Source organism: Delphinapterus leucas, chromosome 9 (assembly GCF_059928025.1).
Source record: "Delphinapterus leucas isolate spDelLeu-1000000601 "Yukka" chromosome 9, BTC_Dleu_Yukka2, whole genome shotgun sequence".
In the NCBI taxonomy this organism is placed as follows: domain Eukaryota; kingdom Metazoa; phylum Chordata; class Mammalia; order Artiodactyla; family Monodontidae; genus Delphinapterus; species Delphinapterus leucas.
This window is the reverse complement of record NC_143137.1, coordinates 49954249-50242606: the sequence shown is the minus strand read 5'-3', so window position 1 is coordinate 50242606 and position 288358 is coordinate 49954249.

Sequence of the window (288358 nt, the reverse complement as noted above, 5' to 3'; positions counted from 1 at the left end):
TTCAGGAATCTGTAATTTTCATAGGCACTCCTAGCTTTCCCAAACCATACCCTTCTTTCTCAAACCATACTTTAAGAAACATGGTTCTATTCTACAACATAATTTTTCATGGCTGCATAGTATCCCTTTGGGCAGATGAATACATATTCCATAATTTATACTATCTTAAAAATTCTTATTTTAGGAGTTGCACACACACGGAATGAAGTAGAGTGGTATGAGGAAAAGAAGGATCTTGAACCCCCCCAAACTGAAATTTTTAATGTTGAAATTATTTTATATGTTGGTTTGATCTGCTCATAGTGTCATTTTATTCAAACTACTTCCCTGGACAAGTCCCAGAAATGAATATGTTCTCCCTGAATATACAGTGAGGTAATTTCTTGGGTGAATTTGTTTAATAAGAATTACTTTTGTAAAATTTTATAGAAATTAAAAATGCTATTACAGGGGCTTCCCTGGTGGCGCAGTGGTTGAGAATCTGCCTGTTAATGCAGGGGACACGGGTTCGAGCCCTGGTCTGGGAGGATCCCACATGCCGCAGAGCCACTAGGCCCGTGAACCACAGCTACTGAGCCTGAGCGTCTGGAGCCTGTGCTCTGCAACAAGAGAGGCCGTGATAGTGAGAGACCCGCGCACTGCAGTGATGAGTGGCCCCTGCTTGCCACAACTAGAGAAAGCCCTCGCACAGAAACGAAGACCCAACACAGCAAAAATAAATAAATAAATAAATAAATTCCTACCCCCAACATCTAAAAAAAAAAAATGCTGTTACAAAATCCAAGTGTAGCCCAAATATATTTGCACCAAAAATCTCAAGAAAATTCCATTGTCCTTACCTCTTTGTGTATCCTAGTTCCTTATCCAGACTGCCTCTGTGTCTTTATCAGCAATACCGCTTTGGATTTCTCCTTATGTATATGCCATTTCTAATCTTTCCAGAACATTCATACTCTTGACATCTCATTGTCTTATAAACTCTCCCCACCATTCTTTTCTGCCACCAACTGAGTATTCTGTGGGTGGATGCCATCTATAACTTTTCAAAGGATATTAAAAAACCTGACAACATAATGAATGGGTGCTTTAGTTGGGTGAGGTAAGGGAGGATGAGATAACACCTGGAGGATCAGGAATCTGGTTTTCATGGTGGATTAACCAGCTGACCTTTTGTTAACTTTGGTGGCCACCCATATTTAAAGTTAGCAGTGGCAGAACTCTTGAGAACATTGCCTTGCTGCAGGACCCAACTGACTGACGTAAACTCTGCCCCTGGTGGAGTTCATTGTTTACATCTACCTGTTATCACAAGCCTCACAGAGGCAGGCACCATAGGACTGAGGAGGAGCCATAGGAGCTGGCAAGACTAATGAGGGCAGCAGGTATCTGAGAGCACTGTTCATAAGTGATCACATTGCTAGTTTTTTTTTTTTTTTTTTTTTTTTTGCGGTACGCCGGGCCTCTCACTGTTGTGCCCTCTCCCATTGCGGAGCACAGGCTCCGGACGCGCAGGCTCAGCGGCCACGGCTCACGGGCCGAGCCGCTCCGCGGCATGTGGGATCTTCCCGGACCGGGGCACGAACCCGTGTCCCCTGCATCGGCAGGCGGACTCTCAACCACTGCGCCACCAGGGAAGCCCACACATTGCTAGTTTTAATCTTTGTTTTAAGCTCTTCATTTTTAAGCAAATGAGTCTAAGGAAGGAAAACAGTTTATTTACTTTTAGTGTGTACAGAGTATTCATCGAGTATAAATATGCTGTCAAAGAGAAGACTGGAAAGCACACATGAGTCCTGAGATGATCATGTTGATGGTGATGGTGATGGGAAGTTTTAAAGTTTTGAGATGTTTAGACAGTTCATCTGAGAGTCTCCAGCTGCCTCAAGACAGAGGCTCAAAACATTAACCCTAAAAACAGCCTGTGAAGAGACACCTGGTTTCAAGCATCTTTACATTCCCAGTGATGAAAGCCCATGTGCATGAGCCTTTCCTACAGGACTCCATGGTTACCAGCCCATTTGTATGAGCACAATGGACCATTTACCCTAATGCCAGGCAAGGAAAGAACCAGTCATCCCAGGCATTTTGCACATGACAGAATAACTCTTAAGAGGGTTGAGGAACCCTCATAGACGTGGTTAAGGAAACTGTTCAAAGACAGGATGAGGCATAACCAGAATTTGAACCTAGATCTTATTTAGCTGCAAAGTCTCTCTCATCTTTCCATTTCCTCCTTCTGGTTCTTTCCTCTCCGCCTTGACATAGTGGAAAATTAATGCTTTGTCACTGTCCATTGCATTTTTCATCTTCTTTTTGTAACAACACCCTGGGTTATTTTTAGGGAATTACCTTTCCCACTTAATACAAGCTAGTGGGACTATTAATTAAGATGACTTTGTCTAGGCCAGTAAGGTACTTCCTACACGAAATTCAAATTGCTTTGTGAGCAAAGCAATAAAAAGAATGGGAAACAACTGGTCTTCATTCATTCCAGTTATTGTTCCCCAAATCCTCTGGAGTTATGGGGTTTTTGCTCTTTCCACGCCAGGTTCTGTACCCTTCCTGACAGTTCTCTGAACTCCCTGAGATCCTTCCAGTAATAGAGTGAGTCAGTTTCTGTTGCTTGCAAACCAGAATTTGAAACTTGAACTTACTTGCAACTCTGAACGTGTTAAAGTAGAATGTTTTCTAAACTCACCTGATCTTAAGATTAGTCTAGAACAGTTATAAAAAATACAGATTTGGGGGTTCTACCTCAGGTCCACTAAGGCAGCATTTCCAGGAGTGAGGCCTAAGAAAAATGTTCTGGTATGCTCTCCAAGTAATCTATTCTTTCCTCGAAAAATAAATTTAATTTTTGACCTTTTTCTCCCTGATTTCTAATTCTAATCCATCTTCTGTGTGGGTCCCTTTCCCTATGCTCTCAATTTGCAAATGATACCATGCTGTACCTGTCTGTCTACTTCTTACTTTCCTCACTCACTACATTTTTGAGATATATTTATATCAATGTGCTGCATAGAATTTTATGATTTGCGTATATTGCATTTTGTTTATTCATTCCCCTATCGGTGGGAATTTAGCTGTTCCCATTTTTTGCTAGTACAAACAACGTTATAACAGACATCCTCCTTAGCTATGCCTATGAGAGTATTTCTATTATATATACCAAGTGTGGAAATGCTGGGATTATAAGCATATACACAAAATTTAACTAAATTATTCCAAATTGCTTTCCACTAAATTGCACAATTTACTATAAGGGCATGAAGTTTACTGTTTCCTCCACAACCCTGATGGTGCTTAATATTATCCAACATGATTTTTGTTTTAAATTTTGCCAATCTTATAGACAGTAATGAGATATCATCATTCTAATTTGCCTTCCTCTGGTTATTGAGCATTTCTTTGTATGTTTATTAGTCATCCAGGCTTACCTGCTATACCTATTCACATTCTTTGCACATTTCTTTTGGGTTTCCTCTTATAACAGATTATATTTTCTAAAAATGGCCTTAGTAATATTTTCCATTCCACATTCACTTCCAGAACTTTGTCATTTTCCATCAAGATATAGAGTCTACTTCCCCTTCCATAAATCTAGGTAGAACTTTGTAACTACCTCATTGAATAGAATGTCGTGGAAATCACTGCATGACTTTTGAAGCTGGGTCATAAAAAGTAATACAGCTTCTCTCTCTCTTTCTCCTCCCCTCCTCTCTTTCTCTTTCTCTGTCTCTTCTTGCCCTTGAAATCCGGCCACCATATTGGAGGAAGCCTAGACCACATGACAAAACAGTATTAGATGTACCCACCTACATCTCTAGCTAAGCATTCACCTGCTTGCCAGTGGTGACACACATGAGTTACTGAGCCTTTAGGACAGGGTTCAGAAAGCATTTTCTTTTCCTTTTAAAGATTTATTTATTTAATTTATTTTTGGCTGTGTCGGATCTTAGTTGTGGCACGGGGCATCTTCATCGAGGCATGCAGGATCTTCCATTGTGGTGTGCGGGTTTTCTCTTCTCTAGTTGTGACATGCAGACTCCAGAACACGTGGGCTCTGTAGTTTGTGGCACGCGGGCTCTAGTTGAGGAGCACGAGCTCAGTAATTGTGGCACACGGGCTTAGTTGCCCCATGGCATGTGGGATCTTAGTCCCCTGATCAGGGATCGAACCCTCATACCCTGCATTTCAAGGCGGATTCTTTACCACTGGACCACCAGGGAGGTCCCTAGGAAACATTTTCTTAAAGAGCCAAATAGTAAATATTTAAACCATTCTTAGTTCATGGACCACGCAAAAACTGTCAGGATTTGGCCTTCTACGCTGTAGTTTGCTCTCCCCACACTGCAGCTAAAAGTGAGTAGAGCAGATGGGCTGTCCCCACTGAGCCCTCCCCAGACTGCAAATCCATGAACAAAACAAATGTACTGTTTGAAAATTTGGGAGTAATTTGTTTTGCAACCATGGTAACTGTAAAACTTGGGGGGGGTTTCTTACTGATTTTTAGAAGTTCTTTATTTGTTCTAGATACTAATCATTTGTTAGTTTTACGTATTGTTAATTTCTTCAACCAATTTGTTAATTTTATCTATGATGCTCTTCCTTAAAATAGAATTCTTCATTTTTAGGTTATCAAAATATCAATTACTAGCTGTATAATATTGGGAATGTTGTTTTAATTTCTTTACCTATTAAATGAGGGTAATAATAGTACCTAGTTTATAGGGTTGCTATGCCAATTAAATAAAAGGATGACTGTGAAGCACATAGAACACTGCCTGGCATATACTAACTGCTATCAAAGGGTTAAAAAGGAATAAATAATTTCCCTTTATATCATGTCTTTTTGTATCTTATTTAAGAAACCCTTTCTACTTCTTGTGCTGTCCATATCTACTTTTGGTAAAAAGTTTATACTAACCTCGAAAAAATTTATTGGACACCTTTTCTCTTTTTCTTTGCTCCAGAATGTCTTTTGTCTTACTGTTCCTTAAAAATTTGATAAACCTCACCAATAAAAATACTTTGTGTGAAAGTTGTAAGGCGTAGAGGGATAATTACTGTTTCAGTCTTTGTAAATGGTATCAGTTTGTTCAACTTTTCTGTTTCTTTAGGGTCAATTTTAGCATGTTATATATTTCTTGAAAATTTGCATTTGCCTCTACGTTGTAAAATTAATTGGTGTATAGTTATTCATAACAATCCTCTTGTAAGACTTTAAAAATTTCTGCTTTATTTGAGGTTGTCTCTTTTTCTTTTCATATTTTGTTTGTGTTTTTCCTGTTTCTCATGATCAGTTTTACTGTAAGCTTTTGTAAGCATATTAGTGTTTTCAAAGTCAACTTTTATTTTAATTTAAATTTTTTAAGCTCTCTCATTTCATTGATTTCCACCATTATCTTTATTTGCTTCTTTATGTTTACTCAGTTGCTTGTTCTCTAGCTTTCTTAGTTGAATAGTTAATTTTTATTTCTTTTTGGTTTATGATAAATATATTCACATTTATAATTTTTTCCTTTAAGTATCACTTTACCTGATTCCCACAAATATTGGTATATAGTGCCTTCATTTATTTTAATTCTAAGTAGTTTACTCTTTCTTGTTTTATATATATATACGTTTTCATGTCAGAATAATTTTTATTATGGCAATTAAAAACTACTTTCGGGCTTCCTGGTTGCGCAGTGGTTAAGAATCTGCCTGCCAATGCAGGGGACAAGGGTTCGACCCTGGTCTGGGAAAATCCCACATGCCACGGAGCAATTAAGCCTGTGCGCCACAACTACTGAGGCTGCGCTCTAGCGCCCACAAGCCACAACTACTGAGCCCGTATGCCAAAACTACTGAAGCCCACATGCCTAGAGCCCGTGCTCTGCAACAAGAGAAGCCACCGCAATGAGAAGCCCGCACCCTGCAATGAAGAGTAGCCCCTGCTCACCACAGCTAGAGAAAGGCCCTGCGCAGCAACGAACAGCCAACACAGACAAAAATAAATGAACAAAAATAAAAAAAAAATTTTTTTAATTAAAAAAAAAAAGCCTAAGAAGCTTTAAAAAAAAAAAAACTACCTTCAAATCAACTGTACTCCAATAAAAATTAATTTACCAAAAAAACCCCCCAAAACCTACTTTGATCAAGAATGGCATTCTGCAAACTGCTACATTATTGCATTGTCCAGTCTCTTGTTTCTCTATATCTAATAACTCCTTGAATAAAAATGTCCAGGACTTTTTCTTAAAAATCAGATTTTAATTTTTAATTGACATTATACTTTCATAATCATTTGGATTCCAATACCTTAATTATAACAAAACGGGCACTTGTTTCCAAAACATTTTGTGCTTAAAATTTCTTATTGGTGTGTCAACTTGTGTGTGTGTGTATTTATTTATTCTGACGTTTTTTAGAGAAGTTTTAGGTTAGCAGTAAAATCGAGCAGACAGTACAGAGATTTCCCATATACTCTCTGTCCCCACATATGGACAACCTCCCTCACTATCAACATCCCACATCAAAGTGGTACATTTGTTACACTAGACGAACATACATTGACACATCATAATCACTAAAGTCCATAGTTCAGTTGATGGTGTACATTCTACAGGTTTTGACAAATGTAATACAATGACATGTATCTACCATTACAGTGTCTTACAGAATAGTTTCACTACCCTAAAAATCCTGTGCTCCACCTATTCATCCTCCCTTCCCTCTAACTCCTGGCAACCTCTGATCCTGTAACTGTCTCCATAGTTTTGCCTTTTCCAGAATGTCATATAGTTGAAATTATACAGTATGTAGCCTTTTGGTGGCGTCTTTCACTTAGCAGTGTGCATTTAAGGTTCCTCCACTCTTTTCATGGCTTGACAGCTCATTTATTTTTATCACTGAACAGTATTCCATTGTCTGGATGTATTGCAGTTTGTTTATCCATTTACCTACTGAAGGTCATCTTGGTTGCTTCCAACTTTTGGCAATTATGATTAAAGCTGCTATAAACATCTGGTTTTTGTGTAGGTTTTTGTGTAGACGTAAGTTTCCAGTTCATTCAAGGAACTACCAAGGAGCCCATTGCTGGGTCATATGGTAACAGTATGTTTTGTTTTATAAGGAACTGCTAACTGTCTTCCCAAGTGGCTGTACCATTGCATTCCCACCAGCAATGAATGAGAGTTCTATTGTTCCACATTCTTGCCAGCATTTGGTGGTGTCATTGTTCTGGAATTTAGCCATTCTAATAGGTGTGTAGTGGTATCTAACTGCTGTTTTAATTAACATGTCCCTAATGACGTATACTTTTTAGCCTCTTTTCATATGCTGATTTGCCATGTGTATATCTTCTTTGGTGAAATGTCTGTTCAGGTGTTTTGCTCATTTTTCAGTTGAGTTGTTTGTTTTCTTATTGTTGAATTTAAGAGTTCTTTGTATATTTTGGATCAAAGATATGTCTTTTGCAAATATTTTTTCCCAGTTTATGGCTGGCCTTCTTATTCTTCTGACAGTGCCTTAGCAAGGCAGAAATTTTTAATTTTAGTGAAGTCCAGCTTGTCAATTCTTTCTTTCGTGACTTTGGTATTGTACCTGAAAAGTCTTTGCAATACTCAAATTTTCTCCTTTGTTATCTTCTAAGAGCTCTATAATTTTACATTTAGGTCTATAATCCATTTTGAGTTAATTTTTGTGAGGGGTGTAATGTCTGTGTCTAGATTCATTTTTTTTGCATGTGGATGTGTAGTTGTTCCAGCACCACTTGTTGAAGACTCTCTTTTTCTCCATTTTATTGCCTTTGCTCCTTTATCAAAGATCAATTGACTCTATTTATGTGGGTCTATTTCTGAGCTCTATTCTGTTCCACTGATCTGTTTTTCTATTCTCACTATTATGAGATGTATCATGGGTCAGGGAGTGCTCCAAACTTTTGAAAGCAACTTCTATCAGAAGAATAATAAAGACTGAACATGCACATCAGTATATTTATATGTATTATTTATTATTTTTAATCTATATTACTATCATAATAATATTTAAGGAATGTTAGAGAGTTCTACTATTTTCTTCTTGTTCTCTTGCAATTGTATTATAGTATTTTCTTAGATCTGATACTTTTTTTCTAAATTCCTTTAAGCTATTTGTTTTATGAATGTTAATTTAGTTGAAACTAGATTTTATTGTGTCACTCTACATATATGAATAAATGTTAACACTGGGCATTGCAGTATCTGGGGGTAAATATGTACCTGAGAATACCACTGCTAACTTCTCCATGTCAGGGAACCCGCCCCCCTTCTCCCCTCAGGAGACCTCGAGATCCCCATGTAATATGTGAACTGGGAGATGGTGCAAGTGTCAATCTATTTATTAAGTATTAACAAGATTTAATTTGTTTTTTAGATAAAATATAGAAATTGTAATTATGTTTCTTTCATGCATCCTAAAAAATCATTGTCTTAATCCTAAAGTGCACTCATATTTCTGTGGCTCATACACTCCCCTTTTGAAAACAAACTGAGGCAGTGAGAATACGGGATTTAGAAATTCACACCAGAGTGTGAATCCTAACCTCACATCTTACTTGCTTTGTGAACTTAGGAAAATTACTTAACCTCTCTGAATTCAGTTTTTGCCATCTGAAAAATGGCAATAATATTATGTACCTTCCAGGATTGTTGCATAACATATGTGAAAGTGCCTAGGATATAGTAGGCATTCAACAAGTGCCCCTTCCAGTGTGGGTAGCTGGTCTCCTTGGCTATTCCTGAGTTTACATGCTAAAGAATATGGGTTTTTTAAAAAGATAAAATCATGACTCTCACATAAACGTAAAATGAGCATGGGTCAAAGATTTATTTAACTCATTAGTTAATGAGGAGGCCCGTAAGATGTTAAAATCTGTTCAAAGGAGAATTAAAAGAACGCATATATATAGGCAGATAAAGATGCTGAAATGAATTTACAAATAAATGTTAAAATGGTCAGTGTTTACAGGCAATATCAACGGCATCTCTATAGGACACAATTTGTATTTTTATGAGCAAATATTGGGGAGTCTGCTGGCCCTTATCTGGGTATGCCTTTCCTGTGCTTGGCCTAGAAATTCTTTTAAGTCAGTAAGCTCCAGGTAATTGTAGGGCTCATGTCACTTGTTTTTTGTCTCTCAGACATCATTGCCCTTCATTGCCTGATTTCCAGTGTCTTGAAAACTGTTGATTTGATATAGTGTGTCTGTTTTGTTGTTGGTGGTGGTGGTGGTGATGGTGGTGGTGGTGATGCTGGTGGAGTGTGTGTGTGCGTTGTTTCAGGCAGGAGGGTAAACCTGGTTCCTGTATTCCATCTCATCTGGAAGTGAAAGACTGCTTCATTCATTCTGAATGCTATATAGTGTTCTCTTGTGTGACTGTCTACAAGCAGGCCATTGCCTCTCCCATCCGTAAACATCTGGGTTTGTATCCAGGTTTTGCTAGTGTCAGAAGTGTACATGTACATGTACATTGCTGTACATGCTTCCTGGTGTATTTGTGGTAGAGTTTCCCCTGAGTTAGACCTAGTAGTGCTCAAAGATTTGGAGCCCTGGTTTAGGGTGGGAGGTCTAGAGCCAGGAATTTGGTCTGTGGATATTCTGCAGAAAACCTCTCATCTTCTCTCTGGAGCAGCCTCTCCAGCCAGGGCTGCATCCTACAAGGAGGGCTTTTAACTAATCATCCTGCTGAGAGACTAACTGTCCTGGTAGTTGAGGTATCTACCATCAGCCAAGTCTGGAGGACTTCCCCCACCGCCCCCAACAGGGAATCTTCTCGAGAGTCTCCTCCAGTGTCATTGGGATTGCTTTGCTTTTCCTGGTGCAGGATGGGGACTGCTCGTAAAGCAACTTTACCACACACAGAGACTTCTTGCTCCGCCTTGCCTGTCTGAGTTCTTCCTCTGGCTCTTCCAGACATGGAGGGCTGGGGTGGGCTAGGGAGCTCTGGGATCAGAAATTTGGCCTCAAATTTTGTCTGGCATCCTTTGTTGAAATCTGACACACAAGCGATAGACTAACCTTGTGTGGGTTCACTATTTCTAAATGTTTGAGAACAAATAATAACAACAATCATTTAATTTTAGCTTTCATCTTCCTGTTCCTCTTTCTTGTTTACTTAAACATGTGGCCTGCAGACAGCTGGCAGGCTCACAAACAGAAAATGAAGATTGACTAGTTCTGATTGCCCCAGGGTTACGTCCTTCGTGAAGTCCTATGAGGAAGTCCTAACTGTCCCTAGCTGTCCCTAGCTGGCCTTTGCTGGAAAACAGTTAGAAATCCTTCACACTAGCTAACACCTAGTATGAACTTTGCTCTCCCTCACCAAATCCCAGGGATCCCAAATCCCTTTCCACCCACAAACCACTTGAAGTAGAGTAGTGACAATGATCCTGAGTTTCACTACTTACCAGCTGTGTGACCTTAAGCAATGTTTAAACATTTCCCCATCTATATAATGGGTATACTATTTATTCCTATCTCATAGTAAATTTTGGAAAGATTAAACAAGATAGCTCCTGTGAGCACTTAGTAGAATGGTGGAATGTTTTAAGCACTCAGTAAAGATTAGCTTAGTGATTCTCAGCTGGGGTCAGTTTTGCTTCCAGGGGAAGCAAAAACATTTTAAGTTGTCACATCTTGGGGAGGGGGTGCTACTGGCATCTCGTGGATAGAATCCAGATGTGCTACTAAACATCCTACAATGCACAGGACAGTCCTCGCTCTAAAAACAAAAAGAATTATCCTGTCCAAATATCAACAGTGCTGAGGTTGAGAAACCCTGGGTTAGCTGTACACATATTATTATTCCTATGGACATAATACCTCTTTAGTCTGGATTGCGTCCTGGAGACCTAGAACACTAGATATGGAAGAGATATGAGAAATCAAATCCTATCGTCAGGTGAGTAAGTTACCAAAACAAGTGGATGCTCTTGGATGTGGGATCAACTTGTACATCTGTTGATCATAATTTCTTTGTCATCCTGTAATGTGTACTCAGCTTACTATTTAAGAAAGAAGAGTCTAGGCTACCATGTATACATTAGCTCCCTTTATTCCTTTGATCTTAGAAGATAAGCTATTGAGTCTCTAGGCTTCACTTTTTTCAATGAATCATGTTTATAATTTTTTCCCTTAAAAAAACACCGTTATACAGACTCGTTATTTAAAGGATTGAAATTAACCATTCTTCTTGACTCTGCTATGAGTCTGATTTCATTGAAAGTTAGACCAGACTCTATTGTCAGTTCAGCGTGGTGAGGCTGCCAATGCCTTGAAAGCTTTGTAGTCAGTTCAGTTCATTGAGCACCATCCATTTACCCAAACCAAGTTGGGTGCTAGAGAGATGGTAATGGATAAGATGAATCTATGACACCAGTCTACTGGGGAAGTTGGAGACTGTACAATTAATTACCAGTGTGTTAAGTGTTATGAGAGGGGACAGATAACACAGAAATTTAATGGAGTCCTGGAGGTGCAGGAATACTTGCTAAGGAAGTGACACTTATGCTTGTCACATGAAGGATGAGTCAGGTAAGAGCCTACGGAGATTGGAGTTGAGGGAAGAATTGAAACGCATATGATTAGGGGGTGTACTTTTTATAACATCTCGATTTAGAGTTTGCCATGTGGTTTTATAGTTTAGAGCACAGAAGAGGAAACCCTCTTGTACACACATCTGGCTCTGCACAAGTTTAGATAATATTTTAGGTTCAATGAAAAATCATTCTACTATTAGCTCTTCTCTGAAAAGAATTTTACAGCCTAGCAAAATAAGAACTAATTATGCACTCTTCTGCCTTTCAAAGCCCTCAAATGTTAAATGTCTTATATCTTCCTTCTAACGGGCTCCTTGTTTTGCTTATTTTGTTCAGCATAAATCAGAGCTAACACAATCCCATTTTTAATAGCTCTCTTTCAAAGTCTGTTGATATGCCAGTTGGTATGAACCATCCTAAGTGTCCTCCCTCATGGGCAAGACCCATCTGTCAAGATCTACAAGATGATATTTCCTGCTTATAGGAGACATTGATGTGGAGCTGAGTGCCCTGTCAAGGAGAAATCTGCTAAAGCTGCATGTTAATACACCAATGCCCTGCAATCTCATCTTTCAGAATTGTCAGAAAATCACAGATCCCATAGACCCACAGTTGGTAATTAAAAGCAGTTCCTCCTGGTCTGACATAGAGGTAAGGTTTGTCCATGAGTGCAGGGTTGCCAAATTTAACAAATACAAATATAAGACAAATTATTTTTTAATGTAAAAACACCACACATTTGTTATTTATCTGAAAGTCTTTGCTTGAAGAGCATTGTGAAATGTTAGACGAGCTTTTGTCCATTTATTCACATTTGTGTCATTGCTCACATGTCATTTTCTCAGTGATGCCTCCCCTGACCACCCTATTTAAAATTGGGTGACTCCCAATGTCTCTTTCTTGCCTTTCTTCCCTCTACAGTACATCAAATTATTTATGTATTTTGCTTATTGACTGTCTTCTCCCCTTGTAGGTAAGCTTGAAGTCATGGATTTTGGTCTGTTTTATTCACTGTAGTATCCTCAGGACCAAGAACAGGCCAGGTCATATGGGAGGTACTCAGTAAGTAGCTGTTGAAATCATTCATTCATTACTTTGTAAATGATTGTGGTTAGAAGCATAGACTCTAGAGACCGCTTGACTTGGATTTGAATTCTGACTCTAGAATATATCTGACATCTGTGATGTTAGATGAGTGTATCACTTTCTGTACATCGGTTTTCTCCTCTGGAAAGTGGATATAGAATAGTACCTCTTGGATGGATGTGCTAAGAAAAAGATAATGCCTATAAAGCCCCCAGTACAGTGCCTGGAACACTGTAAGCATTTAATAAATGGAACTATTATCCATTTAACAAATATTTGTTGAGCATCCTTTCTATCTCTCAGAATGTTCTGGGTGTTGGGAGGATCTCAGTGAGCAACACATGGTCTCTGACCTTAAAGAGATAAGAACCTAATGAGAAAATAAGCATGAAACTGTCGTAGGTCATAATGAATGCTGTAGCAGAGGTAGCAAAATGATCTATGGGAGCATTAGGAGGGCACCTGACTCAGAGATGGGTGGTGGGAAGAGTCAGAAAAAGTCCATGGAAGAATTGTTATCTATTTAAAAATAATATGTCTAGTTAACCAGAAGCAGATGAGATGGGGATGGGCAGGGTAGAGAAAATATTCCAAGAAGAGGGAACAGTGGATATCAGAGTCCAGAAGAAAGAACGAGCACTTGACTTACGTGTTGGGGGAGGGCAAGCAGGGCAGTGTGGCTGGATCACAGAAAGAAGCATGAGGAAGAAGAAGATGATGAGCCTGGGGACCAGCAGGTCAGATCATGAAGGATCTTATAAGCTTGTCAAGGAGTTTAGACTCTAACCTGGGGACAGAGGGCCATTGAGGCCAAGATTTACATTTTAAGAAGATACCTCTATCTGGAGTACTGGATTTGGGAGATTGAAAGTAAAAGGGAAGACAGTAAGGAGGTTTGGGAAATGATCCAGATACAACAGGATGGGGATCTGAAAGTTCCTTGGGATGGGAAGGAGTGTCTTAGATGATAATTAGAAGGTAGAATAGAGAGGACTTGAGCATTGGTTTTCTCATTGGATCTTACAATAACTTTGGAAGAATCTCTGTTTTCTGTGGATATTTTTCCTTACAATGCCATTGTCTGATTTTGATATCTGATTTTGGCATAACGCTGGCCTCAGAAAAAGTTGAGAAATATTCTGTCATCTTGAATTTACCGGAGGAATTTGTATAGAATTGTCATTATTTCTCCTTTAAACATTTGGTAGAATTCATCTGGGCTTGGAGTTTTCTTTGTGGGAAGGATTTTAACTACTAATTTGATTTCTTTAATAGATCTGGATTATTCAATTTATTTATTTCTTTTTGAGGGAGCTTTGATGGTTTGTGTTTTTTGAAGAATTTGTTCATTTTAGCTAAGTTGTCAAGTTTACATGTATAATGATGTTCATGACATTCCCTTGTTATCATTTTAATATCTGTAGAATAGTGTCACTTTCTCATTCCTGATATTGATACTGTGTCCTTTCTCTTTGTGTCATGATCATTGTAGCTAGAAGTTTATTAGCTTTATTGATCTTCTCAAAGAATCAGTTTTTTTCATTGATTTACTCTATTTTTTTGTGTTTCATTCAATTCATTTCCACTTGATTATAATTATTTCTTTTGTTCTGATTACTTTGATTTAATTTGCTCTTTTTTTCTAGTTTCTTAAAGTAGAAGCTGAGGTAATTGATTTGAGACTTTTCTTTTTTTCTAATAAAGGCATGTATTGTCATATATTTCCCTGCAAGTACTACTTCAGCTGCTTTCCACAAATTCTGATATACTATGTTTTCATTTTCATTCAGTTGAAAAAACTTTGTAAATTCTCTTTTAATTTATTTTATGACACATGGGTTACTTAGAAATGTGTTGTTGGACTTACAAATATTTGGGGATTTTCCTGATATTGTTCTGTTATTTATTTCTAAAGTAATTTTATTGTGGTCAGAAAAACCCCTTTGTATAACAGAATTATTCTAAATTTATTAATACTTGTTTTATGTAACAGATTATGGTCTTAGTAAATGTCTATGTAAACTTAAAAAGAATGCATATTCTGTTATTGTTGGGTGGAGTGTTCTACAGATGTTAGGGTCAAGTTGGTTGATAGTTTTGTTCAACCTTTTATATACTTGTTAATTTTCTGTATAGTTTTTCTATCCATTATTGAGAGCGGGATATTGCATCTCCAACTAGTGTTGTTGTATTATCTATTTCTGCCTTCAATTCTGTCACTTTTTGTTTCCTGTATTTTCAGGCTTTGATGTTAGGTGCATGTATGTATAAATTATTTTATCTTCCTGATGAACTGACCTTTTTATCATTCTAAAACATCCCTCTTTGTTTCTAGCAATTTTTTCATCTTTTACTCTATTTTTTCTTTTATTAATATAGCCACTCCAGCCACTGCATTGGAACATCTGAAACACAGTTATTATAACTTTTAATGTCCTTGTCTGCTGTTTCTAAAATCTGTGCTAGTTTCTTGTCGGCTTCTATTGATTGATCATCCTCTTAATTATAAGTAGTGCTTTTTTGCTTCTTTGCAGACCTAATTTTTTATTATAAATCATACATTATCTATCTCTATTTATCTATCATCTATCTATCTATCGATATCTACCTATCTATTATACATTTTACCTTGCTGGGTAGAGGATATTTTTGTATTCTTATGAATAATCTTGAGCATAGTTCTTGGATACAGTTAAGTTACTTGGAAACAGTTTGATCCTTTTGGGTCTTGCTTTTATGATTTGTTAAGCAGGTCCAGAGCAATGCTCAGTCGAGGTCTAATTATCCCCTACTGCTGAGGCAAGACTCAACCCCATGCCCCTTGAATTACAGGTTCTCCAGTCTGGCTGGTGGTAGCAGGCACTACCTCAGCCTTGTGTGAGACCAGGGCACTATCCCTCTTACTCTTTTGGATAGTTCTTTCCCCAGCGTCAGATACTTTCCTCACATGTATGCACTGACCTGTACTCTAATTGAATACTCAACAGGGACTTGGCCATATATCTCTAGGATTCTTCGTGCACATCTCTCATTTGCAGTATTCTGTCCTGCCAACAATACTCTCCTTGGACTCTCAGCTCAACTCAGGGAGTCCCTTGGACTCTTCTTGGGTTACATCTTTCCTGGACCATTATCTAGAATCTTTCTCAATGCAGAAAGCAGTGGCGATAATAGGACTCACCTCTTTTTTCCCCTATCTCTCAGGGAATACTGTCCTTTGTTGCCTGATGTCCACTGCCATAATAACCATTGTTTCATACATTTTGTCTTTTTTGGAGGAGAGGGAGTTTTAGGCAGGGGGTAAGTCTGGCCCCCTGTTACTTCATCTTGGCTGAAAGTAGAAGTCCCTCCTATATATCTGAAAGCTGAAAAATTAAATTATTTTACTCATAATTTAATACTTACCTGTAAAAGATAAGAATACTTTAAAAATATACAATCACAGTACCATTTTCTCACCTTTTAAAAACTGATGATGATTTTTAAAATGTACCTTATTCAGTTATCTCAGATAAATGTCACTTTATTTTCACCGTTTGTTTGCTTGAATCAAGATCCAAATAAGGTCCACACCTGGGTTTTGTTGGTGCACATCTTAAGTCTCTTTTAATTTATAGGTTACCCCTCCATCTCCCTTTTCTCTCTCCATACCTCACTCTCTCCTTGTTTATTTTTTCAGGAACCAGTCTTTGCCTTGTAGAGTTTTTGCTACAGTTGTGATTTTGCTAACTGCACCGCCATATTTCTCCAGGCTTTATTTCCTACAAATTATTAATAGATCTAGGAGATTGATCAGGTCCAGGCTCCATGTCATTTTAAAATGTGCTTTATTAGCTCTTTATATTTGAGCTAATTTTCATTAAATTCCTGAGAAGGTCACAGAAAGAGACATGCCTTTGTGAATCTGTTTTTTTATTTACCACAACTAACCTTGGATCACTTAGTCATCTCTAAAAGAAGCTATTGGAATCAGTGAAAAAGTTAATACAGGGAAAGAGATAGCCCAGAAAATTTACAAATATACTGAGCTAAAATTCTGAGCTGAATGCCCTAGAAAGGACATAGCAAGGAAAACTGGATATGGCTGAATTGAGGCTGGTCTGTGAATTTAATTTCAGATTTTATTATCTTAATTTACACATTCATAAAAATGAAATAGGTCATTATCAAGTGCTTAATTTTCAGTGTAAGCCATAAAAATGTGTACACATATAATACAGCCTGAATTATAGTTAAGACTTTCATTCCAGTCTCCGGTGATTTGGCACCTATAGGATAAGACTGGTGAAAAATGTTATTAGTCTTCTTCCTTCACTCACCCACTTATTCTATTATATAATTAGTAATTTAGTCATACATTCATTCATGAATGAAAGTGGCAGACACAGGACATACACTGATTTGCTTTGAAGGCCTCAGTCTCAAGGGAAGACAAGTGAAAAACACAAACCACTGACTTGTAAAAGAAGGTTATTAAAAATTGCTGTGGGAGTCCAGAGAACGAAGTGACTTTATCTACCATGCAAACTAAGGAAAGATGATCTTTTCTCTGTTTTCTGAATTTTACTACTAAAGGCACATATAACTTTTATCTCCATAAAAGAAAAAGCTTTAAATCTGTTTGCAGTAGATGCTCTCAAAGTTACTTTCTAGTCCTAACATTTTTTCACATTCTGAGTTCTGGGACCTCTGAGATGGATTCTGTTGGTCAGGGTGACAATGTCAGCCCAGGGATATAAATATTTGCAGGAATGGTTGTGATTCAGGATAGTTAAGAGAGGTAAAAACAAGCAAAAGGTCACAAAAGCCAGGGATGAGATGCGAAGAGAGCATGAGCCAGATCTTAAAACCCCATCAGTAAGCAGACTGGGCTCTGGGAGACACCAAATTCAGGGGCATAAATACAAGAGTCATAATTTGTATGTGTTTCTGAGATCAAAGTCTATAGCTAATATTTATAGAGCACTTACTATATTCCACATACTCATACATGTTTTCACTTTTAGATCCTTACAAAAACCCTATGGGATAGGTTTTATTATTAGTCCCGTTTATCAAGCGAGGAAACTGAGGTACAGGGAAGGTAGATGAGTCATAGCTAGCATGCGGCAGAACTGAGATTTGAACATCTGATGCAGAAGCTACTCCCTTACTTATATATGAAGGAGGACAAGGCTTAAGAACACTCAGCAAGCTGGAGATTCAGGAGAGCTGATAGTGTAGTTCCAGTCTGGGTCTGAAGGCCTGAGAACCAGGAGAGTTGATGGTGTAAATATCCAGTCTGAAGGCTGGTAGGCTTGAGACCTTAGAAGAGCGAGCCGATGTTTCAGTTTGAGACTGAAGGCAGGAAAAAAAATAGTGATGTCCCCAGCTCAAGGCAGTCAGGCAGGAGGCGTTCCCTGTTATCCAGCCTTTTTTATTCAGGCCTTCTACTGAGTGGTTGAGGCCCACCCACATTAGGAAGGGTAATCTGCTCTATTCAGTCTACCAATTCAAATGCCAATCTCATCCAGAAATATCCTCACGGGCATACCCAGAGTAATGTTTGACCAAATATATGACATCCCTTGGCCCAGTCAGTTTGACACATAAAATTAGCCATCACAGGTGGACACAGAATCTTCCACCATATCACTGATATCCAACCACATCCTTCTGTAGTCACACCCTGTGCAGAATTTGTAGCGCTGGATTTGTTTTAGTGGCAAAGGGGGTATAATTTATGGAGCCCATAATTCTACCAGCCACTTCTCAGCCCTCTGTGGGCTTATGTCCTCCAGGTGAGCTGACAGTGGTCCTTACCAAAGGATTCACTATAAATTATAGCATCACATTATAGGTTTTATAATTAACCTTGAAATGGTTATTCCAGAAGTCACAGGGGTCATGATTTCATAATTGGTGAGATGGTAGTGGCAACACCTTTCCTCCCAAATTCAGGCACACGAAAGAGATAAGTCAACCTGCGGAAGGTATATGTGTATGGGGATTTTTTATGTGTATGAGCATGACTAGGCTTTCAACTAGCATTTTAGTTTCAGAACATAAACTAGCCTAAGCTGTTCCAAAATCCAACAGGAGGAGAAGGAACCTCTGTACACTTGAAATAAACTCACTAACTGACATCAGGCTAGGACTGCCCTCTGAAGGGAAGTGCAGGTGATGTAACTACAAGGCAAATAAATTGCAAAACAAAGCTTTGACTCAAGCAAAGACAGAGCATTTTTAAGTGGTGACAAAAAACTGAAACTTTGGAAGGCCTTTGACAAAAGAGTATCTGTTAGTTTTTCTTTTAAGTTAACAATGGTAGAAGAGAACAGAATAGTAGCTCCAAAAGAGAATTGTCTGGATATCAAAGGATTAATAGAAACCTTTGAGAGAATTGACCTCCCAAATGTTTCTGCAAAAATGACCTTCTTAATGATCATGCTGAGAAAATAGAATATAACTCAAGGAGCTATATGGAAAAATTATACCTCTCCCTCAAAAATAAATAGATAAGGTCACGATTAATTATTTGTTCTAAAAATTAGTAGTTGCAATTGTGAGATAAAATTTTATAAATACAATAAACTTACATTTTATAGTATTTAGTTTTATTTTGAAGACAGGGTCACAATCAAAAGTTAAAATTTTGATTCTCATTTTAGGTAGATCTGATTTACCTGGAATTTCTTTTCCTTCACCATCTAATCTTTGGATAACAAAATTCTTTCTATCAGCCATGCCCAAATGGAGACTACATTTGAACGTGCGTTACCATGTTACAGTGACTGTGATTATAAGTTACTAGAAGTTAAGTGTTTGCTCACATTTTCCAGGCCTCAGAGGTAGCAGTGTCTCTTTCCTCTGTATCCTCCAGGGTCATGTTTTCTTCTTGGTTTACCTCATATATTCTCTGGTGTATTATAGACTTTCCTTCATAGCTTGTATTCTTTGGTTGTCCATTTCTAGATAAGAATAAGTCAAAAGGAAGGCTGCCAAGGTCTCTGTGTGTAGGATGACAGACCACTTTAGGGTTAGATGGTCAGGAGAAGTTCTTTGTACTATGAGCCCTTCTCTTCTAGTCTGGATTCCCTTGAGACCCCCCCTTAACTCCTTCTAATAGTACATGTCCTAGTTATAGTTCTACTCTTAGAAAAGAAGCCTGAATCTGGAGTAAAAATGCTCTATGGTTTTATTTGTCTTCTAATCTTGCCTTCTTGTGCTATTATCTCCTTCTTACTGAATACTATTGCTTTTAAGCAATAAAAAAGCTGACTCTAAAGAGTTCTTGTCCAGGCTGTCTCTAATTGGTTATGTGACCCCAGACTGTAATGTAACCCATCGGGACCTCAGGTCCCTTATCTGTAACGTGTATGGACTGGCCTGGATTTCCACCATCACTTTCAGCTTACTAACTCTGTGATCCTAAATGAAATTTGTAAGGCATTTGTATGAGAGATTCTCCATTACAGGTCCCCACTCCAGCTGCTCCAGAGTGGCGTTCGCTGTGTGACCAGCCCCCAGCCAGCTTCTCCAGCTCTGCTCTTTGAGCCCTAAGCTTCTGTAAAACTGGAAGCTCCCCTCGCCTTGATGACTGTGCCCTCTTCTTCCTGCTTTCCTACTGATCATTCCCCATTGGCCTACTCCCGGCTTCTTGAAAATGATTCCATCACGCCAAATAAATTCCAAGGCCAAGTCCTCTAAAATTTTTTTTTTATAAGCGTCTTACAAGGGAGAGATTTTTAGCTTCCTGGAGTAGTCAAGAACGTTGCTAATTCACTTTGGCGGGCCTCCCTTTTCCCCAAATCCCTAGCTTGTTTGGACCTTAATAACGGCCCATTGAAAGAATGAATGAAACAAATGAATGTGCAAAATCAATTAAAGAAAATGAGAGCAAATGCCTTTGAATATCATGTATAAGAAATTGGCTAAATTTTTTAAAGAAATCATTATGTACAAAGAGAATGCAGGGAGCAGGTTTAAAAAAAGCCAGACAGGGAAAAATAAGTTCAGATTCCTAAAAGTTCTCTTCCTCTACTTCTCAGAGGTACAGAAAGAAAAGATTGAGACCCACACACATGGCCAGATTGAGACCAGGTGCCAGTTCTAGGGCAGCTTGAAGTGGGTCAAAGCGATATTCGGTTTTGTCAGGACGTCAACAAAACCGTGGAGCAGGTCGGACTGAACTCTTGTTAAGTCATTAATTCCCTCTTTGCTCTCTCCCTTTTATCTTCATGGGTTTAATTGTAAATTATTCCTCATTCTTCTGGGCTCTGTTTTCTTTTCTTGAGTTTGTTCCGGTGATTACAGCCCCAAACAAAAAGTACAAATGCTAGATTTCCCCTTGTGAAATTAAAAATGAAAAAAGACCACGATGTTGCATTCAAAATAAACAAGCATTGCTGAAAGCCACCTGGTTATTGCTGTGGTTACTCCTGGTAGAAATTTTTTAAATTGCATCTTTAGGCAAATAGTGCAATAGGTTAAAAATGCCAATAAATTAACTTCAAAGAGTTTTAATTAAGAGGAGGAAAACAAAGAGTCAAATAAACACCTGGATCATTTATATAATCTGATGATCCAAAATAGATACAACTTCTCTCTGGGATGGTTTGATTTCCCTTGCAAGTTTTCGAACACGTAGTTAGGGACAGGGCAACCTGAGGCTGAAGTCAAAATGATTTTTAGTGCCTGGATGCATATAAGGATGAGACAGCAAACAATTTCCAGAAGAGAAATCATACTGCATTTAGCCTGGCCATCAGTGGGTCCATATAATAACATCACTCACACATAACTTTGTTTCAATGGCTGATATTAAGAAAAATTGTTGCTTGCAATATGACACACAGGGCTGTCAAAATCACACATACATGGCCTTTGGTCTGAAAATTATTTTGTTTTTATAGCATCAATTCAGCAGTGAAAAGTTCATAAATTTGTATTAGGAATATGAGGGCCACATCACATCACGAGAAGAAAGCAAAACCCTGTTAGTGAGAAAATGTCGGTCCATCTTCCAAAATCAATGTCTAGGCCCAGCTCATGAGTCAAAGGGAATTTTCTAGAAATCAATGTTGGATATAGCTCATGTTTTGAAAAGATGAGGTCTTCAAAGGGGATTGATTCAATATTTCTGATAAAGGTGGTTGCCCAATCCTCTAAAATGACAGAGTCTTAATTGCATCCGTGTAGAAGTTTAAAGCTCTTAGGAGAAAATCATGTTGGACTGAACTGGATAAACTTTGAGGTCCAAAATGGAGAGGTTTATCTCAGTGAGAGAACTGGGTTATTGTTCAGTAAAAGAGAATGATCGGTAGTATTATCAACCTAATACAGTAAGTTCTGCTTTTAGGAGAAGTTTGAAAATAAACCAATAAACTGAAACCAATAATTTCCTTGTAAGATAAAAACAAGTAGAACTAAGTCTCAACACCAATATCAGAAAAGTCACTAAGGAGAAGATTTCTATGTGGATATAGCTTTGGGGTTTAGCGAGAAACTAAGGAACAGCCAGCAGATGAGCAGTGACAATTTGTTGATACTTTGCCTCTCTATCGTGTGCTGAAAAATCTCCTTTTAATAGGATCCAGCAAGAGAATATTTATGTCGAACGCTTCCTGCTCTGCCTCTATATGAGGGTTATGAAAGTAGAGAATGGAGAACTTTCTTCTTAGGTTTCTCTTTGTTTTCTTCATTGTTGAGTTGAAACAGCGAAGGGGCAGGAATTGTGATTCTTTTTCATGGAGCAGCTGCACTTAGGAAGAGCTGAATTTTTAGACATTAGGTGGAAAATGGGTAGAATCTGCAAAGTAATTGCCCTGGAAATGGAAAAGCTCTCTAGTGCATCAGGAATTCTGGTCCCCACAGCAAGATGAGTCCAAATTTGGCATATGCCTTCTTCACTCACTTCAGAGTCAAGAGACCAAGAAGGAGCCAGACATTTAAGCCCTTCTGACTTAACCGTCTCCTTGTCTTTCCCTTAAAGGACAATCCACAGCTCCTGCAGATCTGACTGGGTGGGCATTTTTCTGACCATCACTATGGAGTGCTCCTGGGGCACATTCCTCCACCTAGCCTCCCTTCTCCCCCATGTGGAATGGATGAAGGGGACACTACAGACAGACTCAAAGCCTTTGTCAGCTTGTGTTCTTGTCTACCACTCGGCAGGGACCCAGCTCACTTACCACTTAGAATCTGTCTTCAACCTGCTAAGTGGCAATGTGCCTCATAAAGACAAGGTTCGGCTCTGGAGGGAGCAGCTTAAGTTGAGCAGCTGCCTTCTGCTATGTGCACAGAGTACGTGAGTCATATGGATATAACTGCAACAGGTAGGGGCTGTCTTGATTAGGGGATCCTGAAAGTAGCATAGGGATCAGGAATCCTTCTGATGCTCACAAGATGACTTACACACGTATCTGCAACTTGCCCCTAAGTTCTCTTTTTTAGGAATCAGAGTGTTCCAAAGTTTCCCATTGCCAAGCTCCTTTTGCTTCAACTTGAAAGTGATTAAAGATATTTATCTGAGCCAGCAAAGGTGGTGCTGCTGTTGTTGTAGAAACTATGATATCTATTCCACAGGGACTTTAGGCATATAAGAAAAGAATCTGAGACACTTCCGTTAACCCACTTCCCTTTTTCCTAACAAGAGACCCACACACATAAACGAAATAGGATGGATGTGGCAGAAAATGGAATTGAAAGAGCGAACACCTCAGTGTAAGGAAACAGACCTCTCTGGTTTAATGACTGGGCAAGAGTTTTCAAGGCAGCCTCTTTTGGAGAAGGACCAGATACTTGTTTCTTGCATCTAATAAGCAGCATCCCATTTGTGAAAACCACACACACTTTTGTTTCTTAGCAGGTAGGAAAGCACGCTGTGTAGCTAAAATTATTTTCATTTATGCTACATTCTATTGATACAGCTGACCTTTATCTTGAAATATTAGCAGCCCAAGGGCTGTAAGGAATCCATAACCAAAGAAACAGAAACATTCATATCTAGCCTTGCAATAGTTTTATGCAGGGTAAGAATTAGGGGGAAGAGGAGAGGAAAGAAAGATTCTTTGGTTCCAAAGAGGGCATTGAGTATGACAGCTCCACTCTCCACCTAATGGTTATGCATTAACCAGAACAGAGTTGGTTGTCCTCATTTACGCTTGTCATGGCATCAGGAGAAAATTGTACACTTAGTCTCTACTTTCTCCTACACTGTGCCTTCACCTGCACTTACACCTGCACTGCATGCTAATCCCTCAGACTAAAAACATAATGGATCTACTAAACTAAAAATCATATCAGGAACAAAGTCAACTTCGGAGGTGAGAGTCTGAGAGAGAATGAGTAGCTGGCTAGGGGAGAAACAGAGCCCAGTCCCTCCATTTCTTGTTCTTTCTCTGTGTGTCAAGTGTACATGGACCTCTAGAGTTTAAAGGATGGTAAATAACTTTGTTTTGACTGTTTCTCGAAAGCAGTGCCAAATCCACTGTGCTGCTCCAACAGAGATTCTAACTAATCTGTGCTACAAGCTCAGGAAGGAATGCTCACCTTCCCGGGGCCACCAAGGGAAAGCTGAAGAGGAGGGAGTTGGTGATGTGTCTGTGGAAGGCAACAGGAGACCAGTTGGCCTAGTCCGTTGGGTTCTCTTCCTGCTTTCCTGTGCCAAATGCAGTTATTCAAACCTGTTTTTTATTTGATTAAGGCCTTTGGTTTTATAAAGCCATTCACCCAGAAGTTAGTTATGACCCCAAATTGCTGTTTTTGATCTGCATTTGTCAATGGGGTGTGTGATTCCTCCAGTGCTTTAGGCTGCAGCAGCTCTTGCTTGCCTAGTCTGTTCTTTAGAGAGACCTTCTTGGCTGTACTTTAGCTCCAGTGATAGCATGGTGAATATTAAACAGTGAGAGTAATAGGAGAGGTAAAAGCAGTTGCCTGAGGGCCCACAGAAATGGCTGGCCTCCATGGAAATAGGCATTCTCATCTCACACCTCAGCAACCACAGCAATTCTGGAACATGCCTGGAGACCATGGGAGCTATATTTCCTCAAAAGGCAAGGATCCTCTGGGGTGCAGGAGCAGGAGTCCCGAGATAACATAATTTCTGGATTCTCAGTAGCACAGTCCATGCTGGGAATACTAATGAGACCAAATGCAGCATTTGTCACAATCCACTGCCCATGTTCAGCCCACACTCCAGAATTAAGACATTTCCCTTTCTCTCTGAATGTGTCACTTCCTAAGCCAGGATGAAATAACTTACCTGGATTTCCAAAGTGCATATCCATGCAATAGCAGCAGGAAGGGTTCGGTGTGGAGCTCACTCTTTACCCTGTCTCTGGATTAACCCTCATATTAAAGGGCACACCTCTCTCTGATGGCACCAATTCACTAAGACCAGATTGGCATCGAAGCCAGTCAGTCCACAAGGGTGAAAGGTCTTTCAACCACATACAAATCACCAGTTATAATAAATAATAATAATAATAAAAAAGCACAAACATGCCAGATGTGCAAATTCATACCCAGAGACATCTGCTAAGATCTAAGAACAGGTGTCAGAGGATTGCTTCGGGTCAGCCTTGCTGGAGGAGAAAGGAGAGGCTTCCTTTCAGGGGGAATGAAGTGCATAAAATAACACGTGGGATCGCTGGTGAAGTTGGTGAATGCCGTGAATGGTAATCAAGATTCACTTGAAAGCGGTCATGATATACAGGATTTCCCTGCTATCGGAAAGTAGAGTGTTCCTACGAAAACTCTGCTAAGCCGAAATGGCATAAAGCAAAGAAGCAATTACCTTAGGACACATCTTGTTAACAGGTGCACAAAATAAATCGAGATCAAGCACAGATGCTCACAGACACAGTTCAAAGTGAAGGCAGCCTGATGCTGAGATGCTGAGTGTGGTCCCAGGGGAAGGAGCTTGATGGTGCTGCTCTCACTACTCAGAGTGCCTGCTGCCTCTATAACCACTCCCTGCAAAACAAATGCTGACCACTATTTTCACTTTTCACCTGTTTTGGGGAAAGCAAAAATCCTCTTCGGATTTCTTCCTGTTATCGAAAACAAATACTAATGTAAGTGTTTAGTAAAATGTGTTTAGCGGTGTAATGTGAACTTTCGAAAAGCGGGGAATAGATTTAGTGATCCAAGGGTTTGAGAGCACAGGCTGTGCTCTCAAAATAGTCCCTGCCTGCCATTTATTAGAGCAGGGCTTTGCTCCTGGGCCAGTTTACTTAACCTCTCTAAGACCTATTTTCTTCATCTGTAGAGCATGACTACTAGGCATACGTACCACAAGGGGTCAGAGGGCACACGTATATATACATGCAATTTTAGGGTAGAGCCTGGCACAGGGAAGTTCTAAGTGAATATTAGCTGTTAGTTTCAGGACTCAGTATTGTCCAGTGTTTGCCTGGTCCAAGAGTCTTTTCCAGTGGACAGAAGCCAACTTGTAAAGCTTGCTACTTCTGCCATTAGACGTTCCTGAAGGACTTGGCTAGCTAGAAGCAAAGTAGAACACCTGCATGAGGCTAAAGGGCCACTTCTCAGTAGCCCTCAACAGTAAACTTACTAGGAGCCAGTATGCTCTCAGAGATGTTAAGTTTTAAAAGTTGACTGATACCATATAAAGCTTCCTTGGAGGGAAGGAATTACATTGATAAGGAAAGATTATTCACTTTGGTTGTTAGCCTTAGCAAAAAAAAAGAAAAAGTGCATAATGTACATTTAACTTATCATTTGAAAAGCTCTAACCTATGAGTGATATGAGTGTCTTTAAGCTAATGAAGAATTTGGTCCATAGATGGCCTCTAAGTGATGCTGAATAGTCTCACACTATCTCTTTTCTGCTTTTATATTGATGCAGGTTTATTATTTCATTCTTTAAGAACTTCAGGTTTATATATACATATATTTTCCCCCTTATATATGTATAGAATAGTCCTTGAAGAATATGCAAGTAACCATTAACATTTGTAACCTCTGACAGGAGGCATGAAGGAGTTTGAGTGGAAAGGAGGTATACTTTTTCCTTTTGTTTACAGCTTTGTACTTTTAACATGTTTTTTGTATGAGATTCAGTTTTTCACTAAGAGAGAATTCATAGAAGGAGCTACATGATGGGCCGGATCACAAGGAAGCAAGGAGGACTGTTGGGACCATGAGGCCCAAATCCCACTACTCCTTGTTGCTTATGGGTTACAGATGTTGAAATCTATGAATAGAAATGGAAAGACTTCAGCCCCCTTTATTTCCAGGCTCGGGTAGACTTAGGTCAGCAGATGTCAACTGCCTTTGGAAACATGATCCAGCAGGTGTGCAAAACACAGAAGCTATGGCAGAAAGCCCCCTGCCCTGGCACACATGGCTTGTTCCTTTAGCCCTTAGGAATCTCCCTGCTTCTACCACTTGCCAGTCAAGCTGTCAGGTCAGAGGAACCTGGATGAGAGGTATGTCACTGCCCCAGTAACTGCTAAGGAAATTCCAAGTTACACATGGTTTGTTGGGAAGGCAGACTTTCTTAACCTTAGGCAAGATGGCTGGGGCAGGGACTTGAGCTGAGTGTGCGTCCTGAGAACACAGAGGCTTCTTTTCCTCTAGTGGGCGGCAGAGTTGGGGCCGAGGATGTGGAAGCAGTCTGTAAGCCAAGAGCACCACACAAGTGAAAGGTCTTCCTCTTATTATAAGGGTTTGGGGGCAATGCAGTGGGAGAGGATCTGACCCCTATAGAGGATTTTCCCTGTGAACATCAAAGAATTGACAAGAGGGGTGGTGGGAGGAGGACAAAGGTAGAGCTTAGGATGTTGGCTCTTCCTCAGAGGCACTCTCTATGCATTTTCTTTGCTGAGAATCAAATCCAGAGGCTCCAATGATACTGATTCTCATTTTTATCACTGTTTTATTATTCAGGGTCGGCTCAATGCTTCTTCCCTGCCGAAGTCATTTGGGTGAAGATGAAAAGTGTCAGGTTAACATCTTGATGGAGACAAGCCTCTGTCTGTAACCAAAGTCTTGGTGGGCAGATGTGGTGCCAGCTTGCTGTTGTAGCCCTGCCTCCATATGCCATTGTAGCAAGGGTCAAGGCTGTCCCTAACCTGTGGGGCTTGGCATTTCTGGGTGGAAGGGACAGTGGAAAGAGGTCTTCTTTCAGCGTTTCCATCAGGTTAATTCTGGCTGTGCTCAGAGTGCTTAAGAGCAGAGCAGACATGTAGTAGAGATTTTTAATAAACACATTGGAATGAACAATACTGTGCTTGATAAGGTTAGTTCCAGGGGTTCCAGCTGAGTGTCGGTAAGAGGGACAGCTATGATTGTGACACAGTATGTCACTACTTGCTGACTGTAAACCCAAACCTGGCTCAACCTGAATAGAGAAAGGGAGCATGGAAAACAGGAAAAGCAAATTAAACAGAGAGCATCAAAAGAAACTTATGTGTTAAAAAAAATTATAGGCACTTAATGATCAAGGGCTCCCTGTTGGGTGCCTAGTAATAATAATAATAATGGTAAATAACCAATAATTATAGCTGCTAAAAAATTTTTCAGAACAAAGGGGGGAAGCTAACATTTATGGAATGTACTTAGTGATAGAACAGAGGCATCAATTTATGATGTGTGGGTCAAATGCTGCTCAACTGCCTGAATAGTTTAGCAAAAATCTTGTATGTATTTGTAAGGCCTGTAAAACATCTGAGAAGTTTGGTCTAAATGTCTAAAAAACTAAATGCACTTGTAAAAGGTCGGTTATTTTCTAGTACAAAGGGGAAAAAAGGGTTTCAATAGCCTTAGTGAAATCCAAGGAAAAGCTTGCATACCATCTTCATTTCTTCATTCATTAGTGGAGTCTCTGCAGTGAACTCTGCAAGCCAGGATAACTCTATGTTAAGATAGAGAATGTAATCAAGATCACTAATCTTCTTCCATTTGGTCTTAATCATGACCAATTTATGGGATATTTGTCAGAGTGGGAGCAAAGAGTGCATCACAAAAAACTTTTAAACCCTCCTAGGTGGTAGAAATTGTTAAAGTTTTGTTTCATTGATACTTCAGATCATGGGAGTTTTAAGAATTAAAGGTTTCTGAGACTGTTTGTCTCCAAATTCATAAAATTACTTTTTTTGCTGATGTGGCCCAGCATCCAGATGCTGAAGGAAAGTTAGAAGAACTCTGAATATCTTTCCTTCCTTTCACGTATCAGCCAAGTCAAATGAACGTGTGGATGGAGCAGTTAACAACCGAAGCCTGAATTTATTTCCCTACATCCTCAGCTAGGAAAGTCAAATAGCTAGAGAGCTATTTGTCATTGTTGTTTGTTTGCTTTGTTAAACAAGTCACAATTTCAGAAGTGATTCATAGGCTGGTGTAGGTTTGAGGTTGTATTTAAATTTCTATAGCTCCTCTTGGAGAACAATCTCAGATTTGTCTGAATTATGGAATAACTGGTGGCAAAGTGTCAAGAAGTACTGATAAAGCTAAAAATTTCCACAAAAGAGACACAATGTCCCTGGAATTTTGTATATCAAGCTATGAATCCAAGAACTATCACCAAATGTTGGGCCACAGGGTCCATGTCTGGGCACTGTTTGAGCGCTCTGGGCAAGGATAGTCTCTCATAGAGCCATTGATGGTGATGAAAATCTGGCATCAGAACTGAGATGCTTCCTGCATGAATATGCCTCCTAATTCTAGAGACCAGTTCTATCTGTTAAATACTAGCTCTCACACAAGTTGCAAGTTGCCCACTCTTGGGAAAGAGAGAGAGAGAGAGAGGTGCAGAGAGATGAAGGAAGGAAGGAAGGAAAGAAGAAAGAAAAAGGGAGGGAGGGAAGGAAGGCATTTGGTTTTATATTCTTATTCCTATATTTTTTCATTTCAGTTATTTATTATATTCATTTACATTCATTTATTCAACAAATACTTATTGAGAGACTTCCAAATAAAAGTTTTTATTGGATATGGATGGGTATATGGGGAGTGGTACAAGAGGGTACAAAGGTGAATCAGACATCTTGCCCTCAAAATGCTTATTGTCTAAAAGAGGAGCTTATCAGTCAGCTTTCGATATATTGTGCCGTGGTAACAAACGATCCCCAAATCTCAGTGGAACAACAAAGGTTTATTATTATTCATGCGCATATCACATGCAGATCAGCTGGTGTGTTCACTTCATTCTAGGACTCAGCCTGAAGAAGCAGCCTCTATCCAGGAGCATGCCACTTACATGTCAGTGGGAAAAGGAGAAAGGAAACCAGGAAAGAGAAAGAGCTCACGATGGCAATTAAAGGTTGTGTTCTTGTCTCATTGGCCAAAGCAAGTCACATGGCAGAGCCTGATGAGAAAGGGACATGAATGTTCTCCCACAAGGAAGTACTGCAAGTTATATGGCCACAGGATGGAATGTCTGATCCTCTTGCAGGGAAGGCAGCAAATAATTGCAAACAATAATGCAGTCTACTACAGGGAGATAAATACACACACACACACACACAATGCATCATATATAGGATATGTGCACTCTTTATACAATACATCAGATAGTGGGAAGGGATAGGCATCCCAAATGCAGGGACATTTCCCTGCTTTGCCACTTAGAAACCAGCTATTTGACTTTGGAGAAGGCACTTAAGCTCTCTGAGCCTCAGTTTCCGCACTTGAAAAGTTAGGATAATTTTATAGCTTTGTGGTAAGGGTTCAATTCAAGTTAAATACTAAGCAGAAAGCCTTGCATATAGTTATCATTTAAAAAATTGCTCCTCCGTATCCTCTTCTTTCACCTTATCTTTCTTGTTATTTCATTCCGGAATAATAGAGAATGCTTTCTGGACAGTGGCATTTAATCTGAGGCTCAAAATTTGGATTGTATTTAAACAGGCAGCAGAAAGATTAACTCTGCATCTCAATTTTCCCATTTTTAAAATGGGGATAATGATAATTGTGTCTTAGAGTTGGTATGAGGGTTAAATTAGTTAATATAGAGAAACTGATGAGAACAGTGCCTGGCATATTGCAAACCTCATACAAGTATTTGTTAGATACAAATACACAGGTGAAGACTAAAAGTGGGCTGGAGGGAGAAAGGGTGTTCAGATTGAGAAGATGAGAAGAGCAAAAGCAAGAACCAGGGAAAGTTTAAGGGATGCACGGGGAGCAGAGAATAGATAGGCTTGGTTGTGGTGTTACCAAACCGAACTTGGGTCTGCTCGCCTGCCTTGTGGCAAAGTCGATTTACAGACACCAGGTTGTGGTGAAGGGAAGTACAGCATTTATTTGCAGGGTGCCAAGCAAGGAGTACAGGCAGCTCATGCTCAGAAGACCCAAACTCCCTGGTGGTTTTCAGGGAAGAGTTTTAAACGCAAATCTGAGGTAAGGGCTGCAGGGAGTGTGCCTTTCTTCTGATTGGTTGGTGTTCCAGGAATCTCAGTGATTAGTCTTCTGGTTCTAAACAGTCTGGGGTCTACATGCTTGTGCTCAGCCTGAAGTTATCAACCTCCCCCGGGTAGGGGCCTTAGTGCCTGTTGAAGAATACAAAGGTATGAATCAATTATACTATACACATATATGTTATGTATATCCCTTGAGGAGGAGCTAGGACTCTGCTTTATTGCTGCCCTATTTTTTTCTTGACTGCTTTTCCTCTGTTTCTGCATTCCCTCACTTCTCTAATTAGTAACTGTTTGGATCTTGCCTTTGGAACTCAGGGCAGCCCTACAAACAAGAAACTGGGGACACAGAAAGGTTTTTGTACCCAGGAGGGCCCCACAAGGTCCTCTTCAGTTTCAGTGGCACAGAGTGTGTGAAGTCAAGTGTCATAGAAGATGCGGCTGAAGGGATACCTTGTGGCCTGAGCATTTGGACTATATTTTGCAGACAGTAAGGGGATAGTTTGAGCTGTGCTTCAGGCAGATCTGTTGTCAGTGTATAAAGCGGGTAGAAGTAGCAAAGATGGGAGTCAGGAATGCACAGGAGAAGGATGCTGCAGATCTCGGTGGAGTTCCGTGACAGCTACCCTAGGACAGTGACAGAAGGCATAGAGAGAAAGGGCCACTGCATGAGAGAGCATGGAAGTTCAACAGGTCTGGGACCTGATGGATTGGGACTGGGTGGTAGGGCGGGTGGAACAGGCAAGGGTAGGGAGGAGACATAATAAACTTTCTTCAAAAAGCAACTTAGAGATGGGTGTTAAGATGCTACCTGTCATTTACTATTGATGTGAATATTGTCACTCAGATTTCTCTCCAAGTCCTAAGCAAGAACAGCTGTACTGTAGATGTTTTAATCAGGAGACAGAGAAGGGAGCCAGGGAACGGGAGAGGAAAGGCAGTATGGGTAGGAGGGTTGAAAGTGGAAAACTGGGGAGAAGAGAACAAGGCCTAGGATAAACCTAGGATAAAGGCACAGAAAGGGAAGTGGGACTATGCCATCTTCTAAAATATCAGCCTTTTATGTTTCCAGTATATTACCAAGTGAAATATGGATTTCTATAATGATAATTATAGAATATGATATTCTTTGATATGATAATTCCTTTTTTTTTTTTGCGGTCCGCGGGCCTCTCACTGCTGTGGCCTCTCCCGTTGCGGAGCACAGGCTCCGGCTCCGGACGCACAGGCCCAGCGGCCATGGCTTACGAGCCCAGATAATAATTCTTGATAAAAAGAAATAATACACATTCCCAATCACAGGGAAAAATAAAAGGATATATACCTAATTTTAGCAGTGGTGAAATTATAGATGATTAAAATTTTTTACCCTTTGCTCTCTAGGTTTTTCTGCATGAGCATATATTAGTTTTATAATGTAAATATTAAATAGTAAATTCTATAAACAGGGAGAAAGGGAGAAAGAAACTATCCCTGCTATAAAGATCTTAAATCTTTGCACACACACACACAATTTATGCTATTGTTTTGTGACACTTAGAACATATATTCTAATAAAAACAGATGTGCAAACAATCTTTTGGCAAGCAACACACATTCAAAGATTGGGGGCTGCCTGTAGCTGATTACGTTGCCAGTGTGTCAGAACCAGGGTTTTAAGTTCAAAATGCTTGCTAACAGAAATCATTACAATACACAGGCTAGGTTGGAGGGAAATACCGGCCTAAAATTTGGATACATTTAAAAGAAAATGTTTCAATGTGTTTATATTCAAACTCAGCCTCAAAGAGGTAACCTTTCAACTTAAGAGTCATTTTGGACAACTGTTCTTGAAATTGTCTTGTATATAAAACCCAATTGGTCATGACTATTGAAAACTATGTAACTTTTTTCTTGTAGCCAGAATATGTAGGAAATGAGAACTCTCTAAGTGATTTGGCAAAAAATTAATCTTCAGCCTGTTTTAATATGGGATCTGAATTGCTTTGTTTTTTTTCCTTTCTTTGATTCCTGTTAAAGGTAGACTGAAAATATTTCCTTCAAGGAGGGTTTAAGATTAAGTCCTCCCTGCCTCTGGAAAAAAAGCATTTGGTGTTTCTTTGCTGGAGATTCAAGGGGATTGGGTTTTATATGAAAATGTGGAATGACTTGCCAACGTAGTTAGTAGATAAGGACTTCTCCTGAATCAGAAAGATATTCCTTAGGGCCACAGGAATAAAGAGGTCAGTGGGTCTGGGGCAGTGAGGAAAGGGACCCTTCTCCCTGTCAGTGTTCTTGGGAGTTGGCAAGTTTCCAGAGGGAATGGCTAGAGAAACAGGACCATAGGTCTAGGCGTTTCCTAAGTGTGACTTTGAAGGGAACAAACAAAAGGGGCCAGTGGTCTTAGGGACAACCAGAATGACCATGTTATAAATAACCATCCCCTATTTCCCCCGCCCCCTGCTTTTATTAAGCCTTGGCCCTGCTTAAGACCCTAGAACCTAGAAATAGCCCAGACTTGGAAAGGAAGGGCTAAGAACATGTGAAGTTACATTTCCAATATATCCTGGCAGAATGGAGACTTGGAATTGAAATTAGGTAACATCAAAGATAATATATTTCTTGTACATCTTAGCTTGAGGACTAAGAGTCAAAAACCAGTACAATATTGAATAAAGGGATGATCTATTGATTTCCTCTTTGGATTGTGCACACATTTTATGAAGATTTAAAAGGACACAAATGCTGTGTACCTGCTCAGTTCCCGTTTTGGACTGAGGCACTCATTCTCTCAGCTGCCAGGGGGGTTGGCTGCTGAAGGATCACAGCATTGTAATTCTTTCTGGGAATTGCCCTCTGCCAAAGGAAGCAGCCTTGCCCTCTCCCCAGAGGTAGCCTTGGTCTAAAGATGGATTGATGCAGGGATACAAAGACCCCACTCATTGCCTCAATTTGTGGCAACTCTGAAGGGCCATCTCAACTCCAGAGCTCCCAGTGGGATCAGCTGAAGCCTCTGTTGCAACTGCATTCCATTTCAACTCCTTCCTCAGCCCAATCCTGCTACTCTCACTTCCCTACAAATGTTCTCAAGTTCACTCCCCAATGAACTTACTGCACACAAAGCTGTGTCTCAGAATCTGAGGGTGTCTCCAGGAAACCTGACTCAGTACAACGAACTACCCTAATCTTTTCCCATTAAACAAATACAGTTATTTAAATCTGCCCAAAGACAGATGCCTCTTACACCCAGACATCTTGTTCTTTGTATTTATTTAAAAGTGGATTTTGGTATGAATTTTTCTTCAATGAGAAGAATTCTTAAATTGTCTTAAGAATTAAGAATGGGGACAAAAGTAAAAATTGTCCAGGACCCTCTTCTCTTATGGACACAAGCCAGAACTGCATTTCAGAAGTTCATTTTTAGCGTATATTAATTGCCATTGACAGAACAAATGCCAAATACCGAAGAAATGTAATATACAAATGCACTAATAAAATGTTGACTTACGATGTTTTAAAATCTCCCTATAGTTTAAAAAGGATCATGTTTTCATCAGTTGTTCTTAGAGGTCAGTGTGGAGCTCTCTCCCATTACTCCAGCCACTATGAAGCCAGTCTTTTTCACTGTTGAACGCATTAGGGGAAAAAATGGGAAAGTGGAAGAGTAGTAAGCACTTACTTATGATTCTATGTAGCTCAATGCTAATTTGTCCTTTATTTTCCCCAATGCCTTCTTACTCTTCTTACTTGGAAAGATATGTCCATGGGACTTAGGATATGATGGTGGGGGTCTATTTTCTCTGTAGAACTGTTGTTGGAGTATCTCTTCACTACTGCTACTAGTATTTACCAATAGAAGAGACTCAGGAATGCAGATGAAGAGAAAAACTGGCCAGCATAGGAAGTTTCTTGTAGTTAATATTTTTTAAAAGAATGTAGGTGTCATGTTGAAAATTTAAATAGTGTCTATTTAACCATCATTTATTATTATTAAGATTGGTAAAAGCACTAATAATCAATTAGGTTTTAAAGTTATATATTGAACCTCTGAAATATTAAATGTAGAGATCAGATTTAGAATCAATAGAGATGTATATTAGGAGAGGGAGAAGGAGTTTGGAACTTTTTTCCTTTGAACTTAAAGACAATTATGAAGATTTTTATTTTCCTACAAAAAGCAAGATTTCAGTGCTATGTATTTTATCTGTCTACATTTGTACTAAGGTAACCGAATATAGTTAAGAAGGCACCTTAACCTCTTTAGAACAATTGTATATGTATGCTATTGTACAAAGAGAAGACCAGAATTTAGATTGGGTAACTAAACCCCAGTCTGGTTTGGCCTATGCAAAGATTTTAAATTATTTGCTTAGGCAAACCCAGCAAATTACTCAATTGTTAGTTACATTAATAGTGTCACCAGCTGAATACAATTTCCCACTTCCACCCAAAGTACCTCTGCAACTACCAAGGGCTTAAAAAGACACAGGGAAGTCTGGATTGCCCAAATGCTACTGTTTGGCTCCCAGGGTTATTGGGCCAAAGGCATGACACTAATTTAGCAACAGCTTTGATTCCAGTGCTTCACAAATATAGGAATTGGAGGGGATGAGTAAACCCATTCAGTGTGGAGACTGTTAGGGCCTGAATTGTGCCCCCTCACAAATCATCTGTTAAAATCCTAACCCTCAATGTAACTATATTTGCAGACAGGGATTTTAAGAAGGTGATTAAGGTTAAGTTAGGTCAAAAGGGCCCTAATCGCATAGGACTGATATCCTTATAAGAAGAGGAAGAGACCCTGGAGCCTTCTCTCTCTCCATGTGCACACAAAAGAAAGGCCATATGAGGACTAGGGAAAAGATAGCTGTCTACAAGCCAAGGAGAGAGGTCTCCAGAAACCAATCCTGCTGGCACCTTGATCTTGGACTTCCAGCCTTCAGAAGTGTGAAAAAATAAATGTCTTTATTTTAAGCCACCCGATCTTTGCTATTTTGTTATGACAGCCCAAGGCTGATATGGGGGCATTGGTTATAAGTTCTAGGAGTTTGTCAGCTCACTTTAATGGCCTTCATGAATCAACAGGGTTAATGTCATTCTCTACGATGCTTTTTTTTTTCAAGTTTAAGTATAGTTGATTTACAATATTGTGTTAGTTTCAGGTGTAGAGCAAAGTGATTCAGTTATATATATATATTTTTTCAGATTGTTTTCCATTATAGGTTATTACAAGATATTGAATATAGTTTCCTATGCTATACAGAAAACAATAAGTTTGTTTTCTATGTGAGTCTGTGGCTGTTTTGTATATAGATTCATTTGTATTACTTTTTAGATTCCACATATAAGTGATATTGTATAATATTCGTCTTTCTCTATCCGACTTACATTTCATTCATTTTTATGGCTGAGTAATATTCTATTATATATATATATATATATATATATATATATATCTCACATCTTCTTAAGCAATCGTCTGTTGATGGGCACTTGGGTGGTTTCCATGTCTTGGCTATTGTGAGTAGTGCTGGTATGAACATTAGGGTGCATGTATCTTTTCTAATTAGAGTTTTTATCTTTTCTGGATATATGCCCAGGAGTGGGCTTGTTGGATCATATGGTAGCTCTATTTTTAGTTTTTTAAGGAACTTCCATGCTGTTCTCCATAGTGGCTGCACCAATTTACATTCCCACCAACAGTGTAGGAGGGTTGCTTTTTCTCCTCACCCTCTCATACTTTTTTGATTACTGTAGATTTGTAGTATAGCTCTGAAGCCTGAGAGGGTGATACCTCCAGCTTTATTCTTTTTCCTCAGGATTGCTTTGGCAATTCTGGGTCTTTTGTGGTTCCATATAAATCTTAGGATTATTCCTTCTAGTTCTGTGAAAAATGTCACATATTTTGATAAGGTTCGCATTAAATCTGTATATTGCTTTGAGTACACTGCCTTTTATTTGCTGCCACTTTTTAAAGCTTATGGCATTGAATGCTCATTTCCTTATCAGTTTTCTGCTCATCCTCCTTTTCTTTTTCTTTCCCTCCCTTCCTTTCTTTCTTCTTTCCTTCCTTCCTTCCTTCCTTCCTTCCTTCCTTCCTTCCTTCCTTCCTTCCTTCCTTTCTTTCTTTCTTTCTTTCATTTTCTCTTTTTTCTCTCTTTCTTTTCTTCTCTTTCTTTCTCTCTTTCTTTTCTTCTTTCTCTCTCTCTTCCTCTCTTTCCCTCTTTCTCTTCCTTCCTTTCTTTGTTTCTTCCTTCCTTCCTACTTTTTTCATGTCATTAGAATTTTTTGGTGGGAGGTAGGGATAAGCTGTAGGAGGAAATTTCATGTGCTACCTTAAGCCTGAATTCACACAGCCATCAATTTAAAGAAAATATACTGAGTAATTACTATGTGCAAGTTCTGTACTAGTTTCCTCACTCGTTTATTGAAGAGGGTTATGATAAGTGCAAAACAGATCTTTAAAAATAATATCCTGTCATCAGGTTTTTTTTTTGTTTTTTTTTTTTTGTTTGTTTGTTTTTGCGGTACGCGGGCCTCTCACTGTTGGGGCCTCTCTGGCCGCGGAGCACAGGCTCCAGACGCGCAGGCTCAGCGGCCATGGCTCACGGGCCATGTGGGATCCTCCCGGACCGGGGCATGAACCCGCGTCCCCTGCATCGGCAGGCGCACTGTCAACCACTGTGCCACCAGGGAAGCCCCTGTCATCAGGTTTTAAGTGATGAGCATGAATATTGGCAGGTTTCTGAACTTATGAATAAAATTAAAGTATAAGAAATAGACATTTGATTGAAATCTCCCAGTTTTTTTAAGAGTCTCCCTCCCTGTAACTCTTCCCATTCTCCCCTTAGGAAGCAAGCAGGAAGGTGTGGCCTACTTGAAATAAGCATCTAAATATTCATTTTTATTGCAGTCAACCTGAGTTGGACATGTATATTTCCAAGGAGAAATGCCAACAAATCTCATTTTCAATGGCTTGAACTAACTACCAGTCAAAAGAATGAAAGTCAGTTGGTCCAGTTTTCATTCTAGGCTTCACCTTTTAAAAATATTTCCTATTTAGAGTAACTGATTCTATAGCCTGAGACCACACTGAATGTGCCCCATGTTCTAGCACAAGCTATTTATACATGGCTTATAAATAATGAAAGAGAGCTCATTTTATCATCACTAGCTGATTTACATCCAATATCCTCAGTTACTCTTCATTTATTCCACATTATATTGTTTATTCTTTGGCTACTATGTTTCATGGTCTCCAGTTCACAAGAAAACAATATCTGTGAAGGGGGTGGAATATTCTAGAAAAATTGAAGAATTAGGAGTTCTGGGCTCTGATGCTGATTTGGACACAACACTTCACTAGCTTTTAGCTTTGTTTTCTCATCTGTAAAGCAAAAGTGTTTCAAGGTTCTCTTTCCTGGCACTAAAATTATGCAGGTTTAATATATTTTAGGAATGCATCATTCTATGGTTTATATATAGTTAAATTCTTAAGGATGAAAATGGGGAGAAGGTAATTTTTTTAGAGGTACATCATAGTGATGATTATGTTGAAAGGTCCTGAGAACAACCCCTAGGTTTGAAGATTCACTTGGAGGATTCACAGGACTCAGCATGTAGTAGTACTCAGGGCTGTGATTTATTACAGTAAAAGGAAACCAGACTCAATCAGCAAAGAGAAAAAGCACATGGGTAACATCCAGGGAAACCAGGCATAAGCTTCCAAGGTCCTCTCAAGGAGTCACACAGCATGTGCTTAATTCCCCTGCAACAGGTGTGACAACACGTGTAAAATGTTGTCCATCAGGGAAGCCTGTTAGAGACTTAGTGCCCAGGGTTTTTACTGGAGGATTGTCACAGAGGCAGCCTCTGCCTGGCACACACGCAAATTCCAGACTCCCAGAGGGAAGGCAGGTGTTCAGCACAAACTGTATGGTTTGTACAAATAGTTTAAATGTAGTGAGCCACTCTTAGTTAATGATGGTGGAAACTGCTGTGGACTGAATATTTGTGTCCCCCCCCCCACCCAAGTTCATACGTTAAAACCTAATGCTCGGGCTTCCCTGGTGGCGCAGTGGTTGAGAATCTGCCTGCCAATGCAGGGGACATGGGTTCGAGCCCTGGTCTGGGAAGATCCCACATGCCGCGGAGCAACTAGGCCCGTGAGCCACAACTACTGAGCCTGCGCGTCTGGAGCCTGTGCTCCGCAACAAGAGAGGCCGTGATAGTGAGAGGCCCGCGCACCGTGATGAAGAGTGGCCCCTGCTCGCCGCAACTAGAGAAAGCCCTCGCACAGAAACGAAGACCCAACACAGCCAAAAATAAACAAACAAACAAATAAATATTATAAAAAAAAAAACAACCTAATGCTCAATGTGATGGTATTGGTGAGGCCTTTGGGAGGTGCTTTGCTCATGAGGGTGGAGCCTTCATGAATGGAATCAGTGCTCTTGTAAAAGTGGCCCAAGAAGGATTCCTTGCCCCTAGGAAAAGACATCCATCTAGGAAGAAGATGATTCCATGATCTTAGAATTCCAGCGAGAAATGAATTGTGAGAAATGAATGTTTGTTGCTTATAAGCCACCCATTCTCTGACATTTTGTAATAGAAGCCCAAACAGACTAATACAGGAGCCCTCCTGAAATCTAAGTTCCCAGACCCCAGCCGAGGGCCAACCTTGTAAGCAGGCCTTTCAAAAGGATAGCAGTCAGACCTGCTGTATTAACTATTTTCTGCATAGTTACACAGCGTGTTCATTTCTTAAATCACTCTTGGATATAGCCCTTGTATATCACCTGAGTTATGTAAAAACCGGTATTAAGTAAAATAATATTGTTCTAAATAAGATTAATTTTTTTCCATTAGTAAAGTGAAATTTTCATTTAAGAAAACTTGAAAAAAAACATAAAAAGAAGAAAAATATGGTAGCAATTTCTAAACATAATTGCTTCTAGATAATCACCTTCCAAATATTTTGGACATGATTATCACAGTGCCTGTTTAAATTATATTCTATTCTTCTCATTTTAGTCTTATAATATAGAAAAATTTGCATATTATTTCAAAACATCTTGCAGGCATGGTTTGTAATGATTACTCCATTGTATCATAATTTACATAATCAATGCCCCTTTTGCCATTTTTCAATATCATAAGTAATGAACTTCTTCATGCACAAAGCTCTTTCTGTATTTAGAATTATTCCTTAGTATGGATTCTCAAAACTGGATTCACTAAGCCAAAGGTTATGAACTTTTTAAAGAATTTTGTTATCCCTTGCCAAATGGCTCTCCAGGAATTATAAAATTTGGGCATCTACTAACAGTATTTCTCTAAAATGAAATGATGCTTTCATTTGTTTTCCTTGCAGTGTATTTCTGTGGTATTTTTTTCCCTATCATTTTTCTCCCCATTGACTGCCTATATTTTCTAATTATCTTACTACTAAGGCACTCCTTTGGGCAAAGGCACAGTATTCATAAATCTCCTCTTTAAAAAAGCAAGAATGTTACCTAGGAATCTTCATCATGCATTATCACAGACTTAACTCACTTGTTTCCTGAGCAAATGAGATACAAGTTCCCCAGATTTTGACTGAGAGGCAGGGAAGAGGGAAAAAGAGAAGAAAGAAAGAGTCTGGAATCCTGAGGTATCGTTCCGTAAGGGGGTTGGATGGTCCATGGGATGCTGTGGTGGGCCCCGGGTAAATGTGAGAGTGGAAAATGTGTTCTGAAATACAACATTTGGAAAGATAACAAAAGATCCAACATAACCTTTACTACAGTCTTGCTCCAAAACAGATTTGACCCTAAAAAGCACCAGCAGGTAGTGCAGTTAAAAGAAACTAGGTTTGTGTTAAATGGCTTAAATTGGAGTTCCCATGCCAGTGCCTGCTAACTGAGAGCCCTTGAGCAAGTCACTTCATCTCCGCCCCTCAGTTTCCTCCTTGATAAAAGAGGATAATAGAACACACCCAACCTACCTTATGAAGCCACAGGAATTGTGTTCATATTTAGTAATTAATGTTCATGGAATCACTTGTGCGTGCCTGGTGCATGGGGTGCGCTGAATCAGTGATTATTGAAACATAAGGAAATGACGAGAGAAAGTCCTTTATGAACCTGCAGAGTTGTGAAAAAAATAAGACCGACCTTAACCTTATCCTCAGCTCAGTCTTAAATATCAGGCAATCATGACCAGTGAAAACGGTGGTTTTAAGTTACAGCAAATACTATTCTGTTTTCTATTGCTAAGAATCAAACCAAATTGTGGTGAGAATATTTTAAATTAGGAGCAAGTCCTGCTGTGCCTTAATATTTGCTCTGCTTTTTTTTTTTTTTGGTCAAAAATTCATATATTCAAATGAACCTCCTAATAAGTTACCAATAATTAAGTTTAATCAGAGAGTGTGCCCCAAGGTAGTATGTGTGTGTATATGTGTGTGCTTAAACTTTGCCACAATTATAAAAGTTATACCATTTAGAAAATACAAAAAGTATAAAAAACCAAATCTCATCTCCCAAAGGCAGCCATCATTAATAATTACTAACTTCCTTACAGTATTTTTCTATTCAGTTTTTAAATCATTGGTTTGGTCTTTTGACAGCATAGTGAAATAGAAATAATGTTTTATTTTGGATTCATATAGAGCTTGCTAAATCGTTTCTCTGCCACTTGCTAGCTATGCCATCTTAGGAAAGTTATTTAGTTTCTCTGAGCCTCATTTTCCCCATCCATAAAACAGAGACAGTGATACCTGTTTTCTAAGTCAGGATTCATCAGACATAGCATGCATAAAGAATTAAAGTATGGGCTTCCCTGGTGGCGCAGTGGTTGGGAGTCCGCCTGCCGATGCAGGGGACGCGGGTTCGTGCCCTGGTCCGGGAAGATCCCACATGCCGTGGAGCGGCTGGGCCTGTGAACCGTGGCTGCTGAGCCTGCGCGTCTGGAGCCTGTGCTCCGCAACGGGAGAGGCCACAACAGTGGGAGGCCTGCGTACCGCCAAAAAAAAAAAAAAAAAAAAAAAAAAGTACGTGCATGGACTTCCCTGGTGGTCCAGTGGTTAAGACTCTGTGTTTCCACTGCAGGGGGCACAGATTTGATCCCTGGTTGGGGAACTAAGATCCTGCGTGCCGCATGGCTCAGCCAAAAAAACAAAAAGAATTAAAGTGCACACAGATCAATTCGCAGAAACTGTAGTATGTATGAAACTATAGACCATACCCAGTTCAAATTATTTATAAGTAGTGTGGCAAATAATTTTTACATGTAATAGATTACGATGCTTATGTATATCAACCAACAAATGTGCACATGGGGATGCTTTCCTAGCAACACTAGTTCTATTGTAAATATTTAATAAAACAATAAGGTCCAGCAGAGCCATCTCCATGCTGAACTGCTATAGGTCAGAGGCTCAGCTGTCTGCACATAAGGGGGACGTGGTATGACTATGAAAGACTTCACCTGGTCATTTCTCTGAGCATATTAGAAACAAATTTTATTTGGATAAAATTTATTCCCTGCTTTCTTCCAAGAGGATTAAAGAATATGGAAATTTCAGTATAATCTAAAACAAAACACAAAGGGAAAAAAGTTGAACAGAACCATTCCTCTGATTGTTCGGCATTTATTGAGCACCTACTATGTGCTGGGAGCTCTTGATGGAGTACAAAAGGAGCCAAGGTAAATGAGACTGCTCACTCCCCGGGAAACTCCCAGGTTGGGAAATGGTTTCTCAAACTATGACCTGAACACCCTCTGTGTAGAATCACCCAGGGTACTTCTGAAAAATGAAAAAAGGAAGATTTCTCATCCCCTATCTGGAGGCCTCTCCTAATGCAGAATGTCTGGGAGTCTCCACTACTCACTCTCTCTCTGGTTGGTGGGCATGCATGCTGGGGTTTGAGAACTTCCAGAGGGGAAGCAGACTTAGCAACAGCGAATTCTGCAGTGATGTTCCAGTGTAGTCATCGATTGGGCAGAAGCTGGGAGATTAAGAGTGGGGACTTTGGAACCAACAGACCTGAATTCAGTGGCTGACTAGCTAGGAGTTTGGTGGAGCTTTCCCGTCTCTCTAAGCCTCAGCTTTATCATTGGTGCCATGGGTCTAATGCTCCCTACCTCAGAGTGGTATTGCGTTAAATGAGATGACCTTTTATAAGAAAATGCTTAATGCACTGCCTCATTTCATAGGAGGTGCTTGAAAAGTGGTAGCCATCACCGTCACCTGCCCAGGAGGCAAATGCAGTCACACCATAATCTTGGTCGGCTTTAGCACCAATCAGATCCCAGAGGCACAACACAGCCGTTTCTGGGGCCAAGGTCATTTGAGACTTTGACAAAGACCCTGCCTCTGGAGTCTGGCCATTAACCCACAACATTTAAAGGCTGAAATGACTGAGACCTGGTTGGAAAAAAAGAGGTCTTGCTCTTTTTTCTTCCCTCCTTTCCCTCTTCCCCTCCTTGCTCTCTCTCCGTTCCTATTCAGTGGAAATGATGCATCACCCCCAGAACACTGCAGTGGCAGAAACCTGTTACCAGTTTTGTTGGATCCTGAAATGGCAGATGGATGCAGCCTGCAGCCTCTCCCTGCATCCAAGATGTCTTCATCTGTCCTCCCAGGACCCCAGCAAAATGCTTTTGGCAAACGCAGGAGGAAAGGATAAAAATTAAGTATAAGGTGCTGCATTCATAGGGGCTTTTATGGCTTTGGATATGTAATGATGGTTTAATGGCAGTCAAGAGACAGGTAATTAGAAGCAATCCGCTCTGATCGCCCTTGTACACAGCCCCAGATAGCTCCTCAACACTCCAGAAACCTTGTTTGCTTTCTCTGAGGCAGAAATCCCACAAGGTCTGCACGCTGCCAGCTGTCGAGCTGAAGAACTGCCAGCGTGTTCCTGAATGGGAGCACTCAGCCTGGCGAGGCTCCCTTGAGCCGCCCTGCGCTGTCTTTGCCCGCATGATTGCCTTTATCTAGCTGGTGCAGGAGCTGCTCCTAATCATGCTGCTTCTGGCCTCCAAGGGTCAAACAGGGGACCATCGCTGCCTAAACAAATGAGGAGGATGTCACCTTTGGGGGAGACTGATAAGCAGTTGGCAGGCAGGCCACAGGGAAGAGAAGGCGCCAGCAGCCAGCAATCTGCAGAGGCTGTAAATATGTTACACTCTCAGCAGGGAGATGGGCAATATAGGCACCGAGAGGCCTTTGTTTAATGAGCTGTCAGAAAGCAGGCATGAAAATATGTTTGAAAACATGTGCAAGCTGCAGAGACAGAGCGGGGCCTATAAATGGCCCTCTTCTTTCGTGGTGGATGTTTAGAGCATCTTATCAGTCTGAGAACTGTCATAGGATGAAAGCTATCATTAGCAAACTAATGGTGTTTGAAAGCTACAAATTTTTCTCCCTCTTCTTCAGTTTTGACTTAAATGGATTATAGGAAAGAATCTTAATGGTTTCTTTTCTTTCCTTGGGATTTTGGTAAACATGCAAATTGGAAGAGAACCAAAAACAAACCACAAAAAAGTATATCTGGAAGAACAAATAAAACAGTTATACTTCAAGTTTCTGCTAAGAACAACAAGCTTATATTCTTTCCAATTCTGTTGAGACTCTGTTCAGAGAACGCTAATGTACCTCCAGCCAGTGTTTTATTTCAATCAGGCCCATAAAAGAAAGCATAAATATGAAATAGATTGCTTTCCTATAACCTGGGTTTTAGATTTAGTGGGTAGGTATAATATTGCTTCTACCGCATCAAATAGTAGAGAAAAAATTTCCAAAGACTTGAAATTATTCTTGTGGGTCACATGGCTGTAGAGTTTATTTCTATTAAGGGTGAAACTTAAAGACTTTAAAAAATCTGTCAAGACTGAGAAGCATCACTGATTCAGAGCATATTTGGGCCTCCGTTCTTAAATTGTGAAATGATGCACGAGACCTTTGTTGCCACACATGCATCTTTTTCCTTCAGTGTGCAAGAGACCTGCATCTCCTGCCTCAGGCAGCCAGAAATGACTTGCACAAAACCCCTTTCCCATTAAAAGGCTCAAGACAACTGCTTCAGGAGAGGTGGCCAGATTAGCAGGGAATAGTCTCTTGGGACTGTATCATTCATGGATTGAACAGTGGCAAGCTACTCTCCTCCAGCTTTGAGAAAAAGAGGAGAAAGCCCTGAGTAGGAAACAATAAAGTCAGATTGAAAAGGCAAAGAGACAAAGGTTAGAGAAACAGAAACAAAAATAAAAGAATGACAGGGCAGAAAAAAGACTTTTTGATTCTCATCAAACAGCAAAAACTGAAACTCATGACAATTTGTTTTCCTATTCTTTATGCTTTTTCCCCACTTGCAGATGAGAAATGCAAAGGCAATATGCCTGAAGTCAGCCAGTATGAGTCAGCAATGGGCCCAGCTCCTGGCACCCCAGCACATACATTCCCTCCCACTCCAAACAATCTCATGTAACAGCAGCAAAATTGAAACCCTTGTATTGAATTTATTAAGAATAAAATTTGAATGGATATTTAATTTTTTAAAATCAGATTTTTTTTAGCATCTATGGGATTGGTCATATGATTTTCCTGCTGGAATCTATTAATATGGTTAATAAATCAATAGATGTCCTGAGATTGAAGCCTCCTTACATTCCTGGAAAAAAATGCCACTTGGTCATTGTGGCAGAGACTTCATAGATAGTCTTCTCATTATCTTTATTTTCAGGATATCTAACAGTTTCAGTTTGATTTTTCTCTTTTATGCAAGTTATTTAAGAGAGAGTTATTAATATCCAGAGTAGGAACTTTTTGTTTTTATTCATAAATTCCAGTTTTATTGCATTGTGACAAGAGAGTATTGTTTGTACTCTTTCTAATTTGGGGGAATTTACTGGTATTTTCTTCTCTCGTGGATAACTAGTTCACAGATTCGTGGCTCCTCAAATCTCTAATACCTTTTTCTCTGTCTTTACTCTTAGCTGATAACCTTGATTCCCACTTCACTGGAATACAAAATGGAAACATTCAGAAGATTAAGATAACAGATACAAACTTAGATACCAGCAGCTTCCTACCTACCAGGATCTGGACCGTACACACTGCTCCCCTGCTCCCCTGCCTCTCTGTTCCTAACTCAAAGACTTGGCTCCAGCAGTCCTCCCTACTTTCTCCTATATCGTTTCCCTTTTCTCCCAATTCATTTCTGCCAGTATGTTAACCATACTGTTACCTCTCTCATCTTAAAAGCAAAACACAAAATTATCTTGAGTTTACTTCTCCTCCGGACACCATCTATCCCTTTTCTTTGTCTCCCCCACCTCCCCCACCTGCACATGACAGAAAAACTTCTTGAAAGATGATTCAATCTCACTGCTTCCATTTTCTCTCCCCTTTTCACTTAAACCCATTCCAGTCAGGATTTGGACCCTGACACCCCATCAGACTTGTGCTTGTCAATATCACCAATGACCTCCATCTGCTAAATCCAAATCTCTGTCCCCATCAGAATCAACTTATCAATTGTCACAGTTGAATTGCTCCCTTCTCACGGCAGTGATTTCTTCACTTGTTCTCTAAGACACTGCACACTTCATTTTCCTTCAACTCCGCTGGCTGTTTCTTCTCAGTCTCCTTTGCTGGATCCTCTTTTGCATATTAATCTCATAGCACTGAAGTGCCCCAGGGCTCAGTCCATGGATATCTTAATCTCTTCTCCTCTCTCTGTACTCACCCCCTTGCTGATTCTCTTCCAGTTCCCTGCATTTAAGTAGCATCTAACTGCAAATGATTCTCAAATGTATGTCTCCAGTCATGACTGCTCCCCTGAGCATCAGCTCATGTATCTACCTGTCAACTCTGTATCTCCACTCAGATGTCTAATGAATATCTCAAATATACCATGCTCCAAACTGAAATTCTGATCTTCTCCACCCGCAGAACTTGCTCTACCCATGTAGCCTTTGCCTTCTCAACTAATGGTGTTACTGTCCTGTTATCTGATGGGCCCTCAGTAATTAGAGAGCATGGATTTTTGTGCCTAGATGATTATTTACTATAGCTATAGGACAGGATGACTTGTCAAGAAAGGGTGGAGACTGTGTCTCCATACTGTAAGATCCTTTTGAAGTATGAGCTAACTTCACATATAGGGCCATTATATTGCCTCTTTTTAAGTTCCACTGTAATACTTTGACCTATAAAAGACCTCATCCTTGTACATTTGGGGACTATTCTCTTTCCTAATTGAAGTCAGATGGTTGGCTTGTAGGTTTTGGGTTTTGTTTTTTCCCTGTCTTCCTGAGCTGCCTCTCAACAGCTGTAGTGTATTGCCAGTGAGTTATCAGTGGACAGACATGAGGTTGCTTTATGATGTTAAATGACATAGTGCTTCTTCCACAAACTACAAAAGCTGAACATCATGGACAATACTAAATCTTGTGCAAGAGTTATCCCTTTTAAAAAAATACATGGTGATTTCTAAAATATAGCTGCACAATGCTTTTTTGGCCGTTTTCCTAACATGTGCTTTATTTCATGAGAAATGTTTTCGTAGAATTGGATGATCTCCTTTGGTCTCAAATTTTTTGACAACAAACAACAACAGCAAAAAATTACATCTGACCTTAAATGCTGGAATGGAGAAAACACTATTAAACAACAGCTAATTTAAAAATAATGCCTACCAGTGTAATAATTGATTCAGGCAAGTCATCAACAGCTTCTTAAACTGCTGGATTAATATCTTGCATGGTCTCAAATTATCATCATACAGATTACTTGTTAATTACAATAGAGAGAATATTGGTTAGAGGATATCATCTAACCAAGTGGTCCAAATTGGCATCTTCAGTAATAAGTCAAACCTCCATTATGGGCCTCCTGATATGATGGGGAAGTACATAACATCACTTATTTAGTATACTTGACAAAAATGCTTAACTTGAATATAATCATGAGTAAACAAAAACAAAATGCAGCAATAATGATTCTGTGGTTATCTAGGAAGAAGTCCTTGTTCTAAGAAGATGCATTTAGGGTTGAAGTACCATAAGTGCAACTCACTTCAAAGGGCTCGTTAGTGACAGAGACAGAGAAAGAGAGAGAATGTGGTAAAATATTGATGGCTGTTGAATCTAGGCGAAGGGTTACAGGTGTTCATTGTAATAGTGTTTCAACAGTTGCCATAGGTTTGAAATATTTTAAAATAAAAAGTTGGAGAAAAAATCATAAATTAGTGGTTCTGTGAAGTGACGACATTGGTTGTTGCAGTCGTATATCTCTGTAACCTGCTGTCAAGGCAATATTTCATTGAGACTTATTAGAAATGACAGACGATATGTCTACCTGAAAACTCGCACAGCTCATTTTTTTTCCCGGATGATAGACTAAACTGCGATTAAAACTGAAGATGTTATTTTTGGTAAAGCAATAATGAACATAGTCACCATCTACCTAGTCTCTCAAACGAGCAGGTTCATTTGCTCTTAATTCCTCCCCTCCTCCACCCACCAGTCCTCATAGTCAACCAGTCGTGCCTCACAGTATCTCCTGAGTCTGGCTTCTCCTCTCCACGCACATATCAGGTACTACGTGACCACCAGAAGGACCCCATACCTGTCAACATGCTGGTCCTCTGCATGGAACACCTTCCTTCCCTTTTCTCTCAAGCAACTCCCTCCTCCTTGTTCAGGATCAGTCCGGGGGCACTTCCTCTGGGAAGTCAGGGATAGTTGTCACTTCTACTGGTTCCCACTGCATTTTGTTTTCCCCAAAACATGTTTCCTAGGGAGCTCTGCTGTGCTCTGACTAGGTGTTCCTGTCTTTCCACTGGACTGTAATTCAAGTATCTCTGGATCTTTTGTGCCTGACACAGCAACAGGCACCTAGATGGTGTTTAACAAATGCTTGTAGGAATTAATGAAAGAACAAGTAAAGATATGATTAGCTAAACATAAACTAAAATAGAAAACCTCACTTTGACTGAGACAGTTCCTAAAGTTGTACTGATCCAAATTGTACATCTAATCTGTTATAATATTTTTAAAGCTTTTTAAGGGAATCAAGGCATGGCAAATTCAGTGCACAGTGAGAATGTAGAAGGCAGTCAGTCTGAATATGGGACTTTATGAAAATAACTCTGTTACAACTGAAAATATTCTAGTAAGGAATAGTTGTGAGGGAATGGTTCTTAGGGAAAGTAGGGCTGTCTGCATGCTGGAGTTTGGAAGAATAGAGGCTGGAGAAATAAGACTAACTACAGTGATGCTAGATATTGGTACCCTTTCCCAGCTCAAGCCTCTGAGGTCCCCACCCTATTGCTGACCAGGAGATTGTGTGTCAGGAGGTATCTGCAGTAGTCACTAGTAGTGGTTGGTCTCACTCTCTTTTAGGAGTCACTTAGGAGTGACAGAAAGCAGAATTTAAGTTCTGTCACCTACTCTAGAATTTTAATGTGTCTGGTGAAAAATCAATTCAGTGATGAAAAATAACAATTTCCAGAGGCCTTCTTCAGCATCTTGTGTAGCAGCACATGAGGGCATCAAAAATAATTTGAGGGGGCTTCCCTGGTGGCGCAGTGGTTGAGAGTCTGCATGCCGATGCAGGGAACATGGGTTCGTGCCCCGGTCCAGGAAGATCCCACATGCCATGGAGCGGCTGGGCCCGTGAGCCATGGCCGCTGAGCCTGCGCGTCCGGAGCCCGTGCTCCGCAACGGGAGAGGCCACAGCAGTGAGAGGCCCGCGTACCGCAAAAAAAAAAAAAAAAATCATTTGGGGGAATACTATATTGACAAGGGAACAAATGGGAATCAAAACCATATCTAACATTAAACTTCATTTACAGTATGAATGAATTTTAAAATGAAGGGAGATGGGGAGTTATTGTCTAATAGGTACAGAGTTTCAGTTTCAGGTAATAAAGTTCTAGAGATGGATGGTGGTGATGGTTGGATAACAATATGAATGTACTTAACACCACTGAACTGTACAGCTAAAAAATGGTTAATTTTGTGTTATGTATATTTTACCACAATTTAACAAACGAAGGGAGAAGTAACTTTAGTTAAATTGAGACAGTTTTAGCTTTGCCGAACTACAGATCTTTGAAAAGTTGTTTGGGAAACTCTGAGGGACCCTGCCGCTCAGCAACCGAGTTCTTATTGTTGGACTTCAGTTCATTTTGTGCCAAACTGATGCATGATGTTCTGAGAGATGAGGGGTGGGCTTATATTGTAAACTGTCAGCTATGTGGAGATCTGGCTCAACACCACCAGACATACGAGAAACATCCTGTCTCCTTGCCAGGGTCCTGATTCTACCCAGCTCGAGCTTCCGGTCTGTGACAGGCAGGTACCTCTTGACCACCTCTTCCTCTCATCGCTTCTGTCTTGTTGAAATAACTACCTCTGAAGCAGCCCTGACAGATTTGAAGTCCAGGAAAGAGGAGTGTGCCAGGTGCAGTATGCATAATTTTGTAAAATGTTGAATAAATGTCCATGTGTTCAAGGGGAGGGTGCTTTTTAAAGTTTTTGCTTGAGGTCTAAACATATAAACCTGACTCCGGGTTCTCTTCCTGTTTGTAAGGATTTGTTGATATGACATCTTTGCTGGTAGCATTGGTATTGTGATAAGAGAACTCTGATAAAAGTTATTTTTAAAAATAATGTTCGCTTTTAGAACATTTAGGAAAAGTCTCTCCTCCTCTCCTTTGGATTTGTCCAACTTTTTTGGTTCACAGTTGTTTATCTGGACTCCAGATGTCCTTGCAGAGGGAAACCCTGCCCCTTTAAGATGTGTTCCTTAGGGTTACACTGAGATAACGCACATTAATGTGGAAACCCGAAAGATCTCAAGTCATAGGCAGACATTGGGGCATAATCGCTCCTTTGCGATTGAATGGATGCAAGGGAGGCCAGAGGATGCATGTGAGTGTCCATTTTTGTTGGAAAAGCATGCGGCATTCTCTCCATCATAGTCTAGTGTTGTAGACATAATGCAGTGGTTTCTCTCAACAAGGGCTTTCCAGTGTTCGCCTGACAGCAATGTCTTTGGGCTGACGAAGATGATGCCAACAGCATTCTAATCTGTAATCACACTTTCCTTTCCCCTCCTCTCAACATTTTGAGCACAGACCATCCTTTAACAATTTTTTGTTTTTGCGGTACACGGGCCTCTCACTGTTGTGGCCTCTTCCATTGCTGAGCACAGGCTCCAGACGCGCAGGCTCAGCGGCCATGGCTCATGGGCCCAGCCGCTCCGCGGCATGTGGGATCTTCCCAGACCGGGGCACGAACCCGTGTCCCCTGCATCGACAGGCGGACTCTCAACCACTGCGCCACCAGGGAAGCCCCCATCCTTTAACTTTGATGGTCTCTGAGACCACATTTTTTTCTGCTGCGATGGCAGCATTCCCTGACATGCTGATTTTTTTTTTAACATCTTTATTGGAGTGATAATAGATTCTTTCTGTGCAGCAGGTATGTTGCATATATACATTTCAATGATCACATGATCACTGATCTCAGTCACATAATGAAATGATCACATTTCAATTCTGAGAGGTAGGGTAGGTATTAACGGCTGCATTTTCAAGATGCAGAAACTAGAAGACAAGCGAGGTGATGTGGTTCGCCCAGGTCTCTCTGAAGCTTTTAACGGTGCCGTGTCTGCTGCTGGAGGCTTGCTGCCTGCACGGGGTGGTGGGCCCAATTTGGGATCTGCAGATAGGTAGCAGCTACTCTTAGGGGTCAAAGAGATCCTTCTTCCTCAGAATTCTTTCTTGTTTCTCACACTTTTCTAAGAAGATCCTGTCAATTCTATGAGATAGAAAAGCAAGTCAAGTCTAACGTAAATAACATCTAAAGTATATGTATATCAACTTCAAAGAAAAGAGGGGACATATAATGCTGAGAACCACTGACAACTCAAGAACACATCCTCTGTAAGAACTGGTCACACGTCACTTGGTACTCTCAGCACACTTCACAAAGTTTTCCATTACGTTCTCCCAAGTAACCTAGCTACACAGATGGCAATAAATAACACTGCAAAGGAAATTCATTGTCAACTTGGGGGGTTTAAAAACTATTTGAAAATAAAAGGACAAAGTTTAATTTATTAGGAATTAGCAACTACTTTTATCTGAATTCCAGTTGTTGAAAATTAAGAACCAAGAAGTATCCATCTCTTCTCTCTCTCTCTCCTTTTGGCAAGAGTAAAGAGTAGGAGGGGCTTAACATTATCATAAAATAGAATATTTAAATTTTATTGGAGTTCAAAAAGGCTATATCATGTTGTACAGTATAGAAATACAGCTGTTGGGTGTTGATGATACATAACATATATTAACACACATAGTGTAGCAGGACTGCATCTCCAATTTCAAGAGCATTTTCTCCATATGTTAACACAATTCCTATTATTAGAATCCTAATAATGGGTTCTAATATTAGGATTCCATATTCATATTAGATGAGCTTCATATTAAATGAGTTTAATTCAATAACCATTTGAAAATTGATACTGAAAGAAATTGACTTGGGAGTCAAAGGGCTTCCATTCTAGTCTCTACTCTGGTTCTCACTCTGTGGTCTTGGACAAGAAGTCTAAATTTCCTTTGCCTCCATCTTCTCACTTTAAAACATGGTGACCAAAAATGTTAATACAGACCTTCCCACCGCTAATCTCTTTTTTTTTTTTTTTTTTTTTTACAAAGAACGAAATTTATTATGAGGGATTGGCTTATTTAATTATGAAGGCTGAGAAGTCCGATGGTCTGCCATCTGTAAGCTGGAGGCCCAGGAAAGCTGGTGGTGCAGTTTCTGTCCAAAAATGAAGGCCCAAGAACTGGGGAGCTGATGATGTTAAGTCCCAGTCAGAGTCCAAAGGCCAGAGAACTAAAAGCATCAGTGTCCGAGAGCAGGAGAAAATGCCAGTCAAACAAAGATTAAATTTATCCTTCTTTCATCTTTTTTTTATATATATATATACAGCAGGTTCTTATTAGTCATCAGTTTTATACACATCAGTGTATACATGTCAATCCCAATCGCCCAATTCAGCACACCACCATCTCCACACCCCCCCCCCCCACGGCTTTCCCCCCTTGGTGTCCATAAGTTTGTTTTCTACATCTGTGTCTCAAATTTTGCCCTGCAAACCGGTTCATCTGTACCATTTTTCTAGGTTCCACATACATGCGTTAATATACGATATTTGTTTTTCTCTTTCTGACTTCCTTCACTCTGTGTGACAGTCAGTAGATCCATCCACGTCTCAACAAATGACTCAATTTCGTTCCTTTTTATGGCTGAGTAATATTCCATTGTGTATATGTACCACATCTTCTTTATCCATTCGTCTGTCGATGGGCATTTAGGTTGCTTCCATGACCTGGCTATTGTAAATACTGCTGCAATGAACATTGGGATGCATGTGTCTTTTTGAATTATGGTTCTCTCTGGGTATATGCCCAGTAGTGGGATTGCTGGATCATATGGTAATTCCATTTTTAGTTTTTTAAGGAACCTCCATACTGTTCTCCATAGTGGCTGTATCCATTTACATTCCCACCAACAGTGCAAGAGGGTTCCCTTTTCTCCACACCCTCTCCAGCATTTGTTGTTTGTAGATTTTCTGATGATGGCCATTCTAACTGGTGTGAGGTGATACCTCATTGTAGTTTTGATTTGCATTTCTCTAATAATTAGTGATGTTGAGCAGCTTTTCATATGCTTCTTGGCCATCTGTATGTCTTCTTTGGAGAAATGTCTATTTAGGTCTTCTGCCCATTTTTGGATTGGGTTGTTTGTTTCTTTAATATTGAGCTGCATGAGCTGTTTATATATTTTAGAGATTAATCCTTTGTCCGTTGATTCATTTGCAATATTTTCTCCCATTCTGAGGGTTCTCTTTTCGTCTTGTTTATGGTTTCCTTTGCTGTGCGAAAGCTTTGAAGTTTCATTAGGTCCCATTTGTTTATTTTTGTTTTTATTTCCACTACTCTAGAAGGTGGATCAAAAAAGATCTTGCTGTGATTTATGTCAAAGAGTGTTCTTCCTATGTTTTCCTCTAAGAGTTTTATAGTGTCCAGTCTTACATTTAGGTCTCTAATCCATTTTGAGTTTATTTTTGTGTATGGTGTTAAGGAGTGTTCTAATTTCATTCTTTTACATGTAGCTGTCCAGTTTTCCCAGCACCACTTATTGAAGAGACTGTCTTTTCTCCATTGTATATCCTTGCCTCCTTTGTCATATATTAGTTGACCATAGGTGTGTGGGTTTATCTCTGGGCTTTCTATCTTGTTCCATTGATCTGTATTTCTGTTTTTGTGCCAGTACCATATTGTCTTGATTACTGTAGCTTTGTAGTATAGTCTGAAGTCAGGGAGTCTGATTCCTCCAGCTCCGTTTTACTCCCTCAAGACTGCTTTAGCTATTCGGGGTCTTTTGTGTCTCCATACAAATTTTAAGATTTTTTGTTCTAATTCTGTAAAAAATGCCAGATTGCATTGAATCTGTAGATTGCTTTGGATAGTATAGTCATTTTCACAATATTGATTCTTCCAATCCAAGAACATGGTATGTCTCTCCATCTGTTTGTATCATCTTTAATTTCCTTCATCAGCGTCTTATAGTTTTCTGCATACAGGTCTTTTGTCTCCCTAGGTAGGTTTATTCCTAGATCTTTTATTCTTTTTGTTGCAGTGGTAAATGGGAGTGTTTCCTTAATTTCTCTTTCAGATTTTTCATCATTAGTATATAGGAATGCAAGAGATTTCTGTGCATTAATTTTGTATCCTGCAACTTTACCAAATTCATGGATTAGCTCTAGTAATTTTCTGGTGGCATTTTTAGGACTCTCTATGTATAGTATCATGTCATGTGCAAACAGTGACAGTATTACTTTTTCTTTTCCAATTTGTATTCCTTTTATTCCTTTTTCTTCTCTGATTGCCATGGCTGGGACTTCCAAAACTATGTTGAATGATAGTGGTGAGAGTGGACATCCTTGTCTTGTTCCTGATCTTAAAGGAAATGCTTTCAGTTTTTCACCATTGAGAATGATGTTGGCTGTGGGTTTGTCATATATGGCCTTTATTATGTTGATGCCCACTTTCTGGAGGGTTTTTATCATAAATGGGTGTTGGAGTTTGTCAAAAGCTTTTTCTGCATCTATTGAGATGATCACATGGTTTTTCTTCTTGGTGTATGATCCTTTTAATGTGTTGTTGGATTCTGTTTGGTAGTATTTTGTTGAGGATTTTTGCATCTATATTCATCAGTGATATTGGTCTGTAATTTTCTTTTTTTGTAGTATCTTTGTTTGGTTTTGGTATCAGGGTGATGGTGGCCTCATAGAATGAGTTTGGGAGTGTTCCTTCCTCTGCATTTTTTGGAAGAATTTGAGAAGGGTGGGTGTTAGCTCTTCTCTAAATGTTTGATACAATTCACCTGTGAAGCCATCTGGTCCTGGACTTTTGTTTGTTGGAAGATTTTTTTTTTTTTTTTTTTTGTGGTACGCAGGCCTCTCACTGTTGTGGCCTCTCCCGTTGCAGAGCACAGGCTCCGGACGCACAGGCTCTGTGGCCATGGCTCACGGGCCCAGCCGCTCCGCAGCATGTGGGATCTTCCCAGACCAGGGCACGAACCCATGTTCCCTGCATCGGCAGGTGGACTCTCAACCACTGCACCACCAGGGAAGCCCTGTTGGAAGATTTTTAATCACAGTTTCAGTTTCATTACTTGTGATTGTTCATATTTTCTGTTTCTTCCTGGTTCAGTCTTAGAAGGTTATACCTTTCTAAGAATTTGTCCATTTCTTCCAGGTTGTTCATTTTTTAATTTTATTTATTTATTATTATTATATTTTGCGGTACGCGGGCCTCTCACTGTTGTGGCCTATGCCGTTGCGGAGCACAGGCTCTGGACACGCAGCCTCAGCGGTCATGGCTCACAGACCCAGCTGCTCCGTGGCATGTGGGATCTTCCTGGACCGGGGCACAAACCCGTGTCCCCTACATCGGCAGGCAGACTCTCAACCACTGCGCCACCAGGGAAGCCCCAGCTTGTCCATTTTATTGGCATAGAGTTGCTTGTAGTAGTCTCTTATTATGCTTTGTATTTCTGCGGTGTCTTTTGTAACTTCTCCTTTTTCTTTCTAATTTTACTGATTTGAGTCCTCTCTCTCTTTTTCTTGATGAGTCTGGCTAATGCTGTATCAATTTTGTTTATCTTCTCAAAGAACCACCTTTTAGTTTTATTGATCTTTGCTACTGCTTTCTCTGTTTCTATTTCATTTATTTCTGCTCTCATCTTTATGATTTCTTTCCTTCTGCTAACTTTGGGTGTTGTTTGTTCTTCTTTCTCTAGTTCCTTTAAGTGTAACGTTAGATTGTTGGAGATTTTTCTTGTTTCTTGAGGTAGGCTTGTATAGCTATAAACTTCCCTCTTAGAACTGCTTTTGCTGCATCCCATAGGTTTAGGATCGTCGTGTTTTCATTGTCATTTGTTTGTAGTTTTTTTTGATTTCTTCAGTAATCTCTTGGTTATTTAGTAACGTATTGTTTAGCCTCCATGTGTTTGTGTTTTTTACGTATTTTTCCCTGTAATTCATTTCTAATCTCATAGAGCTGTGGTCAGAAAAGATGCCCGATATGATTTCAGTTTTCTTAAATTTACTGAGGCTTGATTTGTGACCTAAGATGTGATTTATCCTGGAGAATGTTCCGTGTGCACTTGAGAAGAAAGTGTAATCTGCTGGTTTTGGATGGAATGTCCTATAAATATCAATTAAATCTATCTGGTCTATTGTGTCATTTAAAGCTTCTGTTTCCTTATTTATTTTCATTTTGAATGATCTGTCCATTGGTGTAAGTGAGGTGTTAAACTCTCCCACTATTATTGTGTTACTGTTGATTTCCTCTTTTATAGCTGTTAGCAGTTGCCTTATGTATTGAGGTGCTCCTATGTTGGGTGCATATATATTTATAATTGTTATATCTTCTTCTTGGATTCATCCCTTGATCATTATGTAGTGTCCTTCCTTGTCTCTTGTAACATTCTTTATTTTAAAGTCTATTTTATCTGATATGAGTACTGCTACTCCAGCTTTCTTTTGATTTCCATTTGCATGGAATATCTTTTTCCATCCCCTCACTTTCAGTCTGTATGTGTCCCTAGGTCTGAAGTGGGTTTCTTGTAGACAGCATATATATGGGTCTTGTTTTTGTATCCATTCAGCGAGCTTGTGTCTTTCGGTTGGCGCATTTAATCCATTCACGTTTAAGGTAATTATCGATATGTATATTCCTGTGACCATTTTCTTAATTGTTTTGGGTTTGTTTTTGTAGGTCCTTTTCTTCTCTTGTGTTTCCCACTTAGAGAAGTTCCTTTAGCATTTGTTGTAGAGCTGGTTTGGTAGTGCTGAATTCTCTTAGCTTTTGCTCGTCTGTAAAGCTTTTGATTTCTCCATCGAATCTGAATGAGATCCTTGCTGGGTACAGTAATCTGGGTTGTAGGTTCTTCCCTTTCATCACTTTAAGTATATCATGCCACTCCCTTCTGGCTTGTAGAGTTTCTGCTGAGAAATCGCTGTTAACCTTATGGGAGTTCCCTTATATATTGTCATTTTTCTCTTGCTGCTTTCAGTAATTTTTCTTTGTCTTTAATTTTTGCCAATTTGATTACTGTGTGTCTTGGCATGTTTCTCCTTGGGTTTATCCTGTAAGGGACTCGCTGTGCTTCCTGAACTTGGGTGGCTATTTCCTTTCCCATGTTAGGGAAGTTTTCAATTATAATCTCTTCAAATATTTTCTTGGGTCCTTTCTCTCTCTCTGCTCCTTCTGAGACCCCTGTAATGCGAATGTTGTTGTGTTTAATGTTGTCCCAGAGATCTCTTAGGCTGTCTTCATTTCTTTTCATTCTTTTTTCTTTATTCTGTTCTGCAGCAGTGAATTCCACCATTCTGTCTTCCAGGTCTCTTATCTGTCCTTCTGCCTCTGTTATTCTGCTATTGATTCCTTATAGTGTAGTTTTCATTTCAGTTATTGTATTGTTCATCTCTGTCTGTTTGTTCTTTAATTCTTCTAGGTCTTTGTTAAACATTTCTTGCATCTTCTCGATCTTTGTCTCCATTCTTTTTCTGAGGTCCTGGATCATCTTCACTATCATTATTCTGAATTCTTTTTCTGGAAGGTTGCCTATCTCCACTTCATTTAGACGTTTTTCTGGGGTTTTATCTTGTTCCTTCATCTGGTACATAGCCGTCTGCCTTTTCATCTTGACTATCTTTCTGTGAATGTGGTTTTTGTTCCACAGGCTGCAGGATTGTAGTTCTTCCTGCTTCTGCTGTCTGCCCTCTGGTGGATGAGGCTATCTAAGAGGCTTGTGCAAGGTTCCTGATGGGAGGGACTGGTGGTAGGTAGAGGTGACTGTTGGTCTGGTGGGCAGAGGTCAGTAAAACTTTATCCACTTGACTGTTTATGGGTGGGGCTGGGTTGCCTCCCTGTTGGTTGTTTGGCCTGAGGCAACCCAACACTACCTGTGCTCTTTGGTGAGGCTGGCCGACTCTGGGAGGGCTCACGCCAAGGAGTACTTCCCAGAACTTCTGCTGCCGGTATCCTTGTCCCTACTGTGAGCACAGCCACCCCCTGCCTCTGAAGGAGAGCCTCCAACACTAGCAGGTGAGTCTGGTTCAGTCTCCCCTGGGGTCACTGCTGCTTTCCCTGGGTCCCAATGGGCACACTACTTTGTGTGTGCCCTCCAAGAGTGGAGTCTCTGTTTCCTCCAGTTCTGTCGAAGTCCTGCAGTCAAATCCCACTAGGCTTCAAAGTCTGATTCTCTAGAAATTCCTCCTCCCGTTGCCGGACCCCCAGGTTGGGAAGCCTGACGTGGGGCTCAGAACCTTCACTCCAGTGGGTGGACTTCTGTGGTATAAGTGTTCTCCAGTCTGTGAGTCACCCACCTAGCAGTTATGGGATTTGATTTTACTGTGATTACACCCCTCCTACCATCTCATTGTGGCTTCTCCTTTGTCTTTGGATGTGGGGTATCTTTTTTGTTGAGTTCCAGTGTCTTCCTCTCGATTATTGTCCAGCAACTAGTTGTGATTCTGGCGTTCTCACAAGAGGGAGTGAGAGCACGTCCTTCTACTCCGCCATCTTGGTTCCTCTCTGCTGATTTCTTTAACGTTTACATCTGTTCATGGAGTGAAATTATCATGTGGGAGCAACTGCTAGGAACTCTAACTCTTTCCTTCAGTTGATCTGACACCTAGAAAAAGATTAAACTAACTGTTGAACTGACCCAAAGAACTTACAGGGAAAGTACAAAGAGCTTGATTTGGAACCCTTTTGCTCAAATTTTAAAATAATAGCAATAATTATAATGTGGATTAGCATTTATTAATTTGGCTGCTACTCTAAATGCTAATGCTTTGCATACACTATTCCATTGATTCTGACAACGTATGTATGAGCGAAATAATATTAGCTCTTTTATTATATAAATGCACATATGTAATATAGAATAATATTATTAGTTGAAAAAACTAAGGCTTAGAAGATTAAATGGCTTTCAGTGGCCCACACAGCTCTTTCAAATCTAAGTCCACCTGACTTTGGAGCATTCACTAACAGTGATTATATCATAGGATGTAGGGCCTTACTTTTCAAAAAATGTAGAGGAATATGAAAATGTGAACTGTACCCTAGCAAATGTAAGTAAAAAGTTAACTTCAAACTAACAATTCATTGTGCATAGATGTTCATCAGTCACTACTTTCCGTTTAATATTAAAGGTATTTTTACAGTAATAGGAAAGGAAAGTAAAATGATATTTTTTGTGTTTCAAGTAGATAAAAGGGGGCAATGATTGAATCCATTTGGATTCCATTCTGCTGCAGCCAAGCCAGCACAGAAATGAGGCTGTAATATAAATGAATCTACCCTTGTCCTAGAGGGAAACATATATAGTCTTTAAAGTTATTCAATTTATATTGCTACTCAGTTGTTAAAATGTTGGTGAATGTAGCATGTATATAAATATGACACCAATGACAGCTATAAAGATAAAACTTTTACATTGTAACTTCTCAATTTAAGCACACAAGACTAAATTTGGGGAATAAATCATGATAACGGGTAGCCACTACATTTATATGAAAATGAATAAATGTCTTATATTATCAGCTTATTAACCTATAATGAGTAGATACTTTATCATCACTTTGTAGAATTTTTGAAATACCTTGGCACAGTTGTGTTATAGATAACACAGACTCATCTAGTTGCTAAGAAATTAATTTTATTACCTAAGAAATTGATTTTCTCAGCACTCAATAGTAGATTGGACTGAAAGAATGCGTGACTGATCCAACACATTAGCCAGCTATGTGACAAACCCAGGGGGAGTATGCTCAGTTATATCCTTCCTTTCTCTGGAGGAGATAAGAAGGGATAAAGATCATACATAGGCAGGGAGGGAGATTAAAGGCAATAAGAGCTCTCAGGGCACAGTGATGAGGCACCTCCAGGAGCAAGTTCCCAGGATTCTTCCATCTAATAGATGTTATGGGAATGCTTCCTATATAGGGCGGGAGGGGAGGGACCCACAGGCAGCCCCTTCTATGGTATCTTGTGGGCAGCCATTTCTGCAGTGTGAAATGAGGGTCAGCACAAGATCCTTTGGCCCCATGTTTGCCACTGTGACATACCCTGTTGCTTGATGGTCCCATTATTTTTTTGCCTAGAGATGAAGGTTTTGATATCAGGAAGCTCTAAAGTGCAAACACAGAGCTTTGGAAATAAAAAGATTGTTCAAAGAATGACCCCAGGACATCCTCTGGGTTGCATGGCAACAAGCTAGATGAGACAGTGAGTCCCCTTCCCTCTAGCTGGAGAGGCTGCTCCCCAACTTCACTTTCAAAGAACAGGACCCAAGATCTCCAAGTGTGGGGCAGCTGGTACTGCTCAGCATCCTCTAAAATCTAGTACCCCAGCATGACTGGCACCTGAGCCTAACGCTTCCTGTGCAAGAACTCTCATATTCACTCTGGTAAAAGGAAGAACAACGGAGAGGGTGGTCCCGCTCCTGGAGCGTAGCCCCTAGTACACCCAGCCCACCTCTGTGCAAGGGGCTAAGAGAGTAAGGGACACCTGCCTCTGCTGCCTCTTCTGTCCACACATTCCAGTCAGGTTTTCCTCTTTCCACTCAGAGCCAAATTCATGCCCCCCATACCCACCTCAATCAAATTTATAGGGCTTTATGGCACATATTCTGTGTATCTCTTCCTACCCATATTTTCCCTCATATCCTTTAATCCTATAATCTTTACATCAATTTTGGAATGCAATAGGGTAAAAATTAAAAAAACACAAAAGTTTCATTCTCATAGATATATAAGAAGAGTCTCTCATCACGTTTCTGGAGAAAGGAAAAGCCTCCACCTCAACCTCCCAAGCACTTCTAGCCGCATTAGAGCCTGGTGGATGCAGGGAGGGAAGGGATGCTGTGCTGGGTGCCAGGAGAATCAGAACAGCACATTCCGGAGAAGAGCCTTGTACCTCTGGAGCAACACACGAGCAGGAGCCACGCTGCATTCCCATGCACAACAGTCTCTGGCACATAGTAGGTGCCCAATAAAAATTTGATGAATGACTTGAATGCCTTACATAGGAAGAGCCTACTCCGTGAAATGCAAAGGAACACAGTGCAGAAGGAATCCTGGCTTCCCCTTGACCCTTTCTCATCTCCACTTACGCTCACAAGTTCCCCTGGAGATGCTGCAACCTAGTTACCTGAAACAACAACAGGCCTGGCCTCCCAGGGAATGACTGACTAAATGAGCAAGTTGTGAGATTGTAAACCGTTAATCAAAAGGTTGATCCATAACCCCTTCAGTCATCTGCAGATCCATGAGGGTGATTAATTGGAACCAACTGACCACGTCTGAATTGTTTTTTCATGTCAAATTTGGAGGTAGCCCCACCTCCTGCCATTGAAAACCATAGCCAGCAGGCCTTTTTCAGAAGGCATCCTGTCTGTGTTACCCTGAGATGCTGAAGGAAGGCTGAGAAAATGAGCCCCAACTCTTTGCCAGCTGACTTCAAACATATTCAATCTCAGCTCACTGGGGTCTGCAGGATTTAGCAGCTGAAGTGCAGTCAGAGGTCACTGCAAATCAGCAATCTCTGCACAGAGACCTTCCAGGCTGGCTGCTCCTGGCATCCATCCACATCCATCCACATCCATCCAAATGGATATGCAGACAATGTGAATGACATCTCCCGCTGCCCTTTAAAATGCTTTGGTTACCAGAGCTCTCAGCATCCCCATCTTAAGCCACCTCAGGTACACACAAGTCCGTCAGCAGTTCCAATCAGGGCATCAGAAAAGAAATGAGTAAGACTTCTCCCAGATGGCTCTAGTGTGAGAAGTGAACGGCATGGATCTCACTAACAGATTTTCTCCCATCTTGGGATGAGGAGCCAGACAGGCACAAAGTGCCCATTAAAGGGCGAGCTGGCCTTACAACTCCCTGCCTTCTCATCAAGACAATTTGGCCACACATCGCTCTGGAGCCACTTTGCTTGCTGAGCTCCCAGCCTTTATTTTATCACCACCAGCAAACAAGGCCTGTGGCGAGCCAGAGAAATTATCTGCAGGCTGTGATCCGAATTCTGCTGTTTACCCCTGAGTCCTCCACTTTGCAAAGATTTTCTGGGAGGTGATGCCCAGAGAAGATTTGAGCAACCATGCCAATTAGCACTGACCTTCAGCCTTGGGAATGAAGAGGAGTAATGGTATGGGTGAAGGGAAAAATCGCTTATCGGAAGGGAAAACACATCTTGCAGCCCAAAAGGTGCCATTAGTACTCATATAAATAGAAACTTTACACCTTGGTATGAAAGAGTAGAGAGAAGAGGTCCCCAGATGGTGAGTCTAGCCCTATCCCTAATTTATTTACCAGGGTCATGCCTCCCCAACCCTTTTAGAGGAAGGAGGGACAAAAAGGAAATATAATAAATATTGGCAAGAGTATTAGCTAGCCATTCTGAATAACAAACCTTCTAAAATGTTGTAGTTTAACCAACAACCGTTAATGATCTCTCCCAAGCCTAAGGGTTGGGTAAGTGATTCTGCCGGTGGTCAGGGCTTGGCACACCTCAGCTGGACTTGGTCATGCTCCTGCCGTCAACTGCTGGGCTGGCTGGGGCTGGGGGGCTGGGGGGCTGTTCTAGAATGGCCTCAGAGGGGTTGACTTGGCAATCTCCCACTTGGTTTCTCTTCTTGCAGCCCAGGCTTGTCCTCACGACAGAGGCAAGGTTCCAGCAGGGAACTGAGGGCTAGGCTTGGAACCTGCATGCCAGCACATCCAATGATTTCTAATGGCCAAAGAGAGGCACGTGGCCAAGCCATATCAAGGGGTGGGGAATTACATCCAGCCTCTTCATGCCACAGCTCACATGGCAAAGGGCATGACTACAGAGACAGGGGGAGAATTGGTGCCGTCAGGGTAACTCATTTGCCATGATGGGAGAAGGCAATGAAAGAAAGAATTCGGGGAAAAGGAGAAATAGCTCCAAGGTGTTTAAAAGAATGGGATTGCATCTAACTCCTGCTGCCCTTCTTTCTCCTCTCCCCATGCTGTCTCTTCAGCCATCTCCTCAAGCATTGGAAGGTTTAATGCATATTTGCCTAGGAAAAATTTGACCATGACCTGGGTTATCATCCAGCTCCTCTCTGAGAAATGCTGTTGGCTTCCCCCAGGCACAGGGCACATATCTCAGCAGGCAACATTGAAGCCGAACAAGAGTCAGAAAGTCCCCTGGGGCAAAGAGGGATCTCTGACCTGCGGAGGATACTCAGGCCACTTTTAGGGAGGAGTGGGAGGGCAAGGGGGAGAATCTTAGTATCACCCCGTGAGATCTGACCCCTGCCTACCTGTTCTGCATCGTCATTTGACATTTCCTGTCATAGGCACTTGCCACCGGGCAGGCTGCATTACCTTCAGTTCCTGAAATATGCTGTGAAAACAGCTCCACATCTGCACACACACTCTTGTCTAGAACAACTCTACCCACCCAGATGTCTCTACTTCACCCTCCAAGTTTCAGTGTGAAGGTCATACCTAGAAGTGCTTCTCCTCTGTGTTTCCAGAACTTACCTCAACCAGAGCACTCATCACTCTATTGTAATTGCTGACTCTTCTGTATTCCTTATGATTTTGTTAGTTCCTTTAGAGCTGACAAAGTTTTTAGTCCTCATATTCCCAAGGTGAGCCAAGCCTTTAGTCTCCATATTCCCAGGGCTTTAATTCAGAGCCCACAGCATAGAAGTGCTTAATAAACACAGCTTCACTTTCTCCTCAGGAAACAATATAACCTCTATTTATGGAGCAAATGCAGGTTTGTTAAAGACTTGACTTACTTTCCCTATGCCTATGCAGCAGAGCTGACTTGTCTCATTCCAGCTTTGTAGTTGACTTGGGCAAATTTTAACTAATTTGCCTAAAATCAACTTGCTCCTAAGTGACAAAGCAAGAGCTGAAATCTCCATCTTCTAAATCTTAGCCCAGTGTTCTTTCTTTTTAACCCCAGGTGTAAAATGTATTTACTTAACTTTTAACGTCCTTACTTCACTCCAAAAGAGAATTTATTCAACAGACATTTAAGCACCAGCCATATATTGGGCACAGTTCTTCAAGCTAAGAATATAGTCATACATAAGACAGAGTAGTGGGGGTTAGACAATAAACAGTGTTTAATTTAATTATTTACAATGAGATACTTAGCATTTACTATGTGCCAGGGACTATTTTGTATGTTTTTCATTTACAGATGAAGAGATTGAAGCACAGAGAAGTGAAATCACTTGTCCAAGGTCACACGACTGGTAAGTGGAAAAGCTGGAATATGAATGCAATCTGCTTCCTGAGTCTGTGCTCATAACCACTCCTCCAGTCTGCCTGATATAAAATTTTCTGTAATATTAGGTCATGATAAAGATTCTAAAATAAGAAACGCAGGGTAGGAGACAAAACGAATAGGGGATGCTGCTTTAGACATGGTGAACAGAAGCAGCCTACCTGAAGAGGTGGCACTGGAGCAGAGGCCTGAATGAAGGGAGGGGTGAGCCTTGATGGGGAAGAGCATGGCAGGAAGAGGGAACAGCAAGTGCGGAAGCTCTGACATAGAACAGTGCTTGGTGAGTGTAAGGAACAGCAGCGGCCAGTGTGAACAAAGGGAAAGGTGATGGAGGATGCGTTAGAGAGGTGATCAGGGGCAACGTGAGAGAGGGGTTGGTTTTTGCCATACTAAAGAGTTTGGATTTATTTTAGTATGACTTATGGAAGCTTACATAATTACAAATGATATAAAGAATAAAACAAAATCAGATAAGTGAGAAAAAGATTGGGGATTGGGATAAAGGTAGAAAAAATTAAGCAAGGGTAAGGTTAGATATAAAATTTAGACCTTACATTTTGCTAGTGTATGTAGATCATACACTTTGCCACCAGCATCAGTCTGCACATTTGAGCTTGAGCTTCCTTGTGGCCATTGCAAGAGGGAAATATGGGTCAGCCCATGCTTCTTAGTATCAAAAGATAAAAAGAAAGATGTTGTTTAGAAGCACTCCTATTCCTAGTACTGAGACCTTAGGGAATTCACTAGCTGACAGAGAAAGTGAGTTGGAATCCTGAATTGATCAAAAGAAAAATTAAGGCATTTTGTAACTAAAAAGAGGTATTTTATAACTACACTGAGATGTACAAAGTTTGAATGGTTTACCCATGGTGGAAACATCAAAACTGAATATTAAAATCTTCCTGTGTTTCTTTATATACAGAAGTTTCAGTCCACACAATTTACGAAGACACATTTTGAGGCTCAGATCATGTCCATGATAGTAAAGTGGTTGATCTAGGAAATGGTTGATTCATTGGCTTAGGCCGATGCAGAGGTTGGGGTGGCAGGCCAATGATGGTTGAGAAAAAGAAATGGACCACATTGTAGTACTATAGAGGCCAGGCAAGGACACGGTGTTTCTCATTTCTAGCATATGAGGAGAGAGAGGATTCTGCTCTTTTATTGTATTCCCTTGACAATCACTACTGAAAGCCAACTTTTTTTCTGCTTAGTAGAAAATGGAGAGAACAGGCAGATTGGTTGACAAGGCCATGAGGGGGACGTTTCTCCACTAACCCGTGGGCTCGTTAATACTCATAACAGCTCCTATGCTTTGGGCGTTTACTCCATTCAGACAGGCTTGATTTCTTTCCACGCATTCCTAAGTAAAGCTCTTTACCTTCTGGAGGCAGGCACTTGATAGGATTTAATGGGACCAGGAGCCTCACAAGCCTTGGGTGGTGTGCCTTTATTAAGTCCCAAAGTTTTGACGACATGACAGAGAACATTTGAAAGCCATGCAGATTGTTCAGGCTATTTATGAACTGCATTACAGATTGTAACACCAGAGCCCTAATGGTCTCTAGTGACTGAAGAAAGGCCAGGGCTAAAGATGGAGAACCTGGGATCATGCACAGAGGCTACTGTTGATGACTGCTCCAAGGAGGAGAGGAAGAGAAAGGAACCCAGGGCCATGAATAAACCCACACTCTTGATGCGGTCCTCTTCAGGGCCCTTCTGATTCTTTGCATTGCCTCAGTCTTTGGTTCCCCTTCATACATTCATTCTCTTGTCAGAGAGGAGAGGAACTGAGAAAACCCCTTCGGGTTTGCTGTTAAAAAGTCATGGATCCTTTCTTAAGGGCAATCTCAGTAGAGAGGCGGGAACCAGACGCAGAAAAAGCCGGTGGCGAGGAGGTGGAGGTGGGGAGGACTCACCCAGAAAGTGGCAGAGATGGGAAGGAGAGAAATCACATGGCGGGTTAAAGATGCAGTGGGGTCAAGAGCTATGCTCTTTCCAAGATAGAGGAGATCTGCGGTGCATGGACAGAAGGAAGAGTTCCAGAGGATAAATGAAGGACCAAGGCTGGAGTCAAGAAGGAATGAGCAGGAATTAGCCTTAGTTTATCCTCGGAAGAGAAACAAGACACTTCTGAGACAGGTTCAATAGAAGAGGACACAAGAGCTGTTATTTTGAGGAGAAAGGAACTCTTGTCCATGCAGCCTCATTCTTCTCAGGAAAAATAGTGTGGTTGTGTGTGTGTGTGTGTGTGTGTGTGTGTGTGTGTGTGTGTGTCGGCGGGAGGTGTTCACCTACCAAGAATGAGGGAGGGGAGATAAGACTAGGGACTAGGGCTGGGGAAAAAATGGAAAAATGCTGAGATGGCTTCTGTCACATTGCCCAGAGCTCTTAGGAAGGGGCTGGATGAGAAGCAGTTTCTCAGTACAAATGTCTAGAGGTATCTTGGGTACTGTTGAGAAATAAAGAATAAAACTCAACCCTGGCTGGGTATAGAAACAAACAGATTTTCTCTGCTCAGGACTCAGGTGTGAGGGGAGTGAGGGGAAGAAAAGGCCTTAGCAGATTTGGGAAAGATCTCAACAAATACTAGCTCCAGTCAAAAGCAACAACAAGGAAAGTAAGTTTCTAAACCTTCTAGCTATATTCAAGTATATAATGCATTTTCCTCCAAATAATTGATTTACTCTTCCATAAATATATCATTTCTCACTCTATTCCTTCTTTCCATTCTCCTGCATTTATTAAGCACAATTGGACCGTGAGCTGCACCAGAGACTATTTCTAATAATATTCCTGCATATGTAAGGCACTTTCTTTCATATTCACTCTCTCATTTCATCCTCCTGAAACCCCTAACAGGACAGTAGGAAGGGCAGTTGTGTCCATCTCATTCTAGATGAGGAAAGAGACTAAAGACAGTCTCAGGAAAGTGACTTCTAGCTCTCCAGTTCCCTACATGCTCCCCTAACCCTGAGTTTCCCCTTCACAGCTCTATCACGTCATAATTATTTATTTATGTAATTATTTACTTAAAGTCTGTCTTCCCTGCTGGGCTGTAGCTCCATGAGGGCAGACTCTAGGGGTCTTGTTCACTATCATTTTCCTAATGGATCCTGTTATCACTGAATCTTCATGTCTAGACTCGTAGTAGATAATCAGTAGATTTGCTGTTGGAGGGTTCCCCTAATCTTTCTTGAACAAATCCTTTTCTTTAAAGACATTTTACAACTAAAAGACCCTTATAAAGCTATATGAATTGAGATTCTTGAGCTTTTACATTTTCCCCAATATTTTACAGTGGTGTCGCTTAAACTTAATTTAACAGCATATCTGACGTGTAGCAGATGGTCAATAATTTTTGCTGTGTTTCAAGAGTGATTATATCTGTGAAAGGGCCAGAACCTGAGCCTCGTGCCCTGACTCAAGTTTGCATTTGTTCTCTGCTTCCGCAGTATAACTAGAACAGTCCTGGAACATATCAGACAACCAATAGATAGCTATTTAATGAATCGATGAACTAGTATCACTTGATACAGAATTAATGTCTGTGCAATTAATTGTTTGCTGGTTCATTGTATTTGAGTATCTACCAGTGACACCTATGATTTTTAAACTCCATTGTTACGTAGCCAAGAATGATTTTGTTTGTAGTAGAAAAATAGGAAATGGACATAGGCAATAATAAAATGGAACCAGAGAGCTGAAAAGTGCTTCTCCCACCAGGGACATCATTAACCCGAGGGAGAGGACTTCAGTTATCTTTGTTTACCTCTTTGATATTAGAGAAATAAGATAATGAATGTCTTTTTAAAAGTTATATAGCAAGCAATGGATTATTGCTCAGCTGAAAACAATCACTAGACTAAACTTTTAAGACTTGCCACACTTTCCCCAGCTGGCCTAACTTTGCCCCTACTAACTCCCTGGCCTCAGTTTCGCCATCTGCAGAATGGGATGCTAGTGTCTGCATTACCTGTCTCTCTGAGTCAAATAAGATGGATGTTTAGTAAAAGCCATGTTTTACCAAGCTTGGTGGCAACTCAGAGGATGACTTGTTAACTGAAAATTTCCTTATGGCAGAGAATCATAGAAAAGGATAAATATATATATACCACAGACATTTTATCTAAGTGTATATATCTAAAACATAGACCTGTATCTTCAATGACCAAGCTTTTCTCTAGGACATAGTTCTCTTCTTCCAGTATGGATTTGCCAGTAGGATGTTCCCATGATGTTTATGGCTTGGATCCATTTCTTATAAAGAAGTTAAAACTTAAAAACCCTTGTAAAATGATATAAATTGAGAGTCCTGAATTTTTAAAACATTTTCCACCAGTATTTTACAGTGGTCTCACCCAAACTTAACCTGACAGATAACACTTATTTTGGCAACTCATTTTATGTAATCTTTTCAAATCATTCAACTCTATTTTTGTGGAAACAACTCTCTGCCTCTTCACATTCATAGCTCATCAGTTTTAAATTAATCAAGTTAAATTAGTATAAATACTAATATAAATTAAGTACAACTGCTAAAATTAAATTGAGAAATAACTGTAACTTGGTATACCACACAACAGATAGGAATAGAGATACATGGCATTTTAGAGCAGTAGCTTTCAAACTATTTCAGTGCACATCCAGAGTAGGAAAGACATTTGCTGTTGCAGCCCCATAGCCATGCACACACACACGCATACACACACACTCATACAAATGCAAAACACACATGCTCCTCAAACAAAAATTTCAGAAAACACATCTAACCTTGCCCTTATCATGTGTCACATACTTTGGTGTTTTTTCTTCTATTTTACCTATTGACTTGAAAAAAATTTCTGGATACAACCTTCTAAATTGTTTTCATGATGCACTCATGGATCTCAACATGGAGTTTGCAAAGACCCTGTCCTACAGGGTCAGTTTTTTTGTTTGTTTGTTTGTTTGTTTTTTTGCGGTACGCGGGCCTCTCACTGTTGTGGCCTCTCCCGTTGCGGAGCGCAGGCTCAGCGGCCATGGCTCATGGGCCCAGCCGCTCTGCGGCATGTGGGATCCTCCTGGACCGAGGCACAAACCCGTGTCCCCTGCATCGCATCAGCAGGCAGACTCTCAACCACTGCGCCACCAGTGGAGCCCAGGGTCAGTTTTAATCAAGAGATTTGAGTATGATATGGTCCTCAGCCAGTACCTTATATGGAGGAGATGGAGAGAGTCAGTGGGATTGGCAAGCAGGTAGAGTGGAGGTTGGCTAAGAGACTTTCTAGTGTGTATGGAAATGTGTTGTAAATGTGTAAGGAGCTCTGCCAGTGTGAGCCTTGGTTTTCCTCTAGAACAAGGCTCCCTGGTAATTGTTCTTAAACCCTGTGCTAGGTCCCCCAGTTGTCCTGATAACTGGGTATGAGATGGATTTTCTGTGCCCCCCTCCGGGTAGTGGAAATCAATCCAAGTAGAAGTGGTATGCTCTCAGCCAGTCCATAGAGAGACCAAGGGATGGTGCTGGAGACATTGCTGCCAGCTTTCTACCTGCCATGCACATCACGCTCCTTCCCTTGAACACGGCAGTTCACGATTGTGTGTCACATGCTGAGACGACCGTCAGCTGGACCAGGGCGACTCATGGACCACTCACCTTTAAACTTTTAACTCACTCATCAACCCTGATGGAATGATCATTCGGCTGTTTGAATAGGAAAGCATGGAAGACTCCTCTGGGGTCTGGGGTATAACCTGAAGACAAATAGAAATATTAGAAAGGAGAAGAGATAAGGAAATGATCCCAGGCTGCAATTGCCTATCCAAACCAGACATGAGCTGTCCAAATTCCAGAGAGTCGGAAGAGCTTTGAAGGATCTTTATCAACTTTGGGTTGCTATACGGACATAAATACTTTGTATTCCTGATTTCATTCTTTGGGGATCTGAAAAAGTATATCCTGGAAAAGTTCACTCTCATCTCAGTAAGGCTTTCAACACGTGGCAAAACACGGAGCCCATCATCAGCCGAGGCCTCCGTGCCCCTTAATAACCAGATGAGGTGGGCTGGAAACTCCATTCGACTCTCTGGCCAGCCAAGGCCTTGCTTTCACATTTCTGTGACTTCTAAAGAGTTGGGGGATAATTATTTTGGATTTGAGGGCTTCTGCAGCTAATTGTTCAGTTAACGTGCATCCGTACATGTGACCATGTTGACCCAGATGTAGAATTGAGCCCTTCCTTAATCTCCACAAAGATCTGCTTTTGTGTTAGCGGGCACATCAAAAGCTGTGAGGAGGCAGAAATAGGGTTTCATTGCAGCAGGTGAACTGAATTTATTAGGCAGCCTATTTCTTATTTTACTCTCTTTCCTCAACCCTTGTCTTCTACCCACCCCCAGGCATTTTTTAAGGACGTCTTTATCCCCTATACTGCCTGTGGCCTCACATTATCTTCCAAGCCTCTCAGTGCCTTTCACACTCAGGAAACCTACATATATTTCTCTCCCTCTGTTAATCAGAGCAGTTCTATTCTCCCTGACCCTTATGGCCAAGCTCAGCTCTGGTCCCCACCTTCATCAAATCCAAATCACACCCAGCATTCAGTGGTGGAAGAAAAAGAGGATAATTGCAATAAAAATACTTCATTTGAGAAAAGAAAAAAAAACCCAACATACAGTGGCCACTGTTTAAAACTGGTGATATCTCATGCTGGACAAGAGTGGCCATGCTGGACTGGCTGCCCTGGCAGTGGAGTGGGCTCTAGAACAGTCAACCTGGCTGCCTCCAGTTCTGCTCTCTGGAAGGTTCTCTCCTGTACACTGTCCACCATGGCATCATGTTAGAGGATTTTAGGAAGGAGGTCCCTTCCAGAGGCCATAATCATTCCTGTAGTTGCCCACTTCCTGTTAGTTTGGATTTGGGGCCTGCTCATCTTAGGGGTTGAGCAATTACAGGCATTTTAATGCCAAGCTGGGGTTTCTCTGGCAATTCCAGTTGCTTCAAACTATCTGTACATTGTTTTGGCTAATAATAATCATAATACCTAACATTTATACATATATTGAGGGTTTTCTATGTTTAAGCAGTATTCTAAACTCTTTATATACACTGTCTTAACTGAATCTTTGAAAGAACCACATGAAGTAAATACTACTATTGCCCCTCTTTTGTAGAGAAGGAGATAGAGGCAGGGAGAACTTAAATAACTTGCCCAGAGTCACACAGCTAGTGACATTGGGATGGAATTCAGCTAAACCGACTGCAGAGCCCAAGCTTTTTAACACCTATGTCATGTTGCTTAACAAAAGCTTGAGTTATGGTGACTTGAACACAGACCCAGATCTCAAAGCTTCTGTCCCTTAGCAGTGTGCCTCTGTGGTCTCATTTTGGCCTCTGCCTCTGAGGATTGCTAAACAATAGCCTAGGTGGGGAGGCACACCCCTCGTTCCCAGAAGTTGGTCCAGTACATGACTCAGCACACTGAAATTTGACAGTCACCCCCTTTGTCAGCTGGGAGCCCTCAACTAATCAGGGATCAGGATTTTCCCAGATCTTACTCTTATCTCCCCCTGAGTTTCCAGCAGTTTTTTTCCCCTGCCTCTGCTGGCACTAACTGTGACTTGGGGAAGAGGATTTGACTTTTCCAAGCCTTCAAGCTCATGAATAGCTGACTTGCAGTCATCTAGCACTGCTGACCACGGGCTAACAAGGCCTCACCTAAGAAAGTTGTTTTTCCCCTGTCATGTCATGCTTTTAGATGGGTCAGCCTGTAGGAAAGATTTTGTCTTTCTTGTCAGGCCATACTGAAGCCTGCAAGGTACAATCCTAACACTTCCTACCAAGTCTGTGATCTGTGATAGAAATATGGTTTAAATCCCAAAATACAGTAGGCACACTGGCCAGGAAAGACTGAATTACACTATATTAACCAATGCTTCCAAAATCTCAGTGGCTGACAACTACTAAGGTTTGTTTCTTCTTCATGCTTCATGCCCCTTTCTGGTCACCAGGGGGCGCCCCACTTATCCAAACTGAGAAATTCAGCAATTCAGCCAGTATCTTGAACCCAGCATTGTGGGTTGCCACGATGAGAGCAAGGAGTGCTTCAGGAAAATCTTGTACCAACAGTTAAGTGCTCAATTTTGCTCAAAATGTATTGGTCAGAACAGGCAGGTCACATGACCCCACTCAATCACAGGAGCCATAAAATTAAATTCAAACATACGTCTGGAGGGCAGAGAGCTGCAATTGTTGGGTGAGATACTAATGCCTGCAACAGTAAGCTTTGTCACCACATTACAGGTGTTACCAACTTTCTAGCCAGGAGAAAAGGAATCCTCGGCATTCCATCCCCCATCCTGACTTAACCAATTTCATATGTTATGTTCATCCCTTGCAACTCCCCACCTCCAGGTGTTAGTATCTGCAGTATTCAGGATTATTCTGGTTGCAAGTGACAGAAAACCACTTTAAACTGGCTTTTGAAAATACGGAATTTTTTGTTTGCATAATTAAGAAATCCAGAGGTGCATTGAGCTTTGGGAATAGCTGTAGCCAATAACCCAAATGATATCTTTAGTAGAGTGGCTTTCTCCACTCAATTTTTTGGCTTTACTCTTCTCTTTGTTGGTTTCATTCTCAAGAAAGATCCTTTATAGGGTGGCAAAAATGGGCATGCATACCCCTAGGCTTATATTCTAGCTGTCTTGGTGGAATGTACTGATTTTCCAGTAGCATTAGCAGAAGTCACTGATCCAGCTTAGAACACATACATATCACCTGTCACTGTAGCCAAGGAAATATGGTGCCCTGATTGGAAGTTCTGAGTCATGTGTCCAACCCCAAGCCTAGAGGGAGGTGGGCTCCACCAGGACTTTATGGGCCAAGAACAGGGGAGGGACAGTTCCTGAGGAAAAGGAAATGACCTGGTCTAGAAGAAAAGAAAATGCATGACAGATGGGCAAAAGCAATAGATATTCACTACAATTACATGTCATTTGTGTCTCCATTTTCTGGTTGAGGATATTGAGACTTTTTAAGATTAAGTAACAAGTCCCAGATCTTGCAGTGTAGACATGAAATTCAAACTCAAGTCTGATTGCAAATGACATTTGATTATTTGCTGTGCTCAGTTGCCTGCTATACATTCCTTTTACTAATCTAATAATCTGGAAAGTATGACAAAAATGTAGCATGAGCTTTTTTGAATGTTTAAATTAGAAAATGAGATCTACAGTACTTCTCAGTATTTAGAAAATGTTGATGAAAAAGATGACTATAATATAATATGAAACCCCAAGCTATCTAAATCTTTCTACAAATAGAAAAAAAGAAAACATGAATTTTTTTAAGTTCATGATCTCCTTTAGAAAAATTAAATGGTGAAAATAAGTTAATTGATAAATACAGATTCCTTTTTAGAAAGGACACAGATTTAATATAAAGTAATTGCCTCTTTATGACTGATTTATCTTAAGCCTGACTGCATTCAAATTATATTTTGCCCTTATTCAGACCTTATCTAGGAAAATAAATGAACCTTTCATTCTGGAAGGAGATAGAATGGAGAATGCCCCATGAGGAGACAAAGAAGAAATAGTCTGAGTTCTTAAAAGATGAATTGAGATCCTTTTTTTTCTCCTCCTGGTTGGTGAGGAAGACATACATATCCCACTGCAATAAATCCTGAGTCACTTATAACACAGTCCTTTCTAATGTAGATCTATTTGGAATGCCTTCCTCCAACCCCCCAGAGTCCACCGCTGTCTTGTCCGTCTGAGCCTCCCCTGGGAGTCTGATGTGCAGTCATCTGCTCCAGGGCCCATGGAGAGACCATTTTGGTTGCTGTCTGTTAAGACAGGGTGCAGCTTGCTTGGCTCCTAAAACTCCATTTTCATGCTGTGCATTTTCCTTTGAAGTAAAATATGTGACATTCTAGACCTTGGGCCCTTCTCCCCAGCAAAAGGGAAAGCAAACACTGAGACCATCGCTAACATCCTTCAAGGTCAGATAGCTCCAACTGAGGCCAAGAGGGTGGGGCCCAGGGGAAGCGGAATGTCTCGGTTATTTTACCTCTTTGCCTAAACAGTCCAAAGTTACTGGATAGTTGCCGATGAACCCTTTTGTATGTGTAGACCTAGAAAAATTTACATTTTCAATTGAATGGACTTAATTGTCTCATAAAATTGCATTGTACAAAATAGGGGCTAGATATGCAGCATTATCAAATTTGGGGAGCACATGGGTAAAATCTCTTTCCTTCCATTTGTGATAGCCTATTTCACAAACAGGAAGTTTAGGGACAGGTCTCAGAGAGGCAATAGATGGCATACCTTAGGCTGGGTAAGTAGTTGTGGTAACCAACATGGCCTTCATTGGTGGCCTTGACCAGAGCTATTTCTCCAGAGTAGTGGGGGTGAAATCCTGGTTGCAGTGGATTCAAAAGAGAATGAGAGGAGCAGAAATGGACACTTGAGTGTAGAGACTACTCTTTCAAGGAGTTTTGCTGTAACTGAGAGCAGAGAAATCTGATAATAGCTAGAGGGTGATCTGAGATCAAGAGCGTGTTCTTTGCTTTGTTGAACAGTGGAGAGATAATGGTACAGTTGCATGCTGATGGGAGCAATTAGGTATAGAGAGATGAGCTTGAGTAAAAAGAGGAGATTGCTGGAGTTGTGTCCTTGAGTAGGAGAGAAGGAATAAGACCTAGTGCATGAGTGGAGGGATTGACCGTGGACAGTTCACTCATCCTAACCAGAGGGCACATGATACTCACAGTATTGGTGCAGAGAGATGGGAGGATATGGTGATAGGAGCCTGTGAAAATTCTCTTCAGATTGCTTCAATTTATTGGTGAAATAGAAAATAAGCTATTTATCTGAGATGAGGATGAGGGAAGGGGCATTGGAATTTGAGGAGGGAGGAAAATATGAAAGATATGAAATAGTCATCTAGTTGAATGGCAGAATGAAAGACTTAGATGAACAACCCAAAGCAGCCTATTTCTGGATTTTTAGGTGGTAAAGTTAAACATGACCCCACACAGACTCAAGCTGTCAGTACGAGCTTTGAATTCTGATTGGAATTGTCATGTGGTAATGAAATAATGCCTGACGCACAGTGGGGGAAGGTCTACAGGTGGTGGATTTAACCTCACAGTCTTTCATTAGTCTATAAAACAAAAGTATTCTGAATTAAGTAAGGTGAAGACAGTCTCCCTAGACAAGGATAGACCTGAAATAGAACACTTTGGAAGATGCATTAAGAAACATTTCAGGCTTGAAGAAAAATCGTTGCAAGCGAAGAAGCCAAAAGATAATGCAGCTTCCAAAGGAGGAAACATAATCTAAATCAGAATGTTGTTTAAATGCTGGGGGAACAAAGCCCATCAAGAATATTTTTACAGTATAATAATTTTGGAAATGCAGAACACATTAATATTTAAAGCAACATTTATAAATAAACTTTTAAATAGTGTTTTTGACCTGACTTGCTCACTCCCCTAGGATGGCATTCAGATAGTCTGCATGCCCTGAATTTGCACACCGAATGTTGTATGTATATGAGTATGTGCCTATTTCTGGAAGTGAGCACATAACTGTCACCGAATTCTCAAAATAGACTCTGATTCCAAAAGAATAATGACTTCCTTAAAAAAAAGAATGATCTACGTCAGAAACTTATTATAGAGGCAGAATATTTTACATCAAAAAATTTCTGAAGTGAAGATTTAGAAACAGCTTGGAGTAGTAGGAAACACAATGGACCGGGATTCAAGATTTTGGATTCTAGTTCTAGATTTGCTTCTTTGCTTCTAATAAGCTGTCTGATAATGGACAAATCTCCTCACTCATCAGGGCATCAGCTACCTCCCCTGTGAAATAAAGGAACTGGAATGCATGATTACTAAAATCTCTTCTGGTTCTAACATGCTAAGATTCCATGAACGTGTACCACACTGCATCATTTTTTGTTAATAAAAATGAGGGGCTTCCCTGGTGACGCAGTGGTTGAGAGTCCGCCTGCTGATGCAGGGGACATGGGTTCGTGCCCCGGTCCGGGAGGATCCCACATGCCGTGGAGTGGCTGGGCCCGTGAGCCATGGCCGCTGAGCCAGCGCCTCCGGGGCCTGTGCTCCGCAACGGGAGAGGCCACAACAGTGAGAGGCCCTTGTACCGAAAAAAAAAAAAAAAAAAATGAGAAGGACTATCTTTATCTAAAGTAAAGACTGTGAAAGGGCCTCATGGCCCCCTGGGTCTTCCTTTTCTTCTCGCAGTAAGTCACAATGACAGACCACCCCCTAAGTAAAGAGAAATAACAAGTTGATATCTAGAGGATGCCTTGGCTGAGATGGTAGCACTAAGTGACACTTGGCACATTACCCTCTCAGGTGCTTACCAAGGACAGATTTCTAAATATTTACATCTGACATAACAAAATGACAGAGGGGGGTTATTTGTAATTCGAAGACTGAAGAACATGAAGAGGCTGTGAGTAAGAGTATTTCCACACGAGAAACATTTGAGTTCCTCCTAATCTTTTTTTTTCTTTTTTTTTTTTTGTGGTACACGGGCCTCTCACTGTTGTGGCCTCTCCCGTTGTGGAGTTGTGGAGCGCAGGCTCCGGACACACAGGCTCAGCGGCCATGGCTCACGGGCCCAGCCTCTCTGCGGCATGTGGGATCTTCCCGGACCAGGGCACGAACCCGTGTCCCCTGCATCAGCAGGCGGACTCTCAACCACTGCGCCACCAGGGAAGCCCCCCTCCTAATCTTAAGTCCTCTCCACAGTGCATGTATTATTGCAACTTTCACTGATGGTGCATGGATTGCTGTAAATTGTCTGCTGGGTTATCTGTTCCTACCGTCTTAGAGCACACATACCTCAGTTACTATGGAAGCCAGCCTCCAAGATGGACCCCAATGATCCTTGTCTCCTCATATTTAAACCTTTATATAGTCCCCTCCCACAATGCATCAGGGTTTGATTGTGTGACCAATAAAATATAGCAGAAGTGAGAATATATGGCTTCTAAGACTATTTCATAAAGGCACTGGAGTTTTTGCCTTGGTCTTTTGGATCACTCACACTGCAGGAAGCCATCTGCCATGTCATAAGGACACTCAAGCAGCTCTGTGGAGGATGAGATGACCATCAGGCTGTGACATGTCTGGTCACAGGTAGATTCATCAACCTTAGCCACTCAGTGACAGATTCAGTGAAGTCCTAGAGAATGTCCATCCCAATGCCAGGAGAATACATGGGTTTTCCCTGCAACTAACCAAATGCCTCTTTGTGCAGGAAGATGTAGGGGAAGCCCTTGAGAAGAGGGAAAGTAATTATTCCAAAGAGGCTATTATTATTATCAGAAGAGACTGATGGAGCTTGAATTGAGAAGATCAAGTGTTTTCTACCATCAACAGGAATAGGGCCTCATAAACAAACACAGCACTCCACTGAAGGCAAGCACATCACAACTCTCGGTCTCATCTCTGTGAGGCTCTGAGTTTCCTCTACTGTGCCCCAACCTCCCACAGCTCTCAGTGCTCCAGATCTTTCCAGTTGGAACTGGAGGAGGGAAAGGATTATAAAGGGATTTTACTTTGGAGGCCAATGCACTGGTCCATGTTAGATATGTCACTGCCCCCATTCATGACCTAATCCAAAGCCACGGCCAAAGAGTAACCAAACAGCAAATGTGTTTGGGTTTTCATGGCAGCCACAGGGTCCTCTGTACCAGCCTTCTGAGCCAAGCCCCAGCTCTGCTGTTCACATGCTGGGTGACCCCTCATACTCTTGGCCTGGGTTTCCTCATTTTTAAAGTATGCTGGAGGTAATAGTGGGAGGGGGTGGCGGAAGATTTTGTTTCTGTTCATTTGTTTGTTTTTTGTTTGCTTTGTTTTTTGATCTGGGCATGGGGAAGTGGGGGAGAGGATGGGACCAGATTAGATTCTCTCAAATGATTATCCCGCCATAAGACTCTAAGGCTTTATGTTATAGCATTTTCTCCTGGGAATGCTGTAGCTTCCAGAGACCACTGCATAATCTACACTTCAATTACTTACAAACATAACCTGAAGATGTTCAGCAAGTAGACCAAAGGCAGGAAAGCAGCCCCTTAAACTCTAGCTGCTGATGGTCTTCATGGTAGAATAATGACATACCTTGTTTCTAAACTTAATTAACAAAACCATTACCTATGGAAATAGGCAAAATTACTCCCTAATATCTGGGCCCTAAGTAGCTGGTCTAATGTAGTCTCTCACAGATGGGAAAAGGCCAACAAATGAACCTAAGTGAGTATCCCAGCAGGTGGCCCGCCCTGCTAGGTCTTTTTGTACCCTACAATCTAGCCATTGTAATAACAGCCAACCAAGCCCAGCACTCAGATCACAGCCCAATGCAAACAAACTCACAGACTGTCTAAATCTTCTAAAGAAATAAAGATGAATGAAAATCAACTGACTTGTTCAAACTTTAAAAAGAGAGAGAGGTAGGTAGGGGAAGGAGCAAGATAAAATATTTTATCATTTGTGACCAAACGCAGTCATGTAGGAAAATATTTTTGCTATATCAATGGCTAGGCTCAGTAGTGTAGTATCTGTTTTAACTTTTTTTTTTTTTGCCAGTTCTCCCAAAGGTAGTTTTATTTTGCTGAAAAGGCAAAGAAAGGGGTTAGAAAAATTAGCATTAATTAAACTTTATTTCCCTTGGCCACAGGCCACACAGTTCAAAGAAAGTGTAGCCTCTAGCCAAGTCCCCTCACAAGCAAACTTCAGAATGCATGGCTGAATTCATGTATATTTCGTTTGTCCGGTAAGAAAAAAGAGGAAAAGGGGGATAAGGATAGAAAAAGTAAGAAGGTGAACAGGAAGTATGTCTTCTGTTTGGCATCCTTTAGTTTTCTGCTTTTAGAGTAAACAAGTGGTGGGTGGGGCAGAGCAGGATATAAAATTATTTTCAACTATATAAAAACATATGCAGGTATGTAAATAAATATAATATATTCAGTGAACAAAAGCTCCATTCAAAATGTTATCTTCTGACAGCTGCCTCACACATCTCTCCAAACTGCTTTGGAAATGGATCCAGATCTGATTGCTTCTCACCACTTCACCACTACCCTACAGTCCAAGCCACTGTCATCTCTTCAGCAGAATATTTAAACAGCCTCCTAAACTGGTCTCTATGTGTCCTTCCAAGAATTTGTTCTCTAATAAGTCTGATCTGGCTCCCTCTCCTTCTATGACTTCATCTACTATTCTCCCCTTCACTCCTTCTGTTCCAGCCATGAGCTTCTGTTCCTCAAACATGCTAAGCCTTCTCTCACCCCACCCCTTGGCACTTGATTTGCCTTTGCCCAGAACATTCTTTCCCTGGGCTTGCTTCATGGCTTGCTTCCCTACTCTGTCAAGGCTCTACGGAACGCCTCAGGTTATCAGAGGTCTTTCCAGACCACTCTACATAAAATGGCAAATCTCCATCCAGTACTTTACAGCTCGCTTTCCCAGTTTTAATTATTTTGCCCATAGCACAGGCCACCACCCAATATACATCTGCTTGTTTATTTATTGTCAGAATCTCTCCCGTTAGAATTTACACTCCTTGAGGTACTGTTTTGTTTATTGCTGTTTCCCCACTGCCTACAACGATGCCTGGCATATAATTGATGTTCAATAAATGTCAGTTGAATAAATAGATGAATGAATGGATAAATGGCTAAATAAAATGCGTACATATGAGAGAAAGTGAGGGAAGGTAGGGGGAGAATGAAGAGGAAAAGAGTACACAACCTTCAAATACATCTCTCTAAGGTAATAGTACAGGTGAACATTCCATACTTTTCTCAGTTTTCCTAAGGGTATAAAATAAAAATGTGTTACTTCTATAATAACAAAATAATATTTATCTTAAAACAATTTTGTCAAATTTAAGGTTTAGCTAAGATTTGAGAACAGAAAGTAAAAATGTTTTTTTTTTTTTAACCGATGTTTCACAGTTCTAGGAAGATAGACAAGTCAAATAGTAGGTAAGCTTCTTGAGATGAAGTCCCAAATTGTCTCAGTGTTCACCCACTGAGCTGTCCAAGCCAACACAGGCTCCTTGCCACCAGCTCTGTCTCCCTCTGGGCTCCCGCGGTCACTGGTACTGTCCTCTATGGCTGTCATTCTGTCCTTTCCAGTTCCTGCCTCCATCACCTCCACAAACATCCAGGAGTGATTTTCCTTCCTCGCTCACTTCCCACATATAAACGTCAATCAAATCTTCTCAATTTTTCTTCCTGCATTTTTCTCTGATCTATCTCTTCTCGTCTCCCCACACTGTCGTTGCCTTAGGGCAGTTCTAGATCATTTTTCCCACTAAATTCCTGCTTCCTCATTCTGCTTCCTGTGTCTAACCTTCCCAGGCAGACTCCCTACTGCTGCTGAAGTGGTTTTTCTATAACACAAACCTAATCATCTCATCACTATACGTCTAAAATCCCTCTGTTCAGTACACAGGGCCTCTTCCAGACCTGACCCTGCCTGTCCCGCTAGTCTTCCTCCTGTCTGGGCCCATTGCCTTCATTTCAGCCCAACCCAGCTCCAGCACTTGCGGCTCGTTGGCCCTGAGCATACCTGTCTGTCTTCTTGGAATGTCAATCCTTGGCCTCTTTAGGGGGCACCTACTCTTTAAAACTCACCTCTCTTGCCACCCTCTCTGGAGGATTCTCTCTGATTCTCATTGATCTAGATGCAATTCCTCTGGGTTCTCTGAGGAATATGTGCTCTATTTTAGTCAGTGATTTACTCTTTGGAATCTTACATTGGACTGTTAGCCTCCTAAGGAAAGGGTCCAAGTCTCAGACTGAATTTTCATTTTTACATTAACTCAGTGTTTCAAATCTTGTAGAAATTTAATCAATACTTGTAAGAGGAAAGGGCCAGAAGAGAAAGGGAAGTCAGCTAGGTAATTAGATAGATTAGGGATATAACTATGTTGAGGGAAAAGTCCGTAAGATCTTAAGATGTGCACACTAAATCTCCATTGGATGTTTGCAAACCTTGGACCCGAGATATTTAAAATGAGTAACATATGATGGTTAAGAACAGACAGGCCACATGAATTTCAATTCTAGTTGAACCACTTAGTAGCTAACTGACCCCAAGCACATTACTTAACCAATTTGAGCCTCAGTTTTCTTATCTAATAAATGTGAAGACTAATATTGTCTCCCTGATAAAGCTGGTGTGAGGTTAAATAGGGTAATTCACATAAAGGACTGAGCACGGTGCCTGGAAGCAATGAATGTTCAATAAATGTCATTAATGATAACGATGATGATAATCATTAGGAAACAAGACACTGAATATTTTTAACAGAACAGTAAGAGGAGGCCCAATAATAAAACTATTCAGTATGTCGAACTGGAATTGCAATGAATGGTATTTCGAAGGCCAGCCCCTAAATTAACATCATCATATGAGGGCCTGGGGATGCCAACCAGCTGCTCTTTAGAGCATACAAGCCAGCATTACAAGAAAAGGCAGCAGGCTGTTAAATTTTTGCATGATATAACAGCAGTTTCAAGACTGTGTATGCAGAATAGTTCCACAGGATGGCAATGTATGTTACGTGAAACAGAGTGTTCCAGAATCAAATAAGATTTTGAGACTTTGTAAACCAAGTCCAACAGTGATATTTTTCTGCAAGACTCCTCTGAGCATCTCTGAGAAGGGGATGGCGGGATTCACCCACCGCTTTTAACCATAGCGTCCTGTGTTTTTCAGATTACCTCCTGGGACTTTTAAAAAATGCCCCAATTAAAGGAAGTCTCCAAGGGTCTAGCATTTATCATCCCAGGACAACTGAGAAGAAGAAAGAGAAGGAAAGAAAAGAAAAGAAAAGAACAACAACCTTCAAATAATAGTAAGGGTGAATATTTTGTCCTTTTCTCAGTTTTCCTGAATGTATAAAAGTACGTTACTTCTGTAATCAGAAAACCAAGTAACATTTATCTTAAAACAATTTTTTCAGATTTAAGATTTAGCTAAGATATGAGAACAGAAAATGAAAGTAGACATTTTTTTAAAAAATCAGTGTTTCACAATTTTAGGAGGAGAAATATTCCTGTGCATTGTGAACCAACAGAAACAAGAACGGCCTAGTTAATAAATGCAGAGTCCCAGACAACCTTAAAACAGCTGACTCCGAGGGCTGAGAGGTACTCAGAGACGCCCACAGGGCACATAACCCTACCTGGGCCCCACCTGGGAGGGGAAAGCCCGGGTCTCAGCAGACGCCTCAATGGGTAGATCTTCAAGAGAGAGCTATGCTGGTCCTAGGAGCCCAGCACGCCTTGACTTTTCCCCCTTAACCTTCACAGCCTCAGGAGGGCACCTCTGATGGCCTGATGGCTACTGCAGGGTGGCACTGAATTCAAGCTGGGCCAGCAAAGGCCGCTCACCTTCATCATTGCTGAGGTTCTGAGCTCTTTTCTCTCGTATTCATGTGCTTTCAAGTATCTTTGGTGATTCTGTAAGTTTCTCTCTTTCATTCCAAATTGGTTTCCTGTCATTTTTATGAGAAGGAATTTATTGGTGCTTTAAAAATATATAAAAATGTCTTTATGCCTAAATCTTTTCTTATCAGGCTTCTCTACACTGTTTGTTCTCTATCCTGGGTTTTGGGGTTGTTTTGTTTTTTCCTTTTCTGAATTCAGTGCTTCTGGGCTCAACCAAATGAAAATGGATCTGGTAAAGGCTGGAGCATGGATGTGGATGGGGCAGGGGGTGGGGGGGAGAGTGGGGGGGGGATAGCCAGGCCCTGGGGCTGCCAGCCAGGAGCTGCTACCCTTGCTAAGGCCCATTACTCACTCAGTCACTTGGCAAGACTCTGCCCCCAGGCAGCTCGTCCCCCTGCCTCTCTCTGAATGATACACACACCTAGCAGGGAGCCATCACTTACACAAATAGCTGAGAGCACCTCCCAGACTACTGTTCAGCTATTAGGAGTTCAGATGCCCTGGGGAGGCCAGGTGGAAAGTGCCAGCTGAAGGTCTGAACCCGAATCTGCAGGCACCTGTCTAACTGGCCTCACAGGTGTTTCCTCTGCAGGGCAAAATGCCGGCCATATTGGTGCCAGGGCTGCCCTCCACATCCTAGGGAAGGGGATCTGCACTTTGCCAGGGCTAAGCAAGCGGCCTCCTCAGGGTCATGGCAAGTGGTGGTCTCACCACTGGTGCTGGGGTGAGGGGGGTTTGGGGTGGTGCATGCCAGTGAGCAGTGCCTTGTCCACTCCCCGGCTCCTTCAGGCAGACCTGGCAACAATCTCAAAGGAAGAGTGCATGGGGTGTGGCCCGCTCCGCCCAGGCATCACACACTTACATTTATGAAGACTCCTAGGAAGGAATACATGGGAGGCTTAAAATCATTTTGACAAATATAGGGAAAATGCCTTCCATAGGGCTGAATGGAAATGAGCAGTTTGCAGAATTGTGTATACCACAATTCTGACAATGTAAAAATGACATCTCTACGATATACATGAGAAAAACAGGAATGGATAAAGCAAAACATTTTACTCTGTTTAGTGAGATTGTCAGCAATATTTATTTTTCTCTTCACAAATTTCAGCTTCTAATTTTTCTACAAGGAGCATTCTTACCTTTATCAGCAGAAAAGGTCACTAAGCCATTTGTTCAAAAATCTGCCGAACATCTCTTTACAGAATGACAATTATGGATAAGACAGGTATGTGTGCCTGTGTGTGTGCGCCTGGGTGTGTATGTGTGTGCGTGATGCTTATATAGATACATATACCGTGCATGTATATAAATGTGAACAAATGAATATGCTTGTGTCTATGACTATATAAATTTATATATATATACATATATATATAATTTCATGATTATCTTCAGAGATCCACCAATACAGAAAATTGACCTACCGGTAAACCCACAGAAATATGTCACACCCAGGAGGCCATCAACAGATAAGACAAAGAGACACAACCACTAGCTGTGATAGGGTCTGTCTTCATTTTCTGGGGTTAAGTGCAAAATAATCTATTTGCTCTTCATGAAGATGGCCATCTTGACAGAATAAAATGGGGAAGATCCTGCCTGAAGCAGAAGCTGTGTGCCACCATGGTGACAGTGATCTTAACAGATATTTGTGCCCAGGGCTGGCTTCTCTCTTCTCTTCCTCTTCCCAAGTGAGAAACTGCACTTCACACGGATGGAACAGGGTAGGGTGTTTTCTCTCAGAGCAGAGCAAGCCCAGTGCCAGGTACGGAACACCTTGTGTGCTCGGCTGGCCTGGCTGCCCCATCCACCTATTCTGCGGGTCACCAACCAGTGCTCCCTCTGACAGCTACCCGTGCGGCATCCCCAAGGATCCCCTTATGGGAAGAGCCTTGGGAGTGCCTTGGCCAGCAGCCTTGAGCGCTCAACCTCCACACCTGAGGCTCTCAGGACTTGCACCTCAGTGTATGCCCCACTCTCATCCTGGAGGCTTTGTGCAGAGCGGGGTGGAGCGTATGAGGAATAGGCTCATTATGCACGACCTGATCCTTAGAGACACAGCGGGAAAAGGGGGGACCTCAGAGGGAAAGGGGAAGGGATGCTGAGCCAGATGTCCGAATTTCCCCTCTGGAGTTTCTTCATCCCTTTGGAGTTTTAAAAATTTGATCCCACCTTTGTTATTACCTATGGGGGAATGGCATGCTTCCTTAAACAACATGTTAAACAATCATTCCAAATATTTTCTTCAGAGGGCTTTTGCTTTTTTTCTGGTTAATCCTTGTAGGACAATGTTGGGGTGCGTACGCGTGTGTGTGTGTGTGTGTGTGTGTGTGTGTGTGTGTATTTTCATGCATGCATGGTTAAGAAAAATAGTTGTTCACTCCAGTAACTCATTGGCAAGATGGAGGCTTCCAGTAGGTGCGGGGTGATATCTGAAAGACTTATAGCCCATCTGTCTGTTCAATCATTTGTTCATTCATTCTAAACATATGATGCAAAGATTGGTTGTAACTAGGTGCATAATGGGCTTGGAAATCCAAGTTATAGTCAAAAGATATGTTTACTTTCTGCTATATAAAGTACTATAGGCCTTTGTTACTAGCAAAAGCTAGTAATTATAAAAATGAATTTATAATCCATTATAAGTATTTCGATTTTGGCCAAAATTTAAATCAGAGCAAGGCCAGTGATAAGCCTTAGTTTTTGTCAGGACTTTGAGTAGTAAGAGAGATTCTATCCAACTAGTTTACAGTACAAGAGGGAGTCCATCCATTCCCATAATTGGGAAGTCCACAGTTAATGGGATTTAAAAAGTCAGGTTCTGCTGGATCCAAGGGCTTAGATGACATATAGGGTTTCTTTCTCCCTCAGTCTCTCTTTCCTCTCTCTCTTGCTCTTACTCTTTCCCTACAGTTGGGAAGATAGTGCCGGCAGCTCGAAAACCATATCCTTACAGCTATTGCTCCAAATTGATCAGGTGTATACACTCTCTCTCAGCATCCATATAGCAAGGTTCAAGAAAAGTGACCATTTCAATGCCAGTCATTCTGGTTTGGGAATAGAGGACCTGGACTGGCAGGCCCATCAGGATCACAGCCCCCTTCTGCATTTGGGATCACGGGGAGTGCTAGTGGGGTGGATTGCTGTGGGATCGGGCGCTGGTGGGCTGGGATGCTGCTCTGGGATTTGTAAATGTATAGGATCCTGTGGAAGTGTGGAATCACAGTTCTCTAAAGGAAAAGTATGGTGTGCTTACCTGAAGAAGGGGAAGGGAATGCCAGATGGACAAATAATTTCTCAAAGCATTACTATAAAATGTACCTGGAAAGAGATTGATCCTGATGAAAATAATCTCAGGAAACTATAAGTGGGAACAGAGGAAAAACTGAGATGATTTAACAGTGTTGACTAGAATATTATCATTCAATTATTATTGGCTCAAGAAAGTTTGCTTCAGAAAATACCTTCACAGTGAAAATTCAGGAAAAATGGTATCTTGATTAAAGTGTTTGTTTTCATAAAACAACGTCCAAATAGCCTCAGAGTCAAAACAACTTTTCCTGGAACTGAGGTATTTTTTCCCCCAAAGAAGTCCAAATTTAATTAAGATGGGATAAACAGCATCTGGACATTCCTGATCTTATATCTTGACATAATTTAGCCTCAGAGGCAGTCATATTTTTCTAAGAAGATGATCTATTCATTCCTTAGGATGTGCTTTGTCCTTGAGTGGAGGAGAGAGGAGAGTTGCTGGAATGTGTCACAGGCTCATCACCACTGCCCATCTTCTCTGCTTTAGGGGACTCTGCACTGGAGGCGAGAGAGAGACCCAGTACTTCACAGAAGTATTCAAAAGGCTCTTCAAAGTCATGGGGCTCTGAAGGGGGGGTGTCTGTCACCAACTGACTCTTGGCTGTCCTGCTTTGCAGTTTTATGACTTCTATTTCCATCAGTTATCTTGTTTTATGGCTGCAAATGATAAGATAAACTGGGTTCTCTCTCTCTCTCTCAGCTGGTCTGTAAACCAAAACAGATCATTCCACAAACCCATGCCCTCTCAGATCTCTTGTAATCTCACCCATAACAACTCACGCAGGCAGAATATTGAACTCCAAAGCCTGTCTCAAAGGGCAAGAGACTAAGCTGATGCCAATTTTGAAATAGGTTTAGCAAAGCTGTCTCCCTCAGAGGTCCCATCATGCCTCTTTGACAAAGCCAATCTCCCTTCTGGTCCTGTGTGAGCAACTTCTCCTTAAGTCTAAAGCCCATCAGCTGTGCGACTTGAACGAGTTACTTGACTTCTCTGGGCTCATCTATGAAGTGAACAGGCAGGATTAGGTGATTTCTGTGGCCCTTCCAGTTCTAACAGCCTGCACTGCTGTGACATCTGGATGCTGTATACCACCACCATGATATAGGGAAGTTCTCTACAACCGTAACTCTTCCTGGTGTCTCTCAGATAAAGGCTAGCCCTAACCTCACCCCCAAAGGGTATGTCTGCAATTGCAGGAACAAAAGCAAGGACAGACAGGGGGCCAGGCACCAGCTATATTCAGATTTAAATTGGTAAGGTTACATCAGTAGCATCCTTAATAGTGTGGCCATTTCTTTCTCCTTCTCGCCTCTGGGATTAAAGCTTGTGTGCTGACTGTTGAAAAATCAGTCATTAACAGCCAGGAAATGACTTCCTCATCCATCAGAACACTGCTCAGCCATGTTTCAGCTTTTTCCCCCTTTCCCTGTGTAATTATTCTCATCTACCACTGATTACAGTTTATAATAGCCATAATTCTCTCCGAATCAGTCATTACTTCACTTTACCACGAGGTTACCAGAAGAAACATGAGGGAATGCACATAGCCCCGGCTGGGTTTTATTTTTTGGAAATTGCCCGCTTTTGTCTGGATTTCATTTAATCATCTGGATGTTCAAAGAAAAGCTAAGATTTTAATTCAAAGGTACTTTTTTTCTACTTGCCCTTAACTCTTTTTTTTTAAGAGGAAATGATGGCTGGTTAGAGGAGGCTAATGCTGTGCAAAATCTGCCACTGGTATTGTTTGGAGTGACTGGTGGGGGACACAGTGGGGATTCTTGTCATGCATCCGTATGCTTCTTTGGCACTTTACCTTCCTGAATTTGGTTCAGGCTACCCATCCTGAGTGGTTTCCTGGAAGGTTCAAAAATTGTTATTTCCCTCCTTGGACCAATTAGAGCAAAAATTCCTACTGGGAAAAACAAAGTTTTTTCTTACACATCCTGGAGAGGTATGACAATCAGTCATGTACAACTTAGTGAGAATTTAAAACAATTCAGTTTTATTTAGTATTTACCAGACTTACTATGTTCAATATAGTCTGCCAGTGCTTCGGTGAGTTAAAAGAAAAAAAGAATACCATCTAGTCCACACATCCAAAGCTCACGTGGTAATGGGAAATGGTAGGAAGATAAACATAAAAATAACCATTTCAGCATTCATCACATGTGCCTTGGATTTGGGGGGTACAAAGTGCATCAGGAAAATGAGGAGAAGAGGCTATTTTTATGCTAAGGATCTTAGAATTCCTAGAGGAAATGTGATTTGAGCTGAACCTTGGAGGAGGGGAAGGATTTGAACAAGTAATCATTCCAGGAAGGGGCAGCAGAAATTAATCACAAAGGTCTGAGAGGTGAAGAAAAGATGAGGGAGACCGGTGCTCAGGAGGAGAAGCCCAGAATAGTAGAATGACTGGGGGACATGGGATGGTGTGAAGGCCCAATGGCTGGCTGCAGCATCACATTGCCCCCAGGAAAGCTTCAGAGAACCACATAAGCTCTTCTCAGGGAGTTCTAGAAATACTTGCTGAAGCAGCATTAGCAAACACGGGAGGATAGTGCAAAACATCACATGATTCAGAATATATTACTGGAAATGTGACGTCATGGTTAGTGAAGTTTGGGACCTACTAGTTATGATGATGAAAGGAGTAATTTTACAATATTGGACCCCAACCAAAAAAAAAAAGTGGTCTTTTCTAACCCAAACAAAACCAGCTTTTGAAGCTCTAACAAAAGACATTTTATTTTTAAAGTTTTAAAATATTAACATAATGTTTTGGAAGTACTGGATCAGCATCAACAGCGAATGTTCTCAGGCCTATTTACACAAAGGAAAGGTTGAATCAGTGGTGGGAGTGGAGGCAGCACACTTGACCTTGCATCCCTCCTTACTAGTACACCGTTGGTTTACTGGGGGAACCTCTGAACTCTCATAAAGCTCCTTTCACCCTCATTTGCCATATTCACATGTATAAGAGACATGAAATAATTTATGCAGCAAAAGCCCAGGGGTCTGTGGTCTGGGGGAAAATGTTCCAGGTAGCTGCTAATATGGAAGTTATTTACTTTCCCCAAACAGCCTGGGTGGTCCATGTCAGTGGTTTCCAGCTTTTTTATTTCATGAGCTGGTAAAAATAACTTAAAAAAAAAAAATTGAGTGGTAGTCGGGGGGGAACATGGGTTTGCCTACTTTTTATTTTTCCAAGTAAGGCCATAAAAATAAAAAACCACTCCCATCTACTCTCTCTATTGTTTCACACACACAAAAAGCACATCTTGATACCTCAAACATAAGCAAACCATAATCTCAGCACAGAGGATGATCATTTCAGTTAAAACCTTTGTTGAAAAAAATCTCACTTCATCATCCTTACTTATCTCATTTTGCAACAGAATGCTCAAAGATGCATTTTTGAAGGGCTTGTGCTCCGTGAGAAGTTCTGAGCTGTGTGAGTTCTCTCTCTGGCTGCTAGAAGGTAGCTCAGAGAAACACAGTTCTGAGGTCTCTTCTGTGGACACGCATAGGAAGAAGTAAAAGGAGCCATCTCATTTTCCAGCATTGTCTGAACTGATGAGGAAGCAAATCGGGACTGCATTCTCAACTCAAACTCCCAATGTGATATTTGAAAACAGCAGGAGACAGAGGCTGAGAAATCGGTCTTTTCATTAATATATTGGCCCTGTTATGGAGCCTGTTATGACCCAGGCTTTTAGGCTTTTTGTGGATAAGGGCCTGTGGGGCGTAGAAGACAAGCCAAGTACACGAAATTAGGACAAGAACATCTTAAAAGGTTGGAACAGAACCTGACCAGAAACATCTCCTTTTTTTTAACATCTTTATTGGAGGATAATCGCTTTACAATGGTGTGTTAGCTTCTGCTTTATAAAAAAGTGAATCAGCTGTACATATACATATATCCCCATATCTCCTCCCTCTTGGGTCTCCCTCCCTCCCACCCTCCCTATCCCACCCCTCTATGTGGTCACAAACCACCAAGCTGATCTCCTTGTCCTATGCGGCTGCTTCCCACTAGCTATCTATTTTATGTTCGGTAGTGTATATATGTCCATGCCACTCTCTCACTTGGTCACAGCTTACCCTTCCCCCTCCCCATATCCTCAAGTCCATTCTCTAGTAGGTCTGTGTCTTTATTCCTGTCTTACCCCTAGGTTCCTCATGACCTTTTTTTTTTTTTCTTAGATTCCATATATATGTGTTAGCCTACAGTATTTGTTTTATCCTTCTGACTTACTTTCACTCGGTATGACAGACTCTAGGTCCATCCACCTCACTACAAACAACTCAATTTCGTTTCTTTTTATGGCTGAGTAATATTACATTGTGTATTCGTGCCACATCTTCTTTATCCATTCATCTGTTGATGGACAGTTAGGTTGCTTCAATGTCCTGGTTTTTAAATAGAGCTTCAGTGAAGATTGTGGTACATGACTGTTTTTGAATTATGATTTTCTCAGGGTATATGCCCAGTAGTGGGATTGCTGGGTCATATGGTAGTTCTATTTTTAGTTTTTTAAGGAATCTCCATACTGTTCTCCATGGTGGCTGTATCAATTACATTCCTGCCAACAGTGCAAGAGGGTTCCCTTTTCTCCACACCCTCTCCAGCATTTACTGTTTGTAGATTTTTTGATGATGGTCATTCTGAGCAGTGTGAGGTGATACCTCATTGTAGTTTTGATTTGCATTTCTCTAATGATTAGTGATGTGGAGCATCCTTTCATGTGTTTGTTGGCAATCTGCGTATCTTCTTTGGAGAAATGTCTGTTTAGGTCTTCTGCCCATTTTTGGATTGGGTTGCTTGGTTTTTGATGTTGAGCTGCATGAGCTGCTTGTATATTTTGGAGATTAATCCTTTGTCAGTTGCTTCATTTGCAAATATTTTTTCCCATTCTGAGGGTTGTCTTTTCATCTTGTTTATGTTTTCCTTTGCAGTGCAAAAGCTTTTAAGTTTCCTTAGGTCCCATCTGTTTATTTTTGTTTTTATTTCCATTTCTCTAAGAGGTGGGTCAAAAAGGATCTTGCTGTGATTTGTGCCTGTGTTTTCCTCTAGGAGTTTTATAGTGTCTGGCCTTACATTTAGGTCTTTAATCCATTTTGAGTTTATTTTTGTGTATGGTGTTAGGGAGTGATCTAATCTCATACTTTTACATGTAGCTGTCCAGTTTTCCCAGCACCACTTATTGAAGAGGCTGCCTTTTCTCCGTTGTATATTCTTACCTCCTTTATCAAAAATAAGGTGACCATATGTGCATGGGTTTATCTCTGGGCTTTCTATTCTGTTCCATTGATATATATTTCTGTTTTTGTGCCAGTACCATACTCTCTTGATTACTGTAGCTTTGTAGTATAGTCTGAAGTCCGGGAGCCTGATTCCCCCAGTTCTGTTTTTCTTTCTCAAGATTGCTTTGGCTATTTGTGGTCTTTTGTGTTTCCATACAAATTGTGAAATTTTTTGTTCTAGTTCTGTGAAAAATGCCAGTGGTAGTTTGATAGAGATTGCACTGAATCTGTAGATTGCTTTGGGTAGTATAGTCATTTTCACAATATTGATTCTTCCAATCCAAGAACGTGGTATATCTCTCCATCTGTTTGTATCATCTTTAATTCCTTTCATTATTGTCTTATAGTTTTCTGCACACAGGTCTTTTGTCTCATTAGGTAGGTTTATTCCTAGGTATTTTATTCTTTTTGTTGCAGTGGTAAATGGGAGTGTTTACTTAATTTCTCTTTCATATTTTTCATCATTAGTGTATAGGAATGCAAGAGATTTCTGTGCATTAATTTTGTATCCTGCCACTTTACCAAACTCATTGATTAGCTCTAGTAGTTTTCTGATAGCATCTTTAGGATTCTCTATGTATAGTATCATGTCATCTGCAAACAGTGACAGCTTTACTTCTTCTTTTCCGATTTGGATTCCTTTTATTTCCCTTTCTTCTCTGATTGCTGTGGCTAAAACTTCCAAAACTATGTTGAATAAGAATGGTGAGAGTGGGCAACCTTGTCTTGTTCCTGATCTTAGTGGAAATGCTTTCAGTTTTTCACCATTGAGGACGATGTTGGCTGTGGGTTTGTCATACATGGCCTTTATTATGTTGAGGAAAGTTCCCTCTATGCCTACTTTCTGCAGGGTTTTTATCATAAATGGGTGTTGAATTTTGTCAAAAGCTTTCTCTGCATCTATTGAGATGATCATATGGTTTTTCTCCTTCAATTTGTTAATATGGTGTATCACGTTGATTGAAAAAAATCAATGTGGTGCCTTCTTTCTCTCATTGCTTTAGGTGTAAGTTTAGGTTGTTTATTTGAGATGTTTCTTGTTTCTTGAGGTAGAACTGTTGCTGTAAACTTCCCTCTTAGAGCTGCTTTTGCTGCATCCCATAGGTTTTGGTTCATCGTGTTTTCATTGTCATTTGTTTCTAGGTATTTTTTGATTTCTTCTTTGATTTCTTCAGTGATTTCTTGGTTATTTAGTAGTGCATTGTTTAGCCTCCATGTGTTTGCATTTTTTACAGATTTTTTTCCTGTAATTGATATCTAGTCTCCTAGCATTGTGGTGGGAAAGGATACTTGATACAATTTCAATTTTCTTAATTTTACTAAGGCTTGATTTGTGACCCAAGATATGATCTACCCTGGAGAATGTTCCATGAACACTTGAGAAGAACGTGTTTTCTGTTGTTTTTGGATGGAATGTCCTATAAATATCAATTAAGTCCATCTTGTTTAATGTGTCATTTAACGCTTGTGTTTCCTTATTTATTTTCATTTTGGATGATCTGTCCATTTGTGAAAGTGGGGTATTAAAGTCCCCTACTATGATTGTGTTATTGTCGATTTCCCCTTTTATGGCTGTTAACATCTCCTTTTTAAGTCACTCTTGGCGAAGTATTTCATTAATCCCAAAAGTGGGGGCTGAGGGAAGGAAAGGATTGTTGGCTAATAATAATTAGTATTGAATACTTTGTGTGCCTACTACATAGTATATATGTATGTATACTGAATGCCTACTATGTTCTATGCTAAGACTTTTACCTACACCTTCTCATTTAATCCTCAAGACAAATTTATAAAATAGGTATTCAACACTTTTTTTTTTAACATCTTTATTGGAGTATAATTGCTTTACAATGTTGTGTTAGTTTCTGCTGTATTACAAAGTGAATCAGCTATATGTATACATATATCCCCATATGCCCTCCCTCTTGCGTCTCCCTCCCACTCTCCCTATCCCACCCCTCTAGGTGGTCACAAAGCACTGAGCTGATCTCCCTGTGCTATGCAGCTGCTTCCCACTAGCTATCTGTTTTACATTTGGTAGTGTATATATGTCCATGCCACTCTCTCACTTTGTCCCAGCTTACCCTTCCCCCTCCCTGTGTCCTCAAGTCCATTCTGTACGTCTGCGTCTTTATTCCTGTCCTGTCCCTAGGTTCATCAGAACATTTTTTTTTTTTTTTAGATTCTATATATATGTGTAGGCATGCGGTATTTGTTTTTCTCTTTCTGACTGACTTCACTCTGTATGACAGACTGTAGGTCCATCCGCCTCACTATAGAGAACTCAATTTCATTTCTTTTTATGGCTGAGTAATATTCCATTGTATATATGTGCCATATCTTCTTTATCCATTAATCTGTCAATGGACACTTAGGTTGCTTCCATGTCCTGGCTATTGTAAACAGTGCTGCAGTGACCGTTGTGGTACATGACTCTTTTTGAATGATGGTTTTCTCAGGGTATATGCCCAGTATGGGATTGCTGGGTCGTATGGTAGTTCTATTTTTAGTTTTTTAAGGAACCTCCATGCTGTTCTCCATAGTGGCTGTATCCATTTACATTCCCACCAACAGTGCAAGAGGGTTCCCTTTTCTCCACACCCTCTCCAGCATTTACTGTTTGTAGATTTTTTGATGATGGCCATTCTGAGCAGTGTGAGGTGATACCTCATTGTAGTTTTGATTTGCATTTCTCTAATGATTAGTGATGTTGAGCATCCATTCATGAGCACAACTTCTTTTTTATTTAGAGATAACAAGTCTAAGAGAGGTTAAGTTCTGTGTTTCTGAGTACACAGAGGTAAGAGCAGAACTCATATCTGCCCAACCTGAAAATCTATTCTGACCATTGCAACAAGAACCTCCCTGCAGGATTTGTAGTTTGTTTTGTGTAATCACCTATCTATACATATGTATGGCCTGCAGTTATATATTTAGCAAACTGTTTATGGTGTATTACATCATATGGCTTTTCTAAGTCTCAGTGAATCCTTTGTCATTTTTATAAAGTTGTGGATTGAAGGACGGTCTTCAGACGTTAAGGGATGAGTTTGCCAGGGGTCTGGCATCAATAAGGCTGATCAGGTAACAGTGGTCCTCATAAAATGGGCCACACTGGGTCTCTCTGCAGACTCGTCTGAGTAGATTGCCCTTGCCATCAGGGCTGGATGGCTAGTGATTTCCAGGGTTTTGAGAAAGCCCCTACAGTCCTGTAGGCTCTGGCCTCCTCTGTCTGCTGTGTCTCCTGGGTTGGCTGCAAATTCTCCAAAACATGAATTACCTTCTTTCCTGTAGGGCTTTGCTCCATCTTTGGCCCCAAGTATTTCATAGCAGCCAGCGCCAAAAAGAAGCCCTGGGAGAGAAGAAAGCTTGCATATTAATTCCAGAGGCGACATAATGAGAATTTTATTTGCTTACTCTGAATTCCCTTGTGTACCCCATCCTCCCCTTGGTTCATTAACTCGCTGTACCTTGCCCAGCTGCTGAATCTCAAGAGAACAAATGCACTCTCTGTTCCTCCAGCAGATCACCCGGTCCTCTCCTCCCTGAATTTCCCCCAGGACCACACACGCACATGTGCATCTGTTCCTGCCCGTCACAGAGGTCTTTATCCAGGCACGGAGTGTGCATTCCCCTCTTCAGGAAAGGATAGCCTCCTTACCTCCTTACCACAAGGCTTATTCTCGAGTTCTGTAATCCTTATAGGTTCTACCGGGCTTTCCTTCTCTGATAATTGGTGTGTGTGTATGTGTGTGTGTGTGTAGTTCTCACCACCCCCCAACAAAGCAGACATAGTCATTTCAGAGAGGGACCTAACTCAGTTGTGGTCAAAAGGGCAAAATGCTTCTCAGTAATCTGAGTTACAATTCTGGATAAGATTTAGAAGTATGAGAAATTGTGCAGGGATGGTTGGGGGGTTGTGGTCTGGGGAGAGAGCGTAAACTAGAATTTAAAGTCTAGCCAACGTAGGTTAGTCAAAAGGTGACAGTTTCATCCTTAACTTAGATAAAGAAGCAAATGTTGTTTTCACATTAGAAAAACCTCATTTAATCTCTGCTAAACATTTCTACCAGGGGGTGTCTCTGAACTACCTATCCAGGTGTGTGTTTGTGTGTGTGTCTGTGAATGGCCCCATAAACTAGGGCATGTAGAGGAAGGAACGGTTCCTCCCCGTCCTGCAGACATGCTCCGTGCTGCTCTAAGGGTGGCTGCAGCGCTGAATGCGCTCTCCAGGCTCTTAAGAGGCAGGGCTGACTTCATAGGCATGTGCATTGGGCACCTACACTTGGACTCCGTGCTTGGTTTAACGCTCTGCTGCTGCCATCTTAAAATTCTTAATAATGTGTGACAAGGGCTCTGCATTTCCCTTTTGCACTAGGCCCCACAAGTTATGTAGCTGAGCCTGTTGAGAAGCACATCATAGATAGAACAAGGCTGCACCTTCGAATCACCTGAGAGGTTTTAGAGAAATATCAATGTTCTAGAATCCATTTGGAAAGGGGCCCAGCATCGGTATTGTTTTGAAGTTTCCTTTGAAGTTCTCAGGTAAGTGGATGTACAATCATTTCTGAAAACACAGGCTAGAGGATCTCTAAGATCTAAGAGCTGGCTTCTGTGATCAGGTGTTCATTTTCTTTGGTACTTGTTAGCATTCCTGTGACTGCTATATTTCATTCCATAGAACAGTCAAGCTTGTTTTAATATAAAACTTAACATTAAAATTTTTTATTACCTAGTAAAATTGACACTCAGGAAGGTGCACCATGTTTAGTTTCTACATAACTCGTGTGGCTTTGTGCTCTCAAGTGTGTATGCTGCCCACTTTGAGAGGGCCAGGACTAGACTAATGATAATCTTTAAAAACCCTTATTTCTCCAATATCCTTCTGCATCCATGATCTGTCTCCTGTAGATCTTTCCACAGAAGGCCACGTTCATGTGAGAAATTAATTCCTTAGGTGTGTGTCTTGACGTGCTAACATCACTAACCCTGGGCCCTCGAAAAGTTCAATGCATATGCATATACCAAAGGTTAAGGGAGTGATTGGTGTAGGACAAAGGAAGGAACCTGAGTTCTCAGCTACTCCAACAAGTTAACAAGACTCCCACCTTCAGTCACACTGGGAAACACCAAGACTGTTGAACAGTTAATACCAAGTTAGATCTCTTGCTACCCTGGGATTACTCTAGATAGAGACATGGCAAAGGGAAGTTTGCCTTCCATGTCCCTTGTTCTCTGAAGGATCCTTCGAAATGACCAAGGTGTGTTCTGCCAGCCTAACCAGACCTTCCCACTAGGGGGTTAGTATATTACATGCCCCAAACCATCTTTCTTCTCTCACATAGCTGCCCTTAGAATAGGATTTGATACACTAATTTTCACTACAGTGTCAATGACTGATGTGGTCTACTTAGTTCTTTCCAAGTGTAGTGTGTTAAAACAGGGCTGCTATTTACTTAATCCAAAAGAATATGGTTTAAGGTAGAATTTCAGGCATGAGTAGTAAGCAAGGAAGGGTATAGTCAGACCTAGAGCAGGCTTCCTGGACCCCCTTGAATAACACAGCTCCTCTGGCAGCTGGCCATATGTTTGTCATTTAAGAAACAAATAATGCTATCAGCAAACAAGTCTTTGAACATGTGAAAGCATGTATTAAAAAATCAACCAACCTGAGTTCTCAGCTACTCCAACAAGTTAACAATAAACAAAAAAGCCCAAAGATGTCATTTGAATTCCTATTCAAATTGCTCAAAGATGGAAAGATGAATTAAGGGTGCTTCAGTAAACCTGGCATATAAACAAGGAGTTTAACATTAATACTGTGAAAAAGAATAAAGGAGAAAAAAGTGAACTGCAATTGAGAAGGATCTAAGCAAATCACTCATGTCCCCAAAACACTTTGGCCCCAAGAAACCAGCTAAGGGAAACATGTGAAAGATTTAAGAGAGAAACTAACCAAGGTGCCCTATGGAGAGGGAGTAGGTGCTGAAATGCAGCCCGCATTCCCCTTGCCAGACCCTGGATCCTCGTACACAGATATGTTCACCCAGAGAGGCTCCTCTTTCTAATATGTCCATCTGGAGGGAATGCTGCATTCTAATTAGCCTGTCAGAAGAACACTCTCCTAATTTTGACAAAGATTACTTTTAGGCCAGCAGCAGCCCTGGAATCTATCCCACTTAATCTGTGGTTTGTACACAGAAAATTTTAAGCAAAAATAGCCAAAGGAAGCAGAATCTCATAGGAATTCGGACCTAGACTCAACAAAGAAGGCATCAAAAAAAAAAAAAAAAAAAAGCAAGCAAAGGAATAGAGACTGGTAAAACAAACACGTTTAATGGGTCTCTGAAAAATTTTCATGGTATCAGGTCACCAATTACCAGTCAGCTCTTGCCTGGAACAGATGAAAAAGAAGTGACCTGTCTCTCCTTCCTGCAAGGACTGACCTGTAATTTGGGAACAATGTAAAATAAATCAGAGTGTAGGGCTGAAGGGGTATCTCTGGAAATCTACATGCCAAAGAAGCCACCCTTTTTAATTTTGCTAGTTTAATGTGAAAGTGAAATAGGTTTCTTTGCAACCTTGACAGCTAGCTTTCTGGAAAGGTGTCTGATACTGGACATAAAATGGAGACATCAATCGATGAGACTCATTAATATTCATAGACAGCAGATTAAGGTTGGTGGAAAAATTATTTATGAAACGAGGGTATTGTCTTCCTCTCACCAAAAGGATTTTGTTTAGAGGGGATTGGACTGGGTGACAGGGCTATGACAGATTAAGTATGAATTTGCAGATTTCTTGGGTTTATCTCCCAAGGAAAAGAATCTAAAGCAAAGAATGTGAAAGCAAAGAATGTGCTGGGCCGAGAACAGTAAATGCTTCAGCACCACGCGCCAGTAGGTGTGATGAGCTTCAGACACCAGCACCGTGATGGAAAGCACTGGGAAGGAAATGAAAGGATGGATTGCGAGTGTGGTTGTGTAACAAAGGAACAGGCTGAAAGCAAAACAGGGCTCAGCTGATGTCGAGAAAGCTGGGGGGATAAAACATGGACGGTTCATTTTTTATTTATGTATGTGGTGGGGGAGATAGCATACAATTCAATAATATAATATGTAATTTACTGTTTCTTTTCTCACATTGCATATGTATTTGTGGTGCTGCATAAGAAACCTTTGTGTTATTTCTGACTGTAGTTAGTGGGTGCTATTTTATAATCTAATAAAAACGAGAATGAAAGTCCGTGAGTTAAGAAGTAGTCTGAGATCCTCAAATGAACTCTGTTAACAGTACTCTATACTTACACAGTTTGAGGATTTATTGCTAGTCCCTTATTTCCATGAGCCCTTTCCTCCTTTATCTTCCAATCCATTACAGTCTTGTGGAAATAAGCTGTTGTGATCTGCTGAAATTTTAAAGTGACAGGTGAAAAACATTTTTTTTTCTGAGAGTGGCATAGTGAGAGCCTTAGAATAAGACCTTGAATTGTTCCCTAGGGCATACAAAGTACTGTGGCATTTTTTCTGTTGATTGCACTTCAAAAAATTCAGTCTCCTATGCATGGTCCAAGCCCATCATAGTTTCATTGGTTGTTGTAATGTTGTAAACAGAAGTTGGAGAAGAGAAGGTAGCATTCTATTTTAGATCATTGACACACAATGCTTAAATTAGATAAGATCTCCAAACCAATTTAAAAACATTTTTGGTGGACTTAAACAGATGGAACTTAAAAACACATGTCAGGAAGTTGACAGGTCAGTTGTTTTTTTTTTTTTTAAATTTATTTATTTCTTAGTTGCTGCGCGTGGGCTTTCTCTAGTTGGGGCGAACAGGAGCTACTCTTCGTTGCGATGTGTGGGCTTCTCGTTGCAGTGGCTTCTCTTGTTGCAGGGCATGGGCTCTAGGTATGCAGGCTTCAGTAATTGTGGTTCGTGGGCTTCAGTAGTTGTGGCTTGCAGGCTTTAGAGCGCAGGCTCAGTAGTTGTGGCGCACAAGCTTAGCTGCTCTATAGCATGTGGGATCTTCCTGGACCAGGGCTCAAACCCACGCCCTCTGCATTGGCAGGCAGATTCTTAACCACTGCGTCACATGGGAAGCCTGACAGGTCAGTTTTTGAGAACGGGAGACCTGGAACTGAGTCTAAGCAGAACTTTATGCAAAACAACACAGCAGGGCTAAAAGGAGGTGCAGCAACAGGGTTTGAAAGCTGGAAGAAACCTTGGCCATAGTCTGCCCTAATCTCTTTATTTTGAAAGTGTAGACACGAAGAGTGAAAAAAGGACTTGGCCAAGTGGATAAAGAGTATGTGGTACATCCATACAATGGAACATTACTCAACCATAAAAAGGAGTGAAGTGTTGATACATGCCACAATATGGATGAACCTCAGAAACATGCTAAGTGAAAGAAGCCAGACACAAAAGGCCACATATTTGACAGTTCCATTGATAAGAAATGCCAGAATAGGCAAATCCATAGAGACAGAAAGCACATTAGAAGTTGCCAGGAGCTGGGGGCGGGAGAATGGCATTGACTACTAACAGGTATTGGGTTTCTTTTTGGGGTGATAAAAATATTCTGGAATTAGATAATAATTCTTGCACAACCTTGTTAATATGCTAAAACCCACTGAATCATATACACGAATGCAGTGAATTTTATCTTATATGGATTTTATCTCAATTTATTTTAATTGTCCAAAAAAAGGGCAAAAGGAAAAAGGAGGTGGGGGGACTTGACCAAAGTTTTCTGTCAAGGACCATAATCCAGGCCTCTTCATCTGAAAGGAATGCCCTTTCTATTCAAAGAGCTTCTTTTCAGAATCATGTTTTTAACATAAAAAATACCATACATGGAATGACAAAGAAAATGCCGTTATCAAAGTATTTTTTTAAAACCAAATTTATGATCTAGTAATATATGTGCTTCTATAACAGCACATTAAATAACAAGAACTAGCAGCTGGTCTGAGAACTACTGTAATTTCAAAGTCGTGATGAACATATATGATTTCATAAGATGTCTGCAATGACTGTTATTTGATATGAACTCTGTGATTACTATTAATGACAAAATCACAAGTACTAATATTGGTTTGTTGCTGACACTCATAATTGAAGGAAATGCTAAATTTCAGGTAAGAGGTAGCAAAAATAAAAATATATATAATTTTTTTACAGCCAAGATCATAGACCCTCAAATTCTATGCATGGACCGCTTGGGGGTTTATAGACCCCAAGATCAGAAGCCCTATATTGCACCACTTTGGGGGACATCTGGGAGTAAGTGCAGAGGACTCAAGACGTTTAATTAGGGAGATGATTTCCAATCTCAACAGCTAGAAAATAGCAAAAGTAATATCTAAGTAGACTTTTTTCTCATTCTATGCAGAACGCACAAAAAACTACCCAATTTAGTAGGCAGATAAGTCCCCTAAATGGAAGTAGTTTCACTGTGTTTGTGTCAACTGCTTTCAGGTTGTAGGGAAGGCTAGTGTGCTGTCTTGAGAACAATTTTGAGGTTCTGTTCCCTGCTAGGGGTGTTGGTGACTTCTGCGATGGGTTAGTGTGATTATTGGTTTCTGCTCCTGAGCCCGGAAGGGGCGGAGTGGTGACCACCTGATCCTATTAACTCCCAACCCTAAATGCTGAGGCTCCTTCCTAGACCTGCAGCCTATCACTTAATGCCCCTTGCAGGCAGGTGCCTTGGCTCAGCAATTCAGGCCTGCTGAGTAAATTCTACACCAGATGTGTGAAGTTCACACATAAAGTAGATTAGCCAAAGCAGACATTCGGTGTGGCTTTTCCTTTTAAAAAGCAAATCCCAGTGTTTTGTATCACAATATACTACCTACTAGTGAAGTGCAGTTTATTAAGAAGCTGTCATTTGGAGAAAGATATTAACATATAGAGTTACCTCAGAAACATGATACCTTTTTGTTTAAGATACTGTTAAGAGACTTCCCTGGTGGTCCAGTGGTTAAGAATCGGTCTTGTAATGCGGGGGTGCTGCTTCGATCCCTGGTCAGGGAACTGAGATCCCACATGCTGCAGGACAACTAAGCCCATGTCTTGACTAATGAGCCTGGGTACTCTAGAGACTGTGCACCGCAACTAAGACCTAATACAGCAAAAATAAATAAATAAATAAACTGTTAAGCTCCATTTTTTAATTTACTCAAGCCCTGCAGGTCCAAAACCAATCAAAACTCATGGTGAAGCTTCCAGACACCACCAACATCCAGGTTTTGATCTGCTCAGAGCCACTAGGTGAGTTGCTTCCCCAACTCTGTGGCCTTCACTCTGAGGCCTCAGAGAGTCAACAACTTCCCCTGAAGTCAGTTTTTAGGTACCTGACCAACAGGTGGCTGCCATCTAATCTTGGGTGTTGGTCCACTGCCTTTGGTTGTTTGTCTTCAATTAGTTAGTGAAGATAACAACTACCCCACCCAGACCTGCAAGGGAGTATGGCCTCTGGCACTACATTCTCTAAGTTGTTCTCCTCCATTTCCAAAATAGACGATGCATGAATGTGTATGATCTGTGCGTATGTATATAATGTGTGTGTGTGTGTGTGTGTGTGTGAATGTGCGTGCACATATATATCCCTCTCCATCTTCCTTCTCCCTTTGGAATGCTTTCCCTTCACTGTTCATCATGGGAAGAAAAAGAGCATTAGCTAGCTCATATCTGGTGAGTAATTGTCCCAATTCCCTGACCCTTAACTTTAAATCAGGTTAACTGGACAACTTAGTTTGGCCTCTAGCTTTTGCTTAGCCCTTCTTCAGAGCCTCTATTCCTCACATAGCCTTATTAGCAGTGAATTGCAGTCAGTGCTTCCAAAGCCTGAAATGGTAGTGTGTTTTGAGATTGGCAGGAAGCTCTCCTCCATCTACTTCATCTCCCTCATTGGTGAGTCTGAGGTTTTCTTGACTTTTGACACTTCACCCAGCTCCACTTAAAGTGCAAACACCTCAGTGGGTGCAGTCGAAGGGTGGAGATGCAGGGGGTTATGGCAATTGCCCTCCTCCCTCCTTCATCCAAGGCAGACCAACTGAATGCAAGACTCTTCCTCATGAACCTGGATCTAGCCTCAGAGTCCTTCTGAACACATTGAGCCAAAAGATGGTAGTCGACACATAAGGGGAAACCTACTTACCAACCTTGCATTAAACCCTTATTAATGAACGGGAAAGGAGCGAGGTTTACATCACTGACAGCTAGCTCATCGTGCAGTGGAGGGCTGCGTCCCCCAGCTAACGCTTTAAAGTCAATATGTGTTCTTCTTAAGCAGGCAACCTAGATGAGCCTGTTTAAGAGCTTCTCTTAAACCACAACAAAATGTCCACATTGTCCATTAACGTATGTGGGAGTGGAGGGGACTATTGGAGGATTGGGAGCCAGAAGAAATGCGTCAATCCCCTGTGCATTGGGAGTGTCACTGCCGTTCCCCTGGCAGGCGGGGCAGGTCCTGGCACAGGACAGCCCCTGTGTCCCACTCGTTCAGTGCACTGCCTCCTGGCCCATGGGGTTGGCCTGCCTGTGTCGGCCCAGTAGTGCCAGCTCTCCCATTTCCTCTAGACCTCCCCTGCCTTCTTCTGAGCATTATTTGTCCACCTTCACATGAGCCTTGATCTCTTCCATTTTCCCACTATCTTCAGTTGCAAACTTAGTTTTCTAGCACTTCAGGCATTGTTTTAATCACTAGCATGTTATGATATCATTTCATTATCACGAAACACCCCCTTCCCTCTGGTCTGTTTCCACCTCTCTTTACAGCATTCCTGACCATCAAGTCAGCCATTGGAAGGCATCCCCTTGCTTAAGAGAGGTAACCCCTTGCTTAGCAGAGTTATTCATTTATACTTTTCTACTCAATAACCCTTTGTCATAGATGACTCTCCTGGAAACGGATTCTTCTCTCCAGTCCAGAAACATGCCACAGCACAAGCTCTCCACCCTGCACCATAAACTTGTTGACTGTCAGATATTTCAGGCAGCAAAGGCTCAGCGCCACTGCTGAAAGCAAGCCAGGCAATAGGGTCAGCCCCATAAACGAATGGCTTATTTTAGCTGCAGCTGTATCATCTGTACAAAAACCCTTCTCTCTCAATGCCATAGGCTTCCCAGTGCAGGGAAGAGAATAAGGAATTCATTCTCCTTCCCTTGGCTCTCACTCAGGCAAAGGAGAAATTTGAACGGCAAATTTCTACTCTCAGCTGCAATCTTCTGGAACAGCATTTAGTCTGGGGTCTCCTGAGCCTCCTGGCCAGTGAGCCTAACTTGGGAATCTGAGAATCTGTTCGTGGGGTGCCACCCACCATGCTCCTCCCCCTGGCAGCCCAGAGAGGTGAAGCAGGCTCAAGACAATCAGCCAAAGGGATCGACTGCCTGTTTCCCAGACGCAGCTCTAGTAAACGCTGCAGCAAAATGTAAAGATGTCAGGCAGAGAAGAAAAACGTGGGTAATCCTGAATGCTCACATTTCCTCAGTTTCACATTGTTCACAGTGCCTTTCCCATGACTGCTGTTCAACAAGCAAGGGACTGCTGGGCCATGGAAATGGCCCTGGCTTTGGCATGAGAAGACCTGGGTTGAGTCCTGGTTCCTGCACTTGCTGGTGGTGTGACCTTGACCAAGTCCTGGGCAGAGCAAGCTTGTGGAACCCAAGGGCCCCAGTAGTAAACGGGGATCATTAGAATGTCCTGCTCTTGATGACTTTGAGGTTCCAATAGCACAATATAGACTGCAAAGTTGATTATATGCTGTAACTGGCATTACAGAAGCAAGGAGGACTTTTCCTTTCTTTCCATAATTCAACAGCCCACCATCCGCCCGGGAGAGTCCCTCTCCCCACAGTTCTCCTGCCTCGCTGTTCCCAGCATCTGTGGGGCCACCGAAGGCCTGGGTAGTGGGGTGCTCAGTGGGGTGAATTGGGGAGGGTGAGTCTGTGATGCCTCCATCTCTCCCATGCAGATGGATAAGGCAGCTGAAATTAATGGCGTTCTGAGCCACTGCAGTGCTCATCTGCTTAACAATCCAATTTCTAGGACGTTTTAGAAGTTGTTAGCTGACTGCCAAAAATGAGGATCATTAAAAATAGATTCACAGCTGTTCAGGAAGCCAGCGATATAATTTCACCTTCATTATGCCTTATTGCAGGTGTTATTGATTTAATCTCATTGCATTTTACTGTGTAATATCAATTCACACTGTCTTTGACTTGGAAATCGGGAACTGTATTTATTCTTCTTATTCTCATAGCAGAAGATATGCTGAGACTGACAGCCACAGTGACAGGCTCCAAGGTAGTGACACTGTTTAGGCAAGGCCTAATTTTGGGTATGCAGAGCTGATCAAACGTAGCTGGCTGAGAGAAAAAATAATCTGAAAACAGGGCCATGATTCCTTTTAAGTGTGGGTCTACACACACAAATGGCTTAAATAAATAAATCAAAAGAACCCTTGGTTTTGCTCACGTCACAAAAAAAGTTGTTTCAATGACTCTTGCTTTTCTGTCAATTCTTTTATCCTGAAAATTTCACACTGAGAATTGCTAAAGTAGAATTTAATCTGAAATAAATTAGGATGCATTAGGATATTGTTTTCCAAAAGGTGTTTCTCAGAACATTTGTCTTGAGATACTCTATGATTTAAAAAAAAGGTTGTGAACCCCAAAATTGTGGGAAATCCTACATGATAAACCTTATAACTCCTTAAGGAGTCATAATATATGGTGGCGTATTAAAGGTTTCAGGCAGGAAAGAGATTTGGTTGACACCAGCATTCTGCAAACTAATCTAATGCAGAAACATTTGTTGCCCGCATCCATTAACATCCCTGAGGGCCAGTGTGCTGAGGAACACCCTTTGGGAATCAGTGCTCTTAGATCTGGAAAAAGGAAGGCCACTTCATTCCTAGAAGTCCCACACCTTTGTGGATGGCCACTGTTGCCACCATCTTGAATCGAAGTGAGCCATTCCTGATTTACAAAGGTTTTGTTCATGAACTTTTGCTCCTGAGTGTCTGCTGCTTCATCTGTATCCCTTTCCCTTGTTTCACGGTCTCAGCCTCCAAACCCAGGTTCTACCCCACTCAGTTCCAGTTTCCCACTTCCCCACGCCTCCCTACCACCAACGCTGCCCCAGGAGAACTTGTCACATCACCAGGCTCATCACTCACAAGTGCAGCAGGGCTCAGGGAGGACCATGCCTACTCTGTTTTTACTAGGTTCAGCCACTTTTTCAATTCAGTAGCTCTCACTAGTGAGAAAATTTGTTCACACCATGTATTCCAAAGCCTGTATGACATCAGGTACAAAATGATTGCAAGTTTGCCTGCTTTTTTGTAACACTAATATGTTCCATGGCCTTCAGCAGGTCATTTAGCCACTCTGTTGTGGTGAGCAGTTGGCATCGCATCCATAAAGATGCACAACTCTTTCCACCTGCATTTAGAAGAGCTGAGAAAAGAGGCCCATATTGCCAACGTTGCGTTTGAAGGGGTTCCATATGAACGGCTGGACTTGATGAGCTCACGCTGGCTGTTTTACCAGCTCCTGTGGACATCATCAGGGAGGGCGTGACTTCAGGATTTTTACTCCATTTCTGCCCACTGCCTTTCAGACTTGCAGACACTAGACTAGCTTCCAGGCTGGTGAAGGTCCGTGGGAACCTAATTTACTTATGTCAGTGCCATTTTCTTTTGTTTCATAGAAAATATAACCCTTCTGATATCTAACATTTGCTTCCAGTTGGCAGAGAATGTTAGACAATTCAGTACTACCCCTCTCTAGCCCTTCCCTGCTCTTTCCTGCCCCAAACTTGCTGATTTCTCCACAGTCACCCAGCCCTCAGTAGTGATTTCACTTCTCAGGATGACAACTGTGGGCAAAAGCATGGCCAGGGTTTAGGCCAAAGGCACAGACCTGATCTCATTTGTCACTTATTCCCCATTATTACTAAGTCACTAATAACAGACAACTTGAGTCCCCCGTAGATTGTGAGCTACCCAGTGCCTGGCCTTTTACTTCTCCACACATGCATCATGGTGTCTAGCTGTCTAGCTATTTGCTAATTAATGCATTAGCATTTCCCAGCCAGTAAGGGATGGAGCCAGAGTTGGATTCAGTCTCCTGATAGGCAGATCCAGCAGGCTGAACTAGGTTTGTTCCATGGGTGTGATTCTGCCAGAGTAGTCAACTTATGCTTCTGTGTTCAGACTTCATTCTCACAGGAACTCCTGTAGAGTAACGTGGATTGGAAAGCTAGCCGGGGCTTATAACTGCATGCATTGTGCCACTGAGAATTATTCAGATTTTTTTTTTTTAAGTTGTAGCTTATGCATGTATATTTGGGGCAAGCAGGGGGCACAGCTATGTTTATATACTCATAAAATCATAACTATTCAAATTTGAAAGAGGAGTTTGAGGACATTTGGAGGAACTTCCTTATTTTTATAATTAGGAATTTGAACTCCAAAGAGGGGTTCAGATGCACAACTAATTAACTAAATAATGCTGGCGAATTCCTCTTTACACAAACCCAAGCAGGAGAATCCATTTTCAGTTCCTGTAATGATACCTATTTTTCTTTTCAGCGTTTGAGTTTTGTTACATTTTTGCAGCTCTGATATGATTCAGAATTATGTCTCTTTTAAAATCAAACCAAAATGAAAGCTCCAACCCAACTCTAAAGAATCCGGGACAATGACAGACCAAAAAGGAAAACTTAATTTGGACTCATATTTGAATGTCCAGAAAATTACTGCAAAAGCAAAATATACTATAAGGAAAATATACTGATGAATAACTAGTTCTGCTTTCTTTATCACACTTTCATAAAGGCATAATGACTGACCCAAACATATTAAGAAAAGGATAGAAAAATAAAAATGCTTTTTCACATGACTACAGCTAACCTATTAACATTGTTCCCAAACAAAGGAATAAAAAATAAGAATTTAAAAACAGACGTGAAGAAAACTAGCAGAGCGGCGCCACCTAGTGTCGATTATCTGAAAAAGCATCGGACATTTCCTGCGCCCTCCTGTGGTAGAATTTAGCATTCCTCACAGGCAGGAAATCTGGTTTCTTTGCTTTGAATGGGAGATGAAAAGAGATAGCATCTCCACATATTTTCTAAGCAAAATATGCCTTCATTCACTATATTTAAAACAGAACAACTACAAAGATCCAGTTTCCCATTGTTCACACAATAGTCTTCCTTTGGACCTAATTTCAAGTGAATCATTTGATTATTAACTTTTAAAATCTGAATTATTGTAAAGGATCTAAGCCTTTTTGTCCCCATGAGATTCTGTTCAACATGAAATTTTATGAACACCATCCCTGTATCAACATCTTGGTAACATTTCAAAGCTAAAACAAAGTTTAATTTTTAGAAAACTAATTTAGAAGTAAATGTGAGAGGATTTGGGCCAGGAATGAGTCATCTTCCCCTGTGCCTCAGTTTACCCATCTGTAGTGTGGAAACTGTTCTGACTCCAGTCTGCTTTCCTTTAGGGATTGGGAAGTTGCCATTGACAGGATTAAATGAGATTAATGTCCATGGATGCTACTGAAGAGTAGAAAGTATATGATTTAGACAAAACTGAGATGTTTGTTATTTTTATTGAGTTGAAAATATTGGTGTTGGGACTTCTCTGGTGGCGCAGTGGCTAAGAATCCTCCTGCCAATGCAAGAGACATGGGTTTGAGCCCTGGTACGGGAAGATCCCACATGCCGCAGAGCAACTAAGCCCGTGCGCCACAACTAGTGAGCCTGCGCTCTAGAGCCCACGAGTCACAACTACTGAGCCCACGTGCCACAACTACTGAAGCCCATGTGCCTAGAGCCTGTGCTCTGCAACAAGAGAAGCCACTGCAATGAGAAGCCCGTGCATCCCAACGACAAGTAGCCCCCGCTCGCCACAAGTAGAGAAAGCCCGCGTGCAGCAACGAAGACCCAATGCAGCCAAAAATTAATTAATTAATTAAGTTTTAAAAATGTGGTGAACATTTAAAAAAAAAAAAGAAAATATTGGTGTTGAAGTCTAACATCAGCCCTGGCTATGAATTGAGGAGAAAATAGTGAACCAGGAAACTGAAGAACTTTACTGGTTCTAAGTCATTGAAGTCTGGATATCTGCTCTTTTATTCTGTAAAATGAGGATAGTTTGGACTATATTATCCATAGGGTTTGTTCTGGCTCTAATGTCCTACAATTAGACCATATAATTGCATTCTCCCTGCCACTGTATCAGCACTGGTGCTCATTATCTCTTATCTGGACTATTGCAGTATCTTAAAAACACATCTCTCCCAGCTCCAATTCAGCAGAATAATGAGGGAAGATGGGTATTTCCAGCATAAACTTATTAAAGTATAAGTCTAATTCCATTCCACTACCCGAAGCCCTGAAAGCGCTCCCTGGGGCATTTTGCAGGACAACCAGCGTTTATTGGCGTCTACTCGGTGCTAGACAGTATAATTGGTGCTTTCTGATCCTAGTGTCTTTACATGTACCTAATGACACTTTAGATAGGCAGAACATGCCCCGTTTTTATGGAGGAGGAAGCTGAAACTCCTAGAAGTATAGGCAACTGCTTCAAGTCCCAGTAAGGGAGTGAAGAGCGTGGTCTACAAATCTGGGTTTCTGGTTCCAAAATTCATGGCCTTTGTGAGTGGTTAAGGGGTAGACTTTGGAACCAGAAGTACTTGGGCTGGAATGCAGGCTCTGCCAAACATTGTTACACATTATGTAACCTTGGGAAATTTCCTAACCTCTCTATGCCTCAGTTTCCTCATCTATAAAATGGGGACAATATTAGTACGTATCTCACAGTGAGTTAATACATGTTAAGCACTGGAATAGCACCTCCATCTCGTACTGAACTAGGGATAAATGAACTTTCTCCCTTGACATTTAAGGTGCTTCTAAATTTGGCTCCAACTGGCCTTCCCTGTCTTTTCTCTTGCTACTTTCCTAAGAGTCCAATACCATTATTCCAGTTTCCCCTCCAAATACTCTGAAGTGTATTGACCTTCCTCCAGGTCATTGCTTTTGCTACCACTGGTGTTCTCCCTATTCAGATAGTCTGTCTCCTCTTCTCTACTGACCCCTAATGGTGAGCACAGTGATGGGCATAGCAAGCATATAATAAAAGTTAGGTGTCATCAATATTATAGTTATTGTTGGCATTATTATTAATACCCTTCAAGGCCCAGTCCCAAAGCCACCTCTTTCATGAAGCTTTTCCTGAGACAGCATCCTCCTCTGAGCTACCTCAGGTTGTTGCCCAGTCTATCCTTTCACACGCTCTCAGGCTATGCTGTCCAAAACAGTAGCTGCCGGCCACATGTGGCTATTGAGTACCTGCAGTGTGGCTGGTCCAAACTGAAATCTGTTGTAGTGTAAGATACAGCCATATTCCAAAGGCTGTATAAAAATTAAAGGAAGTCTTTAAAAATTACATATTTTAATTTTTATTTTTAATATTTTAATTTTTATTGATTATATGAAATGATAATATTTGGACAGAGGTTAAATAAAATATGTTGAAATTAATTTCACATGATGCTTTTTATTTTTAATTAAAATTGCATGTATGATTTTCATTATATTTCTATTGGAGAGCACTATTCTAAGTTAAAGCTATTTTTAACAACTGTTCTGATTATAAAATGTAATTCATATTCATGGCATAAAGCTGAGAAAATGTAGAAAAATGCAGTTTAAAAAAGCAAAATCTTTTTATACCACTACTAGAAAAGAAAAGCTAATGTATACTTCTAAGATTTTTATTTTTAAATCTTATTTTTATAAATATATATTTTTTGACAAAACATTTTTTCACAAAGTCAGGATTATAATGTTTTGTTGACTGCCTTTTTCATTTAATGTAGAATAAGTTTTTTCTATTTCATTATTCTTCTAAAGGTTCATTTTTAATGATTGCATAAGTATCCTATTTATGAATATACAATACCTCATTTAGCCAATCTGTGAATGTGCCAGAGATCAGCTCCCCAATCCTGTTTTTTCTTCTTGGGCCTAGTGGATGATTACATTTCCCAGCATTCCTTGCAGTTAGTTGTGGTCACATGACCATTCTGACCAATAGAATGTGGTGAGAATGATGTAAGCCATGTCCAACCCATAACAAATCCAGGCATCCCTCTTTGTGCTCTTTCTCTTTCTCTCTCTCTCTCTCTCTCCCTCTCTCTTCATTCACCTGTTGGATGAATGCAGGGGTCTACCCCTCTTTTAGAGGTTCTGAAAGATAGTTGAAGTATAAGACAGAGGAGCCAGGATCCCTAAATCACTACACGAAAAACCACCAGGCAACAACCTCTGACTGTACCATGAGAGAAAAATAAATTTTTTATTGTGTTAAGCCACTGTGATGTGGTATTGTTTGTTAGAGCAAGCTAATGCGTAACTCCCTTAAAGCCTAGTATTGGGCATTTGGATTACTTCCCATTTTTGTTATTATAATCTGTATTTTTAGGATGAATTCCTAGAAGTAGAATTGCAGGGTCAAAGGGTATGTACATTTGTACTACTTTTGGAAACTATTGGCAAAATTCCTTTCAGACTTCTTATATTCCTTACTAGATGGGAAGCCATCTGAAGCATTTCACTTTGATTGCTTCTGAGTATCTAGTAGATCCTAGGTATGTGTTAAGTATTAAACAAATTTATGTATGCTCAAAATACATATGCACAAGGAAATACTGACTTTGAAGTGTAGATTTCAGCAACTGCCTGAATAGTATAGGCACTTTTAAGAAATAAGGGTTAAAGAAGAATGGCAGCAAGTAACATCTATGTGTTTGGCTGGGAACTTCTATTTTTTTAAAAAGGTGCTTTTAGTCTCCTAATGGTTATGGTGAAGCCATGGATAGAGTCAGCCAGTTTTGGTATATACCTCCCACAGCACGGGTTGCTGATGTGCAGTTGGCTACTTGCAATTTTTTTTGCATCTTTTTGTTCCTCCATGGATTCTCTATATGTTTCTCACTGCATATATCTGTGCTATGCCATTTTCATGAATCAAGAACTGGTGATTTATTTGTAACTACATTTGGTTGTTTAAGAGACACAAACGTTAGATTTGGGAGGGATGAAGATAAAACTAAATGACTATTAAGATTCTTTCCAAATCTAAAATTCTTTGTGAGAGGTTCTACAAGGAAATGAATACGATTATCTGGTGCGTGGGCCTACTCTGGAAGAAATCACAGACCTGTCCGGAGGCTAAATTCCAATCTATTGGGAGTTTAGTTTTCTAGAAGCCCAAGCAGTGACAATAGCTTATCTTTCAACCACAAACCAGGGTTGTTTCTTCATATTAAACATCACTGAAGTAACTTCAACCCTTCGTTACTCAACAACCCAAATTTATGTCCGAAGTTCTTTCAGAAGAATATGATTTCCCTTTGAATGAAGTGGAAGTTTTCAAGTCCTCAGGATGCTGAGAACAGCACAGACCTGGATTCTGGTTCTCCTGTAACAAGGAAATTCTCATGTTATTATAGGAGGAACCTCTACTGAGCACAATGAAAAAACAGGTATATTCTAAATAGATGGGGCCACCATGGCTCTTGATCTTATTTGTGGAAACTTTATTCATGGTTAATGCACAATGACTACAGAGGGATGAAGAAAAAAAATCCTTTCATAGTCTTTCTTGAAGGAAATTTGAGTTACAGACAAATGGATTCCAGAACACCCCAAGGTAACAAACCAGCTGAAAGCTTAAAAAAATTCTCTTTCTATTTGATGCTAAACAACTTGTTGGGTTTGTTTTCTCTGGCTGAATTGACCTGACTGCCCAGCTATTTAGTGTCACAAAGACACTCTTCATTATGGAGGATGAAGAAGGAAATAGTATCTTGTAGCTAAATATCATGCCTCTTGAATGGGTCAGGAAGTGATGGGCTTTGGGGGAACAAAGCTGCTGGCATAAGCATTTCTTTGTTTTGTTTGGATTTTTTCTTCTGTGGTTACATGATGATCTTTAAACTGCAAGCCCATCATCTTCTCAAACTGGCCCAATGGCAGGGCTCTAGGTGAGGGGTGACATCTACCAACTTTCTTTGCAAATTCCTCTCTCTCTCTCTCTCTCTCTCTCTCTCTCTCTCTCTCTCTCTCCCCCCCCCCCCCCACCATACTCCGTAGTTAAGACCAAGGCTAACAAAGGCCTCTCTGGTAGATGAGACCCTAACAGACCAAAGAGCACTAGAGCTGAAACGTGACACATGAGAAGATGAGGCACAAAGAAGAATTGTCTTGTTTTCTGAATTGACTATCTCCTACCGCCCTACCTGTCCTCCCAGAACGGAAGTTCTGTGAACCCAGAGATCTCGTTCTCCAGGGCTTAGAATACACCTGGCATATAAAGCACGCTCCAAAAAAATTATTTTGAAAGACAGAGAGAAGAGGAGAGCCATGAAATTTGTATTGGAGAAAGTTTTAAAGAAATAACAACATTCTTAGATCTTCTAACACCTGGGTGGTCAGTATTTATTGACCACCTATATAATATGATGGATGCAGCACCCAAAATAGAAACAATAGCAGAAGCAATAACAGAACAAGACTCCAAATATTTTCTAGTCAGAAAGAAGGTTTCTAGCTTATATCAACTTTACCTGAGGAACTGATCTCAAAGAAAGGACAGGAAAATACTAATTTGTAATAAAGCGAAGCATGTGCCTCTCATTACGAGCATGTTCTGCTGTTTTGCACCAGCCACTTCCCCATCTCTGTGTCAATGTGTGGTATGAGAACAGCTACCCAAAGTCATATTAAATGACACACTCCAGATTTTCTGTGCCGTTTAGTATACATTTTAAATAATATAGTAGCACTGAGACTTTTTAAATAAGGAAAGCATTCAATAGATCCATTTTGCATTGAGTTCATCATGAGTAGGATGGGAAAGTGGGTCTTGATTGGACAACTATGGGCACAAAGAATCAAAGCAAAGTAGAATTCTTCTATTTTATTGGGGAAAAGTTTGATCCACAGAAATCACACTACATTTCTTATTTCTCCCATGATTGGTGATTCTTCCCCACTTATGGACAGGTATCCAGTGCTAGGCCCTGAGTGGGTATTCAGTAGATTCAGCATTTATTTAGGTTAATAAAATCCTCCATTTCTGGGTTGAGCAGCTATCCCAAAAAGGCTTTTCTTACCCTCTAAACCGAAGCCCATTCCCCTTCCAGTCTCCTTTCTTTGTCCTGGCCACCTTCATTCTGGCTTTAGCTACCTAAGGTACGTGGGAAAATGACCGCCCTAAACATAATCTTTAAGATCTCTACAGAAAGTGTCTATAACTGGAATTTCCTCATTACTTTAATGTCCTTCTAGTCATAGCTTCATGGGCCTATTATGTGTAAATTAGAAACACATTATTCCACCAGCAAAGCTTTTCTTTCAAATGCATAGAATTTTATAACCTGTCACAATCTATTAAATTCCAAATTGTTTGTACTGAAACTGACTTTTTTCTGTAAGAAGATGTCAAAGGATCTTAATTTCAGCTAATTCTGGCAACCAAAATGAGCCTCCTCTATTTAATAGCTGGCAGTGGTCTCTGCAGGAAAATGTTTCCAGGAAAAATTGGAAATTACTAAGATAATAGTGTGTTTCTTTAGATTAGCATCCCTTCTGAAATGTGACGCTTTTGCCAATTCCAAGCTCCTCTGCTGTCTTTTTAAAACTGAATTTCCTGAAAAGTTCTTAAATATTAAGAAGAGCTGATGTAAGTAGACAAGAAGACAGCAAATAGGAAAGCTAATGGACAGACTCTGAGTGACCTGCAGAGGGTTCTAGAATTTCATATGAGCTACTTCCAAATAAGGAAAAACTTGGCAGGCATGAGTTTAGAATTCTCTTTAGTTTGTCCCTCCTTTTAGAGCCTGATATTATTTTCATTACTATTGCTTTTCAGCTTCATGGCCATCAATTGGAATATTTCTAGGGATGATATGTTTTGGGTGGGAAAAGCATCATTTTCTTCCCAACAAGCTCATAAAGTATTGATATAATGTAAACTCAGCACTGGAGTGAAGAGTTTGGCATTAAGCAACTAATCTCTGACTTAGGATGTTAACTCAAATATCTAGCACCAAGGAGATATTGCTGGGCAAACCAAGCAAAGCTCTATACTTGATGCTTAATAATAATAGGTAATATTAATTAAATGCCAGGCATAACAGTAAGTGCTTTATACGCTATCTTATTTAATCCTTTAAAAAAACCCATAAGGCAGATTGTATTATTATTCCCATTTTACAGAGGGCAACCCTAAGGCTAAAGAGGGAGAGTTCATATTTGAACTCAAGTCACCCCTTAAAATGTAAAGGTCATGTTAAAAAAATTTATTTTAGAAAAGACCATCAAGTTCTCCGGTATGAGCTGGCCTGGATCATAAAGGAGTTCCAGTGTAGTCAGTTTCTTGTTGGTACTCCTAGGTCTCCTTGCATTTAGGGTCCCACAGAACTTTCATTCTCCATAAGGCAGGGCTGGCGTGTAACTGAAGACAATCCGAAAGGAGGCAAGGCATCGTATTCAAGACACACATGATGAGGCTGGATCCTCCAGGTGCTCCAGCTGACCAGTCAGTTCAGTTAATTCAGGACTGAACTGTTCAGATGGATGGGTTGTCTTAGCATTGTGCCGATGACGTTGTAGACAAAGAATTAGTCAATTTCTGTGAATCCATCATTCCAACTCTTTGGTCCTCTATATACAAAGGAGCTGGTAGACTTCTTTACTTTTCTCTGATTTTTTTTTTTTACATCATATGATCTTCCTTGCTTAATTTTCTGATTTCTGTTTGACAAATCCTGCCTAAACAACTCCGAGCTTGTTTTAGAACCATTTTACCAATTATGCTCATGGGAATACCAAATGCGGCTGGCCTTAATTTAAGCATTAATAATAAAAAGAATTACATTTCACCCAACATAATGACATATGTTTGCTATACTTCAGGAGCTATAATCCCTTTATTTGCTTTTCTCTGAATGTGGCTTTCAATAAAGTTCATTCTCAATAATAAAATTTTAAAAATAGAATTCTCAAATTTACTATTTCATGTGACCCAAGAAACTTGGCATCTCCTTTAGGATAGATGTAATTTGGATGCATCACACCTGAACAGGACTGTCTTTCACTCAGGTGATCACTGGATTTGCATTCAATCAAACAAAGGTGAAAAACAAAATGCACTTTTTCAGGCAAGTGTTTCAAACATAAGAACCAGAACAAAATGGATATACAATTAACCAGAAAGTTCAATTAAGCAGGACTTCCTTTCACAAAGTGTTCTAGCTCATCAAATTTCATTCTTCCTTTTATTCACTCATCCACTCATTCATTCCATTAAGACAGACTGAGCATCTACAATGATCCAGGTACTGGAGACACACAAACAGGGGCTCCAGGGATCCTCATCCTCCCTCCCTTGATATCCCTTCCCTTCCTTGATTCCTCTGAGCATCTGTGTGTGTGTGCTATTGAAAAGTTGCTGAAGAATGGTACAAAAGATAGGAGTGGGGTGAGGAGTAGCTATAAAATGGTCACTCACTCTTAAATCTGTTAAAGATTAACTTTGGAAACCCAAATTGTGGGCTTGGTTAAGATGAGTACATAAGTATATTTCTGTGGAATTGCACTACTCACTGACTTCAGGGTGGTTACATTTCAAAGCTTTAAAAATTGAGCTCAATAGTCACTAAGACAGACATAATTTCCTTTGAATGATACTTAAGGCGCTAATAGAAGAAGTCTCCCAACATACCTGTTGTTGTTGCTGCTCTTTCCCCCCATTCAACTGCCTGAGTGATGGTTCTCCAACTTGGCACAGATCCTGCAATCACCCAGAGAGCTGGTAAAAGTCCAGATTTCTGGGCTCCATCTGCAGACTTTCTGATTACTTAAGTCCAGGAGGAGGGAGCTTAAGAATTTGCATTTCTAGCAAGTTCACAGGTGATACTGCTGCTGCTAGTCCAGGGACCACATCGTGAGAACCATTGTTGTAAATAAATGTTACTCAAAGTGCCAAATACAGATGTGAACTATTTGCTACATGTCTGCGACAAGATAAGTACAGAAACAGAAAGGAAGCGTTGGAATTTTTTATAATTTGACATTGCCATGCCATCAAGTGCATGATCAGTGGGCATATCTTACTAAATAAAGTATGGATGAGCTCAGGGATGTCAGATTTGCACTGTGAGTCACATGTAGTACAAGCTACATGCTAGTATGCACAGGGAGCCCACATTTTATTGTGTGATAGATTGAAGGTATTAGACACTGGTTGTTCACCATAGATGGTTTGAGAAACAATGCTCTCTAAACCATTGTGTTATACTGCCTCATTTTTAAAAAAGTGGTTAACACACAAATGAGTCAGGGCCATTCCCTCTCATATAATGTGGGGCAGTTGGGAGGGAAAAGGGGCCAGGCCTTGGTCTGGCACCCTCTACCTGGAGAGGCCCAGGGGAAACAGACAAGGCTGTAGAGATAGGCCCTGGGTATGACACCATACCTCAGTGGGGAGAGTCAGCCCAGGGTCCAATGAGATCAGGCTTTTTCTATGGCTGGAGGTCTATCAGAGAAACTGACCTGTCAGAATGTAGGATGCCTAGTCCTCTGCAAGGGTCAAACTAGGTAAGCAGGAAGGTTGGATGCTTCCCAGTGAGGTCAGCATGGGTCCCTGAATTGCAGGCAGCCAAGGAGACTCCAAACCCAATGCAGAAGATTCTTAATTGTCACAGAATCACTTGAATCCCAGGTCTGGGAAATTGACTTAATATTTAATAGAAGCCTGGACATGACTAGGTCTGCAGGTGGAAACCAAGAGCGATCCCCATCATGGGTGCCCCCAGGAAGGCCTAGCCCAGGAAAAGGGAAAGCAAAAAATCATCCTCTTGATCTCAGCCTCTTGGGCTGGCATTTTCTTTGATCTCTTTAAATATTATTATTAAAATTTCCAGTGATCTGATTCCTAGTTGTCAGGTTTCAGCCGTTCTCATCCTTAAATTGTAGTATCCTCTCCGGTTGGCTAGAAGGAAACCCATGTGAACAGAGCCTCCTCCACGATTTCAAAGCTTGCTGAATCCCTCAGATTGACTTTGCTAACTGTCTTTTCAAATGGATCTCCTGATAGCTCTAGGATTTCACTAGCAGTGATTTATTTTTTAATATTTTGTACTTTGAGCTCTGGTAAATTCAGTGTTCTTTCTAAGCACTTGTACAAATTTGACTGCAGTTGGAGGAGGTTAGCATTTTTACATGTTCAATACATCGAGGCCTGATAAGCAGCCATTTCAGCTGTCTGTTTGCTTCTCTAGTGCCACTGAAGTCTGTGCTTCTCTAAAGCCTTCCTTGGCTGGAGTCACCCCAAGAAGAGGTTTTCATTACTTTGTGTGTAGAAATCACCATCTGCTTTGTTCTAATGGCCTCCAGTCACTAATTTAGTTTTTTGTTTAGAATTTTTTTTTTATGTGGACCATCTTTAAAGTCTTTCTTGAATTTGTTACAATATTGCTTCTGGTTTTTATTATGTTTTGTTTGTTTGGCTCCGAGGCATGTGGGACCTTAACTCCCCAACCAGGGATCGAACCTGCACCCCCTGCATTGGAAGGTGCAGTTTTAACCATTGGATTGCCAGGGAAGTCCCTCCAGTCACTAATTTGAAAGAGTGACCTTAAGTGCCCACCAGCAACCTGCTGGGGCGTCAGCCTTCCAGCCAGAAAACTAACTGCCCCAGAAATGCTGCGAATGGGCTGGGACACAGTGATGCTCCAGGCTGCTGATAAATGTGAGTTTCAAGACCATTAGCTGGAGAAGTGAAAAGCCGTGTCACATAGGGGGTACCCACTGGTCATGGGTCAGACAGATCTGGGTTTGATTCCTAGCCTATCATTTAGAATGCTTTTAATTGCAAGTAACAGAAAAACCAAGTCAAAATGGTTAATGGCAAAGGAAATTTAGTGGCTCATTTTGGACCCGAGACAGACAGGCTTCTGAGTTGGTTGTTCCAGGGACTCAAGGATGTCGGTGGCTTTTCTCTACACTCTACTGTTTCAGCTTCATCCTAAGACTGATTCCCTAATTCCCCTCAAGTCTGCAAGATGGCTGCAGGCTACAATTAGGGCTTTCTCATTAGGGGCCAGCAGGGAAAGAAGAGGGAGAACTGGTCTCCCCCAACAAGTGAAAGAGAATCAGTCACTTCAATATGCTTGGCTAGAGAAATGCCCTGCACTGATTGGGTCAGGTCTGGTTTATCTAAGCCAAACACTATGCAAACGGGGTAAAATACTGTGGTTGATTTAAACCAGTTAGAGTCACTCATTGGAGTTGGGGATGGAGCTGATACACCAAAACCAAAAGTATGCTACACCAGAGGGAAGGAAAGAATAGATGCTGGGAGACAACCATCATGTTCATGATGCTGGCTCTGCTACTTGCATTCCCTTGGCATTGTCATTTAACCTCTCTGAACCTCAGTTTTCTCATCTATAAAATAAAGATTATCCACTTCCCTGGCTGAGGTAGAGATTAGGAATAAGATAAAGATAATAAAGAGCTTTGTGCTGTGACTGGCACACCAAGTGCTCAGTAGAGATTATGAAGGAGAAGATAAACTAAAGTAGGTACCCATTGTATTTGTATGTTACATTCTTTCATAGGCTTGTTTCAAATGCATCTTCCTCCTTAGTGCCTGCAAGTGAAATGACTATACGTGGACGACAAAGACTGTTCACAGAGACCATTTATACGCTGATTCATCTGGTCATTATTTAGGTGAAAAACTTAAAACTAGGCAGTTCTAAAACATGCAAAGGGTATCTCTGAGTAGTGAGTTTAATAATAATAGTAAAGAAGATGAAACGAAGAAAAGAAGATGAAGACAGAAGAGGAGAAGAAGGTAGTTACAATTTATTGAGCACTTCTGGGTGTTCCACTTGGCGCTTTACATGAGTTGTGAGCACTTGATGTTGGTTTTGTTTTACCTATTTGTACAGGAGAAACAGAAACTTACAGAAACAAAACTTACAGAAACAGAAACTTACAGAAACAAAAACTTAAGGATTTTGCCTGAATCAATAGCCATTAAGTGACAAAACCTGGATGTGAACCCAAATTAATGACTCCCAAGTTAATTTCATGTTCTCTGTACCAAAACTACTTGCAAAGGAGGTGCACTCATTCATTCATTCATTCACTAGTTCATTCATCCCCTCACTTGTGCTCTCAGCAGGTGGCCCCTGAGCCCCTGCCATACTTGGGGTTGGGGGAAAGAAAGATGAATAGGACACAGCAGCGCCTTTGAGAACCAGACAGTGTCTAACTCTTGGGATTCAAGGCTTATTTTAGTAGTTCCCCGGGGTGAGGTTTTGCGGGGCAGTGTTTTTCACTCTTTCTCAGTCCAATGAGAACTGCGGAATGGTGGCACAGCATGCTCCAAGGCCTGTAAGACACGAGGCTGCTCTCTCCCCCAGCTCCCTCTGCCATCTGCTCTGCTCAGTGAGACAGTTTAATCTTGAGCTATCTCAGGGTGAAGGAGGTCGGAACATCCAGAGGTCACCTTAACTCTCCATAACTCTGCTCCAAAGAAATAACTGTTTCAGAGGAAAATAGATGTGACCAGTCAGATTCCTCTTCTTTCAGAATCTGGACGAGAAGAAGAGAATGGGTCTGGATGTTTATATTGTTGATTCTGTTCAATTCATCCAACTGTATTGAGATGGCCTGTGTGCTGGAGATTGTGCTGAGTGCTGGGGATATGCAAATGAGTGACTATCACAGTGCCTCTGGCCTTGGGGTACACAAGCTGGCAGAGAAGACAGATGCACATAGGATGTAGTACATATTGTAGAATAGTCTGGTATGCTCCGGTATGGCTGAACGAGTTGTTAAACTTTGGAAAGACCAAACTGGTAAATATTCACTGTCCTGACTGCCCTTCCACCTGCCCCACACTGTCCACTATTTTACCCTTTCTGCCCTGACCCTTCCTCAGGCATCTCCTTCACCCCCAGTGACCCCCAACTTCCCCATGGTCCAAATACAGGGACCTCCAAGACCCAGCCTCAGCACTACAAGTCCTTGATTAGTCTGCATCTGAGCATAGCAATTGTCAAATATTTTGAGTGTCGTCTCTGAATAAAGGCACATACCATGTGCTTCCCAGGAGTAGAGGAATGGGGAGAAAAAGTTGGAATCAGTTGAAGGGAGAATATACCCCAAGAACATACGTTGATTGAACGTCTGTTGTCTCCTTGGACCTCTGGCCACACTTCAGTCATGCTCCCCAGAACTTCCCTAAAGTCTTCTGCCTTTACCCCCACCCTGCAGGCATCCTGCTCTGAGCCCCAGGGCAGCTACTTATTGCTAAATTCAGACAAAAGGAGTAGATATGGGTTATAAATATGGGGCTCCAAGAAGCTGGGGTCTGCCTCCTGGGAATCAGCTTCAGTGTCCTCTGAACTGCCAGTTTGGTTATTGTAGGAATAAAGGGCTTTTAATTTGTTTTTTGTAGGAATAAAGGACTCAACAACCAAATGGCTAGGTCCTTTCAGCTGGTGATTGGAACTCTATTCATTAGGATGTTTCCGGTTATTAGTAAAAAAAAAAAAAAGGAAAAAAAATCAAACGAGCTTGAACAAAAGGAGAAATTCAAAGGATGAACAGTATGGATCCCATGCATGGTTCTATCTCCATGCCTGAGTGATCCCAGTGACCTCAGTGTCTGTGTGCTGCTGTCCTCAGCGTTAGCTTCAGCCTCAGGTAGTCTCCCTTCATTGTTGCAGGGTGGTGGACAGCAAAGAAAATCAGCAAAAGACTGTATGTTCTGGCGTTTCTATTCTCAGAAAAAAAAGAAATCTTTTCCCAAAGCCTTCCAGTTGGCCCACCCTCCTATCTCATAATCAGAAACAAGTCAAGTGTTCACTCCTGCTCAATGGCCAATGAAGAGAGTGCAGCCACCATTGCTGGCTTTTTCAATCAAGATTTGCCCCTAGAGTTGGGATAGGGACCCCAACCCTTCATTTGCCAGCAGTTGAATATCAGTGGGCAACCAGAGATGTCTGCTACTGGAAGCTACTGGAAAGAGTAAGGTGGGATTGGAGAAGATGGTGCTCGTGAGTGAGATGGGAGTGTGTCATTAGATGTTAGAAGTTAAATGGCAAAGGACTTTGGAGTAGAGAAACCTGGTTTGGAACCCTAGTATTACGTGGGTCATTGTTTCAGTTATTAACTGTTGTGTAATAACCACCCCCCAAACTTTGTGGCTTAAAACGATCACCATTTATTATTGCATACTGGTCAACAGATCAGCTTGGTGGTCCTGCTCATCTGGGCCAGGCTGGTCTGAGCACATTTGGACCCTTTCAAGTGTCCACAGGAGGCTGGCTGGTCTAGGATGGTCTCAGTTGGGATAGCTTCTCTCTCTCTGCTCCGCGTGGTCCCTCATCCTCCAGCAGGCTAGTCTGGGCTTGTTCATCCAACAGCCTGGCCAGAGTTCTGAGGTCTAAGCTCAGAACTGAGACACTATCAGCAGAGCCTCATTCTGTTGGACAAAAGCAAGACAGGAGACCAGCCAAAAGCAGCAAAGTCATGCTGCAGTCTGGACGCTGGGAAGAGTGAAGAATTGTGACAACTTTGACAATCAATCTACCACCGTGACATTTGCAAGGCATTTCTTTTCTCTACACCACAGTTTCATCACCTCTAAAATGAAGCTAATCATAGTATCTACCTCAAAGTCTTGTTTGAGGATTAAATGAGAAAATGCATGTAAAGTGCTTCACACAGTGGTGGCACAGAGTAAGCATTAAATAAGTATTAGCTTTTATTATGCTTGCATTTATGATTGTGGCTAATATTATCATCATTATTGTAGTTGTTATAATGATTACTGTGATTCTGAGCATCTGTCTGCTGGGTTATGACTCCCCTTAGGATACAAGTCTAGTGAAATGCTTTCCAAAAGTCTAGGCTTATAGAAACCCTAGCTGGCTTCCCAGGAGCTGGCTAATCAGGGGAGGGTGATTTCATAGAGCTCCCTGTCTGCCTTCCTATGGCTGTTTGGTGAGTGCTGTTCTCTCTGAGTTTTTGCTGTGCTGGCTGCTTGGAGGTCCCAGAGCTCCATCCCTCACTTGGAACCCTCCAAGGAACCAGGGTTAGCTGCTGTTTCAACAGAAACCACTAGTTCTGGCCAGTGTGGCCCCCTGGAGGAACAGAGCAGGCTTCACTCCTGGGATGGCTGATTTTCTGCTCCTTTCCACTGTTCCTTCTGTGCCCAATATCAAACCCTCCTGAGGTGACAGTGTAGCCCAGGGTGCCCAGGGTCTCATCTCATACTTACTCCAACCCAAGCCTCCAAGAATTGAAACCAGTTGGTAATCTACTGGAAAAGGAAATTTGTCTCTTAAGCCTGCAAAAGGGACTGGAACTCTCAGTGCAAAACCTCTCAAACCTACGTCCGGGCACTGACGTCAGAAAACAACAAGCTGGTCGGCTGGCGGTGGATACGGATAGACACATCCTGTGTGTGTGCCTTGTCGAGAAAAATTGGAAGAACATAAATTGGCATCTCTCCCTATATATAAATTATTTAAATTATAGAATATGCACGTAGCATATAAATGTTTATATTGTTTTTATATATTATAAGTTGACCTTTATTTATTAAACTTCAGCAACCCTACAGTATATAAGCTTTTTTTCTCAATAAAATCCCTGTGCTTGCCTTCCCTCAGGCCTCTCCCATCTGTTAAACCTGATCCTTGTAAGCTGGCTCTTGTAGAATCTGTGTACACCAGTATTTTGCAAAAAGGGTTGTTGTTCTTGGGTTTTTTTAATGGTGGTTTTGTGCATGACGGAAAAACCTCCCGATGATGGTCCTGGCATTTATACCCCATGCAGACTCTCAAAGCATCAAGGAGGAAAGGCACAGAAGCTTTTTCCACGAGGCAGCCTGCTAACTTCATTTGCCACCGTGGTTTTCCCATCTGCTAAGGGATGGGCCCAGGCAATTTTCCATGTATAATTCACAGTCCTTTATAATTTAGGCTCAGAGAGAATCAACAGCTTGATCAAGATGCCATGGTGAGGACTCAGAGGGTGGCGCTCCCATTTTCTGTCCTTGCTCAGAGCTGATGCTGGCCCTGCTCCTGTGAGCACCTCTTCTCTCGGTCCCACTCTCTGAGTCTCTGTTTACCTCTCTTCCTACCTTGTTTCATAGTCCCTCACAATTTTTCTTTGTCCCTCCCTTTTATCAAACACTATATTTCTACCTTGCAAATGTGCTGGTCTAACTGGACACCTCCCATAGATAATATTGCAACAGTGACCACGTGTCAGGCCTCAGCTAGCTGATTGTAGCCCACACTTCATCTGGCCAGGGCGAAGATGGATGCTCAGTTTGCATTATTTATGTCTTTTCTCTGTGTTCCAGTGATGTGCTTTTACATAACATATGTAAAATTCTGCTGACATTGAGAATTCATTTGGCTAGAGATGCTCAAAAAGAGGGGTGGGAGGAGACCTGGTTTGCGTAAATTCAAAAGCTATCAGACAGCTTTGCCTTTTTTGTTATCCTGAGAATTGGAAGATGGCTTCTCAGGAGAGTTCTCTGGATTACACTTGACAGTCAGGTGAGCTTTTTTGCTTAAAGAGCTTTGGTTCCATTTAGGCTGTCAGTCTCCTGCTTTCAAATGGGTGGGGGTAAGGACTGAGGCCCATTTTAAAGTTCAAATGCAAATCTGTCACTGCATTGCAACTACAAGCAGAGAATAACAGAGCAGTGGGGAGGACTTAGAGCATCTGACTTAATCTCTTCATTTGTAGAGGAAGAAACTGAGGCTCAGAAATATGAAATGGCTTGTCAAAGAGCTAATCATATCATGTTATCCTGTCCTTAAATTCCTTCCAATAAAACAACATTGTTACAGGGGGGCAAGCACTTTTCTAAGTACTTTACATTTTATCCCATTTAATCCTCATAAAAGATTCATACACTGGGACTTGTTGCTATTATCCTCATTTCATATGAGGAAACTGAGGCACAGAGAGGTTAAGTAACTTGTCCAAGGTCACACAGTACTAAGCAGCAGAGCTAGGACTCAAACCCAGGTAGTTTTGCTTGAGAGTCCCCATTTAACCATGCTGTTCCTCTGTTCTAAGGCTTCTTTGAACTGCCCCTTTGCTTACAGAATAATGCCCCAAAACGTTACTTTGCAACATAAGGCCTTCTATGATCCTGCCCCTCCTGACTTTCTCAACTTCATTTCTGCCACTCCCCAAAATATAGCCAGCTGTTGGAAAAGGCAGTCTCTTTCAACCCCTGCTCAGCCACAGAAGAATAGGCCCTGGGCCTGAAACCCTCCTTACCAAGAGATGGGGGACCACACAGCCTGCACTGGCCTATCGCCTAGCATGGGACTAGCTTTCCCTATTCCAGGGTTTCACAGTGAGCCCAGATGGAATGAGGTTTGCAGCTACCTTTGTTCCCTTACTCAGTTTCAACTGAACCTGACTTCCCTACAGTATTGAAGCAGCATCAGAATATTGTGAATCAAATATTATGAATATTATAAGTTAGGATTGAATAATGAACCATGATTTTCTTTGGTGACTTATAATAACACATTTTGTAGTATTACCATATTAAGAGGCAATAGTGATTTTACTAAGGAAACTTCTGGGAGATAGTACCTAAGTATTATATATGAGATATATTTCATATGCATAATTCTGACATACTTATACATCATATCATGGAATATATTCAGAAATTCTAAGTGATAACTGTATGCTCTAGGCTAGTTGTTTCCAAATGCCAGTTGATAATAAAGCTTTTATGGACCCAGAAAAATAAGGGCAGTGATATAATATATGTGTGTGTGTGTGTGTGTGTGTGTGTGTGAGAGAGAGAGAGAGAGAGAGAGAGATTATTAATTTGTGAATGTTCTTTCTTGGGAAGAAATGTCAATTATTCAATGATTATAGGCTCTTGCTCTTTTATTTTTATCAAGGGCAAGAGGAAAGGTTAAGAAATGTCCTTTCTTCTATGAAATAACAGTGTTTGTCATACTGGGAAAATCTTGTGTTACTAGATTTCAATATCCTCAACTTTTTGGCATTTTACTAGATCCTTGGTTTATTTATTTTATTTAATTAGCTCATTCAAAAGCTAAACAAACTCTGTCTCACATCACTGAGAAGATGATCCATGCCCTAAACCCACCAGTCCAGAACATCTGCCCAGAGCTGGTGAGGCTCAACCCTATTAGAAGTGCAGAGACCTCTGTCTCTTGAGTAGCCCTGCCTTCCACCCAGGGCTTTCATGCTTTGACACAGTCCACAATGGGCCCAGTCCTGACATGGCCTGGCAAGAAGTGATCATACTCCAAATTACCCCCAACTTTTCTACTCTTCTAGCACTGGGTCTCACCTTGCCCTAGGAGGGAAGCCATAGGCAGCTGTGAGACTTCACTGCAATCCAGCTCTCACTATAAAACAGGATGCTGGTATTACCAAAGGGTAATTTCCTGTCATGGAATTTCAGGCAGTGAGGCCAAGTATGGTGAAGAATCCCAGGCAGCATGGGAGAGCTAGTCTTGAGCACTCTAAATTAGAACCATCAGGTGGCCTCCTGAATGTCTATCCTTGACCTGACCGTGCTGCTGGAAACACCAGAACAGTAGTGTGATGATGCCCCAGGAAACTCAGCCCTTCCCCTGAAGTCAGAAATGGAAAGCATTTAAATATCTGTCAAGGAAGCGGATCTAAGGAATAATGATCACCTACTAGTTGTAACCACGGATTTCTTCTGTCTCTTTTCACTTCACTTCCTTTATAACCCCATCTCCCTTTCCACTCTTAATTCTTTATCTTCCTCTTGCTACAAAACATTTTATCCACATAGTTGAAAAATGTATTTACATTATGCATCCACACATTCTCTGTAGGTTCTGTGATCTCTTGTGCAATTTGGAGAATGGATTTTTAAACTGTTATAAGGAAGAACTAGCAGGAGAGGAAGAACTCTTGGCTAAAAATATAGCAAGCCTTATTAAAATAGTAATCTTCAAATTTTCTTTTGAAAATCTAGGGAGTAGCCACCAAAGACCCGAAGGGGAGGAAGAATGTGTGGAGGAAGGGATACGAAGGAAAGAACCAAGCAACATGACTTAGGAAACCCATAGAGATAGAGTATCTATCAGATTACAGTCCAGGAAATGTTTCTGCTCTTCTTTTTTTATTGTTGTTGTTGGTTTTTTGTTTGTTTGTTTTAAACATCTATTGGAGTATAATTGCTTTACAATGGTGTGTTAGTTTCTGCTTTATAACAAAGTGAACCAGCTATACATATATATATATATATATATCCCCATATCTCCTCCCTCTTGCGTCTCCTGCTCTTAAGGGGTTCAGTTATAAAAGAATAAGAATCAATACTTGTCTTGGGAGATGTGTGCATTTAGGGCAGCAGACATGCCAGACGTTCAAGCTGTTGAGGAGATTCAAGAAAATGAGCCCATGCCCACCCAGGTATGTTTTACATGCCACTCCACCCCCCAGTACTACTCTTCTATGGGACTTGGATGGCAATGCCACCATTCATTGTACTATTAAAGGCCAGTGCTTCTTTACTTCTCAGATTTGGGGATATATACAGATAGATGTAGAATAGAGAATCCAAACCTCAATCCCCATTTCTTGTAGTTGGTCAGGAAGCCCAGCTTGGCAATCACAGCAGCCGCTTCCCCCACCCTTTCCATGTTCCCCTATCCTCTGCAAGCAACTCCCTTGGAGAGGTTCTTTATCTGATGGGATTACCAAACCTTCAGCCCAGATGATCTGAAAACTTGATAACCTCACCTTTACTGGGTTGCCTCAGTTCCCCATTGTCAGGGATTATTGGGCAACGAAATAATGGGACATGCCCCAATGAATCCCTTGACTTTCAAACAGCATCCTCCCTGTTCCAACATCTAGTTGAATCTTTTTTTTTTCTAACATCTTTATTGGAGAATAATTGCTTTACAATGGTTAGTTTCTTCTGTGTAACAAAGTGAATCAGCTATACGTATACATATATCCTCATAACTCCTCCCTCTTGCATCTCCCTCCCATCGTCTCTATCCTGCCACTCTAGGTGGTCACAAAGCACCTAGCTGATCTCCCTGTGCTATGCAGCTGCTTCCCACTAGCTACCAGTTTTACATTTGGTAGTGTATATATGTCCATGCCACTCTCTCACTTCGTCCCAGCTTACCCTTCCCCCTCCCCGTGTCCTCAAGTCCATTCTCTACGTCTGAGTCTTTATTCCTGTCCTGCCCCTAGGTTCTTCAGAACCATCTTTTTTTTTTTTTTTTAGGTTCCATAAATATGTGTTAGCATAAGGTGTTTGTTTTTCTCTTTCTGACTTACTTCACTCTTTATGACAGTCTCTATGTCCATCCACCTCACTACAGATAACTCAATTTCATTTCTTTTTATGTCTAAGTAATGTTCCATTGTATATATGTGCCATATCTTTATCCATTCATCTTTGATGGACACTTAAGTAGCTTCCATGTCCTGGCTATTATAAATAGAGCTGCAATGAACATTGTGGTACATGACACTTTTTGAATTATGGTTTTCTCAGGGCATATGCCCAATAGTGGGATTGCTGGGTCGTATGGTAGTTTTGTTTTTAATCTTTTAAGGAACCTCCATGCTGTTCTCCATAGTGGGTGTATCACTTTACATTCCCACCAACAGTGCAAGAGGGTTCCCTTTTCTCCACACCCTCTCCAGCATTTATTGTTTGTAGATTTTTTTGACATCTTTATTGGATTATAATTGCTTTACAATGGTGTGTTAGTTTCTGCTTTACAACAAAATGAATCAGTTATATATATATATACATATGTTCCCATATCTCTTCCCTCTTGGGTCTCCCTCCCTCCCACCCTCCCTATCGCACCCCTCCAGGTGGTCACAAAGCACCGAGCTGATCTCCCTGTGCTATGAGGCTGCTTCCCACTAGCTATCTACCTTACGTTTGGTAGTGTATATATGTCCATGCCTCTCTCTCACTTTGTCACAGTTTACCTTTCCCCCTCCTCATATCCTCAAGTCCATTCTCTAGTAGGTCTGTGTCTTTATTCCTGTCTTACCCCTAGGTTCTTCATGACCTTTTTTTTTCTTAAATTCCATATATATGTGTTAGCATACGGTATTTGTCTCTCTCTTTCTGACTTACTTCACTCTGTATGACAGACTCTAGGTCTATCCATCTCATTACAAAGAGCTCAATTTCGTTTCTTTTTATGGCTGGGTAATATTCCCTTGTATATATGTGCCACATCTTCTTTATCCATTCATCCGATGATGGACACTTAGGTTGTTTCCATCTCTGGGCTATTGTAAATAGAGCTGCAATGAACATTTTGGTACATGACTCTTTTTGAATTATGGTTTTCTCAGGGTATACGCCCAGTAGTGGGATTGCTGGGTCATATGGTAGTTCTATTTGTAGTTTTTTAAGGAACCTCTATACTGTTCTTCACAGTGGCTGTATCAATTTACATTCCCACCAACAGTGCAAGAGGGTCCCCTTTTCTCCACACCCTCTCCAGCATTTATTGTTTGTAGATTTTTTGATGATGCCATTCCGACTGGTGTGAGGTGATACCTCATTGTAGTTTTTTGTTTGTTTGTTTGTTTGCAGTACGCGGGCCTCTCACTGTTGTGGCCTCTCCCTTTGCGGAGGACAGGCTCCAGACGCGCAGGCTCAGCGGCCATGGCTCACGGGCCTAGCCGCTCCGCGGCATGCGGGATCTTCCCGGACCAGGGCACGAACCCGTGTCCCCTGCATCGGCAGGTGGACTCCCAACCACTGCACCACCAGGGAAGCCCCCATTGTAGTTTTGATTTGCATTTCTCTAATGATTAGTGATGTTGAGCAACCTTTCATGTGTTTGTTGGCAGTCTGTATATCTTCTTTGGAGAAATGTCTATTTTGGTCTTCTGCCCATTTTTGGACTGGGTTGTTTGTTTTTTGGATATTGAGCTGCATGAGCTGCTTGTATATTTTGGAGATTAATCCTTTGTCAGTTGCTTCGTTTGCAAATATTTTCTCCCATTCTGAGGGTTGTCCTTTCATCTTGTTTATGTTTACTTTGCTGTGCAAAAGCTTTTAAGTTTCATTAGGTCCCATTTGTTTATTTTTGTTTTTATTTCCATTTCTCTAGGAGGTGGGTCAAAAAGGATCTTGCTGTGACTTATGTCATAGAGCGTTCTGCCTATGTTTTCCTCTAGGAGTTTTATAGTCTTTTATAATGACCTTACATTTAGGTCTTTAATCCATTTTGAGTTTATTTTTGTGTATGGTGTTAGGGAGTGTCCTAATTTCTTTCTTTTACATGTAGCTGTCCAGTTTTCCCAGCACCATTTATTGAAGAGGCTGTCTTTTCTCCATTGTATATTCTTACCTCCTTTATCAAAGATAAGGTGACCATTTGTGCATGGGTTTATCTCTGGGCTTTCTGTCCTGTTCCGTTGATCTATATTTCTGTTTCTGTGCCAGTCCCATACTCTCTTGATTACAGTAGCTTTGTTGTATAGTCTGAAATCAGGGAGCCTGATTCCCCCACCTCTGTTTTTCTTTCTCAAGATTGCTTTGGCTATTCAGGGTCTTTTGTGTTTCCATACAAATTATGAAGTTTTTTGTTCTAGTTCTGTGAAAAATGCCAGTGGTAGTTTGATAGGGATTGCATTGAATCTGTAGATTGCTTTGGGTAGTATAGTCATTTTCACAAAGTTGATTTTTCCCATCCAAGAACATGGTATATCTCTCCATCTGTTTGTATCATCTTTAATTTCTTTCATCAGTGTCTTATAGTTTTCTGTATCCAGGTCTTTTGTCTCCTTAGGTAGGTTTATATCTAGGTATTTTATTCTTTTTGTTGCAGTGCTAAATGGGAGTGTTTCCTTAATTTTCCTTTCAGATTTTTCATCATTAGTGTGTAGGAATGCAAGAGATTTCTGAGCATTAATTTTTGTATACTGCTACTTTACTAAATTCATTGATTAGCTCTAGTAGTTTTCTGGTAGCATCTTTAGGATTCTCTATGTATAGTATCATGTCGTCTGCAAACAATGACAGCTTTACTTCTTCCTTTCCGATTTGGATTCCTTTTATTTCTTTTTCTTCTCTGATTGTTGTGCCTAAAACTTCCAAAACTATGTTGAAGAATAGTGGTGAGAGTGGGCAACCTTGTCTTGTTCCTGATCTTAGTGGAAATGGTTTCAGTTTTTCACCATTGAGAGTGATATTGGCTGTGGGTTTGTCATATATGGCCTTTATTATGTTGAGGTAAGTTCCCTCTATGGCTACTTTCTGGAGGGTTTTTATCATAAATGGGCGTTAAATTTTGTCAAAAGCTTTTTCTGCATCAATTGAGATGATCATACGGTTTTTATCCTTCAGTTTGTTAGTATGGTTTATCACATTGATTGATTTGTGTATACTGAAGAATCCTTGCATTCCTGGGATAAACCCCACTTGGTCATGGTGTGTGATCCTTTTAATGTGCTGTTGGATTCTGTGTGCTAGTATTTTGTTGAGGATTTTTGCATCTGTGTTCATCAGTGATATTGGCCTGTAGTTTTCTTTCTTTGTGACATCCTTGTCTGGTTTTGGTATCAGGGTGATGGTGGCCTCGTAGAATAAGTTTGGGAGTGTTCCTCCCTCTGTTATATTTTGGAAGAGTTTGAGAAGGATAGGTGTTAGCTCTTCTCTAAATGTTTGATAGAATTCTCCCGTGAAGCCATCTGGTTCTGCGCTTTTGTTTGTTGGAAGATTTTTAATCACAGTCTCAATTTCAGTGCTTGTGATTGATCTGTTTATATTTTCTATTTCTTCCTGGCTCAGTCTTGGAAGGTTGTGTTTCTCTAAGAATTTGACCGTTTCTTCCAGGTTGTTCATTTTATTGGCATATAGTTGCTTGTAGTAATCCCTCATGATCCTTTGTATTGCTTCAGTGTCAGTTGTTACTTCTCCTTTTTCATTTCTAATTCTGTTGATTTGTGTCTTCTCCCGTTTTTTCTTGATGAGTCTGGCTAATGGTTTATCAATTTTGTTTATCTTCTCAAAGAACCAGTTTTTAGTTTTATTGATCTTTGCTATTGTTTCCTTCATTTCTTTTTCATTTATTTCTGATCTGATCTTCATGATTTCTTTTCTTCTGCTAACTTTGGGGGTTTTTTGTTCTTCTTCCTCTAATTGCTTTAGGTGTAAGGTTAGGTTGTTTATTTGAGAGTTTTCTTGTTTCTTGAGGTAGGATTGTATTGCTTATAAGCTTCCCTCTTAGAACTGCTTTTGCTGCATCCCGTAGGTTTTGGGTTGTCATGTTTTCATTGTCATTTGTTTCTAGGTATTTTTTGATTTCCTTTTTGATTTCTTCAGTGATCTCTTGGTTATTTAGTAGTGTATTGTTTAGCCTCCATGTGTTTGTACGTTTTATAGATTTTTTCCTGTAATTGATATCTAGTCCCCTAGCACTGTGGTCAGAAAAGATACTTGATATGATTTCAATTTTCTTAAATTTACTAAGACTTGATTTGTGACCCAAGATATGATCTATCCTGGAGAATGTTCCATGAGCACTTGAGAAGAAAATGTATTCTGTTGTTTTTGGATGGAATGTCCTATAAATATCAATTAAGTCCATCTTGTTTAATGTGTCATTTAAAGCTTGTGTTCCTTATTTATTTTCATTTTGGATCATCTGTCCATTGGTGAAAGTGGGGTATTAAAGTCCCCTACTATGATTGTGTTACTGTCAGTTTCCCCTTTAATGGCTGTTAACATTTGCCTTATGTATTGAGGTGCTCATATGTTGGGTACAGAAATTTTTACAGTTGTTATATCTTATATCATTATGTAGTGTCCTTCTTTGTCTCTTGTAATAGTCTTTATTTTAAAGTCTATTTTGTCTGATATGAGAATTGCTACTCCAGCTTTCTTTTGATTTCCATTTGCATGGAATATCTTTTTCCATCCCCTCACTTTCAGTCTGTATGTGTCCCTAGGTCTGAATTGGGTCTCTTGTAGACAGCATATGTATGGGTCTTGTTTTTGTATCCATTCAGCCAGTCTATGCCTTTTGGTTGGAGCATTTAATCCATTTACATTTAAGGTAATTATCGATATGTATGTTCCTATTCCCATTTTCTAAATTGTTTTGGGTTTGTTTTTGTAGGTCTTTTCCTTCTCTTGTGTTTCCTGCCTAGAGAAGTTCCTTTAGCATTTGTTGTTAAGCTGGTTTGGTGGTGCTGATTTCTGTTAGCTTTTGCTTGTCTGTAAAGGTTTTAATTTCTACGTCGAATCTGAATGAGATCCTTGCTGGGTAGAGTAATCTTGATTGTAGGTTTTTCCCTTTCATCACTTTAAATATGTCCTGCCACACCCTTCTGGCTTGCAGAGTTTCTGCTGAAAGATCAACTGTTAACCTTATGGGGATTCCCTTTGTATGTTATTTGTTGCTTTTCCCTTGCTGCTTTTAATATTTTTTCTTTGTATTTAAGTTTTGATAGTTTGATTAATATGTGTCTTGGCGTGTTTCTCCTTGGATTTATCCTGTATAGGACTCTCTGTGCTTTCTGGACTTGATTGACTATTTCCTTTCCCATATTAGGGAAATTTTCAACTATAATCTCTTTAAATATTTTCTCAGTCCCTTTTTTTTTTCTCTTCTTCTTCTGGGACCCTTGTAATTCGAATGTTGGTGCATTTAATGTTGTCCCAGAGGTCTCTGAGACTGTCCTCAATTCTTTTTATTCTTTTCTTTTTATTCTGATCTGCAGTAGTTATTTCCACTATTTTATCTTCCAGGTCACGTATCTCTTTTTCTGCCTCAGTTATTCTGCTAGATTGATTCCTTCTGGAGAATTTTTTTTTGGCTGCATTGGTTTTTGTTGTTGCCTGTGGGCTTTCTCTAGTTGCGGTGAGTGGGGGCTACTCTTCGCTGCGGTGCACAGCCTTCTCATTGTGGTGGCTTCTCTTGTTGCAAAGCACGGGCTCTAGGCACGCAGGCTTCAGTAGTTGTGGTGCACGGGCTTAGCTGTGGCATGTGGGATCTTCCCGAACCAGGGATTGAACCCGTGTCCCCTGCATTGGCAGGTGGATTCTTAACCACTGTGCCACCAGGGAAGTCCCCTTCTGGAGAATTTTTAATTTCATTTATTGTGGTGTTCATCATTGTTTGTTTGCTCTTTAGTTCTTCTACATCCTTGTTAAACATTTCTTGTACTTTCTCCATTCTATTTCCAAGATTTTGGATCATTTTTGCTATCATTACTCTGAATTCTTTTTCAGGTAGACCTCCTATATCCTCTTCATTTGTTTGGTCTGGTGGGTTTTTATCTTGCTCCTTCATCTGCTGTGTATTTCTCTGTCTTCTCCTTTTGCTTAATGTACTGTGTTTGGGGTCTCCTTTTCACAGGCTACACGTTCATAGTTCCCATTGTTTTTGGTGTCTGCTCCCAGTGGGTAAGGTTGGTTCAGTGTTTTGTGTAGGCTTCCTGGTAGAGGGGACTAGTGCCTGTGTTCTGGTGGATGAGGCTGGATCTTGTCTTTCTGGTGGGCAGGACCATGTCCGGTGGTGTGTGTTGGGGTGTCTGTGAACTTATTATGATTTTAGGCAGCCTCTCTGCTCATGGGTGTGGTTGTATTCCTGTCTTTCTAGTTGTTTGGCATGGGGTTTTCAGCATTGGAGCTTGCTGGTCGTTGAGTGGAGCTGGGTCTTAATGTTGAGATGGAGATCTCTGGGAGAGCTCTTGCCGATTCATATTACATGGGGCCGGGATGTCTCTGGTGGACCAGTGCCCTGAACTCGGCTCTCCCACCTCCGAAGCTCAGGCCTGACACCCGGTTGGAGCACCAAGACCCTGTCAGCCACACGGCTCAGAAGAAAAGGGAGAAAAAAGAAAGAAAATAATAATAAAATAAAATGAAGTTATTAAAATAAAAAAGTTATTAAAATCAAAAAATTAAAAAGTAAAAATAAAAGAAGAGAGCAACCAAACCAATAAACAAATCTACCAATGATAATGAGCACTAAAAACTATACTAAAAAAAAAAAAAATGAGCAGACAGAACCCTAGGACAAGTGGTAAAAGCAAACCTATACAGACAGAATCACACAAAGAAGCATACACATACACACTCACAAAAAGAGAAAAAGAAAAAAAATATATATATACATATATAAAAGGAGGAGAGCAACCAAATCAATAAACAAATCTACCAATGATAATAAGCTCTAAATACTAAATTAAGATAAACATAAAGCCAGAAACAAATTAGATGCAGAAAGGAAACCCCAAGTCCACAGTTGCTCCCAAAGTCCACTGCCTCAGTTTTGGGATGATTCGTTGTCTGTTCAGGTATTCCACAGATGCAGGGTACATCAAGTTGACTGTGGAGATTTAATCCGCTGCTCCTGAAGCTGCCCAGAGAAATTTCCCTTTCTCTTCTTTGTTCGCACAGCTCTTGGGGTTCAGCTTTGGATTTGGCCCCGCCTCTGCACGTTAGTCGTCCTCTGGCGTCTGTTCTTCGCTCAGACAGAAGGGGGTTAAGGGAGCGGCTGATTAGGGGGCTCTGGCTCACTCAGGCCGGGGGGAGGGAGGGGTACGGAATGTGGGGTGAGCCTGCAGTGGCAGAGCCCAGCATGCCGTTGCAACAGCCTGAGACGTGCCTTGTGTTCTCTCGGGGAAGTTGTCCCTGGATCACGGGACCCTGGCAGTGGCGGGCTGCACAGGCTCCCAGGGGGGAGGGGTGGTTAGTGACCTGTGCTTGCACACAGGCTTCTTGGTGGCGGCAGCAGCAACCTTAGCATCTCATGCCTGTCTCTGGTGTCTACGCTGATAGCCGTGGCTCGCACCCATCTCTGGAACTCATTTAGGTGGCGCTCTGAATCCCCTCTCCTTGCACACCCCAAAACAATGGTCTCTTGCCTCTTCGGCAGCTCCAGACTTTTTCCCAGACTCCCTCCCGGCTAGCCGTGGCTCACTAGCTCCCTTCAGACTGTGTTCACGCCGCCAACCCCAGTCCTCTCCTTGGGATCTGACCTGCGAAGCCAGAACCTGAGCTCCCAGCCCCGCCCGCCGCGGCAGGTGAGCAGTCAAGGCTCTCGGGCTGGTGAGTGCTGGTCGGCCCCGATCCTCTGTGCGGGAATCTCTCCGCTTTGCCCTCCCCACCACTGTGGCTGCACTCTCCTCCGTGGCTCCGAAGCTTCCCCACCCACCCCCATCTCCACCCGCGAAGGGGCTTCCTAATGTGTGGAAACCTTTCCTCCTTCACACCTCCCAGTGCTACAGGTCCCATCCCTATTCTTTTGTCTCTGTTTTTTCTTTTTTCTTTTGCCCTACCCAGGTACATGGGGAGTTTCTTGCCTTTGGGGAGGTCTGAGGTCTTCTGCCAGCGTTCAGTAGGTGTTCTGTAGGGGTTGTTCCACATGTAGATGTATATGTGGGGAGGAAGGTGATCTCCATGTCTTACTCCTCCACCATCTTGAAGGTCCCCCCCCAATCTAGTTGAATCTTATTTGACATCATCTCCCATCCTTTTGGTAGGAAGATGTTTGTTTACCCATCTCATAGCTTGGATAGAAAGGCAGATACAGACTTAAATTTAAAAAGCCCAGGGAATTCCCTGGTGGTCCAGTGGTTAGGATTCTGCACTTCCACTGCAGGGGGCCCTGGTTCGATCCCTGGATGGGGAACTAAGATACCTCAAGCCGCCTGCGGTGCGGCCACAGAAATAAAAATAAATAAATAGTCTAAGGAAGGTACACAAATGAAGTATTATTGGCTAAAATATAATAGTGTTGTCAAAAAGTTGAACTCGAGGACTTCCCTGGTGGCGCAGTGGTTGAGAGTCCGCCTGCCGATGCAGGGGACACGGGTTCGTGCCCCGGTCTGGGAAGATCCCACATGCCGCGGAGCGGCTGGGCCCGTGAACCATGGCCGCTGAGCCTGCGCATCCGGAGCCTGTGCTCCACAACAGGAGAGGCCACAACAGTGAGAGGCCCGCGTACCGCAAAAAAAAAAAAAAAAGTTGAACTCGAATCTTATCAAGCTTCTAGATTTAGCTAATAATTTATAGGAAATTCAGGGTAAAGCATCCTGATATCTCTAATAAATTGGAGAGAGAGAAACAGGAGAGAAAGAGAGAAAGAGCCTGAAATTTAAAGACTGAAAGAGACTTAAAAGACATAGCAACCGTGTAATTGCCATGTACAGACCTTACTTGAATTCTGATTTGAACAAAAACTTATTGCATCTCATTGAGGTGAATATCAGTAACTTTTACTTTCATGTTTAATAATTTAAATCAAAGTTTATAATAGATTTTCATTTGTTAAATATCAATAGTAGAATTTTTAATATAGAGCATTAAAGACAATAAATTAAAATATTTATTTCAAATCATACATATTTTTGGTGCAAAGAAGTAAAATAAAATGTTCAATAACTAGACTTTTAAGCAGAAAAATAATTCCATTAGGATGAAATTATGGAGGGAGAGTAGAAAATAAATAATGCATTTATGGAAATAAAGAAATGTAAAATTTTGAGAGTTTCCATATTTTGAAAAAATGGTAAGATGGGTATCAAATTGCTGTGGGACCTAGATTCTGTGGATACATTTAAAACGGTTTTATTTTGTAATGTCAGTATTTAAAACAAGCTGGAAATTATATTCTTTGTAACTGTTACAACTTGTGATGAAAAAATTTAGATGCCAACCTAAAAGTGTGATAAGGGTACATAGTCTCGAAATTCTTTCGGGGGAAACACAAGCAAAAGAATTTGAAAACCTCTGTCAAATTCACCATGCCTCAATATTTTTTAACACAAATCCCTTTTCTTGCACAATACTTATCCATAGTCTTCAGCATGCATTTCAGGAAAGAAAAATTTAGATATGCTTGAAAATCTTAATTGCTGCACTGTAGTACCAGGAGGTGTGTGCTCTCAATATCATTCATTCATTCATCTATTCATTCACTTAATAAACATTAATTGAGAGCGTACTAGGTTCAAAAACCTGGGCCAGGCCCTCGGGAAATACCCACTCGAATCACATACAATGATTAAATCCTTTAAGTAAATCCTTTCATTATAGGGCCTATAACTATGATCAAATTCTTAAGCTCTGGCGTTGGTTGACACTCTGCTGGATGAAAATAATAAGGTTCATGCAGTATTCTCCTGAAAACAGCACAAGCGTATAAGAATAAAAAAGAGTATTTCAGAAGTCAGGTCATTGTTCCAAAACAATTAGAATTCTATTCTTAATTGAAATGGCTTCTTGGTTCTCTTGCAGGACTCCTGAAAAGAACTAGAAGCCATAAGGAGGTTTATATCAGAGAACACATCTTTATTACAGGTGGGAAAAAAACAAACTCAAGTAGGACAGGCTAGGAAGTGATGGCAATATTCTGGATCTGTCACTCTGTGCCCCTAGACTTTGCAAATGCTCGGAAGATTATGTGTACTTGGAGTTCTGATCCAGAGATGATTTACCTGCCGCAGTGTGACCAGCTCTGTTGGACAGAGTCAGCTATATTTCTGGGGACTTAGAAGATGACATTAATATTGCCCATATTTATCACGGAGAGGAGGCACAGGTGCAAGCTGCAATTCTGAGACCTGTGGGTTCAGTCATGAGTGTGTGCTGCTTTCTGATGTATATGTTAAACCCAGCAAGCTTTTTTTAGGGAATTTTTTAATTCTCTGTTATGTATTTATATCAACCTGTCTTCCTTAACTTACACACACTCATTCACACATTCTTACACACTTCAGTGTGATTCCTGTACAAGCGATCCCTTCTTTGACTGTTCAGAGAAAAATCCCTTTTGACAGGGATGGGGGGTGGGGAATGGAAAACTCACTCTTCTTATTTGAAAAACACAGGAGGTCTAACTGTTTTGGGGGTAGTTTTGCAGGATGCAATCTGCAACCTAGTTTTTTGTTTGTGTTTTGTTTTATTTTTAGCAATCAGAGAGCAGTCTTCTGCCTTTTTTCAGTGATTACTTAAAACCTCAAGAAGAGATCTAGTCCACTGTTCTCAGAGGCTGATTGTAAGCATCATAAAACCCAAGGATTTCTTCCTGTCATCTTTGTTTACCCACTCATTCAACAAATATTTATTGACCACCTATAGCATGCAAAGCTCAGGGCCAAGCATTAGGCAGAATTATCTGTATTTCATAGATTCTAAGACATGCATTTTTCAACACTTAATGTCTCTGAATTCAGGATGTTTCCATGGCATTGCCTTTTTCTTTCTTAGTAGTACCAAAAACAACTCCATGTCTTACAACCAATGGCCTTTTAGATTTGATGGAATACCACATTGTCCATGACCTGTCTGCTTTCACCAAAAGAAGGAATATGCAAAATAAGAGGAGTCAAAACTCACAAATCAGAAAGCTTTTCACTTATCATCAGCTTTTGGAGCAAAAGAAGAGGTCTTGGAGCTTGTGTGATTTGAAGATGATCTGCATGTTTCATTAATTCAAGCTCTCCTTGGCCTTAGAAACATATCATAACTAAGTATGGATTATCTATTGTTATTCTATGGTTTTTAAATTCACAGGTGACTTTTTTTTATTATTGTAGAGTGTGTGTGTGTGTGTGTGTGTGTGTGTGTGTGTGTGTGTATAGTACCTTCTACCGAAAAACTCATTTGGAAATTGATTTTTGATCCGTTGTTGAAGCCATAATTCGAGGGGACTGTTTCTTAGGATATATTATCTATAATGTGTCAGTACAGACTACTTAGAAATATTTTTAATTGAGCAAAAGAAACATTTTTCAGTTCCTTTATTCATCCAAGCATTTTAGTGTCTGACCCATCCCTAAGATGGGTCAGACACTAGGAAATGCTGTTAGAGGATAGAAACAATGGGATGTTATTTTTGCCTTCAAGAGACTTACAGTCTAAACAGGGAGAGGAAAACCTGTAAACCACGAATGCTCACATAAGAAAGAATGAAATGAATCCTCTAACCAAGACCCAGCGATGTCTACATGCGGTCCGTATCACTTCACAGTGTTACATTGACCTTTAAATATAACAGAATGAAGGCTCTTCTCCCCCTTCCCCTGAAACATGACTGTTTCAGAAAAAAAGACCCCTGGGGGTGGGGGAGCTCAGAACAGTGTCCCAAAGTAGCCCTTCCATAGTTGATTTAAAGAGATAACTGCCATCCACTGGGGGATAGCAAGGGCTACATATTTTGAAAGCTTCACAGTCAGCCGAAATTTCCAGGCCTCATATAATTGCTATCACTGGTTTCTACCCAAAGGTAGGGCCTACCATTAAAGTGTTTACCCCATTCTAATTCCATGATGGTGCTATCCTTTTTCTTCCCTACTCAGCTCCTCCTTTACTCCTCTCAACCCTTTCAATTGCCTTCAAAGTCCTTCATCTTCAATCTCCTCATAACACGTTCCCCCCTCCTTTTTTTGGAATCAAGGGCAGGAACCAAGGCCATGTTGACACAGAGTAGACCCCAAAAACAAACTTTACTGTAGCATGGAAGAAGGAAAGGAAGAGAAAGAAAGGAAGATAGCTTATCTTCTTGAATTTGTGAGTTTAATAAACTGTAGGAAATTGGGGGGGCCATCTCAAGAAGGAAATTGTATCTTGGAGTGCTGAGAAAATTCAACTCTGGGTTTTCCCTCCAGGAAGTATCTGAGAGCAGTGAATCTCAGCGTAACCTTTGCCCCAGCATATATGACAGCTGATAGTCACATGAATGACAGATGTCTGGGGGCTTAGTCAATTTACCTGAAATTCTCAGGGCATTGACTTGCAATCACTGGTTGCAAGTGATTAGAAGTGAAGTTATTAAAGAGATAATATCAAATTCACTCTAATTTACGGGGCGGGGGAAGCAGATCACCTGCACATTTTGCCAGTTTATTTGTGGTAACAGACTTCTTGAGGCAAACCAGTCTGTGGATGCCCCGTCACCACCAGCAGCTCCCACCCCACAGGCCCTCCACCAGTTTGCCTGCTTCCACCCTCAATTCAGACCTAGAAGTCAGAGTCCACAGTAACAGGAATTCTGCCCTCAGCCAGTTCCCAAAAAGGCCCTGCTTTCCTCTTTTAACTTATAAAATACCCATAAGACCTGTAAACAAAAGCAAAAGTAGAAATATTACCAATTTAAGAAGAAAATCACTTGTTCTTAATATGTTCGTCTTACTGAAAAACAAAGCACACAAACAGAAACCTTTATTTCTAGTGTGCCCAGGTTTATGATGTTTAATTTTTAGACCATCAAATTCCAAGGGTTGAGACTTTAATAAAGGGTAAAATGGACTGGCCCATCGCCCTTCTCCCAGTGATGTGGAGGTGACCATGTTACAATATAATTTTCCCATCCTTCCCACCCAAGAGATCCGTTACCCACATGCCATACATTGGTGGTCGCTAGATAGGGGTGCCAAACTTAGCAAATAAAAATACATGATACTTGGCTAAATTTGAATTTCAGTTAAACAACAAATAATTTTTTAGTATGTGAATGTCGTATGCAATATTTGGAACATATATGTGCTAAAAATTGTTTCTCTGGATTTCAAATTGAGTTGGGTGTTTGTATTTTGTCTGGCTTGCTTGGGACTCACCAAACGCTTTTATATCCACTATTTCTTCCAGTCAAAGGAATTTGAAGTAATAAGTACCTAATTATGGTAGCAGTTCAAGTATTGGGCAGTCTATCAAAGGAGAAGTATTTGGGGATTTCTTAGCATTTCAGAAATCACAATACAGGCAAAGGTCCAACTTACTTCTGAGAAAGGAGACTGGTCATAGTTACAAGGGAGGGAAGGAAGACAACCATCAACAAAGTAAAAGATCCGGAGATCAGCTCCGTGCTTTGTGACCACCTGGAGGGGTGGGATGGAGAGGGTGAGAGGGAGGGAGACGCAAGAGGGAAGAGATATGGGAACATATGTATATGTATAGCTGATTCACTTTGTTATAAAGCAGAAACTAACACACCATTGTAAAGCAATTATACTCCAATAAAGATGTTAAAAAAAAAAAGATCTGAGGGGAGATATATATATTTTTCAGATTATTTTCCATTATAGGTTATTACAAGACACTGAATATTGCTCCCTATGTTATACAGTAAATCCTTGTTGCTTATCTGTTTTATATATAGTATAACTGAATCATTTTGCTGTGCACCTGAAACTAGCACAATATTGTAAATTGACTATACTTCAATAAAAAATAAATTATAAAAACATCCAAGGGGAATGGAGCATCTGCTGGGGACCACAGCAGGCACAATGTGCCGGGCTCCCCAGTGCCACCCCAGGGACAGCCAAATCTGTGCAGTCCTGTTGCCTCCCTCCTGGGCCTCCATAGAAAGTGGAGAATGAGGCCCAGTTTAGTGCTTTAGAAGCCATAATATTCTGACAGAGGAAGCCAACTGATGTTCAGCTTCCTTCCTTTGCATCTCAGCCCCGCACTTTCACACAGTTCTCATAAAGGCGAGACAAATATTTACAGATAGAAAATGGTAATAGGGGCCTTGATAAGCTCAAAGAAACAGTCAAATCTGTGTGTGGATCATTTAATCACAGTATCTGGAATATATAAACATGGCACATATTATATCCCCCCTCTTTTTTTGTGGCCTCAAAATTTGATCCAAGTCTGGGAGTTTAAAAGTCCCATTTTGTGTAATCAGGTTCTGGTTGAACATGATTGCTGAATTATTTTAAATTGAAGACACATGTCTGGAGCCTGAGTTGTATGTATTATTTCAGGATGGTGTCCATTAGGTCTTATCCACAGGGGCTATCTTCAACTTTTGCCACATTCAATGCATTCTTTATACATCAGTATTTGCAAAACGGTGAATCATATATAAGGGAAAATTGGAGGGGATATGGTACTCGTTAAAGGGTGATTTTTTTGAAATTATCTTGAATGCATTATTCAGACCTGTTCCCAGTCTCCCCTGGTAAGGGTCCCAGGGCTGGTTGGGAGTTTTCTGGGGGAAAAAAGAATATTTTAAAGACAATAACAATGCATAAATAAATAAAACCCTGTAGTTGTACAAGACCCTTCTGCAAAGTTACGGCTTTGAAAACTTTACAACTGAATCAACATTTACTTTAACTCCTTGTCAGCCCTAAACACTTTAAGTGTCTTAATTGCAGATTTAATTGTTGCCACTGCCATGGGCTTTTCCCTTTGAATGCATTTTTCCCTGAACTGAGCCTTTTGTCAGACTTCACCTCGCAAGGGCAGCCAGTTGATTTTGTAAATTGTTGCATCATGTCCGGGGCGCCTATCCTGATTTGAAGGTGGCTGCTTCTCCAGGAGTGGTGGTTAGGTTTGGGGAAATCCTAATGCTGGATCAGTCCAGGGACCTAACCACACCAGACATCAATCTACTCCAAAGACGTCCTCCATGCTAAGAGCTGGGACATCTGTTGCATGCTTGTTTGTTTTAACAGCTTTATTGATGTATAATTTCCATACCATAAAATTCACTCATTTGAAGTATACAATTCAATGATTTCAGTAAATTTGTGGAGTTGTGCAACCATCACCACAGCCTACTTTGAAAATAATCCCATCATCCCAAAAGAAACTGTGACCGCTTGCAGTCACTCCCCATTCCCACTTCCAGCCCTTAGTAATCACACATCTACTTTCTCTTTCTATCAATTTGCCTTTTCTGGACATTTCATGTAAATGGAATTATACAATAGGTGATCTTTTCTTATCTGGTTTCTCTCACTTGGTATAAACTTTTCGAGGTTCATCCATATCTCAGCATTGATCAGTGCTTTGTTTTTATTGCTGACTAGTATTCCATTGTATAGATATACCACGTTTTGTTCACCCAGTCATCAGTTGACATTCATTCATTAGGTTGCTTCCACTTTGAGGCTACTATGAAAAATGTAGCTGTAAATATTCGTTTGCAAACAGGCATTTTTGAATGAATTTGTTGTAGGATTGTTAATGCCATTCATCATAAAATGTAAGTTGGATTTACTTTTACTTTTTTAAGGAGTTATCCATGGTTTTGTTAAAGCTGTCTATTGAAACATTCCAGAATGAAATAGGCTTGTGAGTGCTTCGAGAAATAATATTTATCAGAGTGAGAACTGTAGTGATTCCAAGACATGAAGTAGTTAAGAATAAAGGAAGGGAACACTTGGAAATTTCAAGACTACCAAGTGACGTTCAGAACAGCCTCAGCTCCTTCTGTGCTAGTCCAGACCTGGAGTTTAAGAGCTCAGACCCACTCACACTGCCACACAGCCCTTCCTCCTGGCAGCCTCAGCACATGCTACCTGATTTCGGAAAGTCCTGCTGACTTAAATAACATGAAGGCTACTCAGAGAGAAGTCAAGTTGGAAGTGGCAGAGAGGTGAACAGGTCATAACACGGGAACAGAGTTGTCAGGCTGTGTTTATTTCATGCCTTCTAAGCCTCCTGCGACTGATGGAGATGCTGGCAATTCTGTCATTGGGGAGTGAGGGTTGAACATGGTAGGGAAGCAGCTGTATCAAAAAGTGCCCTTGCACGCTGGCCCCAAATCACCCATCTCGAGCTGTGAAAAACCCATGTCATGAGAAATCCTTTCCCCGGGAATCGTCACAGAAAGCAGGCATACAGAAAGCACCATGGTTTACAAACTGTGATACTGATCAAAGGTAAAGCCAGCATTCTCGTCCTGGCTTTTCACTAATGCTCTTTGTGGCCTTGGCCAGGTCACTAGCCTCTGCGGGCCTTGGTTTCCTCGTTGTGAAGTGTCGGGATTTGATATCATGATTCTGGCCTTTTTCTACATGCAATACTCTATTTCTCTGATGACTTTGAAAAGTTATACTTCTGAAACTCGCATTTGAAAGTTAAACCAATATCATCATCGTGTTAGCAGTCAACTTACTGACGGCAAGAGGCACGACCTGGGACACTAACTAGTGAATAATTAGCATTTGGAACCCAATTTTTTAAAATGCCACACAGCGTCCGCGTGGCACGCCAACCATATTTTTGCAGATAGGAAAATTGTTGTTGGTTTTTCTACAAATTCTCTTGCAAGTCATTTAGCTTCTTTGTGTCAGAGTTGGGAATTGAACCAGCATTTTAGGGCTTCCAGACCTTTATTGTATCAATTAATCCAGATTGCCTGGGAGCAAAGAAAATAATCGTTGAAGAGTTTGTGTAAAATAATCCACCGTTAAAAAATCTCTGACTCACTGGCCAAAAAAAGCCATTTTTTCCTGTTTTTGCTTTATGGTTTATGTTCTTATTGGAATGGTGAGATCTTCCTGGAGAAAGAGGTTGGAGGATGGTTACAGCTTGACAATAGGGGGTGAGGCTTTATTCTCCCAAGAATAAAGAATGCCCCCTGCTGAGAAGAATACCAGCATATCTTCTACTCCCTTTCCCTTGGATGCCTGTTTGCTCTCTTGCCTGTGGAGCAATCTGACATCTCTTTCCCAGCCTCTCAGACACAAAACCAGCTCCTGAAGGCTTAACACTGCTTTCATTAGGATTTTCAATGCATGTCTTCAGGGAAGGCAGCAGTCTCTGTCCACTTCCCCATGGCAAGGACCAGCCATGGGGTTCTCAGTGATGCCTGCTCCTTTCAACTTATGCAGAGCATTCCAGAGCCCCTGGCATTTTGACTGTTCTCCAAAGTCAGTGGCCAGCCTGGTAGTGAAAGAAATCTGGGAACAGATGGTATGAAATTGAAATCACATCATCCCTACTCTCTCCCAAATGCTGGCCTGTTGTTTTAGCAAATCTCCACAAAGCTTCGTGGCATTCATGCTGGTCTGATGGAGGTCTGCATCTTAAACATTGATGCCTGAACATCAGGGCTGATGGCAAGGTGGCACATTAAAGAGGAAATTGCATTAATGTCGTGTGGTCCCTTCCTGACAATCAGAACCCCATGTAAATTTGAAGAAGTCCACATGCCACCAGACAAACGAAGAGGTCTCTTTTCACTTATAGACCCACCTGTTGTTGAAAAATAACCTCATATTAGTGATAAGCCATTCCATGTTTGAAAGGGAGCTCATTCCTTGAGACAAAAATGGCTGCAAAGGTTCTTTCTGATGTTCATCTTTGAATTTAGCTGAAAGGTACTCTTGGAAAGCCATCTGAAGCAAGTGCGGAGCATCATGGGAGGATATGGACATTCGCCCTTGACTTGCTGTAGGTGCCTGACAACTCTTTGCTTCACCACTTCCATTTGTAAAATAGAAATGATTAGCGTCCGATTACAAACCAAACATTAACAGCCCAGGTGACTTCTCATGCACCTCTGGAGACACTGAGTAGGGAGTGGAAGGAAGTGACAGGAGGAGGAAGGGCCCCGTGGTGTACCCTGGAGGGATGGCAAAGATTCACAGCTCAATCTAGGTGATGCTGGCTCTACTTCTTCCAATCAACAACTTTCAGAAATGGCACCAACAACGTAGGGAGCAATCAAGATGTTTTGGTTGGTACCAACTCCTGGCCTGATGGTGTGAGTTTATTTTCATAGTGAAGAATTATATTTCCTCTCTCAAATATTTCTAAATGGTGTGACTATTGTATAAGTCTAAAAAGGCAAGAGTACTTTAAATTCTTCAAGCAAAGGATTTTTAAGACTACACAAAATGGGGAAATTCCCTGGCAGTCAAGTGGTTAGGACTCTGTGCTTTCACTGTGGAGGGTACAGGTTCAGTCCTTGATTGGGGAATTAAGATCCCACAAGCCGTGCAGTGCGGCCAAAAAAAAAAACCAAAAAACCACTGACAAGAATACACAAAATGGCATATTACATTCCTCCAAGCTCTTACCAAAAAAAGCAAATACAATTTATTAAAAGATGTATGTCGTATTCTATCCCATTGTCATTCCGAAAGGAGGGAGAAAAGCAGGGAATTTGAGGTTTGATAGTTTGTCTTTATAAATTCCTACTCTGCTTATTATTGGATGATTAAAAAGTCTGAGCATCAGTATTTTTATTTAGAAAAATCAGCATAATAACAATACTATCATCATTATTATTATTATAGCAACTTTAAAGGATTATTGTGAAAATGAAATGTTACATACTTTTAAAATTGGAAAGCCCTAATTGAAAGTTATTTACTACCATCTATAGAGAAGAAAAGAGTAAATTCACCAACCCATCTGGAAAAGGTTTGTCTTTTGTACAGGTTGTTGCTAGAGTGGGATGCAGGGAAAAATTCTGAAAATACCGAGATGAGAAGTGACCTAGTTTGAATAACTTCCTTATCTGCAGTTCTCTCTTTCCAATTATGTCTCCCAAACTTCCTCACATCTTGAGCATAGTTCTATGTGCTTCATAAACAGGGAGATATTGCTGTCAAAAACTCAAAATTGTGTCAGAGAAAATCCTCCTGCCATCTCATATCTCTTCCAACGCCATTTCCTTGGAGCTCACGCACATTTTCCTGGCAAGATGTTCATTATGCAGAGGTTGCTTTGCAATTTCCTTCAACTTCTGCTCACCTGCAGGTTAAACTGTGCCTTTATTTCAGGATATAGGAAAAGCTTTGAAGAATGAAAAATTGGAATCAATTGTGGATAAACTTCTGGAATTAGGCTTTGACGTATCATCTCCATCACAGTTGATTGTAAATGATTCATCACTTTCTCACTCGTATTATTGTTAAAAATACTGGAGTCCTGAGTTTCTAAATTAATAAAACCCCTTATAGACAGCACAATATTCCTTAATAACTTATTCCAGACATATATCCATTGTATGAACATATATTGGATCACATTATTAAATGGATCACAGTACTGCATTTCTACCCATAGAGTCAGAATTATCTATGCCTCTGTAAATCAAGAGTACTGTGAGGTTTTCTTTGGCTAATTTAGAGGGAGGAGGTAAAAAAAAAACTGGGATAGGAGACAAGAAGGTATAATACTCAAAAGAAAGATGGCTTTAGATTTGGAGAAAAGAGGTCTGTTATTTAAAGAACTGTGTCTCCTTAAAATCATACACTACCAAAACTATGAAAATTATAGTTTTGGGATTGAATTGGGCATCATATGGACAAAAGAATTAGATGTTCTTTAAAATCTTCATTTTCATCTTGATGTTATAGAGGTAAGCAGTTAGCCTTAGCAATCCTGCAAGCTAAGAATTCTGAACCTTTTCTGAAGGGAGATAGTCAAGTATACTTCTGAAATTCTGATAAAGATTCCTCTTCCAAGACAATAAATACAAAATTTTGCTCAACAATTCCAGGCGTTTCATGGATTGTCTGGACCCCACATTACAAGTATCTGAAGTACTTCTGTACCTTCTGAATTTACCCCTTTCTTAGCTGTTTTTCACATGAATAATAGACATATTAACAATGGAGAATCTCCTGACGTAGGAAGCCATATGTCCTAAATAGTATGTGATATTATTTATGTGATTAATAGTATTGATAAATAATATAGTTACATATGATAAATAATAACTTTTTGTTTCCAAAAGTGTTTAGTCCTGAATAGACAATAGATGATAGAGACATCATCCTTTTATTAATCTTTCAAATATTGTCAAGTTAAAAAAACTATTTTCTGGAAAAGATTCCCCAACTCTTTGCTTTCCGGAAAGAATCTATATCTGTACATCTGTCTATTTAACTGTCAATCATCACTGCAACAAACTCTTTCTTAGAGAAAAAACAAGTAAAATCAACCTGAGAGAAAATACCAATTAGAAAAATCCTGGATAAAGAAAGAGCCAAAGAATATAGTAACTCCTTTTTTTTTTTGACTTATTTTATTTGTTATTTTATTTTTTAAACATCTTTATTGGAATATAGTTCCTTTACAATGGTGTGTTAGTTTCTGCTTTATAACAAAGTGAATCAGATATACATATACATATATCCCCATATCTCCTCCCTCTTGCTGTTTATGGAAAATGGGTCAGGAGTAAAGCTCTTCCATAAGAAACAAATTTTCCATGCAGATGAAACCTTGGTTTTATTTTTAGAGTACAGTATTCTATTAAATTTGAATAATGCTGGAAGATTTAATATGCCAGTGTTTCTTCCCCATTTTATTGAGAATTAAGGTACACCACGACTCTTTAATAAGATACATTAAAAACACATAAAGATATTTCACATTTTATCAACAGTTTTTATTTAATTAAATCAACTTTTTTGAAATAATGTTATCTTAATCAGAAACAAATAGTTGCATAAATTCATACTCTTCTTTGTTAACAATTTTCAAAATTTTTTCTTAATATAAAAAATCAAAAGCAACTTATAGTCAAACTTCGAAAATTAATTTCAAACAACTGAAAATTGTAAAAAGGCATATATTTTGTTCTCTTTGATAACATCACCAAGTAAATTATGATATTAAAATACCTAAGTCAAGGGCTTTACTTATGTCACAAAGCCTCCTCCTGTTACGTCCCAAAGAACCAAAAAAGAAAATAATTACATATGGGCAGATTTTATACGTGAGAATATCGTATACTTGTAATTTAAAAGGAGTCTCCAAGGTGACTGCTTTACATAAGAAAATAGCCCATAAAACATAAAATTTATAAGTGGATTGTTCTGCATTTTTGTAGAGTAAATGTTTCATTTTCAGAATTATAGATGTAGAAAATCATATGTCCCGGCTGGTGAAAGACCAGTAAACTTTCACATGTTTTGTAAAAACTTAAATGCTGGAGACCAATACTCACAAAATTTAATGATCTTTCTGCTAATGTCTTTAAAAAAATAATAAGGAAAAGAAACAAAACATATACAACTTAAGTGTAGTATTTCCAAATTCTTAAAAAAGGAGAGTGCATAAAATCACCTGTTTTACATTTTTAGTTTGTTTATATTTGTTAAAATTCATTCTATTCACAGGAATAAATGGAAATATGAAAGAAATACTGATGTGCTTGGCCCATCTTGTCACACATTGTTTTGAAGGAAGCCAGTTCTGTTTGGGAAATGACAACAAGGTAAAATAAGAATGGGACTGTTTTTTTTTTAACATTTATAAAACAAAAAAGAAAAAAAACGGGGGGCTGGGCAACAAAAATCGTTAACAACCCACTTTCTTTTAAATACATTTTACCATTAAACCTGAGGACTTTGTGCAACTGAGTGCTTGATCAGTATCCACAATGTATACCGTACAAATGAGTTACATCCTAGGTTTCTCTTTCATTATTTGGAACTCAGCACATCTTCTCTTAGAATCAGATATTCCACTAGGTGGGAGGATTCCCTGGCTGGCTTACAAAATTCACAGTAACCCACAATTTAGCTTGCTTTATGTGAGTAGTGTTTAAATGACAATCAACTATCATGTAAAATACTTTCTATAGAAAAATGCATTCTCTAACCCATCTCAGGCTTTCAGAGGTACTTCTACCACTGGGACCATAGGTGTAGCTGGGGGATGAAGGGAGGAGGGAAGGACAGGGTAGTTAATTATGACCACCATGAACTCCTAAATTCCCTAGTATTGTTTAAAAAGATAACATCGTAACTCTCACACAAATGTACAATGAACTCGTGTCAAAGATTTTGTTAACTCATTAATTAGTGAGCCAACAAGTAGGATGTTACCATAGGGTCAAATAATTCAAGGAACCACACATATATGGACCACAAGGAATGCGGAGATGAATTTACACAGAAATGCAAAAGGCTCTATCCATATGGCAATGATCAATTACATTCCACCAGACCCAGTTAATTTGCTTTCTTACAGATAAGAATCATTTTCATTATTACCAGTTTTCTACAACTTGCAGAATTATAAAGAAGTTTAAAAACAGTGAAAAGGGATATGACCACAAGAATGCATTAGATAGGACATGCAGTAACTTCTCTTTTATCTGTTTAAAGAGTTTCACAATTTTTCCCAACAATACTATAACAGTAGTCCTTTCAAGATTGACATATCCTGATATTGTGGACTGGGGAGGAAATACTGAATTCCAGATAGCGATTCGCACACTATCTGTTAATAAAGTCTATACCAGGGCTGTACAAAAAATATAATGCAAACCACAAATGCAGCCATATATGGCATTTTTAATTTTCTGGAAACCACCAGGGGGTGGTTTCCAGGGGGGTGGCCACCCCATACCACATTTTAAAAAATCAAGTACAATTAATTTTAATAAAATATTTAAACAAACATATGCAAAATATCATTTCAACATGTAATCATATGAAAGAATTATTAATAAGGTATTTTATATTCTTTTTTTCATTCTAAGTTTTCAAAAGCCAGTGTATGTTTTGCACTCACAGCATATCTTAATTCAGACTAGCCTCATTTCAGATGCTTTACTAGCCACATGTGGCCCATGGCTACCAGACAGGACAGGGCTATATAAATCAAACATTCGTGAGCTAGCTAAGTTTTGCATTTCTTGACATATTAATTAAAATATTTAGGTCTGTCCCAGCCCTTCCATGCCCATACCATTACTTTCAAGGTAGCCAGATTGCCAGATTCCCTCATGTGGGAATGAAGCATGATCAGTGCCCAAGGAAACTATAATTTGAAATGTTTGTCTAGTGTGGCCCCATGAATTTCCTCATTAGCAGTCTGCACCATTGTCTTTTCCCAGGGAGACCATACATACCCCTGTGATGTGAGAGAGAGAGCGATGAGCACCCAGGGACGTGGTGGGAACCATGATAATAAACATAATATTGCTTTGCCTGTCACCTGAGTATGACAGCACCCGTCAAAACATTAACTTTTTCATTTTCATATCACCCTTGTGAGGTAAAGAAAGGAGGGACATTTCTCATAATCCCTCTTTCACTGCAGAAAGGCAAGAGAAATCTTTCTTCTTAGCAAGGGAGTATAAGGTGTATCCACTCAGCCTCTTGTGTATTGCACAGGCCTCAACTGGGCACAAATAGATCCAATTCAGAGTCCCGCCTCTAGGAGGGAGAAAGGACCCTCTCCACAGCAGGGCTGCCAGAGCATCCTGCTGGATACAGCAAAACATCACCAGTGTCAGGCAGGGGCTGAGGAAGAGGGAAACAGAAGAGAACCCGCTCCACTCCTGAGCCAGAGGAGGGAGGGCACTGGGAACCTCACTCTTGAAACCAGCATGCTCAGAATCTCTATACATTTATTTGCTTCTCTTTGTGGGCCCTCCTCCCCGCAGGGATTTCTGAGAAAAGGATGAAAGTCCCATGGTCAGACAACCCACTGGGATCCCTGATAAAAAATTTATTTCAGATAATTCTGGAGTAACACTTACTATATTCTGGTGTTTTATGGAATCTGAACTAGGAGAATAAACCATAGGACTGTGTGTGTGTGTGTGTGTGTAAGAGAGAGAGAAAATAGCTAAAGGCTGCCCTAAGATCCAACATCTTTCCTTCCTCCTCATTTTCTTAGGACCCCAGGGACTAAAATCAGTGTTCCAGGGACTAGTAGCCCCAAAATAGCCTTTCACACCCCTCCCCCATCCCTTTCTTGAATTTTCAAAAGAATATACAAGCCATTCTGCTCCCTACCCATTCGATCAACTGTTTTGACTTCTGGTGGCCGCCATTTGCAATCGTCACTTCATATGCATGAATGGCACTTTTACCCCTGGGCGACAGTCATCCATTCAACTGGCAAGTGTTCATCTGTATTTAACATTAGCTGCTCAATAATAACCTATTGAAGGACTAGGCCTGTTAATGTTTGTATAAGGAGGGGAGCCGTTAAGAAAAGACTACATGTGCTGAATTCAAGAAGGGGGCTATTTCTTTCCTACTATAAACAGAAATGATTATAAAACCAGAACCCAGAAAGAGTTCCTCACCCTTCACTTTGGCGTGAGGGGGTTTCGTTTCTCTGCAAAGGCCTACTCTCTGAGTGCTGATTCCCCAGGTTTTTACTGCATTCCAGGGAGGGAGATAGAAACCAAAGCAAACAAAGTGCCCCCAAAGGACCCTCTCCTCCCTCCAAAAAGCTTCTATTTTTAATTCTCTGCAGCTTTTAAAACAGTGGAATGGGAAGGTTTCAACAGTCAGTGGTAGAAGAGAATTCCTGCTTTCTCTAAGGATGCCCAGTTTAGATAATCCCTGCTGGCAGCGGAATCCCAGGGCCAGGGCTGGGCAAAGGGGTTTTCTTGGCAGTTTCTTTTCAGCACATTTTATCATCTCAAAGTAACTTTTAACAACTGTGCTTTCCTCTCCGCACGGGAGTAGAAAGCATGTTTTGAGCTGGCGGCAAAATGTACCTAGTTTTCCCTCTGAGCGCCTGTCTCTAATGCTAAAAACACATTTTACTGGTGCTTGGTACTTTGTATGGGCACTTGACTTTAAACCAGGGATCCCTGAGCTCTTTGTGGGATTTCTCATATCCGCCCCACATCCACCCCACACGGTGGGTGGCAAATAGTGAGCGCAACTTTTTTCTCAGGTGGGGAAACAGGGCAGACCCATAGAACATGGCGAGTAGTTTTCCCAAGCCTGTATGGGGAATGTTAGCAGCAAAAGTAAACATTTTTTGCATGGCTCTGTCTGGTTTGTGGCCTCATGGCTACTGCCTCCCAAACACAGATTACAGGGTATCATCCGTAGGCATCAGATGTGCATTTGTTGACCAGCTGCCAAGACATTCATCTGGCAGACATTTCTTAAACTTTAGCCACATGCCACGCACTCTGACTCGCAGAAGGCTGCTCTGCTCCCACATAGGTCTCCTGAGGTTGAAGCAGCATTGGACACCCCTGAACACAGGGACCAGAAGGAAGAGCAGAATTTCTTAAAATTTCCTCTACTTCATCCCAAGCTGCCTTTGCAGAGCTGTCTGTGTGCACGCAGGGCTCACTTTCAGAAAGGCATATTCAAGGCAATTGGCTGTAGAAAGTACTAGACCCAAATATCCTCTCAGGGTTCTTAAGGACAGGACTTGAAGCTTGGGAAGGAAGTGCCAAATGACCTGCAGGCGTGAAGGTGAGGAGAAGGGCTCCAACATAGTGGAGAGCTAGGCAGCCCAGATTTCAAAGCTATTTCTACCTCCTAATATTCCAGCCATTAAATCAAGAATTTAATTCTTTAGCCAAAATGCCCCGTATCCTAATAGTGTTCTTACTTGGCAGAATGCTGCTTATAAATATCTCCTGCTCTTTCCTCTTCTCTCCAGCTTTCAGAGTTCAACCAAAGCCCATTTTATATTAAATAGGAACAAAGCAGTAGAAACTAAAAGAACTAATGTGTCTGGGCTCATCCCTTGTCACATCATTTCGTATCAACTTTGAATCTAAGGAAGCCTAATAGTAATTCAGCCATGAAACCGCTGCATAAACTGGAGGAGATTTGGAGCATATGTTTTCAATTCATTTACATTTGACTCATCACAATAGGTTGCTTTTTTTTTTTTAAGTTCTATTTGATGTTTAAGAAAATATTTCACCCTTTTAAAATAAACCTTTTAGAGTCTTTCTCCATTCACAACAGGACGCTGCGGAACGCTAAGAGAATTAGGAACTCAAAGGCAGGAAGGTTCAGGGACGGTTCAAAATTCAGAGCCATGAATCCAGAGAGGGTTCAAAAGTTGGCAAAGTGAACCCTCTCATCCCTACCCACAAATAATAAATAACAATCACAACAAGGAAAAGGAGAAAGGGGAAAGCCACTGGAAAGCCATAACTTATCCCGTCTCCAGCCTTACAGCTCTCTCCAATTTTAAAGCAGGAGTTCTTCGGAGAACTTAGGTAGTGCTGCCTGCAGGGAGCTGAGATGGTCTTCTGTCGTAAATTACCTTGCTGGGGATAAGCTTTTCTGCAGGTCCAACAGACAGGCAGCTCTGCAAGACCCATCACCCAGCTCCGTGCTTCTTAAATTATCCTTCATCTGGTCGTGACATCTGGAAACCTACAGGGAAAATGATCACCCCCAAATCTGACCTTCCCATACCACTAGGTCTTTTTTTTATAAAGAACTACACCACAAGAGATAGACACAATAGCATTCGATTTGCAAACAAAAATAGGAGGCAAAATAGAGCTTTCTATGTACTTCTTCGAATAAATAGTACAATTGTTTTCAAACTTGTCCATACTAAAGGTTTTTTTTCATTGCAATGTGACCCTAAGTCCTTTTCCCAACTAAGATAGCCATAGTGACACGAAAATCATTAGAAGAGCGAGGACTGGAGGGAGCCTTAACTTTTCCCCTTCGTTCTCACTTTACAATCAACAGCCTTGCTGCAGCTTTCCAACCGTATTCAGACGCGTACACACACAGACAGACAGCACGCAAACATCTGAGGACCTAGAATATTTGAGTAAATGGCTGCAGTAGGTTGAAATGTGATCAAGACCTGAGAGCAGGTAGCAGGCCAAGAGAAATAGCTCCTAGCCATAAAAAATGCCTTAATCAATCAATAACTCTTCCGTATGTCACCTGACGTATTTAATCTGTCTGCTTTGACAGGATTGTGGCAAGTGGAGCTGGCCTCTGGCGAAATTAGAATGGGCCTTTGTGAAGTAGGGCCGGCCGTCAGGCTTGGGAGAGCACGGTGAAGGGCTACACAGAGTAGGCATCTTACAAGTGCCTGTGGGCCAGCTTCTTGTGATGGAGGCTCCAAAAGAAGGAAACAAAGATTTCAGACGTTACAGGTTCAAAACACATCAAGCCAACGGGCAGACACAGTAACAGTCATGTTGTCCAAGAAATTTAACTACTTCTTCCTTCATTTGCTTCTCCCTGGAATTCAGCCTCTGTCATAAACGCTGAGAAATGAGATAGACCTATTCACTTCCACTTTAGTGTTTTAATTCTGGAACTCAGATTTACACCAGAGAGAGGAAAATGTATTCTTTGCAATGTCTGAATCTTCTGAACAAGGGGAAGCCAGTGGATTTTTTAGCGTCAGGCTGGCTAACCTTGGATCCGGTCATACAGTTTGTTATGAAGGAAAGAGCTTTTTACCAGAAGAGGGAACACACCTTGATCCTGCCAACAAAATGGGTTTTAAATACCTACACTTTATTTAAGAAAGAGAATCATGGTTACTACCTGTGAAGCCCAGTGCTCCTTCCCCTGCACCTTCTGGGACACCCTAGTCACCCTGATCACCTTGGCATTGAGAGGAGATTATCTCCGCTTCCGAGTCTTTATGTAAAGTGATCATTTAATCCTGCCGTGCAAAGCAGGAATAAGCTGTCCCCAGTTTTGCAGATGAATAAACTGAGGTGTGGACAGAGGTCAAGTCATTATCCCAGAGTTACCTAGTGGCAAGACCTCCACTCAAATCCAGGCCACCCACTCAGCCACCTGCGTGCGAGACAAATTCCCTCAGAGATGTTTTCGACAAGATTATTTAAGGCAAGTGACTATTCAGTTTCCCACTGATGTGTGTGTGTGTGTGTGTGTGTGTGTGTGTATATATATACCTTAATTCTTTATTTTTGCTCATTTCCTTTTTTCTATTTTAATACAATTGAAGCATAATACACAAATATTCAGCTCCATGTATTTTCACAAGAAGCCTGGACCCAGCATCTGGATCAAGAAACAGATTATTTCCAACCCACAAGCCTCTCTTGTGCCTTCCTTCAAGTCATTACTCTCCCATCCCCCCAAACATTATACTCCTTTATACCCCTGTCTCCTTTATAGCCAGGGGCGAGGGGTGTGTGTGTGTGTGTGTGTGTGTGTGTGTGTGTGTGTGTGTGTGTGTGTAGTATTTGGTTATGAGCATGTATTTTGGAAATAGGCTGCTTGGGTTGAAATCCTGCTATACGTTTTACAAACTGTACATCCTTGGGCAAGTTACTTAACTCCCCTATGACTCAGTTTTCTCAACTTTAAAATGGGAATATTAACAGAACCTACCTCACAAGGTCGTGATGAAGATTAAATGCTACAGTACATCTAAAGAGCTTAGATCAAGGTAAATAGAAAAGCTCAGGGTAAGTCAGAAAACACCAGCTATTATTTATGCTGGGACATTTCTCCCCCTCTCAGAGACTGTCTATGAAAGACCAAGAAGGTACAAAGATAGTAGAGCAAGGGAGATGGCAAGGGAGAGGAAGAGAGAGGAATTCCAACCAAGTATGTGCTGTCTGCCAGCGTAAGAAACAGACCCATCTCTAGGTTAGGGAGAGGATCAGAGCTGAACAGATGGAGGGAGAGCTAAAGCAGTCAGTTCTCCAGTCATACAAAATCAAGTGTTCAGAGTAAAACTGTGATTTGAAACATTATGTATTTTCTCTTCCATTCTATTTATGCTTCCTACATGTGCAAATATACATGCCAAAGATGAATAAGCAGGAATGCTTTTTGAGACCATCCATGAACTTTCCATGACTCCTAATAGTCTAGAATTGAATGCATATTTTTAAATTTCCAACAATATAAAAACAATGAGTGTGAGCTTTTTTTTCTGCCCAATTCACAATTTAATTCCCGACATAACTTTTTAGGTAGAATAGATTCAGGCATTTTTCCATGTCACATTTCTTTATATTTTTGCACCACTTGAAACATTTTTTACCCATTTAATTTAGAAGTTCTCAAAATCATCTGCCGTGTAAATCAAAAGTGAATAGCTCGTTTAAAGCATAGGTTCCGAGAAACCAGAAGCTTCAAAAAAAAAAAACCCAAAAACCCATAAGATTGAGAACTTGCCGGGCAAGTTTCCTTTTTTTCCCATCCCAAAGAATGCATTTACTGAGACAGCTATATATTTTATGAAATACTTAACGAAGTCATTGGTTAAAAAAGAAAAGAGAAAGAAGAATAAATGTTTCAAGTAATACTAAAAATGACAAGCATATAATAGCAATTTGAATAATGAATTGACTACAATAAAGAATTAACACCGCTTACGTTTCCAACAAGTATGAAATAGATTGAGGCCTGATATATTGATTCGTTAAGTTTTAATTGGGTTTAGAAAAACTCAAAATTGATAGGGAAAGAGGCATGAGCTTGATTCCATCTGTCTGTCTGTCTCTCTGTTTCTCTCTCTCTCTCTCTCTCTCTCTCTCCATTACCCTCCCTCTCTTGCTTCTCCAAGTTTTCTTTTCATACTTGATTTTGAGGTAAGCAGACCAGAGATAACTATTAAACTCTTAACGCTGCACACTTTCCAGTTCTAGACCTTTTTAACACAGCAGAGATAATGTTACTTACAGAGCTTTTCAACAGCGTGGCCACTGGCTAGCCAAGCCCTCTGAAAGGAACAAAACGCTTCCTTCCTGGGTGGCTGGCTGTGAGCTGGAACAGTACATGATATTCAAGATAAGAAAACGGAAGTTCCAAGCACTGAGCATGTGTGGTTTAACCAAATGAGGTAAAATAAGAAATGGAAGGACAGTGAGAAGCTGCCTTATTTGCAGCACCGTGTCAGAGCCAGTACAGGGATTTGGAGTTGGATGCATCTTGATTGAGAAATCGTAAGTGGGAAGACCTTGTCCCTGCTCCTTAGCTCTGCATAGATATAAATATGAGATGAGGCAGCTTTGTTACCTTTTAGGGATATCATAAATTCCAAAGAGATCGCTATAAAGTGATTCTTAATGCCCTTGAGCTTGCTTTGAAAGATAAAGTAAATTGAGTTTATAAATTCCAGAGCGCAGCGGCTGAAGATTGTGTCCGCTCATTTCTAAAACCAGGGATTACAGTTTGAGCCCTTGGATCCCTCCAACCTTTTAGACAACTGGGCTCACTCTGAACAGGATGCTGGCCATCATCTCAGCCATGACACCTGGTCTGTAGACTTTAACTCAGGCTGACCCACCCATGGACCACATGACCAACTTCTGTCCAGAAACAAGCTCTGGTCATCACAGCCTTCTTCTGAACCTCAGGTTTCTCATCTGTAAGATGGGGATGATAACAATATTAACTCCTGCCACATGGGGGTATTTCTGCTTAGCCTGCTACGACCTATAGGTGAGCAGGGTAATAGACAGACCTGGTCATAATTAGCCCTGTGACCCTCAGCAAGCTGGTCACTTCATACTCTGGTTCTCCATTTCCTCATCTTTAAAACGAGAAGAACAAGACCCACTTCATAGTGAGTTCAACAGCATAAAACTCAATAAATTATCATTTCTGACTTGGCTTCTCTTGTTTTGCCTCGAATTTTTAGTCTCTTTCTTGTTCATGGGAATCCAACAGGAGCCAGTGATGCCCCGGCTTTATCCTTGGCTCACTTCCATGGACACAACTTAAATTCTCCCCCTTGTAAGTCAAGGGGTTCCCATCAACTTAAGTACCACCTGTCTGGCTGAAGCTCACATGGGACTGCTAGTCCCACATCAGGGGAAGGTAGGGTGGGAGTGTGGACTGACCCCAGTCAGGGTGCTGTCCCATCTCCACATTCTACTCAGCCTCTTCTCTCAGGAAGACATTGCTCAGTAAACAAAATGGTCATCTCCTCAGTCCCCAGACACTCCTCCTTGACTCATTCCTTATGCTATCTTCTGGGGTGGTGCCTTCCAGTTGGTTTTTCTAGTACTCCTTTCAGTAAAACATTTTTGAGTGCACACATCAGTGTATGTTTATGTGTTTATAAATTTTATACATGTGATACTCTGCTGATATATTCTTTGCGTTCTGAAAACACATACACACCACAGAAATTTTTAAAGAATGAGATAAAAAGTAAGTAGATAAAGGAATTCAACCATTTCTTTTGTGTACCCCAACAGATCACCTCGGGCTCCCTCTGCTGCTGTCCAGCCTCCCTGGCCCTGTGAGAAGAGTATTCTCCCTTGGGATCCTGGACGTCCCACCTTTGAGAGAGATTTACATACACGGTAACGAAGAGCAGGTAGGCTGACTAGAATAAGCCTCCACTGTTAGCACAAGAGCATTACCCAAAGCCAGGCTCAGCTTCGTGGGTATGGAACCTGTGCAGTCGGACAGGACCCCATACTCAGAAGGGCCCCGGGCTTGATTAAACTGCAGCTGTCGCCATCTTGAAATTCTCAAAAATTTTATCCTTTAACTTGTGAGGTCCAGTGGGACAAGGGAGCATGCGTGTGAGCAGAAGAGATATGTACAGTAATGCATGCTCCCCCACCCCCGTGCTGCCCCACTCACATATAGCTTTAGCAATGCCTCACAAGCACAGTGTTCCAGTGGACCCGTTGCGTGCGGGAGTTTAGCGAGACTCAAAGTGAGTACAAGGTAAGCTGATTATGGGAGCCATCTGCTTCCCAAGTGTGGTAGAATGTACATGTCTCAAGAAGTGAAATAAAAACAACTGAGTTCGTTTTGTGAAGTGTTTCCACTGTTCTGGTAAGAATTAAATTTATATGTCTGTACGCACTACAAAAAAGAAATTGCATAATTTCAGTGATTCTGCACGCAAGTTAAATGCTCTTATATTTGCGTTTAAAACTGGCATCCCACACTATAAAGATGAATGGTATAATTCATGCTAATAGTTTAAAATTTTTATTTTTACTTACTTAAAATGACATCAGATAGCAAATGAAAAACACTATGACAAGTTGAGAGACTATGGAAGAAAGGAAAACATTCTATGTTTTACTACTTTTAATGCCCTCTGTTCTTGCTTTTTGAACAAGGGGCCTCACATTGGTATTTTACACTGTAACCATCTCTGCCCCGTGGCCCCTGATTCATCTCTAAATTACCAATCTATCTCTATCAAGAGTGAGTCCGCCCTACTCCCTTCTCTCACTGGAAGAGAGAGAGAAAATTCTTCCTCCATTTTGCCCTAAGAAAACATCTGTCCTTCCAAGACCATGGTTAATACATTCAGTTGATTTCATGCTTCAAATTTCATTCATTTAACAAATATTTGTGTATTTATATAGTTAAACTTTAAATGATAAAATGGTAAGTATTTGCCCAAGAGAATAGCTACCTCTTCTACCCTGTTTCTGACACAGCAGAAAATTCCAGCTGAAGTGGGGAGCTCTCAGTTCAAAAGAGTATTGCTGTTGAAACTCGAGGACTGAGCTCTGGCGCAACTACCCTTCATAATTCTTCACCCACACCCAGAAGCTAATGATTTCCAGAGATGGCCACAGCAAAGAATTCACAGGAACATGGGTCACTGTGTCAAGGATCATGTCAAAAAGACGAGGTCCCCAGTTCCAAATATTTCAGGGGTGAAAAGGTCATTCTCATAAATACCGTCTCCTCCACATTCAGCATACCATGGTATGTGCTTTGTCATAATTTGGTGGGTCACCAGCAGAGCCTCCATCCAGGTGAAATTCCTTAGTCCTCACCAGTCAGATGTCACTCTTACATCTCAGTTGATAGCGTCTTCTAAGACGGGAAACAGTCAGGTTTTTGCCTCTAGAATCCACTAAATCAGTGGTTCCCAAAGTGCAGTCCAGGGACCCCTGGGGGTTCTGGAGACCGTTCCAATGGGTTCATCCAACTAAAATTATTTTCATAATAATACCAAAATGTTATTTGCCTTTTTCACTTTTATTTAGTTGACAGTGTAGTTTTCTAGAGGCTATAATCATTGTTCTGTTGGCTAACGAATGGAATGTATATTTTTGTATTTTAAAGATTTTTTCATTTTAATTTCCAATACAGTTAATATTTATGAGTATAACCCAGATAAGCGTAAACTCTCTCAGGTCATCACTAATTTTAAAGGATGTAAAGTGGTCCTAAGACCAGAAAGTTTGAGAGGTGCTAGACTAAGTGAAGTAGGTATCCATCGCACTTTGCATTGTCTCAAAGATGAAACTACCCTCTCCTTCCCAAGATAATTCTTTCTCACAGTCCCAGCAGTCACCAGTGATTCTTATAACTCACTAAGATATTGCTACGCCAATGACCAATGGGTAGATACTATAATTCAGCCTTGGTCACTATGACAAACAAAATACTAAAGGTATACACCTATAGGGCTTTGCAAAGTGACTCTTCATATGACATAAACTGCAGCTATGTTTTTGAGTAAGCAACAAGATTTTAAATGTCTTTGCATAAAGAAGGGTCCAGTATATATCAGTTTTTAAAGTACATTAAAAAAAATATTACCTTGTTTCCCCAAACCAAAACAGTAATCAGTTAAATAAATTGCATCTGACAGAGAATATAGGTGGAAAAGGAAATCTCTACTACTTCCTAGAGAATATCTTCAACACACAAGCACGAAATTGCATCTGACAGAGAATATAGGTGGAAAAGGAAATCTCTACTACTTCCTAGAGAATATCTTCAACACACAAGCACGCGCGCGCGCACACACACACACACACACACACACACAAAACCCTTGATGAACACATATGGTATTTAATGCATACCTGTTATACAACAACCAATGCTTTTACCTTTTCATGAACTATGAGTCATTCCCCTGCTCCAGAGAGGGCTTTCTGAGCTTCATAAATATTGATCATACTCCCTAAATTCTAACAGGCAGTTTCCTCAAATGCGAATGATACTTCTCAACTTCACTCTGTACTTTCTATATTCAGTCACACTGTTGACTACCATGGAAGAAAAGATATTCCATATAGATGAATACTCCTGATAACCAGAGCTTAGCCACTTCAAATCCCAAGACATACTTTCATTCATTCATTCAAAAACATTCCTGAACCACAAGTCAGAAATTGTGCTGGGCCTTGAGAATACAATGACAAATAAAGCAAAATGTGCCCTCAAAATAGCTTACATTCTACTGGATGTTGAATAGAATTTGTCCTAAAATTTATCCCAAAAGCCTTAAAAAGGGGTGTATGTGAAGAAAATATTAGAACTTCAGATTTTATTTTTATCTTGTGTATGTTTTATGATGTAAACAATATATGAGTTTAGTATCACATGGATAAATTATAAGTAAATAAAAATACACATCTATTGAAAGTACCTCCCCAATTTTTACTAATGAGGTGTGCAATTTAAAAAGTTTGGAGACGCTGATTGAGCATAATTTGGAAGCCCTCCTTTTTGAAAAAAGCACTCAGTCTGTCATCCTTGTGAGCACTTTCTTGGCTGCTCAGCAGCTGCCTGGGAGTTCATCATAAAATTAGTATATGCTCTATGGAATCTAAAAAAAAAAATGGTTCTGAAGAACCTAGGGACAGGACAGGAATAAAGACACAGACGTAGACAATGGACTTGAGGACACAGGGAGGGGGAAGTGTAAGCTGGGACGAAATGAGAGAGTGGCATGGACATATATACACTACCAAATGTAAACTAGATAGCTAGTGGGAAGCAGCCGCATGGCACAGGGAGATCAGCTCGGTGCTTTGTGACCACCTAGAGGGGTGGGATAGGGAGGATGGGAGGGAGACGCAAGAGGGAGGAGACATGGGGATATATGTATATGTATAGCTGATTCACTTTGTTATAAAGCAGAAACTATCACAACATTGTAAAGTAATTATACGCCAATGAAGATGGTAAAAAAAAAAAAAAAAAATTAGGGCTTCCCTGGTGGCGCAGTGGTTGAGAGTCCACCTGCCGATGCAGGGGACACGGGTTCGTGCCCCGGTCCGGGAAGATCCCACATGCCGCGGAGCAGCTGGGCCCGTGAGCCATGGCCGCTGAGCCTGCGTGTCCGGAGCCTGTGCTCCGCAGCGGGAGAGGCCACAACAGTGAGAGGCCCGCGTACCGCAAAAAAAAAAAAAAAAAAAATTAGTATATGCTCCTATCCAGCCAGGCTGTAAGTGAATTTAGAGATGATATACTAGACCTTTTCTTTCACATAAGCTGCAGAACCCAGAACAATAAGTGATTTGCCTAAGCCATTTCCCAATTTGGTGAAGGAGTTGGCGATGTTTTTAAAAGTGTGATTCTGAGTCACCAACACTGTGGGAGGGGCCTTGTGGAGATGCAGAATGATGGACTGAGGATCTGGAGGTTTTCCATCAGAGTCTCCCAGGACAGGGCCTCAGCTCTGGGCTCCGTACTAACAATGTCCCCAGGAGACTCCCAAGCACTCCAGGGATGGAGAACCCAGGAGAGGGGAGATGGACGCTTGGCCAAGGTCTCTGTGTTCCCAACGCCAGGCTCTCTCCTTCACACGGGTTGTCTTTGCTGTTGGAGCAGGAACTGTGGCCCTCAGGAACAGCTGCACATGGTGTTTGACTGATGGGGCTGTGGATTGCTGATCTTGCTAATTCTGGGGCTGCTTTTTTAGGGGCTTGTTTTTATCTCTTCCTTTGATGTCAGACTTTTTGCCATCATTTCTTACTGCCTTCAGCATGATCACTACTAATCTCTCTTCCCTCCTTCCTTGTCCCCCTCTAATTTTCTGCTTTTAATTCGTTGTGGGCTGGGAGACTACATAAATGGGCTTGTTAGGAGTGTGTGTTAATTAAGAGTCAATTAGACATAGTTAAAGTGCATTGCTTTGTGACTGGTGTTTCCGCTGCTTCGAGCCTGTTTTGCTTCCTTCCTGCTTCTCAACTGAGTTCCAGAAGGCAGATTGAGGGATGCCTGACCTCTGGATAAGTGGGTCACTAGGATATTTACTTTCTTGTCACATTTCACCGCTCTCAAAGCTCAGAGGGTCTGGCCGGCCCCGGAGGAGCCAGTGTGCTTAATGATTCAGGACACCTGGGTCTGACCCGCTCTTCTTACTTTTCTCTGGGCTCAGAGTGATTTACAGGAAGAGGGGCTAGGATCCAGGAGGCAAGAGGCAGGGCATGCACTCCATGGTGGACCAGGAAGTAGGAATTCGTTCCTCTGAGAAATACCCTCATTTCCAGTTCACGAAGGGCCTAGGTCTGTCCCCCTCTAGTAGCTGCCTGGAATCACAGCCATGACACACACCCACAGGGCTATCTGAATGGGAGTTGTAGAGGTGGGGGGAGCTAACCATGGGCATGGGAGGGGGAGGAGGGCCATCTCTAGCCCAGAAGGCATAATCAATATATTTAACACTAAAGTTCATCCCATACAAAAATACTGCTATTTTTTCAAAACCATCGGTGTATAACAGTATCTTTAGAGCCTAAGCTTTGTCTGTTATGCCATTGTTAAATGATGTAAAGACAATCATGCAGATCATAAAGTTCTCATCCTCATCTTGTATTGGGAAATGAAAATTAATTGTCCTCACAATACCCCAGGATCCTTCACCCTTCCTTTATTATACATAAATATATAATCTTTTGAATGGAGACAACTCTTTTGTCTTTCCAAAGTTATAAAATGACAAAAATAAAAAGGAAATAGGAATCCAGAGTCAATGTTATTTTACTTCATGGGGTTCTGTGCTTCTTATGAGCTAATTTCTTGTTTTTCCCAGAAAAAGTAATATCTTTAGCTAATATCCCAGGTTGGGACATGCATGACTGAAGCTGAAGCGTGTGTTTATTTAAAAAAAAAAAAGGAATTTTGAAAAGAGGCAAAAAGCGAACGGTACTTCTATGCAGGGAGGGATCATACTGATCCATTTTCAGTGCTTAATTACAAATCTGCTCCAACTAATTTCCTTATTGTGCCCACAGCTGCTGTTCTGTTGTCACCAGTTTATTTTTCTTTGGAAATCTGAAAGGCATCAAGGCTGGCCCTGAAAGTCATCAGGAGCAGAACTGGTGTCCCAGATGCCTCGTTATTGGTCCGTTTGCCAGCCTGTTTTGTTGTTTATGTCTTGCATTCAAATCATTTATTTTGTTCAGACCTTCTTTTGCTTTGAAAATGATTTTAGAACATCAGACTGCTTTTATCACTCAACCATTTGCCTTGCTGGATAACAGGAACATCATGGTTTAATCAATATCACAATTCCCCATAATCTCTGGGCAGGCCTTGTTTAGTAAATATCAAAAAGTGTAGAGCTCCAAAGTCGTGTTCAGAATGACCCAGGGGTCTGAGTTTCTTTGTTGGAAAGCAAAAAATGTTCTTCATATGAAATCATGGTGATTTTGGAAGATTTTCATCTATAAGTCTAAATGTCATATGGAATGGTTTGGAACTTGCAATGGTTTTGTTTTCACATCCAAGAAGATTGGCTGCTAAAATCAGTCCAAGACACTTTGGGCAGGGGAGGGAGGCACACTATGGATATTAGTAAAATGCCTTGTACTGCAAGCAGCATGACAGAAAGCTTAAATGCTGGTTCCTGGGGATCAGAGAGACCTAAGTTCAAATCGTGACTTCAGCAAGTTATCTTAACCTCTTGCACGTCAATGCTCCCAAACGTAAAAGAGAAATGAGTAGCATCTAACTTCTAGAGTTTAATGAGAAATTATATTAGCTAATGCTTGGAAAGCCCTGGGCAAGAAGGCCAGGCAGGTGGTCAGCTTAAAAAACAAGAGCTATTATTATTACTATTATCTGTTTCTTGGAAGGAAAAGAGCTAGTTGTTTGGCTAAATACTTCTGTTGCATTTTTGGTTAACAACTGTATTGTGGGAAACAATCTAAGCAAATATCAAGGGAAATTGTTGTATTAACTGTTATAGGTAGGGTGACCATATAGTATGTGCTTCAAACCAGGACACTTTGAGTGTGAAAATGTGCATTATGAATAATTATGTGAGGACAGTGGGCATAAATCAGGACCATTCCAGGCAAACCACAACATGCTGTTCCTTGTTATAGGAATCTCAAACCAACAAATTATCAGAACTGGAAATAACCTTTGATATTTTCTAGTGCAATGCTCCAGTCTTACAGATAAGGAAAATAAAGTCCAGAGAAGCAATGTAGTTTCCCAAGGTCACTCAGCTAATAGTTGAAAACTAGAGTCTGGAATGCTGTTCTTTCATTTTAACTCCAGTGACTGTGGTTCTGTTTTCAAATATCTTTAGCAAGTCTGGGCACTTTTCTTCTTCCTTATTTCTTCTACTGCAAGAGTCCCAAGCCATCCTACTCTTTTTGTCTCCATTTCACCCCTGAACAGATGACAGCCTGTACAAAGCAATTCTCTGAAAGGAAGGCTTGTCATTTTTTCAACCTAAACCCCTCATGCTGTTGTTTAAGGCCATTTTCTCTATTTATTCAATCCTGAGTTGAGAAAGAGAGCAACTATTCTCTCCCATCTTCCTATTAAGGAAGTTCTTTTAGGCCCCTCTTGGTTATTCTTTGTTCCATTTTCCTTTGGGATCAGTGAGTTACAATTAGTTATTAACCAGGATACCCCCTTTAAATAATTTTTCCTAAACATCTCACCAGGATGCATCTGTTTCTAAGCCCCCTGGAAACTGCACATGTGAATACCCATCTTTAATCCCTATTAATTGTACAGTATGTATAACATTTACCTATTCTAGATTTCAGCGGCTTTCGCTTCAGGTGATTTTGTTGCATTATTTAGACAAGGCAAATATTCCATGTACAGGATTTGACTTTAAAGAGACAAGGGAGCCAGATGATCAGAAATCACATGTGTCAGGCCCTCCTAAGGTACATCACCAGCCTCTCTTTAATGAAGACCACATTTTATAACAATGCTCCCATGCAAATGCAAATTTATGTAGATTGTTTATTTAGACTAGCACTTTTGTACATCAGTCTCCGTGTACATCCTCCTCTCCTTTTTGCCTTGAAAGAGATAATGTGGTTATTCCAGTCATCTGTCTGTAGGTTTTATGGTCTGGCGTGCCCATAAAGCTGACAAGGGGGTGCATTTCACAGGCAGCAGCCTTCCGCCGCCCTTGCCGCTTTGTGTTGAACTAGACAAGGCACAAAGCTAACGCAGCGGGATGGGTCCCATGCTCTCCTCCTGGATGTATGGTTCAGTGATGAGCGAGGCACCGACCTGGACAGTCACGCAGCTCCTGGCTGCTGCTGAGCATCGCTGGGGGAATATCCGTGGGACGTTCTTCCACACCACTTGAAGTCAGCCAGCCCGACAAAACTGCTGCCCCTCGCTGTTCTTCTCACTGAGATTTACCTCAGGGTAAAATACATGGCGCCTTTCCACTGCTCTGATTAAAAGCCCACCTTTGGAAGAAAGAGCTAAGACATGCAAACGGAAAATTGTGTATTTACCAAGAACCTGGTTAGGAATGAATGAGACCCCAAAACTATGCCTGCCGAGAAGATAGCAGTTCAATGATTTCATTTAAGGAAGCAGCAGGAGTCGTGGTTACGAACACAGACTGACACCAGATCGATTTGAGTTCAAGCCCTTTATCTGCCACTGTATGACAAGGTTCTTAACCTCCTTCTGCCTCAGTTTCTCCATCTGTAAATTGGGAATGGGATCTGCCTGTGGGATTGCTCTGTGGGTTAAATGCAATGAGGCACATAAATCTCTTAGCATAATGATTAGCATATTGCAAGAACAACAAGAAAACTTTAGCAACGATTTCATTTTTCATAGGGTGCAGTAAAAGAAAGATACCTGATATATTTTGTTTAAAAAACTAGAACACAAAGCTCGAGCAGCAGAGAAGTTCTGACCGTGTGGTCTCTCCCCTGCGTGGAGCCCTCGGGGGCTGATCACGCCACATCCACACGCACAGGGATGAAAGGGAACGTTTATAACCAGGGCTCCTGGTGGCTTGGAGACAGAGGCCAACAGGGCAACTTCTCTACACAGAAAGTACAAGCACCAACCCCTCTGCTCAGCGTTGGACTCTTCCCCACAAGCCCCCTGACCAAGTTTCCAGGCTCATCATGAATTTCCCCCATTCGTGATTCCCACTAAAGCTGCGTGCTCCCCCACCTCCACACCTTGGCCTTCTGTTCTCTTTATTCTCTTTATGGGGAACACCCTCCCTTCCAACCTTTGTGTAAAAAACCCAGCTCATTAAAATGCCTTCTCAGTGAAGACCTTTCTTAGCATCTTTTTTCTGTAGGTTAGTGTTACAAACAAGTAATAATAAAAAGCACCTCCTATGAACCCCCCAACCAGAAGGGGTTTACATCTTACATCACTCCTGGAGAGCACTAACTGTGAGAAGTACCTTGTGGGAGACTATTTGTCTTCTTGTCCTGTTCTCTTTGGAAGACCATAAACTCCACGAAGGCAAGGAAGCATGTAGGTAGCATGAGATGGCTGAGGACAATGGTGTTGGGAACTGGGCAGCAGGCACAATAGGAGACAGAGACAAATGATGCTGTGTGCATGTCACTCCAGACGGCCAGACAAAAGCAAAAGGGCAGTAAGAGGGGAGGACACGCTCAGAAATGCCCAGGTGATCAGGATTATGTTGACTCTATTTCCAGACCAGGGTTGCCTCTAGTTTGACATAGTGGCCTCATCTCTATAGCAAGATATTGTAACACATCTTATAGCACATCTTATAAAGGGTTGCCTGAGGGTTCATCAGGAACCATAGCTTCCAGAACCAAGTAAGAGAAGGGTCCCCTCCCTGGACCATCAGGTGTCCTTCCCTGGGGATGTCAGTGAGCAGGATGCATCAGCTCGTGCAGCAAACATTCACTTTGATTCTCAGCCATAGACCACAGCCCTCTGTGTTTATGGAAACCCCGGGCTGCAATGCATCTGGTTTTCAACCACTGAGCTGAAAGCAGAGACAGCCCTGCCACGCTCACATCGCTCTGCACTCCATCCACAGCCAGAAGAGTAGGTGTGGGTTCAGGTTTCATGGTCAGGCACAGAGGCCCTCCAGGTATATTCCAGCTGGTCCATTTGATGTGAAGTCTTCCAGCTTGACCAAGAGTCACTGACCTCGAGAGCGGCCGTTTAACCTCCATTATTTGGTTTATATTGGTAATATTTACACTGGGAACTTGATTAAAGCTGACCTCTTAGTGAAAATGGAATCTGATATGTATTTGCAACCCCCCTGCCTTCTCTACCCAGTGTCAGGTGTCATCTGCTTCACTTCTCCCCTAATTGGCAGACTGGCCTCCACTCTGCCTGCATCCACCTCTCTCAATAAATGTGTGCAGTGCCTTCCATTGGGTTCTGTACCTTGGTCCCCCACCAGCATGCTTGAAAGTTAACCAGGTTAGGAGCTGCTGCTTGGTTGAGTTTGAGGATAGAGTTAGTCTGTTGTAAAGAGGTCCTGTTCATCATAAGGTACAGGAAAGACACTGACTATCCCCTGCCCTTTGTGCTCTAAGTAATGTTCTCGGTGTGCAGCCATGGACACTGCACTCCCAGGGAAGGAATGCGGTCGCCAGTGGCTCAGGATAACCCCCCTCTACCTACATGAAAATTTTATCCGTATTGCTTTTCAGATCAATAATGTCTGTAAAATTGAAGGAGAAGCTACTTGATAAAATGTTTGCTTGCTGACATGTCCAGGAATTCTTTCTTCGCTCAACTGGCCCAGTTTAGCAAGTTTTCGTCGATTACCCCCTTCCAAGGTAGGACAGCCTATAAGAAGATATGTCTGAAAGGAACTTTAAACCTGGTGTGGGTGTGGTAGGGGTGGAGCCCTGCATACGAATCACACATGAAAACACAGGAGTTAAATAACACTGTAAGACTCAGGTGGGTAGAACTCTGCTGGCCTCTATGCGTCTAGAGACCGAGCTTTGCCACGAGCTAGGTTTGGTGCCCATAGTCAGTCACACAACCTTCTGGGCCTCCTGGGCTTCCCTTCTAAAGTGGAAGCATTGGCCCAGAAGGTAAATTAGGTCAGTTTTGGCTTGACAATGTTTGTGGCTCCAACGATACCAAACAACAACATAAGGGTGTTGCAAGACTGGATGTGATGAAGTTGCAAATGCAAGGTCGAGTCAGAGGAGCGGGATATCATGGGATACTGGCGCTGGATAGGGGCTACAGTACAAAGCATGGCCGACCTGAGAGCACTGATCCTATGACCTTGGGTTTATGGTTACTGCTGCGACTGTGTGGTATAAAGCACAGATGGTATAATATTCCTGGAGGGATGGTTTTCCTTTTGCAGAGATCGGGGTCAGCCTTTCAACTAAGAAGTGTTTTTCCTGTGATTCAGGCATGCAATTTCATGTCATCCTTACCATCCTGTGAAGCTGGAATTATTGTTCCCATTTTATAGACGAAGTTGTAGGCTCAGAGGGTTAGTTTCCTCCTGTCACATAGAAGATAGAAGCAGGATGTGAACCTAGCTTTGTCCATCCATCTGAGCCATGGTGCAGGCCCCCAGTGTCCCCAAGGAGCAGCCCAAAGTGACACCAGTGTGCTTCAGGAAAAGAGCCAACTGTGGGCGCATTCATCACGAACACCCCACACCAAGGAAATCAAAAGGTACACACAGCACACTGAAGAAGCATCCAGTCTCTCCTCCTGCAAAGTGAAAAGCCTGAGCTTCTCCAGAAGGCAGGAACAAAGCCGAGTGCTTGGAAAGAAATAAAAATGACGAGCATAGCAACGAGTTAAAAGACTGTCAAAAGGAAAAGAGGCCACCAGCTGAAAAACATTCGGGCAGCTGATGCATTTTCTTTGAACCCAGGAGAGTGTTAGATGCTGCTTACAGGATGTGAAGAGGCAAAGAGACTTTTCCTTTTCGTGCCCTCGCTTCCACTTGCCGTCTGCAGCTGCTCGTGGTTTGGGCTGACCAGACAGAGGCCTAAAGAAGAGGTAGAGGCTCCTCTGTAAGTCACCCGACCACACATTCTCTGGCAACGCCCCCCCTTGCCAGGGCACCCGAAGTGATGTTCACACAGCCAGACTTTACTGTGCCTTTGGGAGCTGGATTGTGAGTGTGGAACCGAGACAGTGTGGGGTGGGCTTCAGGCACTGGACAGCCGCTTCCACACACCATAGAAGAAATGTCAAATTATTGGTAATTGTGTGATAAATTAAAATTTGTTTTTCAAGATCATGTTCTTGTTTCTGTTTCTAGCCAAAGACTCTCTTTCCCTTTATCTAAACAATCAGAGGATTTGGTTCTCTCAAATCCCAACGTTCTCTGTCTGTGAAGGTTATTATTGGCTTGGTTAAACAAAGTACTTGTTTATAATAGATATAATAGATGATGGAGTCATTTTGAAATTACACAGTTGGTGTAATAAAACCAGTTAAAACCTTATTTAAAAAATGTCACAGTTGGTCAAATGTATTAATGGCATATGGTTTCGTTTTCTCTCTTTTCCCCAGAACAATATGTGCATTCTCATTTCACAGAGTGAGTAGAGGATTAATGGGGCAAGATAAACTTTCTCCTGGCTTTTTTTCTAGACAATCTACACTTTCATTAACTGCCTCGAGCTTTGTTTATCCCCTTTCTATGTCTTCCCCGTCTTGTCTTTCTCTTCCCCATAGCACCCAATTATGGAATTCCTAAAATTCTGGGTAGTGTATTATATCATGCAGAGCATGTTTTAGAAGGAAAAGTTAATGCAGAAATCACACATTACATAAACAGAATGCCCACAACTGGCAGGCGTAATTATTTTTCTCCTGTTGATATTACCAACTGTAATAATAAAGTTGAAAATGTGCCTCCAAACGTAATATTTCAGCTGCATGTAGTCGTCATACCAGCAAAGAACATAATCGCATTATTTGTCTCCTCTGAAAGCTCTCACTCATAGCTATACCTTTTCCAAGGTTTCTGTTTAGAGAGTTGCTTGGTCATTTCTAGCGATAATGCATCAACTGAAATTTTGAAGTCGGGACTTGCCAGGCTAACCAAGCTGTACCTGGTTAAGTGGGTCATCCCATAATAGTGTGCCAGGGCTTTGCCTGGAGCTTGGAGATGCCATCTCTAATCTACAGCCCTGCCATGAATTTGTTTTTTGTCATAAATGAAGCCTGGGGCTGTGCTTTAATTTTCCTCACTGCCCTCTGTCAAGTAATAACCATAAATATTGTCCTGAATCATTAAGTCACAACCTGAAACGTGATCCTGCCCAGCTCCCAATCAGACGGCCATCTGGAAGATGAAAGAAGTCTATTTGGGTTTCGGAATGATCCAGACTCTAATTTGTAGTAACAGTCTTAACAGGCTGTTTCAGAGACATTAACCAGTAACTTGTCTCAGATTCTCAAGGAAGGTCCATTATCCACAGTTGGAGGTATTTGCTTCAAGCAGAACTGTGAATTGTAACTGGTGGAAAACTACCAGGCTCTCTGGCTTTCAATCAAATGCCATGTTCTTCCATGGACACTAGATTTCTACCCAAGGGCAAGAATATATGCATAGAGCAGATGCATATATAATATATCTCGAAATATTCTCTATGTCATAAGGAAAGCAAATATTTCAGGAGAGGAAAACAAATTACAGCTTCTACAAGCAAACAACAAAGCAACATGATAGATATATAATTTTTCCTATCACCCTGAGGTTACTTTTGCAGAGAAAAATAAATCGTACTCTTATTTTGCTGTAGAAATAATTTTGTAAACACAAAGAGAAAGTCATTATCTAAAGTCTGGAAACATATGCTTAAACATGAGTATACCACTGATCAAAGGGCTCAAGAAATTGCTTTAAATATCTGAAATTCCTGGTCATTAGAGAAGCAAGCAGTATCAATAGGAGATGCTTTTCCATTTCCACTTGACTTTGGAAGAGCAAAGAGAAAACAACAGGGGGAGATAATGTTTCTTCTCTGAGTTACACATAGCATCATTTTCAACAAGGGAGTGCATTGAATTTAATTTTTGAACATTACAAATACACTTAAAAACAAAATGAAGTTATTTATTTACAAATGCATGAAGTAAATATTTTAGACAATGAGTGTGTCGGTGACTCGGAGCAAAACTAAACCAACAGGGCTTCCCTGGTGGCGCAGTGGTTGAGAGTCCGCCTGCCGATGCAAGGGACGCGGGTTCGTGCCCCGGTCCGGGAAGATCCCACATGCTGCAGAGCGGCTGGGCCCGTGAGCCATGGCCGCTGAGCCTGTGCTTCCGGAGCCTGTGCTCCGCAACGGGAGAGGCCACAACAGTGAGAGGCCTGCGTACCGCAAAAAAGAAAACAAAAACAAAAAACTAAACCAACATTGATGGCCACAAGCGTATTTATCTTTAGCACCTTCAGGGAAGAAAATTTTATACCAGCTTTCAGAAACCTTTTTCCTTTGCCTCAAAGTTTGTTCAGCACCTCTCATTTTCAGTAATTAAAAATATGTATTAATTATTCATAAAAATTAGTGGCATAAAAAAGATAGATAAAAAGAAATTTAAATGCATTTCTTGGCCTTATTTAATCCTGATTTGAACAAACAGATTTCAGGAAAAGAAAGTCCATGGTTTGTGGCAATCATGGAAATGTGAACATTGACTGAGTATTAGGTAATATTAAGGAATAATTATTAATCTTGTTAGATGTGATGCTATTATGATATAAAGCTTTTTTAAGTTATTATCTTTTACATACATACCTAAGTATTTAGGAGTGAAATGACATGTTGCCTGAGATTTGCTTCAAATACTCCAGAAAAATAGTAGGTGGTGGTAGATGAAACAAGATTTGCAAAATATTAATAGTTATTGAAGAGGAGTGGTGGATACTTATGGTTCATTACCCCTTCTTTTTTTAATACTCTTATGTTTGCTTGCAACTTTTTTATAATAAAGTATATTTAAAGGTATTGATTAAGATTCTAGAGCAGTGGTTCCCAACCAAGGGAACCCTTACTCCTCCTAAATTGAAGTGGTAAAGTCTGGAGACATTTTTGGTTGTCACAGTTGGAGGGTAGAATGGTACTGGCATCTCCTGGATGGATAGAGGCCAGGGATGCTGCTAAATATCCTACAATGAACAGGACAGCCCCCCAGTAAAGAATTAGCCAGCCCCAAAAGTCCACAGTGCCGAGACTGAGAAACACTGGCCTAGACTATGTCCTGTTAGGATAGAGTTGATAGATAGGTAAAATATAGTCCCTGCCTTCATAGAGTTTACCGTCTTCCAAAGAGAACAGGACAAGACAAAGAGTTGTCCTTCAAGGCACCCTGCCCCTGTCCTCTGGCAGGGACAACTTCTCACAGTCAGTGCTGTCCAGGATAAACTCCTTCTAGTTGTGGGGTTCGAGGGTGGAGCCGCTGTTATTACTTGTTTATAACACTATCATCCAAAGAGGCTAAGAAAGGTCTTCACTGAGAAGGCATTTTAATGGACTGAGTTTTAGACAAAGGTTGGAATGGAGGGTGTTCCCGATAAAGAGAATAAAGAGAACAGAAGGCCAAGGTGTAGAGGAGGGGAAGCATGCAGGGTTGGTGAGAACCACCAATGGGGGAAAATCCACGATGAGCCTGAAAAAGTGGTCAGGAAGCTTGTGGAGAAGTCTCCAACGCTGAGCAGAGGGGTTGGTGCTTGTACTTTCTGTGTAGGGAAGTTGCCCTGTTGGCCTCTGTCTCCAAGCCACCAGGAGCCCTGGTTATACACATTCCCTTTCATCCCTCTGCGTGTGGACACGGCGTGATCAGCCCCCGAGGGCTCCAGGCAGGGGAGAGAGCAGAAGCGGCGGGAAGAGCTTGAGCGGAGGGCAAGCATTCACATCCCCGGAGGGCCCGTTATGTGCCAGGCCTGGTTCTAGGCACCTTGCGTGCAGTGTCATCTTTAACCCATAGAACAATCCTGAGAGGGAGGTGGCATCAGCCCCATCGTACAGATAAAGACACTCCAACATGGTGAGAAATGTGGCTTTTCCTAAGGTCCCACAATTCCTAAGCAGCATATGTGGGATTCAGAGCCAGAACTGTCTGATTCTAAAGCCACACAATGAGCCTCACCCTCTCCACCCCATCTGCACAGGACAGTAACGCCAATTGTGACAGTGAGTGAGATGCTCCAGGCTGGAAGCTCATTGCTGGCCTGGCTGTGGAAGTGGCCGGTCCTGGTGCAAACCCGCACAGGCTGAGACTGAAGCCAGGTGGGCCAGGAGGGAGGCAGCAGGCACCACTGTTTTAAGTCGGGCTGCAGGAGCTGTCACCTAACTGAATGAGGGGAAACTGCACATCCCCAGCTGAGGGCTGTGTCATCAGCCCCGGGAGTGCATTGGTCTTGGGGCTTTGAGAGGCTTATGGTACTTGAGTATTTGGCCCAGGGGAGTTATCAGGAGGTAGAGAAGGAGCAGGAAAGCTGCCAACTCCGTGTCAGTGTTCCCAAGTGGAGGCCTGGCTAAGAGGCAGTTTGGGTGGTCCAGTATTGGTGCCTTCCCAAAACAAGCAGGAGACGCCTATGTTCCTGGCTAACTCCCACTGCGGCCCTAATCGGCACCCGAGGCCACTGCCTGGGCTTAGAGAGCTCGTTAGTGCTCACAGAAAGGCAGCTGTCCCTGTCTGGGCAAAGCGGGCTTGAAGAGCAGGTGGGTGGGATGAGAAAAGCTGGAAGCCACCCACTCTGAGGGACTCAACAGAGCCGACTATGGGCAGAGGGAAGGATCCTGGAGCAGGAGCCCACGGTGCTGCTCCCCTGGCTGTTTACCTGCAGCAAATCATAAATGCTTTGCAGACATACTTCAGTGCCTTTGGCAAGGACTTAGAGTCATCCAGGCTCTGGCACTGACTAGCTCTGTGACCTTGAGTCAATCACTTGACCTCTCTGAGCTTCCTTTTCCATATCAACAAAATGACAGAAAAAGTGGCTGCTTGAGGATTAAACAGTGAATACTCAAAGACCATTTGGCCCAGTGCCCCACGCATTGCAAGTAGTCAATAGATGGGAGGTTTTATTATTGTCATCATCTTTCTCACATGTATAATGCCACAGGCTCTGCTCTGTCTCAGCAAGGGGTTGTTATAATGATCCAGTGAGATGGTCTACACATGTGAAATTACAGCTTAGGCCGCAAAGCACCACAAGACAATGGCCAGTCTTCTAAGCAGGGACACGGTGCCTCTGTTCCCTTATGTTCTTTCCTGGGTTCAAGGAAACGCCCATTGGAGCATACACTGAGATGGGGCACCCATTGTGGGTAATTGACTGTCACATGGGTGTGATTATTGAAGTGAATAATTCTAATTTCAGAGAAGTTACCTGCCACGAGCAGCTGGTTTTCTACACATACCTGACATCAGAGAAGAAGCTCTACTCACAGAAGAGGTTGGTTTCAGAGCCTGGGACGCCTTGGGATAGGGCAGTTTCTTCGTCATTCTTATTTTCCTTATCTATCAGCCTTCCCTCCACCTCAGCTTCCAGTCTTAAGCAGAGCCTTTCTCCATACATATTTGTTAGATGAATGATTTTTTTTTAACTTTTTAACAAATTGCTTGGGCATCCTGGTGAGCCAGGCTCGGTGTTGTGTGTGTAACCCTCCCCTGACCCGAACCCTGGGAGGCTCCAGGGGACACAGTGGGGAAGCCCAGGATGCCCAGCCATTTGCCTCTTCAGACCTTTCCAGTCTAGAAACCACAGTGAGAACCTCTGCGGAGAAGAGACCTCGTGTTTACCCTTCCCTGCTTCCTGTAGGGCCCACTCCACAGGCTCACAGATGGCGCCTCTGAGTTTTATTCTAAGACAACTGAACCTTCACAGAAATCTGGAAAGAATGGCATGACAATCTGAAAATGTCTTATTCTCAGCCTGCTGAAAGATTGGCTTAGGTTTGGGTCAAAGGTCAGGTCAATGTTGAAGCTCCCCCTCCCGGGTCACCCCAAGCTGAGAAGGTAGCTCTTCGGGTCTGCTTTGACACAGCCATTGCCAGTCTCCTTGTCATCACCCTGTCCTGCACCTTTGGAGGCTGTGCTATGAATGTTTTGCTTCTTCTGAAGTTAGTTAAGCCCTGTGGTCACTGGCCCATTCTGGCCTCCTGCCTACCACATCTGTCTTTATGTCCAGTCTGCCCAAGCCAGTACCCATGTGTCCACCCTCTCATTTCCTGGCTTGTCTCTGTGCCCAAAGCAGGCTTAGCTGCTCCTCGGTTCTGAGAACAATGCCCAGCAGGACTTTTCTGGGCTTTTCTTTGTTATCCCCTAGGTAAAGGTGCTTGATGGAGAAAGTGTTGCCTCTTTAGTTATGGAGAGCTGCCTGGTGATGCTGTAACGTGGGGCGGCTTGTCTTCATCTGGACTAAAGACCAAAGGGATGGAATTAGTACCACAGCTTGCTCTGTCTGACTACAGGAGCTCTCATATACCTGATTCAACACTCCAAGGTCATTGGGAGCCACAGGGGTCTGAGAGTGGGGAAGGCAGCTGGGAAGGGATTCCAGCACCCTCATGATGAACTCTAAGGCACCTGGGAGGAGTCTTTTGTCCATACGCTATACACTGTGATGTGTTCCAAACACCCAGCTACCACCCCGTTTCCTGGCTTCCTCATGGCTACTGGATATTCCCCCAAACTCAACAGCAAAACTGGCCTTGGCTGCTACCAGGCACCAGGCACAGTGTGCTGGATAAGAGCTGGACTCTGAAGTCAGACTGCCTGGGTTTGAACCCTGGCTCTGCTGCTTATTAGCTGTGTGGCCTCAGGCAAGTTGCTCAATCTCTTTGTGCTTCCATTTCCTCATCCATAAAGTGGAGGTGATAATAGGACTTACCTGCCCTAGGTTGTTATAAGAATCAAATGAGTTAACATCTGGAAAATGCTGTATCAGCAGCTGGCACACAGTGCTTCTAAAATATAATAAATATTCAGGGATCCAATGTCAATTTTTGCATAGGGTAATAGGGGTAATTACTGGGCAGATGCTCTGAACTTTCTAGATGGTGGGGTTGAAATTCACCTAGAATATAGTGGGAAAAAAATAAACAGTTGACATCCTCAGCACTAGAGAGATATAGCTGCATGCCTTGGTTTCTTCTACTGTAAAACAGGAAACAGAACCCTCCACCTAGAATTTTTTTTGGAATTAAATAAAATAATCCAAATAACTCTCAGCAGAGTACCTGGAAAAAATATTTAATACATGTTTAGCTATACTTACTAGTATTGTTACTACTGTAGCTGAGACAAGCAAAGGAAGGATAAGAGTTCTCAGATTCCAGCCCTCCAGGGGACAAGGCACTGTCTGGAGTCATTTCTGGTTGTCATAATTGAGGGGTTGCTACTGGTATCCAGTGGGTAAAGGCCAGGGATGCTGCTAACCATCCTACAATGTACAGTTCAGCCCCACACAGCAAAGAGTTACCCAGCCCTAAATGTCCATAGTACCAAGGTTGACTGCTGTGAGCCTAGCTATTGCCACAGAGCCCCACATCCCAGACTGCTGCGTAGTCACCCTTAGAGCAGAAATACCTCTGAGCAGACTTTCCACACCTTGCACAGAGGAAAGGAGAAAATAATTAGATCCACTGTATTAACTTCAGGCTTTACAAATGCCAGAATCAGGGAAGCCCATGAAAGCGATATTGACTCCACACCATGCTTCTAGAACAGCTACTTGGTTGAATTCTTCTTGATGATGTTCATAGGTTTATCAGATGTGGGTTCTGGCTCAATGGGCTTCGGTAGGCCAAACTCTCTCCCTGCTCCTTGCTTAGAAGGGCCTATGCTTGGTTCAGTGGATATCTGTTACTATTTTGAAATTCTTAATATTTTTTAGCAAGAGGCCACACATTTTCATTTTGTATTGGGCCCCAAAATACGTAGCTAGTAATCAAGAAAAATAAATGCTTGTTATTACAAGCTACTGATTTTTACGTTTTAATTTGTATTCTTTCTGCATAGTATCTATCACCTTCTGAAATTGTGGTTTACTTGTTTACTACTGTCTCCTCCAAACAGAACATAAACTCCATAACGGCAAGCACTTTGTTTGTCTTGTGTGTCTTTGTAGACCCAGGGCCCAGTTCATCATAGGCTTTCAAAAATACTTATTGGATAAACAAGCGAACAATTTCTATAGCTTCTAGAATAAGGGAAAGATCTGGGAATGCTTTACACACAAAATTATTGGTTCTGCCCAAAAGAAGAAGCTTTACAGAAGAAACAACGTTTAAGCTTCTTTATTTTTCTCACTCACCCTTTCTTATCTCTTATCTATTCAGAGTACCCAGAACCTCAGTGAAACTAGGAACCTCTGTAAAACCATGTTCCTCCACATTCATCTTCTAGAAAACTAGTTGTAGGAAAAGATAAGAAAGACTTCTTTTCTTGGGTCACTCCAAGAATAAGTTCATTTGCTCACGTGTGTCTGGAGCAGAGACTGTTCACTGTCCCCGGATTCATTCTTCCTTTTTATTTTTTTTATTATTTTTTGGTGGGGGGGCTCGCGGGCCTCTCACTGCCATGGCCTCTCCCGTTGCAGAGCACAGGCTCCGGATGCGCAGGCCCAGTGGCCATGGCTCACGGGCCCAGCCGCTCCGTGGCATGCAGGATCCTCCCGGACCGGGGCACGAACCCATGTCCCCCAGCATCGGCAGGCGGACTCTCAACCACTGCACCACCAGGGAAGCCCTCTTCCTTTTTATTTTAATAACATAATGCCCAGAGTTTTATCTGGGCACTGGCCGCTAAGTTTGGACCTCCCTTGTATCTAGCCATGCCATGTGACTCATTCCAGCCAATAAGATATTGGCAGAAATAAATTGTACAGTAGCATTCACTCTACAGAGTTGCTCTAAGAATGCAGTGAGCTGGCATTTCCCACAAAGGACTTAGAGCAGTGCCTGACTCAGAGTGAGCACTCAATAAATGTCAGTCAGTCATCGTTACTATTTGAATTTCCAATTTTGTATTCATTGCAGAAGGATTATGAATCTTTCACTCTTCTTGTAACCATGTGGTATCACGAGTTTCTCATTACTGATTGAGAGGCTCTTTGTTTATTGTTGTTTATCAGAGTTCATTATCTTTGAGGAGACATTACAATGGACTAAGTAACCAACAATGCACCTCCCCATCATATTCCAGTTCCTGTGGACAAATGCATCTCTGGGACCTGGGAAAACTCGTCCCAGCTCAGATCTGCTGTTAATGCTCTCTTCTCAATGTGAGGCTTTACCTAGCACAGGCATTTCCAAGGGCAATTAGAGCCTCAGTAGAAGTGACCAGAAGTATGCATTTTAGTAATAACTGGTTCCCTATTTGCAATAATTCCAAAACACTATGCTATAAAACTGGGGCCAGTTATGAGAGAAACAGAACAAAATAAAATATTTCCCCTAGAAAGCAATGGATTCTGAATGTACATGTTATACATTCACAACCCTTTCTTGCATCTGTCTGGCAAATGATGCAGCATTAGTTTGAGCACTTGATCTTGAATTTAGGCAACCTGGATTTCAGTCCCAGCTGCACCTCTCCAGCTGGGTGGCCTTGGGTGAGTCACAGTCTCACCAAGTGTCCACATGTGGAGTAGTATCACGCACTTCATACAACTGTGGTTGATTTAAGGAGTGAATGAGAGGAGGAATGCAAAGTCTTACAATAGCATCTGGAGCACAGTGGGCTGCCCTGGTTATTACTGTTGCCTAGTCCAGAACTAATTAGTTACCCCAAGTCGTCTCTGCCATATAACTTCCAACAGAGCTTCCCGATGCCAGAGCTGGTTCCACAGGTCACCCACAGTCGACAGAGCCAGCGGGCAAGCAATTTCCATTCTCACCGAGAGAGAGACAATTTCCTGTTGTCCTGGTCAATTAAAGAAGTCATAACTGCCTCCTTCCCTCAGTGTTCAGCATTTTAAATCACATTCTGTAAATAGAACACATTCCATCTCCTTTTAGCCCAGCCCCTCCCAGCCAGGGCCATCTTTCTATGGAATGTTCCCATCCATTTCATTGCATTGTCCAGTTTAGAGTCTGGTTCAGAGCCTTGGGAATCACATCCTCCATCGGTTTCTCACCATAGGTGACTCTCTGGGAACAGGCCTCACAGAGGGACTCCGACAATCTCCTGGGCTAAGATGTGGGCCCAACACATTTTAAGCAGGGAAGGAAATCCCTTTGAGCTGCTGCATAGGCCATGGCAAAGGTTCATGAGAAAGTGCTTTAATACGCACAGACTCAGGAGACTCCTCGACTCAGAAGGGGCAGGAGCAGAGTTAGTGAGAAATAGGATAAGTGTTCAGGTCTAAGACCCCACCATACTTTCAGATATCCACACCCTTTCCTGCGCTTTCTCCCAGAAAGCAGCAAAAAGCAGTATGTACCACAAGGGTGCCTCAAGCCCAGGCTGGAGACACACACACACACACACACACACACACACACACAAAATAACAACTCTCTCGTGGCCCCATTACATAGAGCTCTTTTCTTGACCAGCATGAAAATATCTGTAATAATACAATTCAGGAATAAGTCATCTCATTTTCTACTAGTCTTTGTTATTGGATCAATAAAAGTTTCTCATTTTAAATAGCTACAACACTGCTCTCCTGAAAATAATGCTCAGAGGGTTTTAAAAATAAGAATATTCCTCAGTCGCACATAACCCGCCATCCAAAGAAAGCTAGAGGAACCAGGCTATCACTTGGACATGTAGTCACGCGTATATGTGGGTCTCGGTGGGTCTCTCAGCTTCTCTGAGTGCAATAATGAAGGCATTAAATTACGACGTCAGAGGCCCCAGTTCACAAAGAAATAATATCAGTTTATTATTTCTAATCTTATTAAGTTAGAAGATAGTCTTGAGATGTAATGTCATCCCAGAATGGCTAAAGTATTGATTATGTGAAGCTGCATTCATGGATAATTCAAGGAGCCTGATTTCATTTAATTTCAGTAATTTTTAAAGCATTCCAACAAATTTCCTATAAAGCGAATAATCCTAAATTATTCCCATAAATAATGTAGATATATGGTCAGATTTACTTAGTATTTACCCGTTACACATTTTACATTATGAGTTAGAAAAAAAGGATTATTTTTAATCCTGCTTTCCTGATCCCCAGTGTCTTCCTGGAGGCAAGTAGGCCTTTCATAGAATATATTGCAATTTAAAAAGATAAATATGGACGTTATCCATATGACTTGTGGCAATCCATTGATGCTGTCATTTTCTTATAATTCTGTCTAAAGCTGAAAATACTCTATGATGTAAGATTATGACTGCAAGGAAAAGCATATAGCCAGGTGTCACCGTGTGGACCTGCTTTAGCTAGACTTACAGAGAACACTTAACCCCGCCAGAGCCTCCTTCTTCCCTGCCTGCTGGCAAATTCTAACCCAGGGCGGGACAAAAAAGTAGCCTTGGTCTCCCCAGCTGCAAACCACATTCTCCCACACACTCTAGGAAATGACCCCAGAGCCCCAGCATCTGATGAATAGGAAAGCCCAGCTACCAGTGCCAACATCTTAATCCACATTTAATGAACACCTACTATGTACCAAGATGCAGGCAAGGCTCTGAGGGATCTAAGATTAACCAAATCTTATTTCCTTCCTTCAAGACGTTCCCAATTTGATGCATTTTATAGTGAGAGGCTCAGGGAAGTGATGTGCAGGGTGGCTGGGGGCCTCTTCTCCCTGAGTGGAGACTGCCAGGATGAAAAACTCACCACCCTCTAAAACCACCACCACATTTATGGCATTGCTTTCCATTTCCTTCTTGAGCACAGGAATTAATTTTTTTGCATTTACCAAGCAACTAGTCAATACCTGCCATGTCCCAGGCACTGCTCTAGGTGTTAGGAATACAGCGATCAATGAGATGCCGACTGGGCCCTTGAGAGACAGTCTAGCGGAGAATACAGACAAGTAAGTGGAAACTGTATGGCGCGCTATGCGGTATAAGAGTAAATGCTTGGTGCTATAGGGTTGTGGACGGCCGTCTAGGGGAGGCGACATCTAAGCTGAGTCTCCAAACATGATAATACCACGATGTAAACGGGGACGTGGGAAAGGGGTACAGCATCCTAGACAGGAAGGAGCAGCACGTGCAAAGGCTCAGAAGTGAGAGAGAGTGACACGGCAGGGAACTCTCTGGTAGTCTGTCGGGAATACCTGGTGTGAGGAGGTGAGAGAGAAACACAGAGCCAGCTCCAGGAAGGCCTGCCATCTTGATGCTGTGCTGTCAGGGTGGCGCCGTGGCTGACTCGCCTGGTTGGCCTCGGCTTTGTTCCACCCACCAGCATACCTCCTTGGCCTTTGCCCTGTAGGCCAGAGAATCCAGTGGACACTCTCTCCTTTGTCTCTCACTCACATCCACCAGGTTATTAATTAGACTTGTCCCATCTCTATTCCCAAGATTTTGTGAGCAATAGGCAAAGTACCTTCACACAATTAATGAGCCTGCAGTTACCGATCTAAACCTGAGACTTGTGCCCTCAAGACTGTTTCCTCTCAGGATATTTATTAGCTTAGAAGACATGTGTGGGCAGAGCATGTTATTTAGTGACCTGTAATGCCGGAATAATGATCACAATAAATCAGACCTCATTATTATGTGCGGGAGAGCTGGACAGCCCAACTGGCTGGGTAATGAGGTCTAATTTAATGCCCTTATATTATTCTCCACATGTTGGCTGGGAAGTCGGGGGTGGGGGGTGGCAAGTCTCATAGGTCCAGATGCCCTGAATGTGCAGCAGTTACACAGGGAGGCAAGTAGCCCAAGCATGTGTTAGGAGTCAGGAAAAGAGTGCTCTGTCCCTCTGAGTGGCTTACTACCGAGGCCTGGTCCTCTCACACACACTTAAACAGGAAGAGCTAATTATAACAACCAGCAGCACCCTGGGATCTATTTCTTAGGAGTAAAAGACAAGTTATAGAGGCAAGAAGCCAGCGAAGACAGAGAAATCAGAATCTCCATGAAAAGAAATACAGTCGTCAGAGGGCTTACTTCATGGGCCATGCTTCACCAACAGGCCTCTAATAGTGTCTGTTCAGAGCACCAGAGCCAGGGCAGATGGCTCTGGGTCCAGCCTTCTTTGGACATGACCAGCCCTCACTTATTTCTTGCTGTGAGGAGCAATCCATTATTGTGGCTTTGAATTCTTCATGCACAGCCTTTTCTCATTGATTACCTAACATCATTAGTGTGGGCCCATCCCATACAAAAGTCAATGGAGTGATCAATTTTAACCATATGATGTACAAAAATTTGCTCTTAAAGCATCCAGAGACTGAAATCATTTATCTTTTGCCCACCAAATCGTAAATCTTTTCCTGATATTGGTTTCTTGTTGGGTAGCAGACATAAAGAAGGAGCCAGCCAGAGACATTTGTGTAGGTGGCCTTCTCCAGCTCCCTATGGAGCTATCATCTATGAAACCTCCAACATCCGATGGCAGTTACAAAATGTAATATCTGTGTGCGATGTCAGGTGCCCGACAGGCTGTAACGCTGGACACTCTGTAAGCTATAGCTCTCTCACTCCCCTCCTCCTCAATTTCCAACCCTCTCATTTCTGTCGGAACCAGGTTACAGCCAGTAAAGCATCAGGCACCACCACATGTTTGGGGCTCATGGTAAGGCAGCTGGGCTCCCATAGAAAGCAATATTTAGTCAAGTCCACCTTGTCCTCCACCACAACAAAATAACACGGTTCTCTTGCATTTTCCTGAGCAACAACTTGAGCATTTAGTTCTTTGGGGCTCAGAGGAAATGCTTTCTCCATGTTACCTTTGCACTTGACTAGGATTCTTAGGCCTGCTGCTCTTAGACCTGGGATCTCCAGGCTTATAATCAGACAGAAAACCTTTTAATAATACAAACTATGATGCAGGATGTTCATCCCAAGTGTAGGAGGGTAACTGCTAGGAGAAACTCAATTGTGTTTAAAGCCCTCAGAAAAATAGGAAAAGAATATTTGTTCCCTTCAAAAATCTTTTGTGTTGCAGGTCATCTAGCTGGAGTTTTAGCTGAATGTGAGAGGTGTGTGGAACATAAAATGAATCATTGAGAAGGGGCTAAGTGTGTGCTGGGCTACCAAGGCAGTCTTTCTTTTTATTTATTTAATTTTTTTCTTTAACATCTTTATTGGAGAATAATTGCTTTACAATGGTGTGTTAGTTTCTGCTTTATAACAAAGTGAATCAGCTATACATATACATATGTTCCCATATCTCTTCCCTCTTGCGTCTCCCTCCCTCCCACCCTCCCTATCCCACCCCTCTAGGTGGTCACAAAGCACTGAGCTGATCTCCCTATGCTATGTGGCTGCTTGATCAGAAGCCAAAACAGTGAGATAGAGGGGCGGAGACTGGTAGAGTAGAATCCGTTGGAGGTTCAAAGTGATCACAATGCGGTGAAAATTGACCATAGGCAAAATGATCCTTGAAAATCACTCAGGATGGTATGCACTGGAGATGGACAGCCTGGATCTCAGTAAAGTCAACCAAGCTAGATTTTCTGTGGCATTGAAATACATGACTGTGTCTTCACTTGAGCTTTTATTTAGGGACTAGTTGGTATGAAAAATTTGTGTCCATAAACACTAGAATGACACAAAGTGTAAAAAGAGGCTGTTGCTGTGAGGGGACAGGAAGACTGAAGTCACCTGCAAGAGGAGCAAGGCTGTGCTTCCCACTCCGTGTACACTGTAGCACAGTGGCTCTCAAACTTCAGCCCTCATCAGAATCACCAGAGGCTGGTTGCAGGACAGACTGATGGACCCACCCCCAGAGTTTTGATTCAGTAGGTTTGAGGTGGGCCTGAGATCTACATTCCTAGTGATGCTGCTACCAGTCCACTGAACACACTTGGAGAACAATTGCTTTAGGGAGGACCTTGTTTTGTGGACTGATGGGAGGGAGCTTCTGCTCTAACCACTTCCTTGTGTTGTCATGATGTGTTACTGGCCCATTTACTGCCACAATTCCCTTTTCCCGAAGCAGTCACCTGTCTCCAGCTGTAGTTTCTGCTAGCTTCACTTCATTCTGTTATTATTGGTCTATTTTCCCAGGCTGAGGATGAACGTATGATGGCCCTCACAATGTTGAAAGAGTTCAGTCTTTAATTCCTTGCTGATACTGGCCTGCAGTTTTCTGCATCGTTTCACCAACAGTGCCTGTATTTGCTAGAACACTCAATATTTTTATATGTAGAGCAATACTCCTTTTTTTGTTTCTTTGAGCTAAGTCAGGCATTCTCACATGTGTATATTTCATTAGCCATCATCAGTCAAACTTACCAACAGAAAAAGAAGCCATAGGAGAGTAAATAACACATGTTACAGAATATACTCAACTCAAGATAGAGGGTTAAAGTGCCGGCTTACCACAGGATTCAGAACATGCAGGAGATGCGCATATTAATCAAGTGCAAGTTAGATATATAAAACATTTCAGAGACAAATAATGTTAAAACACATCAGTCCTTCACAGATAGGACTTAAAAATTCATGCTAAGTGTGCATAGTTGAAACATAAACTGTGTCAGTGATGTATTCCATGGAATGTGTTTTACTGTAATAAGGAAAATAGAAGTTACACAGTTCACAGGAATGAAAAGAAGAAAGGCAGAAATCCACCTCACAGCTAGTTCCCTGGCTTCAGTGGGTGACATAGATAAAGCTAAGTGAGCTAATTAAAGGCAATTTACACAGTGGAAAGAAAAAGACACCGAACAAACCGTTTTTACCAATGGCTTCATCAGGACTAGAGGAGTCTCTTTCCCAGAGTCCAGAACTCCCAAACTTTGAAAAAATTCAGATCCGTTTTCATCTTTTGTTTAGAATCACTTAAGAACTTTTGGTTGAGAATGGTTTCGTGCCTGGCTGTTTGAACTTTTTATTTAAAAAGCATATATATATGCATTAAATTAAATATACATAAATTAAATTCAATAGATATACAAATTTAAAATTTTAATAGTATATATACATACTTAGATATTTCTTATATATCTCTAATCTTACTAATTTAACAGAAAGTTATAGTGGTTTTTATTTTATTTTATTTTTTATTTTTTTAATGTTTAAAAAAATTTTTTTTATAGTGGTTTTTAAATGCAGGATTGTTTTCCTGATGTTTGGAAATGATGATGTTTTCCTTCATGTCTGCCGTTTAGTTTTTCATGCCCAAGGCTGGGAGTAGTGAGAAACTGGTGCTATCCCAAACAGAAACCACCACACACGTGGCCGCTACATCTACAAATTCTGACTTGCCGGAGTACGGCAGCCTCTGGGAAGGCATTCTTGCCAATTCAATCCCATCTTAGGGTTGCAAAGTAATATACCTATTAGAGGATCCAATTATTCAGGAGAGACTTGAGGAATGTTCTACAATAATAATGTCAGGGTAATTCAAGTCCCCACTTCTTTCATACCCACAGTCTCCGCTCTTCCAAGTCAGGAAACTACTGAGAGTTTTTGTGAAAGCATAACTTTCTTCCTACTTTTCTAAGAATATTATGGTCAACATACTGCCACATGCTTTTTCTCTCTCTGTTTTTCTTCCTCCTACTCTGTAATTAAAATGTCCAGCATATAAATCTTTTCTCTTGTCTCCAGCTTTGCATGGGTAAAGGTTGTAATTCTGGGATAGACCTAATTACATACTCCATGTTGCACTCTGTGCCAATTATAAGCTTTAACAGGAATCTTACAGTCTCTAGTTCTGACATTTCCCAAGTGAACATCCACAAGTATCGTTGGCTCCTGATTGCCTGAAGAGTGTCAATACTTCCAAGCTACAAGGATTTAAAGTTTGGAGAATATATGGTGAGCCCTGACCAATCCACACCAGATACTGTTCTACTCTGGACATTAATCTGCATTGAAGATTGTGGAGGACCTGTGGTTCTTTTTTTCCTCCTTTATCCATCATAAGCACCATTCTCCAGCTCATATAGGCTGTTCCTAGGCCTTATTTCCTTATCCCCTTCTTTGAGAAAGCCCCAAATTAATGTCTGTATTTTTCAACACAATACTAACTGCTATAACGGAAGAACCCAGAAATCTCAATGGTTTAAAAAATTTCTTTCTCACTCATGTCACAGCCCAGTGAGCTTGTTCTTGATTAGAAGGCTCCCCTTCATATGACAATTTAGGGACCCAGACTCTTTCCATCTTGTGGCTCATCATTTTCATTAGGCAGCTCCCAAAGTTGTCCTAGAAGTCATTGCCACCTAACCAGCTGAAGGGGCAATAAGTATGGAGAACCTCATGTGGGAAGTGGTGCAAATCATTGCCACTTATGTTACACTGGCCCAAGCCTAGTTGCACAGCCACCCAATTGCAGTAGAGGCTGGAAATGTAGTCAGCTCTGTAAGCCCAGGAAGAAGAGGAAGCAGGTTTGGGTGACTCCCCAGCAGCCTCTGCCACAGTGGCCTTTGGACATTCTCTCACTGATTGAAGATGGAAATAGGAAGGAAACATGGCTAACCTGCTGTCTGCTGGCTCTCTTATTCCTGGTTTTTGGACTTCGTGGTAAGGGGAATCTTAGGCCTGTCCATGGGAAGAGTCTTCTAAGAGAAGAGAAGGAAACAAAATGACAAAATGAATACCAAGAAATCATAGCTCCTTTGTTGCTATTAATGTATGTGCATGAATTTAAAACAATTTAGCAGACGTAACAGGAAGTTAGGCATTCACTGTGAAAAGCTCAGAGAAATAACTGGTAGCCCACAAAATTTTAGCACCTCCTTAGTATACAGCTGGGGATGACTTTTTGCTTCCCATTGTGAGAGGGAGGCTCATCTAAGGCCTTTGATTTTGCTGAGCTACACAATGCAATCTTTTGGTGTCTTCTCATTTGTTAGCAACTGTGAGATGTCAGTGCCATGCATGTTGTGGAAGCAGGTGTTACCTGCTCAGATGCACAGGGAGTACAGACAGCAAGACATCTGAAGAACTGTGAGAAAGACTCTTTACAACTAATCTCTCTGCATAATGCAAGGAACCCAGTGAATTAACTGTCACCGAGGTCCTGGGGGTAATTTGATTTTTATGGTAAACCCTGGGGGAGCTTTTCCCCTACTGGTCCTATTTTTGGTTAACTTTATCTTGTTTGCTTTTATGAACACAAAAGACTGGAAACCATTAACACTGAGAAAGAGTTCTCAGATTTGATTTGGCCATCATTTCACAAGATCTGCCAATCCAAACCAGATTTGGGGACCCCAGGGAGGTAAGGGATCTGGAAGCTGGGAGAACACACAAATGCACAATCACCTCGTCCTTGCAGACTACATCACAAAGGCCTGGGGAATCGAGAGGGGTCAAGGAAAGGACTGTGTTTCTTCCCTTAGGCCCAGTTTCCATTTAGAAGACCTCTGAGAAGGACGACATTATATGGGTTCACTCCTGCTTCCTAAACATAGAATAAACTAGATCTCAGAAGAGACTAGAGACCTGTCAGAGTTCTTCTCTCACTGATCTGAGGGTCCACAGCCTTCAGCCTACCTCAGAAATATTTCATTGCTTAGGTGAGAGACCTCACGAGAGGTCTACAGTCCCCATGGAGGCAAAGCATCTGGGCCATTTTATGTGGTTCTCAGGATTAGAATGCCTAGTGCTATTCAACCTTTAGAAAGATTTCCTATGACATTATTACAGCACTCTATGCAATTCAACTGCTCAAGATCCATTTTAGCATTTGTTAATCTTCGCTTCTTCGTTATGCCTCCTGGTCTCCCATCTCATGTTCCTTTCACTGATTATTATCTTCACAGCCATTGGGCAGAAAAAGGAAATACGTATAGCTGATTCACTTTGCTGTACAGCAGAAACTAACATAACATTGTAAAGCAACTATACTCCAGTAAAAATTTTTAAAAACGTATCTCTTTTCCCCTGTGAATGAAGTGGGGCTTCCTCCATATTTTCCTTATTATTCAATCCCGAGCCACATTTAATTTCAAGTTGATCATGAAGGTCTTAGTTCATAGTCAACACCCAAGTGCCTATAACGCAGCACTAAGAAGAAGAGTTTTGTCATCAGTGATGAATAGGAGGCAATTAGGAAACTTCAAGAAGCTCTAATATGGTAGAGGTCACACACTCAAAGGCCGATACGGGTGGGGAGGCTGGGGGGTCAACAAGGTAATAAAGAGTGTAGCTGGCTGGGTGGAGCTTGGGGTCAACTGAACAGCACCTGCTGTATCTGAAGTGGCCACCATCCCCAGCTCCTGATGGCTGCCAGGCTCAGTGGGGACCCAGTGTTGCCAGATCTACAGATTTTTTCAAGAGAAGCTGGGAATAAATACTTCTATATGAAGTTATCCCAATTATGCAATGACAAAAATCAATTCATTTTAAAATACTTTGCTAGTCTAACCAGTCTCATCTGATGATGGCTGCCCATGGAGCCTCTGGTTTATAACCTCTACAATCCTACCCCTCTACAAATAATTGAGAGCCAGCTGTTTTGTTTTGTTTTTAATATTTATTGGAGTATAGTTGATTTACAATGTTGTGTAAGTTTCAGGTGTACAGCAAAGTGGAGAGCCAGCTATTACTGAAATGCTCCATTTGTCCATTGGTACAGTTCCAGGTCATAGGATTTCCATGTGCAAAATAAAACAATCCACATTTAAGACTTATCGCTAGAAATAGAGATAAACAAAACAAATGTAATCTACAGTGAGAAGAATCTACAGGCCTTCATGTGTTTTACCTTTTCTAAAAGTATGATCTTTTCTCCACATTTTAAATCATTCAACATGACTAGATATAATTTTCACTGAAAAGAGTTTTTTTTTTTAACTGAAGTATAGTTGATTTACAGTATTAGTATCAGGTGTACAGCATAGTGATTCAGTATTTTTACATATAATACTCCATTAAAAGTTATTACAAGATAATGGCTATAATTACCTGTGCCATACAATATATCTTAGTTGCTTATCTATTTTATATGAAGTAGTTTGTATCTCTTAATCCTATACCCATATCTTGCCCCTCTCTCCTTCTCTCTCCCCGCTAATAACCACTAGTTTGTTTTCTATATCTGTGAGTCTGTTTCTGTTTGGCTATATACATCCATGTGTTTTATTTTTTAAATGCCACATGTAAGTGATATCATATGATATTTGTCTCTCTCTGTCTGACTTCACTTAGTATGATAATCTCTAGGTCCATCCATGTTGCTGCAAGTGGCAATGTTTCATTCTTTTTATGGCAAAGTAGTATTCCATTGTATATACATACAATATACGTATATTGTATGTCCATCTGTCAATGGACACTTAGGTTGCTTCCATATCTTGGCTATTGTATATAGTGCTACTATGAACATTGGGGTATGTGTACCTTTTCGAATTAGTGTTCTTGTTTCTTCCAGATGTATACCCAAGAGTGGAATTGCTGGGTCATACAGTAGCTCAATTTTCAGTTTTTTGAGGAACGTCCATACTGTTTTCCATAGTGGCTGCACCAATTTACATTCCCACCAACAGTATACAAGGGTTCCCTTTTTGCCACTTCCTCACCAGCATTTGTTTTTGTAGACTTTTTAATGATGGCCATTCTGACAGGTTTGAGGTGGTACTGCATTGTGGTTTTGATTTGCATTTCTCTAATAATTAGTGATGTTGAGCATCTTTTCATGTGTCTGTTAGCCATCTGTATGTCTTCTTTGGAAAAATATCTATTTAGGTCTTCTGCCTATTTTTTGATTGGGTAATTTTTTTTTTATATTGAGTTGTATGAGCTATTTTTATATTTTGGATATTAACTCCTTGTTGGTCATATCATTTGCAAATATTTTCTCCCATTCCATACCATAGGTTGTCTTCTCATTTTGTTGATGGTTTCCTTTGCTGTGCAAAAGCTTTTAAGTTTAACTAGGTTCCTTTGTTTATTTTTACTTTTATTTCTTTTGCCTTTTTACTTTCATTAGGAGACAAATCCAAAAATATATTGCTACGATTTATGCCAAAGAGTGTTCTGCTTATGTTCTCTTCTAGGAGTTTTATGGGTTTAGGCCTTACATAAGGTCTTTAATCCATTTTGAGTTTATTTTTGTAGACAGTGGGAGGAAATGTTCTAATCTCATTGTTTTACATATAGCTGTCCAGTTTTCCCAGAACCACTTATTGAAGAGACCATCTTTCCTTCATTGTATATTCTTGCCTCCTTTGTCATAGATTAATTGACCATAGGTGCATGGGTTTATTTCCAGGCTCTCTGTTCTGTTCCATTGATCTGTGCATCCGTTTTTGTGCCAGTATCATGCTCTTTTGATTACTGTAACTTTATAGTATAGTCTAAAGTCTGGGAAGATGAAACCTCCAGCTTTGTTCTTTTCTCTCAAGATTGCTTTGACAATTTGGTGTCTTTTGTGATTCCATATGAATTTTAAGATTAGATTGCTTTGGGTGGTATGGCCATTTTAAACAATATTAATTCTTACAATCTAAGGGCACAGGATATCTTTCCATTTCCTTATATTATTTTCAGTTTTCTTCATCAGTGTTTTATAGTTTTCAGAGTATAGGTCTTTCACCTCCTTGGTTAAGTTTATTCCTAGGTGGTTTTTTTTGGTGTCATTTTAAATGGGATTTTTTTTTTTTCTTTCTCTTCCTGATTGTTCATTATTAGTGTATAGAAAAGCAACAGATTTCTGTATACTAATCTTGTATCCTGCAACTTTACTGAGTTCATTTATTAGTTCTAATAGTTTTTTGGTGGAAAATTTAGGGTTTCCTACATAAAATATGTCATCTGCACAAAGTGACAGTTTTACTTTTTCTCTTCCAATTTGGATGCCTTTTATTTCTTTTTCTTGAGTGCTTGCTGTGTCTAGGACTTCCAATATTATGTTAAATAGAAACGGCAAGAGTGGGCAAGCTTGTCTTGTTCCTGAATTTAGAGGAAAGCCTTTCAGCTTTTCACAGTTAAGTATATGGTTTTGTGATAAATGGCCTTTATTATGTTGAGATATGTTCCCTCTATACCCACACTGATGAGGTTTTTTTTTTTTTATCATGAATAGATGTCGGATTTTGTCAAATGCTTTTTCTGCATCTATAAAATCTGATCATATGATTTTTATCCTTTCTTTGGTTAATATGGTGTATAACATTGATTTGCGAATATTGAACCATCTTTGGGTCCCTGGAATAAATCCAACTTGATCATGATGTATGATCCTTTTTATATATTGTTGGATTTGGTTTGCTAATATTTTGTTGAGGATTTTTGCATCTATATTTATCAAAAATATTGGCCTGTAATTTTTTTTTCTTTATTTTCTTTATTTATTTTTTGGGAGCGTCTTTGTCTGGTTTTGGTATCACAGCAGTGGTGTCTCATAGAATGAATTTGGGAGTGTTCCATCCTCTTCAATTTTTTGGAATAGTTTGAGAAGGATAGGTCTTCTTTATGTTTGGTAGAATTCCCCTGTGAAGCCATCCTGTTCTGGGATTTTGTTTGCTGGGAGATTTTAAAATTATACATTAAATCTCATTACTAGTTATTGATCAGTTCAACTTGTCTGTTTCTTCTTGATTCAGTCTTGGCAATTTGCACATTTCTAGAAATTTGTCCATTTCTTCTAGGTTGTCCAATTTGTTGGCATATAACTGTTCATAGTATTCTCTTATGATTTTTTTTTATCTCTGTTGTATCAGTTGTTATTTGTCCTTTTTCATTTCTTATTTTGTTTATTTGTGTCTTCACTCTTTTCTTCTTGGTGAGCCTGGCTAGAGGTTTATAAATTTTGTTTATCTTTTTAAAAAACCAGCTCTTGATTTCATTAATCTTTTCTATTGGTTTTTGTTTGTTTGTTTCTATTTAATTTATTTCCTCTCTGATCTTTACTATTTCCTTCCTTCTGCTGACTTTGTTTGTTCTTCTTTTTCTGATTCTTTTAGGTGGTAGGTTAAGTTGTTTATTTGAGATTTTTCTTGTCTTTTGAGCAAGGCCTGTATCACTATAAACTTCTCTCTTAGAACTGCTTTTGCTGCATCCCATAGATTTTGGAGTGTTATGTTTCCATTTTCATTTGTCTCAAGGTATTTTCTGATTTCTTCTTTGAGTTCTTCATTGGTCCATTGGTATTTTAGTAGCATGTTGTTTAGTCTCCACGTTTGTTCTATTCCCATTTTCCTTTCTGTAGTTGATTTCTAGTTTCATACTGTTGTGGTCAGAAAAAAATGCTTGACATAATTTCCATCCTCTTAAATTTGTTGGGGTTTGTTTTGTGGCCTAGTATGTGATCTGTCCTGGAGAATTTTCCACATGCTCTTGAAAAGAATGTGTACTCTGATGCTTTTGGATGTAGTGTCCTATAGATATCTATCAAGTCCAACTGGTCTTTTATGTTATTTAAGACCACTGTTGCCTTGCTGAATTTTGTCTGGATGATCTGTCCATTGATGTAAGTGGGGTGTTAAAGACCCCTACTATTATTGTATTATTGTCAATTTCTCCTTTTATGTCTGTTAGTATGTGCTTTAAATATTTAGGTGCTCCTGTACTGGGTGCATATATGTTAACAAGTGTAATATCCTATTCTTACATTGATCCCCTTATCATTATATAATGCCCTTTATTATCTTTCGTTATAGCCTTTGTTTTAAGGCGTATTTTATCTGATATGAATATTGCTTCCTCCCCTCTCTCATCATTTCCATTTCCATCCCTTTAGTTTCAGTCTGTGTGTCTTTAGCTCTGAAGTGAATCTCTTATAGGAAGCATATAGATGGGTCTTGTTTTTTTATCCAGTCAGTCACCCCATGTCTTTTGACTGGAACATTTAGTACATTGACATTAAAAGTAATTATTGATAAGTATGTACTTATTGCCATTTTAATCCTTGTTTTCCAGTTGCTTTTGTAGTTCTTCTCTTTTCACTTCTTTTTGTTTCTTCTTTTGTGGTTTGATGATTTTGTTTAGTAGTATGTTTGTTTTCCTTTCTTTTTAGTTTTTATGTATCTATTGTAGGTTTTTGATTTGTGGTTACCACAGGGCTCATATATTTTGACCTTTAAGTATATGTTTTAAATTGGTAGTCATTTAAGTTCAAACACATTCTAAAGACCTACATTTTTTACTCCCCTACCTCCCATTTTGTGTTTTTGATGTGATATTTTACAACTTCATGTTTATCCCTTACCTGCTTATTATTGTTATAGTTGCTTTTACAATTTTCTTGTCTTTTAATCTTCACACTGGCTTATTTAAGTAATTGATCCTCAGTCCTTACTATCTAATTGCCTTTTCTAGTGGGATTTTCCCTTTCCTATGGATTCTAACTTCTTTTCCACTTAGAGAAGACCTTTTAACATTTCTTTTAGGTTAGGTTGAGTATTGATGAACTCGTTTAATTTTTACTTGTCTGAGAAGTTCTTTATCTCTCCTTTGATTCTAAATGATAATCTTGCTGGATGTTGTATTCTAGATTTCAGGTTTTTCCCTTTCAGTACTTTGACTACATCATGCAACTTCCTTCTGGCCTGCAAGGTTTCTGCAGAGAAATCAGCTGATAGCCTTATGGGGATTCCCTTTTATACGACTCTTTTTCTCTTGCTCCCTTTAGAATTCCCTCTTTATCTTTAACTTTTGCCATTTTAATTATGATATGCCTTGGTGTGGGTCTGTTTGTGTTCATCTTGTTTGGGACTCTCTGTGCTTTATGTACCTGGATATATGTTTCCTTCTTCAGGTTTGGGAAGTATTCAGCCATAATCTTCTCAAATACTTTTGACCCCATTCTCTCGCTCTTTTCTTTCTGGTACCCCTATAATGTGAAAGTTGGTACGCTTAATGTTATCCCAGAGATCTCGTACACTGTTTGCATTTTTTTAATTTGTTTTTCTTTTTGCTGTTGTGATTGGCTGATTTCCTTTATTCTATCTTCCAGATCACTTATGCATTCTTCTGTATCACTTAGTCTGCTATTCATTCCTTCTAGTGTGTTTTTTATTTCAGCTATTGAATTCTTCATTTGTGATTGGGTCTTTTTTATATTTTCTGGTTCCTTGTTAAAATTTTCACTGTGTATATCTATTCCTTTCCCTAGTTCAGTTGACATTTTTATTACCAATGCTTTGAATTCTTTATCTGGTAAATCGTTTATTTCTGTTTTATTATTTATATTTGCAGGTGTTTCCTCTTGCTCTTTCAATTGAGAGCCGTTCCTCTGCTTTTTCATTTTACTGAGCTTTCTCTGCCTCTGTAAATTTAGGTAAAACAATTAGCTATTACAGTCTTGAAGGGGTGTTCTTATGTGGGAGTGTCCCTATACAGACTACATGTGCCCAGTGCCTTTGGTGGGAGAGCTAGCTTTGACATGGATGCAAGTCATGTTTTTCCTAAGGGTGTACTGGCAGCTGTCGTGGTAAGGGGTGGGGGCTAGAGCAAGAGTTGGGTATGAGGTGGAACTTCCCCTCTGCTCAGTGGTCATCACCACCCTATTGGGGCAGGGTCTGATCCCAAGTTGCTGGATTAGGCCCAAGCTGGCTATGTTCCCTTTAAGTGTGTGTTTCTCCCTCTCCTCACACTGGGACACTTGCCCCAGGGTGTGGGGTGCTGAAGCAAGGGGGAAATTGTGTACAAATCTCCCTGTCCCTCACAGCCAATCACTGCCCCTAGCCTCCACTGCCCCCGCCCTGTTGTGGAGTTACAACGCAGGGCAGGCGGGGGCCATATGGACTCTCAACATGTATTGGGGATGAGCTATGGTTTTGTGGCTGCTGTCAGAGATCTGGGCTCCTTCTGATGAGTGAGTAAGTTGGCTTGAGTAAGTGCCAGCAGTGGTCACCACCACCCCACCCACACTCCATCCCAGGACCACTTCACCTCTGCATCCCACAGTGGAGCTTCCTGCCTGGTCTTGGCAGCCCTAGATGCGGTAAGCAGGGCTGGGGTGCTGGCCCGGCTGGGGCTGGGGTGTGCATAGAGGTGGTTGCAGGAAACCTGGAAGCCCTCTCTAGAACATACTGTCTCCACCCTGCTTCGGGGACAAGCCAGTGCACATGCACTCCTCACACCCGAAATCCAGGCTTCCCACAGCTCTCCTGTTAGTCACATTGGCCCTTGCACCAGCCAAGGGGACTCACCTCCCCCACATAAGACCCTAGGACTGAGGCGCCCTGTCTGTGGCTCTCACCACTCACTCCCCAGGGTGGGTCTCCACCTGTGAAATTCTCCCTTTTCCTCTGAGTGCCCTCCCAGGGGCTCAGGTCCTGATCCAATTGTTTTTCTTCACTTCCTACCCACTTGGTGTGTATAAATTTCTGATAGCCTTAATTGTATAGGAGTCCTTCTACCAGTTTCCAGTCAGTTTTCCGTGAGAATTGTTCCACATATAAATGTATTTTTGATATATTCATGGGGAGAGGTGAGCTCCACACCCTCTTGCTCCATATTAATTGATCTCCTGAAAGAGAAGATCTTAAGAGGTTCGGCAGTGTGAATATACTTAATGCCACTGAACTATATACTTAAAAATGGTTAAAATGGTAGTTTTTATATTATGTGTATTTTAGCACAATTTAGGGGAGAAAAAAGGTCATAAAGGTCCAAGATTTTGGTCATTGGAAAAGCCCACAAACATTACTAATCAACAGCCTTGGACAGGGGTGGAGGATTCCACTCAATTAGGCCTCAAGAAAGATCTGTTGATTGATTGGAAGGGGAGAATTGCTTAAATACTGCCTCAGGGGGAAGGGAGAGAGGATTTGATAAAGGTGTTGAAAACCTGAAACAAAGCCAAAGTCCTGTAAACAGCCTGGAGAATGGAGCAGACAGGCCTGTCTGGCTCATGAAGGAACAGGACCCATACACAACCAGTTCCCATGAAAGCTGGATGAAACTTTCAACAGGGAAAATTGGTAGACATGCAAGTAGCCATAAGTCCCTTTGGCCGAAGCCCTGGGCCAGACCAGCTTATAAAGATAGGAGTTTAGGGATTGATTATTTCAAACATAGGCGCCCAAGTACTGGACAAACCCTTCTTTATTAGAAATGGACTTTACCTTCATCCCACCACTACCCCCCTAGGTTGGGAACCAATAATATAAGTAATTGACCTGAGTTCATAGTCACTGGACAAGGTCATTGGACATCAGCTGATTTCATGATCACATTTGTTAAAATTCTAGTTAAAGATTTTAATAACCTAGGTTTTATTTTTTTTTAATTGAAGTATAGTTGATTTATAATATTATAGTAGTTTCAGGGGTACAATATAAGTAATTCACTTTTTATAGATTATACTGTTAAAAGTTATTATAAAACAATGGTTATATTTCTAATAATCCAGGTTTTAATAGGTTGCATTTCTTTATATCTAAAGAAATGAAACTGGAGAAAAATTGAAAATACTACCAGAGTGACTGATACTTTTTAATCAGTATAAATTTAAGGTAACTCAGTTGATTGTTGTGTAGCTCTTTGATAGGAGAATGTGAAATCAGGAACACACAAAACAATTCTCCTTGCACTAAACCTGCTTCTAAGTCTGCATTTTTATTTACTTCTTAATGGAAAAAATGTTCTCCCTTAAGGCTTGTTTGTAGTTCCTGTTAATCACTGTAGAGTTTGAGAGTCTGGGAAAGCTGGGATTCAGGTTCCAGCACAGTCTGTGACACCAGCTGATACTGCATCAACTCCTTTTCCCTTGAGGTCCTAAAGTCTCCAAAGGTCAAGAAGACTTTTACTTCTTCAATTGCGCCTCTGTTGTCATTATGAAAGTGCTTCTCTTGTTTAAAAAAAATCCCTGTGTGGGCTTTCAAAATATGTAATTAGTAATAACTGTAACAGCAGCTTTTTTTTTAAGTTTACAAAAGGGTGGAAAATATAAGAAATCACACCAACGCAAAAAATAACACCCCCCAAAATATAAATGCATTAAAAAAATAAGATATTTATAGCAATTTTCCTAGGTCATGGGAGATTTTACAGTTTTCTTTCTATAGCAAATCAAAATGAAATGCCATTTAAATTCACAGAGAAGGTTTTTTTTTCTATTATGAAAGCAAAGAATGGAAATTAATTAAAGCAGTTAGAATTTTATTGAATTCAACTTTTCTACGTTGAATATCAATTCTTTTTATAATAAAAATTTATTTTATAATTTACACATTTCAATTCATGAAGTAGGGACATGCTTGTCACCTGGCCTCAGTCATCTGTAAGGGAGAAGGGGGGCAGGATGTTATGAACTGACTGTCCCTATAGTCCCTGGTGCTCCGAGTCCAGGGGGCCATGGGCGCTGGACATTGGAGCTTGGTTGTCAGCGTTGAGCTGCGTGGTCTCTGAGGGGAATGAGTGATAAGAACATTTTCCTCCACCATTTTTAAAAAGCCAAGTTCCTGATTTACACAAGGTGGGGGCGGGGTGGGGGGAGTTTACCACATCACATTTTCACATTTCATCTATCATAATTTAGATCTTTACATTTCTGGAGTTGGTGATTGATAGCCTCCAAACATATAAACACTCTCCACCTGTACAAAATGCATCAGGGACTTCGCTCTCATAAAGGCAGGATCAAGGTGGGAGTGAATCAAATTCTAAAACCCACTCCTTAGCAGAAGTAAGTCCCAGGATCGGCTGTGGCCACAGAAGGTGACAGTTTCTGGATGCTGTTAGTTTGCAGCAAATTGAAGTTTGGTAGTCTTATCTGTTACCAGAAAAGCCTTCCCCAAAAAAATGTAGTCAGTGGGGGAGAAAGCAAGGAGCCCCACCGTCTCATTTTTAACTAGGACCAGCTGAAAAATGAACGCAAGCACCATACAAACCATCTTATGTCTGCCAATTCATTTCCTGGCCCCAAAAGGAAAAAAAAAGGAAAAAAAGAAAAGAAAAAACCTTCCATGTTTCCTCTCATGCAGGCCAAACATGGCAAAGCACCAGGGGAATTCTGAATGGAATCAATTGCACTTGTTACTAACTGAGTTTTCTTTTATTCTTATATTACCAAGGGCTGGGATACTCAGCTGCAAGCAATTATAATGAAGAGTTACTGAGTAATGGTTTCCAGATTGCTCCATGATGGGGCATTAATTGAAAGGGACAATTTAAGAGCTTAGGCCATGTAAATGCATTTCTTATTCTGTCAGATTGAGAAATTTCTGGATGCAAAAGGCTGAAATGCTCAGAACTGATAAAGACTTAATAATTCCCATTTAAACCAACATTTTCAAAACGAGTTTCATATTTTTAAGAGAACAAGTATAAAATGGTGAACCTGTCAGCTTGTTCATTCAATCAGAAAAGTATTTGAAAATTGCACATTCACATGCCACACTCATTGGCATATGCATTATATAAAATGCTACTTGATTAGTTTGTTGCATTGCGAAGACTGCTTTCAAGTAGACTTTTATTTTTCAGGTTTCTTGCTGATATAATCCACATTAAGTGCTCGCTCTCTCTGCCTCTCTAGGTATCTCTCTGTCTCTGTCTCTCTATATAAATATATATGTGTGTGTATGTGTGTATATATATATATTTAAAATTTTTAAACAGCATTTAAAACACACAAATGAGTTTTATATATGTATACATAATTTAACCTTTAAAACAGCATTTTCAACAGATTTGCATGCGTATGAAAATAGACATCTGCAGATGCTAACTACCAAGCCATATCAGAAAGCTTCATTTTATCTTTTTTAAAAACCTACATTTCACTGGGCCCCATTAAACAGAAACATTTTCAAAGAGGTTCTCTGATATATCACATTAAAGATAAGTATCAGAGAGTTAAAGCCAAACAAGGAAAAAAACTTCACTCCTCTAAAATAAGAGTAGTACTAGCTTTTAATGTCTAATTTCAGACCTCTGCATTAGTATGAGTTTTATTTCTGAAAAGGAAGGAAAGAAGGAAGGAAGAAAGGAAGGAAGGAAAGAGGGAGGGAGAGAAGGAGAGGAATAGATAGGAAAATAGATGAGAGCTAGCTAGCTAGCTAGCTAGATAGATAGGGATGGTAGACTGATAGAAATAAATGCAGATACATTTTAAGAGTTAAATTCAAAGTTGAAGGTGAAAGAAGTTGTGAGATGGCCGCTACCAATTCTTTCTCATTCTGTTTTCTAAATCTGAACTGCCATCTGAGAATTGAACTTTTACCCTTCCTTCTGCCTAAGCCTCTCTCTTTCCTCTGTCTGGATTTGTGCAGAGGAGCTGTGGTGCTGATGGCAGACTTCCCTGGAGCCTTGACACAAACCATGACGTGAAAGGCAAAGTAGGCAGAAGAGAGAAGTTGTCAACCTAGGTAAATTGAGAACATCCAATCAAAAAGACTGAGAAGGAAAGGCCTTACTACTATTATTACTATTATGTTACCCATTTTCACTCATTCATTCATTCATTCAACAAGTGACTTTTCCCCTTTCTATCACTTCAAATGCTGGCTAAGCATAAAACCAGGATGAAGACACCTTATCCATTTACTGGCATATCTTGGCCTATTAGGCAACTCCTTGACTATAGCTTAGCCCAAAATCTTCCTTCTTATTGGATTAGTCATTCACAGAATGAAAGCCTTGGATTAATATCTGACCCTTCCCTTTGGACTGTTGTTTATTTGGTGGCAGTGAAAGCTAGTTCAGTCAATGGTGAAAAATCTGGTCCTTTTTGTTTCCTCTAAAGTCAAGTTCAAGCCCCATCAGAATGTCCCAGACAGTAATCCTTACACTAAGATGCCTGAAGTCGAAAACAAAACCACTTGAAAAGAGGATGGTGGATTTGGGTCAGGGTTGAGTACTTTCATAAGTAATAAAGTAATCCAAATTAATTATTCAAACAGACTGTCAAGAATCCAAGATGAGAGAGAGGAGAGAATTCTTTGCCGCTAGATAAAATAGGGGTGTTTGATGCATTTGCATGGCTATTACCAAATAACATTGTCTACAATGGTCCCATTTTAGCCAGAAAACATCTATACTATGTATCTGTCCTTTATTTTGCTATGCTTTCTTCTTCTTAAGTTTTTTTAGTCTTTGTGAAATCTGAAATTTTAACTATGAGGTTCAAAACCCCATTATTTATTTCTAAGACTTGAGGGGGAAAGGTTTCTTTTTAAACATCCTGAATTTAAAAATAAATAAACTGAACAGGAAGACGTAGACAGTCTATCTCAATTGCTCTTGTGATTTTTCATTTTGTGGATTGAACTGATAAATTATCCCAAGTCACATCGTAATTTTGCCTAAGAAATGTAAGCATCATGGGATGTTTCTAAAATATAAGAGGGGCAATCTTTCATCCAGCCAGTTACTGCGCTGCTGCTATTCCTAATAGCAGCCAAACACCTGAACAAACCCAGTGAATTCCAGGCCAAATGGTTCTGATAACAGCAGATCTGGGACAGGATTGATTTAGTGAAATAACTCACTTAAAGTGCAGTTTAATAAGTGTCCTTACTTTCAGTATTCCTCTTAGCTGAGGGAAAGAAAATGAAGATACATTCTCTTTTGATAACATAGTTTATGCTGAAAAAAAGTTTGAGCAAGTATTACATACATGCATAATTGAATAATACAGACCCAAAAGGCCTATCATTATAACCTGGGATCCTGAATATATACTGAATTTCCATAGCTTACAGAAAAGAATTAATATTGTAAGTGTGCAGTGAGAGGTTTAGAAGTTGAATTAGAGTGGTTGTTTTTTTTTTAAAGTTTTAAAGTTGCTAAAGTATAGTTAGTATTCGGGAGAGACCCAAATTTTCTACAATGACCAAAAATCCAAAGTTGGCCACTTCTTGCTTACCCTGAGCAGCTCTGATTGAATCAGTACCTGGAAAAACTAAGATAATTCCTGTGTTTACACACTCCTTTCAAGCAGAGCAGGAGCAGCATTTGAAAGGGATTAATAATCAAAAATTGAAAATCTACCATCACTACACAAGCTAACCTTTTCATTTTGAACAGATCATAAAACACATAACACGGGCCAGACCCTAGTCCAGCAAGCGTTCGAATGCTAATTTTTAAAAATAGCTTTTATATGCAATTGCGCTCTTTTCAGTAAAACAAAGATTTGTTTATAGCTACAATTTAATGAAGAACCTTTTCGAAGAGGAAGATCTGGAAACCAGGGATCTTATTTTTTCTCTTTTTCTTTTTTTTTTCCCACCCCAGTTGTTTGTTTATTGGTTTAATTTTCCCTGAAGTAAAAATACACTTTGAAATGTAACATGTCATTATGTAATTTGAAGTAACAAAGTGCAGGCCCTTGCACAAGACAGCAAACAGGGCTGCTCCAGCTCACAGACAGTCCCCACATCCATTCCCCTCTCCCCATCTGATTAACAGCCTGTGTAAACATTCAGCCAACCAGAACCCCGGCCAGTGCACAATTTGGTCAGCCATAAAACTGCCAGCCAAGCACAGACACGGGGGTTTTATGCAGAAATCTTAATTTGGGGGAAATGATCAAAAACCAAGACAACATGGCCCCAGTGGAGATGGAGAAGGGCTGACCTATATTATCATTAATCCCTCCCTTCCTCCTCCATGTACCAGGGAGGGATGAGATCACCACTGAAGGTGAAGTGCTGAATAACATACCCCTGAGATGCAGGCTTGTGGAGTGAGTAGAGTCTGAAGCCAAACCCCCTAAAGGAATATCTAGGAGAAAAACATAAGCTTCTGTTTCAAGGAGAAATTTTAAATTGTCTGAGTTGTTTGGAAAAGGTCCGGTTTTGACATACCCAGGATGGAGTCTGTCCATCAGCATGCTTTCTGTTGGTACGAGGGCAGCTAATATGTGTTCTGATTGCATAGAAATTAATGGAATTTATACAAAGGGGGTGTGTTGTTGCCTTTTTTCTTCCCACAATTGTCATTGCTCTTGGCAAAAGACTTTAGATCCTTCACAAAATGGAAAATTCAAAATGTTCAATGTAAATAATAATAATCAGCAAAAAAATATTTAATTCTTTTTTAAAGAATACTCTGATAAGATGGCTGACTTATTTTTTCTGGCTTAGGGCAGTGTTTCATATCTCACTTTTGGGGCTATACGACACTCAATTTTTTGTAGAATTGAGTCTTTTTTAAAAAAATCCCTTTTAAAAAAAAATATGCTGGGAGCAATGGCAGTGATGGAATTAACTATAACAAAGACACATTGCCTTAGTCTGGTTCCTTCTCCTTAGTAGCTCTTGGGTAACTGGTTACTAACAGGTATCTGGGCTTCACAGCAATTGCTTATAATGTTCACCTTTGTTCTAATCTCACTTCTTAATTTTGTACCTCTATTTTGTTTAAAAAAGAAATATGGTCAGCCATTTCATGATGCTCTTTAAGATTATCCATATCTTCTTTGGTGTATCTAATCATGCTCACAGGTGTTCACTATTGCCTTTCATAAGAATCTCCATGTTTTATTCTGGCAGGTTGTATGCTAAAGAAATTAATAACTAAACATAGTGTAAGCTCCAAGTAGAATGAGAAAATGTATACACATGTTGAATTTTTTTTTTTCCAGGCACTGGGCAAACACTTTCTATTTCATTTAATATTCATGAAACCCTATGAGCTGGGCATAAGTGTTATCCCCTTTATTAAGGAATTAGGAAAGTGAGATACAAAGAGTCTCAGTAATTTGTCCCAAGCCATACAGCTAGTGAACGGCAGAGCTGGAGTCCTAGTCCAAGTAGCCTAATTCAAGACCCTATTGACTTCCCCTTCTAGATGTGACATCATTGCCTTGGTCAGGAGGCAGCTTTGTCTCAAATCCTTAGAGCTGTTGCCAAGAGGCGGATGGGAAGCCCTCCATGATTAGTGCTCCTAGGTAGTGAGTGAAGTAGCCTGGTGAGTTGAACGAGCCTTAGTTTCAGAGTTTGAAAGCCATGATTCCATTACAAGTTAGTTGTGGCTTGGAAATGTTTAGTCACATCTCTAAGCCTCCGTTTCCTAACATGTGAAAAGGAGAAAATTCTGTGAGATTTAAACGAAATAACATTTTATAAGGCTTAACATATAGAAGGTTCCAGGTTTTCTTCTCTCCCTCCCAAGCTAATTAGCTTACAGCACCTTGTGATAAGCTTTCATCATTATAAGTTTACTAAACAACTTATAAAATTCTGTCAGCTGGATGTAGCTTGATGGAAAGAGTTACCCATCTTAAAAAAAATTTTTTTTAAGTTTAAACAATATTTTGTTACTTTTTTTGTTAAACTCATTGGGTCACACTGAATTGCATGTGCTCTAACTCTGAAAATCAAGTTAGGCCTTCCACTCGTAAGTACTGTTAAAAGGTAGGCACTTCTGTCTTCACTCCAGAAAGTAACAAGATAACTTCCTAACATTCAGCATTCAAGAATGCTCATTTCAAAAATGTGTGGTCACTGCATTTGGGCAACTGTTTAATCAACAGGTTGAAGAAGAGCAGAGATGTCAAAGACTCTTTCTCTGATAGAACATTTACAACTTGTGGTTGTTGGACCTTCTCTGTCACAATCTGTCTTCAACCAATTCTCTTTCCTTTTTGGAATAAGGGCAAATGAGCATAAACTGTGACATGAAATACATCAGATAGTTACCCAAAATACTCTTCCAAATCTGTGAGTTATTTAACCTTAATCTATCTTGAAAACCACAATAGATTTCCACCTTCTTGAAAAGACAGAAAGCAAGAGGATATTCTAAATGACATTTTGAGGCTTACACATCTCTTTCAAAACATTTCAGTTTTCCCCATTTCATCCCTCCCCTTTACCCCATTCTGCCTTGTGAGTGCTTGCATAGAGTAGGGCTTTAAATGCTTTCGATGATAAATGAGTTGTGAATGCACAGACAAAATCCCTTTTTCCAAAGCCTCCTAGAGTAGAAGCATATTCTACTTCCTCTCAAAGACCCCAGAACTACCTGTGCACTGGCACACACAGAAGAAAATTTTTATTCAAAAATTTAAGCTACATGAATCTGTTGAAAGGAGGATAGATACTTAAACGCAGTTTCAAATAACCCTCGCCTTTGAGATCATGTGTACTCACAGCCCAGTATTTGTACAAGATGAAATGATTTACAGAATCAAGCCTGGAAAAATTGGAGGGCAACCCCACAAGGCAAGAACATGCTGCCTAGTCCATCATTCATCCTGCCAGGGAAACTTTTGTAGTCTCCAAACTGTTATGAGACACTGCTCTCTATCCAGGACAGAGAAATCATTGAAAAGGCAGGAGGTGTGTTGGCTGCACAGCCAGCCTGGAGAGCTGGAGTTCTTGGCAGGGCACTTCCACCCCAAAAGCAGACAGAGTCCTGGAAGGTCTCTCACGTAAACAAGGCAGGGAGACAGCTTCGGCTCTGCAGCGTGGCTCATCCTTTCCCAGATCAAAGCCTGCACCAGAGGGACAGCCCCACAGAACAGAGTGTCCTTTCTGGAACATCCAACTCCTGGGGAGAGACTTGAACTGGAGCCACAACCTTGCCACCTGTAACCAATGGCTTGGCATGCAAAGGCTCTCACAGAGTGGGGAGCCTGAAGCTGCTCAAACAACAGATCAACAGAAAGATATGACAACACAGGCAAGAGAAGTTTCTACCTTGAAAGCTCAGATCAGCTACTCTGAGAAAAATAAAATGCATCCAGCCAACCCCAGCTCTCTAGAGTGTAGAAAGGGGGTGACAATCAGCACAGGGTCGTAGCCACGCTGTTTGCCTGGCTGTCTACTCTGCCACCTACTAGCTGTGTGAGCTGGGGCAGGCTGCTGGATGTCCCTATGCCTCGGTTTCCTCACCTGCAAAATGGACCTAATAGTACCTACTCCATAGGCTCTAATGAATGACTGGCACATAAAAAAGCTCTAAAGATGGTTGCAATTATTATTTGAAGTCACACAGTCCTGGGTTTGAACAGGTTCTGCTACTCGGTAGTTTTGTGAACTTGGGGAAACAGCCATTTTGGGGTGACTTCCCCATCTGTAAAATGGAATTCCATCCAGCCCTGATGGCGTTGCCGTGGAGATTTGACTTTATATGGCACATGGTAGGCATTCAGTATATGCCACCTCTGCTTATTATCATTTTTCCTGATTTCCAAAGGAAAAAGCCCACAGGACTGGTTAGATGGGAAGAAATACGGCCAGTAAAACTTAGAATCCTCTTAAACCCCCAAAGCTTCATCCATATGCAAAAGAGATATATCCTTGGGGATGATTGGGTCCTGGTGTTTTAAATACACAACGAATTTTATTTTAAGGGAGAAAAGGGAACCTGGAAGTATTCCCAAATTTAACATCTGCAGGCAGAGAGGATGACGAAATGCATTAGTGCTGTGGAATAACTTTCTCCCATCTTCTCGGAAAACATCTGGGGTATTACCCTCCCCTCCACTCATTCCCCCACCTCCCACTCCAAAGCTGACTCTTGGCTGACAGTTTATCAGAGATAAATGGAAACACCTGGGAACCAGATAAGGCCAACTGAGCATGATCAGCTGATGAGATCTTGGGGACGCATGCCACTCAGTATTTCTCTTTCCACACCAGGCGGGGTAGAAGCACCATCTAGCCTGAGACCGATGGCAGTGCTCCCTTTCACATCCACTCTCTGCTTCATTCATTCCAGACAACCTCATGGGGTCAGGTGGCCCAGCTTCCTGCCTGAGATAAGTCAACACTGAAACCACCAGGAAGTTAGATTAGTTATTGATCCTGCTTTTAACCGCTTACACCAAAAGACTCAGGACTAACTATATTTTCTTCAAATTTTTAATCACCTTTTCTTTGGTCAAACCAAACCCTTTCCAGCTAAAATTTCTCATCCCTAAGGAGATATAAGACCAAACATGCCTTTTGTTCCCTGTCTTTTTTGTCATTCAAAAAAATATTTTTATTGCCATCTCCACTGTAATAACCTCCTCAACTTGAAAACTTTAAATCTCCTTTTCTTCCCATGTCCCTACCTCATCCTAGAGGTTCCATCTCTTTTAACCTTTCTTCAGAGGTGTTACTCGCCTTCCCTTTAATTAGCATGTTCCTTTTCTCTCAACTCACTCCAGCTTCTACACATCATTTAGAGACCAGAACTTGACACAGAGCTCTAATACTTGACAATAGATCTAGCTCTTATTAAAGTAAGATAATTCCAGGGTGTGTTTCAGCACAGCCACTGCCTGGATGTATGATCGCCAAGCAAGTTATATAACATTTCTGGACCTAAATTTCCTTAGCTGTAAAGTCATTTCAATCATAAAGAACAAGAACTGTGAATATGGCATTGGGGAGGCATACCAGCAGCCAAAGGAGACATTTTAAAAGAATTGAATTTAGAAAGACACATCAGAATTAGCTAGTTAAAGAGGAGAAGAGAAGAGGGCAATCCTACCAGAGGCAACTGCATGTACAAAGGTCCTGAGGCCCAAACTCCTGGACCAGTATGGCTAGATCCCAGAGAACAAGGGGAAGAGGGTTATGAAATGAGGCTCCTCAGAGGTACGGGCCAGTAGCATAATAATCCTTATAAGCCATGGTAAGGATTTTAGTCTTTATCTTAAAGGCACTGGGAAGATGATACAGTTATAAACAGATTGGTTTATTTTTAAAGAATATTGACCAAAGAAAGGATTGGACACAGAGTAGACATGGGGAGAATAGAAAGGCTCTGGAGATAATCCAGGAGCGGGATTCTGAGACCTTGGACCATGGTGGCAGCTGTGAAGATGAAGAGACATGAACAGAGTTGGAAGTGAGAATCAGCGACCCCTGCTGATCCAATGAACATGGCAGGGAAGGGGAAGGAAGTGTCAGGGATGGCTGCCAAGTGTCTGGCTCACTCATCTGTGGATGGAGGTGCTATTTATTGAGGGTCTGGAGGAGGAAGGAGTTTGAGGGAGAAGCTATGAGTTCAGTTTTGGGACATGCAGAGTTTGAAGCACTGTGAGATGGCCAAGTCGAGATGTTGAAGAGGCAGCTGGATTTATGATTGGGAGCTCTGAGGAGAGTCTAGGCTGGAGATATAAATTTAAGAGTCATCAACATATAGATAATAATTAAAACCATAAGCGTGGACGAGATCACAGAGGGAGGGTGTAGAATGTGAAGGAGAAGAGGGCAGTGGATCAAGCCTTGAAATTTTCCAATATTTAATAGCTGGGAGGAGGAAGATGAGCCAGGAAAATGACTGAAGAGAAGCCCCAGAGGTAGGAGAAAATTAGGAGAGTGTTAGGTCATGGAATCCACAGGAAAAGGTATTTTGAGAAGAGAATGTCAACAGCAAGGCTGTCACATGGGCTTATCCTAATGACCTAATCCAGGTGACATTCCTCTCGAACTTTCATGTTTATGTGCAGTCTTGGAGTTTTCCACCTTGGACTTTTGCCATTTTCCTGTGCACACTATGGCTTATTGATGGGTGTTGTGACCAGACTTTCTATCTAATACGATTAGTGTATGAACACTGGGTTACATCTCATTTATTCAGACACTTCAGGGCTATACAGAATGCAGTCAAGAATTAGTAAAGAGAGATAAAAGCAAAAAACAGAAAAACGTAATGATTATTGCAGAAGTCTGGTCACTGCTATTTATGTATTTACTAGTAGGCACTCTTTATCTAGCTCTCACTTAGAATCTTGTAAGTTCTGAAAAAGTTGATATTTGGTTTTTAAATCCACAGTAAAATGGAAAAAACCTTGTGGGGAGGGGCTAGGGTGGAGGAAGATTAGGGAGGAAGATCACAGAGGCTACAGAAGTTGTTACAGTACTGTCACTGGTTATTAGGAAGTAGATTAAAATCTACCCAAAGAAGGTAAAACAACAAAAACATTACAGAAATCGGAGTCCATTTAGTAGCATAAATATACCTAATACCTCAGTAATCCTTGAGGAAAACATCACGGTGTAATGCCTCACAATAACAGAGTAATCAAATAAATTTAAAATAAATGCTTGCTGCATTAAAATAGAACAAAAAAAGCCTATCATGTGGTTTTTCTGTCCCTTGTATTTTCTATTAACTGGTAGTTAGAGCTGGGAGCTCAATGGGACTCCAGTAGAATATTTTGGTAGGAATTTATCATAGGAGGAGATATGAACACCAGGTTATCCTGAGATGTTAGGATGGATCGGTGGCATCAGGTCCCGTCAGGCTTTTCATCTGTTATAAAGTTTCCTGTTGGCCTTTCACCAAGTGGGTTCACAGCCATTGATTATCATTGCCTAGATTTATTTTTATTTCATTAGGAGTTGAAAAATCCAGAATGTGGTGAACTCTACAGCAGAAATAACCTAGTGTCTTCAACAAACAAATTGCTAGGAGAAAAGGTGAAGGGGAACCTACAGATTACAAGAGGCTTAAGAGACACAATAACCAAATGCAGTGTGGAGGCTTTGTCCTGCTTATAAGTAAATAAACATTTATGAGTCAACTGGGAAAGTTTTAGCACTGACCCAAAAAGTGATTCTGTTAAGGAATTGTTATTTTCAGGTATGACAATGGGATTGTAATGGCATATTTTTAAAAGTCCTTGTCTTAACTGAGATAAGTACGGAAGTATTTACAGATGAAATGATACGATCTCTGGGATTTGCTTCAAAATAATCCAGGGGATGGGACCATGGGCCATGGAGATGCTGGGGAGGTTCTGCTTGGGGAGAGATGAGATGAGACTTTAATACAGCTGGATGATGAGAGCCTGAGGATTCACGTGCCATATACTCTACTCTCTGGAAATGCTTGAAATGTCCCTTTAAAAAAGCTTTTAAAATAGAAAGGAAAAGAAAAAAGTCATTTCTTTTCACCTTGTTGTTCTAGAAGAAAATACTTCTAAAATGCTCTCTCCAACAAGGTGGACAAAGCAGATTCTTTGGAAAGTCTGATGGTGAATACAAAGGGATATCAGAAGAGGGGGGGTGTCACAGGGTTCTGGACGTGTGACTCTCCGTGCCTGTTATTGAAATGCCAAACTGGAGCGAGGGTCAGGGAAGAAATCACTCCACACCAGATGGTCAGAGCTTCCACGCCTCAACAGAAACTAATTTCTAATAGAAGACACTCCTAGACTTCAGTTCAAGCTGCAAAACCCTGTGACCCTCAGACTGAGCACCCTGTCTGAAGGGAGGGCTCTGGGCCTCCACGTCCCCGAGGTTGAAGCCGATGCTCTTACCTTCTCCCTCCTTTGCACTGCGTTTCTCTGCCCCAGAGAAGTCACTTGTTCGTTTGTGAACTCAGCATAGCAGTGAGGATTTGGGAAAGCTGATGGCTGGACCGGCAAGTTCAGGGGATCCCCAGCGTCCGTTGGAGGCTTTTGCACCCTCCTGACCTGTATTTTCACTTATGCTGCTCCCTGAGTTCAAGAAGCTGATCACCCACTGAAATCTTACTCATCTTTTAAGGGCCATCTTAAATGCCACCAAGTGCACAGATCTTTTCCCAACCTGCTCATCAGAGCTAAGGGACCCTTCCTCTGATTCCCCCAGTTCTTTGCTTGTAGACCTTTGATAATACGTTAAGTATCTGCCAACTAGGCAGTTAACCCCTGGAGGGCTGGAATGTGTCTCCTTCACCTCTGTAGCCATCCCCCAAGCCACACCCTGTCCCCAGCCGTCCTCTCCTGTGCAGAGTGGCCCTTGACCTTGCAACCCTCTTCTACCACTTGTCTCTCCCTTCCCATCCCCTCTGCCTCCTTCCTGCTTCCTCTCCTTTTCTATATGACCCCTTTCCTGCACTGCTTCTCTCTCCCCATAAGCCAAGAAGTGAGTGCATCAGGGGAGAAAAGGATCAATTTCACGCAAGGGTCTCAGCCGTATTCTCGGGTTTTCCTGTGCCAGGCCATTTGGCTGGAGGCTGCTGAACTGGATGAGAAATCTCAGTCCTACACAGGAGTCCTCAAGCTCCCACTGCCTCATGTGCCCATCGCAGCTTTCTGGATCAACAAACCCCTCTTTCAGTCAATAAACGCTTTGTGAGCTGAACAACAGATGCCACAGGGCCTAGAAGGCAAATAAATATGGTTATTCAACATTCTATTGCACTGTGTATAATTCAGGAAATTCAATTATGGTTTCCCCAGCAACAGTAACTGAACTTCAAGCCTGGTGCACAAGGGGTTGACCCTCACGCCTCCACATGTCGGGGACAGTGCAATCTGGCAGACTTAACAGTTGCCATTGGAAACCTTACTGGAGCCTCCAAAAGCCTGGGTTTCCAAATTTAAAGCTGTTTTTCAGCAACTGGTATAAAGACGTGGGGAAAAAAGCACTAACATAATCTCAGACACGTATAGGTATGGAATGATTAAGCAACATAGGCACAACTCCAGATTCAGGATACATTTGAGGCACAGAATGGCAGAGCAGGACTTTCTTAGAATGTGAACTGTCAGGATGAGACCTGCTTACTGCCTAGAGCAGGGTTTATAACCTGGAGTCTGTGATGTCTGTAAAGAGAGACTGGTGCCATAGTTGTTGGGAGCATGGATTCTGGTGCTGGACATGACCCCAGGCAAGGTACTTACCTTTTCTGTGCCTTAGTTTCCTCATCCATAAAATGGGGCTGATGCTATTGGTAGACTACAGGGCTATTTGGTTAGTTTGCCTTTGAAGCAGAGAGTATTATTGGACCTCTTGGTGTGATTTACTAATGACAGCTCTGAGCTAGTCTTCATGACCCCACTTGTAATTCTGTGCCTGAGCCAAGATTGCACTTAGAACATGTTGCATATGCACTACCTTGAGTTGATTCTTTTTTATTTTCTTAGCAAACCATATTTCTTCTTGCACTCCTCACTCCTCCGTGAACTTGAATTAAGCCCTCTCCCATCTAGAGAGCAAGGCAAGGGTTAGATTTTGTTTTGGAAAAGACTCACAAGCTCGCACGGCAGCAGGTTTTTCCACAGTTTGACAGTTCCAGTTCGGCTCAATGTTGCTGATTTATAAGACACTGAGCTTATTGGCTTTCTCCCCTCTTCTCCCCCAGTCATTTCTCAATTGAGTCGCACTGGCTGGAAACATCTGAGAAAGAAATTTACTGAGAGATGCACAGACAGCTTATTCACATTCCAGAATTTCCAGGAGCCTTCCCCAGAGGATCTGGTGGTAGCCTGTTAACTCATGCACAACCCCTGGCCAGTGTCCCTGCCCCTCATCACCCCGCTCGCTCGTGCAGACAACACTCAGGCTCCCTCCAAACTCGGCTTCCTCAACTTTAATGCTAAGTGATGTAGCTAACACAGCACACGCTGTTCTCAAACCTTGCTTAGCCTCGCCTATGACAGCGGGACTAGACAGGGAAATGTGCACAGAAGGTACCCAATGGATTTAGTGATTTAATTGTCTGAGCACTTAAAAATTCAGGATTAATGGCAGTGTAAGTGTGGTTGCTTCTTTCTCATTAACAGGAATCTGCTTTAAATAATTCATTTCAATAAAGACCCAATGGAGGCTCAGAAGAATGCCTTTGCGTGACTCATGTACCTCCTTTTTCTTTCCCCTTTCCTCTAGCCAGCCTCTCTCCCCACACCAGTTTGGTCTTAACATAGAAACCTCTAATCTGAAACCGGTGTTTCCCACTAAGCTCTCCATTTCTGCTTGAAGTAATTTGCAAGGGCCACTTTCTGCATCTTGTTCTCAGACGTGTCTTGGTCAATTAGTGCAATGTCACAGCCGTGTGTAGTTATTGTAACTCCAGCTGTGAGCTGTTAATAATAAACTTACCCACAGGACAATCGTGCCATATGGTTGATGGTCAATCAAGACTAAAATATGCATTAGGAAAAAAATACTCCTGTCAACAGTGAGAGGGTGTAGGTCATTGGTTAGGATGCTGGCTCGAAAGAACCGAGTGTGGGTTAATAGTGTACCGGAGGCATCCTTGCCTTGCTGCTACCCTACGATGTTTGTCCAGAGACACAAAAGCATGATAACAAAAGTGACACAGCTGGAATCAGAAGACAAGCAGACAAAACATGGTGAAATGTATAATATGGGTTGGGGAATAGGGATTTGTTGAAAAGAAACATAGCTCAGATTCTTTACTAGGAAAAGGAGACAGATCTGCATTTTAGTCATGGGAAGTGATCTGTGTACTACAAGACAAATTTTATTTAATGGGAGTTTTGAGGCAAATAAAAACAAACTGATTTGTGGCAAATGAGTGAAGGAAGAGCAGTAACCCACTTGGGTAATTTCAGTTAACTTCCTCCCCAGGATCAAAGGGCTTTTGGATTATTTTTGTTTTCTTTTGAATTTTGGATGGGAGGTGGTGAGTTGGGGAGGCTCTTGGCAAACAGCTGAAACTTGACTTTTTTCCTAGCCACAGCTGCCCCAGTAGAAAAGCAAAAGGCAGTGCCAACAAAGCATCTACTTGTTTCAATGGCAAAACTAATGCTTCTGTGTCAGTTTTACCGGAAACGGTAAAGAACCAGTGCAGAATGGTGTCCCGTAAAGTAAAAAACCATGCCAAATGTTTCATTCAGCCTGTGCTTTTCTGTCTGTTTTCTTGTTTGTTTAAGCAACAAGTTCTTAATACAACATCTATCACGGATATTTCTCTTGATAATACACCAGGGGCCAGACCCTGAGCAGTGACCACTCTCCACACCATAGCAGTTCTCAGTCAACATTTTCTAACCGGAAGCCCAGGTTAAATCCGTTCATGCAAACTTTCCTTTGAATTTAAACACTCGCCACCACCTCCTAGGAAAGATCCTCTCTTCTTTCTCTACTTTTTTTTCTCTATCTTTTTTTTCTCCTGGTTAAAAAATGAAATGATTCCATTCTTGCTGAGGTTACTTTTCCATTGAAAGGAGGAGGTATTTTTCCCCACTAAAAACAGAAGACTTTTTTAATGGCCATTTAAAGAGTGATCATGCAATAAAGGCCTTATTAAAATCCTAGAGCCCTGTTTACTTGCTGTGGAGCCTGACTTGATTACCTGATAATGAAAGTGCTCTGCTAAACGATGGGACCTCAGGGTCCTCTGTCCTGAGGTTGTGCCCCCTTCAGGGGAAGCATTTTTTGTGATTATACTTTTGTCTTTGAGAAGGCAAACTATTCTTCTCCCTCCTCCATGGGAATCTCAGGAAGACTGCCCTGTCCAGACACACACACACACACACACACACACACACACTTCTTCTCTGCGCCAGTTAGTTGGTTGTTAAGGGTTTACCGAATTTTCTGTCACTCTGGCTGTTTCACTAACTCAGTGGTTCTCAGCTGGGGTTGACTTGGCCCCCAAGGGACATTGGCAATGTCTGAAGATGTTTTTGGTTGTCACAACTGGAGTAGAAGAGGGGTACCTCTGACATCCAGTGTGGGGGGGTCAGTGATGCAGCCAAACATCCTACAATGCTCAGGGCAACCCCCACACACCCACACACAAAGAATTATCTGGCCCAAAATGTCAATAGTGCCGAGGCTGAGAAATACTACAGTGACTTGACCAACTTAACATGAGGTGATTTGGTAGATCTATGGATTTAGGCTCAGACTGAAAGCAATGAGACAAAGGGCTACCAAATTCCTCTTTCATCATCTTCACCCCATCAAAGAGCTGGGCCTGATTCACGCCAATTCTGACTAAGCCAGTTTTCTCTGTGATTTTACAAAGCAGGGGTCAGCAAAATACAGCCTGATAGGGCTGCCATCTCTTTTTGTACAGACAACTGGTTTTTACATTTTTTTAATGGTTGATTAAAAAAGAATAATATTTTGTGACATGAAATTTATATTTTAACGCACACCAGCTCTGCCCATTTGTTTACAAATTGTCCATAGCTGCTTTTGCAATATGGCAACAGAGTAGTTGCAACTGACTATATGGCCCCCAAAGCCTAAAATATTTAGTCTCTGGCCCTTCACAGAAAATGTTTGCTGATCCATAATATAAGACCTTAAGACTGATTACGTGGCTTGCACAGCAGAGTTGATGATTTTCTAGAGGTACCAAATCCCACAAGTCTATGGAATATGTACATAAATAATGTTGCATTATTTCTACATGTAGTACGCTCAGATGTCATCAGGTTGGTAAGGGGCCACTTAAATACAAGTTATTTGTTTTTCTAATTTTCCTACACATTATAACTTTCTCACCCCCAGTAAAACTTTCATCATTGTGGGTTCAAAGCTGAGCTCTCATCTCAGTCCCCTCCCCAGCTTTAGCCTGAATTAGGGATAGGACACCAACAAGAGAAGATCAGAGAGTCTGGATTATCCTCCAATGGAATCCTTAGCCATGAGTGATGGAGAGAAAAGCATAAGAGCACACTAGCCACAAACTCCCATACTTCCCCACTGAGACTTACATTCTCTTACTCTTTCAGGAATGTTTGGGTACCCAACAAGACCATCCTGCTGAAACCCCAGCAAAACTGGATGTTTAGGTATGTTTGCACACCCCACACAGACACAAAGAGGTTAGATGGGACAGGATTCCATAAACACAGGAGTTGTTGCTGTTTAAACTCACCAATTTAATATCAAAATGAATGCAATTCAGAAACTTTGCCTGGCTCCAAAGGGTTAAGCACTCCCTCCACCCCACCCCCACCCCCACCCCCCCACACACACTCCAGCTTGGAGACGTGACATGGACACCCATAGGCGGCTATGCGAATCCAGAAGAAGGAGAAATCATTTCTGGACTTGGCAGTGATGATGACAGTGATAAGAGGAGAAGGAGGGCATCATCATTTATTGAGGTGTCAGGAAGTATTCCAAGCACTTTATATAGAACCTGAGATGTTAATAGTATTCAATCCATTTTACAGATAGGAAAACTGAACCGCAAGAAGTAACTTGCCTAAGGGCACAGAGCTAGTAAGGTAGAAGAGCTAGGATCCAAACCACATCTGTCTGACTGCTCTTTTCTCAATGTTGAGGGGATATTTCATTGAAGAGGTAGGATGTGAAGGGGCCTGGAAGGGTGAATAAGAGTCAGATTGGAGGGAAGAAAAAATTCTAAATAGAATAAAGAGATGGGAATAAGAGAACAGACATTGGAATGGGTATGTTATATTTAGGGTGGTTCAGAAATGGAATAGAGGGGTCTCTTGGAAGTACAGAGTTTGCACAGGGCAGGTACTACTGGAAAGGTCTGATTGGGCTCAAACATTGCCAGATGCAATCCCTTTTAGGAATAGATCTTGCAAAGTCTTGACGTTTGATGTTGAGTCTATATGGAAGAAACGTGCTACAGCCAAAAAGGTTACTGATAGGACAGCTTTATTCATAACAGCCAAAACTTGCAAGCAACCAAGATGTCCTTCAATAAGTAAATGGATAAACAAACTTTGGTACATCTAAATGATGGAATGTTATTCAGCAGTACAATGAAATGAACTATCAAGTCACCAAAGGAAATGGAGGGCCCTTAAATACATATTGCTAAGTGAAAGAAGTCAATCTAAAAAGGCTACGTGCTGTATGAATCGACTATATAAGATTCTGGAAAAGGCAAAACTATGGAGACAGGAAAAGGTCAGTGATTGTGAGGGGTTTGGAGACAGGCTGTGGGGAGGAATGAGTAGGTGGAGCACAAGGGAACTTCAGGGCAATGAGACTATTCTTTGTAATACTATAATGGTGGCTACACGTCATTGTACATTTGTCAAAACCCATATAATGTACAACACAAAGAGTGAACCATAATATAAACTGTGGACATTAGTTAATAATAATATATCAATGTTGGCTTATTAGCTGCAACAAATGTACTACACTAATGCAACATGGTAAAAAAAATAGGGGAAATTGGGGTGGATAGAAGAGAATGCATATGGGAACTCTGCACTTTTCACTCAATTTTTTCTGTAAACCTAAAATACTTGAAAAAAAGGATTAATTTTAAAAAAAGGTTTCTGGACTAGACCCAGATTCTACATCTTGCCCTGTCACTAACCAGTTCTTTGAGCAAATTGTAGCCCCTCTGGGTCTTATAGACCAAGAGGCCACTACATGGCCCACCACGAGTGGACATCCCATGACTCTGAGATAATGTACGTTGGCTGGATTTTCTCCCTTCATTGAAGAGTGAGAGAGATCCAATGTACCTGGGCCTCAGGTCCGTGAATGTTGGACCTGAGAGGGTTTGGATATTTTCATCAAGGGATCAGGCTCCATGATATCACTTCCCTCTTGCACATGAGGTCATTTTCCATTTGGGGACCCCAATTACCTATGTGTTTGTGGTTGTGATTGTTTTTTGTTTAGAACAGTTACCAAATCCCGACTTCTTCAAACATTAAAAAAGTGTGTTTTTCAGTGCTAATTATTTTGCAGTATGATAGAAACTGGCACCCACAAAATATGTCAACTTTAAAGGAGTAGGTGTGAGCGTTAGAATGTCTTCCTTCTGCATCCAGGTTCTGAGCTTATGCACTGAGCTGCCTGACAGAAAGTTGGCCTCTGCCCACCTCCCAGCTGCCATGTGAATGACACCAGTGTGACTGGCAGCTCTCGGTGGCCTGTGTAGATGTACTAATATTTATAGGCAGAGGCACCCTTTGGTGTCACTGCATCACCACTCACTTCATTTTACTGTTGCATCCCTGTCCACTTCACGGAGCTATTCCAGATGAGGGTGAGGTCTGAGCTTCTATCACAGGTTTGGTTTTACCTTAATCCCTCAGTCATAATTATCCCTAGCAGGTTCCAGCAGGCACCATATAAATAATAAAACCATCCTTTCAACATATTGCTCACGAAGGAGGTGAATGCAAATGCCAAGTTAGATGGGTATATAATTTCATTTTATATAAAAATGTATGTTGGAAATATATATTGTTTTTAGACTGTGCCTAATTTTTCTGCTCACACACACATGGACATTTTTCTAACAGTTTGGGTAGAGAAATAGTATCACCAACTTTTAGTTGTGTGTCAACTTTGCATATACACAACTTAAACAGATGTGCATGTTTATAATTTTAAAGATGCACATATGTAAAACATTTGATAGTGTATTTATTCGCGCTGTTGATTTATCTGAAAGACCCTGTATTTACATCTTTTAATTGTGTTATGTGGGATAGTGCCACATATGTTGTTTATGTATGTGACGTGTGTGATGGAAAACCGATTGGCTAGTGGAAGTTCGTTCTTTATGGGTTTTGAAAGTATTCTAGACCTAAAAATTATGTGCCACCGAGAAAGGGGTGAGGAATGGGGTGGAGGAAGGGGGCAGTGAACGTAGATTTCAAAATAGTTAATGAGGGTAAAAAATAAAAAGTAAAAAATACCCCCCCCTTCATATACATCAGAAAATTTGAGACTATTTTTCCCACTCGGGGAAAGAAAGAAGCTCTCTGTTTGTCGCCGGTGATGTGTGATGTCTGAAAGAGGGAGCAGCTTGGGCAGGAGCCGGGAGGTAGGCAGCCCTCTATGGAGCCTTCGTCCAGCACTTCTCAACGAGGATTCCAGAAGGCCCGGACTGTAAATGCCTATATTGTCTCCCTGCTCTGCAGCCTCGGGCAGCTCAACATTTTGCTTGGTCAGTCCACGGATGTTTTCTTCTTGCATCCAAATTTCAGGTTTTCATACCCACTTTGTTCGGAAAAATTTTGAAATCAGAAAGGGTGTGGTCTGAAGTGTTGAAGTGTTTAGCCACATATGGAAGACACAACTCATCGAAATGAAGTGGCACATTTATCAGGTCTCAATGGGAGATTCTCAAGTTTAGGGTCCAGGACAGATTTATTTAAGCGGCACTGGCCAGAGGTTCCTGAACTTCATCCTCTTGACGCCGGTGGATTGTTTTTGTTTTTTCACCCTCCTCAAGGTGCCTCTCCCCTTTAGCACAGATTATGAAGGCCACTCACAATTCTGCTATTTTCTCTCCTCTTTATCAGTCATTTAGGCTTATGAATCCAGTAAACAGCCACCAAGACTTAGATCACATGTTGATGGATTCTCTTGTCTTTCCCTTTGCTGGTTTTCCACAGCTTTGGGGCAAATGATCCTCCCAAGTGAGACATGCTTGTGCATTGAACAGTGTCCCTAGGCAGTGCTGGTAACATTCCTTAGGTCATATCAAGTCGTTCTGGAAAAACCTGCTGTAGGACTAATCTTCAAATATAGAAAGTAGAGACTCTCCGTTACTTATAATTGCCCTCTACTTTCAATTCCAGTGGACATGGAAACAAACAAGACTAGGAGAGTTTCTCTTCCACTCTGTAGAGCTGCACCAAGTGGCCAGATCAGTGCAATGGGCAGAGGTAAAATGCCTTTACCTCTAACTTCCACCTTGAACATATTTATTCCAGTAAAATCTGGTTAAAATAATCAACAAGGGCAGCTTTAAGAAGGTTAAAGATAACTGGGAGAGTTCATACGCACAGGAAATTCAGGCCTCACCCGGTACCTTCTGGCAGATCCCCTACCTGCTCCTCAGTTGCAGCCGGGAACACTCCCCCATCCCCAGCATGGACCAGGACCGAGGCTTCCCTGTGGAGGTGCAGTGTCACAAAGCCATGGCTGTGTACTCCCAACATTTAGAAAAGCCAGCAGGCAAGCTCTGAGCTCTCTGGTCAAGACGAAGTGCACAATGGGAACCCCCAAAATGGAAAGGGACAAGGGACATCCAGAAGACTGTGTCAGAGCAGCATATTTCAGTCGATGTGGAAAGACCGAGTCAGAAGTAAGAGAACATAGGATGAAGGAGGAGGGATGTATGCTGCAAGAGAAAACTATTCTCTTGTTCCTCCTCTGTTCCTTCACCCTGTCAAAGGTGAGATTTGCAAAGAAAAAGAAACGTAGAGAAGCCCACGCAGAGAAAAGGGGAAAATAGAAGAGGCCAGTCCCACTTCTCCATCACATACAAACGTCACCACCACCATCAATCACTACTATGGAAGCTTATTTTCCCTACACCTTTCAGGAGAAAGGGAAAGTTTTACCTAAATGTAAACTTTTAAATCTGGGGGAAGGATAATCCTATGTATTGTTGGAGGACTACATTTCAGCTTACAAACAGTGTTGATGAGCGCTGTATCCGGAAGAGCTAAGGTCTGTGGAATGGCACTCTGGCTCTGTGCTTGGCCTGTAGCTTACAGATGGAGTGAGCCCACTCCTGTGAGTTTCAACACATTGCTAATCTTTGTTGAGGTGGGAACAATCAAGTCCTCTCCCTCTGCCATCCTGGAAAAAGGATCAGAGTTCTTTCCACACCATTTTATCCGAGAGTTTCCACTTTAATCCTCGTGCCTTTGCTGCCTCATCCGGATTGCAAATAACTTCCTACTTTTTCAACTTGTGCCTCAGCATCTTCGGCTCTTTGCTGCCCCACCAGATCTCCCCCTGCAACATCAACCTGCTGTCACTCACATTGTCAGAAATGGCACCAGGAGAATCAACTGCAGAGTCCCTTATCCTGCCTATCTCTGAGAAGTCCACGAGGCGAGCTCCCCAGGACCCTGGAGATGCACTGTGGACAGGGGGAAATGCTGAGTGCCTTACTCTCCTCTCGGAGTTCCAGAGTACTCATTAGTCCACACTAAAGGTCTTGAGACTCCTCACCATAAAGAGGCCTGCTTAATGTCTATAAATCAGTGTTGCACAAACTTATTTTAGAACCCCATCTTTTGAGTCATGCCTTCTACCATTTTGCAGAACTGCTGTTCTGAGGAGCATGTGTCAGGAGATGTCGCTGATCCACATGGTGGGTCTACCCAGGATCCAACTGCTTGTTATGTGCCATGCCTCGGAAAACAAGCTCACTCTCTACGCGCTTTGCCTTCTCTTCAGCCCACAAGCATACAGCAGCTCCTGGTAATGCTCAAGATGCAGACCTGGAGTAACCAACCCTGAGATCTCAGCCCCAACTACTCACAGAACTTCAAGAGGTTCCTCCTGTCTACTTTAAAGTGTCAAAGACTGATGGTTGTCCTGCAAAATTATTTCTCCCCTTCTTTAATAAAAGAACTTTTAATTTTGGGCTGGTCATGTAGCCACTCTGAATAAACCTACAGTTCTCACCCTTCCTTGCAGCTAGGTGTACAGCCATAGGTAGTTCTGTGTGCAGCACCTAGGAACTGTACTTAAAGGGAGCATGCTCTTCTTCGCCTTTTTCTCCTCTCTCCTTCTGGAGTAAGGATGCAATGGCAGGAGCTTGAGCAGCCACCTTGGGTCGTGTAGTATAAGTCACATGCCCAGAAGGAGACTGGTCCCTGACATTGTAGAGTGAGATATCAGGTCCAGAAGGACACATCTGGGTTTCTTTAATGTGAAGTAGTAAAAGAGTTTTTTTTTTAAAGTCACTGTTATTTTGGGGTTTCTGCCACCTCATCGGAATGTAATTCTAATTCCTTTGGCTCCTCTCTTCAGCTAAGCCGTCAGATCTCTCAAGGATAAACTAAAAGCCCAGATTACTTCCTAGAACAACCTCTCAGAAAGTCATCTTGACTGGGAACAAGTTAGCATCGGGATGACCCCACTGGAGTGTCTCTCCTGATGACTCTCTCTGGAGATCTAGTCTCTCTGGCCCCTCTATCTGGACCCTTTCCCACCCAAGACCTTTTACAAGGAGAACAGAAGGTAGGAGTTGGCTGGGCAAACATCCACACCACAGTGATTAGCACATCAGCCAACCAAGCCTGGGTGGTCTAGTCTGAGTGGCCATATGTTTTTCCACTCTGCCCCAAATAACCATTCCCTGAGTTGGCCAAACTTTTGGTCTTCATGTGTTCACTTGGCTACATTTCCATCCACTGTTAGTGCTTTCCCCACATGAACTGTCCGGTTTATTCATTAGAATATACACATCACCTATTCGGATGGGCTACAGCATGACGTGGTTCAGATTCGACTTCAAACAACTTCTAAATGAATCCTGATACTCCAATCCACCACCGTGACCCTGCCAGTCTACTCCATGTTTAAATCCATAATGCCAAGGCTATTAATTCAAACAAAGGCAAACCTTGGACTGTCACTCACAGACACTCCCTGAGTTGGGTGAGCTCCAGGCCAGTGATCACTGGCTGAATTTGGTTCACTGAGAGAAACCAAAGTATCATAATGTACATGCGACCCAATGTATGCACTTGCAGTTGCAATTAATCTACTTTCATATCTGTTTATAAGATACATGAACAATAGAGGTTAAATATTTATATATTGTGAGGGTAAAACTCTGAGTATACACAAGTGTTTGGTTATAAATCTTTTTGTTTATACCTTTATTATAGCAGTTATCCAATGCCTGGGATTAGATAGAGTTGAAGGTGCATGCTTATCCTCTGCCACTAGACTGCAAATGCTTGCAGCACCTTGGCATCCCCTGGGTCCCTAGCTTACTGCAGCAATTCAGAAAGTGCCAGTGTTTTGGAGTCAGACAGCCTTGGTTTTGAACCTTGAATAGTAGCTGTGGAACTCCGAACAAATTTCTTAATCTTGCTGAGACTCAATTCCTGATCCAAAAAAAAGGGGATAATAATACATACCTCTTAGGTTGTGTTGAGCATTAGATAGTACACGAAGCTGTCAGTAAACGGGACCTGTGATTAAATCACAGTGACACAAGTATTAGGTGCTCAAGAAATACCTGATCAAATGAAGTTTTTGAGAAGCAAAACCCGATCTTCCTAATCTATAAGTTCTTCTATACATCACTAGGTCTCCTCTCTAAGACATTCATAGATTTGTTATTTATTTAGCCAAAAAGTATAAGATTATGCTATCTGCCAGGCATTGAGGCTAGAGACCCTGAAATATGTTTGACACGGCCCTTGCCCTCAGGGTGCTTGGAATCTAGAAAGGGGATAGACAGGGAAACCATTAAGTGCTGCAGAATTATAGATGCCATGCTAGAAGTGCTATAGAATTCAGTGAGTGCCCAGAGAAGGGGGGCATCAGCTCTACCTGGGGATCAGGATGTGAAGATAGCAAAGGTACAAAAGTCTTCAAGGAAGAAGGGATTTCTGAACTGGGCCTTGAGAAATAAGTCAGCATTTGTCAGGAAGACCATCCTCAACACAAGCAGCAGAGGGAGCAAAGGCATGGGGAAAAGTGCATCAGGCTGGTTTTGGGGGATAATTCCCCTGGCTGAGGGTCAGCGGAGGAGCAGAGACCAGGATGAGAGTTGGAGTTGAAAACAGAGCACAGGCCACCAGGGGACCTTAGTCCTCATCCTACAAACAGCAGGGAGCTCACCACAAATGCCAGTCACTGCCCAAGAGAGAAGGGCAGAGGTACCAAGAGAAGAGACCGTGGCCCCAGCAGCACCAGGTTTCCTCGTATCCAGAGATGATGGAGCAGTTGTCCTCACCCACCTAGGTTGTAGGGCCCTTGCCTGGTGCATCCTCTCAAATCCCCAGCAATATCCCACGTTCTGGTCTACCCCATCCCTCATCACACATCATCCACTTGGGGTTTCTGTTTCCTCAGGAGTCAGTTCTCAGCTAGATGACGGTTAATGATCTAATTTTTAAAATCCCACATATCATATCAGTACCTATCAGTTTGTTATCTATTCAAGTTATATATTTACATTTAAACAGGGACACTTTGTGGGTAATGCTTTAAACCAAATGAATAAAAACCCTAGTGATAGAGTTTCAAGCACTCTGGCACTTGCATGAATTTTTACACAAGAAAGTGGTGTTTTACCACTAGATATGGGCTGTGAAATCAACTACTTTCTCGGTGTTTGACCAGCAGAAAGGTCTTCAGGGAAAAAAAATTGCCTGTACAAAGGCTGAGAAAACATACGGTGATACTTATAAGTCCAATTACATACGCTTTTGACTCTATCCCAGTGAGTAGCATGTGATAGCTCCTTAATACATGATGAAAGGGAAGGAAGCGAAGAGGAAGGAAGGGAAGAAGAGAGGGAATGAGATCTAATCCATAATCTTTTTACATGGCTTCTAGCATGAAACTTGGTGACTAAAACCAGATATTTTTCTACTCCTAAGGGGGCAGAACAAGAAACATAAATATCGACTTTATTGCCACTAACCGTTTTATCCTAAAATTTGAAATATTTGAGTGTACAAAAAGCTTCATTTTGGATGCTCTTTATTGGATGCATAGATCTATGTTTATAGAAAGTTTTAATGGTTGCAAAGTCAAATTGTAAAAATGATTCTTTTCTTTTTAGAGATCTTGATATATCATGCTGCATTCTAATAAAGTTTTCACTACTGGCTATAATGTAGATTATAATACTAATGTTTCCCATGGGATCAAGCAATCAGAACTCCTCTGGTAAATGTCCTAGAGTTAAGGTTAATGCACCAAAGAGCTGTAACTCACTGACACTTAATACTGGCTGATGCAATATGAAAAATGTGGTAGCAAATACAGGCCATTGAAAAACTTTTCTTCAAGCTTTGGAGTCCAAGCAATTCACAGAATATTTTCTCCTCATACTCTGAGATCAATGTGGTTCTGACACCTTCCTCACAGATACACCATGATTTTGAAAATACAACAAAAAAAGTCACGGAAATAATGGTATTATCGTTTAATGGGTCCTTCAGACGGTAATATTATAACAAGAAATGAAACTTGAACTCTTTGAACTGACTTTTTCAGGAAAGCACTTTCAAACCCTTGAAAGGGAAACATCAAAGTTTGAAGGGCAGATATGAAAAAGGCTCCCCCTCTTACACCAATGTGACACAAATTCAACCTGACACACATTTATAGTGAATTTTGCACACCAATGAAGATGAAAAGGGAAAAGACGCGTGCTTGTCCTCAGGGAACTTATTACGATTATCTTTCAACTGATTGAGACCTTTTTTTCTGAATTATTATTCCATTCTGTCCTCTGCCTATTCCAAAAGGGACTGGATGGTACATGATTTTTAAAGGTATTCCTTTAAGATGCTCAACCTCTTTCAGGATAATAGGAAACACAAATTGTAACTATTATGAGAAAACATTTTTTTCACCAGTTTGGCAAGCGCCAAGAAGTTTAAAAACAGAATGTGTTGGTAAGAGTGTGGTACCCTCATACATTTCTGGTACCAATTGGAAGAGGTATGACCTTTATAGTATACATATAGCTGATTCACTTTGTTGTACAGCAGAAACTAACACAACATTGTAAAGCAATTATATTCCAATAAAGATATAAAAAAATATAGCAGTAAATTAAGATGAACAGTTTCCATACTGTAGAGTATAGACCATTATCATTAATAAAGGAATTTTAATTTTATTTGTTTATTTTTTGCGGTACGCGGGCCTCTCACTGTTGTGGCCTCTCCCGTTGCGGAGCACAGGCTCCGGACGCGCAGGCTCAGCAGCCATGGCTCACAGGCCCAGCCGCTCCACGGCATGTGGGATCTTCCCGGACCAGGGCACGAACCCGTGTCCCCTGCATCGGCAGGCGGACTCTCAACCACTGCGCCACCAGGGAAGCCCAGGAATTTTAATTTAAAAGAAAAAAAGCAACTTGGTAATATTTACCTGAATTTCAATGAATATACAAGCTGGTGCAGCAAAGTCACTTCTAGAAACGTATTGCCCTTTACAAGTACTTTATTCAAATGTAAAATAATGTATGGTAGGTATATTTATGGCACCATTACTGTAACAGCAAGAGATTAAAAGCAATCTAACTGTCCATCAATAGGGGATGCTAAAATAGGCACACCATAAATTAATAATAAGACACTGTAATGACTGAGGAAGCTCTAGACGAGCTCATATGGTATCAGAGCCCAGATATATTTCTAGGTGAAACAAGCAAGGCATAGACAGAATATATGGTGTATTCCTATTTATGTTTAAAGAGATGTGTGTGTGTGTGTGTGTGTGTGTGTGTGCGCGCGTGTGTAGAGAGAGAAAGAGATTATGTTACATAGACATAAAATATCTCTGGAAGAGGACACCAGAAGTTGGAAACAATGATGTGGGAGAGGCAGGTAACAGGGTGGCGGGTGACTGGGGTGACAGAGAGACTTACTGTTCATTATATACCTTCCTCCTGTATTTTTTACGCCATGTGCATGTATTACATATTCAAATAATTAAATTTAAAAAGAAGCTTTCTAGAAGGGCACTCTTTTAGACCAGAGATCTGAGGGAGCAAGCACACCATTGGGTTAGTCACTTCTACAAAGCCTTGCCACTTTTGAAGTTCATTCAACTTGAAGGAGCTCATTCTGGAATATGTATTCTAAAACTAGATCTATTTTAAAAAAATTTTTATTGAAGTATAGTTGATTTATAATGTTTCAGGTTTACAGCAAAGTAATTTAGATATATATATATATATATATATTCTCTTTCAGATTCTTTTCATTATAGGTTATTATAAGATATTGAATATAGTTCCCTGTGCTACACAGTAGGTCCTTGTTGCTTATCCATCCTATACATAGCAGTGTGTATCTGTTAATCCCAAATTCCAAATTTATCCCTCCCCACCCACTGCCTCTGGTAACCACAAGTTTGTTTTCTATGTCTGTGAGTCCATTTCTATAAAACTAGACCTTTACAGAGAGTATTGGAGTGGCTTTGTCCAGGGGTCTTCAGGACTCACTTTTCATGTCAGCATTTTGGTGAGCATGTGTCTCATCCCTGCCTCGACTGTGACCACTTTGAGACAAGGCTCTTTCCTTGGATTCCTGCATCCATCGGCATGCTTAGCAAGTGTTTTGTGCTCACTAGGCATTTGCGTGCCCCACTGCTTTTCTTCGCCCATACTTTGTGCCATCTCCATATGCTCAAACCCCATTATCCACCCAGAGGATCCAGAGGCCAACATCACAGCCTGTCCACCTTGGATGTTTTCTCTTGCTCCTGCTGCTGCTGAATGTGTCTCTATGTTATAGGATGCCTCATCCATAACATTTTTAACACGTTTATTGAGATATGGTTGATATACAAAAAATTCATGTTTAATGTATATAATTTGATGAGCATGGACAAATACATACACACTTGACATTATCACCATAATCAAGGTAATAAGTATATCCATCACCTCCAAAAGTTTCCTTGTGTTCCTTTTTTTGTCATAAGAATGCTTATTAACATGAGATCTACCCTCTTAACAAAATTGAAATGCACGATACCATGTTAACTTCAGGCACTATGTTGTCCAGAAGAGCTCTAGAACACGTTCATCTTGCATAACTGACACTTTATACCCACTATCAACTCCCCATCTCCCCCTCCCTGCTGGCAACCACCACTTCATTCTCTGCTACTGTCAGTTTGACCATTTTAGATACCTCATATAAGCAGAGCATGCAGTATTTGTCCTTCTGAGACTGACTTATTTCACTTAGCATAATGTCTTCCAGGTTCGTCTATGCTGTTGCAGATTCCATCAGCAGATGAATGGGATAAAGAAAATGTGGTATATACATTCAATGGAATATAATACAGACTTTAAAAAAAGGAAATTCTACCATAGTATTTTTTAATTGCAGTTATTTACATGTTCACCTCTTCAACTGGAGTGTGAGCTCTGTGAGGAGAGATCTATTCACCTTTGTTTCCCCACAACAGCCATTCAGTAGAGATGTTTAATAACTGACCATTGGTTGACGAGCCCCCTCAGAGCAGGTGCACCTGACTCCATACCATCAACCCTCACTGTTCATCAGGGCCCAATCTTTGTCTTTTGTGTGGAGAGCTTAATCCATTTACATTTAAAGTAATTAGTATAAGAAAAGACTTCTGCCATTTTGTCATTTGTTTTCTTTATACTTTCTACCTTTTTTGTCTCTCATTTTCTCCATTGCCGCCTTCTTTGGTGTTAAGTTGATTTTTTTGTAGTGAGCGATTTTGATTCCCTTCTCACTTCCTTTTGTGTGTATTTGTTAAGTGTTTTTTTATGGTTACTATGGGAATTACATTTAAAATCCTAAACTTATAAAAATCTTGTTTGAATGGATACCAACTTAACTTCCATAGCATACAAAATCTCTTCTCCTGTAAAGCTCTGTTCTCCCTTTATGTCACAAATTACATCTTTCTATATTGCCTGCCCAATAACGTAGATTTATAATTATTCTGCATGCATTTGTCTTTAAATCATGTAGGAAATAAAAAAGTGAAGTTGCAAAACAAAAAACCAAAATTCTCTCTTAAAACTGCTGTCTCTCTGCCACATGAGGACACAGCAAGAAGGCAGCCATCTGTAAGCCAGGAAGAGAGTTGCAACCAGAACCTGGCCAGGCTGGCACCAGGATCTCAGACATCCAACTTCTAGAACTGTAAGAAAATACATTTCCGTTGTTTAAGCCACCTGGTCTATGGTATTTTGTTCTGACAGCTGGAGATGGCTAAGACAGAGCTAAGTGGTCCTCTGAGCCAGTGTTCTTATTTTGTACAGAGATCCAAAGGGACACAGAGCAGAGCCGGGATCAAAACCCAGCCAGTCCCCTAACCCACAGCCCACAGCTCTAGCAAGTGTAACAAGCTTGCCAAATATTGCAGAATGAAAGAAACAGCCCAAAGCAATAGGTGTATTTTTCTTAAACATGTCTGTACCTTTAATTTTTTTTAATCCTAGCTTTGAAATAACAAACTGAAGGTCCAAGGGAACTGCCAACAAGGTGTGAAATTGAGAATCTGGCTTAAAAGGCTTCCAGGGATGAGGAGAACAAGGGAGAGGCCTGACTGTTTGGTTATAACAATGACATAGTTACAGAGTTGTGAATCATGCAAAGGAGAACAGACAGCAGGATTCACAGCTTCATGTGATCTCTTGTACCTGTACGCAAAAGTGCATGAACTAAAGCATTTCAGAGCTTCACTTTAAAATGCTCTGTTACACTAGTATGGGGTTTTACACCTCAGAATGGGCTTGCATATACATACTCTCATGGGATCCATACAACAAACAGCACAGGAATTAGCATCTCTGTGGAGCCCATTACCCCCTTGAGTCTTAGCTTCCATAAGTGACCCACTGCTGAGTCACACGGCTGCTGAGTGTTGGAGCTGAAACTTGAATACTGTGCGTGTGTGTGTGTGTGTGTGTGTGTGTGTGTGTGAGTGAGAGAGAGAGAGACAGACAGACAGACAGACAGACCGAACAGAGACAGAGAGGGAATGAGTTACGGTAGGGTTGATCCTACTTCACTACATGCTCTAGGACTGTACTCCGAGAAGTCCCACAAATATTTTCCATTAACTGGTAGCTGAATGAAAACTAAAGTACTAATGAGAGCCCTGAGTTTTAGCTCTATCACCAATTCACTGTTGACTTGGGCAAGTCACTTAACCCCTAGTTCTCTGTTTCTTCAACTATGAAAGAAGTGGGTTAAATAGTCTTGTCTTTGATTCTCTTTCAATTCAGACAATTTGTGATTTTCCACAATTAATCATGGTTAGACATTAGATATATGTATAAAATGGATAACTAATAAGAACCTGCTATATAAAAAATAAATAAAATTCAAAAAAAAGTTCATGGTTAGACAAAAGATCAGGCCAAATCACTTCCAAACAAATTCTGATCCCTGGACCAGGTCTCCAGGAGGAAGACATTATTCATAGTGAAACTTCTCCAGCCTCTGCAGTGGGCAGGTAGAGGCGGGACCTGCATCTGATCTGAATGCTGCAGGAACTGAAGCCTGTCCTGCCATTCTAGTTAAAAGACTCAGCCTTAGCTCTGCACCAAAGTGGTCAACATGGCTCCAGAGGTAAATTGAAACCAAGTATGCAGAAGATCAAAAGCTTTACTCCGTGGAGACCCACAAAAGGCACATTTCCCAGACAGTCTTCCCTATGGAATTTAAGATCTCCTGAGATCCTTCCTAATTTAGACCCCAAACACTAGTAATTTCAGGCTGACGACTGCCTTAGATTAACAAATACCCAAATCACAGTAAACCAGAAAACATTTTAGCACTGAAGATCCCTTTATCATGGCATCATCTATATTTATTAACAGTATTTATTTCTAATAAAATATGGAGAGTGTGAGAGTTTAATGTGTCATTCCATGAGTTTTTGTCTTTAACACAGACTGTTCTTAATCAAGTTCAAAAAATTACCTCAGTGGCTCTCATGTCTTTAGAGAAATTAAGAACATCCATCAAGAGAAAGACTTTAAACCATGTTTTCAACAAGTGAGAAATTAACTCATTGTCAAGATGAGGTTAAAAAAGATAATTATTAGGATATATTAGCACTGGTTTTCAAGTCCCATATTATAATTCTTCTGTATTAATTCATATTTGCACATAATATGGAAATTTCCAGGACTCTCAACCAATAGACTTCCCTTATCAGCAGATGTACAAAAGGAGGATAGCAGGAAAATTCACTTGTCAGAGGAAATGTAATTTGAGACTAAGATAAAGGTTTCCAATTCCAGCATTAAAGTACCAGTTTTTGCGTTTCCAGTGTATTCTCTACAATATTATTAACCTTTACTTGATGTTCATACTAAACAGTGAAGTCTGTGAAATGACAAGTTCAATATGCAAGTTATTTCTTCCCAAACGCATTAAACTATATAATAGCTATTAAAAACATTCAATTCAGAGCCCCTTAAAATTATACATTATGCACTTACACAATGAGCTGATCTGTAACTTTCAAAGTTTGTTGGCTGTCATCTGGGTTTCATTAATCATCCACTTATACATGCTGAGTTGATATAGATACCAAATTAATATATATACAATATGAGTGTTACACAGTTCCTACCAAGATAGTCATCATAAGGTAGGAAGGCAAACATTAGAATTAAAAATTATTGGACTTCCCTGGTGGCACAGTGGTTAAGAATCTGCCTGCCAACGCAGGGGACGTGGGTTCAATCCCTGGTCTGGGAAGATACCACATGCCGCGGAGCAACTAAGCCCGTGCGCCACAAATGCTGAGCCTGCACTCTAGAGCCCGCAAGCCATAACTACTGAGCCTGCGTGCCACAACTACTGAAGCCCACGCGCCTAGAGCCCATGCTCTGCAACAAGAGAAGCCACCGCAATGAGAAGCCCGTGCACTGCAAGAAGAGTAGCACCCGCTCGCTGCAACTAGGGAAAGCCCATGCGCAGCAACGAAGACCCAACACAGCCAAAAAAAAAAAAAAAAATTATCGTAATGCAGTTAGTGACACAAAAGAGATATGTATAAAGCACTAAGCAGGGCAGAAGACAAAGCACTTAATTCTGTTAGGGAAGCTTCCAGGAAGGAATAGCATCTGACTTCTGGTACTTGTTAGCTGTAGAATACTGAGAAATTACTCAACCTCTCTAAACCATACAGAGTGATAAGCATTCAGTGATACGATGTATCTGGAACAGTGGCTCTCAAACGTTTTGGTTTCGGGGCCCCTTTATACTCTGAAAAATTATTGAGAATCCCAAAGAGTTATGTGAGTTAGATACATCTGTATTTATTGTGTTAGAATTTGAAGTATTTATTTATTGTTCATTAAAACAACAATAATAAACACATGCTAACATAAAGTACATTTCTATGAAAATGATTATATTTTGCCCCCAAGACAAAGTTTATTAAGTGAAATAAGCCAGTCTTAAAAAAATAAATACTGGATAATCCCACTTATATAAGGTACCTAGTGTAGTTAAATTCATAGAGAAGAAAGTAGAATGGTGGTTGCCAGGGCTGAGGAGAAAGGGGGGAATGGGGTTATTGTTTAATGGATATTGTTTTAGTTATGCAAGATGAAAAGAGTTCTAGAGATGGTTTGCATAAAAATGTGAATGTACTTAACACTACTGAACTGTACACTTAAAAATACTTACGATTGGGCTTCCCTGGCGGCGCAGTGGTTGAGAGTCCACCTGCCGATGCAGGGGACACGGATTCGTACCCCGGTCCGGGAAGATCCCACATGCCGCAGAGCGGCTGGGCCCGTGAGCCATGGCGGCTGAGCCTGCGTGTCCGGAGCCTGTGCTCCGCAACGGGAGAGGCCACAACAGTGACAGGCCCGCGTACCGCAAAATAAATAAATAAATAAATACTTACGATGGTAGAATTTTGTTATGTGTATTTTATCACAATTAAACTTAAAATTTTTTTAAGTTTAGGAATGGTATAGTTTTACAGTGTTGCACATCTAATTTTTTGTCTAATTTAATGGAATACAGCTGGGCTTTCATATCTGCTCCTACATTCAATCTGTTGCAATATGTTGTTTTGATTGAAGTATATAAAGAATATCTAGCATCATGGTTAAGTGTTAGAAAAAGAAAGAACATTTTGATAACTTTATCAGATAATTGTGGATCTTCTTTGATACTACACCAAAACTCAGTAAGTGGTAGTTTCTTAAAGGTTTGTTATGATGTGGAATCTGAAACTATACAAATTAACTTTAGATACTCTGTTACATTATAATCCGTCTTCTACTTGCGCTTTGAATGAAGCTTTTACCCATACATGAGTTTTTTGAACATCAAGCATAGGTTATTAGGGAAATATGGATTCACTAAGTTATGCATTCTTCCAAATGTTGACACATTTAGTTTTACAATATCAAAAAATTACATGTTATTAACACCTCTGATGTCATCAGGAATGTCTTTAAGTATTCTGAAGCTATTGAGCTGACAGTGGTGAATATGTTTTCCAAAATTCTAATTTTCTCTTGAAAGCTCAAGTTTACTATTAGCCATAAATACTATCAGTGATTTCCTCGACACAATAAGCTTACCTTGTTTATTCTTGTAAAAAGATCTACTAAATATGTCAACGTTAACTATCAGTTTATTATTCCTTCAAGTGAAAATGGAGCTTTGTGAAAGCAGTAACTATTCAGTTCACAACTCAAACTATCGTGCAAGAGTTTTGCTCAAGACAACCACCGTATTCCAGGGTGCAGGAGAAGGGCTTTATGCACATGGCCCAATTTGTCTTATGGAATATTAAAAAGATGTGTACTTAAAGGTCAAGGTTTAATAAAATTAATAATTTTTTTACTCCTTCATTAAGGATGTTCTTAAGTGAAACTGGCTTTTTCCCCATGAGTATATGGCAGTGAAGAACACAAGGGCCACTGGTACAGTTTGATGCCACTGCCTTGATTCTTGTTGAGGAGCCTATAGGATTACCTGCCATTGTTTTTGCACCTTCAGTGTAAATGTCAGCACAGTGAAAAAAGGCAAATAACATCTTAGTATTAACATGAAAAAACTTTCATCTGTGGGTAGCCAGAAAGCAATCTGTGAATCATGTTTTGAGGGCATCTGATCTAGAGGGTCCCCACTGAAAAAGCACTAAAAAGATGGCTTTAGAACAGATGTCCTGGGATTGTGTCCTGGCTTTGTCACTGGCTGTGTAGTGTTAGGTAAATTACTAAACTTTAGTGAACCTCTGTTTCTTCATCTCTGTATGGGGATAATATGACACCTCCCTCAAAAGAGTGCTTGAGGAAGAAATAAGCCAAAGTATTAACATGTCTACCCCAGTGTCTGTCCCACTGTATGCAACAAATGTTAGCTCTCAATGTTAACATATATGAAATATATATATGAAGTAAGTCTGTTGTTGTTATTCATGTTGTTATTAACTTCTGCACCTTTGCAAAATGCTATACATATTGTGTCCAGTAAGTGCTACTAAAAAAGTAATAGTCTTCTCATTTCTCAGATGATAAGTTTTTGTTTTGGAAAGCTCTGATTTAACAACAAAGCAGTAAAGACACCCTCCATAAATGCTTGTTGACTGAAGAAAGATTGATACATAGAAAGAGGTCACTGCAGATGTCTCTCTATTTTTAAATATTATGCCAGAAATGCTTCAGCTCCTCAGTATAAATGAAGATTATGAAAATAAATAAAGACCAACTAGAGTATTTTAATGCTTGAACATAATTATTCTGAAAGAGATTTTAGACTTAAGACAACCCTAGCATGTAGCCTTCAATACTAAAGAGAATATTCAAGCGGGTGGCATATCAGACATAGAACAATAAAACAAAATTATCCAAGCTGGTTACTGGGCATGTCTAAGAGAGTGTTGCAGTTTTTAAATATTTCTATTCAAAGAATGATATTTTACTTCCAAGAAAAATGTAATCTAAAGGAGGGAATCCCCAGTTGTTAGTCATATTATTTCTTAATTTGGGCAAGAGTCATGACCTTCACAACCAATGACAACAGAAATTTTTCTTCAAACAGCACAGACTTCAAATTCTGTAAGGACTGTTGGATTTCAAGGGACAAAATCATTGGAAAGTTACTACATTTATCGTAATAACTTAATTTATCGTAGTTTCCAGCTGAGTGTGTAAATAAGAAAGGTTGAACTCAGCAAACAAGGCTGATAATTCCATGGTGACCAGCCAGACTCCCGTTCCCATCATTTATTCCTACGTTGATAGACTTCCCCAGGAAGCCTGGGAAAATAACAAAAAGTAATGCAACTTCCCCCAAGAGAAAAGGCTTCATTTTTTCTTGGCAGATTCATTCCTAATCACATAGCAGGGAACCATTATTGACATCTGGATATTCAAAAAGAGCCACTGAATTATTATAAAAATGTTTCAAATCATCAGCCGAAAGCACAAATGATCTACAATGTGTATGATTCTTTTTTCTCCCTTTATTCAAGAAGATAAATGGAGAAATTCTTTATATTTCAACTTCCATTACACATTTGTTTCTAATCTAGGAAAATTCATGTCTGCCTACTGTGCTTCCATATCAAAGACTGATGTCAGTGTTTGATCTGCTCCTCTCACCCTGGATTTCTTTTAACAGCACAGTTTTTTAAGAGTGAGATTACTGCAGAAATTAGTTGGTTCAAATTGATCATAAGTCAGATACTAATACTGAGTTCAGTTCTCTTTTAGTGTAGTTGTCAGATCGAACAGCAATTAGGCAGATCTAACGTCTTCATGTTTAACTAGCCTCTTCCTCCTTTGAACAGTTTCTAAAACGTAATTGTCATGACTTGTTACAAACACACACACATTATAATGCTCTTTGTCAAACCTCATCCATGTTCTCAAAATCAGGAGCTACTACTCATTCTATTGAGTTAAGACGGTAGTTTAGTTGGTGGCACTTAATAAATATAAGGCACTTCTCTATCTAAAACACTCTTGTGGCTTCCCATTGCTCTCAGGACATGATATAAAGTCTCACTATGGCCCACCAAGAGTAGATTAAGCCCAGGTGAAAAAATGGTTTTAGAATCCCCCCAACAAGGATGGACAGGTTAAGATCTTTGCAAGCAACGTTTATTTAGCCAAGGCCCATTCCAGTCTTCTTGCCCTAACACTGTGTACCAGCTTTCCACCACTCTGTTCTACCTGTCTGCATAACTAGCCTCACCCCTAACAGATGACCTGCTCCAGCCTCCTCTCCTGTACACTGCCCATCCCTAGCCTCCCTGAACTAAGGCTCGGCCCAAAATGGTCTTCGTGTCTGTTTCAAGCAAATCCCACTCAACCTTTGAATATCAGCATAAGAGTCAGTCCCTCAAAGAAACTGCCCAGTTCTGCCTCAAACACACTCAGACTCTGTTGGCCTCCTCTGTCACGCTGACCACATGGTAGATAACTAGCTATGAGGTAGTCTGTTTCTTATGTCTGTCTCCCCACTAAGCCTCATAAATGCAGAAATTGGGTCCATTAGGCTAGTATATCCTCCCAAGAGCCTAGAAGAGAACCTATAAATAGGCCCTTGGAAAGCATTCCTTCCTTGTGCCAGAAAGTCCTTAATAAGGAGAAACTCCTCCTAATCAAATTTTACACTGGGGTGGAAGTCAGTGGAGTGAATGCCTAGGTGGGGGTCAGAGGGGGAAAAATTCTTGACAATCTGCTGGATGTAAGTGAGAGAAAGAAAAGAGACTGAGGGTTTTTATGTTGATTGCAGATATAGGAGAGCAGGCCCTCCCCAGTGGTTGTGTGGCCTGGTTCAACAATGCAGATGGAGGCCCCCAAACCCCTGGTCTAAATACTTATAAGCTTGAAATCAAGCTAATGAACAGTCACATGAAGTATCTTCTATCCTCCTATCTTGAAAAATATGTCTTCAGAGTAAACTGGAAGTCAGGTTATCAAACAGGGAAATATAGAGACTTTAATCAATTTGGGTTTTCTGTACCAAAATTATCCACATCTGAAAATTCTTTAGTAGGAAGTAATTATTTTCTTCATCCTTTAAATACACACACACACACACACACACACACACACACACACACACCAGAGTTTATAGTTATCTATAACTGTTAGGAAAGAATAGTTTCCATTGTTTTGAAAAATTACTAAGATTTATATAGGAAGCTCAGAATCCACTTCTATTGAATTTGTAAAACCATCATGTGTACAAGTGGAAGTTCCTGCCTGTAAAGAAATTGCTGCTCTCACTTAATTGTCTCTCCCCTTTCATATCTATCCCAAGAACAAGTCATGCTCTGTTCTTCCTTTGTCCATTTTCCAACTCAATATTCCATCCTTAGCGTCCCCCAAAGAGTGAAGTGTCTTCAAGCATCAGCCAGCGACTAACAGTGTCCTGTCTTGTGATTACAGTGAGCTTTTTGCAGGTTATCATGGGCTTGGGATCCAGAACAATGAGGAAGAACATTTATAACATGTCACACGGGTGGACCTTGCTTTACAATATGTGTGTGTGATCCGGAAGCGTTGTGCTCCCAAGAGCTCCTGCTTCCCTTGATCTTACATTGTCTGTGCAGAGGTTGCTCATCTTCATTTCTGGCAGTGACTTTAAGAAGGGGCTTTAATTTTACCCTTTCTCATCATCTCTGTTGAGTAATTACCATAACCTTCATTCAAATACTTTGTAAGGAACTTTAATATGTAATTTATAATTAAATATGAAAGGATCCGTGAATCCCTTTGAAAAATGTAACAACCTGTTGTCATGTGAATAAAATGATTGCACAGCACTTGTCCTATACAATTCTGATTTTCCTGGTTGTGATACAACATAGTTCTGTGAAAGGATTGCCTGGGTGTCTTTTTGCTTACCTGATAACTGTGCTTACTACTTTTTTTAGAAAGGCAAAAACACGCCAAAAAATGAACTTGGAAGAATGAGATATTCCAGTTGTTTGATAGTAATGATGGAGGTATGACTAGTCATTGTTTTCTGGGCCAATTCACCTCTGATGTGTTCTCCCAATAGGACACCCATTATTTCTTCTTCCTCTATAATTTCCCCTCCTTTTTAAATGTTTCTAAAGTGGCTTCCCAGGCTGAAACTTGCTGTATCACAAGTGGTAGAGGAAAGAAGGATGCAATTACAAGATGAAATGTATTAAACACAGACTTAGTTTTCAGCGTCTCCTCTGGGCTCCGCCTCCTGCAGGACTAATGCCTAATGATTCCAGGAAGTGAAAGCAATTAAATTTCACTTGGTGTAAAGTTGAAGAAATTGTCCCATGTGAAAAGAATGTTTCTTTGCCACATTCCATAGGTGGCAATAAACAGGCAAATTTCACTGGTTTTGATATAGTAGTAGGAGATTTCACAGGGCTCAGGTTGATTTCATTTTAAAAAGTTGAATTTATGGGACAGAGGACTGAAAGGTTTGTACTGACATGTTTAAAACCCTCTTTTAAAAAGGGGCATATTGCATCGTTCCATTTAAGTGTTCAGACCGCAGACTGAAACATAATCTGTTTACTGAAAAAACAACTTTTTATTGCCCTGTGAATAATTTCCCGTTGAAAAAGAAAACAATGTACAATATTTTAGTGCTTTGTGAAACATCTGGAAATTTTTCTTCAGTTGCTAAAGCTACTAGGAATTTGCATCTGCATTCAAACTACTGATGTTTTAATTTAATGCAGAACAACCTCAGACATACTATTGAACAAATCTCAAAGCAACAGCTTCCAAAGGCCCACTGAGGGCACCCGGAGACAAAGCAGCTAACCCACCGAAGGGCAAGTCTGGTTTCACAGAGAACCCTTTAGGGATGGTTTGCTTCTTTGTCCTCACTTTTCTGCACACAGTGTAAAGTGGAATGTATTAGTTAGGGTTATGCCAGCTGCTCTAACAAATAAACCCCAAACCTCAGTGGCTTAACATAGGGGAAGTTTTTTTTCCTACTCACCTAACAGCCCAACGTGGGTATGCTGAGTAGGCAGGCAGCTTCCACACTGAGATGTGGGACTCTAACTCCTCCCATCTCTGACTGTGCACCTTCCACAGGGAGCTCTTCAGCAAGGAGAAAGAGGATGGAGGCTGAAATGGTGCCCATGAGGCCTGCTTACATGCCATGGGCTAGAACTCAGTCACGTGACCAAACTAACCACAGGGAGGTGAGAACCGCAAACCATTCCCAGGAAGGCCAAGGAAAAGGTTTGGCCAACAGCTAGCCAGTCCACAGATCCCAGTCAGTACGTTACAAGATTAAAATTTCTTTCCAAATTCCAGCATGTTCAGTGTTCATTATTCACTTATCCAATCCCTATTATGGGTTCTATGTAAATCACTCTACTGAAGGCCCTGGGAGATCTGAGGAGACTAACGGGGCAGGAAAGTCATGGGACTTTAGACACTCTTTCCTGAACTCAGCTCCAAAACCTTTATTTCTGAAAGTTGTCAGTTGAGACTAATGATACAGACAGGAGATGCACATTAACCAATTCCAGCTCTGGAAAAGAGTACAAGCTTTGGAGTCAAAAATCCTTTTTGCATTTTATTCTATTTTACTTTTCTCCCACGACTACCATTTCTCCACAAGAGCTTCATGCAAACTTAAGACTCAGGTACTCTTTACAAAAAAGCCTTTCCACACGTTGTTTAAGTGCTGATCTGCAGGCACAGTACTCAGACCTAAGGTGATGCAGTGACGTGAGCCAGTTTCCCTCAAGAGCATGTCCACCTTGAAAAGGTAAATTAAGATATAAATAACTGAGGGTCACCTGAGGGTTCTTCCTGCCCCATCCTGTGCCTCCTTCCACCCAGCTTATCCGAGCAACCCTTCTCTGAGCTACCTCCAAATGTGATCCCACTTCATCATCCTATGATAATTGAATATTTACCTGTCAGCCTCCTCCCTGAGACGATAAACTCCATGACGAAAGAAATCCTCTGTATCTTATTTATCCCCAGCAGACACCACAGACTCTGGCTCCTAATAGGTGCTTATTGAACTCTTGTGGAATGGGACTGAATTTAGTGCAAGTTAGAAAAAGATAAATTTCGTAAGACAGTAAAAGAATCAGAGAGCTACTAGTGTTCAGAGAGCACCACGCATCTGGCTCAAGAAGGGTGGTGAGGTGGGGAAGATTTCCTGAAACATTTGAAGTGGATTTTAAAGGAAGGATAGAGTTTCAACAAGCAGCATTTCAGCAATGGCCCTGCAGGTACAGGAACAGCATATGTAAATGCTCAGAAGTGAAAAAGCAAAGATACGTTTGAGGACTAGCTAGTATTCTTGTTTATCTTGTGCTTAAAGTGTGTGAAGGGAGGGATAAGTGACAGGAATGGAAAGGAAGGTTGTGACTATTCTAGAAAGGGCTTTGATTCTCAGGCTGGTAAGTTTCCATTTAATTCTGTAGGCACCAGGGAGCTGGGGAGGTCTAGTACCAGGAGGATCGATCTGCCAAGTGGTCAGGGGATGCAGTGTGTGTGAGAGAGGCCGGAAGAGGAGAGGCCTCTGCAAGGCCTGATATCAATGCAGGTGGATGGCATCAGGGCCCTATCTGAGGCAATGAATAGTGAGGAGGGATAGGGCAGGAGGAGTTGGGGGCATAAGGCAGAGGAAAATCTACAGCTCTTGATAACTGGTCAGATTTCAGGGAACAGTGACCAGGGAGGAGAGCTAGGGATGTGACTAGACAGTGCTGCCATTCACAGGAAGAGGGACTTTGGGAGGAAGAACTCATTTGGTGATAGAGGGAGAAGTGAACATTTTGGTTTGAGACATTTTGAGCTTGAAGGGCTTGGGAGAGACAGGGCGAGGGGGCTGGGAAGGTGGGTCATCCAAATGGATGAACAGGGATCTGGCAGTGCAGAGCTGTTAGGGAGGGTGGAGAGGGTGAGGAGGGTAGGAAGGAGGACCACATGGCCTAGGCCATGAAATTTCTCACACTGAGACTTTTGGCATTGTCTCTGAGTTTATATATACCATCCTTGAATTTTTGTGGGTGTTGAAAATTTAATAAATATAAATTTTAAAAGTACACCACAATTTTACAACCCTATTGGGATATTTATTCACTGTTCTAATATACAGGGAGACTTTAAAAAAATAGAAATGTTTTTAATAGCTCTGACTAGAGGTCCCCTCATAACCTGCATTTACCACCAATTATAGCAATCTCTCCACTGAACTATAATTGCTGCATCCTCACCCATGTCCCCACTGCCTGAGGGGTGGCATGGGGTTAGAATCCCAATAGCTAGCCTGACCGCTGGCAGAGAGAAGGCAGCTCAATAAATATTTGAGGAGGGCTGGTGAGGAAGAGGGAAGTCATCTATACTGAAGTAATAACTACAGACATCAAAATGGAAAAAGACTATATAGAAGAAAAACAAGTGTCTTCCTTTCAAAAATTGCAACAAAACAGTCTTGTAGCATTAGCAATCTTACCTAACATCTGGCAGTTCTCAAATGCGAATCAGGCGCCATCTTTTGTGTGAAGCTTCCTGACATTATCACGGAAGTTCTGTCCAACTCAGTGTTGGGATGTAAGGTGAAGAGATGGGAAGATGAGGGGAATGCCACCCCAGTTCTTTTTAACACCTCGAATCCCATTTTTGAACACAGTACAGACTTCTCCCAAGAATCTCTCTGACCACCTTTTCTATTCCTCACTCCCTTTGGCTCCTGAGTGAAAATGGATGGAGAGAGATATGGTCAAGATGTGAGAGATTTAAGCAAATTTGAAGACGAGGGACAAAAGATCCTGGCCTTTTTCCTTCCCATTAAACCCTGGGCAGATGGTCTCAAGAAGAAAGAAAACACACTGCCCAATTATTATAAGAATATACTTCTGATACACCTGTTTTACTTCCCGAAGACGACTTTGATGACCTTAATTTTACCTACGCTATGGTATAAATTTTTACTGAGATCTTTATCGCATGCTGACACCAGTTAGCACATGAGTTTCAGCAGAAGAATTCACGGCAATTTAATACACACTTTCGAAGAAAAGGAAACACTAATCGAAATGAAGACTGTCTCAAAAACCAATTGAGGGCTTCCCTGGTGGCGCAGTGGTTGAGAGTCCGCCTGCCGATGCAGGGGAGGCAGGTTCGTGCCCCGGTCCGGGAGGATCCCCCATGCCGCAGAGCAGCTGGGCCCGTGAGCCATGGCCGCTGAGCCTGCGCGTCCGGAGCCTGTGCTCCGCAACGGGAGAGGCCACAGCAGTGAGAGGCCCCCGTAACGCAAAAAAAAAAAAAAAAAAAAATTGAGCAGGTGTGCATTTCCATAATGGCTACACAATTCAGCCCCATAGTAGTGTTTGCTCCTTTTGCTTGTGAACTGAATTAGTAATCTTCACGTGCCCTGTCCCAGTGATTGAAATAAATTACTTTGTTAAATTATGAAGCAGGTTGACCCATCTGTTGGCCCAGGAACGTTCAGATTCTCAGAGGGTTTATTATTCCAAATAATGACTGCCATATGCAGCGGTAAACAGTTCCTTTAAAACTGACTGAAGGATTTGGTGCGACTTTTTGAAGGCAATTTATAAAGCTGTTCGTGTTCTCCTAAAGGATCTGCCCTTCAACTAACTTCCAGAAAAGTTGTCTTGATTGGTTAATCCTGGCGAGACACCTTGTTCTCTTTGGAGAGGAAAGAGGATGGGAAGAGCAGAAACATATGTTCAGAGAGGACCTACAGTGTGTCAGGCGCCGGCACATACACGAGTCCTGCTCCACGGGATCTCCCACAGTCCTGTGCGGTGGAAATTAACAACCCAGAGAAAACGGCAGGTGAGAGAAGGTAAGCAGCTCATCCAAAGACAAATGCTGAGGTGCTAACGGAGACTCACACCCAGTCCACTGACTCCAAGACACACGGTGCTATTTCCACCAGGCCTGAGCATCTAATGGAAAGCATCTACACTGAGCGTTGCAGCAAGAATTCTGTGCCCTCGCAATTCAGGCCCGTGGGAGAAAGAAAAAAAGAAAGAATATGGATGCCACTATTGTGATTCTGCAAACAATACCGTTCTGACAAGCTTGTCCCCTCTCTCTAAAAAATGAGCCTCATGCTTCACTTCCTGATCTCCTTTAAGGGGGAGAGGGCAGGGCTTTGAACTCCCATTGGCAAGAATCTAATAGGAATGCTTTAAAGACAAAAATCTGTGGATCCCCTTTTCATATGTGACTTTCCTTCCTTTAGATAATCCTCATGCTTAAATCCCAGGGGAAAATGCACACTCTGCTCACACAAGGTCCATAAACAGCTCTGACCACGGAGCAGCCATGATTTGTTCATGATGTTCATGGTGACTCACTGTGGCTAGATTACAGATGCTAAATTGCTGATGGATGGCCCAAAGCCAGCACATGGTTGGCTCTTCTGGTATTCAACAGCAGGATTAATCATGTGTGGAAAGGCCTTTTTTTTCCCTCTGTGAAAAATGAAATGGCTAATATACAGGATGGAATGAGTGCCCTGGAAAAATTCCTTTCTTAACAGGAAAAGAATAAAGCTATTAAAAGAATAAACTCCTATATGTGACATGATGACAGTGGGATTTTTCTGACGAGCTAGATGAATAAGCTCCCTCACCTTTGATTTATGCCAGTGCAAAGAGTCTCTCAAAGCTTCAAAAGGCAGAGAGCGCATTTGGAGATGCCGACAGTCTCCACACCCCAAAGGGAGTGAGAAGGTAAGACCAGGCCACAGGCAAGCGTTTGACAGGCAGAGACCTGAAGAGGTCGGCAACAGAAGGGAGAAAGGGTGGCAACAGAAGTGCTGGCAACAGAAGGGAGAAGGGGTGCCTCGGGTGGGTGTACCAGAACCTTCGGTTGAGGCTGCTGCCCTCGTTTCAACAGCACTGGAGGCACCTTTGCATGGGTCAAAGAGAGGCCCTGCCTCTCCGGTTGGTCTCCTCCCAAACCTGAGGGAAGCCAACGTGTTCCTTCGCTGTCAGCTTGAATCCTGTGGAAGGGGCTAGTAATTAGAATGGTTCTTCACCTCCACCAAAGGTGGAACCAGAAAAAAACAAAGCCCACATTCAGAGCCTTAGAAAAGACAATATATAAAAATTAATTCCCAATAAAGGAGTGCATTTAACATCAGAAAAGACTGCCCAGGTAATGTTCATGGAGAAGAGAAGTTTTATTTGAATTATGCATTTTTTATTTAAATCAAGAGCAATGTGTACATGATCAGAAAAGCATAAAACATCAGACAAATCCAAATTCAGAAAAACCCACATCCATAAATATTCTACAAAATAACCCGCCAGTACTCTTCAAAAGTCATGAAAGACAAAGAAAGACTGAGGAAGTGTCACAGATTGGAGAAGAGTAAGGTGAGATGGTAACAAAGGCCACGTTGAGATCATAGATGGGAGCCTGGACCAGATGAAGGACTTTAGGGGATCAAAAAAGACATCCGTAGATTAATTAACAGTAGCTAAATTGGTTAGTAATGTTCTATCAAAGTTAGTAATCTGTAAATTGGTTAGTAATGTTCTATCAAAGTGAATTTCCTGGGTTTAGATCATTGTACTATGATCATGTAGGATGTTAACATTTGGAGAAATCTTTGTACAGTTTTTGCAAGTTCTTTTGTAAGTTTTTTTTTAAAGGCACTGATGCAGAAAGGCCTGCAATAAAAAGCAGTGGCCCACAGTTGCACTGATCCTCCATCCCAGTCCTAGACCCCAGAAGCAACCACTTTTCACTCTTTTAGTCTTTTCTTCAGGTAGTTACCCATGTATCACTAGATAGTATTCTTAAAATACTATGCCTTAATTTATTAATTTTAGACAATAACTACTAATTTCCTGCCCTGATGGATGAGAATTTATCAATAGTTCACTATCAACCCCCACTGTTCTTCTTTATTCTTTTTTTAAATTTTTATTGGAGTATAGTTGCTTTACAACGTTGTGTTTAGTTTCTTGCTGTACAGCAAAGTGAATCAGTATACATATATACACCCTTTTTAAGATTTCCTTCCCATTCAGGTCACCACACAGCATTGAGTAGAGTTCCCTGTGTTATACAGAAGGTTCTCATTAGTTATCTATTTTATAACATAGGAGTGTATATATGTCAGTCCCAATCTCCCAACTCATTCCACCCCCCTTCCCCCTTCAGTAACTATAAGTTTGTTCTCTACATCTGTGACTCTATTTCTGTTTTGCAAATAAGTTCATCTCTACCATTTTTCTAGATTCCACATATAAGTAAGATTATGCAATATTTTTTTTTCTCTTTCTGACTTACTTCACCCTGTATGACAGTCTCTAGGTCCATCCACGTCTCTGCAAATGGCACTGTTTCATTCCTTTTTATGGCTGAGTAATATTCCATTGTATATATGTACCACATCTTCTTTATCCATTCCTCTGTCGATGGACATTTAGGTTGTTTCCATGTCCTGGCTATTGTAAATAGTGCTGCAATGAACATTGGGGTGCATGCACCCTTTCAAATTATGGTTTTCTCCAGATATATGCCTAGGAGTAGGGTTGCTGGGTCATATAGTAGCTCTATTTTTAGTTTTTTAAGGAACCTCCATACTGTTCTCCACAGTGGCTGTACCAATTCACATTCCCACCAACAGGGTAGGAGGGTTCCCTTTTCTCCATACCCTCTCCAGCATTTATTGTTTCTAGATTTTTTGATGATGGCCATTCTGACTGGTGTGAGGTGATACCTCATTGTAGTTTTGATTTGCATTTCTCTGTTAGTGATGTTGAGTATCTTTTCATGTATTTGTTGGCCATCTGTATGTCTTCTTTAGGGAAATATCTATTTAGGTCTTCTGCCCTTTTTTTGATTGGATTGTTTGGTTTTTTGATATTGAGCTCCATGAGCTGTTTGTATATTTTGGAGATTAATCTTTTGTCCGTTGTTTCATTGCAAATATTTTCTCCCATTCTGAGGGCTGTCTTTTCATTTTGTTTATGGTTTCCTTTGCTGTGAAAAAGCTTTTAAGTTTAATTAGGTCCCATTTGTTTATTTTTGTTTTTATTTTCATTACTCTAGGTGGTGGGTCAAAAAAGATCTTGCTGTGATTTATGTCAAAGAATGTTCTGCCTATATTTTCCTCTAAGAGTTTTATAGTATCCGGCCTTACATTTAGGTCTTTAATCCATTTTGAGTTTATTTTTGTGTATGGTGTCAGGGAGTGTTCTAATTTCATTCTTTTACATGTAGCTGTTCAGTTTTCCCAGCACCACTTATTGAAGAGACTGTCTTTTCTCCATGGTATATTCTTGCTTCCTTTGTCATAGATTAGGTGACCATAAGTGTGTAGATTTATCTCTGGACTTTCTATCCTGTTCTATTGATCTATATTTCTGTTTTTTGTGCCAGTATCATACTGTTTTGATTACTGTAGCTTTGTAGTATAGTCTGAAGTCAGGGAGCCTCATTCCTCCACCTCTGTTCTTCTTTCTCAAGATTGCTTTCACTATTCAGGGTCTTTTGTGTTTCCATACAAAGTGTACAATGTTTTGCTCTAGATATGTGAAAAAGGCCCTTGGTAATTTGATAGAGATTGCATTGAATCTGTAGATTGCTTTGGGTAGTATAGTCATTTTTACAATAATAATTATTCCAATCCAAGAACATGGTGTATCTCTCCATCTGTGTCATCTTTGATTTCTTTCATCAGTATCTTATAGTTTTCTGAGTACAGGTCTTTTGCCTCCTTAGGTAGGTTTATTCCTAGATATTTTATTCTTTTTGATGTGATGGTTCTTTATTCTTTTTTTAACTTTTTAATTTTATTTATTTTTTAAAGGTTTTTTTAAATTTTATTTATTTTAATTTATTTATTTTTGACTGTGTTGGCTCTTCGTTGCTGCACGTGGGCCTTCTGTAGTTGCAGCTAGTGGGGACTACTCTTCATTGTGGTGTGCGGGCTTCTCACTGTGGTGACTTCTCTTAGTGCGGAGCATGGGCTCTAGGCATGTGGGCTTCAGTAGCTGTGGCACAAGGGCTCAGTAGTTGTGGCTCATGAGCTCTAGAGCGCAGACTCAGTAGTTGTGGTGCATGGGCTTAGTTGTTCCGCGTCATGTGGGATCTTCCCGGACCAGGGCTTGAACCCGTGTCCCCTGCATTGGCAGGCAGATTCTTAACCTCTGTGCCACCAGGGAAGTCCCAACTTTTTTATTTTAAAATAATTTTAGACTTTGAGAAAAGTTGAAAAAGCAAGAAAGAAATTTCCCATATGCCCTTCACCCAGCTTTCCCTAATGCCAATATCTTACATAACTATGGTACAATTATCAAGTCTAAGAAATTAGCCTTGGTACAATACTAGTAACTAAACTACAGACATTATTGAGATTTCTCTGGTCTTTGCACTAGTGTCCCTTTTCTGTTCCAGGATCCCGTCCAGGGCACCACACTGCATATAGTTGTCTTCTCTGAAGTATGACAATCCCTCAGTCTTTCTTTGTGTTCCATGACCTTGACATGTTCATACAGGACTGGTCAGATATTCTGTAGCATGTCCATCAATTTGAGTTTGTCTGATGTTTTCTCAGGATTAGGCTGAGTTACAGCTTTTTGGAAGGAATACCACAGAGGTGGTGTGCCCTTTGCACATTCAGGGATAGGATATCAACATGTCTTATTGGTGGTAATGTTGACCTTGATCACTCGATTAAGGTAGTGTTTCTTCAAGGAAGCATTACTAATTTTCCCTTTTTATTAGAAGCGACTCACTAAGCACAGACTGCATTCAAGGGGAGACTAATTAAATTCCAATTCCTGGAGGGAAGAGTATTGAAGAATTTGCAGACACATGTTAAAATCACCACAGAAATAAGCAACCATTTTGAGGAATATACTTTGAGGCTACGCAAAATTCTCTTTAAAGTCTCATCCAATATTTTTAGCGTTACTCAGTGGATCTCGCTTGCAGCAATTATTACTGTACTGTGATGTTCTAATGATGATTTTCTATTTCTCTCATTTTGTCTGCATTTATTAACTGGAATTCCTCACTGAGGAATTCCCTTTTCTCTCACGTATTTATTGATTTAATCATGTATTTATATCAATGTGAATTCGTGGATATTTGTTTTATCCTTTGGGTTATAATCCAATACTATCATTATTTATTTTGCTGCTCAGATTTTCTAGTTTTGGTCATTGGAAACTCTTTCATGTTGGATCTTGTATCCATTAGCTATGCCCCCTTCCTTCCTTTCTCCCTTTCTCCCTCTCTCCCTTTCTCCCTCCCTTCCTTTCTCCCTTTCTTCCTTCCTTCCTTCCTTCCTTCCTTCCTTCCATTCTTCCTTCCTTCCTTCCTACCTTCCTTTCTTCCTTTCTTCCTTCCTTCCTTCCTTCCTTCCTCTCTCTCTCTCTCTCTCTCTCTCTCTCTCTCACTTGCTTTCTTTTCTTTCCTCTTTCTTTTCCATTTCTTTACATTCTGGCACCATAAGATACTCCATGCTCACTTTTATGTTCTCACAGCTGCAGCCCTGGAATTAACCATTTTTCCAAAACACCTGATTCCTTTTACTGAAGAGTGGTATTTAGAAACCAAGATGTAGAGTTAGATATGTTCATTGCTGAGAGATGTTGCTGCTTCTAGGCCCTCTTAGTGGACAGAGGTAGGATATGTATGTATGTATACTAACCCACGTGTATGTACCTGTATATATGTACTTCTGTATCTGTCTGTGTACATACAAAAATAAATGTGACTTCATATCTCTGACTCCAATTTAGCACAACCAGGTTCATTCTAATATTATCCCCTTTCTTCCACAGTGAGAGACCTGGTTCTCATTAACTACAATTGCTCATTGCTAGTATATAGGAATATAATTGACTTTATATATTGATCCTGTGTCCTGAAAACTTGGCTAAACTCACTTCTTATTTCTAGGAGAACTTTTATAGTTTCCTTAGGATTTTCTACATAGACAATCATGTTGTCTGCAAGTAGAGAGATTTATTTCTTCTTTTCGAATATGTATGCCCTTTCTTTTGCTTCTCAATTTTACTGAATAAGAGGGATGAGAGAGCAGATCCTTGCCTTGTCTGGTCTTTAAGGGAAAGTTTCCAGTCCCTCACCATCAAGTATGATGTTAGCTGTAGATTTTTCATGATGCCCTATATCAGGATGAGGAATTTCCTTTCTATTCCTAATTTGCTGAATAATTTGCTGAGAGTTTTTACCTTCAATGATTGTTGAATTTGTCAACTGCTTTTTCTGCATTCATTGAAATGATCAAACAGCTTTTCTTCCTTAGTGTGTTAATTTAGCAAACTACACCCATTGATTTGAATGTTCAACCAGCCTTGCATGCTTGGGGTGTGAACCTCACTTGGTCCTAATGTATTACCCTTTTTATATTTTGTTGGATGCAATTTACTGATATCTTGGTGAGGATTTTTGCATCTGTATTAATGAAAGATATTAATCTGTGGTTTTCTTTTCTTGTAATAGCTGTGGTTTTGGCACTAAGAAGGGTAGGATATAGAGATGGAAGAGGAGCTGGTAGAGAAATACCTCTAAAGATTGGCTGTCAATTTAGAGTCTGAATAAGGTGCAAATCAGAGCATCAGAGGAAGCAAAGTGACACTTAAAGATATAATTCAACAATGTAATTTTTAAAACATGGATTTTAAAAACTGAAATATATGCATATGTATTTTTATATATACATATTCATACATATATACATATACAAATAAAATTAGTGTTCAGACCGAATTCTGTCCTTTCCTGAAGGGTTTGGGAACTGCTGACTGGCAAAACCTAAGCCTTCTTCTCCCTATGCTACAATTAGAACAAAGTTGGCCAAGGTCCTTCTGGATCACCTATTGCATTATGTTGACAGTAATGTCAACTGCACTCTCCTGAGACTTACTAATTAAATTTAAAAGTTTAATCAAAAGAAAAGCTATGCATTTCCTACTAATATGCTGACTTTTTGGTATTGGGATGAATTTTAGCTATACTTTCAGAATAAGCTAGGGATGAGTACATAAGATACACAATGAAATGGATGTCTGGGATGCTTGAATAGAAAGTCAGAAAATACTGGGTGTTAGTAAATATTGGTTGGATAAATATGTATATGTAAAGCTTATTATACTCTTCGAATGATTTTTCAAGCATAACACTACTCAAACTTTCAACATTCTTTATTTAGCAAACCGAAATGTGAATTTTTCTTAAACAGTCTCTTTCTCTTTGACTTTTTACCCGTTTGTGTCCTAGAGGAAAACACCCTGTGAGTTTTTGGTTCATCACACTTATCCTACACGTTGTTTGTCCAATGTCCAAAGTGATACTTTATTTGAACTTGTCTCAAGAGACAGCACACTGCCATTGGCCAAGAGTGAATGAGATTAGAGTCTGCACTGCCTTCTCTCAGCTTCAAATTTAGAACAAGGGGGTTCTCAGTCTATGAGTGTGGACTCTTTCCTAAGACCAATCAACAGTGACAATTTGGTCTGGGAACCTTATGTGGTGAGCCTAAAATATCTGCGTATGAATAACAGCCATGATTGTTTGCTTCCCTCATGCCAGGTACTATGCTCTGCCTTTTAAATATTTATCTTACTTAATCCTCACAAACAGCCTATGTGATTGCCGTCAATAGCCATCACCCACCCTTTTTTTAAATGAGAAGACTGCATCTCCGGCCAGGAGGTGGTGGGCACCTGAGATAATAATTCCCCCAGTGATGCCTCAAATCTCCAGCCTCAACAAATTTTTTATCATTGAAGTCAATCATGAGCCAGATTCATTACTGAGATTTGCTATTTTGAGCATATATGTGTGTTGGGGGTTGGGGGAGATGCAGGTAGGGAAGGAGGGGGCTAGAAAGTGGCGTTCATCGCATGCCAATATCAGGTACTGTGCTGGAAACTTTATATTATCTCATTTAATTTACACAAAAATTCAGGTATTATCCCCACTTTACAGAGGAGGAAACTGAGGCGTAAGGCTTAAGAGCAGCCTTCACACTCAGGTCTGTCTGACTCCAACACACAAGCTCTTTTGACATATGCAATGTGCTGCCTCTGGATTTCTTCTTGATTGAGAAAATGAGCCAATGGCTTAGATCGCCACTGCAATTTTCTATGTCATCCATCTGTTGAACCCTGAAAATTGGCTTCCAGATTTGGAGTGGTGAAAACTTTGGTGGCCAAATAGAATACTTCTTCCAAACACCTGGTATTAGTTGTGCCCAAAGAAAGTTTACAATAGGAGCATCTATGTCTTTCCAGGATTATCTGTTGAAATCTCTATCAAGTTAGACATTGATAACTCTTTGCCAAGAGACTATAAAATCCATGAGCTCAGGGACTTTATTCACTGTTTGTCTCCAGTACCTAAAATATTGCTTAACATAGAGCAGGAACACAGTAAATATTTATTGGGAAAATAAGTGTTTTGAGGTACAATAACCCAGCATTTAGCTCACAAATACCATCTGTGATGTTGCAATAAAGAGCTTCTTCCCTGTGGATATGTCTTCTATCAATCCTAAGGTCACAGCCTAAAGAGAGAACTCTTTCCCCAAACGTTAGGACAAGGTGACAGCAGAAGAAGGTACCCCAGCAATAAGTTTGCAGCATAATGCCTGAAACATAGTAGATGCTCAAAAAATGTGTAGAACAAATTATTATTATTTTTCCTCCATGTGCCTAGGTTAATCACATGCTGTTAACTCAGGTAAACTCTACTTACTCTTCTAGGCCACTGGCTACAATTTTACAAGTCCTTGAATTATCATCACACCTATTTACTTGAAATTCATTTTCACATGTATTGTCCCCTCTAGAACCTTGTTTTTTGTAGACAGGCTAATTATTAGTCTCATTTTACAGAAAACCTTCCCAGGGTCATAGCAAATATTCAATTAGAGGTTCTTTCTCACTATTTCTCTTTTTTTTTCCAGCTTTATTGAGATATAATTGACATATAACATTGTATTGGTCCAGGATGTACAACATAATGATTTGATATATGTATATATTGTGAAATGGTCACCACAATGAGTTTAGTTAACATCCATCACTTCACATAACTACACGTTTTTTTCTTGTGATGAGAACTTTTAAAATCTACTCTTTTAGCAACCTTCATATATATAATAAAGTATTGTTAACTATAGTCACTATGCTGTACATTACAGCCCCAGGACTTAATTAATTTATAACTAGAAGTTTGTACCTTTTTACCACCTCACCTATTTCACCCACTTCCCATGCCACCCCACCTCAACCTCAGGCAAACCACCAGTCTGTTCTCTGTTTCTATGAATTCAGTGTTTTTTAATTCCACATGTAAGTGAGATCATATGGAATTTGTCTTTCTCTGTCTGACTTATTTCATTTCGCATAATGCCCTCAAGGTCCATCCATGTGGTCACAATGGCAGGATTTCCTTCTTTTTAACGGGTGGATCATATTACATTGTATATATGTATCCACATCTTCTTGATCCATTCATCCATCGATGGACTCTAAGGTTGCTCCCACGTCTTGGCTATCGTAAATAGTGCTACAATGAACATTGAGGTGCAGATGTATTTTCAAGATAGTGATTTCATTTCCTCTGGATATATACTCAGAAGTGGAACTGCTGGATCCTATGGTAATTCTATTTTTAATTTTTTTGAGGAATCTCCATAGTGGTTACCATAGTAGATGCACAAATAGTAGCTGCTCAGTAAAATGTAGTTGAACCAATTAGTAAAGAAGAGCTACATTTATTTAAGCTCACTCTTAGTCAGACATTCTGCTAGCTTTATCTCATAAAAGCATCCTGTGGTAGACTGTGTAACAGTTTCCATCTTACAGAGAAAAGAAAAGTTCAGAGAGGTTAAGTAACATGCCCAAATCCATATAGTGTGTATGTGGCAGAGCTGGGATCAAACCAGGACAGGCTGATTTCAGAACCCTCAGAAAACTTCAGAGCCTGAATCACCCCACAGCACTTGGTGACCTTGCCAGTCCCATTCCTTCCTAAAAGCCTTTGCTCTTCCCTCCCCCTGGATCTTTGCATGGCTGCCTCCTTATATCACTCAGGTCTGCCAGTGTCACTTCCTCAGAGACACCTTCCCTGACCCTTTCCCCAAAAGGGTAATTCTCTGCTCCGTGATCCTGTTCGATTACCTCACGGCATGAGCCACCATCTTACATTCTCCTGTTTGATTTGATTATTGTCGACTCCTCCAACCAGAACTTGAGCTTCGTAAGAGCAGGGACCTGTTTCTGTCTTGTTGGTCGCTGTGACCCACAGTCTGGTGCTGAGCCTGGCACATGAAGGCACTTCCGAAATAGCTGCTGAATTCATGAATCAGCACCGCAGGCTAGGTAACTAGGGGTGTGTTAACGAGGACAGTACTTTGTAAGGCCAGCCTTTAGAGATCACCTGGTATGTGACTGGTGTGTATCTCCAAACCTATTCTCATATCAGTGCTTCTTCTCCATCGCAGGCAAGAAAATTGATTTATGCATGGGCCATTCAAGCACATTTTTCCACGCAAAGAGGAAAGCTCAGTTACTTAATGTTTGTAGGGTGCTTTATAATCTCTCCAACAAAGACACTCTGCTGAATAAAAGTCATTTCCATCCCCTTCAGACTGGAGCCATACATACTCAGTTTCTGCAAGACCAGAATGTCAGTTGCTTGTAGTTTAAAAATGTTTCTCAACAGACAACCCAAAGCTTTATGTATCATACAGGATAAAATCCAAGGGAAAAAATTTATTACAGAAAACTCTCTCTGGCCTGGGTCCCACGTTTGATGGAGAATATTAATAATGCTTGAACTTAAGTCTCTCAGTTTCCCCGACATGTGTCTGAATGAGTTTGAAGTATGTGACATGCATCTTGTTTTCGACCCTTATAAGTACGTTTATTGTCAGAATTGTACGTATCTCCAAGCAGACTGAGACCTCACAAGTCGCTGCCATGTTTGTTTCTTCAGAAAGTTTGGCAGCTCTGATGACATTACCTTCCTCTCCATCCTCTCCAGCTTTGCATTTTCTGACCCAGTCCCTTGGAGCTGCTCTGATTTCATTCACTTTGAGATGCTCTTCTCTCTGTTTAGAATCCCTCTCTCTCTGCCTGTGTCTAACTGTTAATTCTTCTTAAAGACTTGGACCTAATGTCCCACCTCCCCTTGCCGGACATCATCCCTCAGGTTCACTCACCCGCTCATACTCCCCAGGTTAAGCCAGGTGCCCCTCCTCTAAATTCTGAAAGTACTTTATGCAGACCTGCGTTTAGTTACTCGTAATGAATGGCTCCTGGCATGTCTACTTTATTTATTTTGTACACCCAGCACACCACTGAGGGCTGTACATGATAGTGCCTCATAAAGGACTGGGAACTGAATTTATGCTGAATTTACACTGGTGCCCTCCACCCTGCCTCCACGTTGTATTAAGTTGCCTCGGAGGAGAAAAATCATTTTCTTCTACTCATTCTTCAGAAAGCTGATTTCACTCATAAAATAAGAAGGCCAGGTTTTCAGTTTCTGGCGTCACTCTCCCAAATCTGTCTCATGATCTACGGTCACCCAAACTAGCGGTGGGTGGAGGTGATGGTCTTGGAAACAAAGAGCACCTTTGCCTCCAGAGCGTGAAGGCATCCCTCAGACAGAAGCAGGGTTACCCACAGACCAAAAAAGGACCAGCAAGGCAAGGATCAAGGAAGACCTAACTTCCTCATCCTTGTCCAGTCTTCTTCTGAATAGAAACGTATACCTCCAAATACAAGTTTTCCCTTTAAATCACCATAACCATTTCCAAGATATAAAGGAAATAGCAGTTGTGTCCTTGGTAAGGTGTGACTACATAGTAACAGGACCAATATTCATTTGTGGCTTGAGGAGTGATGTGCTCACATGGTCACTTGACAAACGTAGTCTATTACCTTGTGATATCACAGCTACAGGGCAAATCGATGCACCTTCTCCTACATTCGCTACTGCTATTTTAGGAAGTAGTTCAAGAACTTGTCCGTCTCTGGGTCCATGTAAGACATTCCATAGTTAGTTTGGCAAGAGTTTACATCTGGGACCCTGGCTAAGCTCTGCAAGGTCAGGAGGAATGACTGTGGCTCTTCATGTCGGCACATCCCTCATCACTTTCTAAATGCTCTAGGTCACGGGGCTCGTCTGGAGGGCCGTGTACCTCTTACAGACTCCAGTGAATCTCAGGGTGGGCCTTCTATCCCAGGACGCCCGTTCTCTACTCTAATATCTACACATGTATTACAGGCTGAGAGGCCGTGTCAGACTTAGAACCCACGAATTCCTTACCTGCCCTGCTCACAACCACCTGCCTCCACTGTCGATTTTGACTTCCAACTTGCCGGTACCCCGGGCAACAAGCCTTCCTTCCTGAGAATCTCAAAATGAAAAGTGATGTGGGATTAAAGAAAAAGTGACTTCCTTCCCTGCCCCATGTTTTTGATACTTAACCTGGTCAATATATTTTATCACAGTTAGTCTCGATGATGTGACCTCACCATTAGACTACAGCAAGTCCGAAAATGCAAATAATGTTCCAAAGCTATTAAAGGAAGTTCCTTAACCTGAAAAGAATATGACACCAATGGTTCAAGAAGGAAATCTAGTGGGATACCACTTCTGTAACTCAAGAAGTAAGATATCAACAGTAAGAAAGGAGAATGCCAAAGATGAAATTTGTGGGTAGTCTTCTGCTTTGCAGACTAGGGTGGAGACTGAGAAGCTTGAAGACTTAAAAGTCAGCTCCACTTTGAGGGTTAGAGGAGACAGGCTGGGTAGGAAACCGCCCTCTTTTTCAAGTCTTTACCAAGTGCTCTTCTGTATGGGGTCTACTGAATTGAATTTTTAAAAACTCTTAATGTCAAAAGCATAAACATCTTACCAATCAAAACCTTATGGCAATCAGCATAATTTACAAGAGACCACAGGTCTGTGGTCTCAAGGATCAGCTAACAGGTAGCATGTAACAGGTGTGATGGCCATGATGTTCTGGGCTACACATTTGCTTATATGTGTATCTTTGGGCTGGTTTTTTTTTTTTTTTCAGGAATAAGTGAAATAATAGAGAGGAAATTTAAAGCTGTAAAGCATTCTTTTAATATAAAGGATTCTATTATTAGTAGTACTCGGGTTGTTATAACCGGTTAAATGAAACACATTGTTATATCTAATATGATGTTGTAAAGGATTTACATTGATTATTCGCTCAGCAAATATTGTCTTTCACCCTGTGCTAATTAGCGCCCTAGGTGCTGGAGATGCAGTGAGAACAAGGTATGGAAGATCCCGGCTCTCATGGAGCCTACATTCTAGGGTCAGGGATAGGAAGAAACAAACAATAAAGAAGTAAATATTTACGTGAATATGATAGCATCACACAGTGGCAAGAACTAGAGTGAAAATAAAATGGGATGATAAAGCAAAGGGTGACGAGATGAAGAGTGATTAGCAGAGGCCACAGGGGTCAGAGTAGCTGGTCAGAGAAAAAGCCTCACTAAGGAGGTAGCATTTTAGAGGTGACTTAAATGAGGAAGAGTCAGCCATGAAAAGATCTGGAAGCAGAGCTTTGCAGGCAGAAGGAATAGTAAGTACAAAGGCAGGAGCGTGTTATAAAAACAAAAAGAAAATGAATGCGCCTAGAAAATACTGGCCAAAGGTGAGAGTGGTCGTCAGATAAGAACCACATCACGCAGGACCTGTGGCACGTTTGGCGTGGACTTCCTCCATCCTTCTCTTCTCCCCACCCTCCCTTCTTTCCTTTCTTTTCTTTGTTGTCTGGCCAGTGGCTGAACCCTTTTCCTATGTTTTAGGAATTTCTCAGCTTCCAAGTCTTTATGGGAGGCATAATGCATCTTGCTGTAAAACTTGAAAACATGAAAGACTTGCTCATCCAGCCTCACTTGCAGCTAGGGTGCTGGTGCATGATCTACATTCAGCCGGTCAGATGCACAAGCCCCAGTCTTTAAACTGGGAGTGATGCAAAGAAGCACAAATCCTGGAGAATCCACCTGGAGTATCAGAATAGGTTTCCAGGGACAGTAACGGCCACAGTTTGAGAGTAGAGTCCAGTGTCTTATGCAGGGAGGCAAGGGGAGTGGTCATGCACACAGTGGCCTGTAGTGTTGTACCCTGGCAGGAGCAGTGTCCTCACTACACAGCTGGTGGTGAGCTGTTGGCTGCGGTGCTGGCTCCACCTGGCCTTCCTTGCCCCTGACTGCCTTCTGAGCCTGCTCCTGCAGCTTCACCAGGGTTTCTATGCTTCCCAGCCTGACTTGTTCCCAAGTCCTTTCAGTGACTTTCTTTGCCGCTTAAATCATCCAGAGTTTACTTTCGCTTGCAGCCAAGAACTCTGACTGACACAACATGGGAAGAACTTTGAATTTTATTATAAGGACAGTAGGAAGCCACTGAAGGGTTTTAAGCAGGAAAACAACACAGATAAATAGGAACGCTTGGGGACTTCCCTAGCGGTCCAGTGGTTAAGACTTCACTTTCCAATGTAGGGGGTATAGGTTCAATCCCTGGTCAGGGAGCTAAGATTCCACATGTCTCACATCCAAAAACCATAACATGAAACAGAAGCAACATTGTAACAAATTCAATAAAGACTTTAAAAATGGTCCACATCAAAAAAAAAAAATCTTAAAAAAGAAATAAGAATGCTTGGGAAGAATTCTCGTTTAATCTTAGAACTTCATTGTAATTCTCCTAAACAAATGGTTTGTTTAGGGTTTTTGGACATCCTCATTTGGGTAATTGACCAGATTTGTCTTTCATATGTTTCTCTGTTAGAAAACAAGGAGTCCAAGTCAGGGCCAGTCCATCATGGAGGTGGATTACTCTGGCATATGTTTTGAGCCTTTATCCTTGGCTCCCCATTGCCTCACTCTTTTCTTTATCCTTCGTATCCCTCTTTCAAAGTTATACTGCTTTGTCCTACTGTGCTTCAAATTCTTTGTGGACAAAAGCTTTAATAGGATCTCACGGAAAAACCTGAACGAACTTTTTGGCCAGCCCAATATATCCCATGCTACCTGATACAGTAGCCACTAGCTGCATCTGGCTATTTCCATTTAAGTTGTAATTCATTAAAATTAAATTAAATTACTATACGACCTAGCAATCTTACTCCTTGGTTTTTGCCCAGAGGAGCTGAAAATTTGTGTCCACACAAAAACCTGCACACGGATGTTTATAGCAGCTTTATTCATAATTGCCTAATTTGCTTCAAGCAACAAAATTCCTTCAGTAGGTAAATGATAAGCTGTGGCACATGCAGACAATGGAATATTATTCAGCAGTAAAAGGAAATGAGCTGTCAAGCCATGAAAAGACATGGAGGAAACTTAAATGCATCTTACTAAGTGAAAGAAACCAATTTGGAAAGGCTACACACTGTATGAGACCAACTCTGTAAGATTCCAGAAAAAAGGCAAGGCTATGGAGACAGGGAGATGAGTGGCTGCTGGAGATTGTGGTGAGTAGGTGGTAGAGAGAGGAGACAAGATGAGAAGGCAGGACACAGAGAACTGTTTAGGGCAGTGAAAGACCTCTGTAGGATACTATAATGATGGATACTTACTTTACATTTCTCCAAACCTACAGAATGTACAACACCAAGAGTGAACCCTAATGTAAACTATGGACTTTGGGTAATACTGATGTGTCGGTGGAGGTTCAGCAATTGTAACCAATGCACCACTCTGGTGGGGGGATGCTGATAATGGGGGAGGCTGTGCATGTGTCGGGGCAGAGGGTACATGGGGAATCTCTATAACTTCCTCTCAACGTTGCTGTAAACCTTAAACTGCTTGAGAAAAAAGGAGATCTAAAAAAATTAAGTTAATTTAAAATTCAGTTCCTCAGTCACACTAGCCACATTTCAAGTGCTCAGTAACCACATGTAGCTGCCTATTAGATAGAATAGATATAAAACATTTCCATCATCTCAGAAAATTCCATTAGATAGTGCTGATATATGCTACAGTACAGTATACTATAATATCATTTAATATAATAAATATCTTTTTTGTTTTGTTGACTTTCATAATTGGTCAATTGAAGGCTGAGGCCCTCTTAGGGACCTGTGATGGCAAGGGTTCTAGAATGCTGTATTTAGCACAAATCACACACGGGAGCTGAAACAGAAGGCTTATCTAAGGCTTATCTTAAAAACTCTCCCCACGGCTCAGGATGAAGGATACTTGCATGGTGATGTGCACTGAAAAGAAATCTTCAGGAAACTCTAAGGTGGGGAGAACCATATCCTGAGCATGTCTGGGCATCATATGGGCTCTCAGAAGAATACAGGGGAAAAAAGAGAGGAGCTCAGAAACTGCCCCTTTGGTCTGCATGACAGTGCCTTTTCTGAGGGCAAAGCAAACATTACAGTGACCTCTAACAGACACAGAGGTTGCAGTTTGATAACTTAGTAAAAGTAAGTGGTTATTGCTTTACAATATCACCTGTTAGAAAGCAAGCTGAGGTCTCTATACCAAAATGGAAAAACAACTTCATTCTCTCCCAGTGGTTAATAATAAATGTTTTCTTTATTAGGCAGAATGCACACAAAAGTATTGTTTTCTCTGTTGCTTCCAGGTTAGCAAGGCTGGGACCTGTTTAGCCATGTCTCAGACACAGGAGGATGAGCCACGCGGGAGCGAAGATTTTTCAGAACAGCAGATTTTCTTCCACCGGTGAGCTTTGGGCAAGAGAAGGGAGCTCATGGGACAGCTATCAACTCAGTAGCAGCCTGCTGGTTTTCTTCCCCTCCTCTGGGGAGCTATTTTCTCTGCAAAACTACTGTAATTTTAATGGGCTGCCATTTGCTCATTAAAGTCATCTGGGAATTTAGTCAGCATATGGACCACAAAATAGGACCCTGTATAATGTTTAGGATTTTGTCGTTTAACAAAACATTTTATAAGCTCGGTGCATACCTATTAACTAATAAGTGCTCTTCCTGGGACCCAGCAGCCTGCCCTGTGGCCTGCCCTGTAGGGCACTGGCTGCTGTAGGTGAGTTACAGAGAGATCTTCTCCCAAGTTCTCATTCGTCCTTATTGTAACATTCAAATAGCAGGTGATGCCTGATCAGCCACTGTTAAATTCCGTCCCTGGGAATTTGACCAGGCTTGGCTTCTTATCATTCAAAACCTTCTTGAGGGCTGTCTCCTTTGGAAAAGGGAGGCCCTGAGCTTCTGATCCCGTGGAAGGATTTATTATCTGCTGAGAGCAGCAGAGTGTGTGTGTGTGTGTGTCACTGATAGAGCAGTTCCTAAATGCAGGTCTATGAACTGACTCCATCAGAATCTCCCAGAATGGGTGATTAAAAATGGGCATCCCTAGGCCCCAGCCCAGACCCACTGAATTACCTTTAAGGGCAAGGCCCATAATTGTTTGACAACTCCTGCCCCCAGTTTTTTTCTGACACGCAGCCAGCTTTAGGAGACATTGGGAAAAGGGAATACTCACCAGATTGAAAGGCATGCACTGTGTCCTCACAGTGGAATAATTAGGTCGAAACAGGAAAAACAAAAATTAAACGTAACACAAAGTCCGTTGCATAGCCACAGAATGCGTCTTGGAGCCGAACCACCCATTTAATAAGCATTGATCACAAAGGTGAAAATGTGGAAGATGCAGCACAATCTATCACCATGCTTAGAAGATTCAAAAAAGGCACCATTTATTGACAGGCTTTGTTTTCTTGACTTTTATGAGAATTTTTAAGCACCTTTTGCCTCATTTTACCTTCATTTCCTACAGCTATGCGAGAGGGGCCTCACATAGCTCTAGATTCCAAATAAAGCACGACTCAACCGTGAGAAAAGCCTGGGGAGGAAAGGGGAGCCTGAGACCCCAGTACCAGGAGGCAGAGGGGCAGCCGTGTTCCTGTTACAGCAGGAATGAGCAGGGGGTGGGGAGGGGCGAGGACCCACACCATGGGTAGGTGAGGGAATGAACACATGAGAAAGCCTCCACCCCCTGACTGCCTTAATTGTGTTCCACTGATATATATCCCCCGGCTTTGTCTAGTATCTTTTCATCATAAATATAACAAATCTCAAGTCAACATGTCTTAAAATGTGTTAAAAAGGCAACACTTTTGGAAGAGTGTGCTTACAGGGAGCAATGATTCCTTTTTTCACGACCCCTAGTTTTGCTCCTGATTGGGGTTGGGGGCTGGGGGGACACACCCCACAAGTTCCTAAGAGCAGAAAATTGTGACAGAAGGAAATGCACCGGTGCTGTCCCAAGCTCAGAAATCAGCGACATAAGCTGTGAGATGTCAAGCTTCTTTCTACTTGTCTGGCGACAATCACGGTATCAGCTGACAGTTTCTTGGGGCTGACAGCTCAGGTGCGGTGCTCAGTTTTTTGCAAGCGTTATCACATTTGTTCTTCACAAACACCCTATAAGTTAGGTGTTATTATTATCCCCATTTGAAAGATGGGAAAATGAAGCTTAGGGGAGTTATTATTTGGAAATAATTTTCCAAAGTTATAGCCCCAATATTTCAGTCAACCAATGTTTCTACATTCAAACAATACCATCTGGAACACTGCAGGTGCCGAGAGTTCTTTCCTAGCGATGGGAATAGCCAAGAAAGAAGAAGAGACTGGTATCTGCAGCCAAAAATGGGCTTCTCCCATTAACCAAAAACTCTACAACAAAAATCAAGCCAGTTCTGATGGACTAAAATAAAATAAAGCTTGTTTAGAACATGAGACACGAAAGCTGCTTTAGCCCAGTAGATTTGCAGATGAGTTCTGAGTCCTTCTAGGAACTGCTCCATCTTCCCCGGATTCCACCCCTGCTCCTTGACAAAAACAAAATCAGAATAAAAATGAAAAACTAAAAATATCTTTACTTTTTTCCTCAAGCAACAAACCTTTTTCTAGAACTTGTCTTCTCTGAAAGCTAAGCCCTCCCAGGGAGCATCTAAGATCTTGGACCCCTTCACAAAAGGCGATTGATGATTCAAGTCCCAGCCCCCCACATTCCTTGGGGCAGCTTTTTCTTCGGAGGAGTCCCACCCACACTTGAGCTTTCTCTCAACTTCTCCCTCTTGGACGCCACGCCTCAGAGAACGTCGACATTCAGCAGGAGGCAAATTCGAGGCTGGAGGGGTTTCTGAGAAGCTTGCTATGACCCAGCAGCACATCAAAGAGTCGACATTTGCCCTGCACAGACCCTTCATGCCCTTTCCAACAAGCATCCACCCACTTTCTCTGTTACTTAGTATTGATACTTAGTGAGCAGTGACAATGCGGCCCAAACAATGAGAAACACAAAGGCTCCTTTACCTTCACCCAGTGCCCAGTGTCCTGCAGATAAAAATAACAATGGCTGCCATTCACTGCACCCTTACCATGGTCCAGATCCTGTGCAAACCAACTGACATTTAATCTTCATGACAACTTTCGTAAGTGGGAAGACATAGGCAGCCCCATTTTGCAGATGGGAAAACCGATACTCAGAACCTTATCAAGCTAGTATAAGGATGTGCTAAGAGCAGCGGGCTCCAAAGCCCAAGCTCTTAGCTAGTATACAATAATTCCTCCTACTGCTTAGTAACTGTTCTTGGCAGGGACAGAGGAAAATATGGGCTTTGAGTGGCACACACTTCCTATTCAAGTTATCTCCCATCTTGTTTTTGTTGGACTGATAGATACTTTTTAAGGCAAGTCAACAAGATGGAAAAAACATACATGACTCTAAAGATTGTGTTGATAGTATGGTACTTGCAGTCGTTTTGCCTTTAGGCAAGCTTTGCAAGCACTCTAGAAAGGGAAGTAGTGAAGGCAGAGAGGCAGCGAGCAACAGGAAATACCAACGAAAATTCAAGTCCTTTCACAGACATAGTCATAACTATCTCAATAAAGTGTAATAAAATCAAACAGCATGCCAGGTGGAATTCAAGGGGAGTTTTATTTTCTTCTCTATACGTATTGTCTACAAGTGCCTTCCAACATTTCCAGGTCTGGGTCAAAATGAGAAAGAGAAGACCTTGCAGTGATCACTCTGAGGCTAAATTTGTTCACCTTAAGTAGCTATTCTTTATTCTGACATTGTTTCCTTCTTTTTTCAGTATTACGATATCCTTTCTTCTAAGAAGGGATGATGATAGAAAATGTTCATTTTCTTTCTCTCTTTTTTAAAATTGTCTTTATTTCTCACTAAATATAGAGTATGTCACTTCATTTCAGTTTTTCAAAAAAAATCTTTTAAAAAAATTTTATCACTTAAGAAAGTCTTGGGATAACTTTTCAAAATTTTTCTTCTTAGCATGAATTGTTTTGTAAAACCTAATAAGGTTATTTTAAAAAAATAAATTATAAATTTTTAGGGGAACCACATATACATACCTATCCTCCTTAGTTTAACTTTATTTTTTAATTTTGTTTTAATCTGTCCACTTCTGATTCTTTGTATCACTTACCATCACTGAAGAAGAGTGTAGAAAAGCAAAATTGTTTCTTGGCAATGTTGAGAGATTTTAATAACAAAGGAATAACTAGATGCATCAATAGGTCAGATGAAATTTAACAAAATAATATTTTTAAAGTATTTTTTATGAGGCCATTAAAATCATTTATTTATTGGGCAACAAAAGATATTTTTTCTCTGTTGCATAAGTGAAACTTTAAATATATAGATATATATATACATATTAATATATATGCATTGCTACCAAAGTTTAGGCTGCAGCAAATACTATATATCTGATAATAAAAAAATTTTAAAGCAAATTATCTGGCCTCATGGAGGACAGCCTGACACTCAAGAAACAAAAGCTCTATTGTGAACAGACTCGATTTCAAGAGCAGACTGAGGGGGGATTTGGCAAAATGTAGTTTAGGCTTAGACTAATTTCACATTCTAATGAGAATCTCCAGATAAAAGCTGCTTTATAATGGCTGCTAAGCAGTTGGCAGATTAACAAGATTCAGACCATACAGAGCAGGAATTTGTCATGTTTGTCATAAGACCATATGGCTAGAAAGAAACTGGAAGAGTTTGGTTTAGCCTGTCCTGGAGGTTTTGGGGGTGGGGGGGAACAACATAGTTAAGAACCCCAGACAAATCAGAGTGGCCTTCACACAGGGAAATCATGCAAGGTTCATGTGTAACCTCTTGCAGCTCCTTTCAGTGTTGGAAAAGTTTTGTAGCCATCAAAATTGGGTCCTAGAGTTTGTGTTCATTCTCTTTCCTTCAGTCTTCAGAACTGCTGCACCAAATGGAGAAAACATGGCCAAAAAAAGAACAGGACAGGTTTTAGAGATGTGCTGTTTAATATGGGGGCCACTAGCCCCTTAAAATTCGGTTATATTAGCCCCATTTCAAGTGCTTATTTAACAGCCACATGTGGCTGGTGGTTATCACACTGAGCAGCACAGATAGAGAACATTTCGATCATGGCAAAAGGTCTATCGGGGGCTTCCCTGGTGGCGCAGTGGTTGAGAGTCCGCCTGCCGATGCAGGGGACATGGGTTCGTGCCCCGGTCTGGGAGGATCCCACATGCCGCGGAGCGGCTGGGCCCGTGAGCCATGGCTGCTGAGCCTGCGCGTCCGGAGCCTGTGCTGCGCAACGGGAGAGGCCCCAACGGTGAGAGGCCCACGTACCGCAAAAAAAAAAAAAAAAAAAAAAAAAAAGCCTATTGGACAGCTCTGCTCTAGAGTCAAAGATTCTGCCACCATGAACTTGAGCTACTCTCAACTTCCTTCTCTGCACAATTAGGAAACGAATATCATCTGTCTCACAAGAATGTTAGGAGAATCCAATTGGAAGAGTTCTGTAAGCTATAGAACAAATACATGCTAGCTATTTTGATAACGATGATGATGAACGGCTTCTGTATAGGAAGCCATCATATAGTTAGAAATGATAGCAACCTCAGTCTTCACTCTCCCATGCAGGACGCCTCACCTCAAATCACAAGTAAATTCCAGCTTATTACAGGAAATGAAGAAAACACATTCTCAGTTTTGAGCAACAGCCTAATATTCCCTCGAACCAGCTGTTAACTGTGAGAGTATAAGGGAAAGAGCATGAGATTCAGATTCAACAGATCTGAGTCACTTGGCTCAACTGCTTATTAGCTTTGTGCCCAAGGACATGTGTCTAAATCTCTGTGAACTTCTGTTTCCTCATCTTAAAAGAGGAGCAATACCAGCACCTTCGCAGTGTGTAGTGAGGTCAAAAAGTGCCCGGGTCAGTACCTGGTACTTAGTAGGTGCTCAGTAAACGTTAGATTGCTTCTCTGTAGTGACAACGATTTGTTAGCAACAAAAACAATGGTTTCTAGATTTATTTTCTCTGTTACGCTTAATCAGTTATTCCCCTTTTATACCTGCTGGACAAATGTTCTTTCCTGAGAAGGCTGCTCTGTTTATTCTTCCAAAGCAATGTGAATCGCAGTCTCTGCTTAGAGACTTACTTAGAATGAACATCTGAGCCTTATTTTCCGTGTTAGTGCTGATAATATCCTTTAGCAGAATGTCAACACTTGAAAGATTTTATTGTCAGCTGACTGTGGCAGGAGAAAAGGAATCTTCAAAAAGCAAGAGTGCCCTCCCCCGCACCTGCCAAGAAAACAAAAAACTGAAGCCCCGAAGCCCTGTCTCCCAGGGTGAGCAGCTGCTCTGGGCCCCAGCACTTGGCCGGCAGCTACTTAACCCTCCAGCGGAGCCCATGATGGGTCTCTTCCCGCCCCTGGTCTCCGGACTTATCAGGAGCAGACATCTGCAGCCTGGTCTTCAGGGACCACCCAGAGGGCAGCCAGAGAACCCTGGGGCTCCCCGCGAATTTGCAGAAAGGTCAAGAGTCACTTGCTCCAACCAGTTCACTGAAAGCATCTCAGGGAGAGCCGGTGGAAAGGTCATCTTAAGATAGTGACAGGGCACAGCTTGAGGGGGAAAAAGAGGAGAGGACAGAAGAATTTCTTTTTTAAGTCCATCTGTTTCTGGCTCAGCTTAGACTTTCGAGTCTGATTTTTATTTCGATGGCATCTCCTTGGCTTTTCCAATTTATGTCTAAATCACAGAATGTGTCCATTGTGCCCTTCTGGGCTTGCGTATATGTGCCACGGAGCACAACGCTGCAAATGCATTTTCTCACTTCATTAAACATTGCTTTAAAATAGCATCCAAATGTCCGCTCTCCCCTTCGCGTCTAGAGGGGATTGTGTTTCTCCCCACCACCACCACCACCCCACCGGACGTCCCCAGTGGGGACAGAAGTAACGCCTAAGTCCAAGCTGTGATGTTTAATATTTTTCAATTTCACACGTTAGACTTTGCAAGCTGATCATAGGGACAGGCTGGTCAGCCCTGCCTCTTCATGGAAGCGCCTGCATCGTCCGGGGAATGTGCCATTCGCCTTGCAAAGCTCCAGTCTCCATTGCAGCAGCTGAAACCGGCCTAACCCCCCGGGGAGCCCTCTCCACTTCGCTGGGTGAGGTGCTGACTCTACCTCCCACAAGCAGGCCAGGACGCATTCTGCTGACTTAAGAAGATGCCGCGTAAATTAGAACTCATGTAACCATATGGTTCAAACCTGCGGGTCATATTTTATACACAAATGACTGTGACAGGCGGTATTTTTGTGCTGACAAGTTGTATTTCATCCATGTTTACTTAGAATTCCATGCTCTCATTAAAAGCTGAGCAATAGAGCTTTATCACATTTGTATGCAAAGTTTGATTGAGTTTCCTTCCTATTAAAAAAAAGAAGAAGAAGAAAAAATCACCCAGGCAGCTTTTGCTTCCTCCTTAACTCTTATTATTCAAGTGTTTGGTGCTACAGTAGTTTCAGATGTTCTGACAACAGGAGTTTAAAAGGAGTCCTGGAGCCCTGGCTTCCAGACCAACCCGACTCGAGTGTGCTAAACAGCCATTTTATTTGGGTTCCCAAAGTAGAAAGTGCCTTTGTGTACCAGCCACCTAATGCCGGGCAAACTCTGGACGTTTGCACACAGAACCAACGGACTCAACCTTCCTGACTCTACCTCCTGTAAGGTGATAAATAAGAGAATCTCCAGTGCAGTGATCAGTAACCTACAAGGCCTCTACGTTGAGAGAGAAAATAGTAAAATGCCAGCTGGATCGTTCTACAGCCTCGGGTTCTTAGAAGACAAGCCTTAGAAAAGTACCTCTCAAGTTTACTAGAATTCTGATTAATTAATTTTCTTGCAATGAACACGTGTCCTTCCATTTGAAAGGTAATATTTGATTACTACCAAAAAAAGAAAGATGCAGAAAATACAAAGCAGATGAACTACCTGTCATCCTGATACCCAAAGACAAGCACCATTAACACTTTGTTGTATTTTCTTTTAGGCTTTTCTGCGTATTTGTTTATTGTAACCTTTATTTGTGTGTGGGGAGGGGTTGAAAGGGATGATGACATTGCTGTTTTCAGTTTTGACTTAGAACAGATTCATATACAACTTTGTATCCTTCTTTTCAGTTAACATTATAACCCAGGAAGCATTTTCCACATGATTATAAACTTCTCATAAGTAATCATTTTATGGCTGCAAAATAAGTAATACATTTTAAAGGTACAATTTCCAACTCTATTAGGTGCTGTGAGACACAAGTATATGAAACCAAAACTAAATGTAGGTTCTCTGAGGGCAGTGATTTTTGTCTTTTTATTCTCTGCAGTAACCCTAGGACTTAGACTAATGCCTGGCCCATGATAGGGGCCCTTTACTAAATAAGAATAAACATGGATGAGTATGTGGAGTCCTAGAGACCACATGTGGGGTCCTAGAAGCATCTAGGACCCCCTCTCCTAACCAGCGCTGCCCCCTGGTTTGCTATGAACTCACTCTTCATGGTGATTAACAAGTAGCTGCTCTCTGTGTGCTTTGATTTCTTCTATGATCTGTTGCTAAGACACAAGTAAGAGTAAATATATGATTCATAAAAATAGCAATATATTTTTGAAAGCACCTGTTTCCCATTTAACTCCCCCACAAGCATGTTTTGAAAACTACAAGGAATCTGAGAATGCTTCACATTGTTTCTCGAGCTCTTTTAGAAATTAGGAAAAAACACAAGTTACAAAAAAGCCATCTCTGTGATTCTCTGATCCCCAAATATCAAAATATGTTGGCCATTTTGTATAAACGGATAAGAAAAGGATCTAGTTTAATGCAAAAATAAATTATAAAAGATACATTATTTTGTTTATCCAACAGCTTTGATGCCCAAGAAAGCAAGTCAAGACTTAGCCCTGCCCTGGAAGTATTTGTGTAAAGTTCTGGTAAAGGTCGTATCTAGTTAGGTTCTAGGGTCTCATCCCCAAGAATGGGGGCAAAATCAGTGGTTCAGCCCCAGGACCAGAAACGAATTCGTGGAAAATTTCAAATAACAACTGGGCAAAGCTGAAAGGATATTTTCTGAAATGCCTCTACCTAATGGAAGGACCCCATGAGCAAAAATAGATTTTTGCTTATCTGAAAAAGTATTGAACTTATCCTTGTATTATACCAAGTAATTCTTAGTATACTGTATGAATGTACTGTCCTACTTCTTTTTTATTTTCACTCCTCTAAAACCTAAAGATATGTATCCTTAATAATGTCCACAGACCTATTGTATGAGCACAATTTGACCTTGAAAACAAATATAATGTGGGCAAGAAAATTTTTTAAATATCGTCAGTACCATTTAGTCTCTTCCATCAGCTCTGTCCTGGGGAAGGACGTGAGGACGTGCATTGCCACAGTCTCTCTTTTCTCCCATCCCAGAGCTATACTTCAGACAACTGAGGGAGTTTCTGAGGCTACAGCAAAGGTGAACAAGAGATTAAAGATGGAACACCTCGGGGAAGGCTAAAGGAAGTGGGGAGATTCAATGTGATAAAGAAGAGGAGATAGAGAACATTTTCGGTTTAAAATTTTATCTTTAATTATGTGAAGGGATGTTTATGCAAGAAGGTGACCTCTTTTTCCCATCTTTTCTGGGGCAGGTCAAAAGAAAATGGACTTAAGCTGCAGCAGAGTGGGTTTAGGTAAGACAGAAGAAGGAATTTCCTGAATGTGGAGGTCGTTAAAAACTGAAATGAGTTACTAAGGGAGCCTGTGGACACTCTTCCTCTGGGGAGCATTTAAAAATAAGATAAATTTTCATCTGTCCAGGAGGGTTTAGAAGTAATCCAACCAGAAGGCCTCTCAAAGCATTTTCCAGCCCTATAACCTGAGAGGCCAAATTCCCTCCAATTTTATTTCTACAGTTAACTAGACGTGAGACGGATGCCTGAAGCAGAATTCAGGGTTTCAGATACAGTGACTAGAGTTTATTGCTTTTTGTTCTATAACAAGACACCACTTTGCATAAAAGACTAAAGCTATAATCTTTCCTGGAAACCACATCAAGAAAACCACTCAAAACTCAAAACTTGGCAAATTAACTACTGCTCGGACACCTTTGCTTTCATCCTTACGAATACCAAATACCGTGCCCTTCTCTACGCCTTTTTGTTCCCTTAGGTCTACTGAGCACACCTCTCCAGCTTTTAAGTTTATCTTTCCCAGGCAGTCATTCCAAATATTCCATTTTACAACTAGTGAGTTTCTCCAAACAGTCTTTCGAAACCTAACCAAATATTTTCCCAGCAATTATTTGGCTAAGTTTCAGTCTGAGATATACCAAGCTAAAAAACAAGCTTGCCTTGTGAAAAATTCTACTCAGGCACATTCCTTTCTTTTCATTTTTCCTGAGTTTCTAATCAAGCCAGTTGGTGGATTTCCACACGCCCTCTGAGGATGGAATATCCTGACACTGTTGAGCGCTCATATAATACTCTCTCTTGTAATTCACCAGCTTTGTTTGAGTTCCATGGTTTGCCTTTCTTTTGAATGCTTCAAGTCTCCTTTGTTTCAGGCTAGGAATTTTCAATTGATAATCAAGCCGTCCTCCACAATCACTGGTACCCCCTCCTCTTCATTCTTAGCTTAAATTTTTTTTTCCCCTTCAGCTTCTCCGGCCTCCTTCTCACCACCTCATGCCTGCCGAGGCACTTGTCAAAAGTTCCCTCTGAGTTCTCCAGTCCCTTTGTCCAGCGTGATCTCTCTGAATTCAAGTGTGAAGAAAAAGACTTTGGCTTAGGTAAGAAAAGGGGAGACTGGACAGCGGGAAAGGAAAAGAGCCACTCTGAGCGTTGGGACCAGATGTTTTCTAGCAGTTATCTCTTAAGCAGAGAGAGAAAAGTGCTCAAGAACACATTTGGTACATGTCATGGCAGGATTTGGGCAAAAAGAGATCTATGACCTCCTAAAAAGACAACATGAATTTATTTATAGGTTGGGAATTAAAATAGATCGTATAACTCACAATATTCATGACACCATCAAATGTCTACTTCGCTTCTGGTTCTAAATTAAGGTGACCAAATTACAATAATCAAAATAAAAGAAAATCATCATATTTTCACTCTGTAAAAGCTTCCCAGAGAACTTGGGATCTTGGTGGGGATAGGGCGAGGAGGGGCATCACCTTAGTCTTTACACACCATGAGGAAAGTAAAAGAGGTCTGTTCTTGTATATGTAGGGGAAACCAGGAACAGCATGATGACATAATTCACCGAGGGTGGCCAAAATCATCACAGGGTTCTAAGCATCCATATATAATATATCCTTCACCAGGATCCCCTGTTAGGATAAAATTTATTTGTATAGTTAAATAGGTGCTAAGGTTTTAAAAAATGTGTTCATAAAAAGATATTAAATTAAGCTTATGAATAACATCCTTCAAATAATAAAATGTATCATTAAACATTTAACACACTGAGAGAAGCTTGGTCAATAGCAGTCAGTTTTCTTGGCAATAATTGGTTTCATCAGCCTCTCCAGGTCTGTAAGCCCAAGGCTCTATCCAGGTTTACCTGGAGAGCTAACCACAGCCCCAGTCCTCTTCAGGCTACTCAGAGTTCAACCCTCCCTTCTCAGAAGGAGAGATAATGATGGAGGTGGAGGTGGAGATGGGGATGGGGATGGGATTAGGGGTAGGGATAGAGATGGGAAAGTCACAAAGGATCCTCTGAAATCATTCCACCTCCGGGGATCTATACCCTCCTGGACATTCTCTTTACTGGGAGCAAATAAACTGTACTAGGGTATTGCACGTTGGATGGTTAACCCGGCTCTGTTAAGTGGCAGTCCAGTCCTTCATGGAACAACCCCTGGACTAACCACATCATTGTCCCCTGAATCGCTGAGAGATGAACATGAGCATAATTCATCCTTTCAGCCCACCACTACCTTGCCCGCACTCATCCAACCACCACGCTCACGAGCAGACAAGAATCTTTCTGAGCCTTAGAACCTTTGTCTTACAACAGCCAGCGGGTTCTGTCTTGCTGCCGCCATGCCCCTAGATGGGAAGAACCCACCATCCCTGCTCACAGAAGCGAGTAAATGGGTCAGGAAGATTCTCCCAAAGCTCGGGTACCACAGAGCATCAGGTTCTCTGCTGAAACTTCCAGCAACGTGGCTTGCTCCGCTACAGCAAAACAAATCACCCCTTCGAACAAAAAGCTCCCAAACTTGGAGGAGAAAATGAAACCTGCGGATCTCTGTAAAATATATATTATCTGTGCCTGGAATGCCCAGAGAGGTAATAAATTTAGAGACCCCCAACAGCAACAAGAAGCCAATATCTGACACCTTCTGCTCCTAACTCATTGCAGCTCTGGGGGTGAAAGGATACAGAGAAAGCCAACAAACAAACAGCAAATAAATTATTCAAAAGAGGAAAACTCATTTTCTTGAACTTTTCTTGAACTTTTCCCAATAGTTTCAAAACTGGCAGAAAGAGAAGTTCTGTCTCCCAAATTATCCTTTGAATTCAAATTCTCTCTGGTCTGGGGTTGAAAGGATTCTTTGTGCCTTCATGAACTGGACTGAAAAATACAGACTCCCCCGGTCTTAACCTTTCTTTTCTTTCTGAAATGTTATGAAGAAAAAAAAAATATATGAAGATATAAATCATATATCATCTAAGAAAGAGATATCTATTTTTGTTAAATCGGCCTTTCAGATTCATGACAGCTCTACTCCTTATGTTGAATTGGGAAAATGTACTGGGAAAAAGTGTCAGCCCTTCTCTCATACCTAAAATCTGACTATATTCTCTCACAGTTTATTCAGAGAAGGTTGCCATAGTGCTATGTGGAGCTGAGCTGGTGCTGGACAAATTCTAGGTGTACAATGAGTGTGCGGATCTACTTCATTAGCTATGGACTCTGCAAGATGCTACGCTCATCCCCACACCCACCGTTTCTCATCCATAGTGAGCGCTCAATAAAGCCTGGTGGACTCCATGAACAAATGGATGAACAATCACGTCTAAATCACTAAGGTTTTCTCTCTCCTAACCCCTCCCTCTGCTCCATATTAGTCTTCACCGAGAATCACTCCTCGTCCATTTTCTTCCCCTAAGACATTTTAGTTATCAAAGGAATGTACCATATTCTGAGAGTCCTACACATTCTGTTTCTTGTTTTATCTGAGAAAGAATTTACTGGATAGTTCTCCGCACCGCATGTGGATTGAATTTCCATTCTCTTCCCCTCATTGCCACCTTTCTTTTAAAGTAAACTTCCAGCGACTCAATCAGAGCACAGCACTCAATATGCTGCAGAAATAATTTTCTGCTGAGTGAGGTTCGTCCATAAGTCAAGGGCAGATTTATTAAGGCCCCTGCACAGCCAGTTCCCCGACTTACTGTCAACATGACAGTTTAATACTTTGATCCCTCTTACACGTAACCCCTTCACTGCTGAGCAGTCCAGACCTGTGAAAGCAGCAGCCCCTCCTGGCATGTGAGCGGTGTTGAAAATTGTTCTGAGCCCCTGCAGACAGGACATCATCACCAGGACCCAGGGGTGTCCAGGGCCTCCATGGATGGTCCAGGTATACCCCCTGCCCCCATGCTCTCTACTACCTGCTTCTGCTTCCAGAAGGTCACTTTACTGTCACCATGGCCAGGCCCCAGGTCCATCCACTGCTTCCTAGGGAGCCAGGAACACTCCACTGGGGTTTATGTCACCTGGACCGCTGTTATATTTAGTGGGTTAGTTGGGTGTTCTTTGAGAGGCTTCTGTTGTTCCTGTTTGTTTTTGGTTTCAGTTTTTTAATCATTTTACCTTTCTGTGATTTTATCGAACATCTGGCACCACATCAACCAGACTTTGCAAAAGCGCTTGGATCAGTCAGTTGGTGGGGTTATTTGGGTGCTCTGGTGATTACTTTTGCATGTAGTTGGATGTCATTGCATATTACATTTTGAGCACTTTGGTTACCAACACACACACACACACACACACACACTTTCCCTTCACAAAACAGTGCTGGAAGCAGCCACTAAGAATATCAAGCTACTTGCACAAGTTCAAAGGCTCCTGGGAAAGGCTCCTCCGTTCATGCTAACCTGTGTGTCAGGTCACCAAGTATACACGCCCTCGTTTCAGATCCTTGGTCTACATTTGCCCCACGGATTCCTCCCAAACAAAGGAGAGCTGTTGTTATTTCTCCCGTGCGGATAGCACTTCACACGCATCAGCGTCTTCTCCATGGGTTATCTCAGTAGAGTCTCACCTTAATTTCTACAGGTGGAGGCCACTGTCCTCATCTTGCACACGAGAAAGTCTGATTTACTCAGAGTGACACACGAATGTAGGTAGCAGACTAAGCCCTTACACACCGCTCCGCTTTGGAGGCACAACCTCCTCGCAAATAACCCCTTCCTTACAAAACCACCATAATGTGAAAGTTTGGGGGGGAGGTTATGTGTAAAATAGCCTCTTTTTTTAGTGTAAGAACAAATTCACACTATACAGAAAGGTATGAAAAAGACAGAAAAAATGACCCAAATCCCCCAAAGCTAACCATGCTATCGTTTGGGTATATATCCTTCCAGGTTTTTTCTATAAGATATTATTGTTTTAAGGTCAGACACTGATCCATTTTATTCAAGTCGTCTCACAAGTGCTCCTTGAGCAAATACTAACAGGAAGGGAGGAGTCAACACTGACAAAAGTAAGATTGTTTTGATAATGAGAAAACTCAACCATTACATTTCTTTCTTAAAAAGTAGTTTTATTGATGTAGTCTAGAATTAACATTAAAGATTTCTCTTCTGTCTTTTAAATGTTAAAAGGCAGAGCCTTGAAAACTCCTTTTGAATGATGCAGGAAATATTTGGAGGAAAAATGTAAGATGTGGACTAAAGACATATAAATTAACAGTACAAAATGTGCATTATAGATGATGGAAAGATGCGGTCAGGAGACAATGGTCCCTCAATGTTATCACGGGGAGGGGTATGCCTTCCATATCGCGTAAAGGGAGCCCTAACTTCCGTTGGTGAGAAGTAAAGAGTGGCAGGAATTGGGATGGGGGACAGGCAGGGGGGGAAGAGACAATAACTAGAGGAAGTTTCCAGGAATGGGGAGAGTCTCCTTTTCATGAAGAGAAGTAGAAAACCATGTCCACCCAGAGCCCACACAACCGTCGTACACTCATCGATCACAATATCAAGCACAGGGTATTTTCCTCTAAAGTTCTAGAAAAATAAAAGAATCTCAGAAACCTGCCATGGAGTGGTATCATCAGAGAAGAGTTGATCAGAAGAGCTTAGATAGGTCATACATCTTCTGTTTTTGTTTAGATGAATGCAAGTTCCTGCCCACACCCAGTTGTTGCCAGAGATACTTGAAGAGAAATAAGAATCCATTTTTCTTTCAGCAGAAGATTAGCTGTGCATCCACTGACTCGAGTGTTGGTGTGGTCCTCAGGGCCTCACAAACTCTTCTCCAAGGAAGATAAAGAAAACAATACAGAAAGTACACAAAGAGATGAGCAGAGTGAAATCTGCACGAACCAGCTCGGTGCTGTCAGGAGATATAATGAAACATTAGTCAAATTCCCAGAAAGTTGGGTGTTCGCAAAAGACCCTAAGTGTTTCCTCCTTGGGGCGACCCCCATAAGACGACGTGCTCCTGTTGGGATCTCATATTGGCCCTGAAGAAACAGCCCCAGGCCCTGCACTCTCTCCTCACACTAACACTTAGGTTCATCAAAGGGCTGCCTTGTTCTCCTGGCCGAGTCCTCAATTGTCCCTAACAACTGCCAGTCGTACAAGGCCATCCACCCAGCTCACTTATGGGCTATTTTCATTGTCCACTAACTAAGCTGGAGGAGGCCTTCCTTGCAGAGAAATCTATGTACCCCTTCAGTGATCACATCCATTCATCTCCTTCTTGGATCATGTTACTTGGGTGTAGCAATGACTCTGGGGGAAGGCATTTCTCTCGGGATTTAAAAGATGTTTTGCCACATCTAATATAGCAAACATTTTTAAATCTGCATGCTTTCATGTGTAATTATAATAGTACAGGTCTACCATTCCTTAAAGTTTTCATTTTTAAGCATTTCAAAATAATTTTTTGTGACTGAATTTGGTCCCATAAACTCTTATTTATGAAAAGAAGTTGGCTATAAACGATACCCTTGAAAAGCCTCTTTCTCAGCATTTCCCCCCAAACACCTTAAGTGCCACAGTCAGAGTATGACAGCCACATTGAAACAATGGGGATAACTGGCAGGCCCCAAAGTTTCTGAACCTTTGGGAGCCTCCAGGGACAATGACTCTGGTTTAATAACTGTGAAATGCTATTGAACTAGCAATAAAAAATATTCTTCACCATGGAACAATATGATACTTAAAACAGCCAGCATTCCTGCCAATCACTGGACATTCACGAAAAAGTGACTTGAGTTCCTTTAGCAACGGGACTGCCCCCTTTTAAAATGTGTGTACACGAGCATGAGGGTTTGGCAAAGCCAGAGGGCTCTGCAGCCACATACCACAGTTTGGACTGCATTGAACTGCTGTATTTATGTACACCTGGAAGAAAAACATCTCTCCTGTTTGCAGAAGATAAGTTAAAACATCAGGGTTGTGTGCTAGTGACCATGACCCCTACCACATGCATTTTGCTCTTTAAGTCCATGGGGCATAAATCAGAGCACTTATTCTATAGGTCCACTAAGGCACTCCCAAGGTTCCCTATATTGATGGACAGATTTGGCAAAATAGTTATTCCACAAGATGGTGATTTTTTTTTTAAGTAAAAGGAGGGAGCAGGACAAGAAGATGCCTCACCTTAAACAAATAAGAAAAGAAGGTAAATGCTGTTTGTTTAAAGCTGAGAAGTGTTCCCTTTCTGGGAAGAAGTCATTAGGCTCCAGTGAGTCGGCAAATGAAGGTGAACCAGATGACCACTGCACGAAGGTTAAGAACTGCTCTCGATAGGGAATTCTTTTTCTACTTGAGATCAGTAGCCAGCCTGATTTCGGCAACTTGCCAGGCTCTGGCTCTGTTTTTAAGTACACGTCATGTGGAGGAGAACTGGTGGGCAAGTACCCTGAAATTGAGATATCTAGAAAAAATCACCACCACACCAGACTGCTGTACCAGATCTAGAAATCTAAATCAAGAAATATGGACAGAAGAAGCATGAAAGGTCACTTCCAATGCCACTTAGTGGGAGAGCCCAGTCACACGTAGATTGAAGTCATAGCAAAATTTTTGTTATTCTTTGCCTATGTCCCATTACTTATTCTTCAGCCTCTGCTTGATGTGAGTTGAGGATTTGATGAAGCACAGATACATTTTTAAGGTGGTTCTTTCCCAGACAAAGGGGACAAAAGGAGAAAATTCTAATGGGAACAGGATGAATTGGCACAGAGATGATCGAAAAGGCATATTCGTGTTCAATATTTTCTTTGACTCTTGACTCTTTGGGCTGAAGAACAACAGCTCCAAAAGGGTTCAAAGAGAGAGGTTGCCAAAGGAGGGGTTCTAGGAACTGTAGTGACAGAACTCTTCTCTGAAAGTGATACTATCTAGATCCTTAGATTATACGTGGCACATTTCATCGATAAAGATGAAATCTTCAAAAAGAAAAAAAACTAATCTTTTCATTAGTGTATGGAGTGAGGCCAGCACTCTAGCAACAGTTTCTTAGTAAGTTGTAAGTCCCTCAGGAGGCTCTAGTCTCCCTGAGAAGCGGAAACTTGCGTTTTCCACCTTAATTTCCTCACAGCATCCAGCACGAGGCCTGCAAAAAGCAGGGCCTCAATAAATGTAACTGAAATGTGGCTCTATTTTCTCAGTAGCTAAAAATTCTCTTACTTTAACAACATGAAATTGCTTTTTTGTAAGTCAAAATGATCAAATATTGGCGATTTCATAGTTAAACCCAATACTTACTAACTCTCCCTGTACTGTTAGCTACATTTATTCCACGAACATTTCCTAAGAGGCACAGCAGACCCACCATGTAGCTAGACTTAACTCTACTTACGAGTGAGGGAAGAGCTGTGTGCATTAGTTAAGTGATTGTCAAAGCCAAGTAGTTAGTTGAAGAATAGCTAAACCTAGTAGGTTAGTCAGGCAGCTTTCCATTGTAAGTGAAAGAAACCCAATGCAAACATCCATAGCAGAAAAGTGGATTTAGTGGTTCATAAACTGGGAAGTTAAAGAGTGGATTTTTTTTCAGGCACAGGGACTCAAGTAATAGCAATATTCTGTCTATCTGTCTGTCTTTCTGTCTCTCTCTTTCTCTCCCCACCCTCCACTACCCCATCTCTCTACCTGTCTCTCTTCTTTTGTACGTTGGCCTCATTCTTTCTTATCATAGGCTATCTCTATATGAAAGAGCAAAAGGCCCTAAATCTGTCCCAGTGTCCGCAGACTGGCTTTCATGAAAGGACATGACTGACCTTACTTTAGGCCACCTGCCCATGCCTTGACCCAATCCCTGTGGAGAGGAAGACTGGATTCAGCCAGGTCTAGGTCATGGGTCTACACCCCTGGCAGGGCCTGTGTTATAGGCTGAATATTAGTGTCCCCTCAAAATTCGTATGTTGAAATCCTGCCCCCAACGTGACAATATTAGCAGGTGGGGCCTTCAGGAGGTAATTGAGGGTGGAGCCCTCATGATTTGGATTGGTGCCCTTATAAGAGAGAGAGCTTCCTCTTTCTGTTCTCCACCGTGTGAGAACACAAGGAGAAGTCAGCAGTCTGCAACCTGGAAGAGGGCTCCCAGCAGACCCTGACTGTGCCAGCACCCTGATCTCGGACTTCCAGCTTCCAGAACTGTGAGAAATAAATTTCTACTCTTTATCAGCCACCCAGTTCTATGCTATTTTACTATAGCAGCCTGAACAGACTAAGACAGCCAGGAATGAGGCTCAATAATTAACAATCCACCAGAACCATCTAGGATAGAGAAGAAGCAATTTCCCAGTGGAAAGGGAAGGGAGGCAGACAAAACCACAGAGGTCCAATATCACCTTTTCAGCCCATCCCCATGTGCCCACCATCCTGCCTGAGCACTCTAAGACAACTTGTTTGCTGATTTACAAACTATGTCCTCATTGCAAAGTTGGTATTCATGAGACTGAAAGACCAAACCACTACTTACTCTAATTTGGACAACCCCACCCTCCCCCACCGCCGGCAGCAGGTTGTATGGGCAGAGTGCCTCGTATCCGGGCCGAGGGGCCACGGGAGTTAGTGCACCCTCTGGCTGTGCCGAATGGATCTGGTCTCCACATGAGCCAGTTAGTTCTGACTTGCATCATGCCTGTGAACTATACTGCGGCCAGGTCAGACACAGACAAGGTTCAAAATCAGGCGCTCCTTATTTCACCATTAACTGAACAAAGGTGTGTGTGGGCATGGGTGCAAACCCACCACACCCCGGTGAACCTGCAAGAGGTGAGAACCAGAGAGCACGCTAGGCTGATTTCTAAAATGAAGTAAAAATGATAGATGCTTCAGAATTAATTCGTGGAGGACCAAGGTTATCAGGAAATGAAGTTAAAATAGTTTGATTCTGCAGGTTTTCCTTTTTCTCAATAATATGTATGTAAGGCGTTCTTTATAGGAAATAAGATAACATAAATGATTACAGGCATATACAGTTGACTAATGAATATTTATTGAATTAAACTGGATTAAATTAAGGGTTTTCTGACCTATCAGTAAATAGGCCAGTACGCATGGCTGGTGGACCTAGCTGTCTTCCTGAAAGGAAAGTGGCAGATCTGGTAACAATTAGGAAGCAGTGGGTACAGCGCCCTGGTAGAATCTGGCTGTGGTTGATGCCCAGAGGGTGTGACTGCGTCCACTGTATGCGGTGGCCTGAGAACACCCCAGGATGGGCCGAGGGAGGGGGTCTTGGTTTTTGAGAACTGGGCAGCCATGTTCTTCTGAGTACCCTGCTAGGAGGTCTTCTCTAGTTTCGAGACTATTTCCTTAACAGAGGAGGCCACTTTAATACCCTGCCATGGCACTTAACAGTGAAGATCAAGAGCAGCCTGGGGGAGAACCAAGACAGGTTTAATGAGACCAGAGTCAAACATCTTGAAAGAATACGGCCCTCAAGGACAGGGCCCAGCACTTTGGAGACTGCAGGGCAAGAAGAATGCATAGGGATCCAGAGGGCCAGGTGCCATCCTAGGGGCCTCAGGAACACCTTCTCTTTCAGGTGAGCTGCTCACCAGCGAGCTTTCCCCGGAAGGTTTTAAAAACCCACTCACTCACTAGAAATTCACTGCTGCCAGCCTTGGGCCACTTTCTATATCAACAGAACAACGAGTTGGACGATGAATGGTGGTGGGAGGAAAGGTAGGATGCTCATTGTTATTGGTAAAGAATGCTCTTCCTAACTGGTTGAAACTAACCCTTGAATTATTAATGTAGGCTACACACAGTGGAACAAAATAATAATAAGTAATAACCTTTTGGGCACTTATAATGTGCCAAGTGAAGTTCTAAGGGCTTTCTGTGTGTGAACGCATTTAGTTACACAACAACCCTGCGAAGTGCATACTATTATCACCTCTCTTTCAGAGACAAGGATCACACGTAGTAAGTGGCAGGACCAGCATTTGAAAACAGGCCGTTTGTCACCAGAGGCCATACTCTTAACTGCTATAAACACTGCCCCAAACAGGGGATTTTTGTCTTTTAAACAAGCTAATGTATACAGAAGTTATATGAAAGGCAGGGAGCACATACTATTATTATTATACCAATAATACAGTGTCTAATCGACATATTATAATTAATAATTGTCATTACAAGGATTATTATTTCAAATAATCAATGGGAAAGGTGATCTGATTTGACTAAAAATCATGTAAGAACTAATGACAAAAAGAACTGGACTAGCAGGTGGTCAAGCTTCTGAGCCTGTTCTAACCTCAAGTCGCTAATGTACTGATTTACAAACTCACACCTAGTTTCCCCCAGCACTGCCTGTACAGACAACTCCTCGGGCTTTTTGGTCATCGGGTTTAGAGATCTTGAGATGAAACTCCAAGAGTGCGTTATTGCAGAATTGGCACTAAAGTTGCCAAACGTTAAAATAGTAAGACTTTTTCAAAGGAATTTCAAACCTGAATCAGTCAAAAAAAAAAGAATGAATTTAGCATTATTAACCAGACTTCCAAATGTGGCTTTTGGTTGCTTCCGTATACAATTCTAGGAAGGAAATTGTGTTCCTTATAGCATATATCCAAGACAAAAGATTTAGCAGCCATCTGAATGAAAACCCAGCTGGATATATTCCCACAAGAAACATTTAAGTATGAAGGCTGAGAGATGTATTATAGCCAATATGTGAATGCCGTGTCCACGCACCGTCAAACCACAGGACTGACTGCATTTGGAACTGAGTGGACAGGAGGTTTTGCTTAGATGTGGGCACAAGCAAACCAACTCGGAGGCGTCAGCACTGCGTGACAGGAGCATGACTTAGCAGCAAGCTGCTGTCTGCCTTTCCCCACCCACAGGTGTAGGAAATGGCGCAGGAAGGATGGAAACCTGTTTGCTCCTAATTGGGTTTTAATGGACTGAATTTGGGGACTGCCAGAGCAACAAGTAGGATTTGTGTTCATTTGGGGTTTGGGGTTTGTGTATGTGTTCCTTTGCTTTTTAACCAGAGCAACTTTCTGAGTGCCACCTATGAAGAATTTGGAGGAACGAAGGCTTTCCCTAAGAAGTTTTTGTCCCCGCTAGGGTACGCATTGCCATTTTCAAAAGCAGTTAGCCTTTGCTTGAAAGTTTCGTGTAGCCACTAATTTTAAAAACAGAAGCCACGGCATCTATTTTCAGTCTCAGGCATAAAGGAAAAACAGTTTCCCTCGTGTAGAAGGCTGCTGTGTTCCCAGCGGTGCCCCAGACATGATGTTTGCTTAGGCTGAGGGAAGAGAAGGCGGGCAGAAAGCGAGCTGAGGAGTGGCTTTTCTTCCAAGTGTGGCAGATCATTAATAATCAGTGAAGGATGGACTCAGGAAGCCTCCGAGCACATATTTCTAGGACTGAAGACTTCATTAATATTCTAGAGGAATATTGTTCCCAGGAAGTTTTCTGCGGGCCTAAAATCTCACTCAGAGTCCCTGTCGACAGCAGGAAGAACAGCAGGCTCTGAGGCAGCTCCTAGACCTTGATCTGTGAGGATGCGAGAAGTGTGTTCTCGGCCCAAGGTAGAAGTGAGCTGCTCTGCTTTGTTGCTGCTGATCAGCTCAGGTCTAGCCTCTTTTGACTCTCTAATCTCCTATATTGTGGCAAAATGATGAAAATCCGTTCCTTTGGAAAACGTTTAGCTTTCCTAACACAGAATGCGCCAATTTATTTGAACCACGTTTTGGACTTCTTCAACTTGACAGAGTTTATTAGTCTGTGCCAAAGGCCTTCTGAATTTCAGTTTAGTTTGTCTAAAACCAGCTTATCCCTAGAGGCCCAACACACGGATAGGAGAAAACACAGTGTCTACATTTTGGCTAAAGAGGGAAGGAAGGAGAGAAGAGGGGAAACTTTCTCACTGCCTGATGTACCCAGGTACGTACACTAAGTGTCCTGAGTGGTCCCAGGAATGGTTAGGAGATGGACACCGCAATACCTAGATCTGACCTTGTGGTGAAAAGGGGAAAAAGTCAGAGACAGAATCAGTGCTGACTCTGCCTATTTTGGGAATAGTGTGTTAGGAGGTGGAAGGTAGCCCATCAAAGAAAAAAAAAAAACTAGGGAGGAGACAGAAATCCCTTTATTTTATGCAAAAATCTCCCAAGGAGAGGGAAGAAAGCGAGCAAGTGAAAAGTAACACGCCCAAGTTCACCCTGGAGCCAAAACAATCCTCAGAGTTGAGACAGAGTTCCTCTCCTGCCGGCCCCAGGGCCACAAGCAGGCCACTCGTCCAGGCCTGTGGGTGGCTTTCTCACCTGAACACCTAGAACTTCAGTCCTGGGTCAAAGGATCTGTGTGGTGTTTAGTAGGGCCCTGATGAGAACAAGCCCTGTTTACTTAAATATTAACGTCTCCATGCCCTCTACCTCATTTCATCCCGCGCTCATCCTTCTCTATTTTTTTCCTTTTTTTGTGGGAGCAGGGAAAGCCCTTAAAGGAAATGTCACCAAAACATAATAGATCGTTAGGATGTTTAACGGTGGACATTTTCAGTGTAAAGCTCTGGATCCATAGCGAACAAAAGCAACTGTTCAGAACCCTCAAAAGAAAGAAAAAAATTGCCCAGCAATTTTAAGTTAATGGGCAAGATTAATGGATTGTCATATAATGTGAAGGGAAAGTATTAGAAAAAAAAACCCAAGTGGCTCTACAAAATTGGTTTGGAATTGGAGTCTACCTGAAGGCCTTTCAGCCAGAGGATTACTGTCTGCAGGGCTCACAGCTAAGCAGTGTAGTAATTTGAAAGCCATGCCTTGTACAGATACCCAGCACTTAGTGGCTGGTTTTATGTTAAAAATGCTTAGTATGAAACCTGTGCTGAAACTTTGCCCAAACATCTCATAGCTGATTGCAAACCCGAGGGCCTGGGGGCTCTGAGCCCACACCTCAAGAATGCTCGTGATTGGCTGACATTTTGGCTCCACACCTGGATTTGTCAAGGCCTCTTAGCGGCTGCTGGGAATTCATCCTGCCTGGGGCCCACCGCTCTCCCATCACCCCTCTGACAGATGAAAACACAACGGGGTCTGTTGCCTGACTGACACATTCCTCTCCTGTCTACCTCTGAAAGGACTTTATTTAACCGTCCTGGAGTCAGGCTTTTGACTGACAGATTGTGAAGGGTAAAAGTCATTCAGTTCCATTAAGCTCTGTAACTGCTCTGGAACAAAACACCTTTAAAAAAAAGTGTCGGGGGGAGGGAAAAATAGAGCTGTGGAGAGTAGGGGCATGAGCTTTAGGGAGAGAAAAAGGGGATTCTTTTCAGGTTCAAAAACAATCCTTCTCTTTGCCTCTGTCTATCAATTAGGGCTGCATTCCCAGAGGGAATACGGGCCTGGCCTCATTGGTGTCATTCAGCTGCCAATCTCCTGACAGGGACACCAAAGGGCCTCATGTAGCGCTGCGGAAACTGTCTGTCAGGCCATCAGCAGCTGCTATGACGACATCACCCCTGTTTTTCTAGGACTATTAGAGAGAAAGGGGGGCCGGGGTAGGGGGCTCACCCAACAGAGTCGGAGAGTCTCGGCTCCAAATCTCTGTTCATATTTTCCTTTTCCAACCCTCACATCCCCTCAATCCCAGTGTGAGTTTCTTCACAAAAACAACCCCAGCTTTCCTTGCCCAGCTGGGCAGCAGGGGTAAATAATAACTCGCCAGCCGAGGACACAGTCTTGGGTGTGAGAAGGGGGCTCTGCTTCTGGGAAAACTGGAGTCCTGACTGAATACATTCAATGACTCTGGTTCCAATGAGTCCAAAGAAACGGGATTGGTGGTGAAAGGTGGCTCAAGCCCCCGACAGGCCTCGGGCCGCGCTGTGTGAAAAGCCACGCGGCCTCGCCAGTGGTTTCCTGCCAAGTCTTAACTTTGGGTTCCTGTGGGTTTCATTCCCCTCTGAGTTCTGCTGGGAGCCTGAAAGCTCCAGTGGAGCTCTAAACACTAAGCCAAACTCAGCACCAAGCAACCACTTCCCACGTCTCTGTTTTTCTGCCTCGTTCGCTGCTTTCCCCGAGGCCAGACTCACAGGCTAACTTGGGTTGGTCCCAAAGACTCCTCGCCACAGCTGATCACACTGAAGACCCAGGACTACAAAGGAGAGGTCCCTGAGCTTCCTGGCTTGACTGGGAAAAACCCCCCTCCTCCCTCTGACCCTTTCCCCCTTCTTCCCTCTCTGGATTCTGTCTGAGAGCGGGAAGCGAATCAGAGCCTCGACAGCAACCTGCAAAGATGCCCGGTGGTCCTTCTGTGTTCTGTGATGGCTGCATTTGGGATGGCTGCCGTTTCCCTGGTAGCCTTTTCACATCACAGGGAGCTACTTACAAACGGTAATGATAGCACTTAGTACCAAACTGAGCGCTGGAGAGCATGGCTGCCAAGTGCCACAGCCGGGCCACTGTGTTGTAATACTTCTGCTTCACATCAGGGAGGGGATGACAGTGCTTCATGTGTTCCACATGAACCGTACAAAATGTTTAGCCACATCCTGTAAAAACATGTACATAAAGCTGTCTCCGTGCTCCCAGGGCCGTGATGTCTATCTCTTTTCTATTGCTTCTTTCTTCCTTCATTCTGAAAGCTCTGCTGGGGTCCTGCACGTCCTGAGTGTAAATTCCACTGGGGTGGCTGAAACCTGTTCACACAGCAATACGCTGGTCTCAGGCACCCAGATGCTCTACCTCAGATATGTACCACCTACGTGACAATGCCTGGGGAAATTCAGAATTAGCCAGGTTTTGGGCACTGGGAGAATAGACAGAGGAGCAATGGACAGGATAATGAGAGAGAGAAGGACTCTAACTTGATCATCCTCTTGCACTATAGCCTCAGGAAGACACACTCAGGAGCCAGCCCTTTGCCATCTGCACCAACAGAACTGCAGGAGTCACGGGAAGCACTGTTAGTTCACTAATGAGTGAACATTTCCAAATTGCCCTGCAGGTCCTTAGTTGTGATTGCTGCACATTTTCATTACTGAAGCAGAGAGGAAGCCCAGCTAAGAGACTGGACAGGCTGGTGGAGATACACACAAAGAGCTCTAACATCCTGGGGGCATTAAAAAGGAACTTCAGTTACTAAATCCAAAGATGTTGGGAGCATTTTGCTCAGGATGGATTACCTTGAAAACACCACTGGGTGTAGCCCCCAGTCAGCAGCTGCTCGGAGCTCCTGGATGCTGGCTGGGAGCATGGATTCCCGTCCTGTGGCTCTGCGGCACCACCATCCAGTGTCCTATAAATCCATCCCTTCTCTCCATGGGTTTTCACAAGGACCTCAGATCCAGTATTGTGAGATGCTCACATTTCTGGTCTTACCATAGACGACGGTTTCCAAACATTTCTCAGTCAAACGCCCAATAGTATAAGATCTGAATATGGAATTGTCTGTGTTGGAAAGACAACTGTCTTTGTTCACCACCTTCTCAAGGAATTCCTGACTGTTTGTACCCACCTTGGACTCTACATAGTCCTCTCTGGCTTCATGTTCCAACATCTATTATATTAGGCACTGGGCCCTTCCTGATTTTCTTTTCATTGTGCTAGCAAAAATCAAATGGTCTTTTGGGCCCTCAATAACAGTGATGCCTCCTTCCTTGTGTATGATATCCATTGAGTAGTATTTTCTTTGAATTGTTTATTCTTAGAATATTTCCCCATGACTCGTTACGTTGGAGATAACCTTAAACCAAGCCTGGTACAGTTCAATTTCAGTGGAATAAATAGTTGGAATAAAAAGACTATTTAGTCTTTATATATAAGTTCAGACAATTCACTCTCACTATGTGAGTGGATTGGCCCAACTGTGAATTAGCTTACTCCTTTCATGTCCCCTTTTACAGACATAAGAGAACAATCAAATCCATCACAAACAACACTCTTCCATCTTTCATTTTTCACTTCCATGCAAACCATAAGGCGTTACGTAAGAAAGAGGCACTTGACATAGTTATATGTAAGAGGCACTTGACATAAAAATACCTAACTCCTTCCCCACGCCCCAAGTTCGGAAAATTCTAAAGCCAGAAATATAAATGTCACCTTGTGCTGACAGTTACTTCTTTGTTTCTCTCCAGAAAGGCATAGGAAGTGGGGACTTGAATGACCACCCGTAATCTTCACTGAGACAAATCCAGTGAGCATGGTTCCAACACGTTGCCTGGGATGTTGCAAAGTTCTTGAAGATCGCATTGACCCATATTCAAAGGTATATAAAACTACATTATTGTTAAAATTATCCACCACTTTTTTAGCCACACATACAGATCTCCTGATAAAACAGAAAACTTTGAAGGAATTGGGATACAGAAAGTATCAGAATAACCAAAAACAATTGACTAGAAAAAAAATCCAATATATCAGCCTTAAATAACAAACTTACATATGAGAAGTGTGTTCTTAGTAATTTGTGGAAGCATTTTGGAAAAGCTCATTTGAAAAGATGAATAGAACTGATCTATTAAAAGTACACAGACAGGGCTTCCCCTGGTGGCACAGTGGTTAAGAATCTGCCTGCCAATGCAGGGAACACGGGTTCGAGCCCTGGTCTAGGAAGATCCCACATGCCGTGGAGCAACTAAGCCCGTGTGCCACAACTACTGAGCCTGCGCTCTAGAGCCCACGAGCCACAACTACTGAATCCCGCGCGCCTAGAGCCCATGCTCCGCAACAAGAGAAGCCAATGCAATGAGAAGCCCGCGCACCGCAACGAAGAGTAGCCCCCGCTTGCCGCAACTAGAGAAAACCTGTGCGCAGCAATAAAGACCCAATGGAGCCAAAAATAAATAAATCAAGAAAAATATAAAAATAAATAAAAACAGAAAACCATCCCCAACAAAATAGCTTAAAAAAAAAAAAAGTACGCAGACAGCTGTCATCCCAAAACAGTAATGAGGCTAAATTTTTCCAAGACCTTGTTCCTCAGCAGTGATCTTAGACTAGAGATTAAAGATACACAGGCACATTAATCCTTGCTTTACTTTCCTAGACCCCTGGATTATAATATAAAATGACTTTACTAGAATAACCATTATATAGGAGAAAATTGGCTTTTTCAAAAGGAACTTAGCTAAGAAAAGTCAATCTAAAAGTAAAATTAACCCAGGTTAGGAGTATTGAGTATTGAATGGACTATAAATTTAATCAAAGTAGTTAGGATTTATCTTGTTTCTTTTGCATGATCAACTTTAAAAAAATATTATGCCCTTTAATTTTCAACACTTGTTTTGTTCTTAAAGATAGAAGGAGAAGGAATGGAAGGAAATAGGAGAGAACAAAGGAAGAGGTAAGAAAGAAAGATGGCTAAGCGTGTTACTAAGTTTAAAAATGACTCATCCCTGAAATGTCCATTCATCAGCTGGGTTAAGAAAGCCACAGAGCCCAAAAGATGAACGGGAGCCACACGAAAACAAGCCAGTCACAGATGACTTTTCTCAGTCTGTTGACATTTGATTAATGCTTAAACTAAGTAAGGAGAAAAGGTTCATCTTGTTCCAAAATGAAGCTGGGCATCATGTTGCTGCATCGCCTGAAGGAACTAATCGTCAAACAAGTTCTGTCCCATAATCTTTTTTTCTAACTTTTACCCTTTATTGCCTTTTATGCGTTTAGAAACTGAAGCAGCTTGTACTAAAATGCTGCCTAATTATTTGTTAAAAAAAAGAAAAAAAAGAGACAAATTCTCACAAGGCAGCCTTCAGCTGCCCTGGGAAATTGTGCCTTTAATTGGAACCAAAAGTCTACCGTTATTTGTATGTTGAAAA